The 288,358-nt window shown below is 34.8% G+C and overlaps 16 protein-coding genes and 5 long non-coding RNA genes across 30 annotated transcripts; 9 read left to right on the top strand and 12 right to left on the bottom strand.

The window, feature by feature from the left end:
- Window positions 1-26,234: 26,234 nt before the first annotated feature.
- Window positions 26,235-27,814, bottom strand: LOC145624766 (protein FAR-RED IMPAIRED RESPONSE 1-like). The gene is made up of 4 exons (XM_081677858.1): window positions 27,518-27,814; window positions 27,292-27,375; window positions 27,009-27,155; window positions 26,235-26,873 (listed from the first exon to the last, which is right to left on the bottom strand). Exons 1-4 carry the CDS (start codon window positions 27,812-27,814, stop codon window positions 26,235-26,237), a joined length of 1,167 nt encoding a protein of 388 aa, XP_081533984.1.
- Window positions 27,815-60,385: 32,571 nt separating this feature from the next.
- LOC145611027 (uncharacterized) lies at window positions 60,386-62,106 on the bottom strand. The gene is made up of 3 exons (XR_014106316.1): window positions 62,014-62,106; window positions 61,017-61,091; window positions 60,386-60,680 (listed from the first exon to the last, which is right to left on the bottom strand). It is a non-coding gene; the product is annotated as an uncharacterized LOC145611027 (long non-coding RNA).
- Window positions 62,107-67,568: 5,462 nt separating this feature from the next.
- Window positions 67,569-75,692, top strand: LOC145623771 (ras-related protein RABB1c-like). The gene is made up of 6 exons (XM_081676637.1): window positions 67,569-67,896; window positions 71,809-71,948; window positions 72,024-72,106; window positions 72,590-72,794; window positions 72,900-72,968; window positions 75,303-75,692. Exons 1-6 carry the CDS (start codon window positions 67,851-67,853, stop codon window positions 75,393-75,395), a joined length of 636 nt encoding a protein of 211 aa, XP_081532763.1. The 5' UTR covers window positions 67,569-67,850; the 3' UTR covers window positions 75,396-75,692.
- Window positions 75,693-82,693: 7,001 nt separating this feature from the next.
- LOC145611018 (iron-sulfur assembly protein IscA-like 2, mitochondrial) lies at window positions 82,694-88,281 on the bottom strand. Its single transcript, XM_081666259.1, has 4 exons — window positions 88,030-88,281; window positions 85,705-85,829; window positions 85,350-85,458; window positions 82,694-83,116 (listed from the first exon to the last, which is right to left on the bottom strand). The coding sequence occupies exons 1-4, from the start codon at window positions 88,207-88,209 to the stop codon at window positions 83,051-83,053; spliced, it is 480 nt and encodes a 159-aa protein (XP_081522385.1). The 5' UTR covers window positions 88,210-88,281; the 3' UTR covers window positions 82,694-83,050.
- A 3,637-nt stretch (window positions 88,282-91,918) lies between these two features.
- LOC145611014 (uncharacterized) lies at window positions 91,919-92,669 on the top strand. The gene is made up of 3 exons (XR_014106315.1): window positions 91,919-91,930; window positions 92,411-92,497; window positions 92,582-92,669. It is a non-coding gene; the product is annotated as an uncharacterized LOC145611014 (long non-coding RNA).
- A 24,083-nt stretch (window positions 92,670-116,752) lies between these two features.
- On the bottom strand, window positions 116,753-123,066 carry LOC145623768 (uncharacterized). The gene is made up of 8 exons (XR_014110230.1): window positions 122,920-123,066; window positions 122,737-122,822; window positions 121,319-121,446; window positions 121,169-121,237; window positions 120,948-121,049; window positions 120,651-120,838; window positions 119,676-119,752; window positions 116,753-117,172 (listed from the first exon to the last, which is right to left on the bottom strand). It is a non-coding gene; the product is annotated as an uncharacterized LOC145623768 (long non-coding RNA).
- Window positions 123,067-124,151: 1,085 nt separating this feature from the next.
- Window positions 124,152-129,374, top strand: LOC145623769 (uncharacterized). The gene is made up of 7 exons (XR_014110231.1): window positions 124,152-124,768; window positions 125,137-125,204; window positions 125,374-125,475; window positions 125,706-125,775; window positions 126,265-126,350; window positions 126,675-126,788; window positions 129,059-129,374. It is a non-coding gene; the product is annotated as an uncharacterized LOC145623769 (long non-coding RNA).
- Window positions 129,375-133,185: 3,811 nt separating this feature from the next.
- On the top strand, window positions 133,186-134,753 carry LOC145611007 (uncharacterized). Its single transcript, XR_014106314.1, has 3 exons — window positions 133,186-133,651; window positions 133,731-133,811; window positions 134,388-134,753. It is a non-coding gene; the product is annotated as an uncharacterized LOC145611007 (long non-coding RNA).
- Window positions 134,754-138,294: 3,541 nt separating this feature from the next.
- Window positions 138,295-150,027, top strand: LOC145623767 (uncharacterized). The gene is made up of 4 exons (XM_081676636.1): window positions 138,295-138,681; window positions 146,504-146,609; window positions 147,138-147,507; window positions 149,905-150,027. The coding sequence occupies exons 1-3, from the start codon at window positions 138,461-138,463 to the stop codon at window positions 147,261-147,263; spliced, it is 453 nt and encodes a 150-aa protein (XP_081532762.1). The 5' UTR covers window positions 138,295-138,460; the 3' UTR covers window positions 147,264-147,507; window positions 149,905-150,027.
- A 215-nt stretch (window positions 150,028-150,242) lies between these two features.
- Window positions 150,243-159,137, top strand: LOC145623766 (uncharacterized). 5 transcript variants are annotated; one of them, XR_014110228.1, is made up of 5 exons: window positions 150,243-150,788; window positions 152,060-155,034; window positions 156,851-156,956; window positions 157,485-157,854; window positions 157,985-159,137. XR_014110228.1 is itself a non-coding variant. In XM_081676635.1 (2 exons), the coding sequence occupies exon 2, from the start codon at window positions 152,161-152,163 to the stop codon at window positions 154,795-154,797; it is 2,637 nt and encodes an 878-aa protein (XP_081532761.1). In that variant the 5' UTR covers window positions 150,243-150,788; window positions 152,060-152,160; the 3' UTR covers window positions 154,798-156,836. The 5 variants fall into 5 exon arrangements, 1 of the variants encoding a protein (XP_081532761.1); XR_014110227.1 differs by having other exon boundaries at window positions 157,966-159,137; XR_014110226.1 differs by having other exon boundaries at window positions 157,485-159,137.
- Window positions 159,138-161,041: 1,904 nt separating this feature from the next.
- LOC145610997 (alpha carbonic anhydrase 1, chloroplastic-like) lies at window positions 161,042-163,744 on the bottom strand. Its single transcript, XM_081666247.1, has 6 exons — window positions 163,475-163,744; window positions 162,984-163,186; window positions 162,788-162,891; window positions 162,539-162,641; window positions 161,974-162,153; window positions 161,042-161,480 (listed from the first exon to the last, which is right to left on the bottom strand). The coding sequence occupies exons 1-6, from the start codon at window positions 163,542-163,544 to the stop codon at window positions 161,352-161,354; spliced, it is 789 nt and encodes a 262-aa protein (XP_081522373.1). The 5' UTR covers window positions 163,545-163,744; the 3' UTR covers window positions 161,042-161,351.
- A 1,204-nt stretch (window positions 163,745-164,948) lies between these two features.
- On the bottom strand, window positions 164,949-174,923 carry LOC145623765 (uncharacterized). Of its 2 annotated transcripts, XM_081676634.1 has the most exons (13): window positions 174,549-174,923; window positions 173,356-173,420; window positions 172,339-172,411; window positions 172,143-172,161; window positions 171,888-172,007; window positions 170,323-170,392; window positions 168,024-168,067; window positions 167,905-167,946; window positions 167,741-167,800; window positions 167,191-167,258; window positions 166,575-166,632; window positions 166,356-166,471; window positions 164,949-165,364 (listed from the first exon to the last, which is right to left on the bottom strand). In XM_081676634.1, exons 1-12 carry the CDS (start codon window positions 174,848-174,850, stop codon window positions 166,382-166,384), a joined length of 1,011 nt encoding a protein of 336 aa, XP_081532760.1. In that variant the 5' UTR covers window positions 174,851-174,923; the 3' UTR covers window positions 164,949-165,364; window positions 166,356-166,381. The 2 variants fall into 2 exon arrangements, with proteins under 2 accessions (XP_081532760.1, XP_081532759.1); XM_081676633.1 differs by lacking the exon at window positions 164,949-165,364 and having other exon boundaries at window positions 166,156-166,471; window positions 174,549-174,922.
- An 11,194-nt stretch (window positions 174,924-186,117) lies between these two features.
- Window positions 186,118-188,133, bottom strand: LOC145624765 (uncharacterized). Its single transcript, XM_081677857.1, has one exon. The coding sequence runs from the start codon at window positions 188,131-188,133 to the stop codon at window positions 186,118-186,120; it is 2,016 nt and encodes a 671-aa protein (XP_081533983.1).
- Window positions 188,134-194,177: 6,044 nt separating this feature from the next.
- Window positions 194,178-205,777, bottom strand: LOC145623764 (heme-binding-like protein At3g10130, chloroplastic). 5 transcript variants are annotated; one of them, XR_014110223.1, is made up of 11 exons: window positions 205,458-205,777; window positions 205,239-205,325; window positions 204,002-204,072; window positions 202,922-203,023; window positions 202,682-202,783; window positions 202,336-202,471; window positions 200,033-200,142; window positions 199,671-199,822; window positions 199,148-199,266; window positions 196,629-196,698; window positions 194,178-194,451 (listed from the first exon to the last, which is right to left on the bottom strand). XR_014110223.1 is itself a non-coding variant. In XM_081676631.1 (8 exons), exons 1-8 carry the CDS (start codon window positions 205,642-205,644, stop codon window positions 199,742-199,744), a joined length of 876 nt encoding a protein of 291 aa, XP_081532757.1. In that variant the 5' UTR covers window positions 205,645-205,777; the 3' UTR covers window positions 199,569-199,741. The 5 variants fall into 5 exon arrangements, 1 of the variants encoding a protein (XP_081532757.1); XR_014110224.1 differs by having other exon boundaries at window positions 194,179-194,451; window positions 199,191-199,266; XR_014110222.1 differs by having other exon boundaries at window positions 194,180-194,451; window positions 199,148-199,205.
- LOC145624764 (uncharacterized) lies at window positions 195,586-196,062 on the top strand. Its single transcript, XM_081677855.1, has one exon. The coding sequence runs from the start codon at window positions 195,586-195,588 to the stop codon at window positions 196,060-196,062; it is 477 nt and encodes a 158-aa protein (XP_081533981.1).
- A 2,133-nt stretch (window positions 205,778-207,910) lies between the features above and the next one.
- Window positions 207,911-219,024, top strand: LOC145610986 (uncharacterized protein At5g03900, chloroplastic-like). Its single transcript, XM_081666239.1, has 13 exons — window positions 207,911-208,469; window positions 209,356-209,463; window positions 209,565-209,665; window positions 209,769-209,858; window positions 210,153-210,225; window positions 210,336-210,401; window positions 211,729-211,812; window positions 213,723-213,788; window positions 214,422-214,561; window positions 214,652-214,738; window positions 214,828-214,891; window positions 215,044-215,187; window positions 218,402-219,024. The coding sequence occupies exons 1-13, from the start codon at window positions 208,053-208,055 to the stop codon at window positions 218,543-218,545; spliced, it is 1,584 nt and encodes a 527-aa protein (XP_081522365.1). The 5' UTR covers window positions 207,911-208,052; the 3' UTR covers window positions 218,546-219,024.
- Window positions 219,025-220,382: 1,358 nt separating this feature from the next.
- On the bottom strand, window positions 220,383-222,087 carry LOC145610978 (glucosamine 6-phosphate N-acetyltransferase-like). Its single transcript, XM_081666229.1, has 2 exons — window positions 221,931-222,087; window positions 220,383-221,062 (listed from the first exon to the last, which is right to left on the bottom strand). The coding sequence occupies exon 2, from the start codon at window positions 221,038-221,040 to the stop codon at window positions 220,570-220,572; it is 471 nt and encodes a 156-aa protein (XP_081522355.1). The 5' UTR covers window positions 221,041-221,062; window positions 221,931-222,087; the 3' UTR covers window positions 220,383-220,569.
- A 7,004-nt stretch (window positions 222,088-229,091) lies between these two features.
- On the bottom strand, window positions 229,092-230,060 carry LOC145624763 (uncharacterized). The gene has a single exon (XM_081677854.1). It carries the CDS (start codon window positions 230,058-230,060, stop codon window positions 229,092-229,094), a length of 969 nt encoding a protein of 322 aa, XP_081533980.1.
- A 2,739-nt stretch (window positions 230,061-232,799) lies between these two features.
- LOC145610968 (alpha carbonic anhydrase 1, chloroplastic-like) lies at window positions 232,800-241,530 on the top strand. The gene is made up of 6 exons (XM_081666225.1): window positions 232,800-232,881; window positions 233,581-233,726; window positions 234,834-234,937; window positions 237,305-237,407; window positions 240,086-240,259; window positions 241,243-241,530. The coding sequence occupies exons 1-6, from the start codon at window positions 232,800-232,802 to the stop codon at window positions 241,366-241,368; spliced, it is 735 nt and encodes a 244-aa protein (XP_081522351.1). The 3' UTR covers window positions 241,369-241,530.
- Window positions 241,531-248,750: 7,220 nt separating this feature from the next.
- LOC145624762 (uncharacterized) lies at window positions 248,751-249,698 on the bottom strand. The gene has a single exon (XM_081677853.1). It carries the CDS (start codon window positions 249,696-249,698, stop codon window positions 248,751-248,753), a length of 948 nt encoding a protein of 315 aa, XP_081533979.1.
- A 19,399-nt stretch (window positions 249,699-269,097) lies between these two features.
- On the bottom strand, window positions 269,098-271,227 carry LOC145624760 (uncharacterized). Its single transcript, XM_081677852.1, has 3 exons — window positions 270,867-271,227; window positions 269,831-270,795; window positions 269,098-269,442 (listed from the first exon to the last, which is right to left on the bottom strand). The coding sequence occupies exons 1-3, from the start codon at window positions 271,225-271,227 to the stop codon at window positions 269,098-269,100; spliced, it is 1,671 nt and encodes a 556-aa protein (XP_081533978.1).
- Between the last annotated feature and the right edge of the window lie 17,131 nt (window positions 271,228-288,358).

Raw genomic sequence — 288,358 nt, 5'->3', positions numbered from 1 at the left:
CTTGTTGTTGTGGACTTGTGAATGCCAAAATGCCTTGCAAATCTGGCTAAAGCACCCCTTGGTAAGCTGCCATTATGCATAAGTTTTAGCATTTCATCAACAATCTCTCTTTTCTTTGCGATTGTAAGTTGTGGCTTCTATTTTCGAACAATATCTCATGTTGGCCTTGTGCCATAAACTCTAATTCTGCTTCAGAATCTGAATTTTGATGCATTTCTTCATCTAATAGTTGATCCATGCTGAAAACCCCATCATCAATTTCCTCCTCCATTTTTGTATTTTTTTTTCATTTTGGTTTTTTTTTTTTTTTTTTTTTTTTTTGGGTGTAGAAGAAAGGGATTTTTTTGCTAATGTGCTGAATGCGAAGATTGTTGAAAGAATGCTGCTAAGCTACAATAGAGTATTGAAAACCTAGCAAATCCGCGCCAAACCCCCTAAATTCGAACAAATCCGAGCCAAAGCCCTTTGTTTTCGAGCAAAAAATCGACCCAAACCCCCCACAAAATTGAACTACAAAAACCGCAGAAAATCGAGCAAAAATACCCTTAATTCGAGCAAATAATTAACATTTGAAAATTCAAAAGATCTAAGCTAGGAGGTTGGATTTTCGTGATCATCGCCGCTGCGTATGGTGGAATGAAAGAGAGAAAAGGAGAGGAGAGAGGAGAAAGAGGAGATCGAGAGAGAGCGATCAGAAGGAAAGAGAAAGAAAGGAGGGGAAAGAGGGGGAAATAAGAGGACCAATTTTTTTACAGTAAATTCCCACCGGTTTAAACCGGTGCCATTTCACTAATTTAGCACCGGATTGGTTTGAACCGGTGTAATTTCTATTATACAAAATTCCGCCTAATTTTTTCCCACCGGTTTTTAAGAACCGGAGCCAATAACTCGGTGCGCATTTGAGTTTTTCTACTAGTGATAGGTTTCAGTTCGGCTTGGATTACTAGGGTCATGCTTTGTCTTTCCAGTGTATCTTTTTATTTTAAGGTGAATGGTGACATTTCTGGTAATGTGATGCCTTCACGTAGTCTTCGGTAGGGAGACCCTATGTAGGGAATATTTCAAGCATTACCAAAAACTTGAACCCCACTGTGATCATACACTTAAGCATTGTGGCATCCAAACGGAAGGAAGCTAGAGCAAAAGAGTCGCCAACAAGTTTTAGGACCTTGTAAACCCTTCACAGGGTGAAGGTTACACCCCTTAACGATCCAGGAGATCGTTAACTCCAATAGGTCTGGAACCAAGACTGGAAGTTCGGGGATGAAGGTACAAATTCAATCTAAAAGAGAAAGAACCTGCCCTAATAATAGGCCTCTACTTTATTCTTCTCGTATCCATGTGCGCTTTCTGGCTAACATGCAATCATTAGGTTTACCCTAAACCTGTTTAATCTATGTTGGTTGAATATTAATGCACAAATAAATCTATTATTGGCGATCACTTGAATTATAACCAAATTAACCATAAACAAGATTATTAATTATCTTATTAAGTGTGTTTACAAATATAAATTTCCTTTAAACATGCATAAAAGGTGTGATCAAGAAATAACAATAAAAATCATCAAGCAACATAATAATCATAATCATAATAAAAATAAAAAAATAATTATAATAATAATAATCATGTTCATGTTAAAAATAAAACATAATAATATTAGTAAGATCATAGGCATGATACTAACAAGATTAATAATAAACCCTAGCATATCACTAAATATTAAAGATCAAAGCTTTAAACCTAACATGATACTAACATGAATATTAGGAAAAAAATAGGAAGCATCATAACAATCATACTTGATATTAGAAATTTTAGTTATTACCCTAAACATCATACTAAGAAAAGCATCCTAACATGATATATACTAGGAATCAAAATAATAATCTAAACATGTTTTTATATCATAATATCAATTAAACAATTACACTTACTTGGATGCCTCGTGCCTCTTTCTAATAACAAAATTCACACGTTAGTAACTTCAAGGAAAATATAAAATCAAACAATTAAATTAAATAATTGAAATAGAGATTTGGGACCAACACCTCAGAAATATCAAACCTTTCACGTCTAGGGCGAAGACAACTTCGAACTTGGCTAGGTGTGTCTAGATCTACTATATGAGGAATTTTGTAAAAGGGAATGTTTAGAAAAAGAATAGAGAGAGAAGGAAAGCTTCTAGCTTTTAGAGAGAGAGATGATTGTTTTGAATTGTAGATGTAGATGATTAAAAACGGAGGTCTAAAGACGCTATTTATAATGAAAAAATCCGGATTTGATAAAAACGAATCAGAGTTCGAAAAGGAATAAAACATGCCGCTGTCGCCAACAACAGCTCCTGTCGCGCGACAGCGCAGGAGATTTTTCCACACGTTTTCTATTTTTTGATAAAATTAATTCGTAAAAGTCCGTACGAGGGGTAAAATTGTAATTTCACATAAAACAATGCCCGTGATTGCTCCAAAATATCTGGGGAAAATACTCTAAAAGCATAAATCCCTGCAAAAGTCAACCAAATCTACGAAAACACCAATTAGTAATAAAAGTGGCTCTAAAGAGCCAAAAACACTACTTATTATGACCAAGGGACGGGGGTAAAATACTATATAAAATAGACACATCAGCAGCTCAAGAGAAGAAAATTAGTGGAGCAAAATATGTCGGTCTGCACCAAGTGTATCACACTTATTTTTTGCTAATGATAGTATTTTATTTGCAAAAGCTACTTTACAGGAATGCTCTAAAATTGCTCATATTATTAGTATCTATGAGAGAGCTTTGAGTCAGAAAGTTAATTTGAGTAAGACGGAGGTTGCTTTCAGCAAATGTGTTTCGGTTGAGAGAAGGAGTGCTATCATTGAGACCCTTGGTGTAAGAGAGGTTGAGAGACATGAAAAATATTTGGGGTTACCAACAATAATTGGTAAGTCCATAAAAGCTATTTTTGCCTGCTTAGCTTGAAAGAAAGAATATGGAAGAAGTGAATGGGTGGAAGGAGAGATTGATGTCTAAATCGGGTAAGGAGGTTCTTATAAAAGTCGTAGCTCAAGCCATTCCCACGTATATGTTGAGTGTGTTCAACATTCCGGAGGGACTTATTGATGAAATTCATACCCTTCTTTGTAGATTTTGGTGGGGATCGAGGGAGGGTGAGAAGAGGTTGCATTGACAAGTTGGGAAAAGCTCTGTGCACCTAAGAAATTGGGTGGCATGAATTTTAGGGATCTTAAGTGCTTTAATCAAGCCCTTCTTTCTAAGAGATTGTTAAGACTGCACACAAATGAGTCAACACTGTTACACAAATTTCTCAAGGAAAAATACTTCAAGAACTCTTCGATTCTTGAGGCTATGGGTGGCTTTAACCCAAGTTTTACTTGGAGAAGCATGTGGGGTGCAAAAGGGCTGCTTTAAAATGGCTAAATGTGGCGTGTTGGAAATGGGACGAGTATTAATTTGTGGTCGGATTCATGGATCAGTGTTGATGGAAAACCGATCTTAGTTCCAAGGCCCAATGGTGGTGATTTAAATGCAATGGTCCGTGATCTGCTCAGTGATAGTGGGGGAGAATGGGATGTTGCACAGGTTACAAATTTGTTTGGGAATGAGTTTTGTGCTCATATTCTTGTTGTGCCTTTGCCTTTGAGAAGCTGCCCGGATTTACAATATTGGGGATACACTAAAGATGGAGTATATACGGTGCGTTCGGGTTATTGGTTGGCAAAGATGGGAAGCAACAATGTAGCAAATAGGGGGGTAGATGAGGGGGTATGGAAGTTAGTTTGGAGGATGAAGGGACCACTAAAGCTACAACACTTTATTTGGACACTACAAAAAAATGTCCATATAGAAACGGAATTCTAGCGACGGAATTTTATCCGTTTCTAAATTAGAGACGGAATCAAAAAATCTGTCTCTAAATTAATTTAGAGACGGAATTTAAAAATCCGTTTCTAAATTAGAGACGGAATCAAAAAATCTGTCTCTAAATTAATTTAGAAACGGAATTTAAAAATCCGTTTCTAAATTAGAGACGGAATTAAAAATTCCGTCGCTAAATTAGCAACGGAATTGAAAATCCGTCTCTAAATTAGAAACGGATTTTTTTTCCGTTACTAAATTAGCAACGGATTTTTTTTCGTTGCTGAATCTAGCAACGGATTTATTTTCCCTTGCTAAATTTAGAGACGGATTATTTTTCCGTTGCTAAGTTAGCAACGGATTTTTTTTTTCCGTTGCTAAGTTAGAGACGGATTTTTTTTTTTCCGTTGCTAATATGAGCGACGGATTTTTGATTCCGTCTGTAGATAAGTTTTAAAACTAATTATGTAAAATATTACATTAGAGACGAATTATGTAAGTTAAATTCATCTCTAAACTAGAAACGGATTTTCAATCCGTCTCTAAATTAGAAACAGATGTTTAAATCCGTCCCTAAATTAGAAACGGATTTTAAATTCCGTTACTAAACTAGAGACGGATTTTAAATTCCGTCTCTAATATTTCTTTCATTTATTATCAATTATGTGCGTAAAAGTAAACAAATAATATTTGGTATAGTTAGTAAGAGTTTCACTATTTGACATTGAGGTCACGGGTTCGACTCCTACTAACAGCAATCGGCGTCGCGTTGACCCGAGTGAGCTCGACCTAAATAGCAGCTCTTTATTTTTTGCGTTGCTAAGTCCAGCGACGGATTTTTTTTTCCCGTCTCTAAATTCATTTAGCGACAAGGTTTTTATCAACGGAGGGATTCCGTCGATATATGCGTAGCTAGCTATGTCCAGCGACGGATTTTTAGCAATTAGCAACGGATTTCACCTGTTGCTAAAAGGCCAAATTTTTGTAGTGGGAGTGTTGTTAAGGGTGAAGAATTTTTGGAAGATTTGAACATGGCCGAAAGTTCTTCTTCTTGGATGGAAAATTATACACAACAAGCTACCTACGAGAAGCAATCTCAAAAGCAGAGGTTTGACTATGGAAGGACACTGTGTTTTTTGTAACAAATAGTGTAGCACACCTTTTCAGGGAATGTGAGATCTCTGCTAGAGTATGGTGGGGATTTCTGGGGATAAGACCTATGAAAACTGTCATATCCCTTTCAACAAATGGTTGAAGGATATCCTTGCTTACTCCTTCAAAAGGGAAAATGGGAGTGATCTATCTCAATCATTGATGCTATTATTGCAAGCGATTTGGCTGCACAGAAATGAAATCATTTTCAGAGGCATGAATGTTAGTCCAATAAACATATTAGAGTTAGCATAGTTACATGCTCAGAAGTGGAGAAAAGCGAGCAAGTTGAAGTCAGAAGAACAGTTAGACAGGACGTCACAGGAAGGGAAAGCAATACAAACACCATGTATTTTCTTTGTAAGTACTCCTTCTGCAGGTACAAGGACATCAATCATTATTGTCGATGCAGCTTGGAAACGGAGGGAAATCAAAGACAAACCAAGTTGGAGTGCGGCTGTAGCGTGGCATGCAGAAAGAAGGGCGATGACAGCACTCACCAGGGGAGGCTAGGAAAATCCAAGCTCAAGACGCCCTCCAAGCTGAAGGATATGCGGTTTTTTGGGCCTTGAAAGATAATATGCCTCAATACAAAAACATTATTTTATTCTCAAGACAGACTGTGAGTTGGAGTTCAGAGCTCTCAATAGCCAACCCAAGCCCCGGTACAACTGAAGAACATTATACAGGAGATTAGACTAATGGCAGGGCAAATTGATTTTTTTGTCTGCTTAAAAGTCCAAAGGGAACTTGTTCACCCAACACATATAGCAGCAGGACAAATGAGAAGACTAGTTTATTTGTATGTTCCTTTTAGCCATTGTCTAAAAAAAAGGGTAATTAGTTGTGAAGGCTAGGCTTGCTCAGAGGCACATTGTAACTGATAGTAGTTGTCAAATATGTGGGATGGAGGAGGAGACTATTATACATTCCTTACTACAATGAGAGGCGGCTTTGGCTATATGGGATCATAGTAATTTGAAGCTTAATCTTATTGATGCCCCTATGGACTCGTTTGTGGTGCTGTGGGAATGGATGGTGCGCAAGTTTGATGCTGAAACCGTGTGCTCTATGGCTGCACTTATGTATGTGGGCAGCATGGAGATGCAAAACTTGTTGATTTTTGACAATAAATTTGTGATGCTTGCTGCTGGTTTTTGTAAGCCCGCGGAAGATTATATACAAATATTTAATAACACCTGATTTCGGGTTGGGCAACTTCAATTTTCTCTCTCTTACCTCAACTCTAAGCAATGGAGTCACCGCCGAAATTAGCCGTACCACCGCCGAAATCAGCCGCACCACCTCAAACACCCACACAACTCTTCAAAACCTGCAAATCAAACAAAGGCATAGCAGTTGCTACCAGACTACAGATATGGAAGTATAGTAAGAGTAATGAATTAACCTTCCCGTCATCAATGGCGGAGCTTAAGAATCAAAGCTTAAACATAATATGTTGCTTTTATGCATCAGATTCTTCAACTCAGAAATAAAACCTTCCCGTCATCAATTATATAATTATATTATTCGAGTAATATAGCCTACACAGGTGAGAATAAAAGTATTTCTTAGTTTGCAATATCTTGCATGTCTTGGCAAAATTAACATTATCAAGCATAGTAACATGCACATGCAATTCATTTTTATTGTTATGTGATGTCGATCTTTATTATTTTTATTTGTTTGAGTGATTACACTGTTTTTTATGACTATTGTTAATTTTGTGTTTATTTTTGTTGATTTTGATACTCTATTTTTGTGAAAAAAAAGTCACTTTTGTGAAAATATAGGTCATTTTTGTAAAAAAAAAAAAAAATCACTTTTGTAAGAAAAAAGGGTCACTTTTGTAATTAAAAAAAAAAAGTCACTTCTGTAAGGAAAAATGGTCACTTTTTGCAAAATATTCGATGTACAATAAAATTATTGTAAATCGGGTCATGCAAAAGTTTTATCGGAAAATTATAATGCTTAAATTGCTTATGCTCACAAGGTGATTAAGATTCCTGATGTTAATGGGGGTGCTAGTAGAATTTCGAATTGGCAGCCCCCGAGCTTTGGATGCCTGAAAATTAACACGGATGCACATGTTCCCTCAACTGGTATGGCTAGCTTGGGTGTGGTGGTACGCGATCATGAAGGCAGAATCCTACTAACTGCTACAAAGAAGGTGCTTGCTCGAGTCCTGAGATTGTGGAAGCTATGGCTGTGAGATTTGTTGTGTGCATTGCAGTCCGTATGGGGTATAAGAAGGTGTGGATTGAGTCGGACGCCGTGAATGTCATCAAGAAAGTAAACTCATTGGATAGAGGCCTCTCTTTGATCTTTGTTATTTTTGATGATATAAGTATCGATAGAGCATGATTTGATGTTTATAACTTTTCTCATGTTAAGCGTTCATGTAATACCGTTGCCCATTTAGTTGCTAGATAGGATACAAATGATCACATGAAATATGTACGATTGTATTCTTCCCTCAAAGTATCACTACTTTGGCGGAAATGGATATTACTTGATATTAATAAAATGCTCCATCGTTTCCTAAAAAAAATATATATATAACTTATTGTAATATTGAAAACAGTATTTTCTTTGACCTGTATTACTTAAAATCATTTATATTGGAGTAATTCATTATAAATACCTAATTTATCAAATATATCAAATTCAATAAGTCTTTTCCGTTTAATTATAGGAATTCAACCTCTTCAGCTACTTTTTAAAACATTGTGTTCAATGATACCCGAAATGTGCTTTGAATGAGAAGATTAACTATCTGACTTTAATATCTCTAGCTTCAATTATGTCCTTGTCATACAAATGATTGCCAAAACTACACGAAATAGCTTGCTCGTAACTAGGGATGGCAATCTAGTCCGGATCCGACCCTACTCCGCCCCGATCCGAGGTAAAATATCCGCTCCGAGTCCGAGAAAAAAATAATCCGAGTTCGACTCCGTTAAAATAATCCGACTCCGAGTCGGAGGAGGGTCGGAGTCGGATCCTACAAAAAATCCGAGAAAAAAATCCGACTCCGACAAATGTTCGACATTAACGGATTATCCGACTCCGACTCCAATAGATAGTGGATTTTTGTGTGGGTCATGGTGGCATTGGGTGTGGGTTGTAAAGGCCCAAATAGCCCAACATCTCAAAGTATATTGAATACAAAAAAAAACTCGGAGTCGGGTCGGATCGGAGTCGGAGTCGGAGGTCGGATATTGAAGTCGGAGTCGGAGTCGGATGTCGGATTAACCTCCGACTTCCTGTCGGGTCGGAGTCGGATTTAGCATAATCCGCTCCGAGTCCGACCCGTTGCCATCCCTACTCGTAACGTGACGAACTGACGATGTAATATTTTATGAAAATGGCGCCATAACTTTTTCATCTACTTTAATATTAAGTTTTTTTTTTTTTCACCGTTCCGCTCTTCTTAGGCGAGAACGACTCTGTTTGGTAATTATTGGTTAGCTGATTGGTAAGAGCTGGTTGCATTAGCTTATTTGACTAGCTGGTTGCATAAGCTTATTTGTTTAAGATATGGCGTGGGTTTCTTGCATGAAGGATTGACCAAACTAGATAAAGAATTGGTTATGATGTTATTTGGTTATGGATGGATTCAAGTGTGCGTGGTTCCCACCTCAATGTGCTTTGAGCCTTTGATGGCCCATGTGGTTATAATTGTAGAACCACAGGGGTATACACTTTGGATTACTGTAAAGCAACACAAATGATACAAATGATGGGATGTGCTGGTAGGCCTTTGAAAGACGATTGTGGGCATTGTGTAAAAATCTGCAGTAGACAAAGAAAGAACCACAATTTGCAGTTTGATAGAGTAATAACTCTACAGAGTTCTTTGCATAAATTTACTGATGTGTTTGATTATATGAATACTGATGTTGTTAGGGGGATCATTAGAAGAATAGAAGACTTGCCGTCGTATGTGAGGAGGACTTTTCTCTATACAAATCTCGATCCATCTGATCCTGAATCAAAGCCGTTATTGGATCAATTCCTAACCATTGTCCAGCAGTCTCTGTACAGGCTTGAAGAACTTGAATGCCTGTCTATCGACGATTCTTCTTCTATCTGTCCTTCGAGTCTTGGTATTATTGCATCACATTATAGGGTGAAGTGCAGTACTGTGGCACTCTACAACTCTTGCTTAAGTGCTACTGCTAATATGGATGATTTGCTACAGATTCTTACAAAGGCCTATGAGTTTTCTGACTTAATAGTATGGCATAAAGAGAAGAAGTTGATTAGGAGGTTAATAAAGGATATGCGTTTGCCATTGTGTAAGTTTAAGTACAATGATCCACATGTGAAGGCTTACGTCCTCCTTCAAGCAGATTTGTTAGGTCACTCAATTCACAAAGATATGGAAGTGGATCAGCGTCTAGTGCTTCTCATTGGTAGGAAACTGATTCAAGCTATGATTACTCTCATTATTGGGGTTAAAAACTGGCCAAATCTTGCTCTAATTGCTTCAGAATTAAGCAAGATGATATAGATAGGATTCTCAACCACTTACCACTTTGATTAACTTTTTGTTAGACTCTTTGTATTTTAGAAGTCATTAGAAGTTTGTTAGGACAAAGTTGTTTTGGTGCCAATGTAAATGTTCTACAATCATGAATAAAAATACACAAACTTTTCGTCTCTCTCTCATCCTCCCTTTTCTCTTCTGTGTTCTGTTTCTTCTTAATTGAAGGTTGGAAATGACATGAGATTTTGATTTCTAGTAATTTAGTCTTCAGGTCAAATGGCTTTTCGATAGAATATGATAAGTTTGCCCTTTGATAGTTATGATTTGGGTTTTTTCTTTGCCATGTTTGTAGCTGTATTCTCTGATGCAGCAGCTGCTGATGTTCCATACAGCTGCTGCCCCATGTTGCATGTTGTTGATGTGGTTGTTGTTGGGTTTTCGCTGTTTTTGGTGTTATTGTTGTTATGTTTTTGCTGCAACGCTGTTGTTTTGCTGTAGCTGTGCTGCAGTTGTCTTATTCTGTCTTTTTAATTCTGTTTCTTCAATAGTATTTTATTATGCTCTTTTAGTGTTACAGGTGAGGTGCCTCATGAGTATAGTGTAGCTCCTAGTTTTAGATTTCTTAGATTGTGCTTATGGTTTCCTTGATAAAACAGGATCAACAGGTTGATGATTCCTTCCTTCATATTCGGAACTTGATACATAGTTTGAGGTTTCAGACTTGTAAACGCATGTTGGAAATCAGTGTGATCTATGGTTATGCTGGTTTGTATGAATTTCTACACAACCTATAACCGTTAATATATTATTGGTCTGATATACCTTAGAATTACTTTAGAAGCTTGATTCTGTTGTATTTACTTAATGATATTGGTCACAGCCCCTTTGGATTATTGAAGCTTTGTTTTAGCTATAGTGTTGTCTGATTTCTGTGTTTCATGTTTTAGACTTTTAGCTATATCTCATAGGTGTGTGCAATAGTCGGATCTTCGTATTCTGCTTTCTGGTGCATTGTGATGACACTAAAGTCAATGGCAGAAATTAAAATGTAGCATTCAGTGATGGACAGGCTTACATTTGTTTTAGTAGTTCTACTTACGGGCAAATGGTCAATAATATAATGACTAAAATGGTTGTCATTGTTTGGGACTTGGTGGCTGGATTATTGATTATTGGTTGGTCGTTTGTGATTTAGTACTGCGATTTGGGTTGGAAATGACATGAGATTTTGATTTCTAGTAATTTAGTCTTCAGGTCAAATGGCTTTTCGACAGAATATGAGAAGTTTGCCCTTTGATAGTTATGATTTGGGTTTCTTTGCCATGTTTGTGGCTGTATTCTCTGATGCAGCAGCTGCTGATGTTCCATACAGCTGCTGCCCCATGTTGCAGCTGTTGTTGATGTGGCCGTTGTTGGGTTTTCGCTGTTTTTGGTGTTATTGTTGTTATGTTGTTGCTGCAACGCTGTTGTTTTGCTGTAGCTGTGCTGCAGTTGTCGCTGCTTGTTGCTGCCATTGCAGCTGTTGTTGTTGCTCTAGGATTTCGTGGCTATGCCTGACCCTTTGCTGCCGCTTGTTATATATAGTATATATGTTGCACAGTTAAAGTAGTTATTTTGTGACCTATTTAGTATCCTTAATTGACGCCTAAGAGCATTCCCACCAATGAGCAAAAATTGGTTTCCTCGTTCTCTCTCTACCCACTTTCTCTCTCTTTCAACCCATGAGCATTTTTGTGATTATATTTTTATCCCACCAATGATCAAAAAAAAAATTCTTCCCCATTCTCTCTCTAGTACATCTTCTCTCTTACTTTTACTAATACCCTTTTATATTTCTCTCTACTATATTATTTTTAATTCTTTTTTTACTTGTATTGTGGACCCCAAATGATTACTATTCATCTTAAAAAATGCTCATCCTATGAGCAATTTTCATTTTGCTCATGAGCATTTTTCAATATGCTCATTGATGGGGAACATCTTCTACCATTTTTGCTCATCATTTTTGCTCATGAGCAAAAAAATGCTCATTGATGGGGATAATGATTGGCTTGTATATTATTTAACACTGCTATCTGTATTTCAATTACCCACTTATGCTGTCATTTTTTTTACAAGAGGTATGCTGTCATTTACTGGTAGCTAGAAGATGGAATTGGATTTTGTTTTGTACATAGATTGGTGCTTGTTTTGGCTCAGTAAAATTATGGCTTTAATGTCCTGTAGTCCTGCTAGAGCATATTTCTTGGCTGAAAGACGGCTTCTGCTTTTTTTTTCCCTGCTACAATTGTAAGGTCGAAATTGGACCTGAACTAGGTGGACAAAACCGGTCTAATACCCTAACTAGATCGGTATAGAGTAAATATAGACTTTAAATTCTGAATTTTTTTACTCCATATAAAAACATGAAAAAAATTAGAAAAATATAATTAAAAGTGTAAAATACTCATTTTTCTATAAGCATATACTTTGTATAACATATATAATCTCATAATATACAATTATTCCCAACATATTAAATAATTAGAGGAGAAAATTAATCACTCTAAGAGCTTTAATACATATTTCAAACAATATATTGATCCAATACAAGACCGAGATTTATATATAAAAGGTTTTATATTGGATCAAACTAGAGTCAAGAAAATTATATTTCTTGATTGCTCTTCGTTCCAACTTCCAAGCCTTCTTGAATAGCTTTATATTATTTCCTTAATTTATTTTTTGAAAATAGCTAAAGAACTGAAATTTTGTCAACCCGGAAACTTAACCTCACAATTCAAATTACTTTCATCAATGCTCTTAATTTCTACTCCGTACTAGGCTTATCCAGCAGCCACCCTTGTCTTAGAATTTGGTCATCATCCTGTCAAAAAAAATAATTTGGTCATCATGGTTAGTTTGATGCGCATGTGACACTTGATAGGATATATTGGCCGGGCTCCTTAATAATAATGTCATCCATTACAAAAGAGCATGCTACAAATTTGAAAGAATGTGAACTGATTTCAAGATGGTAAGTAACATGTATTCATAGCACGTATTAAGCTAAGCGTGAAACTCCAAATGTTAAGTAGCCAAAAAAAAAAAAAAAAAAAAAAAAAAAAAAAGTATACTTTGTGCGTCATCCTTTTGGTGGCACTGTATTCAATCAATCAATCAATCAAAGCCTTAATCCCAAAAGTGGGGTCGGCTAACATGAACCAAATTTGATTATTCCGTGTAGTCATCAACATAAATCTTTCTCCTCCATCCCTTACGATCCAAAACTTCATCCTCACGTAAATCCATGCACTTCATATCCTTCCTCACTCCTTCCAACCAAGTCATCTTTGGTCTCCCTCTTCCTCGTTTAATCCCTCCATGGTCCCACTCTTCCACTCTTCGCACCGGTGCACCCTCGGGTCTCCGTCTTACATGTCCAAACCAACGCAGACGATTTTCCCTTAATTTATCTACAATGCCCGCCACACCTACTTTCTTGCGAATAACCTCATTTCTGATTCTATCTCTTAAAGTGTTTCCACACATCCACCTTAACATGCGCATTTCCGTAACCATAAGAGAATTTCATATTTTGCTTATCAATGAGCTACATATATGTGCATTATGATCATGTAATTGTAATAAACACTAGTTATTGGTCTGAGCAATGCCCCTATACACCGTAAATTTATTAGTTTGAACAAAATCAATTAAAAAAAAGTTAATGTTGAACAATATTAATAAGTAAATGAAAAATAGGATAATCTATATTATCTTTCATTAATATATATAAATATGTCAAATTTAAATCTAGAGGTTATGTTCTACTATTACCAACATGTTACTATGGGTCTGTTCACATTTACTTAATTTCAGTGGCTCTAATCAGTTCAGTTCAATTCAGTTTAGCTTCTAATTTTCTTCTCTTATAAAATATTCATTTCATCTCAGTAAATGTGAATAGAACTGCTATGTTTCTTTTGAGGACGGAACTGCATCTTTTATAAGCATTGCTTCTATTCGTCATGGCTTCACGTTAAACGCCCATACTATTTCTTCAATCTCTCGGTATGGAATATTTTCATCCCAGAAAGAAACTTTTTTTTTTTTTCCTTTCCGACTTCATTTTACAGAATCTAGACCTCTATGGCTCTATTTATGTATGACTAATATGTTGTCTGGTTCAAAAAAAAAAAAAAAAAATGTTGTCAGGTATTGTTTAAGGATTTTTTTTGTAAGTGTATAAAATACATTAATGATGTTTCTTAAGATTGTTGCAAGTTTTTTTTTTTTTTTTTTTTTTTTTTTTTTTTTTTTTTTTTGTGCTTTTTAAACTTCGTGTCAACTTAGAAAAAATTGTGTATTATTTGGGGAGTTTTGAAGTAACACGGACAGCAGTCATGTTCCCAGCAAATGCCCACTTATCTAACTTAGTACCATTTAGTTTGTGGAGTTTGAAAGGGACATACACATTGTTTAACATTCCCGAAAAGCCCCTGCTTACCAGGCTTACTGTGCTAAGTAATTGATCTATGATTTGCGGTACATTCTACTTGATGGGGGTAGGGGGTAGTCTACATTCTACATAGCCTAGGTAATTTATTCTTGGTAATTATAATGCAAGTTGCATATGATTGTATGTTCAAGTAATATCATTATTCCGTGTTTATAAATTTGTCATTAATTAGCAATTTATAATTGTGTAGGAATATTTTGGGCTTTCTACTGATACATTGATGTGAATACCACTATTGATAAGCAAGTAGTGGCGTACGAAAGGCATAACAAACAAACTTAATCTAGGATAGAAAATAGGAAAGAAAAAAAAAGAAAAAAAAAACACATAAGCTAACAACTATTTGACTTAGGGCCTGTTCTCATACATTTATTTTCAGTTCATCTCCGCTCCTAATTTCCTTCTCTTATAAAATATTCATTTCAGTTTAGCTCAATTCAGTTCAGTTCAGTTGATTTCAGTCTATTAGAACAGACCCTTAATGGAAGTCATATTGACTAATTTGCAAGGGAGTGGCCCATTAAGCATATATCCTGATGTGATATTAGACGAGGATGTAATTAACACAACTTTAATGCCTTTGCAAGCAATCTTGAAACGGCTCATATCACTTTCTCGTTGGTCCCTAATGCTCCGATAATGACCTGCAATTTTTAAAGTGAACTCCAGTTCGAAGTTTTGTTCCTTATTTGTAAAATTCTCAACTGCCATCCCAATTTGCATTTTTTTTTCTGGTTATGACTCTTTTCGTAAAAAGTATCAAGTGTAATCGAGGAGAGGACAGATTCATCATTGTTGTAAGCAAGTAATATCATGAACAATGACTCGAACAATATTGGTTGCTTGTTAATTAGGGAAAGGGTTACATTGAGATCTAAACCTACACTATCATTGTTAGTCGTTGATGATTTCACCTCAAGAGAATCAACCTCGAATCTAAATTCAGGACCGCCGAGTAAGAAGATAAGGGAAACAAATACCGTAAGTAGTAAAGATACAAAAAAATATTGATAACATGAGTAAAAGACAATTCGTCTTAGTAGGGGTTGTAAAATCCGTCTTAGTAGAGGTCATAAAATTTGATTCTTCGTCGATCATCGTGATGAAAGTGAGGTAAAAAATAAACAATGCGTATTTAATTATAAAATAAAAATAAAACAAAGAGTATGTACTACCTCCGATACACATTATATGTAACTTTGGAGCTCTCACGGAACCCAAGGCAAAATTTCATAAAAGTTAATTAGTGAATAAAAGAGTATAGTATGTCATTAAGGGCAAGAGATAATAGAGATAATTAACCACCACCCACCAGGCTACCACCATAGCCAAACTGCAGCCTCCGTCGCACCACCTCCACTCACCCCTGAACCACCGCAAAACTAACCCGAAACCACCACTACTCACCCAAAACCACTGAACCACCGCAAAACTAACCCGAAGCCACCACTACTCTGTAAGGAATTATAGGTACTACGCAGCGGAAATAAACATGAATCATATTCATACAGTACCTAATCCCAAGATCTAATGCATAACACATAAAGAACATATAATCGTACCTTTGAAGCGTGATTCCACGTGCGATTGAGCAAGAACAATGGGAGATAAAGAACCTCAAGTGTGATTCCTCTACTTGGTCCACGGGCACAGATTAAGACCTCCACTAATGCTAGTTAGTTGCAATTGAACCCTTCAATTGACCTTCTATGGAGAAGTGCGAGCAACGAACCACCATAAACCACCATGAACCACCACACGCGCCACCAAGGGTGGCCGGCCGTGAGTCCAAAGGGAAAGGAGAGGGAGCCGTGAATTAGAGAGGGAATAAGGGTTTTGGGATTGGTTGCCTTGATGTCAAAATTCACTGTGTGAATTATGACTACTTAATTGCAACCCTAGGCATGAATCTTATTTATAGATCTCATCTCTAAATAAGAGCCCATGTCAAAAGCCCAAAACTTATTTCCAATCTAACTATGTTAGCCCAATCCATTTCATGATTAGTTAATTGCTCATGAGGCCCATTAATGGGCCTCTAACTTGCTTAACCCAATACCCTTGTGTGTGACCTCATAGGATCCATTCTAGCGGGCTTTGGACCATTTGACTAGCCCAAAGATCATCTCTCATAGTCTAGCAACAGATGATGACGCCCCAAGAGAACGAACTTATTATCTCCATAATAGTGATCCTTGATATATCTAGTAATTGCACTTATCGAAGACACAACTCCTTCATACTCACCCAAAACCACCGCAAAACCACTCGACTCACTCTAAACCACCCCTGAACCACCCGAACCAACCAAAAACAACCCTGAACCCACCCGAAAACCCACCAAAAACCAACCTTAAACCCACCCGAAACCCGACACCATCCTGAACCCACCTTGAACCAACCTGATACCAGTCGAAACCACCTTGAACCCACACCACCACTAACAAGTCCCGTCGAACCCACCTCGAAAACCCCCAAAACCATTCGAAACACATCTACGTTCCATTACTAACCCCGATCTACTCGAACCTACCCTAAAAACCTAATAAACAACCCAATATAAGCCCAACCACCCCTACTTCATCATATGAAGATCTGATTAAGAGAGGAAGAGAGAGAAAAAGGGGATATGATTCTTGTGATAGAGTGAAAACGAAAGCGCCAGAGAGAGAGAGAATGAAAGCGCACACAAAGTTAATGGTGGTGGTGGCTGGTGAAGTTGAAGGTGGTGGTGGCCGGTGACGTTTAAGGTGTGGTCAAAGGAGTTGTACTGTGAAAGATGAATGGGTGATGGAAGGTGAATAAATGGAAGCTAATTGTTTATTGAATTTTGTTTTGGGTAAATTGAATTTATGGAGAAGAATTATGTTAATTAATTTAAATTATTATTATTTAGTTGCTTAGTTGTGTTTATGATATTTTGAGTAAGGGTATTTGAGGGATTTCATTAAAAAAATTACTAAAAAAGGAAAAAAAATGGAAAGTTGCATGTTAACTTTCCATTTTTGGCAGAAGTTGTATATAATGTGTACCGGAGGTTTCTTAAATAAACCTGGTCCACAATAACATTATTGTGGACCAAATATCTCACGTGACTATTTACTCACCCATTACTCACCCAACTAACTTCTTACAAATTAATTGCATCAGGTTATTTCTTTCCTTTATTTTCACAAACAAGCTGACATTTTCTCTCTCTTCCCTTCTTGCATTTTCTCTCTCTTCAGCTCGAATTCTTCAATGGCGAGAACCAGAGGAGGTGCAACATTTCAACGAAAACGTGGCCTTCGTTCTTCGGCTACAAAAGTCGACGAACCACCACCTTCTGGTAATCTTTGTTTATCTTTAGATTTCTGCAATTTTCAGCTGGTTAACTGTTGTTGTTCTTCTTTTGAAACTATTTGCATGAATTTTTGTTTGAATTTTGTTTCGTAGTGAAGATTAGGGTTTTGCGATGTTCGATTGTTATTTCGTTCAATTTTGATTGTTTTTTTGTTTTCTCATTCAATTTTATTGATAATGTGTTGTTCTCGATGATGATTTGTGCAATTTTGAGCTGATTAATTGTTGTTTTTCTTAAATTGAAACTATTTGTATGAATTTTTGTTTGAATTTTGTTTCGTAGTGAAGATCTAGGGTTTTGCGATGTTCGATTGTTATTTCGTTCAATTTTGATTGTTTTTTGTTTTCTCATTCAATTTTATTGATAATGTGTTGTTCTCGATGATGATATGTGCAATTTTGAGTTGACTAATTGTTGTTTTTCTTTAATTGAAACTATTTTTATGAATTTTTGTTTGATCTTTTTTCTTATTGAAGATTATTTGAAGATCTAAGGTTTTTTCGATGTTCGATTGTTGTCTATGTTTATTGTTCGATTGAACACATAAAACCTATAAATGTTTGATTGAATTTTGTTTTTATAGTTCAAATGATTGTTTAGCTGTTTGTTTTCTCGTTGAATTTTGATTGAAAATTAAATTGATGATGACTTGTGCTCGATGATGTTACTAGCCTTTAATATGTAATATGTTATGGTTCTGTTTTTTGTTTTGTGTGTTGATTCCTATGATTATGTGGAATTGTTAGTATATTGTAATCTGTTGAACTAACTATATATGAGGATGAAATTGTACTAATCGGTTGATTTTTGGTATTGGATTTTAGAGAGTTTGAGTTTTTAGGGGATTTTAGCAGAATGTGCTTGTTTTAAGGGATTTTAGTATAATCTATTTGTACACCTTCAGTCTTTTTTCACAATCATTATGCGTAACACTAACACGTAAAGTTTAAACTAAGGTTCCTAGTGTTGAATCATTGGTATCTTCTGGTAAAATCAATGATCTTCAGCGTTTACAAGTCTAGGAACCTAATTTCTACAAGTAATCTTACATTTGCCCTTTTAATCTTGTAATTGTTTCACTGCTTCACATAGTTATCGAATGTTTTCCATAGCTCGAGTCCTTCATTACGTGTTTAGTTTTTAGTCAGTTGAGTTCGTGCTTTCTACTTTCCCTAACTTCCTGTGCAATATTTCTAAGTATACTGAATACTAAGATCAAAGTGCTCTTGCAATTGTGTATAAAAGATTCTTAGCTCTTGTTTTTCTTTTTTACTTCTCGTGGAGCACATATTGTTATGTTCTTGTTATATGCACTCTCAGCATGTATTAGTTGACTTAAAGCTAATCTCTCTTTATCATGCATGTTAAATGTTCAGTTTTTTTTTTTTTTTAAAAGTAGCATTGCTGATTATTTTTGGTTCTGCTTTTAGTGCTCCATGTGTATCATATATGCTGCGTAAACGTGCACTTTACAATGACATGTCACGGTCTTAAATTTTCTGGTCACTATTGTTTCAGTAAGGTCACTATAATTTACATTTTGATTTCTTTTGTATACAAATGGTGCCAAAGGATTGAAGAAGAATACTAGAGCTAAAAAGAAAAAGAGTGTTGCTAAAGAAGATGTTTCTAGAGAGGTTCATGAACATCCAGTTTCTGCAATTGGTTCACGTTCACCTTCATCTCGGCAAAAGAGAACTCGTGAAGATGAACCCGAACCTAGAGTTGAAGCTACTACTCTTGTTCGTGTTAAGAAGCCAAGGATAAGAATGAAGAAATCAATAGTTGAAGCTGGTGAAGCTGGTGGTGATGTACCTACGTAAGTAACTTTATTTACGTTGGAGTGCTCTCAAAAAGTTAGATTCAACATGCATGTTTGTGTGACTATGCATTATTATTTCTATTTTGCAGATTGCGGCCATTTAAAACTAAATGTAGGCCTTTGCATTTGGTTGACATGATTTCTAAGTTTACTGATGATCAAAAAATTTCTGTAAATGAAATCGGTTTTGGAGGGTTTGTTACATTGAAGTTGAAAAGGAATCCTACTAGTATGTACAGGTGGCTAATTGATTGTTTTGACTGTGGTAGCTGCATGTTTTCAATTGATAATAGTAAGGAGTTTGTGGTTACTGAGTATGATGTGTATGATGTGTTTTGCCTTCCTTTGAACCCCAAAAATGTTGAGGAGATACCTCGATCTGCTAATAAAAATAATCCTGACTTTGTTTTCAAACATAATTGGAGGTTGAATTTTGGGTTGACAGATGAAAATGACCAAATTCCACTTAATTTTTTAGAGGAAAGGGTACCTACTTTAGGTCAAGGTGGACATGAGTTTAAGCAACTCTTTGTTATGCATGCAGTATCCACATTTTTAGCTCCTACTTCTATAAGAACCGCTGATCTTAGAGTCGCCAAATTGTAGGCGTCGTTCGAAGTGCGCCTACGTTAAAAGCATGTGGTGAATATGCTTGGCACTCTTAGGAAGTAGGAATTGACATATACGATTAGGGACAACGATTAGGGACAAGGAAAGTAGGGAGTCGCCAACAAGTTTTTAAGGAACTTGTAAACCGTTCACGGATCATTTAAGGCAACCACGAATAAGGGACAACCAAAGGCAACAACGATTGACTCGTGAAGGTTACAACCCATTCATAATCCATGAGATTACTAACTCCATATGGTTCGAAACCATGAAAGGAGGATCGGGGATGATGGTACGAAGTGAGTCATGGAGTCACATTCGCCCGTATTGGCCTCTACTCGATTCTTATAGTGAAAAGTGATTCCTACGATCTCAAAGGCAAGAAAATAAAATATTCAATTCGCTCCAAACTATTATTATGCTAAATTGGTTGAATATTAATACAACATATATAATTCTAAAATATTAGTGACCACTTGATTAAACAACAAGATTAAAAAGGAACCTAAACCGGTTGTCCAAGTTATCTTATTAGGCGTGATTTCCAATTACATATTCCCTTTAATATGCAATATGGTGATCAATAAATAATAGAATAAACATTATTATTGGAAGCAATTTAATAATATCGTCAGTCAAATCAAATATAAATTAACCTAATCATGATACTAGCAATATTAAAATAAAATAATAGTAATTAAATTAATTAATTACTCACATTCTGCATATTCCTTTAAATTGCTACATCATGAATAAATTGTTAGTAACTTCAATAAAAAAAAATATAAATCAAATGAAAATTAAATTAAATAAATGTTGATTTGATTTGGTCCAAACCCTCGGTTATTTGTACCTTTCACGCCTTGGTTTAAGGACGGAGCCTCGGGTTAAGTATAGACTCCTTGGAGTGCTTAAGGGAATAATAGTGTAATTAGGAATATAGGTTTAAGGCTTAGAATATGAGAGAGAGAGAGAAAAGAGAATGATTTTTGGTGTAAAATAGAGAAAGAGTGAAGGATTTTATGTCCCGTACATCATAAATGAGGGGGTATTTATAGGGAAAATGAGTAAAGGGAACACATGGAACCCTAAAAAGATAAAAACCCTAAAAAATAACACCCTGAAACGTCAATGCACGCCGCGACACGGTGCCAGGCACCGTCAGACGGGGAAAAATCCCGTGACACGGGGGAAAACTGAGTGACGCGGGAAATAATTAGGTTACAGGAGATAAAACGCGTAAAGGGTTTACGCGGAAAGGACACGGAAAAATTACATGACACGGTGTCGTACACAGTGTCACGGTAAAAAAAATGTGCGGAAATTACACGGAACAGCCCCGTGTCACGGAATGGGCACCGTGACATGGGAAATTGTATCGTGACACGGTGCAAAATCCCGTGGCGCGGCAATATTCCCGTGACACGGGAAATTGTATCATGACACGGTGCAAAATCCCGTGGCGCGGCAATATTCCCGTGACACGGTGGATTAAACGTGTGAAGAAAAGGCAGAAATACACAAAAAGACATCGTGTCACGGCAATATGCCCCGTGACACGTCAGCATTTGCCGCGTCACGACATTTTAGCTGCTGCGCGGTATTTCCAGTTTTTTCGCGTTTTTAAAATTATCATAACCTTTGATCCATAACTTGGAATAAAGTATAATATATCATTGGAAAGCTTATCAAGTCTAATTTTCAACCCAATTGGAATCAGGCCGTTTTAGTAGAAGGGTGTCGGTTTTGGGTTGAGTTTAGTGCTTTGTTCATATCTTCTTCGTTTTAAATCAAAATTGGGCTTATGATATATGGTTGGAAATCTTATTTCAAGGACTATCCAACCAAATAATAATTGGATCAAAATTAAAAGACCAAGAAATCAGTTTCTCTCGGTTTTGTGATGTGGACACGAAAAGAGGAAAACAAGTTATGGTTTAGGGAAATGAGCTAGGAAATAGGTTGGTTTATGAAATGTATTGGATAGAAAATGGATTTAAGGACTCCAAATATTAAATAATCAACCCGACCAATAATGGCGGTGAAAGGTTGTTCATCACCGGGTTTGGTTTTAGGGAGATTTTAGGTGTCTACACTAAGGCACTTGATGATGTTGGGCAAATTAAGAATTTGAATTGGTGTAAATATGTTCTTGAAAAACTGGGTGAAGGTGTTAAAAGTTACAAAAAAGGAGAAATTCAGAACTGTTGTGGTTGCATTTTTTTATGTTGGAGATTATTTACTTCCATAGGTTGAAATTTAGGAATGTTGAATTAAGTACTTCTTTACCCTTAATTCAACATTGGAATGATGAGTTGATAAGGGACATAATTAAGAAGGAAAAATTGTCCAAAAGTTTTGGGTGTGGGATTTTACTCTGTGATGTGTATCCTGTTAGTGGTAAGCTGAAGTTTCAGGTCATGTGGGTACTACAGGGGGAAGTATGGGGAATGTTGATAATGTCGGGGGGGTAATGATGTACCTGGTACAATACAGTTCATTCTCCCACCAGGTTTGATGTCAGATCAAGAGATCCATTCGGCTGCTATTGATGTAAGGAGTAGCTGACTTTTATTCTTTTTTTTTTTTAATTATTGGATATGATTTAAATATTTATACATGATTTTTTTTAATGTCTTTGCAGCCCGTTCATGAACAATTTTTTTTCATGAAAAGAGATATGAATGTGATTTCTTGTTTTTACAATGACAAGATAAAACAGATTCTTCTTTCACGCCGTAATGAGACCAACAACGATCCTGGTATTAATGTGTCCCAGGATGATCAGTTTTTTTTGGATCCTCAAGTTCAATCTGTGAATGATGAGATCTCTGAACTTGCTATTTGGGTGACGATTAAAAATGCTCGAGGTGTTGGATCAAGTTTCCACATTTGACCGCAACAAAACAAATTAAATGAAGGGAGAGAGGCAATTAGAGGCACTTTTCCTGTGATTGGCTTTGAAATATTCTTGCAAATGGAGGGTCCAAGTGTTTGATTTCTTTTGATTGGAAAACTGATGAAAAGCTTATAGTTATTTCACACTTTTTGAAGTCAAATAACAAGGAAATGAAGCTATTGGATCCATTAGTCCTAGAGATTGTTGACTATTGCATTATTAATGATTCTTGTTTGGCTCCTAAGTAAGTAATCTTTTATTTGATTAAATTGATTTTCTCTTATTTATTTATTTATGAAACACCTTTTTAATTCTTATTTTATACTCTTTGACTCAGTGAACTGTTGGTATTTTTTTCACAAAAAGCATTTGATTCAAAGGCAAAGACTTCTACACATTAGGAGAGCCTTCTGAAATCAGGAGCAGTAGTATTTTGGATTGCTGGGCATTGCTTCTCAATGAAAATAAAAAATGTCTTAAGGATGGACCTTGGAAATTTTACTTTGGTTCTTCAATTAGTGTGAGTTGTTTAATTATTTCAATGTTTATACATGTTTATACTTTTCACTTATTTTTTTATTTGTGTAAATATTATGAAGGTTACAATAGTAGAATCTGTCGGCAGTGATGACAATTCACAACTAGTGGACAATGTTTATCAAGAATTGGAGGAGTGGATGAATATAGCTTGCAATACTTTTGGTCTGTCAGAAGTGGAGCTGGTAATACTTTCTGTTTTTTTATGCTGTGAAAAATATAGTTCCCTTTTTTCATGTTATAAATACCTTTTTTTAAATGAGAGTGCCTATTATAAATTGCATAAGTATATATTTAAAAGAGGTCACTATAATATAAAAAATGGAATCTACATGTGTTTTTTTTTGTTTTCTGACTAATGGTGGTATCATTTTTGCAGATATTTTTACCTTGTCTTTGGGCAGTCACTATTTATTATTTGTGGTGAATTTGACTGAATTGATAATCTGAATTATGATGAGGATAATCGTATCTTCTTGAAAAAGTTTTCTAGTCTCTTGGTATTACTTTCTCACTCTTCCATATTCTCACTATTTTCTTGTCTAATAGGATTTAATTGTGAGTTTTAAGAATTAGGATTTGGACATATGTTAAACTAGTTTGAAATTTTTATGCTGCAGATTTCAATGCCATTGTTTGTGTTGGTATGGATATTATATATGCATATGTTCTATTACTATGATAGCTTCTTAAATAGGAAATTGTAATTCTGAAGTATGTAATTTGTACAGCATTAGTCAAGGTCTTATATTCTTGTCTATTATGGAGTTTTGCCTCTATTTTCAAGGTTATGAGTTATGACTGATTATGGGTTGTAATTGGTCATTAATTATTGATTGTTGGATGAAGCTGGGTGTTAATCATTTGTTGTGTTAGTATTTTGATATAAGCTAAGCGCTGGATGGACTAGAAATATGGGTTTGTAGTAGTCTACCAATGGTACTGTTTCATGGGGTTGTAATGCCTGGTAAAGTGGTAAGAAAAGGGCTCTGTTATACACCTCTTGAATTCACATTTTGGACTGTAGTTAGGTGCTTGAAGCTTAAATAGTTTCTATACTAATTTTAACTTTTATGTCAAGAAATCCCCATATAGAATGTGAATCAAATTTAGGTAGGCAAGAAAGCAAGTTTTTCTTTAGTATGAAGTATATATTACTTTATTCTAAGAATGATCTGGTTGTAACATCGGAACCTTAGAACACCCTAATTTGAGAAATTTTCTGTGCATTTTATTGGAAAGTTTGTTCTTGTGAGCTATCTACATTTGGGCCATACATTTTGGTATGGTTGTATTTCATTGTTTGCACTACCTTGATGGTCCCTGGTTTAGATTGTTAACATAGTTACTAAGATAATTTGTTGCAGGATGTTTATGATAATGACTGTTAGTAGATCATTTAATGCAACTGTGATTTGATTATATGTTTTTTTGCTAGTGTGATATGATCAATACCTTCTTTGATCAAAGGCTTACTCAATCTGGAGCTATGGTTGACTACGCTTTGGAGTTTCCTACTTTGAATTGGAGATCTAGCAAAGATAATTCAGATTTTGGTGTTTATACTATAATGAGCATGCTTTTATTCAATGGAGCTGATGAGTTTAAATGTGAAATTTTAAAAACAGTTATGATTCTATCCCTTTTACATTATTTGTTTTATTTCTTTTAATTGATATCACAATATCTTATATTGCTAATTTACTTTTTTAGGCTTCAAATAGGAAGATTCTCCGGATTCAAATTGCTGCATCTTTGGTGTTATCTGATATGAATGAAGCTAGATCAAATGTAATTGGTAAGGTGGCTGGATTCAAACCTTATAGGCAGCGTCTTTCAAAAGAGGTTGAAGAAATAAGGAAGAAAGAAATTGAACGAATAGAGGAAGAATAAGAAGAAGCCGACTATAGACAAGGAGAAGAAAGGAAAGGCTTAAGATGTCAAAACATTGTGTAACTGATTTTTTGACTTAGTTGTGATCATAATTTTCTGATGCTAAGCAAAGTACTTTGAATATTGTATAGCTAATTAGTATTCATTCAACTTTTGTGTAGGTTATTAAATGAAGATTGGAAAAATATTCATTTTGTGTAAACAAGCTTTTGCCAATATTTTATGAAAATGGTATATTGTTTGTTTAATTCAATTATTATAGTTCTCTGTTATCATAGGTCACTACATGTTAAAATAAAGTCACTATATTTTTATAAGGTCGTTGTTTGGTGAAAAAAGGTCACTTCGTTTTCAATATTTTATAGTGTCAAAATTAAGGACTATGTTTTAAATTAATGGTAATTATTGTAGGTCACTATATGTCAAAATAAAGTCACTATTTTATTAATAAGGTTACTATTCTACATATAAAGATAACTATGTCAAAATTATGGACTATGTTAATTAATGGTAATAAACTGACAATACAAGGGTATTAAATAAAGATTACTATTTTAAAATAAAGATCACTATATTGTAAAAAAGGTTACTATTCCACGAAGTATATATCTCAAAATTAAAGGTTACTATGTCAATCATAAAAGAGACTATATCATAATAATCAGTAGTTAGTTGTAAGATTTGAGCATTTCATTTTCTTGATTTCTTATCTGTTGATCACAGGAAACATTGAAACAAGATAGCTTTAACAACTAAAAGGAGCCTTCCGTGTAGTACAACAAACTACCAATTAACAACAAGTTTAGAGAAGGAGGCTTTGGGTACAAGGTATTACAGTACTCATGTGCTTTATTCCTTGTTTATTTGAAAAGGATTAAGATCAAATTAAAAAGACACTATATGATAACAAAAGACACTATGTCAATCATAAAAAGACCCTATATCATAACAAAAGACACTATGTTTTTGCACAAGCTGGGTCCACTACTTGAACCACACTAGATAAAGTTGCTTCTGAATTCTCTTCTACACCTGTAGTGTTCTCAGAATGGTTGTTAGTTGAATTCATAGCAGAAATAATCTAAACTATTGCACTTGAGTAGTCTTTTGCGAAGCTTTTTTCTAAGCTTTCCTTGCTTGTTCAAACTTGTGGCTCTTAAGGATTAGACTATAATACTTTCTCACCATGTGTAGCCGCCATGGTGTGAAGTTGTTTAATGTCCCCTTCATCCTTTGCTCTGCCTCCATACTTTTCCAAACTTCAACCTTAGCCATTTTAGTCCACCTGGAAGATATGTATTGCTCTGGGATTTTTTCAACAGAATGCATGTGCAAGATTCTAAGGCTATGGAAGCATAACCAACCCGACTCTTCAAAATTCTTGCATGGACATTGAATTGTTTGGTTTACTGGATCATAAGTTACTGCTTGAGTTGTGCCATCTCTGCCTTTAAGGTACACTTGGTAAACCATTTTTCCTCCATTAATCAATAGCAGTTTAGTTTGAGATCCAATGGCTAGGTTGAATTCGATCTTCTTCAAAGTCCCTGAATAATGTATGTGTATAAACCTCAGCAGCATGTTTAAGTAAGGCAGACATTGGATAACTAGAAGTAGAATTGATTTTGTGCTATTGAACTCATAAAAATCCTCATTCCTTCTCCAAGTCTTCACTATCTTTTGAAATATGTTGTAGAATTCTGTCAAACTTGTCTTCTTGTTTGCTTTGAATCCCACTGCGTGATTTGTGCTCTCACTTCTCTGAGACAACAATATTCCCGCGGAGAAAAAGTCCTTACTTAGAGCTGTTGACTACTTGTGTTTTAGTGAGAATAACCTTTTGAACCAACTATTGTTTTTCAGTTTGTACTTTGTCGTCATTGAATCCCAATATACTTCAAGCTGAGCTTCGGTAATACAACCATTCAAGCATTTCATGAAAGCAGCTTTGAATGTGTCATCACTCTTCAAAACTCCAAATCTTGTTACAGCATTTTGAATCAAGTGCCATAGACATAATCTAAGTCTAGTATTTGGAAATACCTGCACATTTTTATACAGTTACTATAGTTTCAAAAATGGTTACTACATTTAAAATAGAGGTAACTAAATATAATTTTAGTAAAAACATATTTAGATGTAGTGGTATTCAAAAAGTTCCTTCAAAATTAGAAATTACCTTTGATATTGCTGCTGCCATGGCTGCATCTTGGTATGTAAGCAGTGAGACAAGACATTTACCACCCATTACCTTTTTGAAGGTCTTAAATAGCCACACAAATGAATATGTGGTCTCATCACCAATATAAGAACAAGAAAACATAGTGTTCTTCAAGTGGTTGTTTATTCCTACGAAGGGTGCACAGATGAGGTTGATGATTCGTCCTATATGTGGTGTCAAGTACAGTGACATCCCCATATATTTTGTAATCTTCAAGCATCATGGAATCCCTCCAAAACAAGTTACAAACCCTTCCATCTGCATCCAACCTTACTCTGAAAAAGAAGTTAGGGACCTCATAATAAGCTTCCTGTAATTTGTCACAAACTACTTGAGAATCTCCTCCTTCAATGGCCTTTATTTTCAGTTTATAACAATAATTCATGTGGTATTTCACTGTATGACAAATAACATCTTCTCCTCTTGCTTCATTTGACATGTAATTAAAGGATTCCATAGGTCTTAGTCCAGATTCTTGCATGGCCTCAATCACTTGTCCTTTAATTTAGTCATTGCACGCTCTGAACGGTGGAAATAGTTCCATTGTGGTCTAGTGAGTGGATGATTGTGCACCAACACATGCTGAACTATCTCAAATTGCCCCTCCTCATTCAATTTTGCTATTATCAAAGCATTACAGTTTGTCCTTGTTATTGGAACTCTCCTACTTTGTCTTTTTTTTTTTAACTGAAGAACTTTCCTTTGTCAAGAGTTCTTCTAGAATTTTTTCCTTCTTTTTACAAGAATTTCTTAATCCGGCTGCAGAACATACAAAGAACTTTTTGGTGATGATATCTTTAGTTCCAAGTTTGCTTGTTTGTTTTGCTTTTCTAACACTAAAACCAACTGCAGCAGCATGTTGACAATATAATTCATGTATTTCTGCAAGTGTTGCTCGAGTTTCTCCTACTAACCAACCACTAATCTCATCATTATTACTTGCACCTGTTATTTTAAAAAATAGATCACTATACTATCAATAAAGGCAACTATGTTACTTAAAAGTGGCTTTTCATGTCAGAAAAGCTTTAACAAGCGTCATATAAGTACCATGTATTTATTTTAAAAAAATAGATCAATATACTATCACGAAAGGCAACTATGTTACTTAAAAGTGGCTTAATTATGCATAATCGCTTAATTCACAATTACATAATCACTTAATTCACAATTACGCATAATTCAATCAACATAAATTACGCATAATCGCTTAATTTTCAATCAACATAAATTACGCATAATCGCTTAATTCACAATTGCATAATCGCCTAATTCACATTATCAAATTAATACCTAAATACCTAATTTAATTTTCCAATCAAACAATTGCATAATCGCTTAATTCACATTATCAAATTTTAATATGAATTGTATATAAATATATCGTATAATAACTTGAGCTTGCATTAGAGGTTGATTTTCCTCATGAACTTCACTCCCATCCTCAGCTTCAATAGTAGTTTGTTTTTCATCTTCAACAGCTTCATTCAGATCGAAATTGATGACATTAATGTTGAAGTTTTCTATAGTGTCCTATATACTTCGATTTAGATCCATTTCAATTGATTGTATAGAAGAATTATCCATGAATTTTGAAGAAATTGATTGATTAGGCAGAAAATAAACCCTAGAATTGAGTAGAATTAGAAGGAGGTAGATGAAAATTCGAGCTCTAGGATAGTTGTTAATGGCGTCGAAAATAAGGCTTGGGAAGGAAGTTAGTAGGCTGTGGCAAAAGAGATGTTAGTAAGCTTGTGAAACAAGTCAGTGGGTTGGGCTGTGTTTTGAGGCAATTGGCACGTGAGACCATAAGGTCCACAATAAAGTTATTGTGGACCAGGTCCACCCAAGAATTTTTACCAGTTTTCGGTGTTTGACTTGATTTTCCGGTGTTGACTTTGCACATGTGGATCATGTGATCTTCTTTCTCTATTTTTTTCTCTTTTCCCTCACCAACACCACCTCATTGCCACCCCCACAAACACCACCTCACCGACACCACTAATTCACTACTACTTTCACCAACACCATCTCACCCAATAAACTTGCTCCCATGAAAATTCCACCGTACCCCTGTTCATTCAGCCCCATCCACCCAAAACCCCACCCCATCTCCTCACCCCCTTCCTCCATTGAAGTCCAATAGAGCAAGCACATACCAAAAAAAATAATAATAATAATTAAAGACCACATTGGTGTACATCGGCCTTTCAAAATTACTCTTAATTCCATCATTTGTAGGCAAAAATGAAGAATCCAAATTTTTAATTACAAACCCTAATTATGAAATTTCGAAAACCCAACATAATTTACAAGAAATTTAAGTAATTACAACAACTTATCTTACTCGAAATTAGGTTAATTGCAACAATTCACACTTAAAAATGGAGTTTCCTTCGTTAATAGTGAGTAATTGGGACTTTGTTGGAGAAGAAGGGAGGAGAGAGAAAGTTGAATTAGAGAAATGGAGGGTATATTGGGGAAAAAAAGTGGGAACTCACTGGAACACGTGCAAGTCAATGGCGGAAAACAAAGTCAAAGGACAGAAACCAAGGTAAGGTGTTAATTCGCAAAAAAAAAAAAAAAAAAAAAAAAGGTGTTTTTTTACAAAAAAAAAAAAGTTGTTACATAAGATTGTTTTTTGCAATTTTTCCTAACAAAAAACATGTTAGTAAAAATTTCATGCAATAAAATGAGTAAGATCCTATTCTTTAGAGCTTCTAGGCAGGGTATAGCAGAGAAGATTTCATTATTATTATTATTATTATTACTATTACTATTACTATTACTATTACTATTACTATTACTACTACTACTACTACTACTACTACTACTACTACTACTACTACTACTACTACTATTATTATTATTATATTTTTACTCTTTTTATAACATTAGGAAACGTGTTAACTAATGCTACCTCCATTTTTTTTTTGTTGCAACTTTGGAATATTTTATCTCTCAAATAATACCCCAAAGTAGCAACTAAAAAAATTGGAGGTAGTATTAAATATTGATTATTACCATTAAATATTAGTTATTATTTTCAATTAATATTATATATTTATTATTATTATTATTATTATTATTATTATTATTATTATTATTATTATTATTATTATTATTATTATTATTATTATTATTATTATTATTATATCTCAAAAACAAAATTCATACAACCTACAATAATTAGTGGGAAGCCGAGATACAATCCGAGCTCCCACTCATCTAGCTATTGCAAAGCCTACCCTAGTGAAGATATGAGCTGGCGCACGTGCCCCAATGTCTTGTGTCGTCGAGAACCTCTGAACCTGCGCTTCAGCAACACAACAACCTCCTTCTCTAATTCCCCAAGAGAAGAAAAGGAGAAGGGAATGAAACCATATCCAATCGCCCGACAACGAGCTTCGTACTTAATCCGCTTCCGATGAGCCACATCAGCCACAACCCGTCCAAGAACAAAGTCAGCTAGCCCTGTCTGTGTCTAAGGAGAAAGCCCCATGAAGTCGACACATACAACACGACCACGAACGAATGAATAAAGTAACACATCGGTAGGTCTGAGAGCCCCGTCATTCCCTTCAGACGATCCCATGAATAAAGTAAAACATATATTTATTATAATTATTATTATTATTATTTTATTATTATTATTATTATTATTATTATTATTATTATTATTATTATTATTATTATTATTATTATTATTATTATTATTATTATTATTATTATTATTATTATTATTATTATTATTATTATTATTATTATTATTATTATTATTATTATTATTATTATTATTATTATTATTATTATTATTATTATTATTATTATTATTATTATTATTATTAGTAGTAGTAGTAGTAGTAGTAGTAGTAGTAGTAGTAGTAGTAGTAGTAGTAGTAGTAGTAGTAGTAGTAGTAGTAGTTTTGAGCTAAACAGATGGCAGAGTAGAGCAAACTAATAAAAAATTAGCACAATGGTAGTCATTTTAAAGATGACTACCATAAAATCATCTTGTTGTAATTCTATTTCTTTGTTCTATTTTCCCTGATAGTGCACCAAAAAAAAATAGAGTTAGGCAGGTCGCTTATTATTAATTAAAATAATAAAAGTTTTCAAATTACATTATAAGTTTGTTGAATATAAAATAAGAAAATGCTAGCACTTTAGAATATTAAACATGTATCTATTTTGTTCACCTTTATGTTCACTTATTTCAGGTATAATAAGTTTTTATAAGTTAAAATAAGTTCATTTCAAGAAAAATAAATTCATTTCAAGATAAATAATAACTCAAGTTTAAATTACAACTAAAATAAGTTTTAATAAGTTCAAATAAGTTTATATAAATTCAGATAAGTTCAACTAAGTTTTGATAAATAAAAGTCAGGTAATTTAAACACATCATTCGTGCATGTAATGCTGTAAAATTAGTAAAAAATAACCTACTAATCTAGATTCACATGCATCCATGCATCTTGTGCCAAAACATTCTTACACCCAAACTTTTTTTTTTTTTTTAAATTTATGATAACACATATGGAGTATTAATATACTCTCTCAATCTAAAATCAATCTACTGTAGACACCCATTTGTGTCTCCCCAAAACCAAACCCGGTGATGAGTACCTTTCACGTCGAATCATAATCGAATGAAACGAAAGTGTGGAAAGGTCTAGTGTTGCGGAAAGTTTTTATTTCTTTTCTCTTCTTTCTGTTTTTGAAAACTTTATTTTAAGAAAACAGTCAATCCAGTTTGGTTGGTCCATGATATGGGTCCAATAATGGTGTAGTTGGATGGGGCTTGCAAAGACCTTTCCGATGATATATTATAAGCCCAATTCCGATAAATATTGAGGAAGATATGACCAATTTACCAAACTGGGCCCGGTTTGAGCTTTATATGCGGCCCAATGATCTAGGGGAGGGCTTATATGATTTATCATTCCTAATGCAATTAGGAATGGTTTTCGTCTTCTAGATTCTTCTAGAAGGTTCTTTTCATTCCTAATTCAATTAGCATTGATAAGTTGACTTTGTTGACATTTCAGAGTTTTAATTAAAATCAAATAGCATTTTCGAAGAAATTATATTATTTTATCCTCCAGTACGGTAAATTTATCAGATTTTCGAAAACGCGTCGAAATCAAGCTTGGCGTCCAACCCTAGGCCTTGGCGCCTGGAACCAGGCTTGGCGCCTGGCGCTAGCCATTGGCGCCTGACGCTAGTGCTGGTGCTTGGCGCCAGCTAGACAGGGTTGGCGCCAGCTCTGTTTCTTGAGCGTCAGACTCTGTTTTGTTAATTTATCTTTTTTGGCTGATTTTCTCTATAAATATCGTATTTAAAAACTCCATTTTGATAGAGCATCTACATCTTTCATTCACTAATTCTCCTCATTCGCAAGTTAAATCATTCATTCATTAGCATTCTTTAAATCTCTTAATCATTCATCTCTTTCATTCATCTTTCCCAAAACTTTGTGTTCTCATACAAAATTCCGCATTCACAAGATCTAGAAACACCTAGCCATATTCGAAGTTTCCTTCGCCCTAGACGTGAAAGGTTTTAATTTCTGAGGGTTTGGTCCCAAATCTCTCTTTCAATTATTTAATTTAATTGTTTTGATTATTATTTTCCTTGAAGTTACTAACGTGTGTATTTTGTTATTAGAAAGAGGTACGAAGCATCAAAGTAAGTACTTTAATTGATTAATTGATATTATGATGTAGAAATCATGTTTATATTGTTATTATGATATTTCTAGTATCATGTTTAGGGAAAAGGTTATAATATCAAATATATTAAATATGATTGTTACGATGCTTCCTATGTTCTTCCTAATATTTATGATTGTTAGTATCATGTTAGGGTTAAAGATTTGATTTTTATTGTTTAGTGACATGCTAGGGTTTGTTATTAATCTTGTTAGTATCATGCCTAGGATCTGGCTATTTTTATTATGCTTTAATATTAACATGAACATGATTATGATTATAATTGTTATAATTTTTTTTTTTTTTTTTTATTATTATTATTATTATTATTATTATTATTATTATTATTATTGATGATTATTTTATTTATGATTATTATTATTGTTATGATGTTGCTTGATATTTATTCTTTATTGCTTGATCACACCTTTATGCATGTTTAAAGGGAATTGGTACTTGTAATCACGCTTAATGAGATAATTAATAATCTTGTTTAAGGTTAACTTTGATTATAATTTCAAGTGATCGCCAATAATAGATTTATTTGTGCATTAAATTCAACCAACATAGATAAACAGGTTTAGGGTTAATCCTATTGATTGCATGTTAGTCAGAAAGCGCACATGAATACGAGCAGAATAAAGTAGAGGCCTATTATTAGGGCAGATTCAATCTCTTTTAGGTTGGATTTGTACCTTCATCCCCGAACCCTTATTTGGTTCATGACCTTATGGAGTTGACGATCTCTTGGATCGTTAAGGGGTGTAACCTTCACCTCGTGAACGGTTTACAAGTTCCTTAAAAACTTGTTGGCGACTCTTTTGCTCAATCTTCTTCCCTTTTGGACGCCACCGTACTTTAGTGTATGATCACAGTGGGGTTCAAGCTAGTGGGATTTAAAGGCTTGAAATTATTCCCCACAGTTTTTGGCGACTCCGCTGGGGAGGATTTCTATTTTAATTCCTGAATTTGTTTCGGCAATGATTTAGAATGAGTGGATGAGACTCGAAAAGTTCTAAGTATTTCATATGCGTAATTTTGATTAACATTATTGTCATATGCATAAAAAAGATCTCATTGGAAAGACCATCCGTAATGAGTTAAAAACATAGGATTTTACACGTAGGAAATTTGAGGAATGTCTTTCACAACTATGACTGAAATAACACCGCGCGAAACTGGAAAATTTTATCGAGCACAGAAAGCTGCTGAGGCATGTGGGAAGTAGCGTCGGGGGCCAGAGCTTGGCGCCAGACTTTTAGCCGTAGCGCCAGACGCCAGCATTGGCGCCAGGCGCTACAGTCAAAAACTGGCGCCAGTCTCTGTTTGCTGGCGCCAATTTCCCCCAATACCGAGCCAGAAATATGCGTTCTAATTTTAACCGGTTTTTCGTATTGTTTGCTCGATCCTACTTCTCGATTGAATTTTTTCTCACTTTTCTGAAACCCATATGTGTTCTACATATGGACATAACCCTCTGGGAATTCATGCTCCATCTACCCGATTGAACGCTCCGTGCAACAAAGGGTACATCCGAGATGTTGAATTCACCAAACCATGGAAGCGAGTTTTTTCTAAAACTCGCGGTGTCCCATCCACTCGCGCCAACCCTTCACGGTTAGGCTTCCGCGCGGTGCATCCGGACAGCTAACCATTGACCCTCTATTGACTAAACCATATCCCGAACTTTAGAGAACTAGAGCCATGGTTAGGTTGCAAACTCATTGCATCATATTGTGCCTACTTGACTAATTGTGCATTATTTGTTGTGCATACTCTATGTGATTTTTCCTAACCGTTTGTTTGACTTGTGTTAAGACTAAATAAATTGATTAATGACTAAAGGACTTTGTTTAATTAATTAATTAATTAATTTGAGCTAATAAATAAACATAAAATCGATGTCATAGTTCCTTTAAGTCAACCCGGATTTTTATTCCCGTATACTGCACAAACGTCAACTTGTTTTGGTCATAGCTGGAGTTCTAGAAAGAACTACGAGTCGTATAACCTATGGATCTGTAGCCCCGAGTTTTATCTTTAATTTGGAGTTGGTTTCGTCCCAATCAGAGTCACAGATCAAAAGTTATGACTAAAATACCACAGTCTGTCCAGTTTAATGCATATACGCGAGGTCTTAATTTAGTCTTTGCTTGAGTCTAGTCACGTAGTCTAGCCACATGGTCATGACGCAAGTCTTAACATGTCACCTACACTCACTAGTCTTAGAACACACTTTGAATACACATCACCATGACCATGTCTTAGGTTCATGCATGTGTCGGTTTTTTTTCCGTCATTTGAGTTGGGGGGTACATTCTATTCCTAATTCTTCATATCCCTCCATCTAAATCTTCTTTCACATTTTATTCCATTTTTTCTTCACTTCCTCCATCCATTTCATGTTGAATGAAATTTGAGTCATGTAATTAACAATCAATAAGTATCCCCAAATTCCTTTTCCAGAGTACTTGGTCGAGGAGAGAAGGGCGATTAATCAAGGACAACCTCTTTATTCAAGTCTCGCTTTTTGATAAACCGATTCGTCAAAAGAGGAAGGCTAAGAAGATAATGGCAACTCAAGAAGAAGTCAATGATCTTAAGAACCAATTGACTAACGTGACTGAGACACTGAAACTTCTCGCACTAAGGGTCGATGACCCCGTGAAGCAACAACAGATGAACCTCATGCAAGAGAGTCTAAGCAAGCTATCTAGTGACTATAAATTTCAGGGCATGAGTTCACAAGGGGTCTCGCTGGACAAGGAAATTCTTCCGCATAAGTTCAACGCCACTGACATCCCTAAATTCAAGGCAACAGATAACCGTTACTTCCATCTAAGAGCTTTTGAAACTATAATGAACATTAAGGGTATCGATAAGAAGGTTTTTCCCTCTCTGTTCTCACTATCTCTTGAAACCGTTTGCCAACAATGGTTCTTCTCCCTTGACAAGGAGAAAACCTCTACCTGGGAATCGATAGTGAACGCTTTTGTTGATAGGTACAAGTGCAATATCCAAGTTGAAACCGACCATAGACAACTTGAGATGCTAAGACAAAAAGAGAATGAAGGCTTTATTACTTCTTTCTTTAATAAATGGAGGGAAACTTCCGCCAAGATGATTGAGGTCCCCACCGAAAAGGAGTCTGTGAGGATGTTTATCAAGAATCTCCAAGAAAAGTATTCAAAGCACTTAAAATATCAACACAACTTGAATACTTTCAAGGCCGTTTATGACATCGGAATTGAAATCGAAGACGACCTCGCAAAGCAAAAAGCTACTAACAATAGTAACCACGGTGGCTGGAAAGGAAAGAAGAACGACAATCCTTCTTCTTCCGAAAACGCCCACTCTAGTAATAATGTTAGTACCTTTGACCATAATGGTGTCTTAGCCATAGATAATCAAGGATCTAAAAGGAAACCCAGGCGAGAGTTCACACCCATTGGAATGACCTACGATGCTGCTTTCGATCGTCTCTATGATCGAGGATTAATCAAACCTATTGGCCCTACCGAGGATCCAACACCAGAAAATCGATCTTCGAGATGGAATCCAAACTCCTATTGCAAGTACCATCGAGGGCGCGGTCATACTACTGATGAATGCTACAGGTTTCAAAACCTCATTCAAGATCTCATAGAGGCAAATAAGATCCCATTGCCTCTAGCTAGCGAGAAGACTGGATGATGATGAAGCGAATGACACAAGACAAGAGGCGAGCTTCAATGACAAGATTTCATTACCTCTTTTTTTATTAGTTCTTTTTCATTTTTTTTCTTTCTCCAATAAGTCTAGCATAGGCATCTTTCTTTTCCCTTAAAATACTTTTGTAGATTCTCTATTTATTTTCTTTTAATAAAATGAGCATTTATTTCCTTATATATGATCATTTCATTGCATTGCATTGCCAAAAAAAAAAAAAAAAAAAAAAAAAAAAAAAAAAAAAAAAAAATTCATGTCGAATTAAGCACAAGGTATACCGATGATTTAAGGCAACCCTTGTAGCCACATCATATCTCCTTTCACCTTTCAAATATGCAATCCTTTCTTCATAAACCACTTTGAGCCTCGTCTAACGATAGACCTTTCTTTTTTTCAACCTACATCTACCTAACTTGGGATGGGATGGTGTGTAACTTATGCAATTCTAAAAATCTTGAGTGATTTCAAAAGATCAAAATAAATAGCAAAAATAAGCATAAGCAAAAATTAAATAAAAGTGTACAAAAGGGTAAGTGTTCCAATGTCTTTGATGTGAAAATATCTTTGATAAGAACACGTCTCAGATTGCGTCTCTTATCGAGTGCTCGGTACCGTGCCTGAGAAACATGAATGCCAAGTGAGTGATAGACCGCATGATCGAGATTGCTCACACTTATAAAAATGAAATAAATGCTAAAGCAAAAAGAGCTAAAAAAGAATAGAAATTCAAGCATGAAAATACAAAGATTCAAAAGCGAAGTTGCACACCCTGGGGGCTTATCTAGGGTCTTGAGTCTTTATCCCCTTATTCTTCTATAACCTTTAGCCTAACCACGTTACAACCCTTAAAAGACCTTTTTGAGGTATACACACACTTGTGCGAGGTTTGGCTAGAGCTACGTTCGGCCTGATTCCTAACGGATACGTAGGCAACCTCACATCGAGGTGCGGCCATAATAAACATGCATTCATATTTACATTCGTAATTGATCATATCAAGGGATATCCTATGCTCATCCCTATTCATGTAGAGCTAGACTTGGGGGCTTGATCCCTACATCATTAGCTTACCTAGCCTAAGAGTCACCACCATTTGACTCTTTTAACAAATAATATCTTTCCACACACTTAGCTCTTGCGGCCTAGCTTTAGTGTCACTTTCACACACCACACAGATACATGATCAAATATACTTTCCCTTAGGAACCCTTCGTCATGAAATCGTAACGCTGAAGCATGCTTCGTCAAAATCGCTCATAATCATCATCGCATCACAAAGTATGAAGTGCTTAGCCTCCGTGCCTAAGTTACCTAAATACTTTCATCATTGAGTCAACCATTGAGATAGCCTAGGATGGATTAATCCTCGCACCTTGAGAGATAGTATCAAATGACATTTGACTAAGCTCATTCAACATGCATCTTCAAATTTTCGATTTTCTTTTTCACGTCTTTCTTTTTCGGGAGAAAGTCGGTACTGTAGGGAATAATTTCAAGCCTTTAAAATCCCACTAGCTTGAACCCCACTGTGATCATACACTAAAGTACGATGGCGTCCAAAAGGGAAGAAGATAGAGCAAAAGAGTCGCCAACAAGTTTTTAAGGAACTTGTAAACCGTTCACGAGGTGAAGGTTACACCCCTTAACGATCCAAGAGATCGTCAACTCCATAAGGTCATGAACCAAATAAGGGTTCGAGGATGATGGTACAAATCCAACCTAAAAGAGATTGAACCTGCCCTAATAATAGGCCTCTACTTTATTCTGCTCGTATTCATGTGCGCTTTCTGATTAACATACAATCAATAGATTAGCCCTAAACCTGTTTAATATATGTTGGTTGAGTATTAATGCACAAATAAACTATTATTGGCGATCACTTGAATTATAATCACAATTAACCCTAAACAAGATTATTAATTATCTTATTAAGCGTGGTTGCAAGTACCAATTCCCTTTAAACATGCAATAAAGGTGATCAAGCAATAACAATATGAAATATGATACATAACAAGCAACATAATAATAAATAATCAACATCATTAATAAAAATAATATCAATCATAATCATAATCATGTTAAAGCATATCAAGATCCTAGGCATGATACTAACAAGATTAATAACAAACCCTAGCATGTCACTAAACAATAAAAATCAAAGCTTTAACCCTAACATGATACTAACAAACATAAGTATTAGGAAGAATATAGGAAGCATCGTAGCAATCATACTTGATATTAAAATTACCCTAGACATGATACTAGGAATCATAATAACAATCTAAACATGATATCTACATCATAATATCAATTAATCAATTAAAGCACTTAAAGTACTTACTTGGATGCCTCGTACCTCTTTCTAATAACACAATACACGCGTTAGTAACTTCAAGGAAAATAATAATCAAAGCAATCAAATTAAATAATTGAAAGAGAGATTTGGGACCAAACCCTCAGAAATTAAACCTTTCACGTCTAAGGCGAAGGCAACTTCGAATATGGCTAGGTGTATCAAGATCTTGCGAATGCGGAATTTTGTATTCGAGAAAACAAAGATTTAGAAAAGAAAGAATGAATGATTTTAAGAAGAGAATTGAAGATTCTTGGTGAATGAATATTGATAATCCGTCCATGAAAACGGAGTTTTTGATACGATATTTATAGAGAAAATCATCCAAAAAAGATAATTTATCAAAACAGAGTCTGAAGACCACAAAACCACTTTGGCGCCAGACCTGGCTCATTGGCGCCAGGACCAGTGGCTATCGCCAGGCGCCAATGCTGGCGTCTGGCGCCAATGCTGGCGTCTGGCGCCAATCCTGGTTCCAGGCGCCAAGGCCTGGGGTTGGACGCCAAATCGGCTTTCAACGCGTTTTCGAAAATCTGATAAACTTACCGTACTGGAAGATAAAATAATATAATCCCATCGAAAATGCTATTTGATCTAATTAAAACTCCGAAGAGTCCTAATTGAATTAAGAATGATAAGAACCTTCTAGAATGTTCTAGAAGACTAAAAACCATTCCTAATTGCATTAGGAATGATAAATTATATTAGGCCCTCCCCTAGATCATTAGGCCGTACTTAAAACTCAAACCGGGCCCAGTTTAGTAAATTGGCCATAATTCCTCAATATCCATCGGAATTGGGATTATAATATATCGTTGGAAAGGTCTTTGCAAGCCCTATCCAACTACACCACTATTGGACCCATATCATGGACCAACCAAACTGGATTGGCTGTTTTCTTAAAATAAAGTTTTCAAAAACAGAGAGAATAGAAAAAGAAATAAAACTTTCCGCAACACTAGACCTTTCCACACTTTCGTTTCATTCGATTATGATTTGACGTGAAAGGCACTCATCACTGGGTTTGGTTTTGGGGAGACACAAATGGGTGTCTACAGGTACCCTCCACAAAAATGACGGAAAATTTTTTATTTCATTTTCGAGTCGCATAATCAACACTATGCACACACGGGTCATGAGTCTTACAAATGTGTCATTCCACTTTGAGTCGAGTCAACCTCAAGTCTGTCAATCAGCGAGTCAAGTTTATACCTTGAGTCGTGTCAAGTCGATGAGTCAAGCAACATTAAACCTTAGGTCAAACCTAAGATAATTTTAAGCCTTATGTCAACCCTAAGATGGCTAAAGAGATTGGTAAAGTTCTATAGTCAAAAATAAATACAGGTGCAGCAGAACAGGGAAGACCTTACTCCAATTCCTATTGCCAGAGATATCTCAGCAACGACAGAGCTCGAAGCCTCCCAGAAAGGTGATTTCGACCTCATGCAGCAATTTCGGGTTCCTTGGTACGCCAGTTAGCCCCTATAAGCGATTTGACATGATTAAGTAGTCGGTTTGATTACAGTCTAAGTGATCGACCTGACGAAAGATCGTCTCACTTAGCTTAAGCGCCTAAAACACTGGCTCATTACAATCGGTTCAAAAGAAAGCACTTAAACGACAATGTTTCCAAATATGGATTGTCGCGCATTCTTATTAAACGACAAAGTTTTCCAAAAATTGGATTGTCATCCCCAACTGACAATATTTCCAAAAATGGATTGGCGTGCATCTTCTTCAACGACAATTTTTCCAAGATTGGATTGTCATCTCTGGCAAAGTTTCCAAGCGTGGATTGTCGTGCTCCTTTTTTGTTTGGCAATTTTTTCCAAGTTCGGATTGTCATCGCTGGCAAGTTTTCCGAAATTGGATTGTCATACACCCAGTTCCCTATAGCAAAATTTCCCAAAGGATTGTTGTAGGTTTCTATTCATCATAAATATCGGCAAAAGTTCCTCAACGTGGATTGTCATTCATTTCAATAAGTGGCAAATTTTCCCGAAGTGGATTGTCGGTCGACTCTTTTTCGCAAATGTTCCAAGGCGCGGATTGTCAATTGTGGCAATATTTTCCTAAAAGGATTGTCGCATAGCGTTGGCAAATTTCCAAGGTGGATTGCTTTCAAGAGTTATATTCCAAGATGTGGATTGTCGATCGTAGCAAAATTCTTATGAAAGATTGTTACGAAGCATTGGCAACTTTTCCAAAAATTGGATTTTGGCACATTTTCCGAGGTACGGATTGTCGCTTCATTGTGGCAATATTTCCAAGGATGGATTGTTACGTGGCATTGATAACTTTCCCTAAATCGGATTGTCATACATCGTACAAGAGTTGTGTTGGCAACTATTCCCAAAGAAAAGAGGATTGTCATCACAGCAAAAGCACCGACATACTGGTTCACAAGCAGCAAAGCGCCAACGTACTGGCATGGCAGCATTAAGGATTAACAAGCAGTGATCTTTTCGAAGACTATCACAGCGGAAATTGAACATATCAAAAAGAAGCTCTTTGTTCAGAGACGAATGAACATCGAAACAGCAAGGTGGCGTTCCCTAGATAGTGGAGAGTTGTCACAAACAACTGAGGATTGTTTCAAGAGAAATAATCTTCGATAGTATTCCCTTGGATGTGGAATATTATCAAAGCGAAGGAGGATCGTTTCGAAGCAATCTTCTAATTTGGAAGCAGTTACAGGCGTAGCGGTTTTCAAGCGGGATGACATTCTCTAGCTTGCAGGAGGTCATCAAAACAATCGGTTACTTTCGGAGACGTGTGCTCGACGGTGCAAGATACGCGTTTCTGAACTATTTTATCTGTTTAACTAACGCTAGTTTTGCAAGTATCGGCGTTACAAGATTGATTTAGGATCGCAGAACGTTCTGAATCATTCTCCGTCCCTATCAATACTTTGACTTTTGTTTTCGAAACTTGCGTTTCTCCAAACTCAGTCAAAGTGGGGGCTTCTGTAAACACCCATTTGTGTCTCCCCAAAACCAAACCCGATGATGAGTACCTTTCACGTCGAATCATAATCGAATGAAACGAAAGTGTGGAAAGGTCTAGTGTTGCGGAAAGTTTTTATTTCTTTTCTCTTCTTTCTGTTTTTGAAAACTTTATTTTAAGAAAAAACAGCCAATCCAGTTTGGTTGTTCCATTATATGGGTCCAATAATGGTGTAGTTGGATGGGGCTTGCAAAGACCTTTCCGATGATATATTATAAGCCCAATTCCGATGAATATTGAGGAAGTTATGGCCAATTTACCAAACTGGGCCCGGTTTGAGCTTTATATGCGGCCCAATGATCTAGGGGAGGGCCTAATATGATTTATCATTCCTAATGCAATTAGGAATGGTTTTAGTCTTCTAGATTCTTCTAGAAGGTTCTTTTCGTTCCTAATTCAATTAGCATTAATAAGTTGACTTTGTTTACTTTTCAGAGTTTTAATTAAAATCAAATAGCATTTTCGAAGAAATTATATTATTTTATCCTCCAGTACGGTAAATTTATCAGATTTTCGAAAACGCGTCGAAATCAAGCTTGGCGTCCAACCCCAGGCCTTGGCGCCTGGCGCTAGCCATTGGCGCCTGGCGCTAGTGCTGGTGCCTGGCGCCAGCTAGCCAGGGTTGGCGCCAACTCTGTTTCCTGAGCGTCAGACTCTGTTTTGTTAATTTATCTTTTTTGGCTGATTTTCTCTATAAATATCGTATTTAAAAACTTCGTTTTGATAGAGCATCTACATCTTTCATTCACTAATTCTCCTCATTCGCAAGTTAAATCATTCATTCATTAGCATTCTTTAAATCTCTTAATCATTCATCTCTTTCATTCATCTTTCCCAAAACTTTGTGTTCTCATACAAAATTCCGCATTCACAAGATCTAGAAACATCTAGCCATATTCGAAGTTGCCTTCGCCCTAGACGTGAAAGGTTTTAATTTCTGAGGGTTTGGTCCCAAATCTCTCTTTCAATTATTTAATTTAATTGTTTTGATTATTATTTTCCTTGAAGTTACTAACGTGTGTATTTTGTTATTAGAAAGAGGTACGAAGCATCAAAGTAAGTACTTTAATTGATTAATTGATATTATGATGTAGAAATCATGTTTATATTGTTATTATGATATTCCTAGTATCATGTTTAGGGAAAAAGTTATAATATCAAATATATTAAATATGATTGTTACGATGCTTCCTATGTTCTTCCTAATATTTATGATTGTTAGTATCATGTTAGGGTTAAAGATTTGATTTTTATTGTTTAGTGACATGCTAAGGTTTGTTATTAATCTTGTTAGTATCATGCCTAGGATATGGCTATTTTTATTATGCTTTAATATTAACATGAACATGATTATGATTAATTGTTATAATTTATGATGATTATGAATATTATTATTATTATTATTATTATTATTATTATTATTATTATTATTATTATTATTATTATTATTATTATTATTATTGATGATTATTTTATTTATGATTATTATTATTGTTATGATGTTGCTTGATATTTATTCTTTATTGTTTGATCACACCTTTATGCATGTTTAAAGGGAATTGGTACTTGTAATCACGCTTAATGAGATAATTAATAATCTTGTTTAAGGTTAACTTTGATTATAATTTCAAGTGATCGCCAATAATAGATTTATTTGTGCATTAAATTCAACCAACATAGATAAACAGGTTTAGGGTTAATCCTATTGATTGCATGTTAGTCAGAAAGCGCACATGAATACGAACAGAATAAAGTAGAGGCTTATTATTAGGGCAGATTCAATCTCTTTTAGGTTAGATTTGTACCTTCATCCCCGAACCCTTATTTGGTTCATGACCTTATGGAGTTGACGATCTCTTGGATCGTTAAGGGGTGTAACCTTCACCTCGTGAACGGTTTACAAGTTCCTAAAACTTGTTGGCGACTCTTTTGCTCAATCTTCTTCCCTTTTGGACGCCATCGTACTTTAGTGTATGATCACAGTGGGGTTCAAGCTAGTGGGATTTAAAGGCTTGAAATTATTCCTTACATCTACAAATAATGTTTCTGTGATTTTTTTAACATACATATTATGAAATTTATTAGGGTACAATACATTGTAGTAAGATTGTGGGAGATAGAAAGTAAGAAAGATAGTGATGAGGATCCATATAAAATAATTAAGTTAAGCATAAAATGTAAAATTTATAAAAACATTACAAATTTCTTATTCTGTATGAACATTCTAAAAAGAAACACAGAAAAATTAATCATTTGCAAATTATTTGTGAACAGAGGAAATATCGCAAAAATGGCATACGGCTAGCGATGCGCCTATGCCTAATCATGTGGTTGGGTGGTATGAAGTTATAAACCATGGAATAGCTCCCTTCCACTTGATCGCTACATCGGCTGCTATGATATTAAACAAATACTAAACACCCATTTGCATGGCTGATGAATTACACATGTGACAGCAACATATACCACCCGTTACAAAGTACACCAACAAACAACGACCATTTTATTACATTAATTTGGTCATCAAATACTATGACTATAATTCATGTATGGTATATATCCAAGTTCTCTGCATCATCATTCAATCTTTAGGAAAATCTCTATTTTATTTGTTTGGACTTGGAGTTTTGAGCGTGGGGCTTCATCAGCCAGTTAAGGAATAGTTTTGAAATTTCTATGTTCACGAAAACAACTTGAATCAGGATCAAAGAACGAACTTGAACAAAAATTACAACTGGCGTAAAGTTGGAGAATGAATCCATGTATACATCTTTCGTCCAAATATCTTATAATCTTGTGTTTATCTTATAATCTCGTGTTTTATTTTATAGAGAATATTACTCGAATATTCCACTTATGCGTATATATAATTTTATTATACGGATTGGGGTATGTAAAGATTATTGCCGTGCGTGCATGTTATTGCAACCCTAAATATATTGTTTAATTTAATGATATACATTCCGATAATTATGGAGTTTATTTTACACATAAGTGTATCTAAAAGTATGTACACTACTCAAAGCTATTTTTAATTCATTTGATGTATCATATACATATTGAGTTACAAATTTAATTGTATGGATCTCATCTATTATTATATATAAATTATACCGAGAATTGATCTTGTTGCGATGACACCACAAACAATGTAATCCTAACAGATCTCTAGTGTACTTGGATAAGTTGATTATTCGTATTTAGGTCGGTATTACAGCAACGTTACATCATATGTATTAAAGTGAGAAAATTAATAGGCCGGTTTAGGTCGAGATCTACTTGAATACATCCTCCATTCAACCAAAGCCATCCAAATCATATTTATTCTACGATGGAGTTAATGAAAACTTCATCCACAAAACTTAAATTCATTTTATACACAAGAATATCCAAAAGCATGTAAACTACTCAAAACAATTTTCTTAGTAATTTAATAAACCAAGTTACAAATTTGAATGTATGAAACTAATATGTTATTATTATTTATAAGCTATACTGAGTATTGATCTTGTTGTAATGACACCAGAAACAATGTAACCCCCAACACATTCCTATAGTACATGAAGGAGCAAATTATAAGCATTTTTAGGTTGATTTAACAGCAACATTACATCATATGTATTAAAGTTTGAAAAGCTAGAGGCTGGTTTAGATCAAGATCAACTTGTTGAATTGAATCTATCCTCCATCCAAGCAAAGCCATCCAAATCACATTAATTCTACAATGGGATTAATGAAACTTCATTCACACAACTTAAATTCATTTACATACAAGTGTATCTAAAAGTATGTACACTGCTCCAAGCAACTTTCTTTACTCAAATATTTGATATATTAAGTTACAAATTTGAATGTACAAATCTCATCTACTATGTATTACGGTATAATTTACTCATATAAACTATATTGAGTATAGATCTTGTTGCAATGACATCACAAACAATGTATCCCTCACAAAGAGTTGATTAATTACGGAGTATTTCATTATTTGCATACAAAGTCGAGTTTACAGCAATGTTACATCATTTACATTAATGTGAGAAAAATTGTAGGCTGGTTGGTGCTTGATATTTCCTCCATTCAACCAAAGTCATCTAAATCACATTAATTCTACGATGGAATTAAATTCCAAATGTGCCCTTCACAAAATCAAATCCTAAAACCCTATTGGAACAATAGCCTCTAAAAATCAATCCCCACTTGACTTAGCTTAACCAACAACCGTACCCCCCTCAATACTAAAATCAACATCAACCTCACAATCCCTCCAAAAATCCCATGCAAAGCAACCCCATTTGCTTAACACCTCTCTTTTATTTTTCTTTTTCTTATTTATATTTATATTTATATTTATTAATTTCAATTATTTTTCAAATTTCCCTTTATTTTGGGCCCTTTTAGTTTTGTAAAACTTGAACTAAACCACACAAATTAGAATCCCACAAATCTAAAAGAAGACACGTAAAAATGTCACTTGCCATACAAAAAAGAAACAATGTTTTGGAATGACGTGTAAACTAACACCCCCACTTATATTTACTCCTTTCTCTCCTCTCAATTCCTTTTATTCTCCCTCACACTTTCATTCTTCTCCTCTATTCCATACAAAATAAATAAAATCTGATCAAAAACAGAGGATTTGTTATTATAAAAACAGAGCACCCCAAATTTATGAAATCAATGGAAGAATTAAAACCCACAATGCAAATTCAAGAATCTCATCAAATACCCACTTCCTCATTAGTTCAAGAAAAACCCGGGCTCACCTCGCCCGAGCTTGATGATCAACTACCACAACAACAACTACAACAACAACAGCAAAAGCGGCCGAATGAAGGCAATAGTGAAGAAGAAGAAGAAGAGGGGAAATCGACGAATACCCGTGAAAGCGAAAGTGGCGGGAAACATGAGGAAGAACAAAAGGAGAAGACAAGTGGTGATCATAGTAATAATGGGGGAGTTTTAGGGCCAAGAGAGAGATTGAAGAGGCATAGAAGAGAAGTAGCAGGGCAAGTATGGATACCAGATATGTGGGGTCAAGAAGATTTCATGAAAGATTGGATTGATTGTTCAGCATTTGATACATCATTGGTTCCTCAAGGTATTATGTTAGCTCGAGCTTCTTTAATGGAGGAAGGAAGAAGATCTAATTCTAATACTCTCAGAGTAGAAAATAGCTGTTAGAAAACTTTTATTTTACTGCCTTTTTTATAATTTAATTTTATTTTTCCCTTTTTATTTTGGGGGTTTATGTGAGATGTTCATATTAAAATTGTTTACAATGAGGCCAAAGAAGAAAAAATATATAAATAATTAAAAAAAAATAACCAGTATTTATGTGTATTAGATGTTGATAATTAGAAGAACAAGAAGCAAAGGCCTAGTTTACAACAACATTTTCTTATTTTAGTGGTTCAATAATAATAATTAATCTCTTTGTGGAGGCAATTACTTCTATTTCTTTGTAAATTATTATTATTGTTATTATTATTATTGTTGTTTGTAAATAATTAAATCGGCTATATTATTAAAGAATAATCTATAAAGATCTAATTCTAGATTTATATCTAATAAGGTTTAGATGTGATGTAGGTTAAATTATGTTAACTAGGTCAAACAACTTGATCTTTCTTCTTTTCTTGTCTTTTCGATTTCTATTATTACCTCCGCCCACGCCCCACGGTTATCTGCACCAACCCTACTTTTTGCGGACTCCTAGGCAAAACTTTTTAAACTAGATTATTGAAAATTAGGAGGAGAGAGAAAGGATAATTAATCCAAATTAAAAAAAAAAAACACAATTAAGCAGAGGAGAACTACCACCACTCATGGCGGTGATGAACCACCACCCCCACGAACCACCAACACTCACACAACCCCCACTCACCGAACTCAGACCACCGAACTCATACCACCAAAACAACCACGCAACCCCCACTCACTGACACAAAACCATCGTAACCACCACGCAACCCCCACTCACACAACAGCTCCACCGAATTCAGACCACCGAAACAACCACACAACCCCCACTTACGCAACCGCCCCACGAACTCAGATCACCGACACCCACCACAAAACCCACGACCCTAGATCTGGAATCGAAACCCACCACGAAATCTTGCCACAAAACCGGCCCACAAACTCAGACCACACAACCGCTCTCACGAACTCAGACCACGAAACCACCACGCAACCGCCCCACAAGACTCAAACCACCGAGATTCGCGAATTTAGATTAGTGGTTGTGGTGGATTATTGGCGACGGAAAGGGTAGGGGGTTTGGTCGCGACGCTTTGGGGAATGGGGCCGCGATCTGGAGTATGGGGCCGCGATCTGGGGATTGGTCGCGGTGGTGCTGGTGATATTGGCTCGTTTGGGCTGGTGGTAGAGGCGGCGAAGTGGCTGGGCTAAGGTGGTAAGTAAGTGTAATTATTAGATGTTAAACGAAGTTTAAATAATAAAGTAAGGGTAAGGTGGTCAATTTACTCTTTAAAATTTACTAAAAAAGGAAAGAAAAAATTTTGTTGCAGATAATACAAGCATATTTTTATGGACCATTTATAGAAAATTTTGTTGCATCCATTTATAGAAAATGTTGCAGATAATTGTAGGCGGTGGTAGTACATATTTTTATGGACCATGACTCTTAAGGAATAATGTGGGCAACTGGGCATGATCCAACTTCATCATCTTCGATAGGCATCTTTGTGTAGTACATAATTGACTTTGTACTAAATTCTAGCTATTTCAATTTTCTCTAGTGAGATAATTGGTACTTTTCATGGAAAAGTTTGATTGGTCAAGTAAAGTTTTGTTTAAAGGATTAAATGCTATAATCTCGCAGTGTGGGTACGATTTAGACCGCAGTTAGAACAGCCTGGTGACCACCACGCAACCCCCTTATTGGCGACCCACCACCTAATCGCGGATGGGGAGGTGTTTTTTTTTTTTGTTTGGGTTGCCTAGTCAATTAACCACCCGTGGCCAAAATAGGTTGTATTGGTGGCCAAAATCGGTCCAGTTGGGCGCTAAACTGGTTTTCGGTACTGTAGGGAATATTTTCAAGCTTTAATCCCACTAGCTTGAACCCCACTGTGATCATACACTAAAGTACGGTGGCGTCCAAAAGGGAAGAAGATAGAGCAAAAGAGTCGCCAACAAGTTTTAGGAACTTGTAAACCGTTCACGAGGTGAAGGTTACACCCCTTAACGATCCAAAAGATCGTCAACTCCATAAGGTCTTGAACCAAATAAGGGTTCGGGGATGAAGGTACAAATCCAACCTAAAAGAGATTGAACCTGCCCTAATAATAGACCTCTACTTTATTCTGATCGTATTCATGTGCGCTTTCTAATTAACATGCAATCAATAGAATTACCCTAAACCTGTTTATCTATGTTGGTTGAATTTAATGCACAAATAAATCTATTATTGGCGATCACTTGAAATTATAATCATAATTAACCCTAACAAGATTATTAATTATCTTATTAAGCGTGATTACAAGTACAAATTCCCTTTAAACATGCATAAAAGGTGTGATCAAGCAATAAATAATAAAAATCAAGCAACATAATAAATTAATTAAAAAATAATAATTATAATCATCACAAATATAATTAAGAATAATCATCATGATAACACCCATATTAATCATAATAATAATTATTATAGCGATAACAAAATTATAATCATAATAAAATAATCATCATCGAAATAATAATAATCATAAATTATAACAATTATAATCATAATCATAATCATGTTAATATTAAAGCATAATAATAGCAAGATCCTAGGCATGATACTAACAAGATTAATAACAAACCCTAGCACGTCGCTAAGCAATAAAGATCAAATCTTTAACCCTAACATGATACTAACAATCATAAATATTAGGAAGAACATAGGAAGCATCGTAACAATCATATTTAATATTAAAATTACCCTAGACATGATACTAGGAATATCATAATAACAATATAAACATGATTTCTACATCAATAAATCAATTAAATAAAACAATTAAAGTACTTACTTTGATGCCTCGTATCTCTTTCTAATAACAAAATACACACGTTAGTAACTTCAAGGAAAATAATAATCAAAACAATTAAATTAAATAATTGAAATAGAGATTTGGGACCAAACCCTCAGAAATTAAACCTTTCACGCCTAGGGCGAAGGCAACTTCGAATATGGCTAGGTGTTTCTAGATCTTGTGAATGCGGAATTTTGTATTTGAAAACAAGTTTAGAAAAAGAGAAAGAGAGAGAATAATCAAGAAAATCTTGGTGAGAGTTGGTGAATGATTAAGAGAGAATTAGAGAATTAATGATTGCGAATGAAAACTGATTGTAGGTGAATGATGGATGTAGATGATGAATGAAAACGGAGTTTTTAATACGATATTTATAGAGAAAATCAGCCAAAAAGATAAATTAAACAAAACAGAGTCTAACGCACAAAAAACAGAGCTGGCGCCAACCCTGGCTAATTGGCATCAGGCACCAACACTAGCGCCAGGCGCCAGGCCTGGTTCCAGGCGCCAAGGCCTGATTTTAACGCATTTTCGAAAATCAGATGAATTTGTCGTACTGGAGGATAAAATCATATAATTTCCTCGAAAATGCTATTTGATTTTGATTAAAACTCTGAAAAGTCAAAAGTCAATTTATCAATGCTAATTGAATTAGGAATGAAAAGAACCTTCTAGAAGATTCCAGAAGACCAAAACCATTTCTAATTGCATTAGGAATGATAAATCATATTAGGCCCTCCCATAGATCATTGGGCCGTATATAAAGCTCAAACCGGGCCCAATTTAGAAAATTGGCCATAACTTCCTCAATATTCATCGGAATTGGGCTTATAATATATCGTTGGAAAGGTCTTTGCAAGCCCCATCCAACTACACTACTATTGGACCCATATCATAGACCAACCAAACTGGATTGGCTGTTTTCTTAAAATAAGTTTTCAAAAACAGAGAGAAGAGAAAAGAATTAAAACTATCCGCAACACTAGACTTTCCACACTTTCACTTTATTCGATTATGATTCGACATGAAAGGTACTCATCACTGGGTTTGGTTTTGGGGAGACACAAATGGGTGTCTACAGGTACCAATTCAACCATCGATTAGTTTTCATTACAACCTGTTTTGGTCGCCCGTTGCCTTAGCCGCCCGAAAAAAAAAAAAAAAAAGAAAAAAAAAGAAAAACCGACCACCTCCTCGTCAATGATTGGAGGTGGTGGGTGTTGCAGTGAGGGGTAGCGTGGTGGGTTGTCAATGTGGGAGATGTGATGGGTTGGTGGTGAGAAGGATTATTGGTGGGTCGTCGGTGAGGGGAAAGTGTTGGCAAGGTGGTGGTGAAGTAGTAAGGGCATGATAACCGTCCATATACACCAAATGCTAGCGTTAATGATAAAAAAAATATGTTAGCGGTGTTTAACAATTCCCTTTCTTGATTGTATAGCTCAGACTCTTATCACGAGATCCCCAAATGATTTGGAGTCGGCTAACATGAATCGTCATAAGAAACCGTACGATATAAAGAGAGAGGCATATCAAGATATCATTTGAAATAGTTTGATAAAAGATGAGTAGAGTGAGCAACTGAAATAGTTTGTAGAATATCCCATCCTATATCCTAGTGAAAAGGGATTTTGGGTGATAAATTTCACTTTTTCAAAATACCCGTCTCAATTTTGTTTTTTATATTTAAAGAAAAAAGCTACAATTCTTTTTCTTAAAAAAAAAAAAAAAAAAAAAAAAAAAAAAAAAAAAAAAAAAAACTACCACCTAAAAAAAAACTACCATTTAAAAAGAAAAAAAGAAAATCGAGCCTGATATATTCATACACGAATTCGCTTAGCTTGTAAAAGAATAAAGGGAATAGTACAATGTCTGCAAATATATAATTGTTGTTGATCAACTCAAATGAATTTTCATTCTGAAAATATGTTCGTGCATGTAACATTATTTAATATTGTTCGTGCTGATGACCTGTTCTTCTCTGTTCTTTCTTCACAAAAGCAACAAACTGATCAAATGTATCATCCTTGCTTACAAAAAAGAAAACCCAGGTATATTTGGAAAAATCATCTACAATAACCATCACATACCTTTTGCCACTTCTACTTTGTATCCTCACGGGACCACACAAATCTATATGGATAAGTTCCAATGGTTTTGTGGTGCTTACAATATTCTTAGATTTGAAAGATATTCGTGTCTGCTTACCTTTAACACACGCACTACAGACTTTATCTTTTAGGAACTTGATGGATGGAAGTCCTTCCACAAGTTCCTTTGACCTAAGTTTATCAAGCAAGGAAAAATTAGCATGGCCAAATCGTTTGTGCCATAATAGGGGATCATTCTCAATGACACTAAGACAAGTCAAACTACTACTTGGAACTTCATTGAGATCCACAATATATGTGTTCCCTTTTCTGGTTCCTTCAAGAATAATATTATTAGTGTCATTGTTAATGATTCTACAAAGATTAGAAGTAAGGCTAACTGAGTTACCTTTATCACAGAATTGAGAAATACTTAGCAAATTGTGTTTAAGACCCTCGACTAAAAAGACATTTTCTATAGCATGGTAACTTGACCTTTCTACTTTGCCAATAGCAATAATTTCACCTTTCTTATTATCACCAAAGGTCACAGTTCCTCCATAGTAGGCATCCAATGAGAGAAATTTAGATTTATCTCCAGTCATGTGCTTAGAACAACCACTGTCGAGGTACCAAGTGTTGTTCCCCCTCACTGGAACCTGCATGAAAACTAAGCGTTAGTTTCTGGAACCCAGGTTTCCTTGGGTTCCAATGTTTTGGAAGAAGAATCAGATTTCTTCATCCAGACCTGTTCAGCATGCTCAGTATTCTTAAGAGTATCTTTACTTCTTTTGGGACATGCAGCTCGAAGATGTCTTGTACTACCACAATAGTAACACAATTTTTGACTAGGTAGATCCACATACTTCTTATTTTTTCTAGACTTTTTCTTATATCCTAATCCTTCTTTATCTTCGTTTTGAGAGTTAGCTATCCAAGATGGAATTCCATTATTAATCACTTCTTTTCCTTTCCTGGCTCTAGCAAGTTCCTCCTCCAAGGTTTGATTTTTTATTTTAACTTCTTCCAAATCTGATTTCAATTTTTCAAAATTTGGAAGTTGGCTGGTAATAGGAACTTCATAGTCAGGAAAGTCTATTCCAAGTTTCAGTTGGGCTAGCTCTACATTTAACAAAGTATTATCATGTTTCAGTTTTTCAACTTGTTCTTTTAGAAGGATATTTTTATCATATAAGTCAAAGAATCTAGTTTGTATGTCAGTTTTCATATTATCTACCCATTCACTATGTTCTTTGTGGATTTTTAAAGCTTGATCAGTTTGGAACTTCGACCTGTTTAGTTCTTTACAGTCATCCTGAAGTTCCCAAATGATGTCCATCAGATTTTCTTTGTTTAAATGTTTGAGTTGTCGAAAGTCATACCATACCTCAGATTCAAGTTCCTTCAGCCGTGCTTCATCATCAGTTTTAGCCATTAAGCATAAGTTGGCTGTTTCTTCCAAGGATTCTCCTTCTCCTTCATCTTCTGAGTCAGAGTTTCCCCATGCAGCCATCATGGCTTTCCTGACGTCCTCTTTGGAGAATGATGATTTGTAATAATTGTTTGGCTCCTTCCCTTTATACTTTGGTTTCTCATCCTCTTTAAGTTGAGGGCAATCTCTGATGAGATGGTCCTTGGAACCACATCCGAAGCACTTGATCTCCTTGGAACTTAGCTGTCCTCTTTTGTTCTTTTCTCCTCTCTTCCCAAGCATCCTCCTGAATCTTCGTACCAACATGGCTGTCTCCATGTCATCATCCTCAGAGTCACTTGATTCATAAGCCTTTAGATCAAGGCTCTTGTTCTTGGAACTTTCAGTGTTAGCTCCAAGATGAAGTTCATGAGTGAGCAGGGATCCATTGAGCTATTCGAGGTTGAACTTGGTGAAATCCTTGGATTCCTGTAAGGCGGTAACCTTGGATCTCCACCTCTCATCTTGAGGAAGACTTCTAAGAACTTTTCTTACCTGTTCATCAATGGGTATGGACCTGCCTAAAGATTCTAGCTCATTGACAATGTTAGTAAATCTAGTGAACATATCCTGAATGGATTCTTTGTGTAGCATTTCGAATCTTTCATATTTTTACATTAGCAAATCAATTTTGGAACGTTTAACTTCATTTGTTCCTTCATGTGTTACTTGTAACAAATCCCAGATTTGCTTTGCAGACTTACAACCCATGATTCTATTGTGCTCATGAGGTCCTAGTCCACAATGCAAGATTTTCACTGCTTGAGCATTTAACTCGTATTTTTCATTATCTTCTTTATCAAATTCAACTATTGGTTTAGGGATTACCTCTTTGTTTGCATTGGTTTTTGTTACCTCGAAGTCACCGCTTTCAATGACTCTCCATACTTGATAATTTTCAGCTTTGATGAATATCTCCATTCTATTCTTCCAGTATGAATAAAACTTGCCATTGAACATCGGTGGTCTTTGGGTAGAGTACCCTTCTTCAAGCTTCTCGTGTGCATTCATCTCTTCAGGAACTTTGCTCTACAAAGTTGCTTGTAAATTCGTGAGAACCTGCTCTGATACCAATTGTTAGTTTAGATGAACTACTACGAGAGGGGGGGTGAATAGTAGTAGGTTCGAATCACGGAACTTAAGTTAAAACGTAAAGGAACTTAAAGCACACAGCAAGTTTTACGAGGAAACCATCCAGTGCCTAACTGGAAGTAAAACCTCAGCCCTATTGGGACTTATAAACAAATTCCACTATAATAGGCAACTCTCCTAGTACAACCTATTACACAGACTTTTGCTTTGCAAGTTCCACCACGGACACTTGACTATATGATAGGACACCTCCTACCAGACCTAAGACACCTCCTAGGACCCTTCTCTCCCATTACCCAGGACACTTCCTAGGTGACCCAAGACACCTCTCAGGTTCCTTTCACTCACTGTGCACTCACAGCTACCACTTGAATTTTAGAGAATTCAAACTCATACACAAGCGTGAATTTAAGAGAATTCACAATCTCACCCCAAAACCAATTACAACACAAAGACACACTCTAACACATAAATGGAAAGCTACACATGAAACCCGAAATCAAAAAGATAAAGCTTTAACCTTTGGCAAACTTACTCTTAAGCACTAAGTGGTTTTCACGCTCAAGAACTCTCATTTTGCTAAGCTGAAGTACTTCTATATTTATAGGAGTTTCTCAGCTACACAAACTAGGATTTTCGCAAATAAGATAAATCAAACAGAAATCTGATCTTATCTTCTTTAAAATCGAAATCAAAACAGATTTAATTTCGCTTTATCTGAAAACCAATTTTATCAAATTCGTTTTAACTAAAAGATAGAATTTTATGAAAAAGATAAAACCAAGTTAAATCAGATTTTATAAGATAAAATCAATTAAGTACTTTTTCATAAAACTAAAGTTATCTTTTACGAATTAATCAGCTTGCCAAGCTTTATCTGATTTCTAATAAATTCCATGCACAACAACCATTAATATGCTTACATCAACCTACATAAACAAACTTATCTTTTATACAACTATTAAGTTATGAAGTCCATCTTTTTCGGTTGATATCTCGATCTTTGCACTGATCCTTGGTTATTGAGGCTTGCCCCAACATTACATCGGAACCAGGTCGTTACAACCCGTTTTGAAGTTCCTGTTGAGAAACTTCGGGAAGTTCCATTGCTGGAACTCTTCTTCTGTCTTTACTTATCCTCTTGGATCTTCTAAAGTTCCTTTGTCTTAGTTCCTACTTCAGCCACTGCTTACTGAACCTGCAAACATCACAACACTAGAAAATCCTTATTAAAAGGAAGTTTGCTCAATTCTTAACATCATCATCAAAACCTCATAAGGGTCAACAAATTTGTACTTCTTCTATTTTTTTTTTTTTACTTGACATGTTTCTTTTATCACGCTTGTCAATGCAAAATTTTAGCGACCAATAACTTTAATTCTTCATAAGTAAAAATTATAAAAGTTGTATATTACGATAGTTCTTATTGAGACGAATTAAAAAAGATATCATATGAATATATTTTTCCTTACATATCACTCACAAAAGACGGTCAAATGAGAGGTGGTGAACAGTGTAAAAGTCAAAGCGGGTCAAGTAAAAAAGAACGGAGGAAAAGATTTTTTTACTATAAACTAGTTTTTGGGTCCGCGCGATGCCCGCATTATTACATGAAATTGAACATTAATATACGTTGTAATGTATGATTTAATTTTCTTGTAATAAAATTTGTTGTTCATATTGTTATTTTCTACATATTAATATTTTTTATTCAAAAGAGTGCATAAAAAATCACATATATATAGTTTGGTGGTAAGATACTAAATTCTAGAATTAGAGGTTGTGGTTTCAATTCTTGTGGAGAACTTTTTTTTATTATGATGAATGCATGACATGGAATGAAAAACAAATGGAAGGAGAGCCAGTGGCGTAATGAATAGTTGAGTAGGTGACGTGGCGTAGTAAGGAGATTTTACGTGACACGTGGACATACGTAGGAACGCCTTTTAATAGATTAGTATAGATAGATATAGAATCTCAGCAAAACATCAAAATGTTACGACTTAGATGTTGAAATTTCATCTAAATATATAATTTCAATAACCTATCTCTAACAAACTCCAATTCATTTACCAAATTAAAGAAAGAATATGGGGAATCAACGAAGATGAAGGTTAAATCTATTGAAGCTTGATTCATTTTAAAGGCAATATTGTTTGTGAAAGGTTAGTGAACGACTAATTTATCAATCTATTCATCATATCATAGCATATCATGTCATATCATATCATATAACTAATATATAAAGCTAAACGTTTAGTTAGGCCACGAGACAGCGACATTTGACATTCCAAATTTTTCGCCAAGTGTCGTGTGACAAAGGCGGAAATTAATTATTAATATGACATGACACATAGGATTTATTTGAATATTTTTTTTTTTTTGCAGAATAGGATAAAAAAAAAAGTTAAATTATATAGATTTAGTATGATAAAAAAGTTATTTCAGAGTTTTATTTTCAATAAATTTTGGATAGATTTAGAAGGATAAAAAATTATTTTAGAGTTTTGTTTTCAATAAAACTTTTGGTTTTGAATTTTATTTTCAATAAAATACTAATATTTCTATGTAAATGACGGATGCAAAGACGTACAAAAGGAAAAAAAAAATCAAAGAGACCTATGATTATATATAAAAAATAATATAATCGTTGGCTTAAAAAGTTGATATTTGAAAATCATATAACTAATATATAAAGCTAAACTTACAGGGAAGTATGAAGGATTAAGCCATATGTACTTGTTCATTGATAGAGTCTGTAGTTCTATTTCTTCTTTTAATTTCTTTCACATTAGTCATGTTAAGAGGGGGTGGAACACAATGGCGCATTATGTAGCTAGATCGTGCCCCCGCAATGTGGTGGAGCTTGTATCTTTTGAGCCCTACTCGCAAGGCATCCGCACCCTTGCTGAGATGGATGTTACTTGATCTTTTTAATATAAGTTCCTTCTTTCTTTCAAAAAAAAAAAGCTAAACTTTTAGCCGGATTGTGAGACAACGACACTTGGCGTTTCAACTTTTCGCAAAGTGTCGTGCCACGTAGGCAAAAATTAAAGGTTAGTATGCCACGTAAGATTTTTGTAAATATATTTATTATTTATTATGATAAAAAATTGGATATAAATAATAGTTTTATACTAGTTTTGCTGCAGTACCATAGTTCACATCAACTATTTCCAGACGAAATTGAGAAGCTATGAAAAAGCATGCTTTCTTTGCAACTCTTTGCTCAGCTATAGCTACTTCAGCACAAGGGTCACTAAAAATGCACTCCATGGCAATATTACTATGAGGACAGGTTACCATAAGCCATGAAATATAACCATGTCCCTGTACCATAGTAGTCTTTATAGCAGTTGCAGTGACACCAGTTTTCCTCACCAAGATAGCAAAAAATTGTGCAAAGTCAACTGAAACATGGATATCATGAAATGATGCATTCTCCCCTGAAATGCATTCTGATCGTATGCGACTCAGGTCTTCTCTCTCCTGGACTAATTCAGCGCATCTATTATTATATAACTTCACACATAGGTTTAGGGAATAAATTTCAAGCGTTAACCCCTAGCTTGAACCCCACTGTGATCATACACTAAAGTACGGTGGCGTCCAAAAGGGAAGAAGATAGAGCAAAAGAGTCGCCAACAAGTTTTAGTAACTTGTAAACCGTTCAGGAGGTGAAGGTTACACCCCTTAACGATCCAAGAGATCGTCAACTCCATAAGGTCTAGAACCAAATAAGGGTTCGGGGATGAAGGTACAAATCCAACCTAAAATAGATTGAACCTGCCCTAATAATAGGCCTCCACTTTATTCTGATCGTATTCATGTGCGCTTTCTATCTAACATGCAATCAATAGGTTTAGCCCTAAACCTGTTTAATCTATGTTGGTTGAATATTAAATGCACAAATAAATCTATTATTGGCGATCACTTGAAATTATAATCAAATTAACCCTAACAAGATTATTAATTATCTTATTAAGCATGATTACAAGTACCAAATTCCCTTTAAACATGCATAAAAGGCGTGATCAAGCAATAAATAAATAAATATCAAGCAACATAATAATAAATATCACAATAATAATCATGAATAATAATTATAATAATCATCATCAAAATAATAATAATAATCATGTTCATAATCATCATAAATTACGACAATTATAATCATAATCGTGTTCATGTTAACATTAAAGCATAATAAAAATAGCAAGATTCTAGGCATGATACTAACAAGATTAATAACAAACCCTAGCATGTCACTAAGCAATAAAAATCAAATCTTTAACCCTAACATAATACTAGCAATCATAAATATTAGGAAGAACATAGAAGGCATCGTAACAATCATATTTAATATTAAAATTACCCTAGACATGATACTAGGAATATCATAATAACAATCTAAACATGATTTCTACATCATAATATCAATAAAAACCATTAAAGTACTTACTTTGATGCCTCGTACCTCTTTCTAATAACAAAATACACACGTTAGTAACTTCAAGGAAAATAATAATAAAAACAATTAAACTAAATAATTGAAAGAGAGATTTGGGACCAAACCCTCAGAAATTAAACCTTTCACGTCTAGGGCGAAGGCAACTTCGAATATGGCTAGGTGTTTCTAGATCTTGCGAATGCGGAATTTTGTATGTAAAAAAGCAATTTTATAAAAGAGAGAGATGGTGAATGATTAGAGAAGAGAATGAGAGAATTAATTGAATGAAAACTGATTGTAGGTGAATGTTAATTAAAACTGACTGTTGATGATAACTGGTGAATGAAAACGGAGTTTTACGACGTTATTTATAGAGAAAATCAGCCAAAAAGATAAAATAAACAAAACAGAGTCTGGCGCACGAAAAACAGAGCTGGCGCCAACCCTGGCTAACTAGCGCCAGGCACCAACACTAGCACCAGGCGCCAATGGCTGGCGCCAGGCACCAGGCCTGGTTCTAGGCGCCAATGCCTGGAGTCAGGCGCCAAGCCTGTTTTTAACGCGTTTTCGAAAATCAGATAAGTTTGCCGTACTGGAGGATAAAATCATATATTTTCCTCAAAAATGCTCTTTGATTTTAATTAAAACTCTGAAAAGTCAACAAAAGTCAATTTATCAATGCTAATTGAATTAGGAATGAAAAGAACCTTCCAGAAGAATCTAGAAGACTAAAACCATTCCTAATTGCATTAGGAATGACAAATCATATTAGGCCCTCCTCTAGATCATTGGGCCGCATATAAGGTTCAAACCGGGCCCAGTTTAGTAAATTGGCCATAACTTCCTCAATATTCATCGGAATTGGGCTTATAATATATTGTTGGAAAGCTCTTGTCAAGCCCCATCCAACTACACTACTATTGGACCTATATCATGGACCAACAAAACTGGATTGGCTGTTTTTTTAAAATAAGTTTTCAAAAACAGAGAGAAGAGAAAAGAAATTAAAACTATCCGCAACACTAAACTTTCCACACTTTCGCTTCATTCGATTATTGTTCGACGCGAAAGGTACTCATCACTGGGTTTGGTTTTGGGGAGACACATTTGGGTGTCTACAATAGGCGATACATCTTAAGGCGTTCATGTGTGAAATCATCTACTCGGACATTAAACCGACCAATCAATCTTTTCACAGCCTTGTGAGCTGCTCTCTCGCGAGACTCCTTTGCCAAACTGGCATCTCCACCATAAAAAAGGAACTTTGCACGTGTATTTGGACGGCCAACCCGAACAAAAGCATTGTTCTTAGCAGCATCTATGAATCCATAGACTGGAGGTGGAAACTGGAGCCAAGCAACAATCTTTTCCAGAAGAGGCTGAAAAGGAACGCAGACTTTGTTTGATCGTCTAGCCATAACCTGTAAGGGCAAATCCAGGACACAATTCAGACCATGGAAACCGTGTTTCTTCCAAAAAACACCTTCATAGCGTATCTACAGAACTAACAAATTTCGGAACCAAACTCTAATTAAAGGACAACCTAATCAAACAAAGGAAATATCTCTAAAACCTAAGGACTTTGCTATGAGCAAGCTCGAGCACAACAAAAACAAAAACCTTGCAAATAACAGGACAACATAAAGCAAACAATGGAACAAGGCTATTAAAAAAAAAGACTATCTAATAACAGAAGCAAAGAATTCTTAAAGACATCATAAAGAAACAGTAGTATAAAACAGGGTCTAAGGAATTACCTCAGAAAATCTTGCGCACTAAACAAAACACACTGACTTTTAAATGCGCCAAACCACAAAACACATTCACCAAACCTGTAATCCAAAAAATGACACAACTTACAACATGTAAAATAAACTATTAATAACAATTTCAAATGCACCACACCCTTAAAAATCATCTCTGAACCAGAATATTTCATTTAATAAAAATGTTGTTGGAGTTGATTTTCAGTGTTTTCGCAATTATTTAAATAATTATATCCAAGGATTAGAAACTAAATCAATGACACAAGCAAAATAGCACATAACAACGGGGTTGAAATCTATAATGTTAAGATTCGATTAGTCAAGAAATGTCCAATTTGTCAAAAAGAATTGCGCCAGTATTCAAATTGATAGGGAATAAATAATAATGTTGCTCACAATAAACAATCTAATACCCTTTGCAACCAAGTAACAACGCTTAAGAGAATACCTTTACAAACCAATCTCAAAGCACCAGTATCCAGCAATGAATATATGAAAAAACCCAGCAACCTCTTCCTCTATTTATAGACTACTTAACCGACTATACCCATAAGGGTAACCCTAAAATCAGTACTGCAAGGACAACAAATTAGAATCCAGGTCTTTTTTTTCCTCTTCCTAGAAGAACAATTGAGTAGTCCCCAAGGTTGTGGTCTGCCTTAAGTTTCTTCAAAAGGCACTGCACAAAGTACTAATGGTACAGAACATCTCAGATATTTCTCAAAGCAATATGTAATTAATCCATCTACACCACAAAAATTTGGGATCTATTTCCTAAGCATGCACTTAACAAACCTAAGTATATTCCTAACCTACAAATCAAAACCCAACCAAAAAACCAAACATGCAAGGCAATAAAGCAACCCAAACGAACAAATCCAAAATCAAACCAACTAATAATACGAACATACAATCTCCTAATCCAACAAAAAGCAATCCAAGTCTACAAATCGAAGGCAATAATGCAAAAAAGAAAATGAAACCATACCAGCCAATCTCAGCCATAGCAGCAATCAAACAGATTTTCCTTCCAAACCTCATCAGCCACGGAAATACAGAACCCAAACCAAACCAAAGTCAAACCTTAATGACAACTCCTGTAATGCAATAAACGCAAAAAAGTCCTTACCTGGCAGCCAAAACATGCTACACAAAGCACTTATAGCTGTACCCTCCTTTACAGGTGGCAAAGAAAATGCAATATAAGGCCCCAAAGGGTAATCTCGGTAATCCATTAATTTCGGGGGTGTTAGTGTAATAACTTCAAAAGTTACTGTTACTAACTTCCCATTTTTATTAAGGGTTATAGATATTTATTATTTATTATGATAAAAAATTGGATAGATTTTATAGGATAAAAAAAAATAATTTACTCTCTCTAATAAAATTTGGATAGATTTATAGGATAAAATTGTTGGTTTAGAGTTTCCGATAAAATACTAATATTTAGGGCTAAACAGATTGGAGCTGAATTGAACTGTACTAAACTGATTAGAGCTGAACTGAATTGAACTGAGCTGAAATGAATATTTTATGAGAGAAGGAATTAGAAGCTAAACTGAACTGAACTGATTAGAGCTGAACTGAACTGAACTGATTGGAGCTTAATTGAACTGATTTTAAGCTGAAGTAAACAGGCCCTTATTGGGTACAAAATAAATTATAAGTTTATCCAAAACACGAGACAATGACACTTGATGTTTTAACCACGAACATCGCACGAGGTCGGTCACGAGACAACGACACTTGGCGTTTCAACTTTTCGCCAAGTGTCCCGCCATGTAGGCAACAATTAAATGTTAGTATGACACATAAGATTTTCGCAAAAATATTTTTTTTATTTATTAGGATAAAAAATTAGATAGATTTTGTAGGATAAAAAATTAGATAGATTGTGTAGGATAAAAAAAAAATTAGTTTAGAGTTTTTATTTTCAATAAAATTTAGATAGATCTATAGGATAAATTTGTTGATTTAGAGTTTTATTTCCGATAAAATACTAATATTTATCGGGTACAAAATAAATTATAAGTTTAGCCAAAATACGAGACAACAACACTTGACGTTTTGACCTGGGCATCGCACGGGGCACCAAACTAGTTTTATAATAAAGGGAATCTAACAGGATCTCTTATACTAATTTACTAGATGAAAGCCCGTGCAATGCACGGGTTGTTCATATATAAATCTCAAGAAAAGATATTTTTGTATAGATTTCAAGTTTTTTTTTTAATAATTATTTAGTTTATATTTACTATTTTATAATTTCAGACAAAAAAAAAACATAATAATTTAATTAAATTGTTATTGCCTATTACAAAAGTATATATTTTTTTCTAATGTAATTTATAATGTGACTTTATTTATTTATTGTTGTTTTGTATTTTATTTGTAATTGTTCATTATATGACAATTAGATTTAAAAATATGAATAAATTGAAATATGATATCTTTCAAAAAAACATTGTAAATATGATATTTTATTGGTTATATATTAGGATTAAATATTTAATGTGAAAAGATAATTTTCTTATTTTCTAAATAATTTAAATCCTAAATCATTATTTGTTGTTTTTTTTAAAAGAAATAAAAATATTATAATCATGTATACCATTTGTTATTTATTTTGATAGAATCACCAACTTTGTTCACACCCATATCTCTTCCATCTAATCAAAATGGATAAATAAAACATGTTAGCAAAAATAAATTTTATATAAAATTAATCTTTATATTGTCTTATAAAATAAATCAATATATTTACCATGAAGTGAAAAATTGTTGTGAAATTGATCTAAAAATTGTAACTGTACAAAATCAAATCTATGCATTGGAATTTTTTTCATCGTCCCCAATTGCCTGAACAATAGTATTTTGAAAATTAAATCATTATTTTGTTGTCACTGACAATGCATGCGATATTGTTTTTTATTTGTAACGATTGAAAAGTATCTAATGGAGTAAACTTTTCTTTCAATTAATTTTGGACGAAATTGTATAAAGTTGGCTTTAACTGAGGCATGAACGTAATCACCCTGTAATTAATTAATTTGATGACTTGATTAAGCTATCTAATTAAATCACAAAAAATTTGTTTTAATCATAAAATTAATTAATAAAAACTAAAAAAAGGTTTATAAAAAACTTAATAATTGTAAACAATTAATAAAGATATAATACCTCTTCCTACTTGGATTTTCCAATCATTTTTGCTCGAATTTAATTATCTGATTAAATTAGATCTACATGTAAAAACAAAATTCAGTAAATTCCAAATAAACACAATGTAAGCAATAATCACAAATATACATTTAAACATGGATTTTCAAAATTAAAATAAGAATTACGCAGCCATTGATGACCTAAAACTGACAAAAAATTCGCTTGATTTGGTTTTGTATTGATACGAAATTTTATTGGTGTTATAGGATGCGTCAATTTATAGTGGTAGGCATCACAAATTTTTATTTCATTATAATAAAGGAATAATTTTTATTACTTATTATAAACACTATCAAGATTAAATCTTGTATCTAAAGATGATTTTTTCTTAAAGATAATTTTTAGTTTTTAATTAGATTAAATCATGATAAATTACTATTCGTTGTTTTTATTTACGTGGCAAAATTCTTAAATCTCATTCGTCACTTTTGTTTAGGTGGCAAGTGAATTTTTTAATTCTAAAATAAAATAGAAATCTAATTTTTAATTGGTTGAAGATATACCTTTGCTTATGTGGCGCGCCAAATACTCTCGAAAAATGCCTACTTTATTTATATATATTCGATTTCTATTGTATAAATCATAATATATGGTCAAATATTTTTTTTTTAAATTTTGACCAGATGAATAGTAAGTGATTCAAACTTTTAGGAACAAAGGTAGTATATATTTTAGATAAAAAATTTTAATTTAAAATTCGATAGACAACCCGGGCATCGCACGGGGCACAAAACTAGTTGAGTTTATAAAACTCAACCTAATATGAATCCAAATTAAACCTGATATATATAACCTAGCTAGACCGTACATTATCAACAAGAACTTGATATGTCCAACCTTCATTACAACCCTACCAGCAATAAGACATATAATATGAACATTTAGTAAAAAAAAATATGAACACATAAAAAACAATGAACATTCAGTAATAAAAAACTGAACAAGTAAAATAAATATGAACATTTAGTATTAAAAAGTGAATATGTTACAAAAAAAAAAAAGATTATTTAGTATATTAAAAGCGAACATGATTATCATATAATCATAAAATTGATGAGACATGACCTTAAAAATGAACATTTAGTTAAAAAAATAATAATAAAAAAAAATTGAACAAGTAATAATAAAATGATCATTTAGTAATAAAAGAATGAACACATGAAAAATGAATATTTATTAATAAAAAATAAACATATAAAAAAATATGAACATTTAGTATAGTAAAAATAAATATTTATCATACAATCATAGAAGAATAGGTAAATCATACCTAATAAAATGATCATTTCATAAAAATATATGCATACATTATGTAAAATGAACATTTAATACAAAAAAATAAACTCGTAAACAAATGAACACGTTTAAAAAAATTATGAATATTAGTATATTATAAATGAACATGATTTTATATGTTCATAATATGGGTTTAAAATCATTGTATATAATAATTAACAAAAAATAAAGATAAAATATATTGTTAAATTTGCTCATTTTTTATATTACAATGTTCATTTTTAGTGTACTAAATGTTCATTTTGTACAAAATTTTCAATTTTAAAATACTGTATGTCCATATTTTTTATTTACCAAACACAAATTTGATTGTGTAACTCTAATATTTTGAATATCCACCTTAATTCTAATCATAGTTCATCATAAAGACAATAATTATCGATCTATAACATACTTTCTCCTTTTTTTTTAGTTGACACCGTTTGACTTTTACACTATTCACACAACATACTTTGACTCGCTTTTGTGGTTTATAGATACGATAAAACGTATTCATGTGAGATCTTGTTTGAATCGTTTCAATGTATATTTTATTAATATCCATTTTTTATGATTTTACAATGTTGATAATTAGATATATTAATCGTTAAAAACATGCGTTGGAAAGGGTGATAATAGAAAGGTGTCAACTAATAAAAAAAAAACAGAGGAAATAATAGATTGGGAATCACAAATGCAAAATTGACAAAAATCAACAATTTTTCAACATTCACATACTTATAATTAAAAATTTTACAACATTCACAAAAATCAACCTCAAAATTATCTCAAATTTCACGATCGTGACAAAGATGATGATGATGACGATGGAGAATGCTACAATGGTGATGAATTGGAGAATATCAAATTAGAAGGACAAATAAGTATAAAGATTGAAAGAAAGTGTGGTACAAAATTAACTTTTTTTTTTAAAAAAAAAGGGAAAAAAAGAGGAGAGAGAAAATTTCAGATTGAGTAGAAAACATAGGAGAGAGAAAATTAATAGAGGTAAAAAAGAAGAAGAGAGAGACAGTTAAGATATAAAGAGGGAAAAAAAAACTTATGTTCATTTTTGGATTACTATATGTTCATATATAAGTGCAGTGGTGCAGCTAGCTTAGCTACACAAGTGTGTGTAGCTAAGAATTTGTGCCCTATCTGATTATTACAATTAATCGATATGAAAACCAAACTCAATTTAACCCACCTAGACTTATTTTATTTTTACCTACATATATATTTAATAGGATTAGATATGTCTCCCTCTAATTACAACATGAGTTGATATGAATCCCAAACTTGCATTAACCCATTTCCAACCTGGCTTATCTCAACTCATACAGTCCTAATATTGAGATATATCTTTTTCTTATTTTCTAGTTTCCTAATCCTATCACAATAGGGTTACTTGTATTTATATATTGGGGGTGTTTGGAAATTGACTTTTGGATTTTGGTTTGGTCAAATAGCCAAACAATATGTTTGATAGTTAGCTTTTTTTGTTGGCTTTGGCTTTAAAGCTAGCTTTTCCGCCAAAAGCCAAAAACTAATAAGAGTAGCTTTTTCTATTGGCTTGTTGGCCCACTTTGTCACTAATAAACAGCTAACAACCATTAATAATTTACCAAACACTTTTGTAAAAAGTCGGCTTAAACGATAGCTTAAAAAACTAACCTATATAGCTAATACTTCCAGCTAGTCAAACAAGCCAAGCAAACAAGCCAACGGCCAATAGCCAACAGCCAACGGCCAATAGCCAAACAACCCCATTGTGTGGAAGTCACCAATGAGAATTAAGCTTTGACCCACCTTAATTATTACCGACTCAATTTAAACCGATACAAAAAATAGTTTGACCTGCCACCATATCCAACTTTTTTCAAACTGACCCGTTTTCTACCCAAACCCAAACTATTAATTCGGATAAACATTGCTTTCCGTGCCAACGTGTACACGCCGGATGTCGGCATAATCACCCTTTAGGCCTTTAGTACACGATGAAGTAGTTGTGTGAATTGCCCGTAACAGTATAGAAATTAAAATATCGAATTAAAAATTCAAACGATACGAAATCAATTGATTAACTCCGTATAAAACTCCTGAAACTGCCAGCATTTACAAGGTGTCCTCTTTTCTTAACAAAGAGGAGAAACGAAGAAAACTCTCATCTTTTTTTGACTTCTTATTATTATCTCTCCTCCTTATTTCCCCCTAAAATCCTCACTATCTTTCAATTCAACCTATATTTTTCGATTTTTCTCCCAATTCTTCAATCAATCGATTGATTACGCATCGTTTTTACGATTAGGGCTTGTATAATCGGCGAAAATGTCCTACGCTTACCTTTTCAAATACATCATCATCGGAGATACTGGTAATTGATTCTTCATCTGTTTGATGATTTTGCAAATTTTGTTTTCATGATTATTAATTCGCATTTAATTGATTTTATCTGTGTGATTAAGTCCTAGCATGTTGATTGTTGGAGGAGTTTCTCTAAATTTTTGTTGATGATTTAATTTTATAATTGAAAAGTTTTTAGGGTTATTGTTGTGTAATTTGCATGGAATTAAGATTAATTGAAATTAGGCGCAGGTTTAGGTTGTTAGTAGTTTATCACTGCATGATTTGGTTATTTGATGATAATTTTTTGGGTTTAAACATTAATTCTGGTAGATCTTGGGTTATTTTGATGACCGTTTATTCAGTGAGAGGTTGGTTAAGAGGTTTATGCTGAGAATTCGCACGGTCGAACGGTCCTAGTTGGAATTTTGAGAAAATGTAACTAAAACTGCTGCGTTAATGGTTTTCTGGGTTAATCAAATGATGCATTGATTTGGCTTTAGGTGAGAACTGTCCTAAAGATATTCATACTAGGAGAAATTTACGCTTTATATGGGCATTCGTACTAGACTGACACTCTGACAGTAACCAGTCGAGGTTCTTTTTTGATCATCTTAGTGATTGTGAGAATGAGGTGTGGAAGTGTATGGAATCTGATGTTATTTGTGTTAAAGGGAAAGGATCAAATGTAGTTACTTTCATAGGTTTAGTAATTATTTTACAGTTTGTTTGGGAAGGAGGGTGGTGGAGTTTGGTGCATTGGAACAGGATGGATACTGAGTAGTTTGGTCTGGAATACGAAATTAGCCTATGGACAGAATATTATTAGTGGATACTCTTTCCCCTCGATCTTTTGTTTGAATGGATGCAACGCTGCTTCATGATGACATTATGATTAGATGGCTTCAATCATTAATTTGTCAATTCTTCCATAGAGGTATGTGTGATTAGATCCTTTTTACTAAGGAACCCATGGAACAAAAACATTCCGTTTGGTCCTTGTCTATGCTCTTCTTGATTAAAGAATGAAGAAGAAATCATAATTTATAATCCCAGTAGATAATTTTTTGAAAGCATACCGTTTCGATCCCTTATAAATGTTCCTCATTTGGTAAACACCCTAGTCAAGCAGAACATAAATGATTTGTAATAGATTTTTATTAGAGCACAAATATCTTATTTATTCAATTCGTTTAAGATGACATTTAATTTTATGATGAGATACTAAAACTAAAGATATAAAAGTTGTTCATTGAATGATGTTTAGGAACATTTGAATGTTAGTTTGGATATTTGTAAATAGTGATTTTATTCCAAGTTTGGTGGAAGTGATTATTGGTTTTCTCTTCTAACTATTTCAAGAGCTTAGGTTAACTTTTATTATCTAGCCCCGAAGAATGATGAATCACTTATGGTTGGGGATTTTAGGCCTATGAGTTTCCCACAACCGTTGTTTATAAGATTTGTCTATAGTCATATTTTCTTACCATATTACATTTGTAGAGGCTTTAGAGGGCATTTAAATTCTACGTGCTCAATTTTTAGTAAGGTTATTATTGATTTTTAAAGGAGTGGGTGCTTTGGTATATATAAACTAGTTTTTGAAAATACTTTTGTATAGGTTCATTTGAAATTTTTGAAAAAAGTGATGGATGAGATTAATTTTAGGTTTTTCGGTTTTGGTTAGAGCTGAACAAGTGCTTATTGCTGTTCCCGGTGCTTGACTAAGAGGTGGTTGAGGCTTCTTGTGGTCCTTTCTTCTTCTTTCTTGTTCAAGTCATGTTTTGAGTTTGGGTATGCTCTTATAAGTATTGCGAAGTTAATATGTCCTTTATGTTTCTCAGTCCTTTAAGTTGCTCTCATATCTTAAGGATCTATTTGTCCAAGTTTTATTTCACCGGTAGTAAGCAGCCCATGTCAAAGATAAATTTGCTCCCTTATGGAGGTTGCTATGGTATCTCTTGAAAAATCTCAATTACTTTAGTCCTCTTTTAGGGATAATCCCTTAGTAGTAGTCCTGGGAATCGGTCATTAAGAAGGTTTATAGGAGTTAGTTGGACGAAGAACTTGTGACTTTTTGAGGGGACATATGACCCTTTTTAATTTATTATTTAATAGTAGTATTCCATGTTCTATGTTATCCCTTTTAAGTTTCTTATGGGGGTAGTTAATATGCTATAGAGGGTTATTTTTTATGTAGCATAAAAACTGCCCGGTTCGGGAAATTGTCTGGAAAACCTCAAGTCCCAACCAATTATGTTCTTCGTGAGCACAAGATCTATAAGGGTTTGAAAACAAGGGTATCTCAGGTCCCAAAAGTTTATGTTCTTCCTAGTTTATTTGGTTATGAAATACTTTTTTTAAAGTTGAGACTTGGGTGGGTGTTTATAAGCCTGAAGAAGCTTGGTTTTGGTGTTTTCTACAAAAATATGGGGCTAGCCGGCTAGGGCATCGGATGATGATTCTACAAGAGGAATGAATGGGATGAAATAAAGGACTTGTGTTAATTTCACTAGCCCATAGAAGTTTCTTTCATATCTTAAATATTGTTCCAAGTTTTTAGGAAATTTTGGGCAAGGGATTTTAGGAAGTTTTTAGGAAATTTTAGGAAGGTTCTAGTATTCTTTTCCACCCTTATATAGATTGTCCACCATTCATTAGGCTTTTAATTTTCTTTCTTGGTAGGATTTAGTGCTACTTCATCATTGGAATATTTATCGCAGATGATCTGTATGATCAGGAGTAGGGGAGCTGACTAACTTGCTAAACATCCTTTCAGTCCACACCTCAGGTGTCATTCTTTTATAACCATATAAATTATAGATAGATACTTTTTATTTATATGAGAGGCGTTTTGCTATGAAGGTTGTCATGATATTTTTAATTGACAAATTTATTGGGGCTTGTAACTTTCTAGCCTAACTATCCTAGTTACATAGTTAAAAGAGAAGTGTGTGTGTGGTAATAAAAGAGATAGTGGCTTCCTTAGTTCCTTTTTTATTAGTCTAGTTTTGTTATTGGCTACCAATTTGTAATTCCTCAAAACACGAGAAGATCCAAATTTTTAATAAGATATGAATTTTTCTCCAAAGCTTTTCGCCTAAATTTGATAATGCTTGTGTCTCCATCTCATGCCTTGTTCGGTTGTACCTTGGATTTTGAGGACACCTTGTTGCCTTTTTTGGTTGTACCTTGGATTTGAGGACAGCTTGTTGCCTTTTTTGGTTGTACCTTGGATTTTGAGGACACCTTGCTCCCTTGTTGGTTTTTTTTGTTCCTTTGAACACCCATTTAGAAATATAAGGGTGAAAAAGGTGGGAGATTGGCAAAGTTGCTTTTATGATAAGTGATGTAGACATTAGTGCACGCCTTTGAACATCAATTACCTGTTCTACCCATTAATAAATTTTTAGGAAGAAATTAGCTTTTGAATGTTTTAATGCCCCTTTCTTCTTATGTGTTTTGTTTTGTTTGCTACACGACATGAGGTTACGGCGTAGCTTTAAGGATCCTACTAACCAAACAAATTTAGCTGAAATCCTTATTCTTCATCATGTCATAATGTATTTGGGTTATCTATAGCCTAAAAATAACTTGAGTTCTGAGTATGAGAATAGCCACATTCCGTTGTCTAATGAATCTCAGTTGAGAGACTTTTGGTTGTAATTTATTTTGGATTTTGGCTAGATGGCTTCTGAAAAGAAGGGAGATTAGAGTCATTAGACTAGTGAATGGAACGTTTTTATTAATGAATGAAGCCTTTGAGGATATTGTGCTGTTCTTACCTGTGCTCTTAAAGATGTCATGAATTTTTGTGTTTACTAGACATGGATTCATGTATGCCATTGTACAATGACTACAGACTATTCTTGTATGTTTTACTTTTTATTTACTTGTGATAGAGGCTAAGTCGAAATTAATACTATCATCTTTTGTTCTACAGGAGTGGGGAAGTCATGTCTTCTTTTGCAATTTACAGACAAGAGGTTTCAGCCTGTGCATGACTTGACCATTGGTGTTGAATTCGGGGCCAGAATGATTACAATTGATAACAAGCCAATTAAGTTACAAATATGGGATACGGTTTGTATCAATCTCTTCAAATAGTTGGATAATTCTATTTGCATAAGTTCTGACATTGGCTGTATTCTGCTTTAGGCTGGTCAAGAATCATTTAGGTCTATTACAAGATCCTATTATCGAGGAGCTGCAGGCGCACTTCTGGTGTATGACATCACCAGGTAACGGCGTATCCAAGATTCTCCTAATGCAGTGTTCTGGTTTTCACAGCATGTCTTTCTACCATTAGCAATTATGGTTGACTTCATTACAGTCTACAAATCATCCTATTATGGACCCAACCCCTTGCCCCCATTAAAATGTCATTTAAGCTCTCGATTAGAATCTCTAGTTTTTGAATAACAATTTTAGAAAAGTTTAAAAGGAACTCATAGTATGAACATGTACTCTGAATACTGACACAAAAAAGTTATAGTATGAACATGTAGAAAAGTTTAAAAGGAACTCATAGTATGAACATGTACTCTGAATACTGACACAAAAAAGTTATATTCAGTGCTGGAGAGTGAATGCTATATGCTTTTGGGTAGTTGCTTGGGTTTTCTGTAGAGTTGAGAGATATCAGCTCCATGCATGAAATTTTTGTTGGTGGTACAGGGTTTGTTTCTAGTGGGTTGTTATACCATCTGCCATTGTTTGTGCAGGAGGGAGACTTTTAATCACCTTGCAAGTTGGCTGGAGGATGCAAGGCAACATGCTAATGCAAATATGACGATCATGCTAATTGGTAACAAATGTGATCTTGCTCATAGGAGGGCAGTAAGTACCGAGGAAGGTGAACAGTTTGCCAAGGAACATGGATTGATATTCATGGAGTGCTCAGCAAAAACTGCTCAAAATGTTGAGGAGGTACTGGCCTTTCTAGAATGTTGTAATGATTATGATAAGTTCACTTAAAAAATGCCCAATTCTTTATAACTTATTTTTTTTTTTTGTAAACCTGGTTATGTGTAGGCATTCATAAAAACTGCTGCTACAATCTATAAGAAGATTCAGGATGGAGTGTTTGATGTATCTAATGAGGTAGGTTATCCTTGTATGGATCATCTTTGATTTTATGCTTAGACACTGGAAGATTCTTATGACCACTTTAGCTGATGCCTCTCCTCCCCCATCATATGGTCTTTTAGATTTTCCATTTTGAATGCGTTAAATCTAAGTGATCTTATACATCTATTTTAGCATATAGTGTTTTGTCACCTTTCAAATACATGTCACTGTCATAAATGCTCATAACATTGGCTAACAAAAAAAAATTAAGAAAAATGAGCAAAATAGGAGTTACTAATCCTCCAATTTAAGATCAATCTCTTGTAAACTGTACTTCAAGCAAGATTTTTGATAGTAACACCAGGATACCTTATACAGAAATTAATGGTAAAATTGTGATGTAACCTAGAATAGTTTGCTATCACAATAATTTCAAACTTCCAAAAATTTATAATACACTAAGCATATACCGCATACTTTTCTTTGCTCTTCTGCCTCTGCACACCGTCTATGCCTCAAAACTTCAATGGATGATGGATCATAGTTGGGCCTAGTGTGGTCCCTATGATTGCAACTATATCAGGATCAGTAGGGAGGTTCAAGCTAGCAATATAAAGATCTTGAAATGAAGATCAAATACATATACATTACAAGTAACAAACATGTGAACAAATTACTGACGATATCTGATTAATTTATCATGTCAAAAAGGCAGGTGGGGTATAAAAAAAGGAAAGTTATGTTACCAAGCTAAGATATTTTCACCAGGAAGTCATATAGGAAAAACACAGGCTCACAAAAGATGATGTGAAGTGGGGCAAGCACACTTATAAGCCTCATGAGGGGGAGGGAGGTGGGGTTTTGGGGGAGGGTGGAAATTTGCTTTGGGCCATATGCATGAATCCTAGAATTTGGGCTTTGGTGAATATGTCATGTCACTTCTTGTTTTTTTTGGGTCCTTCACATTTTTTCTTTTTTTATCTTTGGCTTCTTATCAATAATAATTAATAATGGTCATGAGGTCATCCATAAAGTGGTGTGATATTTATCTGGTGTTAATGCATTGTAAAAGTGTGGAGTATATGATTGGAACAGAATGGCTTAATTTTTGATGGAGCTGCTGTCTTGTGTGATTTTCTCTGGGACAAAGTAAATTTGTTAGTGTTATCGTAGACAAAGGCTGCTGGGGCTTTTAAGAATTAATGGAGTGATATAAAGGAATTGGATAAAATAATTTTTCTTTCGTTATTCTTTCCTCGTGATATGTACCTTTCTTGGTTGATTGATATGGTGTACTTTTTCTTATCCAAAATATAATATAATACTTGTAAATATGGTGCAATATGTTTTTTGTCACTTCCTCATTGCATCTATTGCTTTGACGTATTGAATTTAGTCATCTAAAATGCCTTGTTTCAGGCATATTTAGGAACTTAAATTGACATTCCAAAATCCTAATACAATGGTCTTTGTTTAACCCTACCTACTTGAAACCCTTTGGACTCTTGGGATTTTCAAATAAGGTGTAGCTTTCAAAGTATCGGTATTGCTTACATTGCAAATTTATTTGGCATGTAACTAAATTGATTTCCCGAGATATATGCATCTTTCTTTATTCTTGTCTAAATCCAATTTTGAAAGTTAAGACTTAACGTCCCTGCTGTAGCGACTTTGCATCGTGGCAGAATTGATATGTTTTTATAAAGTTGGATTCTTGACATGTTTTTAGATAAAAGTTGCTTACTATGCCTCTCACCCTAATTGTTAGTTGTGTTTCTAGTTTCTATTAGTTTTTATTGTAAATGCCTTATATCTGATTTCTCTTCTAAATATCCTCATTACTTTTGTCCCTCAAGTTGAATGTTTGGTAGTCCAATTGTTGGGCAAGTGATTTTATCGAACAGTATCTGGTACACATACTTAGCATCTTATGTTAGTTTCCTTGTACATTGTCACCAAAACTCCAACATACACATGACACCCTTGCTCTTCAGGAAGAGGGGTAAGGTTTTTGGGAGGGTTTCCAAGTGCATTTGGACTCTGCTGTATGCTGAATGTCACTTGGAAACTTTTTTACTTGTACACTGTTATATATTACTCGTATTGTTTATATCTTTATTTTGGGGTCTCTGTATATTATACGTACTTGCATCATGCCAAGATCCAATGTGGAAGCTGAATAAAATAATCATTGGTGTAATTTAATGTGATTTTGGATTCGTATCAAGTATAATATCTTTTAGGATCCTGTGTAGAGTATTACTTCGTATTTGTTTAAATCCTTGGCTTTTGGTTTGTATGCTCTTACCAAGTTACCATTAATTGTACGAGAGTTTGCCACTAAGTTTTTTTTTTTTGTCTGTGCAGTCTTATGGCATCAAAGTTGGATATGGAGGTATACAAGGAAATGCTGCTGGTAGAGATGCATCAACTTCTCAAAGCGGGGCCTGCTGTGGTTAAAGTTCCATCTAATGTTGGCGCTGGAATTCTGCTCTTCTTCAGTGGTTTGATAGTGGGGTTTGTTTGTTACTTTAGTTCGACATTTGTGATTACTTATGCACATATTCCTGTTTCACCATCTCTATGTAAAATCTCGCTTCCTTGAAATTTAGCAGTGGGAGACATAATATACGTAGTATTATAATTTGTTATTTCTTTCAATGATTTATGTTCATTTGCCCGTGCAAGGCATGGATTGCTAAGCTTTGTGATTCTGTATTTGTTTGATATTATATAATACTCCCACTATTCGTTGTATCCACTTTACAAATTTTTAGTGACAATTGTATTTTGATGAACATGAGGGGCAAGCCCCAAAGACGAAGAAACTACAAGCCACAAACTAGAAAGAAAACCGACAGATTAGTTACTTGTATTATTCTACGGCACCATCCTGAGTCTCAATAGAGCGGCTTGAAGATCCTTTAAGACAGCTTCAAAGTGGACTAATTTCTTAGCTGACGAGAATGCGAGATGCCATAGTTACATTTGTTGCTACCAATTGATTTTGCGGTGTTTGAATAGGAGAGGTTTGGGGTAAAAGATGTAACTAATTCAAATCTCTAACGTGCCTGCTTGGTTTGACAGAGGGCTTAAGAGACTTTTGAATACAATAGGCTAATATTGAAAAAGCTTAATGATCTTATACAATAAACAAACTTAATGCATCTTAAGTACTCTACAAACCCTTAAAAAAAAGTACTCTACAAACACAACTCACAATGTTTTGTAGGTATATGATTTTAGGCAGCTATATATATATACTCAAATAGAGGGCATTCTAAGCTCCACTCTAACTATACTTTGACACATGTCGAGCTATTGTTAAAATTTTTTCCCGTTTCATTCCTAAATATAGCAACTAAATCAAAGATTATATGTCATAAAATAATATAAATATTTTATACTCATTTACCTATTACCATAATATACCTACTTCCTTCTTATGATAATATGTAAAATCACAATATAATCTCTAATTATACTTCCTTATAATATTATACATCTAAATATTTTTATATTTGATGTTAAGATTCATGATCTTAAGCCGTGAAAATTCTTAATTACACTACGAGCATGTATTTTTTAACAATGGGTCGTGGGTTTTGCACTTCATCATTATTGATGATGTATTAAATATTATCTTGATCTTAATATTTGATCTTAAGATTTGGGTTTTTTTTTTTTTTTTTTTTTTTTGAATAGCAATATTTGGTGTTAAGTTTCATGATCTTAAGCCGTGAAAATTCTTAATTGCACTACGAGCATGTATTTTTTAACAATGGGTCGTGGGTTTGCAATTCATCATTATTGATGATGTATTTTTAAAATATACTTCCTCTGTTTTTTAATAGATGCAACACACTTTTTCACGGTATGTAAGAAAGGTGGGGTTTACATGATATAATACACTTTAAAATAGGATGAGTAGGTGTTAGGAGTGTAATTTAGTGGGCCGTGTGCTTTAAATAAGGGAAATAGTATACTACCTCCGCTTCGGGTTACTCGCAATAAAGGACAAATTTGGAGGCCGAGACAAAAGATCTTAAGTGTAGTTATTGAAAATAAGGGCATTTACTTAACTATTAATCCAACCCCCAAAAAAAAAGAAAAAACAAATTTAACAATAATTAAAATAATTAACCCACCACCACCAACAACGCTGCCACCACCCCCACCACCACCAACTCACCAACAGCACCGAAACCACTCACGACCACCACCACCACCGACACCACTAACACCACCACCACCAACCCAGCAAACCCACGATCACGACCACTACCACCGAAACCACTAACACCAGCCACCACCACCGAAACCACTAACACCACCACCACCAACCCAGCGAACCCATGAAAACCACAACCACCACCACCAACCCACGAAAACCACGACCACCAACATCACCACCAATCCCACGAAAACCCACAAATCTGGAAATTAAAACCCACAAACCACAAAAACCCTTGAACCCACCACCACCAACACCAACCCAGAGAAACCACTCACGACCACCACCAACCCACAAAACAACGAACCCTTGAACCCACAAAACCTCGAACCCTTGAACCCACCAACCCATTGAAACCACTCACGACCACCACAAGCAGCCAACGAAACCACCGATCTCGCGAAACCACCAAGCCATCGCACCCACACACTAACCCAACGAACCCACGAAACCCTCTAAAACCTTGAAAATTGAGTTGGAGGAGGAGAGAGAAAAATAATGGGGAGGAAGAAGATGAAGGAAGAGAGTGAAAAATAATGGGGATGAGGAAGAAGATGAAGGATGATGAAGGTGGTTGAAGGAAGAAAGTGGCTGAGAATTGGGATGATAGATGAATTTAGATGAAAGAGGATTGATTTTAGTGGAAATAGTTAAGTTAATTAATGTTAGATTATAAGTTAATAAGATAAAATCAGTTTTTTTAATTAGGGTGTTTAAAACAAAAGTTAGGGTAATTTTGTAAAATTATACAAAAAATCTTATTAAAAAAGGAAAGAAAAGTTGTTGCGAGTAATGTGAAGCGGCCGTTTTAGGAAACTGTTGCGAGTAACCCGGAGCGGATGTAGTATTTTTTTCCTAAAATAACTTTTCATTTATAGTGTGTTTATGTGTTATGGTTTAATTTGTCATTGCATCGTATCTTTTAAGAAAAAAATTGAAAAAGTGGGCTGAAGATAAATTGGAACTCCCTCGCCAATTACGAACAATTTTTTTAGAGATGGAGGAGGTAGTAAGAATGGGCTGATTTTTAAAGCGGGCCTAAATATTGGACCTGAAACACATAAACAAATTCATATTCTACTCATCCACTCAAACAACTTTCTCTTTCTAAAATTCCATTTCCCCAATTAACTCCTCAGAAATTCCAATTTTGCTGGTTTTTCTTCAACCCTAGATAGTCAAAGGAGAGAGAAAGAGAGAACAAAATCGCCATGGAAGCAGCTGCAAGGAAATCTGGTGGAGGTCTATGGGAGGGCCTTTACCGTGTCGTCATGCGCAGAAACTCCGTCTATGTCACCTTCGTCATCGCCGGCGCTTTCGTTGGTGAACGGGTACGCTTTTTTATCGATTCTTTGATTTCAATTTTCTTTCCTGATTTTTTGATCTGATTTGATTTGTTGTTTTTTTCATGTTTGTGCTTTTCAATTGTTGCGATTTTTTGCTTTTTTGTTTGTAATTTGCAATTCAATTTGATGATTTATGAGTTTTTGGATCTAATTGAACTGATTGTATAACGATGTGAGGATCGATTTTTGAATTTGGGTCATTAAGAGTTATAACTGTTGATGCTGATTTATGAACTATTGATGATTGCGATTTGCTAATGTGAAAGTCAAAATATTGTTGAAAGGAAGTTAAGCGAGAAATACCAGAAAACGGGGATATTTTTTTTATTTTATTTGGGGAAAATAATGTGCAAAATTATGGATTGATCTAGTCAAGTGATGAATATATCCAAAAGAATAGGTTTAAGCTTTCCCGGTTGCTAATTATTCTATTATTAACAAACATCTAATATGATTTTTAGCTGTAAATTCCCTGCGTTTAATATATGTGTGTGTGTACGCGCGCAAGCGAGCCCTTTTTATGAGAGAAAGAGGAGGGGGAGGGGGTATCGTCGATTTTCTCAACATTTAAGACTTGATATTTACTCTTATGTTTATTCGCGTGAGCACCATGTGAACAAAATCACTTCGCTCCACCTCTTAGGAATGCAATTCTTGTAATTTGACGTATCTTGGTTGTTTAATGATGTTGTGCATTTGTTGACATTTTGGAACCCTTCCCACTTCCCATGTGTCATTGTTGATGATGAAATGTGTTGTATCGAAAATATTTGTGATTTAGCTTTATGCTATTGCAGGCTGTGGACTACGGAGTTCATAAACTATGGGAGTACAACAACCAGGGGGTATGTTGTCTATCTCATGCTTGTTTGTCAAGTTCTATGTTCTTTTTTTGCGGATTTATCTAGATTATGCTTGTATGTTTACTGCAAACATTGATGTACCACATTAATTGGAAATACATGTAATATCACTGCGAAAAATTGATGAATCATCAGTTGTGAAATACATTTGATGAATATGTGAGTTGTGTTCTCTATGGTTATTCCTTTTACTGCTCTGATCTTCCCCCTTGGGGTATCTATAATTTAACGAGGGAGAAAAACAATTCGGTTTTTTATTTGGGTGATTAAGAAGGTATTACTGTACTAACTACTAAGTTTTGCCTCTGAGCCCCATCACCTTAATGCTTTTACTTTTTATGTGTCCTTTCCTTTGTTGTTTTTGATCCCAATACATACTCTGCAAAAGGATATCTGTTCCCCTTCTTTCTAGTGTTATTTAATATTTGAGGCTCAGCATTTGCCTCTTGTTGACCTGTGATCAACTAACAGTCAAGAAGAATAACCCAGATAGGTGATATTAGTGCTTTTTATCTGAAATTATCTTACATTTTGGTCTGAGTAGTTTTGGCATAAAGTGTGATGGGGAAAGAGTGAAAAGAATTGGGAACACATGCTATTGCTAGTAAATTGCAGATAGTGTCTTCTGTAGCTTTAAGACCCATATAGGTTTTTGTCGTACTTGTGAGTTTGAGAGAAAAGGATGTTAGATTGACTAAAAAGGATTTGACCTGTTAGGGTGGGGCAGGTTAACTTTTGTATGTTTTTGTTGTTTGTGGTGAGATTGGTGACCTCTGGTGCTATTAAGTCATGTCACTTCGACTTTCCATTTTGTTTTCCATACTCATGATGAACACTTGACACTTTGACTAGGGTGTGGACTTCTAATTGATACATTAATGCTCACCTAGACACTTCAATTATCTTGAATCACATAATTTTAGAAGAAAATGTGAAAATAGAATGTAGGAAAAGAATATTGCGTAAGAAATGTGCTTACAAATGCGTTTGAGATAAGCTTTCAACAAGAATTAACAATCAAGTTCGTGTGAGATGACATTGGAACTCTTGCTAAAAGTCATCTAAAAACAGGAATTTGTTCCATTTATGCCATGTCCTCGTTCTCATGTTCAATTTAAGGACAGTGTCCCTGCATTATCAGCCTTGATACGTCTAAGTTAAACTATATGTCCTAACTTGACAGTGGTGACACGAATATCCCATGTTTGAGTAACATAGCTGTTGATTTAATTCTCATATCCCATGTCTGGATCGTAGTCTAGATTAAACGGGTCAAAGTAAATGTAACATGGTGTTGAGAGGTGGGAGTTTGATTGGTTTGAAAATTGTTAGGGATTGTAATAATCTAATAATCATGGTTTCATTTTATTTTGGAAAATGTTATAAATAGCCCTTGGGGCTACATATAAGCAATAAATTTACACTTGAAAATCGTAAAAAGTTCAAAAATTAAAAATAATTAAACACTAATTACACTGATTTACGCGTGTTTATGTCATGAATTCATAATTTTATACAATTTCCAAGAGAATATTTAATGCTTATATATAGCCCTTACGGCTACATATAACATTACCCTTTTATTTTCTATATTATTTTGTATTTAGAAAATTCATGGGTATGATTTGACTGAATCATTCAATACTAGTTTTGTACTGGGACTATATTAGTACTGTTGCTTGTCTATTAATAAATGTTAATTGTATGATACTTGGTTTCAGGTTTAGAGTTGTATTTTTAAATAGATCTCTTGAGTAGATCACTTTATGTCAATGCCCTAGTTTGCTCTTCATTCTATTGGAGGTTAGAGGTTGGCATGAGGGATGTCAACAGGAAGGCATAGAATTTTGATAATCTGTAAGTGAAGCATTCTTTGTTAGAGAGGAAGAGGAATGAAAACTATGCAATTCAGACACATGAAAACTGGATTTTCTGATGACACCTCTTTCTTTCGTATCTGTATGTGAAGCATTATAAATTCCAAATGCCTCCCTCAGTCAACCAGACAGTATTATACACTTTGTTACTTCTAGTGGTTTTAAGACGGGGATTGTGAACTTGTGATGGGTTTTTACTTGAAATTAGTTTATTGTTTCTTGAATGAGGGATAATGTTGTTGCTGGCTTTAGCAAAATGAGTAGGGGCTAGTGTGGATTTATGACATTTATCTGTTGATAAAGCAGAATCATCTTGGTGCATCAAGAATGTCTGGCATTACCTAGGTGCAGTAGCTATACTTTGATATAACTTTATCCTCAATTGTGAGTGAAGGGTGGTTGTATTTGAGATCCATGAGGATGCTGAAGTATACTCGGGGAAGTTTGAAACCTATTATTAGCATAGTTATTGTCTTGAACCGAATATTTTTCTTTATCAATAAAGGCTCGTAGGCCAGTTTGTAGTATATATATACATATTTTTGTGAAACTTGTATGCCTAGAGTCTCTATGTGCCATAGCATTAGTGCCTTGGGGAAGAAGTTAATTTGCTCAAAATCCCCCTCCCCCCTAATAATTGCTGTAGATTTTTGTTTTCTTGGACCTAATTTTTAATTCCTTTTGCTAATTATGCAGAAACGATATGAGGACATCTCTGTGCTTGGTCAAAGACAATCAGAATAACTGATCTTTCATTTCTCTGGTGTCACCTTTTGAAAGTTTGTTGCATTTTGGAATTTAGATGGGATATTGAATAGCCAGTTGGCTTATTGATTTTGTAATAATGAACGAGGTTTCAATTTTGATTTTGACCAACCAAAGCTAGTCGATGGTTCGGATTGCAACTTAATATAATGGGAAATTTGAATATTTTCATGTACTGGCATATACTTTCACTGATGTGAACCTCTGTTCCAAATTCACTGATTACTCTCTTTTCTTTGGCTGATGGTTTTATAAAATACAGTACAATTTTTCTTGAGATAATCTCAAATACTTTTTACTTGTATATGTCCAATGTGACACTTATTTTTTTCTTAAGACTTGTCAGTTGTCACCAACTTAAAATCAGTTATTTGATGTTGTAAGGGAATATAGATGATGTTGAACAAATTAGAATTTCTGGGAGTGTAGTGTGGACAGATTGGTATGGTACTGTCATATTCATGAAAAATTGACAATCATAGTAGAAATGATCTGCTTAAACACCAAAGAGACAATTTTGTTATTAATGGCATGAAGTTTGCTATTCATTCTCGGTTTTGTGGCCACCTTTGCTGTTAAGTATCAACAAGCCTAGCCTTGTAAGTTTGCCATGCAAACAACAAAAATACTTCAACTAAAAGTATTCGGAGCGTGATTCAGCTTATTACAGAAATAACGTGTGACCACTTTGTAAAATTTACTTATTTCAGAGATATTATTACATACAATACAAATCGCTCACCAAAAAAAAAAAATTTAAAAATACAAATCAGAGGTTTATATTCATCAAAGCTTTGCTATCACATGAATATATAATACAAAAGGTAGCAATAGTCGATAGCAGTGGGAATAATCCTCGACATCAACTATTCAACTTGCATTACAGTCTAAGTTACATCGTGATAGTGGGCATTAATATCAACCCAATGGTAAGCTTATCAGTATTAAGGATTCACAAATGTTTGTAGCTGAGCCAAAAAGAATCGGAATTTTCCATGACCATATGTAAGTATACTATATGAAGTTTGAACTACTGCTTCACCATGAATGAACTTTTACAACTGCATCCACCTACAGCGCTTGGATTTTCAACGACCTGCATGTTAAACACACTCAGGCATTTAGCTAATTAATACATCAAAAACAGAGCCAAGGAGCAGAAAAGATATCCACAAACAGGCATGACAGGCACACAAATAACAGCAAAATAAATTTTCGCCAACCTCATAGATAGGGGGAAAAAAAGTGAGGAACTTAGCCTACCAGCACAAGAAATTTTACCATAGATGATTTCATTCAGGGAAAGGTTATCTACTTATCTTAGAGCTCTAGAAGACATTTACAAATTACTGAGGATCTTACTTCAAAATCAGAATTTTCATAATTCCTGAAAACCCTACAATCTCATTCTATGCATCCCATGATTAAGCTAGCAGCCTGCAAACAAATTTCAAGATGGGATAGTACAGAGCAGTAATGCAGTACTTTTCCACCAACTGGAATTGCAAGAAATGAGCATCTTTTTAGAAAATAGACCTGGACTGTACAAACTTCTATAGCACATAAATCTAAGCTTGTGTGCCTTGACTGCCTTCCAAATTTTACAGCATTATTAAAACCTACTGCGCCTACATACCATACTTCATTTCTCACCTCTAAGCAGGCATAAATAGATTAAGAAAAGAAAAAGGAAAAAAAAAAGCGAAAGTGGAAAATATAATTAAAGGCAAGATTAGGGACACAGTGAGATTTAGTTTCTTCTTTAATCTTAATTATTAATAAATTCAGAGAGCAATAGAGATCAATATTCAGACAAAAATCAAGTGAAACTGATATTGCTAATCAATCCTAAAACTCCTATCATTCAACAGATTTGGCCTTGTTATATATGGTATTACAGTATTACTTCATCATCAGATGGCAGAATTGACAGGAGGTGAATCATACAGCTTCAAACAAGCAGAACCTCACTTGGTTTGCATACAATAATAACAATCCTCCAACTCAATTAAATGTCTCAATAGATAGCAGTATAATTACAAGAAGCACCAATAGTAAAAGAAGCATGGAAAAGTAAAGAGCGAAAATTTTCAAAAGAATAAGGACAACAATTATGGCTTGAGACATCCAAATTGAGATGTGAATTTAGATTGTTCTGCAACCTTTACATTGAATATGAGTATCTTAACAAATTGTACAGTATGCAATGTAGTCTTAGGATTGGAATCTTGGATTAATAATAAACAGTAGTCATTAATCATTTACAACTTCGTAGTAAATATGATTTGAGATGTTGAATGTAATATATTCTCAGTCCTTCCACCTCACAAAAGATGCGCAATTTTATGGGATGTGCTCTAATGATAGTATTCACTGATTACAATTAGTTTATAACAAATAATAACATCTTTTCTGACTTAACTTTCCCTCACACCATTCAGTCTAAACATACAATGTAAAGAAAATGGACTACAATTAGCATAAGACAACAAAGTAAATTGTAAACATATTAGCAATACACATCAAGTTTTGCAGCCACAAAACAGGAAAAGGAGGGGATATGTATCGTCCAACATAATCATAGGCTAACACACCCAAACTCACTGTGGACCCAACCATTAGCAATATATACAGAGCTATATATGGCTACAACCTTATGTCAAACAACACTTTGTAATCATAGGTTATGTTTTAGGCCTCAAAAACAATATAAGCCAGAATAACAGTCACATTAAAAGCATCTGTTTTTCTTTTTTTTTTTTTTTTGAATTAAAAAACCAATATCAATTAAGCCCTCAAGTTTGAAATTAATATGAATTTAAGCAACAATAATCTGTCATTTTCTTTTCGTAAAGCTTTAGCCATTGTATTCATTTATTTCTTACAGTGAAAAGGGTTATCCCATGAATTAATAGTAGGCAATTTTAACCATGGAACCATTCCTAGTGCTAATCCTTGTTTCACTTTCTCCTTGACTCTGAGTAAACAAGGCCCATTCTTCACCCCCTACTCCCCTAGTAAAGTAAACAAGTCCCATTCTTTCACCCTCTAGTAAAAATTGCAAGTTCAGAACTTCTCTTCTTCGGAGGTTTAAAGGATATCAACAATGAACCACACTATTGCAGCAACAACATTTACCAATTTTAAGTTACGTTAAAGTGATTGCTAGTCAAATTGAATTACTTTTTACATAGAGAGGATAAAAAAAAAAAAAAAGACATTACAGGGAGTTTAAGCCAAAGATAGCATCTATAGTTCTTGAATCCACTATACATCAATACCATATATGATATACTCCATACCAAACTTCTCAAGAAAAGAAGACTGACCTGGAAAGCTGAACGAATAAGCTCCTCGACATAATCAATACTCGAACCTTTAACAAAGTCATAAGAAATTTTATCGATCACCAACTTGACACCATCCTTCTCGAAAATTCTACAAAAATCAAATTTCCACATAAACATTGTAATTGTCAGCCAGTTACACAACAAAACAATAAACAATTTTCTCCTAGATAGACCAAACAAATCCACAGAAAAATCATAGGCATGAAAGATATAAAACAAAGCTAATCACATGGAAAACCACCTAACAAATGAGTTTTAAATGAGAACGACAAACAAAAGAAGCATATTATCATTCTCATGAATCAAAAAAACAAATAAAGAAATATCCCACTACCTGTCATCATTGGTTTTGTTATCATCAAGTGCAAAAGCATATTGGAAACCAGAACATCCACCAGCTTCTACACTAAGACGAAGCATCTTTTTTCCATTCTCACTAGCTTGCAATTCTTTCATCCTCTGAAATGCATCATCCTTAAAGTCAATCAAAGTATCCATAAAAGAACATAGTACCCTGCAGTTCACTATGACAACTATGCACGACCACAGATTAACCTAGCAATCCAATGATACAGTCTTAAATAACACTTCACAACAAGATATAGCTCCTCTCCCCTGAACAAAATTGAACGATGAATAGGAATTTGACATTCCTGTTCCTACTGACCTACTGTCTGGAAAGGCTGTTTCTGCAGGTTCTATAGATCCAATATTTGAGTATAAATTTTGAGCATTGCTGGTAATATGGAGTTGATGATCTTGATTAATTGAGAAGCAGGGGCACTCACTCCACTTCAAGTCATGATGAGCAACTAACAAATTTTAGGGAGTTAACTATGTCTTCTTATTGTTATTCAATCCTTGTACAAAAATAATGCGATTCAATTTAATTTAAAGATGAAATTGTTTCCCTCACTCATCTAACAACTGGTTTAGCACTTAACAAATCAGTGATTATATAAGTAATCAATGTCATATGTTTTCTCAAAAGCCCAAAATGGGGTGAAGGTGATGACATGTGTCTGAATGAAACACACATTAGGTGGGGAGGGAGGTGCACAGATAAAAGGTTCACATATAATTTCTATACATACTGATTACCAAGACTGTATCATTAATTCATTAGTCAGCCAATAAAAAAAAAAAAAAGCCTCTAATCATTCCTACAATGAAGGATCCAAACATTAGGCAAACTCAGAATAAAAAGATAAATAAAAGGTATATCTAGCCCCAAATAAAAAAAAAATTAAATAAATAAATAAAAGAAAACCCACTTCAGGTCACTTAGAAGCTCACAAGCTGTCCATCAGAGTAGCGCACACTGCCCCACAATTGCTGAAATTAGCTAATCCAACACAACAGCTCTATCTGTATTCCACTTCTCCATTAACATATCCTCAATATCTGCAACTCCAACCATACTCTAAGTGTCCTCATTTTGAAAACTACCATCAGGTGAACCCAAACATTCATCTAAATTTTCAAAATAAGGATCTGTGTTATGCTTACATCCATCTCAATTCTCAACATACACATCTATTTTATCTATACTTAAAGTCTGACATTTCTACCATAAATATTTTTCCAATTAGCCTCACAAATATACTATGATTGAAGTTGCTGCTCTCCATTTGTGTCTCCTCGACTATGAATTGCATCTTGGCGAATACATTAATTTATTTGTAAAATGGACCCAAGGCACTTAAACGCACTTAGGGATAAAATTTTACTATCGAAAAATATTGTCCTCCCTTAGCTCCCCCCAATACTTTGCACTCCATATACTTCAATTGCTACAGCTTAGCATTTACCTTAATCCTAATGAGAATTTAATCTCATCCACCAATTTGATATCATCCGCAAGTGACAGACACCATGAAATGCCATGTTAATTCATCTAGAACTTCTGAAGAGAAAAAGACATCATGCATGGCCTTGGAGAAGTCCAATAGAAATAGGGAAATTCTCTTTTACTCTTCCACAAGTCCATATCTTTTAAAATATATATGGTGCAATTAAAAGTTGATAAATGATAATATATCATTGAAAACTTGTATTAACACAAGATCAATCCTTTATGAGCGCCACTCCATACCTCCATCCTCACCTTTCACCAAGTAACAATCTTATTTTTCCCACACAAACTATGTGGTTAGCTTGATTATCTACTTCAATACCCTTAAAAAGAGTTTTTGATATCATCCTAATTTTACCTCCAAAATCCAATCCCAACATTAAATTTTAACACCATCCAAAATTCAAAATTTCCCAACAAAATCCACACATAAAATTCCATATAAATAACTACAAAATCATACAGTTTCAAACATTTCAAAACCCTAAATCAATGCCAGCTTCTTTGACAATCAACACATCCTTAACACAGGTCTCCAGTAACCAAATGGAAATTTCACCAATCGATAAAAATTAAAACTTACAGCGTATATAAAAGAAATACTCGCAACTCAAAGCAGAAATTTAAAATTCCAATTTCACATGAGTAATACAATTAATTGAAGAATTGAATAACTCTATAGTTATTCGATTACTACGAAATAAAAGAAAATTAAATACTATAATCGAGCTAAAAATTGAAAAATGAAAAATTAAGATAGAAATTGCAACAACCACAAAAAAATTGAGGAGAGAGAAAGATTACTCGAACACAATTATCAGTAATATGAATGTCATCTTGAGGCGAAGAAGAAGAATCCGAAACAGCAGCAGCAGAAGTAGATGAAGAAAAGGAATTGGAATTCGATGTGAGAATCCTGTGATTACGGCGGATTCGAAGAGAGAAATTTGAAGAAAATCGAGCTAATATTGATCTTGTCGCCATGCCTCTTGAGTTCGTTCCTCTCCTGTCTTCTTCCCTCTCGATTTATTTCGCTTATTAAATCTAAACACCAAACGCCTACTTCCCGTGTAGAGCTGTTAATTCGGATGTTCGAGTCCGGACCGGGTTAGTGTGGGTCAAGTCCGCTCGGATCAGGTCGAGTGAAATTAATAGAGTTGTCTATGCAGGTTAGGTTCAAATTGTTTTATGTTCGAGTCGGGTCATATTAGGTTAAAACGGATTTGGATCATTCTCGGATTCAAATCAAGTGCATTTTAAGTCAATAGTTTGTGAGTTATATTCAGGTCAGGTCATCTCCAAGTCGAGTCATGTTCAGATTCGAGTCTCGGATCCTAGATTAACTCGGGTCTTCAAGTCGGGTTATATCAAATTCAGGTCGCTATTCGGCTCATAGCAAGTTCGCATCACCATTTTTTCGGATTTAAACAGGTTGAATTGGGTTATGAATGTTTTTATTCGAATTCAAGTCTTGAGATTTTTTTATTTTATTTTTATTAACGTATTTCACCAAATACCCTAGTGTTTTTTCAAATTCCACCAAATACCCTTCACCTTTTCGAAAATACCTCAAAGTACCCTTAAAAACTAATGGTCTCAGTTAGTCCATCAGGGTTAATAATTACACATTTCATTTATGATTTGTTTTTTTGGAAAAATTGAAAAGAATAATCCCACCTTTCGCACTTCTGCTCAAAATAATCCCACCTTTGCGTATTCCAGAAATAATCCCACCTTAAACCTCCATCTTCCCAAAATGATCCTTTTTACGGGTAACCTGGAGAAAAGGTTTTTTTTTTTTTTTTCTTTTTTCCCTGTTTTCCCCTCCTACACCGATCTTCAACTAACCAAACGCCAAACACCATCCAACCTCCATTAATCCTTCATCTTCCACCTCAACCACCATGACCATCATCCATCACCACCAAACTGACCATATTCCCACCTTCCTCCTCTTCCCAACTTCAAAGTGTGGCTGCCCCAATCACACTCCCTTGCCCCCTAGCTTTTTATTATCCACCAATTTCCTCTTAAACCTGCCTAAATCACAACCCACTCGCCACTCTCACTGCACAACTCGTAACACCAAACAACCACCATCACCACCAGCTTAAACGTCAGCCACAACACCCATTTTAATAGCTTGCACCGTCAGTTTTTCCTAGCAACCTGTGATTATCGAAGCATCGTAGCTCCCGCAATTACCAATTTACCACTTGTAATCAACAATCAAACCGCCACGAAAACACCTCGTAGCAACTCTGTAACAACCTACGGACTGCCAGCTTCCCACAACCCAACAAGGTAGCAACATTAATTCAACCTTCACTAATCACCAATTGCTCCAATCCACCATTAATTATAGTAGTTCGCCTCCTAATTTCAACAATTTTGAGCTTGTGGTGGGTATTTTTTTTTTATCAATTCCAATCCATCGTCAATTACAGACTTTTTCAAGGGGCTATCCGGGTTGGCTTGGGTCAGGTGAGAAAGTCACAGTGGTGGTGGTTCTTGCTGTTCTAGAGGAATGGGGGTGGCAGTGGTGATAATGGTGGTACGATTAGCTAGAATTGGGGAAAGGGATGGAATCAGGGAAGGAGAGGGAATCGGGGAACATGGTGATTGGGTCCGGATGTTCCGGCGAGTAGTTGGGTCCGAATTTTCCGGCGAGTGGTTGAGTCCGACTGGTTGGCAGGCGATGCTCCGGTGAGGGATTAACTCCGGTAGGGGAAGGAGGAAGAAGCAAGAAGGGTTATTAATTTCTTTTTTTTAATTCCTTTATTTTAAAAAAATTATAAATAAAAAATCAATAAGAAGGTGACACGTGTCATATTACCTTCTAAAACAGGTTACCAATTTCACAAACCGGTAAAAAGCTCATTTTGGGAAGATTGGGGTACAAGGTGAGATTATTTCTGAAATACGCAAAGGTGGGATTATTTTGAGCAGAAGTGCGAAAGGTGGGATTATTCTTTTCAATTTTTCCTTGTTTTTTTTTTCACTATTTTACCTTATTTTAATTTAGTATAAGTAAAATACAATTTTCCCTTAATTTGAGTTTAAAAACAATGTTTTGTTATTATTTTGGGGTCCTTTTGGTTTATGATTCCAAATTAAACTCGAAATTGACAAAAAAAATATGTAAATGCCTCGTTTTGCTTATTGAGAAATGTCTCGATTGACATGTCATTATTATTTTAGCTGCAAAAGTTGCTCGAGTAAGGTTTTTGCCTTTTAGGGGTCATTTTAATCTTTATTAAATTCAAATATAGCTTGAAATTTCGAAAAAAATAACGTTAATGCATCATTTTTCTTGTCAAGATAAGTCTCGATTTGTGTGATGTTACTTTTTAGCCTAAAAAATTACTCAAATAAGGTTTATGGGTCCTAATTAAGTTGGGATTGACAATAAAATAACATAACTGTCTCGTTTTGCACGTCGAGAAATAACACAATTGATGCATAAAATGAGACAATTAAATTATTATTTGTTGATATCGAGCTCTATTCACTACAAAAATAAAAGCTTTTTAGCAACTAAAATTTTCAATAGATTTTTAAACTACATTTTATGCCTTGTTGATTACTAGATGACATCATATTTTTGTCTTGTTGCCATATAGCAACAAATTATGGGAACTGATATTTAATTTGTATGGATTAGAAACAAACAATTTTTTTTTTTACAAGACAAATTATACTCCCTCCGCCCCTTTATTACATGCCTATTTTTCATTTTGCACGGGAATTAAGAAAGTTAAAGATTCCTTTAAAACTAATAATTAGGTGTATTAAATATGCATGTGGGGTTGGAGAGAATAAAAAAGTGGTTGGGAATTAGGATAGAAAAAACATTGGAAATTGATACGGAGTATTAAAATACAAAATAAAAAAGGAAAAAGGGTGACAAATCATAAAAAAGATAATAATATATATTGTAAGAAAATACATCCTATATCTCTACCCTTATAAAAACCAGAAGTTGTGTCACTATTTGAAATCTACAGTGTGCTTCCGTTTATATCCTCAAGCTATTTTTTTACTTTGGAAATTGCCCTTCATGCTTGATTTCAGCACTTTGTCTCCTTAGTCTTGTTTCAGTCCTGCTTTTTCCCCTTTTCATTTCATGCTCCACCATTCAATTCTTCGATTTGCTTTCTCTCTCCTTTGAACCAGTCTTTCTCACTATCACTCCATTAGATGGAGTACATCTTTCCTTTCTCACTTCATTTTCTCTCTCTTCACTTCACTGCACTCATGAAAGAATGTTGAATTTTGCTTCAACATGAAAGATCTCATCACCAAGAATAGAGATTTCAATATCACTCTACCACCACCATCATCACAACTACCGTCATATTTTATCTCCACTCTTCGCCGCCGACCTCGCTTCAATGGTGCGGTGGAGTTTGATCAAGCATTAATGGAGCAAGCTTTTGAATGGTTAATGTCAAATAACTCAGTTGCAGTTACGGCGTCAAATAAAATGTCGTTATTCTTTGGGATCCCTAATTATCTGTTATAATGAATTAGGATTCAGGGCAATGCCCAATTTCATCTAATGGATCCTTAAATCATATACTCTTAGATTAATTTCTTAGCAATGCCCAATTTCTTCTTTTATGTAGTTAGGATCGGTTCATCCTATTTTATTTCCATTTTTCACAAACTCTTCGACTCTCCATTGTAGCGGCTTCTGATCAAGGTATGGTTCTTTCTACATAAAATCATTTGAATTTTTTTTCTTCAATCAGAGTATACTGTTTTACATGTTACTCTGATTCAATTTTAGGATTAAGATAATTAAGTACTCTGTGTGAGTAATTTATTGTTTGTATGATTTTATTTTTATTTATTTTTTAAACATTTCTGGATTGTATAGGTAGAAACACAAATGATGGCATACATGCTTTGATTACCACTGATATATAATTTAATCTGATTAGATTTTATCCTGTAATGAAAGCTATCATTTTCTCTTGTTCTGTTTGTAGGTATGCTGAGTTTTATCACAATAATTAGAGATGAGTTCTTTTATCTTGCTTAGGTTCATAAATTTTCCTACACTGTTGATTGCTTTTCTACTCATGGTTTAGACTTTTTTTTAATATGCTTGGTTGCTGCTTTTGAAAGTCACCAATAAATTAGAGGACAAAATAATTGATGATATAGTCTCATAATGCAGAGAGTTAGGGCAGTGGGTCTCCGAAATTCTGAATCCATATGCTTGCTGATGGAGATGATCAGATGATCCTTATGCATTCAATTAAAGGTAGAAAATTATATCCTTGTATCTTTCTACATAAAATAATGCTATTTGTTTTTACTCGATGTTGGTTATTCATACCTTTGTTAGGTTAGATTAACTGTGTTGAAATCAGAGGGGTGGATTGGAAAAGCTTATGGAGAATCGTAGCCTTCTGTTCACTCAATTAAGGTACAATTTTTTGCTTTTTTCCCCCCTATAATTTGGGATATAATGTGAGATTCATTGGGTTATATGTGTGGGATGAACTAGGTTATTTTTCATTGCTAAAAAAAGAGATTCTTGGGATCGAAAAAAATACTACTCCTATTGAAATCAATTATTCTGATATGTTGTTCATAATTTTCCTAAATTAGTCTATGGTTAATCTAGCTATTGTGATTATTGTTAAATTCAATTTTATATTAGGGTACCTTAAAATATTAGAACTTACGTTATTTTCAGCTTCCGTCCCTACTTTTACATGGTTTGATTGAGCTTTAAAGGGTCATCTTTATACAAACTTTAATTTTTTTAGGTTGTTGATTATGATTTATGACCTTAAATTTTTTTTTTAGGTATTCAATTTTCAGCTCATTTTTTTTGTTGGGTGGTCGATTTTCAGTTCAATAATTTTGGTCTGTGTAACAGGGTCATCGCATTTTTTGCTTAGATTTTTCTAGGTTGCTAATTTTTACTTGCATTTTGCCTTGGTGGTCTCTGAGTCTTAATATAGCTTAGTTTTATCAAGGTTGTCGATTTTGGGCTTGAATTTTTCCGGATTATCGATTTTAAGCTGGAAATTTTTTAGGTTTTCATAAAAGAGGAGATGTTTGGGGGAAAGGTTTTTGAAACAGGAATATCTGACGAGAGAGAAAAAGAACGGGGGTGGGGGAGTGAATTCATCAATTGCTGCTAAATTTTCATTTTTTTTTCCTGTCAGCTCTAATGTATACACGGTGATCTCTGATGAAATTCTGGTGGCGAGAAATTATTGTCAATTCCTGGCATTGATGTTTTAAAGCTCCAAATTCAAAGGGGGAACGAGCTGTAGCTATGTATGTAAACGCTAAAGCCTCATCTACTTTGCTTTATCATCATGGCATTGTCGGCGATTTAGGTCTGATGTTTGAGCTTTTTGTGGAGCTTAGCAGTCGTCTTCGTGTTAATCTTATGGGTAAATTTCTAAATTTTTCTAATCTATGATATGCTTTAGCTTTCAAGGGTTATTAAATTTTTTTTATTTATATTTGTTTGCCCCATAACGTATGAAATTTTATACCTCATGATAGACAATTTTCAAGTCCTTATGAGTAGATGGTAAACAAGTCCTTTAGGGTTTTGGTTAATTTGGTATACATTAGGGGCATAGATAGCAAGATTTAGGAAAGTCATGAACTGTACGAATCTAGGGTTTTGGATTTGGAGTGTATCTTGAATTTGGAACTTGTATAACAAGTTTGACTGTAATTAAGAAGCACAAGTTATAAACAGAAGTTAAAAATATAATTTTAAATTTTGATCCTCTTCTCATGAATAATGTTGTGGTAGAAGTTAGGCCTGTTGGTTTGATTTTACTTTGATTTTTACTGAACATCTTATTGCTTTTACAGAGGAAGGTCAAGTAATTTTCCGTCAGATCCAAGATCTATAGGTCAGGGGATTGTAAAGGTTGAATATGAGAGAAGCTCACTGGAAATGAAGAACTTTGAGATGATCTCGAGAAGATACAAATTCAATTTTTTAGGTAAATTTATTTAATATTTATACTGGGGTAAATTTATTTAAAATATTAGTACTGAAGATACCAAACCAACGGTAGGCCATGCTCACCATCATCATCAATCCCGAATCTCAATAAAATCAACGGTGGAAGGAGAAATTGTTGAAAACGGTATCAAATTGATGATTGTGGGTGACAGATTGGCGGTAATTGGTGGCGTTGGCTGTGATTTGGTGCGCAATTGAAGAATTGGTGATGTGGGGTTGTTCTGTTTGGTGCAAGGAGATGGAGCAGCATCAGGGCACCAGGGTTGCTGGTGGCTGCTGTTTGTGAGGGAGAAGGGAGTTGTGGTTAGGTGAGGTGGGGGATTCTGGCTCGTTGGTGGGGTGTGTGGGTGTGGGAGTTTTTGGTGGTGAGGATTGGTTACGGTGGTCGAAAATTGGTGGAATCGGGGTTGTAGAAGGGTAGGGGTGGAATAGAGACTGGTTGGTGGGTTGTGTGGGAGGTTTGACCTGTTGGGTGAGGGGGGAGGTTTGGTTGGTGGGTTGTGTGGGAGGTTTGGCCTGTTGGGTGAGGGGGAGGTTGGCAGCAATAGTCAAGAAGGGGAGGGGCGGTTCTGGTGGTGGGATGGGACTGGAGTGGTATAGTGGTGGTGGGGATTGAGAGAGGGGTGGACCAGTGGTGGTGTTTGGGGGAGGAGAGACAAAAGAACAAAAATTGTTTAAGGACGGAGTAGTAGGATCGTGGAGAAGAGTAGGGTCGAGGATTTGGGGGTTAGCGAGTAGGTAGGCTCGGGGTGGGGGAGATGAGCTGATCACCAGCAACTAATTGGCACTTCTTTTCATCAATGGCACTTCTCAGCACTATATTGGTGGATTTTCTGCGTAAGATTTTAATTTTATGTTTTGTTAAATTTGAATTTGAAGGGTATATTTAATTTGGATTTTTTTCGGAAATTTTTAAGATGTGGTTTTGGATTAGGGAGGAGATACTGACTTGGGCAAGGAAGAAGACGGGTGAGCCTGTTGTTAGATTGAATTCAGTTGCTGAAGCTGAGGCATTTGCTAAGAAATACAGTATGTATGTTTTTGGGTTGTTTCAGAATTTTGAGGTATTTTCTGTTCTGTAAAATTTTCCAATTATGTAGTTTTAGTCTTTGGTTCGTAGAATTTCGATGTATTATCATCAGCATTGGCAAATCTGTGTTATCTGTAATATATTTTTCTGAGTTTGTATGCGTTGGTGTTGTTTATCTTTTGCTTACTGCAGTTGATTGACAAGGAAGTCGATAACTTTTGCTTCAATGGTGTAATGTGGTGCGAGACTGCAACTTAGTAGTGTGATCTGCTGAATTATACTCCATAGTAGATATGATTGGATGTTTGATATGTTCTGATAAATAAGGAGTATTATAAAGTGAATAGGATTGATATAATTAGGCAAGTGTGCACCTGCTTAAGCATTTGCCTTGTGATGCCATATAATCTCAATGACATATCATCGGTGCTATGAAATTACTCTCTTATAGCTCAAGTGCGCTGTGATGTTTGATTATCTTGATATTTATGTTGATGTTTGATTATCTAGATATTTATGTTAGCATTACAGGGTACTCGTAACTAATAAGACCAACATCAATGCTTGCAATCTGGTATCATCTTTTGAAGAGCATAATGACTCGTGAATCGGCAATCTGGCTTGCACCTTTCTAGCTGCAGTTTTTGTTACATTGTTGTCTTCACCTCTTTTATACAAATGTGTAGTTTTAAATTTATGCGTTATTAAGGTTAAATTTATTCAGTATAAAAAGCTTATTCGCGCTTCTATTTTTTTAGCTTTGTGATTTCAAATTTGCACGTGCCATCTCAAAAAAGACTATTTTTCTTCACTCTGTCTAAGGTCGGGCTTATCTGCTGCTATTTGCCTCTTATACGCTGCAAACACCATAGCAAAAAGTTTTACCAGAATGTTGTCTCCTGTTGTATTCATTTGCGGCGCTATGAAAAGTGGCAAAACAACTTTCTGGTATGAATGTTTTGGGTTTTGTCAATTTCTCATTACTATATTCGTGGTTTAATTCATCGTCTTCTCTTTAAATTGGTTGATTTTTGTGTTTTCTTTTTGCTTGAAATGCTTTTTTTTTTCTTAAAATATGGTGGATAATGCATGTACTGAGCACCCATTATTTGGTTGGGCAATATCAATGACCTTTCCTGATAGATTCTTGATGTTACATGCCAAATTTCCCAATTTCTTGCTTTTTATTTAAGTTATATTTGTGGAAAATTAACAATATTTTGAATTTTTGTTTTATGTGCAAATTTGAATTATATTTATAGGATTTGAGCAGTGTACGGGAAGTCCCTAATCATCACGTTGAATTTTTTTTTTTTTAAGAGAATTATTTCTAATGATGGGTTTTGTGGGTATGGAAGGGTCAATGTGGTTTTTATTTTTGTGTGTATAGGAAGCGTTTGCTAACCCTAATCGAGATGAAAGTCTCATTATAGAATTGTTAGAGTTGAAGCAAGAGGTTGCTGATGAAGGTAGTGTTGTTTGGTTCCTACAAGAACTTGCTAGGGAACATGATGCTGAAGGCGGTATGGTGAGTTTGTCAAGTTTTGTTTCGTTTAATTTCTTTTATGTTGGGTAACGTTCAATTATGTTGTTGCTATTTGATTAATTGTGACAGGGTGTTAAATTTGATAATTGACCTATAATGGACTTTATTGTTGATAAATGTGAATTAAGATTAAGGGGTGAGAGAAAATTCCTCTGATAAAATATATCTATTCATGACAGATTTAGTGACTTTCAAAGCAATAAATGTATGATGAAGACCTAATGATGCTAGATATGTCACTTGAACTTATGAAGTAGGCAAGGAAGATCATTTGAAGTTTTGAACGTGGCAGCTTAGTTGTCCAGAATTCAAAGTTGTATATTGCAACGGATTTAAAATATGACCTGTCTTTAACATTGAAGCCACTTTTAGAATGACAAAGTTGATCATCAACATCTTTTGTTTGGGTGAAACAGGTATTTAAACTACATATCATCATATCACCATCAGTTGTGGTTCATATTCTTTACTGTTTTTTTTAGCTAAATCAAGTGACTTGATGTCTTTTTACAGGTTTGTGCTAATGCGTTGAGTTTTTGAAAGAGTTGATGATGATGGACTACAGTGATATCTTCTGCAGTTAGTCCTGGCCCTTCATTTTGAGCACTCAGGTAGATCACACCTATTTCATTTCCTTGATTAAACATTGACAAGAGATTCAGCCTATGTAAAATTAAATAAAATGAATAATTGAAATCTGTGCGTAATTTATGTTTGTATGATTTTTTTTTAAGAAGATTGTTATAATTTTTTCTGTTTTTTTTTTTCATCATCTTTTTCGGAATCAATATTTTAGTCTACTCTCGAAATTGAAAGGCTTGTTTCCAATTTTTCTTTTCTTTTTGAATATGGGTTTTTGATTTGAAATTATGAGTTTTTACCCTCTTTGATTCTATCTCTGTCCCTATAATTTGTAAATTAATTTGGGGGCTATGTCATTTATTTACTCCTTTTATTATTGGGCTTAGAAAGTTAGTTTAGTTGTACTGCGCTGATTATCTATTTTCGCTATTGCTCTCTTGGAGTTTGAAACTAGCATGCTTCATGTCCAGTTTTTTCCGTTAATCCAAGTAAGTATCAGGTTAATTTGCTTAATTTGCAATGTTCCTGTTAAATTATTAAATAAAGTGGCACTCTGATAAGCTCTATTCTCTGATTTTAGTTGACAATTGCTTCTGTTTGGTTTTCTTCAAATTAATGGTCTTAACTTGCTCCAAAATCTGACTATGGTCTATATACTAAAAGGGAGGTGTAAGAAGTTACATGCTTCTAATTAGTGATTGTTTGGGCTGAAATTTTGCAGGATGGACTTTGTTTAGCTAATCTATCATGTGACCAAGTAAGCACTTGATCCCCTTGCTATGGTGGCTCTTCATAGGTGTGATATGCGATTTCAACATCGTCCTATTGAGTTTCTCAAAGAGGTATGCTACATTTTGTTTGTAAATATTTCTTAATCAATTGAACTCATGCAACTACTCTAATATGTTTGAAAATCTCATAGTTAATTACAATAATATTGCCTACTTCTATTTCTTAGGGACTTGCTGTAATGTGTCTATGCTGCCTATTAAGTCTTTTTTATGTAAATGTATTAACTACTATAACAAAAGAAAGTGAATACCAGGTGTAATTTAAAGAACTAATACTTAATTACTACTACTATTTTTTTTTTTTAATGTGAATGCCTCCATTTTAGTCGTCCAAACCTTGGAAGTGGTACTCATGAATCAAATTTATTTTGTCCTTTGTTCATCTTGTGCTTTAAGTTGAAGTTATGAGTCTTTTAGTTCATAACATTTTGACTAAAAAGAGATTATGGATTGATTTGCTTTATTCTTTAACCTTTACAATTAACATGCTTTAAGATGCCAGATGTGTGTAGTTTAATTTGAGGCAATTTGGGTATTTAAGATTGTATCATAGCAATTTGTGTGTATATGAAGGCTAGCTTAATTGGTGAAGCATTATGCTATCGTGCATAAGATGTGGGTTCAACACCTTATGCACGATTTATTTAGTATGTAAACTGTTTAGAGGATCATCTTTAGTATGTAAACTTGGAGTTGGTAAACAATACTTTTGAAAAAGATTTTAAATAAGTTTGTAAAACCATATAAGTCAAGTATTAAAATATAAAGGATGATGGATAAATGTGACACCAAATTATCTATATATTGGGGAGTCAAGAGAGGGCATGCCAGGAGAGAAAAGGGCATACCGGAAAAGGAAAGGGGCCGAGAGAGAGGGAGGCAGGAGACAAAATGAGAGAAAAAGAAGGTATGGGAATGAGTTGGGAGAAGAGGGAGAGAGATGGGGGGAAGGGAGAAGGTGTGCAAAAGAGAGAAAAAAAAAGGGACATGGGAAAGAGCGAGAGAGGAGCATGGATAGAGGGATGCATCGAGAAAGAAGAACCCAAGTTAGAGAAGGGTTGGGATAGAGAGAGGGGGTTGAGAGAGAGAAAATAAATCAGGAGTAGTATTACCAGATTCATGTTTCAATTCGGTACGTGGTACGAGTTCATGGTTTGTGGCTTGATCGATTTATTTATATAACGAATAGTTTTATATATATATAAAAAAAATGCAGTCTGTATTTATTTATAGTTTTTTTATATGAAAAAAATATTCTTTATATAAAAACTATAAAGACCGCATTATTTATTTATATAAAGATTCATGGTTGCAAACGATAATTTCAAATTTGATAGGGATCATTCATCGGTTTTGTATATGAATTAAGATCTTTCCAATTTGAAATAGAAAATTAGGTGGTGTTTACTTAAGGTTTTATAAAATTGATTAGTAATTTCTCCTACCAAAAAAAAAAAAACTAAATGTGTTTAACTGTGATTTCTGATCATTATAGTACAACTTTAGAAATTCTTCAATTCAATATATAGTGTTTTGCTATAGTGACTGTCCAGCATCCCGTGCAATTTGGCATAGCATAGGTGCATCTGCCAATTACCCTTCCTTTTGGAATGGTAATTTAAAGGAATGGGTTAGCAAGAATCTCAAAGCGATGGTTTGATATATTCAGAAAAATGGCCAACTTGCTTCTCTCTTGCCTTGTGTTGGAATTGGAAGTGGAGAAATTGTGTTTGTTTTGGAAGGAATGCTGAAATCTCTATCAACCCTGGTAACTTTATCAGAAACTGTGTTGATGTAACATAGCCCGCAATGTATGACAGTGGTTCTTCTGGAAGGAGCTTTCTTGATCAAAAGGACAGGAAGGAAGCATTCATTGGATGGTCAGCACCTCCTATGGACTTCTTTGCTCTCAATATAGATGGGGCTTCAAATGGCACACTAGGACTGGCAGGAGCAGGGGCTGTAATCAGAGATAATCGTGGGATCTTCATCAAGGGCTTTACTGCTCCTCTTGGTTTATGCTCTGCATTCGAGGCAGAATTAGCTGCTGTTGAGACTGGCCTTGAGATGGCAAAGGCAATGGGCATACAGAAGCTACACTTACAGTTGGATAATCAAGCTTGCGTGGAGGCTCTAAGAATCCAGTTACCCAAAGAGGGGAGTGCTGTCATATGTTAAATAATTGTCATAGGTTATTAAATTGGGAGGGTTGGTCTGTTTTTTTTTTCATTGTAATCGGGAAGGGAATAAAGTGGCCGATAGTTTGGCTAACTTAGGTGAAGTGGTCGATAGTTTGGCTAACTTAGGTGTCATCCAATCGGATTGTGTGATTTAGTTCGATGATCCGCCATCGAAAATAAAGCACCTACTCCATGAGGATATCGTAGGAGTGGCCTTGCCACGAATGGTTGTATCTTAGTTGTTATTGTGTACGGGTTCTCCCATATTTGCATAAAAAAAAATTACATTTAAAAAATCTAGAAATAGAAAGTATCTTTTCCTATTATGCATGGTATATATATACACGTGTGTTGAAACGATTTTTGATTTCTGCTAATCGTTTTTTAGCTTAAACGTCATTTTAAAACAAGTTATCTGTAAATCATTTTAAATGAACATAGGTTAATTATTTTTCATACGATTGTGTTCCGTTTTTATTGAAAATTAGACAACGTGATAGTATCCTTTAATACATTATGTTTAATTTTATATACAAAAACTTATTATCACTCATTTTTAATTTTTAAAAAATAAAGAAGCTCAAATATTGAGCTCATATCCATATTCAATAGAAAATCAAATTATAAAACAAAATTAATAGTTACATTAAACGAATACACCAAATGTACTTAAAATTCAAAATACTTGCATTCGATAACAACACAACTCTTAGATACTAACATTCGCAACCAATTTTTTTGTATACTTTATAGGAATAAGCATTTATCTACATCCAGTTTTTGTGAATTGGGCTATCGCGGCATTACTTTTACACATTTGTTTATAAACCATAGCAATAATTTTTTCTGCTTTATTACAATAGCAATAATTTTTAACAATAACTATAGCAATTACTATTAACCGTTTGCTTATACTACAAATTATCAACACTCGGTTCTACTTTACTGGGCTATCGCGCGCATAAAGAGTTTAATATCAATTCTCAAAACTAAACCCAAAACCCAACCTACAAATGAATCGAATTAGTAACACATTTATTATAAACTAAAATTAATAACACTCTAGTCATGTTTATTGGGCTATCGCGCGCGATGGCTCAACTAGTATGTTAAAACAACAAAAACCTTATTACCCTTATTACACCCCTTCTTATTAGCATATATTAAAAAAAACGATAATAATAATAATAATAATAATAATAATAATAATAATAATAATAATAATAATAATAATAATAATAATAATAATAATAATAATAATAATAATAATAATAATAATAATAATAATAATAACAAAAAAAATTATAACAATAATAATAACATTAAATATTAATAATATATTATTATTTTTTTCATTAATATTTTAATATGCATTTTTGTATATACACTTATATATATAATAATAAATAATCAAATATCATTATTCCTTAGTTAAACATCACTAATCAATAGTTAAATAGTTCAGCTTAGCTCTTATAAGTTCAGTTCAGTTCAGTTCAATTCAACTCAGCTCAGTTCAGTAAATCAGAACATGACTTAAGTCTAGTTAAGTAAATACTTCCTCATTTTACAAAATTGGAGGAGGCTCAATTTTTAAGATGAGTAGAGATAAAGAGAAATAAAATAGAGATTCATGTGTCTAAAAAAAAAAAAAACCAAAAAATAAATACAATATAAAAAAAAAAGAAAAAAGAAAAAGAGAGAGAGAGAGATTCATGTGATGAAGAGAGACATTAAGAGAAAATGTTACAATATTTGTGCAAATTTCTATAATGGTAATTGTTGCAATATTATTAAAATGGAAGCATAAGTTTTAATTAGTAACAATAAATGAATTTGATTATTTAAATATTTGCATTGACAAAGAAAAAGGAATACTAATACCTTCTCCATCCCATAATAATTTTTTGAGGGAATCTCCATCCCATAATAATTAATACACTTTGATTTCTATTTTTTCATCATTCACTTAATAATTTTTCATCGCGTTTTCAGTGTGGTTGGGGTTACTTATTCAGGGGTTAATCGGTTAGTGTTAGGGGCTACTCAGTCTACAAAGTACCCTCCCTAGAGTTCCCACTATACAACATCTCTTACTCTCTTGGTAGGTGTTAACAAGACACTTATTGGTGTAGACATCTACTTTTGGCTTTCTGTCTCGACAGGAAGTGCTATGACGATAAATAAAACCATCATTGTGTTGGATCAACGTGAAGAATGCTTATGGACAATGATTAAGTCAAAAAAAGGCAAAATGACTAGCCTAACCCAAAACAAAATGAATTAAGGTCCAAATTAACTAAGCCCGATCATAATTAGGCTTAAGCCCGAGGTTAAAACCTAATTATGACAAATTTAGAGGCGCCTAGGTTGAAAATAAATGTCGCCGCAGAAAAATCCGCACGCATCTTAATGAGTTGCGCTGGTCCTGCGCGCGCAACTTCTAGTGATGCACTTGCGGAAGATTCATAATTTCATAAAAATATAAAATCGAATCTTACCATAATACCGCGCACAAGACATTCAGTTGCGCTGCCCATAGTATTTTAGTAACTCTTTTTCCTAAGCTAATTTTTCTTATTTTCATAAGTAATCAATCAAGTGGTTTCCCTCTTTTTGTTAAGTGATCTTTCTAAAGTGGTCTATCTCCAATAATTTTCCTTAAATGGTCTCTCTCTCTCTCTCTCTTGAGTTCGTTCCTCTTCTGTCTTCTTCCTTCCATCTCGATTTCTTTCGCTGTATTAAATCTAAACCCCCAACGCCTACTTCCCGTGTAGAGCTGTTAATTCGGGTGTTCGAGTCAGGAATCTCCATCCCATAATAATTAATACACTTTGATTTTCTATTTTTTTCATTTTTCACTTAATAATTTTTCATCGCGTTTTCAGTGTGGTTGGGGTTACTTATTCAGGGGTTAATCGGTCAGTGTTAGGGGTTACTTAGTCTACAAAGTACCCTCCCTAGAGTTCCCACTATACAACATCTCTTATTCTCTTGGTAGGTGTTAATGATGCGTGCCATTTTTGGCACTCTTAGGATAGGTTTTCTACGTATTTTTTATGCTTGTTTTTAGTCTTTTATGTCATATTTTTAGGGAATAGTGCTTGATTTGCGTGTTTGTGTGTTAGTTAAGAGAAATGCGTGCTTTTAATGGTTTTCTTATTATTTTATTCATTTCTTGGCTCTCTCTCTCTCTCTCTCTTTCTCTCTCTCTCAGGTATTATTTCGTAATTGATCTCTCTCTTTCTCTCTCTCATGTGATCTTTCTTTAGAATTTCACTTAAGAAAATGCAATTAGCTTAATTGTTCCAATGAGCCTTTTCCTAAGCTAATTACTCTAATTATCTTAAGTGATCTTTCTCTCTGAAAATGATAATAATAATAATAATAATAATCACATAATTCCATGCCACATATGGATATTTAACTCAAAGCTCTACAACATTAACTTCCAAATAAAACAATTAATAAAGAAGACAAAAAATTACCACAAGATTACAAATATATAAGCTTGTAGGTATTCAATTCCTTTTTTCAAATGTAATTTTACATGATAACTTTAGTACCGTCACAGTGTCACTTCTAAAAAAAAACTATACTTCAAAAAATACTTTGTATCACTATACATGGACAATGGAGTGAAGCTTGTCAAAGAGCATGACACAATGTTGATCGACGCATGAAACAATGCTGATTGACGAGCATTGTCAAAAATCCCCTTAACATTATTTGACACAATGCAAAGAGCTGATTGTCGAGCCTTCTCGAGCTCCACATTGAAAGTCAGCTTTGCTTACCTCAAGATAATATTCAACTTCTTCCAACACTGCCCTTGAGGGGTGAGACAATGTCCTGATAAGGCAATCTTTCATATAGAAAAGTGATACCAAAGTTTATCAACCTTATGAAACAACATACGAGCTAAAATAATGATTGACCCATTTTGAAGAGGACCATTTCCCAACAAAAATAGACTTAAAAGGATAAAGAGTCCAACCGATTTCTAATTTAAAACTTCAAAGGAGAGGAGTATTTACTTCATAAGCTTCTTCAATTAGATATGCAAAAGTTGTTCCAGAGTCAATAATTGTTACTCGGTTGTTCGATGTTGCAAACACTGATTGATCAATTGGCATTCATTGCGATGCTCTGCAGGTTCAAATTATAATGAGGCCTCAAAGTTTTGTATCAAGAGTTGTCAAATTCTAGGTAAGAAGCAAAATATTAAATTACAAGAATTCTGACATTATAATTTAGTTAAATGGTTTTAGTTGGTTAGATTGGCAGTGTCAGGTGATCCAAGGCCAAGAAACGTGAACACCATTTGATAATTTAATTTCAACAAACTACAGATCAATTTTCCATTTTCCCTTTCTTCTCTTCTAAATTTCAAATTGCAGTTCTAGTTCTTAAATTTCAAGTTACACAAATATACTCTTTACATCAAACTTAAAATCAATGAACATGAATCTAATTCCAAACACATATCTTAGTCTCTCAATATGGCACCAAAGTGCTTCCTATTGGATATAGTGAACCCAGGCTGTCAAATTATAATCCTGTATAACTTTTCAGGATTTGTAAATGCAGTTGTAAATAAAAATCCCATATAGTTTTATACTGAACCCTATTTAACAAATCTACTCTGTTCAAAGCTTTGGTTTTCTTTAGTTACTCATGATATCAGCATCACAACTACATACCTACGGCATGACCTTGACATTTAATTTGATTTAAAGGACTTCTTTCCTCACTAAAAGAAAATGGCCAAGTGCTCTCATGTCCAGAGATAAAAATTTATGTATCTAATATGTCTTCTAATGTCTCTCTTTGTCCCTTACCACTTACACATGCATAGCAAGATAGGTTAACCATTAGTGCTCAAAGCACAATATGTAAATAATAAATGACAACTTAAATCATTCTCAATAAAAAGCCACAATAGCATAGATGAACCAAGGTGTAAAATTTTTGTAAACCTAACAAATCCAATGCGGAAAGCATTATATCAATAACTAAATACTAAAAGACACACCAAAATGACATGTGTCATTCTTTGGTGTGTCCTTTAGTTTTTTTTTATAAATCAAATATGTCACATAAATAAAAGAATAAAAAAATATTCAATGTATCATATCACAATATATATTGATATCATAAACTTAAGTAAAAAAATAAAATCAAATTAACATAAATTGTTACATACATATTATTATTATGTACAACTCTATCATTTTTACAACAAGGATTTTTTTTTTTGAAAATTGATTTTTGTATATAATTATGTGTGAAAAGCTTGCTAGGAAAGATATGAAAAAATATTTTTACCTGCTGATTATCGAAAAAATATACTGTATAAGAGAATGAATAATAGTGGGTAAAATAGAGATCTATTTATGGGTTAAATTACATATTGTTAACATATTGATTTGGTTAACAAGAAGAAAATGATATAAATGTATTGGTGAAATATACCATATATTAATATAAATAAATGCGTATTTTAAAGTATTTATTCGACTAATAATAGACTCTTTTATAATAAATTTATTTTTAAAAGCAATAATTGAAAATAGCTATTGAATACTACCGTGCAGGACACAGGACCTAACCTAGTAATACAATAGACCTCGTTATTTAGAGTTGCTCTGCTCTGCTCTGCTCAAATCAAATCTGCTCCGCTCTGCTCAAAAGAAATCTGCTCTGCTCGGCTCTACTCTGCTCGGCTCTATTTTCAAATAATAATTAATAATAACAACAATAATAATTAATATTCAATAATAATAATTAATATGTATTGATGATAATAACTTATTATTTTGAATAATTATAATAATTATTAATATTAAAAATAATTTTAATAATTATTAATATTAATAATAATTAATATTTATTAATCATAATAATTAATAATAATTATCAATAATAACATTTAATAATTCAAAATATTAAGAATTAATATTTAATAATATTATTAATTAATAATTTTTAATAATTATACAATTCTTTCAAAAAAATAAATAGTAATAATAATAATAACAATTAATAACAATTTCTTTTATAAACATTTGATATTAGAATCACAATATTTAGAAACATTTTATGTGGGTATTGATTGTTAGTTCATAGAGTTAAATTTAATTTTCAAATCTTTCCACACAATTTAAGAATTAAAAAAAGAGAGGTTGTTTTCAAGTAGTACTTTGTATATTATTATTATTATTTTAGGGTTAAAAATATATGATTAAGACAAATTTATAAGTAAAATCATTATTACTCATTAAATCATTATGTTTTAAAATTTTATGAAATAAATAGAAGTAAACCGTTGTCTTTTATCTTTCTACTATTAACATATATTAAATATGGTACACATATATTTATGTTTTCACTCACCTAAATCTATATACACTTAATAATAATAATAATAATAATAATAATAATAATAATAATAATAATAATAATAATAATAATAATAATAATAATAATAATAATAATAATAATAATTATAATAATAATAATAATAATAATAATAACAACAACAACAACAACAACAACAACAACAACAACAACAACAACAACAACAACAACAACAACAACAACAACAACAACAACAACAACAACAACAACAATAACAACGACATTAATAATAATAACATTAATAATAATATGAATAATAATGTTGAAATCTGCTCTGCTCTACTATTCTGAAATCTGCTCTGCTCTGCTCTGCCCAGAAGCTCAAAAGAACAGGGCCTAAGCCCCTTATATTCTTGAGCTTTAAGAGAAAGATAATTACTTATACACAACAATTTTATATTCAATATTTCAATGTCAAGAGTGTATCTTGAATAAACAAAGTCAGTGATGACGATTTACATTGCAAGTATAGGAAGCATACATTATTATTAATGTCAAATTTCTCCAATTTACAAAGAACAAACATGCATTACTACATATCAAACCACTAGTTTGGTGGTCCGCGCACCATTTTGCTAATCAAAATTAAGACGCTAACAAGGAAGCACTAAATAAATATATTTGGATTACCTATTATTATTTTGTGTTTGAATTTACAAGATATATATGTAAGACAAGTCGTTTAAAAGCGAAATATGTTTGACATTGCTTCCCTTGCATGTGTGGTTTGTAATCACATAGTATTATGTGTTCAAGTAAGTCAACCATTTAGATCACCATTATTTCATAGTTTTCAATACGTATTGTTGACTTACATGTATCTTAAAAGTCTGTGTTATTGTAACAACTTCTAATTAAGTATTGCATGTTTTATATGTCTATATGTATTGATTTGATTTACTTATTATTATGAATCTTATTGAATATAGAGTAACAATTTGTAAGTAGCTATCTATTGTGTTGTTTAAAGAAGGATGCTATACATATACCTTAATGTATTACTTTAGTATTTGTATAAATGTCATTGATGACCATGAATGGATAAAGCTCATTAGTTTAGTAATGGTAGAGATTGACTAATATATAGTTTAGATAGTTGGTTCAGTTTTGAGAAAGATGGCTCGATCTAAATCAACTAGCAATTATCAGTGGGCATTACACATGTAGCTTTGCATAGCATATTGGAGATAAATAAGCTGCATGTGTAAGTTATTTGTAGTGTATCAAGAGGAATATAAGTTAATGATGTATTCATATAGATCATTATAACTTTGATGTATCCTTGAAGAATGTATTAAAGGAAATTACATAGTGAGTTTGGAACTGTGATGTTTGCAAGAAAGTGTTTCGTTCAATCATTAAGGAGAATGCTAACCTCATGATAGTTTCTATCAAGTTAACAAAAAGTAAAAGTGAAAAGGAATCCATGTAGTTCATTATAGTAGCTGACTTTCTTAAGATCTTTGTATACATGCCTTTTGGATTTTTGAATTCTACTTGAATATTCAAATCAGGGTTGTCTTGTAACACTAACACTGCTTATAGGATCTAGACTTCCTCAACAGGCTGCTATCACAGCCTCTTTCCACTACAACAATGTGGAGATAGTTAAATCAAAATTAGGATGCTAACCGGGAATCACTAAGTAAATTAATATATTTGGATTAACCATTATTGTTTTGTGTTAAATATCTTGTTGTGGATATGTAGACCTTGATGATCATATTTTTTGGAGTACGTAAGAGCACAAGAATAAGATTGATCCTAATTTGAAATGTTAAGATAGGAAAGTCCAAAAGAATATGGACCAACATTATAATTGGTTAACTAATGAGTTTTATGGATAGATAAATAAAAGGGATTTGATAACACATCGAGTAACCCCTGATCGAGCTAGTAACCCCAAAATTAGTAACCCCTCAAGTAACCCCAAAATTAGTAACCCCTCAAGTAACTCCTGACTTAATCCTTAAGTAACCACTCACTAAGTAACTCTTGACTGAACTCCTTTAGTAACCCTGACTAAATTACTCGAGTAACCCCTAACACAACTCCTTAAATATCCCCTTATCGAGTAACTCGAGTAACTCTTGACCGAGTAGCTGGAGTAACACATGACCGAGTGAACCTTGATAACCCCTAATCAAGTAACTCGAGTAATCCCTAATCGAGTAACCCATGATTGATCCCCTCGAATAACCCCTCCCCCTCAAGTAACCCCTAATTGATTAAACCCTTAAGTAACCCCTGATTGAACCCTCAAGTAACCTCTGACTGAACTCTTTAAATAACCCCTGATTGAGTAACTCGATTAACCACTGACCGAATAGCTCGAGTAACCCATGATCAAGTAACTTCTCGAGTAACCCTTAACTGATTATCTCGAGTAACCCCACAAGTAACCCTTGACCAAACGAACCCCTCGAGTAACCCCTGTTTGAACTCCTCAAGTAACCCTTGACCGAGTGAACCCCTCGAGTAACCATTGTCCTAACCCCTTAATTAACCCATAATCGAATGACTCGAGTAACCCCTTTCTGAATAAATCGGGTAACCCCTAACAAAATAATCCGTCATAGTTCGTTTCATAATAATTGCAACACTACTTTTTTATTTTTTTTTTATAAGAGTCCACAATTATTTAGTATTTCCCTCTGACCAACCCCATTTACACTTTTTTTTTGTTTTGTTATTTCTCTCTCCTACGAACAAATAAATATATCCCAGTACATATACTTTATATTATAAAATCACATATTTTTGTATGCAGCCTGTTGTATCGTACAAAAAGGGTTACTCGAGTTTCTTGGTATGGAATTACTTGAGTTGCCGATGTCACTCGAGTTTTTCGGTCATAGGTTACTCGAGTTGCTGGGTCAAGGGTTACTTGATTGGGTTACTCCTTATCGAGTAACCCCTTAAGTAACCCCTCACCATGTAACCATTCGAGTAATCCATGACTAAACCCCTCGAGTAACCACTAACCAAGTAACCCCCCCCCCCCAAGTAACCCCTGATTGAGTATCCCCTCAAGTAACCTTTGACTGAACCCTCAAGTAACCCTTGACTGAAACCTCAAGTAACCCCTGACCTAACTCCTTAAATAACCCCTGATTGAGTAACTCGAGTATCCACTGACCGAGTAGCTCGAGTAACCCTTGACTAAGTAACTCGAGTAACCCCAAACCGAGTAACCCCATAAGTAACCCTTGAACAAGTGAATCCATCGAGTAACCCATGTCTGAACCCCTCAAGGAACCCTTGATTGAGTGAACCCCCCTCCCTCAAGTATTCCTAACCGAATAACCCCTCCCTAATTAACCCCTGGCCAAGTAACCTTAACCCCTGATTGAGTAACCCCTCAAGTAACCCCTAACTGAACCCTGAAGTAACCCCTGGCCGAACTCCTTGAATAATCGCTAACCGAGTAACTCAAGTAACCACTGACCGAGTAGTTCGAGTAACCCATGACCGAGTAATCCCTCGAGTAACCCTTGACTGAGTAACTTGAGTAACCCTTGAACGAGTAACCCCTCAAGTAACCCTTGACCGAGTAACCGCCCCTGAGTAAGCCTTGACCGAGTGAACCCCTCCCTCAAGTAATCCCTCGAGTAACCCTTGACTGCGTAACTTGAGTAACCCCTCAAGTAACCCTTGATCGAGTAACCCTTGAGTAAGCCTTGACTGAGTGAACCCCTCCCTCAAGTAATCCCTAACCGAGTAACCACTCGAGTAATCCATGTCTGAAACCCTTGAGTAACCCCTAACTGAGTAACTCCTCCCCCTCAAGTAACCCATGATTGAGTAACCCCTCAAGTAACCTCTAACTTAACCCTCAAGTAACCCCTAGTCGAACTCCTTAAATACTCCCTGAGCAAGTAACTCGAGTAAACACTGACTGAGTAGCTCGAGTAACCTATGACCGAGTAACCCTTGACTGAGTAACTCGAATAACCCCTGGCCGAGTAACCCTTCAAGTAACCCTTAACCAAGTGAACCCCTCGAACAACCCCTATCCGAACCCCTCAAGAAACCCCTGACCGAGTAACGCCTCAAATAACCCTTCACCGAGTGAACCTCTCAAGTAAACCTTGACCAAGTGAACCCCTCGAATAATCCTTGTCCCAACCCCTCAAGTAACCCCAGACTGAGTAACTCGAGTAACCCCTGACTAAATAACTCGGGTAACCCCTAACAAGATAACTCAAGTAAACTCTGCATAATTGCAACACTACTTTCTTTTGGTACGAGTCCACAACTATTTTATTTTTTCTCTTTAACCTACTCCATTTACACTTTTTTTTTCTCTCACTTCTACAAACAAATAAATATATCTCATTAACTATACTTTATATTATAAAATCACAAATTTTTGCATGCAGTCTGTTGTACCATGCAACAAGGGTTACTCGAGTTTCTCGATATGGGATTACTTGAGTTGCTGGGGTTACTCGAGTTGCTGGGGTTACTTAGGGCCTGTTCTCTTCCGTTGAAATTCAGTTCAGTTCAGTTCAGTTCAGCTCAGATCAGTTCAGTTCAGTCCAGTCCAGTTCATTTCAGTTCAGTTCAGCTCTTAATTTACGTCTAATGATATTGATAATGATATAAAGCCAAATTTCATTCTTTTTAGCTCTTATTACAACGACGACGACGACGACGACGACAACAACAACAACAATAATAGTAATAATAATAATAATAATAATAATAATAATAATAATAATAATAATAATAATAATAATAATAATAATAACAATAATAATAATATTAACAATAATAATAATAATATTAACAATAATAATAATAATAATAATAATAATAATAATAATAATAATCAATAAATAATAATAATAATAATAATAATAACAATAATAATTGAAATAATAATAATCAATAAATAATAATAATCAATAAATAATAATAATCATCAATAACTAATAATAATAATAATAATAATAATAATAATAATAATAATAATAATAATAATAACAACAATAATAATTGAAATAATAATACTAATAATAATAATCAATAAATAATAATAATCATCAATAAATAATAATAATCATAATAACAACAACAACAACAACAACAACAACCATCAACAACAACAACAACAACAACAACAACAACAACAACAACAACAACAACAACAATAACAATAATAATAATAATAATAATAATAATAATAATAATAATAATAATAATAATAATACAGTAATAATAATCAATAAATAATAATAATAATAATCAATAATTAATAATAATAATAATAATAATAATAATATTATTATTATTATTATTATTATTATTATTATTATTATTATTATTATTATTATTATTATTATTATTATTATTATTATTATTATTATTATTATTATTATTATTATTATTATCTCAAAAACAAAATCATACAACCTACAATAAATTAGTGGGAAGCCGAGATACAATCAAGGCCCCCACTCCTCTAGCTATAGCAAATCCTACCCTAGTGAAGATATGAGCTGCAGCACGAGCCCTAATGTCTTGCGTCGACGAGAACCTCTGAATCCGCTTCAGTAACGCAACAGCCTCCTTCTCTAATTCCCCAAGCGAAGAAAAGGAGAAGGGAATGAAACCATATCCAATCACCTGACATCGAGCTTCATATTTAACCCGCTTCCGATGAGCAGCATCAGCCACAACGCGCCCAGGAATAAAGTCAGATAGCCCCGACTGTGTCAAAGGAGAAGACCCTGTCAAATCAACACAGACATCGCGACCACGATCCCATGAATAAAGTAACACATCCGCAGGTCTGAGGGCCTCGTCGTTCCCTCCAGCCAACCCAATGTCAACCTCCTTTCTCGCCGAAATCCCAGAACGATAGCAAACATCAACAAGGGTATCCCGAACGACATTATGCCGATGTTTAATACCCACAATACCAGCACAAGACACCGCGTGATCACCGAAAATATCTCCAGCAAAAACCCTCGAACAAGCAGAGCACGACGTCGAGACAGAGAATAAAGGAACACCCAACCGATAGGACAACACACATCGATAAGTCTTAGCGTTCATCGTCTGACCCAACCCCGAAATAGGAACCGCCCGAAGCCAAGCAGAGGTATGATCACCCTGCTGTGATTTCCATAATGCTGATTGTCGAGGAGTTAAAGAATAAGCAGATTCTGCAGAAGCGGTAATCTTTGTGAAATACATATCTGCCAATTTCTTCATGTGTTTAGGGGCAGCGACCTCACTAGGATTACTCAAAATGTCAGACTCCACTGTTCCATTAAACAAACACAACGCATCCTTAAAGGCTCGTCCAAGACCAACAATGCCAGCATGCCGAAGAAGTTGTGTCTGCAACCCAGTAGACTGCAACCGAGAAGAAAGAAAAGCATAGTGACGAACATCACCTGCAGAATAAACACCAAGCCCTCCAAACGCAAATGGTAAGGTGGCAAGCCGCCACTGCCAATCACCAAACCCAGGCCCCGAAGCGGTAACAATACGCTCCAAGGAAGATCGAAGAGCTCCATCAAAAGTGCGCTGAGCTACCTCAAAAGTACTAGGAGGACAAGTACGTAATGCAAAGTAGAGTTTTGAAACTCCAGTTGATGTGTTCATTCTATATAGTATTTTACCCCCGTCCCTTGGTCATAATTAGTAGTGTTTTTGGCTCTTTAAAGCCACTTTTATTACTAATTGGTGTTTTCTAGTGTTTTCGTAGATTTGGTTGACTTTTGCAGGGATTTATGCTTTTGGAGTATTTTCCCGAGATATTTTGGAGAAATCACGAGCACTGGAGAAGCACGACCAGATTTTATAGCCCAGGGCCGGTTGGAGCCATCGAACCGGTGATTAAGGGCTCGGTAGAGGTGATACCGGGGCGTTTGGACCGAGTATTCAAGACCCAAAGAGGAAACCCAGATTGGCCCGAATAATTGGAGCCCAATCGAAGTCCAAATATTGGCCCAAATGATCCGCCCGGCCAAAAAGGCTGGCGCCCGGAGGCGCGCCCGGCCGGGCGGGAGAAGCGCCCGGTGACGCGCCCGGCCGGGCGCGAGATTGTTATTAGAGGTGAAAAAGGCGCGCCCGATCGGGCGGTGCTTCGCCCGATCGGGCGCGTGTTTATTTAGGAAACAATTAGAGTCGTTTTAATTTGTTTTAGTTTAGGATTTTTGTACGGAGTATAAATACTCCTCCGTAATACGTTTTTAGATCGTCTCTTCTTTTGGGGAGATCTTCTTCTCTCTTCTTCACCACTTCTTCTTCTCTTAATCCTTTATCTTAGACTTTCTCTCTCTACTTAGTTTTCTCTCTCTTAATCTCTCTCTAAACCTTTGTCCTTATTTCTTTGATTGATTCCAGATTTATTTTGGTGACGATTTCTCTTCCCTTAATCTTAGTTATTTATTCTATTCCTTTGATCATGATTTATTTTATTGCTTTGCTTAGTTTATATTTAATTATGTGTGAGTAGTTTAATTTCTAGGGTTTGTGGGGATCCATAAATAATATGAAGGGGTAATTTATTGTTGTTAATTATCAATGCTAGATTAATTTCCTATTGATTGATTTAATGCTCTGTGACTAGATTAGGCCTATCTTTTATGCATGAGTTTGACAATATTGATTCAAGAATCGAGAGATGAGAATTAATGTTTAGGTCTAGTTTCAATAGGCAAGTTAATTTATAAATGGTTAAGTCAAGAGATTTAATACCGATAAATTAATTGTGTGATTGTAATAAGTAGCGAGAGCCCTTTACAATCTGATTAATTGATGCATTGATGATTGACTATTATTGATTGTTGGTATTGCATGATGATTTCTTATTGGATTGTTTTAATGTTTTAGAATTGCGGCTTGTAAAAGTATAGCAATATTAAATTGATGAATCGAGCAGATGTTAATTTGATATTAAAGGCTATTTTCAATAAGAACTTAGATCTAGTAAATTGCGAGAGCCTGTTAGATCTATGTTGGTTAATAAATTGCGAGAGCCTGTTAATCATGTTATTTATGCAATGTCAATGATTGATTACCCTATTTTACCCCGGAGTATTATTTATTGGTGAACCTATGCCCTAGATCCTTTTATATATTATTTTCTCCCTTTTCCTACTCTTTTTAGTTTAGTTTCATATTCAACTTTTAATATTGGTTACTTAAATAATTTAGATTATAATATTTAATTAGGAGTAAAAAGACTTGTTTCCCTGTGGAGATCGACCCTACTTCCCTATCTACTTTAGTTAGTGAATTAGGTAATTATTTTTGATTAGGGGATACGACTTTACCCTGTCACCAGTACATGCCCTAAGTAACAACAGTTCACACTGAGGATCATCAAGCATAGCGACCTTATCCATAAGGGCAATTGTCTTGGTCACCCTCTGCATCACAAGCTCACCACCAAAACCAGAATCGGAACTAGCGGGACCTCCAAGCAACCTAACACCACGCAAAGGTCGAGCAATATTAGGCGGAAAGACACCCACCAGCCTGCTTTGAGGGTCTTCCGTAGGCCAGAAAACTTCAGTTTTTTCCACGTTAAGACATAACCCAGAACGAGGTCCTTCCTCCATAATCAACTGCAGAACTTGCCCCACCACCAAAGTGTCACCAATAATCGTGCCGTCATCTAAATACCAAGCCTGAAGACATACATCAAAAGTCTCCCTAATTTTACATACCAGGGGTTGTAAAACCAAAGAAAAAAGCAAAGGACCAAGGGGATCACCCTGCGGGATCACCCTGCTGCACCCCTTGAGATGACCATAAGGTTTGGTCCCCATAGTACAACCTGGCTGGATTAGAATAGCAGAATTCAACCCATCGCGAAATGCCCGGACAACGGCGACGTACCTCACTTAACATGACCGAACGATCAACCAGATTGAAGGCATTTTGAAAATCCACCAACAACATAGATAGACCCACATCAGAACCACGGTCCTCAATCAACCGATTCACCGCATGAAGAATTGCCTCACCACCTGTAGAAACCCCAACACCAAATTGAAGGCCATCAAAGTAACTCCCTAAAGACTGACCAACCATAACAGCACCCACCTTCGAAACGAGACGCCGCCAAACCGTACCCACAACAATAGGACGGATACCACCACCGGGCTTGACAAGTGGCGTAAGAGGAGCACTAGCAATGTACTCTCCTAATTCCATAGGACGGATTATTATTATTATTATTATTATTATTATTATTATTATTATTATTATTATTATTATTATTATTATTATTATTATTATTATGTACAATTGTATATACACATATGTATAGTAATAAATAATCAATAAATAATCAAAGATCACTAATCTGTAGTTAAAAATCACTAATTAATAAGTTCAGTTCAGCTGAGTTCGGTCATTCGGAACAGGTCCTTAGGTTGATTGGTCAAGGGTTACAACTTGAGGTACTCCCTACCAAGTAACCTCTTAAGTGACCCCTGACCGAGTAACCCCTTGAGTAATCAATGATTTAACCACTCGAGTAACCCCTCCCCGTCAAGTAACCCCTAACTGAACCCTCAAGTAACTCCTTATCGAACTTCTTAAGTAACCCCTAACCGAACCTCAACTTTAAATAAATTATCACTCCTAAATAGTCTGTACAATTCCCCTAAAGAATTTACTCACTTTTAAAAGTATATACAAATTACATCTCCCATTTGTTCATCACTTTTTTTTACCAATAATACACAAGACTCATAATTGAATTAACAAAGCTAATAAATTGATGGTTAATAGGTAGCTTTTGGTTAATAGGCTACTCCCGTTTCATCAAAAAGCCATAATCATTTCCCAAGGAAAAGTATTTTCACAATGGGTTACACACTACACTTACACTTCAAATATAATTAAACTTTGCAAAATTAAAATAAGATTACATTTTAAAGCATCCAATAATAATTGTTTAAAACTTAAAAAACTAAACTAATTGCAAACACCTTATAAATTGTGCTAAAACCTCAACATTGCAATAACGAAAATTACAAAGTTATTCCATACATGTATCAAAATAGGTGGAACCCCAGTAAAAGTCTGTTGACATAGATTTGAGAGCCAATAAAACAAAGGAGAAATTAATATACGTAGCAATCCGCACTGCTTCTAATGAACAAACTTCAGTTGAACTGCTACTCAATCATAATAGTTTAAGGCTTTAAACCATTAAAACCGAGCCTGCTCCTTATCCCCTAAAAAAAAAGTGAAATTTTGCAAAAGATTACAGATTATGATACATAAAATAAAATAAATACAGTCAGTCCAATCCGTTAAATGACAGGGTATGTCTTCATAGAATTCTTCCTCGGCTTCCACCTTGCAGGATCAGACTTCATCCGAGCATCTCTCTTACCTCCTTAAGCACTGAAAACACAATAAAATATTAGATTGGGAAGCAAACACATAGATTAAAAGGATAACATTTGGAGTTCCCTTGAACTCCAATGATCACAATTCAAACCCATATAATAACAAGAGGTCGTGGAGATCTTATAACACCATTCAAAAAAAAAAAAAAAGATAAAAGAGTCAAAAACATAAGTGAATGATGATCCATAAGCAAAGACACACATCAGCGTATGATGATCCATAACTGGAGATTAATTTTAAAAGAAAACACACACAAACATGAGGGTATCATGTTAATCACACTGATGATAAGTAGTAGAAGGTTTTCAGCAATTCAAACTCCTTCCAAAATCAAACCCAAATATCAACAGCTCCCAGAACTCCCAAAGGCTCTCCGCCCTTAAAACCCACTGCCTCACCACTTTCATGTTAGTTTGTAAGTTTAGGCTCATACAAGGACAACTTTGATCTGAATCAAATCGCAAGGGATTGCATAGCATATAATTGTACACTCAAGGAGAGAATTAAACTTGGAGAGCCACCTGTTTAAAGGTTTCCTCAATCCAAAAGTTCATATTCTTTCGCCGAGGTTATACCAGTCATGCAACTCAGATGCCATTTTCAGAAAAATAAAAAAAATATCGCCTCTGCAACATATTCAAGATTCAGCAAAAAATCCCCAAAAGTCAGGGTTAGGGTTGTGGGTTTAGGGTTTAGAATTTGGGGGAGGGCCGTTTAATGTTGATGATCATAATCAAAGGAGAGAGAAAGAGAGTGGAAAACTGGGCAACGATCCCCAAAACACCCCAGCAATTTCACACTCATAAAATTCTTCCTCAATTCTCCACATCGAAAAAAAATCAAAGAAATGAGCTCAAAAACTGTCACATGGGAGTATGAACAAAATTAAAATCTAGGTTATCATCAGATTCAGAAATTAGGGTGAGTAAGATGAGCAAAATGCACGATTTCGACTGCAAAATGCAGCGATACTTGAGCAAAATGAGCTCAAGTATCGCTGCAGATTAGACAGCAGCAGTTGCACCTACATGACCATTGGCCGAGGCTCTTGACTTACGGTGATGGTGAATTCGACCAGCCCCACACGGCCACACAGACAATCCACACAAAGTTAATAATTTATAAGAAATTAAACACCAAATGAAATCAAGGGGAATATATAATATGTCAACAATGAGCTCATTATAAGCAGAATGATTGTAAACCAATAGGACAGCTAAACATGCAAAAGGCAGTAGCTAGACTTGCAGAATAACCACTGATAATCAGAATATTTCTAATAGACAGGTAAGTAGTCCATATTAATACAGGAGAATTCTCAAAGGCTTAGAATGTTGCGCAGGGGAAAATCATTGGAGAAAATTGAACTTCACTACTTAACTAAGACAAAGTACACATAATCACTAATAACCAAAGAGAGTTGATTCTTCAATCTGTTTATTAGACTATTAAGAATACTGACATAATGCAATGGAAGAAAAACATTTGATTTCTTTCTAACAGTTAATAAATACATTCATCCATGCCTAAAAAAAAAATATTATTCAAACATTGCCTCAAGTAAAGCAACTACTCCTTCACAGCTTCATCCACAGACAACTCAAAATCACTACAGTTTATTTTACTTATTTAAGAAAGTTGACCATGATCAGCTTTATTAACCCCAACTTTTTGCTTTTGCAACATAATTGCAGCAGTCTGATTCTACGCGTTAGTATTATTCAATACTTCCTCCGTTTCTATTTAGTTGACGCGTTTGATTTAGGCACATATATTAAGAAGAGGAGTGATAGAGAATGAAAAAACAAGTGGGGTAACTTGTAAATGCAAGGTAAAAAATTTACCCAAAAAGGAAACGTGTCAACTAAAAAGAAACTTCCTAAAAAGGAATACGTGTCAACTAAAAAGAAACGGAGGTAGTAGTATTCAGCTAAATTCATTCAAGAAAGATAACTTGATCAACCTAGATGATTTTTTACAAAAAAATTGACATGCATAGGGAAAAAATCTATATAATCACTCTAAATACAAAGAATTAACATGGAAACATATTCTAAAAACTCCCCTTAATGTCTCGACTTAGTATTTTCCCTTTTTTCTATGAAACCATTGAATAATGAAGGAGCCAGTAAATAAAACCCAGATAAGTGAAAGAAGCATGTGATATTACGACTTTAAAAAATGTGGAAAATAAGAAAGAAACGGGGTTGAAAGAGAACAAAACTCCTTCTGCAGTAGACTTTCGCTGAGGGAGAAGTATAAGCTGTTTTAACCCTATAAGCAATTGAGAATGTCAAGGGAAATCATGTGGGTAGTTAAGAAAGAGTTAACTGAAAAGACTAAATATAAAACAAGTGAAAGGAAATATAGAGTAGAAGACATCAACAACCAATATATTAAATATTTACATAAGAACATAAAGACGACCATCAGACTACTGAAGAATTAAAATAAAATTATACTACAGATGAATCTCACTTCTGGCATTCACCATTACCTCATTAATCATTCCCCATTTCAAACTCACTCCAGGGTGTTGGATGCTTGCACTTCATCTATTTCTTCATAGGCATACTGAGAACAAAACCCACAATGGACAAGCAACATCATCACTTAGAATAACAAATAGCTTAATAACACCAATAAAAAGATTCATGACATCAATTTTGAGAGATTCAACGCTCGCAATTTATAGCTCTTACTCATTATTACGTATTGTGAATTTTAGAAATACACTTCCTACTTGTGTATCCATCAATTTATCTATTAGCTCACTCCCTCATTTTCAAAGCCCTCATTTTCTCACTCCCTTTCTATTTTACCTCACTCATACAGTCATAATGAGCAAAATATATGCGCGCGCTCCGTTTAGAAAATTCACACACTTCCAGAGTTGATAGCCCATCACATAATATTTTACAAAATCTGAGAAATAATGTGTGAATGCCACATACTTTTTCAACAGGGAAAGGAACTCAAAACCTTCTACACCAGGCACAAATTGTCTGGAAATGAAATTTTATCCCCCCCCCCCTCTCTCTCTCTCTCTCTCTCTCTCTCTCTCTCTCTTCCTCTCTCTCACAACCCGATAATATGTATGGATGCCACATAAATTTTCAACATGGAAAGAAACTCTAAACCTTCTACAACAGGGGTATTAATTGTCTGGAAATGTGGTTTTATTCCCCAAACAAATTAAAACCAGCCATTATAATTCATAATTGGTTGGTGCTACCCCTAACTTAGGACCAGCCTCAGTCAATCTGTAAAACCGTACCCCAAATCATGTTCATTGTCCCAAGACTTTACTGATAAATTTAATTAGAAACTCAGTACCATTATTGTCATTAATTAGCACCTATGGATAAGTCCCTATAGAAAATAGCTCATTCACATTCAAATGGATTGTAGCAAATAAAAACTTTCCTTTCAGAAATTAGTATGATCCAAATAGGGGATTAAAAAGGCATACATGGAATTCAACATTGGCCACCACTGAAGTGATTGCACATGCCTTGTCAATCCAGGAGCTGCCACAAAAGTGCTGCCGTTACCGCCACCTCCGTATCCACCACCGCCATACCCACAACCTCCTCCTTGTGGAGGACCTGGTGTCCTCTCATTTGCAATACTCACACGGATGTTACGCCCATTCAGAACCTGTACGTACATCAGTGCACAAATATTTTTTGTAATGATGATCTGCATGTGTATTTTGAATTTCTGAAAAAAGAAAAACTTTGGAAGTAGATAGGTTGTCTGTTCTCACCTGGCCATTCATGGCAGACTATGCACTGTTTGCAGCTTCAGCATCTGCAAAGTTGACAAACCCAAATCCCCTAGACCTTTCGGTGTTTCTCTCACACCCTTGCTGTAAATTACAAAAAAATGAATGAATTAAAAAGACTGCAGACTTAAAGACCAATATGTAAAACTTGCAATACAGTTGTCTATGAAAAACAGCTTCAATGAGAAATGGCTAATACTCACCATCTACTAATTCACCAAAATTGGCAAATGCGTCCTTCAATGAGCCGCCATCAGTTGCAAATGAAAGACCTGACGTGGACATAATAGTTTAGTTAAAAAGTTCCATACTAAAATTGCATAAATTATTTATTGTATTAATCAATCAAATACCTCCAACAAAAAGCTTTGCAGAAGACATGCATCGAATAGCAGTCATCATAGATGAGTTGAAAGTTTGTGAGATGCTTTGACAAAGAATGCTGTCAATTTTGTTTAGGAACACAATTTTCGACAATAATCTGCACAGAACATAGAAAATCAGGCAGGTACTACAATTTAAAATCTCAAAGGAAAAAGTCCACATTTCACAATATCTTAAATTCAAATTTCAATCTATCCTCAAAAAAATAAAAATAAAAAAAAATTAAATTTCAATAGGAGAACCGGCAAGTTTGTAAAATTTTTAATTGCCATACACTATAATCATATGCTTCACACTAAATCATCATAGGGAGAAAGGTTTCCCACAATCTATACGCTAAAATGTATAATCTCATAGGAAGAGCACTCAATGGGCTTTACAATTCACATGCTCAATAAAAATAAAAAATAAAAAAATAGAACAATCTTGCTGTTATAGTAGTTGCTTCAATAAAATGGTTTAATACTCTAGACTTATATATATGACAACATACAAATTGCAGTATTTATACTTCATACAGGTCACTTGAATGTTATATATTTGATTGATTGTTTTTTTCATATTCAGTATGACAACAAACAAATTGCAGTTTAACAAAAATATATCATAAATTAGGAAAGAATACTGTACTAAGTTTATGGACATGAGATACGAGTAGGATAGCATCATCTTTGCCGAGGTTGAAAACAATGGCATCACCTCCAATTTAAGCAAACCTCATGAGATACGAGTAGGATAGCATCATCTTTTGCTGAATTTTCCCTTTCAATTTGCTTAATTCTTCAAATCCATTTGTGAATTTCAAAAGCTTTATAAATCAGTAATTTACTATTTTCTTTTTCAATTGGTTTTACAACTGTAGAAATTAATTTAATAGTTCACCTGTTAGTAGAACGTAGCTCAACTGTTTAAGATAGATATAACACCAAAGTCTTTGTCATCGGTTAAAGTTGGTAGTAGTACTTATGAACTCCTAATATACTCAACTAAATCAACATTCAACAAAACCGGACCTTTTCTAGATAGATTATTAGCCAAAACACTGCGAATTCGCTGATTCTTTTGGAATAATGGATTAATATTCAAAACCCATATATAAAACCTAATTGAAATTAATGGGTTTTCATGAGCCTTCAATTCATGGTTTAGCGACAAATGCCAATCCTTTCTCGATAAAATCTGAGTTAGGCCAGGTGAAGTTTTTTCAGTCGTGTGTAGTTAATGAAAACTAAAGAGGACATTTTCGATAATCAAAATCGAAGAAGGGGTTTTACAGACTACTTGCATACCAAATCAATTGAACTAAAAACAAAATTAAAACAAAAAAATTAAAGAAAGAGGAGTTACAGATTCATCAACAAAATTAAAAATAAAGAAAATCGAGTACCAGATTCATCCAAACGATCCGAGAAAACCCCCTCGAGACGAAGATTTCCATCGGTCGATGAAGTTAGATTCTGCTGAGTTACTCCCCTAAAAAACAAGAAGATCGAAAATAGAGAACGAAATTAGGGATTGAAATGGGTAAAAATTACAAACATAATGAAATAATTACTCGTTAAATTTCCACCTTGTATGAAAGAGAGAGAGATGAGCAATTCCAGAAGTTCCAGAAGCACCAAAGAACATTACCGTGTACATAAAATCCTATATCAATTACGGAGTACTAAACCTGGTAAAACAATGTTTATGTCCCTATCAAACTCCGCAAACTTAAACAGTGTTTTTTTTTTTTTTTGGACGAAAAGATAAGGTCGAAGGAGTACATTTGGTAAGTCCTAACTCGTTAGGAGTAGGATTGTATCACAAGGTTATGCCTATAAATATATGATGTACATACTCTTTATTGATGAAGAATCAAATACTAACATGGATTTAACAGTCCAAAATAAGACACATTTTCTTATAGGCATATTAGCAGCACTTTTTGTAGGTTTTTTACTTACGGGATTTGTTTCCCTTATCTTCTTCCTATCAGGCCCTGAATTTAGATTTGAGGTTGATTCTCTTGAGGTGAAATCATCAACTGTGATGATTTCGAATAATAATGATAGTGTAGGTTTGGATCTCAATGTAACCCTTTCCCTAATTAACGAGCAACCAATATTGTTCGACTCATTCATGGTATTACTTGCTTACAACAATGATGAATCTGTCCTCTCCTCGATTACACTTGATACTTTTTACGAAAAGAGTCATAACCAGAAGAAAAAAATGCAAATTGGGATGGCGATTGAGAATTTTACAAATAAGGAACAAAACTTCCCGTTGGAGTTCACTTTAAAAATCGCAGGTCGTTATCAGAGCATTAGGGGCCAACAAGAAACTGCTATAGACCGTTTCAAGATTGCTTGCAAAGGCATTAAAGTTATGCTAATTACATCCTCGTCTAATATCACATCAGGAACAATGATCGGTGAGCCACTCCTTTGCAAATGAGTCGTCAAGTATTAGGGTACCAAAATTGTTTATTCTTAGATTATTCAATAAAAAATTGTTGGATTGTATTAGAAATTTGATCAATCTATGTCATGTTTTTTTTACTATGTCATATTTTTTTTTTTTTTTGGACACACATATTTATCTAATTCAACAATACTTTTTTTTTTTTTTTTGAACGGTAATTCAACAATACTTTGTTGAAGATATTTTAGCTGCTTTTGCTTTTCGTACTTATCTAATCAATATGTCTTCCATCAAGTCAAATGGTTTTTTTTTCCTATTTTCTAGCCTAGATTAAGTTTGTTTGTTATGCCTTCTGTACACCACTACTTCCATATAACCCTTATAAAAGCCAAATTGGGTTGAGGAAGTTTTACTTTTAGCAAATTTCTTATGAACAGTGGTCGGACGATTTTGCCCCTGCCATAATATTTTTTTTGTTCTTGCTGAATGCTTCCCTTCCGTTTTTGCCCTGTTCAACTTGTTTTTGGTTTTATCTTTTGTTTTGTCGTCTTTTCCAGCCTTTCTCAGCTTCACTGTAATTTGCTCCTTTTTTTCCTCTCTCCTCATCTCCTCTCAACCTCTCTCCTCAATCTATCAAGGTAATCCTCTTCTCGAATTCTAGGCCAGGGTTATTCATTTTGAACGCTAATCCTATCCCCATAATTCTTTGGTTGTTTAATTTGGTGAGATTGATGGATTTAGGGTTTATTTCTTAGAAAGGAGAACCCATCTTTCTCTCTCCTTTTTTAAAACCCACTAACTCCATTTTCATCCAACACTGAGTCGTGCACCGATTCACCAAACCCAATCAACAAAAGCCTATGATCGCCGGAAAATGGCCACAGCATCACCAACATCTCCACCGTCTCAACATCCACGAATTTCAAGTATATCGCTTTGTTCGTCAATCCCGAGGAACGCCTTCATCTTGAGCATGCCCAGAAACATGCTCATTGATCTTCCTCCTTTTTCAGGTAATTTTGGTTTTGATTGTTTCAAATTGAAATTGATTCTAAATTTTTGTTGAATGAATATTTTTACTTAAAAAGCTTTTGATGCTAAACTACTTCATTAGTCACAATATTTGATGCTTAAGGTTGTAGAGTTTGATTCTTTATGAATTTTGTGTCTCTTGATGTAATGCTTAATGTGTAAGAAACAATTTGCTCGCTTGCATTCTAGGTATGTCAAATTCTGATTTTATATACTCCTTAAAGAGGGTTCAACGATTATAATTTGAGTGTTCCATTGTTTCTGGGTTTGTGTAGAGTTTCAAGCTCAGATCTTTAGGGTTCTTCTAAGCTTGATTGTTTCTGATTTTATTTTTTGGCGGATTTTGTAGGAAACCCAGATGTTCAAGATTGAATTAAAGAAGATATTCTTGATTGAGTTGTCAGTGTTTGTGCCAAGGTGAGTTCATTCGAATCTAATTTAATGTTATATTATTTGCTTTTGTCTTGTAAATATTTGATCTTAAAGTGTTCGATGAATTGCTTGAATGAAATAGATTGTGGGTATTTTCTAATTTAATCTAGGGGTTTATGTTTTCATATCCATAACCCTTAATTATGAATTGCAGGTGATAGATGATCTAAATCTTGCCAATTTACTTGGTGTTTGAGCTCTCCATTAAGTTCTACTTTGACTTGGGGTTGAGTTTTCCATCATGAATCTCATCTGGGTATGTCAAATTCTGATTTTATATACTCCTTAAAGCGGGTTCAAGGATTATAATTTGAGTGTTTCCTTGTTTCTGGGTTTGTGTGGAGCTTCAAGCTCAGATCTTTAGGTAGTGTCAGTTTCATGATTTTGTTTGGGTATTTCATCTTTGCTTGATTAATTGATCTGATGTTTCAAAGATTTTATCTGTTATTTTTTGGTAAAAGACTTTTTAATGATTTGTGGTTGCAGATCCGAAGAAAATATAAGGGACCATGCCTCACTAATCACTATCGACCTCACCCAAATCGACTTGGACTCTGTAAGATTTTAGCTTTTATTTTTATTTGTTAAGTTTGTGTAAAAGTTTTACCTTCAATTTCATTAATTGTAATTGATAATTGAATTGAAGTAGTGATGATGAAGTACTAAATTTTGAATGGATTTTGATCTGGAGTTAATTGGTGGAAAATAGAAGTACTTTTGTTTAGAGATTGGGGCGTGGGTCGATGTTTGGTGAATCAGCCTACCAATGACCTGAAGATAAATGCATTGTATTTAATTGGTTGTTAGGTTTAGTTGACAATTTTGCAAACTTAGGGACATCAGTTTGCTGCGACTGCTGTTTTTGTTATAATTTAAGCTTGTGAAAGGTATACAAACACAGTAGGGATAGTTTTAAGTGATTGGTAATCTGGAGGTGAGTTTTAATATTATTTTTAAAATTTGTTTCAGTTGTACTGTTCCTCGTTATCTTATAATGTCAGAAGTATGAGTCTAATTCAACCTTTTCTCACAATGGTGATTTCAGGGCAAGCAATAGTAAGGTGTTTAGAAGGGTGCTATAATGGAATTTCAAGAAGGTTATAGGTATAACCCTTGATTGGGATGTTGTAGGTTAGTAATTTTTATGAATTGTGTTCTTTATGAATTAAAAAGTAATTTTTATTGTTCTCGATGTTGGATGAAAATAGTGAATTGAATTGTACTATAATGATCACCATAGAGGGGTTGGGAGCTCACGCAATTTTTTTACTTTGTTGAATATGATGGTTTGAAAGTGAGAATACGAGGAGCAAATCGTTCATGGGATTATTTTTGAGTAATTATATTTTTTTGGGTCAAATTATGTCTTGTAGTAGTTTTGGGTAAAATTGATAGCCTTTTGAATTGAAATTTAATTAGACTAAGTAGATGGATTTGTGTGTGTCTGATCAACAGGTAATTATAACAGAAGCTTCAAAGGTTATTCGAGATGCTGGAAAGAAGATGAACCTTATGTCTTCTTTGAATCAGAGAATTGCTTCTTCAAGACCACCATCCAAGAAGTGGAAGGTATGTCAATAATGGGAAGATACTTAACACAAGTGACTTTGCCCAAAATCTTGAGAACTGACATGCCTAACACCATAGAATTTTTCCTTCAGCGTCAATGAACATGATGTCTTGCAGTCTCTGATTGCCTAATCTATGTCAAAAGATTTATAGTAATAAATGGCACTAATGTTAGTAATGTTTCTTGATTGTCAAGTCCTTGTACACTCTTAAACCAGTTTCTAAGGGTTTGTTTGGCATTGTTGTGGTTTTCTGTTTTTCGGTTTTTTGTTGTATAAAAGTATATGATATATGTCACATAATAAATAAAAAATTATTTAAAATTATTAAAATCATAATAATTTTGAAAACTGACAACAAAAAAGTGGAAACACCTTTTTCTTGTTTCTTGTTTTTGGTTTTTAGTTTTCAAAAAAACAGAACTGAAAACCAAAAATGATACCAAACAACCCCTAAAGATCTGGTTTTCAGTTTTTCACTCATGTCACTGATAAATATGATTGTGTGAGACTTGGGTGTCCACTATGTTTAGTCAGAGGGAACTCTAGAAGCTGGGAATATTTATTGGAGAGAAAAGTTGTCCCTTTAAAAGAAATCAGATTTGTTACTTTATCTGCAATGTCTAATCTCATCTTATGTCCTCTTGTGGAAAAACAACTCTTTTAAGGTTTGGGTTATGTGAATAAGCTAGCATGTGAGAGAGAAGTTCATAACAACTGTATCTTTTTGTTTCGAGGTGAAGATAATGGTTGTTTTAGTTTAGCGATCTCCTGATGGGTGATGTTGCTGCCTTCTCATCAGTCCAGACTCCCGAGCACCTCCCAACATGACATGTGACTCTTTCCTTATTGAGGTGAAGATAATGGTTATTTTAGTTTAGCGATCTCCTGATGGGTGATGTTGCTGCCTTCTCATCAGTCCCGACTCCCGAGCACCTCCTCCCAACATGACATGTGACTCTTTCCTTATTGCGGTTATACCTTCCTTCAATCACAGCCCAAACTAATCCCCTACCCTACTGACCCCAAACCTTTCTCACCCCACCCAAACCCACAAAAAAAAAAAAAAAAAAAAAAAAAAAAAAAAAAAAAAGCGAAAGAATTTAATAGTCTTCACTTCCTGCTGTCATGTAACTGGAAGAAACTGTTCAGAAAGAGGAGAATAAATGGAAATTAATTATGCTAGGGGAGATTGAAGAATGTTGATGCACATCGTATATGGTAACATAATAGGAAAATTGTCTCATAAGCTAAAAGTTTAGTGAATTTTGTATATATTGTCATTTGGTGAGTCAACTTTCTTTTTGGAAATCATCTATGTCAGAGTTGTAGTATGTTTAAATGCAATCTATGAATTACTTAATTGAGGGAGGGTAAGAGGGTGGGATTTAGATGGATGTGTGAGGTTGTTTATACTTTATAGCTAGGACATGGGTTTTTCAGAACAAGTCTCAGTATTGGCTTCCAAATTACTATGTACGAAGTACTACAGTAGAATCTTTAATCGTAGAGAAAGTGGGATCAATAATGAGCTTTGTTAACTTGTATTACTTGTTGCTAGGAGAATAGGATATGGTTAATGTAAATATATAATGGTATATAATATAATCCATTTACCATGTGCTTCTTGCCGTAGAGATGGGTGGACCATTGGATTTAGACTATCTTGCATTAAGCGAATTGAGATGTGACGATTTGATTTGATGTTGTGTAGTATGATCAAAGCCACAAAATAATGTTGGTGAAAGAATAATGTCACTATTTCCTTTTCCTTGCTAGCATGCTGTATAATTGCTTTTGGGTGTTGTTGATGATTTTATTTGATGAAATGCATATCTTGAACCCTTTCTTTGTTGTGCTTGTGTGGTCAGGCTATTCTTTGTCTTAGTTTTTTGTGTGACTGACCCACTAAAACATGACCTTAAATATGTTGGTGAAAGTCAATTTTAGAAGTTTTTTGTGGGAAGGTAAATAACCTTGCGTTGGTGGTTAAATTTAAACTCAAAACTGGCATTTCTAATACAAAGGTCAGGTTGGCATAGTGTTGCATATTATATTTCAGAATGTATATGAGATTATGAGTGATGTGCTAAATGCAACATAATATGATACTACTATTTGGGAGTTGTATTTTCCTGTATATGATGATTTCAGCATTTCACCTTGCGAATTTTTTAATTAGAGTAATCAGATGTCATTGATTATGATAATATATCAAATGACTCGCATTGTTATTAGTATTGATATCCTACATAATTTATTTCCTTTCAGGTTGCTTTGGATTTCTAACATAGACGAATTCTGGACAAAGGAGGAGGTGCTGGGCCTGCTTCTAATGGCGTCAATGCGGCTGTTAGACTTGTTTTCTTTACTGTTATCTATTCACTAAACTTGTTATATACAGCTATTAACTATAGTAAGCAGGCAATGCTTTGCAATGAGTTTCATTTTCTAGCATAAGTGATAAGACAGTCGCAATTAGTTTAGTTTTTAAAGTATTAACAATCGTTGCCATTAGATGCTTTAAAGTGTAATCAACTTACAATTTTGCAAAGTACAAGTGTAATAATTTTTTTTCCTAAGAAAATACTTTTTCTTTAAATATCATCGTGGTTTTTTTTAATGAAAGGATAGACATAGACTATTATTCAAAAGTCATTATGGAGTTTTTTTTTTTTTTTTCCCCATTTCATAAGAACATAACCTATTATCCAAATGTTATGAGTTTTGAATAAGGAATAACCTATTAACCAACAATGCAAATTTATTTAGAGGTGACACAATTGTGTATGATATTTATGGATGAGACAACTATTGCTCCCTTTGTTTTGAATTAATCATAATATTGGGTGTTAGCACAAAAGAAAAAAATAGGATGGGATCAAAAAGTGAATTTTATGACATCATCTATTTGGTGTAGCAGGTCGCACCATGTGGGGGGGGGGGTGTTTACATCAGTTATTTTGTTAGGGTTATCTGAGTTATTCAGTCATGGGTAACTCGAGTTACTCGTTCAAGGGTTATTTGAGGGGTTGGGACACGAGTTACTTAAGGGGTTTACTCAAGCAAGGGTTACTCGAGTCACTCGGTCAAGGGTTACTAGAGGGGTTACTTGGTCAAAGGTTACTTGAGGGGTTACTCGAGCTACTCGGTTAGGGGTTATTTAATGAGTTCGGTACGGGGCTATTCGAGTAATTTGGTTAGGGGTTACTTAAGAAGTTTGGTAAGGGGTTACTTGAGGGTTCAACCAAGGGTTACTTGAGGGTTCAACCAAGGGTTACTTGAGGGGTTACTCAATAGGGTTTACTTGAGGGGGAGGGGTTACTCAAGGGTTGAGTCATGAATTACTCGAGGGGTTACTTGGCAGGGGTTATTTGAGTAATCCCAACAACTCGAGTAACAACTCGAGTAACCCTGACAACTCGAGTAATCCTATACCGAGAAAGACAAGTAAACCTTGATGCACGATATAACAAGCTGCATACAAAAATTTGTGATTTTTTAATGTAAATTATAATTAGTTAGATATATTTATTTGTTCGTAGGAGAGAGAAATAATAATAAAAAAAAAGTGTAAATTGGGTTGGTTAGAGAGATAATAAAATAGTCGCGGACTCTTACCAAAGAAAATAGTGTTGCAATTATTATGAAACGGATTGTGGCATGGTTACTTGAGTTAAGGTTATTCAAATTATTCAGTCAGGTGTTACTCGAGTTACTCGGTCAGGGATTACTTCAAGGGTTGAAAAAAGGGATTATGCAGTAAATTGATGATATCCTTTTCATCACAAATGCTCTACATTAAATATGATAAAAAAAATTTCTTAGAGACCTATCATTTATGTATGATATCAATAGTAATAACACTAATATTTCAATACAACTTAATTATACTTTACACAATAATGCAATAATTTATAACGTATACAAGCATATATCATGTACAAATTTACAAAAACTAAGTTAATTAGCTTACTTATATGTCTTGCTAATAATTTTCTTAATAAGGTTTACAAACCGGTGCGCGCGCATCGCGCGCGGCGCTCTCGGACTAGTGCTTATAAATATTGGTATTCTAATTCTAAATAAAATCATTTAGAATTTCTTTCCTTACAAATACGCAGTACTCCGTTGTTCGTTTTTATATATTTATATACTACATATTTTATTACTTTCATTTTAAATATTCAATATTATCGAACACTTTGTTGACCGAATAATCATATTACTCTTAATATAAACCAAAAGTTACTTCTACTGAATTAGTTAGTCTTACGAAGTTTTGTGGAAACTTAAATATAAGGATTTTTGACTTTTGCTACCTCTAAAACAGGTGTGTTTCACTTTTGCTACCTGGGAATTTTTTTTTTTTTATTTTACTACCTATCAAATCCTTTTTTATAAATTTCGCTACCAGTTAACGTTTTCGTTAGTGAGATCCAATCACCCTAATTACCACCTTTCGACCACCACTACCTCCTTAGCCACACCCTAAATGCCTCCCTGTCAGCCACCAAAATTTTTAAAAAAAATAAAAATAAAAAAAATTTAAAAATCAACCACCAAGCCTAGCCCTCCCGTTAGCCCCCTCCCCCCTAACGGCGGCCGGCGAACCCAACCCCCATCCTTTCCCCCACCACCGCAGCCCCCTCCCTCCCCCCACCATCGCAGCCCCCTCCTTTCCCCCACCACTGCAGCCTCCTCCTTTCCCCCACACCATCGCAGCCCCCTCCCTTCCCCACCATCGCAGCCCCCTCCCTTCCCTTCCCCCACCATCGCCATCGCAGCCCCCTCCTTGTCCCCACCATCGCAGCACCAAAATTGACCCTAAAATCGACCCAAAAATCGATTTCCCCCAAAATCGACCCAAAAATTGAAGATAATCACCAGCCCGAGACCGTTTTCTTCGCCGACGAAGCTGCACCCTTGTTTTCCGGCGAAGTTGAAGTCCTTTTTCCCGTAGAAGCCGCAATCTGTGTTGGTTGGGGTCGAGGCAGCAAGAACCAGGGGGAAAAGGGAATGGCTGGGCTGCGTTCGAGGGGGAAAGGGAGAGGGAAAGGATCGCCGGCAGAAAGGAGGGGGTTTGGATGCCTGCCGCCGGCAGAGGGGAGGGGGGAGGGAGGTGGTTAACAGGAGGGTTTGGTTTTTTAAAATTTTTTTTAATTTTTTAATTTTAAATTTATTATTTTTTAAAAAAAAAAAAAAAAAAAACTCAACGGATTCCGTTAACTGGTAGCGAAATTTTAAAAAAAGGATTTGATAGGTAGTAAAATAAAATAAAATTTTTCCCAGGTAGCAAAAGTGAAACACACCTGCTTTAGAGGTAGCAAGAGTAAAAAAATCGTAAATATAATTTGGTTAATTTAGTCAGATCAATGTATCAATAGAAAGCCCAAAATATTCCTACAATTTTTGCTTTTCTGCTGTGGTGGAGTTTTCCTCATCGCTTCTTGCTGCTTTCTTGAACCCTGCGTTTGCATAACATAAGATGGTAGGAACAAGTAGTCACCATTGTCACACCTGGACAATAATAATATACAAGATGCCAATTATAGTATGCAAATATAATCAATGGTATTAATGGGGAACAGCAGCAGCAGAAGTAGATGAAGAAAAGGAATTGGAATTTGAGGTGAGAATCCCGTGATTATGGCGGATTCGAAGAGCGAAATTTGAAGAAAATCGAGCTAATATTGATCTTGTCGCCATGTCTCTTGAGTTCGTTCCTCTTCTGCCTTCTTCCCTCTCGATATCTTTCACCATATTAAATCTAAACCCCCAACGCCTACTTCACGTGTGGAGCTATTAATCACCGGTGTTTGGGTCGGGTTAGTGTAGGTCAAATCAACTCAGGTCGGGTCAAGTGAAGTTAATAGAGTTGTTTGATACTGCTAATCAATCCTAAAACTCCCATCATTTAACAGATTTGGCCTTGTTAAAAATGGTTTTACAGCATCATCACATGGCAGAATTGACAGGAGGTGAAGCATACAGCTTCAAACAAACAGAACCTCACTTGGTTTGCATACACTAATAACAATCTTCCAACTCAATCAAATGTCTCAATAGATAGCAGTATAATTACAAGAAGCACCAATGGGAAAAGAAGCATGGAAAAGTAAAGAGCAAAGTGTCATTTTCAAAAGAATAAGGCAACAATTATGGCTTGAGACATCCAAATTGAGATGTAAATTTAGATTGTTATGCAACCTTTACATTGAATATGAGTACCTTAACAATTTAGATTTTTTTTTTTTTTTTATTTGTCAAAAAAAAAAACAAAGTGTACAGCATGCAATGTACTCTTAGGATTGGAATCTTGGATTAATTCTATAATCTATAATCTATATAAAAGCCCCAAGCACCCTATATAAAAGTCCCAAGCACCCTTACTATTCCCAATCTACTGTATGAACAGGAAATTGACGCTATTGCCCTCCCCTGCCCTTAGCACCCTTCCCTGATTGACCAGATTGCCAGGGGTAGTTTGGTCTATTCGGGTTGCCCATTTCTCTCTCCTGCTTTTGCTCCTCTCATTCTCAGTTCCTCACTCTTCTCCTAAGCATCCTCAAATTTCTCTCTCTCTCCTCCATTGAAGCGCACTCTGAGTTCTCCATTAAAGCGCACTCATGATTATTGTTGTTATATTGTCATTAATTTCTTTAATCAAGTTGTCAAGGGTCAACTCAGGAATTAATCTCTCTAAATTGATTAGTTATAATTTAGTCATTGGTCTTAGTGATTGGGAAATATTTGTATTAGCTTCATATCCCTGCTTATTGTTTCTTGGGGCTTGCATTATTTTTTAGCAATTGGAGATGAGAAGATAGAGCAGTTGGAGATGGAGCTGAACAAAGTAGGAAGGTAAAGTTTTGTTTTCTGTTTTTCCTTACTGGAATGACATGACATATTATTTACCTATTTGTATGTTTTACTCTTTCAGGAAGTTCAAAAGTACCATGACATGTATGTTTTTAAGCAAGAAGAGAAATTGGGTTTAGATGCTGAGCTCCAAGATTGCAAGGTATCTTATAACTGTCCTGAAAAGTTTCGACACCAGAAGTATGTTTTAACTGGTTCATTGATATCTCATTTTCAATTAAAGTTTTTGGTGTTGTTTTATCAGTGTAGGGCATACTTAGATGCTCCTGGTATAATCTTTCGAACTCATATGTATAATAAAAATTGTAGGAAGTGATAATTTTGTGGCGGGTATTGAATTTGATTTGTTGAATTGTAAACTTTAAGGTGCTAATATTTTCTTTGTTGAATATATAGGTGTATTTGCAAGTTAATTTGATGATTTTTAGATTGGAAAATTGTGAGAATATTGTTTCAGCTACTTAAAATCGAATGTGATTAGTAGGAATGCTATTTTCTTTTATGGGAATTAAATAGGATTGCCAGGATTGCAATATTCTTTAGTGGGAATTGGATGGGATTGGTTGGACTGTAATACTTTGATGCAAATATTTGTTCATTCAGAAGCCATTGTCGCGTATTTTTAAGCCATCAAAGTTGCACCCTCAGTTAATAAGGCAAAAGGTAAGTGGCTTTAGGACCCCTGATATTTGAAAGCTCTCTTTTTCATTATAAGCAGGATGATAGACAAACTTCGTGGCGGATGCGGGCAGTATGTGGCTTTAGGACCCAAGAGATTTGAAAGCCGAAAGCACTTGTCTCATCCTTGTGATTTATTTACAAGCATCTTGAACTGAAGCTATCAAGATGGTTTTGGGCTACACCAGACTGCATAATTCTTTGGTTTTCTGATTATTTCTTTAATTAAGCTGAAAGCACTTGCCTCATTCTTGTAATTTGTTTACAAGCATCTTGAACTGAAGCTATCAAGAAGTCATGATACTATGGGTGAAGAGTATCGTGTTTACAACTAATTATAATGGCTTCATCTATTAACGAATTGTATATATTATGTTAATGTATGGAAGATTTAGTGTATGCAATTGCTATTTTCATGTTAGTAATCAGATTGCATTATGTCAATGTATGGCAAATTAAATGCAACTAGCCTTCTGACCCGTTCGATGCACGGGTTGTTACTCAGGTTATTTTTCTTGAAAAGTGTCGGTATTGTTGTGGACGGAATTAGGTTAGATATATATATATATATAGATATTGTAGGGCATGAAATGACATACTGGTTTAAGTTATATTTAAGTTTAGGAGATGAAAAGACTATTTTATTGTTAATGTAATGTAATGAACACTAATTAGTTTAACTTTAATTAATTATGTTGAATATGAAACACTTAATTTTCTTACTTAAAATTGTAAGTTTTAGAATACATAAAGATTAAAGACTCAAACATTTTTTATATATTTTGTTTTTATATTAAAATGGGAATTTAAAAAGAAAAGATTAAGAGAGGTGACATGTGGCATATGGGTGATTATGGTGACATGTGGCTAAGTATAGATTGTGGTTTGTGTTTTTAAATACTAAGTATAGATATAGATATAGATTGCTACTTTCATAGTTTTCATGTTAGTAATCAGATTACTGCAGAAACATGTACCCCTTAGTGAAACATTGCCCAAAAGAAATATTGAAGTTATATGATTATGGACAGAAGAGGATTAAAGAATTACTTCAGGCATTGACCCCTTCATGAAACACTGTGCAAAGATTTTTTTACTGCTGTCTTTTCTTTTGAAGCCTGTTTACATGTGTATTTAATTTATAGGCTTCATCTATTAACGGATTGTATTATGTTAATGTATGGCAGATTTAGTGAAAAGGATATTTGCATAAGAAAAAAAATAAGAAAAAGTAACGTATAGGTAGTACAAGAAGAACAAAATACACTGAGTGATTAATTAAATAAGTCATCTCTATTTAATACTATGATAATATTTTATTTTTATCATGAAGAATTTATTATTTAAGTAAATGGTAGGTTATTATATGAATATACAAAATAGGAGGTTGTATATTTGATATTTTTAGCCAATTAGTTTTTAAATTCTTTTTTAAGAAAGGAATGTTATGTGTGTTGTTGATGTGTGAGCATTGTGTTTAATTGAACTAGATTAAAAGGAAATTGTTGGGCACCAATTTGTGAATGTAATGCAAAGGATTTGAGCAAAATTATATGAAATTGGATTGGTTATATTCGATTAATAAAGAATTGTTTGTGAAAAATTAAAGGTACTTCGTAACAAGTAAAAATATGAGAATATGTCCATAGTTTGCTTATTAGTCCTAGTCCAAAAAGACAACTAAAATAACTACATGAGTATAAAATATCAACACCCAAGTTAACAATGACCCAAAAAAAAAAAAAAGAAAAAAAAAACCCAGAAACTCTTAATTTAAGTCTTGTTGGTAATATTTAACAACTTTCAAGAAATAATCATAATTCACATTTATTAAAACTATAATTGGCATGGGATTGATCTTCATTATATACATACAATAAGAATTGGTAGCTTAGATTGTTGAGGACATTTGAATCTTATGCTTAACAACAAAGAATGTTATTTTCACATTGAGTTAGTAAATGTTGTAGAACAAGAACAAGTGAACAACTATATAGAAATAAAAGAACAATCATATTCAAATGATTTTTGCTAATGAAAATCTGTATTACACTTGAGAATATGCTACAAATTACAATTTTCGTTAATGATGCTCATCAAACAATGCAACAATTTTTCCTTAAAGCTCAAATCTCAACCACCCCTGCAAAGATACATAATTTTGTAGAAAAAAAAGTAAATAATAAAAATAAACGTTAATTACAATAATAAAGGGCCATTTGGAATACTATAACACTTCATAAAACTAATTAGCAAAATCATTAGACTTTTATTCATTCAGATCTACAAAAGAGAAAATAAGCAAAGAAATACTATACTACTCTCACTCTGTAGGGACTAAGAAAGACAAAAATATACATATATAATAAATATCAGTTTTAATTAATGGAAACTAATAAGTATATATAAAGGGTTGCAACTTCTGATTGAAAAGAATGAGTATAAAGTACTTATATTTGCCTGTTCTCAAAAAAAAAAAAAAAAAAAAAAAAAAAAAAAAAAAAAAAAATTCTTATATTTGCCAATTATAATGTCATAAAGGGCCAAAAATGTGATCATAGTAGCCCAAACAATTTTTTAAGCCACATTAACATTTTGGGCCTTTGAACCAATTTTAAAATGATTGCTCTTTACAACCCAATCTTTTACCAAATAGTCCATAACTTCAACTTTTATCCAATGTCCCCATAGAGTCCACGTCTAAGGGCCTATTCGCTTTAACTTAATTTCAGTTCAGTTCAATTCAGCTCCAATCAGTTCAGTTTAGCTTTTAATTTTCTTATCTCATTAAATATTCATTTTAGCTCTATTCAGTTCAGTTTAGTTCAGCTACAATCAGTTCAGTTCAGTTCAGCTCTGTAAATGTAAACATGCCTTAAATTAGATTATCTACCTATACATAGTTCAAAATAAATACTCAAGTAAACCAACTTAGTTAATACCCTTATACATATATTATACTTTTAACTCTATTTAAAAACATGTACAATCACTTATTTTGGTTTAATTCTATTTATCAACATATAGATTCACTCATAAATCTACATTTATTCATAATTACACCAAAGAAGCCTACACATTAGCCTTACAAAAACTTAACTTCCGGCCGTGCTCACTAACAACACTACATTGCCCGGCGCGCAACAATAATATTGCAACAATTACCATTATAGAAATTTGCACAAATTTTGTAACATTTTCTCTTAATGTCTCTCTTCATCACATGAATCTCTTTTTTTTTTTTTGAAGACACATGAATCCCTATTTTATTTCTCTTTATCTCTACTCATCTTAAAAATTGAGCCTCCTCCATTGTTTTAAAACGAGAAAGTATTTACTTAACTAGACTTAGGTCATGTTCTGATTTACTGAACTAAGCTGAGTTGAACTGAACTGAACTGAACTTATAAGAGCTAAGTTGAACTATTTAACTATTGATTAGTGATGTTTAACTAAGGAATAATGATCTTTGATTATTTATTATTATATATATAAGTGTATATACAAAAATATATTAAAATATTAATGAAAAAAATAATAATATATTATTATTATTGTTATAATTTTTTTTGTTATTATTATTATTATTATTATTATTATTACTCCCTCCGTGTTTTTTTAAGTGATACATTTTCCATTTCCAGCCGTGTTTTTTTAAGTGATACATTTCCTTTTTTGGCAAAACAATACATTAAAATATTATATATCTCTCTTCTCATGGCCCCCACCCAAACCCACTACTACTTTTTTTATTATATCTTTCCTCTCACATTCATTACTTTTCAATAAACTATTAACCACACTATCTTTCTTTAACAATTTTTTAATACTCCACTACCCCACTTACCTCTTATTTTATTTAAGTCAATTAAATTGACTAAAATTATGTGCCGGTCAATATGTATCACTTAAAAAAACACGGAGGGAGTATTATCGTTTTTTTAATATATGCTAATAAGAAGGGGTGTAATAAGGGTAATAAGGTTTTTGTTGTTTTAACATAAATATTATTACTACAGTAATTTGTTTTAAATTAGAATAGAGTTGTCTTGTCACCAAAGTTCCAGTTGTCATCAAATACAGTACCAGCAAAAGCTTGAGCTTTCCATAAAAATGGCGGAAAACGGAAATTCTGGAATTGGTGACTACCAAGAGCTGCTGGAGGCCATTCTACATGAGATTCGGCAGTACCGGAGTTTTGTAGAGACCCGAATGGAGCCCATTTTGGTCTCCATTAGGGATACTCTTACGAGTCGCCTTCCCACTCCCCCACCTGTTCCAGCTCCAACTCCAGCTGCGGTTGCTTCCGTCGCTCGTCCTGCCGCCGGGATTGAGTAAGTTTGTACTTTTGAATTTCCTCTCTTATTGTTGTTGTATCATTGATGTTTGATTAAAGGGGTTTGTAATTAAGGGTTTTTGACTTTGCTGCTGGAGATTTGAATTGGGGTTTTAGTAAATTAGGATTTGAATTTGTTTGTAATTAGCCAACTATGCCTCTAATTTTAGCTGGAATTATGGGTTTTTCTGGCAAATTTCGAGGGCGAAATCGGGGGAGGTGGTTCTGAGCTAGGGGGATAGTTATTGTAGGGAGCCGAGGGAAGGGGAAGAATGGGAAGCTACCCGGTTATTGAATTTTCGGCTTGAGGATGAATCTCACCAGAAGATTAGGAAAAGGGTACTTCAAAAGTTGAACACATTGTTTGGAGGTTCTGATGATGATAACTTGGCTTGTAGGTTGGGTAGGGTTACTGATATGGAGATGTTCTTTTTGGTGTCCATGTACTTTTCGTTTCCTCGAGGTGAAGGAGGACCGGGGAGTTGTGTGGGAGTTGGATTTGTTGAAGCAAAATCTGATTATTCTGTTTTACTTTTTTCTTAAGAATCTAGAAGTAGATTTTTTGTTGATAATGGGTTATTAGATGTTGGGCGTACCTTGCTGATTACAACGTTCAGAAGGAGTCCGCCCCTTCACCTTGTCCTCCGTCGCCGTGGTGGTTTCTAAGCTCTTGGTATCGTTCTCTGCTAGGAATTCAGCTAAAACAGAGTATGAAAGTAAGAAAATGCAGGAAATGTGACCCAAAACTGATACTTGTATTGAAGATCAGTATAATCTAGCAATACAATCTCTCTTCTTTCGAGAGGAAGAGATTCTCTCCAAGTTTGTTCATCCACTCATCATTTGCATAACCCCTCCTACAAGCCAAATTACTTATTAAATACAATTAGCCATAACAAACTTACTGCCTTAGAGAATAACAAACTAGGATAGGAATTACTAAGCTGCCCTTAAGGCTAACAAACTTTGTAACAGAAATTCCAGCTCATTCTGCCAGCTCATTCTTCCAGCACCTTCAGCGGTTGGATGCAGCTGATTTAGTCTTCCTTCGAGCATATGTAAACTGTAGAGCAGGCCTGGGCTTATTATTGGGCTGATGCCTTGCAATACCCCCTTCCCAAACATTCACCTTGTCCTCAAGGTGGAAATGAGGAAACCGGCAGTCAAGTTCAGTGAAGTCCTCCCAAGTGGCTTCCCAATCTGGCAGCCCCTTCCATTGAACCAGGACCTCTGTAGCAGCCTGAGTAGTCCTCACCCCAAGAACTGCTTCTGGCTCTGTGTCAAGTACAAGTACCAAGTCAGAAGTGAGCTGAACAGGTAAGGGAGAAGCCTGCTGCCCTGCTCCAATGGCTTGTTTGAGCTGAGAAATGTGGAAAACGGGATGAATTCGAGCTGTAGCAGGAAGATCAAGCTTGTATGCCACCTCTCCAATTCTCTGGAGCAGAGGATAAGGGCCATAGTAGCGCGGAGAAAGTTTCTCATTCTTTCTTTTAGCCAAGGACTGCTGTCTGTATGGTCTGAGCTTCACATAGACCAAATCCCCAACCTGAAAGGAACCATCCCTTCTGCCCTTATTCTCATACTGCCTCATATAAATCTGAGCCTTGGCTAGATGGAACTTAAGGTCATCTAAGATAGCATCCCTCTCCATTAATTGATCTTCCAAAGAAGAGTCATGAGTACTACCAGGTGTGAAACGCAACAATTTAGGAGGATCCCTTCCATACACAGCCTTGAACGGAGAGCATCTGGTGGCACTGTGAAAAGCGGTGTTATAGCAATATTCTGCCCATGGCAGCCAAGTAGCCCAAGTCTTAGGTTTCCTATTAATAAAGCAACGCAAGTAGGACTCTACGCCCTTGTTCACAACCTCAGTTTGGCCATCGGACTCAGGATGATAAGAGGTGCTTCTTTTCAACTGAGTGCCTTGAAGCCTAAATAGTTCTGACCAGAAAATACTTAAAAAAACCTTGTCCCGATCAGAGACAATAGAAGACGGGATGCCATGAAGACGGATTATCTCCTTAGAGAAATTGTGAGCCACGGTTTGTGCAGTAAATGGATGTTTTAAGGGAATGAAATGCCCATACTTAGACAACCTGTCAACCACCACGAGGATTGAATCCCAACCCAAGGATTTTGGCAATCCCTCAATGAAGTCCATGGAGACGTCCTCCCAAATCTTGTCCGGAATTGGCAAAGGCTGAAGCAACCCGAGAGGAGAGAGAGTCGAGGTTTTATTTTGTTGACAAACATGGCAGCGCCTGACATATTCAGAGACATCCTTTCTCATGCCTTCCCAATACCATTCCCCGGCCATTCTCTGATAAGTCTTAAGGTCACCAGCATGACCACCAACAGGAGAGTCATGAAATTCCTTGAGAAACAGAGAGATGAGCTCAGAATTCTTTGGAAGCACCACCCTTCCCTTATACTTCAGAATACCATTCTCTACTGCAAACCATTTAGGAACAGCCTCCCCATTTTGTAACTGAGAGATCAATTTTTGCAAGACTTGATCCTTGGTAATGAACCCCTGAATGACCTCCCAGCTCAAGCCACATGTAGTGATTACAGCAGAAAGTTCTGGTGAGAATTGGCGCGATAATGCATCAGCTACCTTGTTGCAAGGACCGGGTTTGTAGTGGATTTCAAAAGAGTAACCCAGCAGCTTACTCACCCATTTTTGATATGCTTGCCCCACTTCCCTTTGCTCCAACAAAAACTTCAAACTTTTCTGGTCGGTTCTCACCACAAATTGTCTCCCTAGAAGATAATGTCTCCATTTCTCGATGGCAATCACGATCGCCATAAGTTCTCTTTCATAGATGGGTTTCATTCTAGCACGCATGCCCAAAATTTTTGCTAAAGTACGCAATTGGGTGAACACCTTGAAGCAACACAGCACCTAAACCATGTCCTGTCAGGCATAGCCAAGATCGGGGCCTGGGTCATGGCAGCCTTTAATGCCTCAAAAGCCTTAGTGGCCTCCCCTGTCCAACCCCAACAATCCTTACGAAGCTGGTCAGTTAAAGGACTAGCAATCAAAGCATAGTTCTGAATGAACTTCCTATAATACCCCGTGAGCCCTAAAAAACCCCGGAGCTCCTTGAGACTTTGAGGAACGGGCCTCTCTAACATAGCATGAACCTTCGATGCATCAACCTCTACCCCATCTGCCGAAATGACATGACCTAGATAGGCCACCTTAGCCTTCCCAAATTCACACTTTTTAAGGTTAGCATAGAGGTGGTGTGTAGTCAAGGTGGACAAAACTTGCTGCAAATGCCCTTGGTGCTCTGCCATAGACTTGCTGTAAACAAGTATATCGTCAAAGAAAACTAAGACGAACTTCCGGAGAAATGGTCTGAACACGTCATTCATTAATGACTGGAAGGTGGCAGGAGCGTTGGTGAGGCCGAAAGGCATCACCAAAAATTCATAGTGACCCTCATGGGTTCGGAAAGCGGTCTTATGAACATCCGATTCCATAACCCGAATCTGATGATACCCAGATTTTAGGTCCAATTTAGTGAACACAGTAGCACCAAACAATTCATCCAACAGTTCATCTATTACGGGAATGGGAAATTTATCGGGGATAGTCTCCTTATTCAAAGCACGATAGTCCACACAGAAACGCCATGATCCGTCCCTTTTTTTGACTAAAAGAACAGGACTAGAAAATGCACTAGTAGAGGGCTGAATTATACCTGCAACAAGCATATCTTTCACCAATTTTTCGATTTCATCCTTCTGGTATTGCGGGTATCTATAAGGGCGAACAGAGATTGAGTTAGCTCCACTCTTCAGGATGATAGAATGATCCACCGAACGTTGAGGTGGTAGCCCAATGGGCATATGAAACACCCCTTGAAACTAAGTCAGCAGGGGCTTGAGAGCTTTTGGAAAATGTGATTCCTCCTCCCCCGAGCTCTCCAAGTAATTAAACTCCAACAACACACCATGACCAGCCTTCTGTATAGTTTTCACCATCGCTTTCAAAGTGATGCAGGAGCGCCCTAGCTGAGGATCTCCCCTTAAGGTGACTGACTCCCCACCCGCCTGAAAACGCAACGTCTGAGTTTTCCAATTGGAGGAAATAGTCCCCAATTTTTCAAGCCATTGAACCCCTAAAATTACATCAGAATTTCCCAAAGGAAGAACAAGAAAATCCTCCTTGATTATGAGTCCTTGTAGTTCCAGCAACACCCCAACGCAAACCCCTTCTCCTTGTACAGCTGCCCCTGTCCCCAACGTGACACCAAAACTCCTAGATTCAGTAATTGGTAACTGCAAATGGTTTGCCGCCGCCGTTGAAATGAAATTATGAGTCGCACCAGGGTCAACCATCACAACAACCTTGCCGCCATTGATTTCACCTTCGAGGCGCATAGTTTTTGGGCTAGTAATACCCATGACTGAGCAAAGAGAAACGCCCGGATTAACCGCAAGTGGTGGTGAGAGTGGCGAAGGTGCGGGTGTATCAATTTCAGCGGCAGCGAGTTCACCCTAATCGCCCTCCTCCTCGTCGCTGTCATCCACCATGAGCAGCACGCTCAGTTCGCGGCGGCGACATCGATGATTTAGATTCCATTTCTCATCACAACGGAAGCATAATCCCTGCCCTCTTCTGTTGGACTTCCTTTTCCGTCAAACCGCCTTATATCGCCGGTTGTTTTGGACAATGGGGTGGTGGTGCGATTCTGGGTAAGGTGGGTGTTAGTGTTTAGGTTTGGGCTTGTGTTTTGGTTTGGGTTATTTGGGTAGGTAGTTTGTGGGTTGGATCTGTAGGTCGGGTTTGGGGTTCTCCAACTGGGTAGGCTGGAATTGGGCCTTGGTTTTGGGCTGAGCTTTAATTTTTCATCAATCCTCATCGAAAGCTCCATTGTCTGATCCAGAGTAACCGGATCTAAGATCCGAACCTCAACCCGTATTTCCTCTCTCAAACCATTGATATACTGTCCCTTCGCAATCTCCTCGGGCACTCCTTCAATCGGAGCCAATAGCTCGATGAATCGGCGTCTGTAGTCGGCCACCGAGCCGGTCTGTTGGTGGGCAAGCCACTGTTCGTGGAGCGTGCCCGTGGCGGTGGTGCGAAACCGACGGAGTAGAAGCTTCTTCAAATCTTCCCAAGTGAAGGGCGTCGCCGTCGAGCGCCACCACCGCGGCCTCCAGCTGATCCTCCGCCGATAGACGGTAAAAATGGAAGAAGCGCTCAGCTCGGAGAATCCACCCATCTGGGTTCGTGCCATCAAACAGGGGCAAATCGAGTTTCCTCAACTTCCAATTCGAATGCCCACCATCACCACTCTCCAAACGCGGTTGCGAACCGGCGAAAGGGTTGTCCCACTGATGTGGTGGTCCATTTCCCAAGAGAGAACGATTGTCCGACCGATTCTGCTCTGCTCCAGCAGCAAACTTGGCAGTAAGGTCGGCTTTGAGCGTCGCCAGAACATCAGTGATCTCCTGGGCCACGCGGCCAGGAACTCTGGCGATCTCCTGCTCCAGTAAATCCAAACGCTGCGCATGAGTCAAACGAGCCATCTTCTTCTCCGGCGAGAATCGAAACGGCTCTGATACCAAATTTGCTAGGAATTCAGCTAAAACAGAGTATGAAAGTAAGAAAATGCAGGAAATGTGACCCAAAACTGATATTTGTATTGAAGATCAGTATAATCTAGCAATACAATCTCTCTTCTTTCGAGAGGAAGAGATTCTCTCCAAGTTTGTTCATCCACTCATCATTTGCATAACCCCTCCTACAAGCCAAATTACTTATTAAATACAATTAGCCATAACAAACTAACTGCCTTAGAGAATAACAAACTAGGATAGGAATTACTAAGCTGCCCTTAAGGCTAACAAACTTTGTAACAGAAATTCCAGCTCATTCTGCCAGCTCATTCTTCCAGCACCTTCAGCGGTTGGATGCAGCTGATTTAGTCTTCCTTCGAGCATATGTAAACTGTATAGCAGGCCTGGGCTTATTATTGGGCTGATGCCTTGCATTCTCTAGTTGTTGGCGTTAAGTTTGTGGCATCGAATTGGTTTCTATTTTATGATTTGTGAATGCATTGAAGTACTTGTTGGAACAATTTCTATTTTAGTTGTTATGAATCATCAAGTTCTCTCATATTATGTTTCTGGTTAGTGCTATGAACTCAATGAAGTTCTTATTGAGTTATGAATAAACTATTTTCTGTTTGTGTCTACATTCTCTTGTTCCTATTTTTAATTGTTATGCTCTGGTTTCTTCTGACATCCCTTGAAACGTGTTTACAGTTCTTGTGATTGATGTGGCCATGATTTCTAACGATTCTATTGCTCAAATATATATTATATTAATGGACCCTAACAATGTGCTCTGAGGTTATGCTTGCAGTTCCTATTCTTTATGACATTATGTCTTGAGTTTAGATTAGATTTGGTCTTTGGACATGGAAATTGATATTTTGATAAGCAATTTTATTAGCGTAGTTTCTCATACAAATCTGGCGAGTTGTGATTCTTCTTGGTTTTTGCAGTTTTAATGATAATATGCTAGTGATGTTCTGAAGTTGAATTGAATTGTTGCCTGCTGTGTGTGGTACTGCCAGATGAATATTTACATCATCACCCAAGTAAAATGTGTTTTGACTGATGAGTTAGTTTAGGCTTTTGCAAAATTGTCTGGACTTGGAACACCCTGAAATTTTCAATTCTGAATCAATAAATTAAAGATAACATTGCGCAGTTTCTGTTGTTTTGTTCTTATGCAATTTGGCATATACACTGCTAATGGTTGCTGGGTTATGAAATTTAATTAAACTGGAAAGGGATTAAATCTGTGCCCTAGTGTCACTGGTCCTTAGTTCAATACTTTAGCTCATCCTTTATCTGCAAAGGTTGCTTGCATGAACCCTCTTGAGTTTTTTGCATTTTAGTATGGGATATCCTGCGGGCTTGTTTGACTGTTGCTAGAAATTAGAATGTTTCGGGATGTGTGTGATTTTTCTGAGTGTTATTACTTGTGAATGTGGTATTGCTGAAATTGTGTAGTTAGTTATTACCTGCCTTTGGGGATCTTATCAATGGGCAACTATTCACATGGTAGGTGTGTTTTGGGCTTATTTTTAGTTGGATTATCATTTTCTGGATGAATTGATTTTTTGAACTTCATTAAGTTATATCAATGTGATATTGTGATGTGATTAGTTTTAGAGTAGGGAATAAAAAAATCTTTCATTCGATATCTATAGTTGATTTCTTTGTTTATGATTTTTATACTATATCTTGTTAGCTGTGTGTGTGTCATTGCAAAATGCTAGTTCTCCATGCAGCGAAGATGAGTTTTTCTAGTTTTACTGATGCTAGTAGGCTGTGTTGGTGTGAGCATGACTGTCGATTTTGCAAGTATGTCAATGACTTACCTGAGATTTTAATTTTATTATTTTGTGGGCTTGCTTGGTAAAATAAAGGGTGAACTCTTGGCAGGGACTGTGGTTTAATCTTCATTGGCAATGTTGTTGAAATTGAGATGATATTATCTTGCATTACCAGACTTAAGAAGCATTGGCTCCTAAACTTTTGGCAGGGACTGGTTCATTTTTTTTTCTCTCATATGCTAGATTTGAATTTGAACGGGTTATTAAATGTTTTGAGGTTGGGCTCCTCAATGCTAGATAAGAATTCTGTTTCACTTTTTTCTTAAGAATATAGGTAAATTCTGGTAAATTTTTTGCTACTGTGTGTATCTTTGTGTTTTTTTGGATGTTATTACAAATTTGACAATTAAATTGTTTCATTTTATAATCATTTTTTTTGTTGTTGTTTTACAGGGACAGGTGCGCTGACTTGACCATCTTCCTGATGGTCATGTCAGCCATCCAGATGTACGCGTCGTACCTTCTCAACTTGCACATGCAGATTGCCGTGCGAGCGAGAGTAAGTATTTTGTTTTTAATGTTTTTCTAAAATCTTGTTTGTCCTGTTTAATTAAATGCGCTATTGTATTTAGATTGTGGCCATCCACGTACCTTATAAAGTCCGTAGCTAAGCTTATAGGATCGTATGTAGTCTCATGTATATCTTTGTTCCTGATCGTCCATGAAGCCCACAATAAAGTTGCAAAAATCAGTAATTCGCTCCTGGTCATTAGAGGACACCTCCGAGGAATAAAGGGGCTTGAGTGAATTCTGGAGGAGATTTAGGGGTGAAGGGACATTTTCTTATTGTTACGTTTTGAATTGTTGAATGAAAATCTCGTTTGCTGCATTTTTGTAACAGAAATGCAAAGATCTAAAAGGTTTGTCACATCGAAAATATTAGAGGATACTAATTGTAGAAGGTTTCCTATTTAAAATCACGGGTGTGGGTCAGATAATTTAACAAGTCTTTATGCTCCTATTTGAACAACTCCTATTTGTTTTTTTGTTCTAACATAACTGTTTACTTTAACCACATATTTTACAGGTTGCGTACACACTCTTGGCCGTCCTTGGCATTCCAGGGCTCGTGGTGCTCGCGCTTTTCGTCTCGTATTTGCTTCAGCTCATGGGCTTCATGAGACTTTTTCTTCCGAGAGGCAGAGGAGCTTGACTCTGTGGTTTTTAGTATTCTAGGAGTTTTGAGATGTTGATAGTTGCATATTTGTCCATATTTTTACTCCCTTCTTCTATAGTCGTCTTTTATTCATTATATGGAGTTATTATTACTATTGGAGCTTAATTACTATGTTTTGATCATGTCAGCTAGCTATTCAGATGTACACAACACATCATACCTTGCTATTTAGATGTACACAACACATCATACCTTTTCAACTTGCACTGTAAGAGCGAGGGTAAGTATTTTGTTTTAATGTTTAATTACTATGTTTTGATGTTCTTAAGTGACATGGCTAGGGTTACAATAGGAGCAAATAGCTACCACGCACCCACCGTTGTCTAGAAAAACTGCACTATTTCTTTCTCTTATAATTTTTGCTTACATTTATTTATGTTTTCATTTTTTTTTTTTTTTTTGGTTATCATTAGACATGGAAGGAAATCAAATTTATGTCTCTAACAAAATGTGAAATTCCATAAAATCAATTATTCACATCAATGATCCAAAAAGTCAGCACAAATTATGCTTATTGGAGATACAAAATTGATAATATGGAAAGTAAGGAAATTGGAAAATATGGCAATCGGTCAATTTCATTTATCACTCAGTAAAATTACCATTTGGTTACTGGAGACCTGTGTTAAGGATGTGTTGATTGTCAAAGAAATTGGCATTGATTTAGGGTTTTGAAATGTTTGAAACTGTAGAATCTTCAACCGCATTCGGGACCTCTGATTTTGTTATTTTTTTTTTGGAATTTTATGATTTTGTTTGGAAATTTTGAATATGGGATGGTGTTGAACTTTATAGGTTGGGATTGGATTTTGGAGGTAAGCTAAGGATGATAATCAACAATTTTCTAAAGGGTTACTGTATAATCAAGCTAACTGCATAGTTTGTTTGGGATAAATATAATTTTTACTTGGTGAAAGGTGAGCATGGAGGTATGGATTGGTGCTCATAAATTATTTATCTTGTGTTAATACAAGTGTTCAATGGTAGTATATAATTAAAATTTGATCGTACCATATATATTTTGACCTTGCTAAAGATATAAACAAATTTTAAGATTTGTGGAAGAGTAAAAGAAAATTTCTTTATTTCTATTGGACTTCACCAAGGCCATATGTTATGTGTTTTCATCTTCAAAAGTTTTAGATGAAATAACATGGTCTATCTAGGACGGCATTTCGTGTTGCATGTCACTTGCAGATGATATTAAATTGGTGGTTGAGATTATATTCTCATTAGGATTAAGGTAAATGCTAAGCTATAGAAATTGAAGCTTAGGTTAGAGTAAAACCAAGTACATGGAGTGCAAAGTATTTGAGGGAGCTAAGGGAGGACACAATATTTTTAGATGGTAAAGTTTCACCCCTAAGCAAATTTAAGTGCCTTGGGTCCATTTTACAAATTAATTAATGTATTGACCAAGATGCAATTCATAATTGAGGAGGCTCAAATGGAGAGCTGCATCTGCAAGTCTGTAACCATAGTTTACTTGTGAGGCTAATTTGGAAAATTCTATAGGACAAATTTTAACCAGCATTATATGGTAGAAATGTTAAACTAAGAAAAGATAAAACAGATGTGTATGTTGAGAATAAAAGATGGATGTGAGCATAACACAGATGCGTATTTTGAAAATTGAGATGGACATGTAGGAACACCTGATATTAGTTTTCAAAATGAGGATATTTAGAGTATGGTTGGAGTTGTTGATATTGAGGATATGCTAAGGAAAAACCAATAGAGCTTTTGTATTGAATGGCTAATTTCAGCAATTTTAGGGCATTGCGCGGTACTCTGATGGATAGTTTGTGCTTCTGAAACTAAGTGACCTGAACTCCTGAAGTGGGGTTTTCTTTAGCTAGATATACTTGCATCTTTTTATTTTATTTCTATATGTTTATCTTTTTGTTCTGGGTTTGCTTCTTCTAAAATGAGGAATGGTAAGAGGCTATTTTTTAGTGGATCAGTCTCTGTATGTATAGAGTTTAATTGTGAACCTTTTATCTGTGCTTCCATTTTCCCCACCTCCCCCATCCCCCTCAAAAAATAACGTGTGTTTGCAATACATATGAATTGATTAAGAATATTTGATTACATATAATCACTGATTTGTTATTTGCTAAACCGGTTATTAGATGAGTGATGAAAAACAATTTCAAAATTAAACAATCTCATTACCTTTGTACAAGGGTTGAATAACAAAATGAGCCAAAGTTAACTCCCTATTGCTCATCATGACTTGAAGCGGAGTGAAAGGAACAATATTTTTTCACATTGAGTGCCCCTACTTTTCAAATAATCATATGCTTATTGGCTACAATTTCCCAATAGTGCATAACATATATACTCAAAATTTGGAACTCTTGAACCTTCATAAACAGCCTTTCCAGATAGTAGGTAAGTAGGAACAGAAATGTCTGATTCCTATTGCATGGATCAATTTTGTTCAGGGGAGAGGAGCTTTATCTTGTTGTGAAGTACCATTTGAGAGTTGAGACTCTGTATCATTGGATTGCTAGGTTAAACTGTGGGTCGTGCATATTTGTCACAGTATGTTTAATTGCAGGGTTCTATGTTCTTTTATGGATATTTTGATTGACTTAAGGGTGATACATTTTAGAGGATGAAAGAATTGCAAGCTAGTGAAAATGGGAAAAAGATGCTTCGGCTTAGTGTAGAAGCTGGTGGATGTTCTGGTTTTCAATATGCGTTTGCGCTGGATGATAACTAAAACAATGATGGCAGGTACTGTGGTATTTCTTCATTTGGTTTTTTGGTTGCATGAGAATGATAGTTGCTTCTTTTGTTTGTCGTTCTCTGATAAGCTCATAAAAGTACATCATTTTATTTATTAGACTCTTGTTTTTATATTGACTTTTACTAATTTAAATGTTTATTAAGTAATTTTTCTTCCCGAGACACGAGTTACTACTATTTGATTTATTTGTTTGTAGGAAGGAAGGTTACGTTATCAAAGTAATATTTTATTGCCGCTCGGAATAAACGACGCAAAGGTCACAAGCTCGACCAACTCACTTATGTGTTAACCCAATAATGTTATATTGCAAATAGCCAAGTGGGCCTTGGAGTATATCAGTTGCTTACTAGCTAGAACAAAAGAGGAAGGGTAGCTCATGAACATCTCTCTTTCTTGCGGGTTCACAAAGTAAAACCTCCACCGATTTTCGCGGGTATCAAATTATCAAGCAAGAGAAGAAAAGGATGAAATCAGATAATTATTGGAGCGAAATATTCAGAGCAGCTAAGATCAATCAAACGCCTCTTATCTTTCTGTTAGAGGAGCTCTTTAGGGAATTCAGTTCATATTTTTTGGGGGGATGATTTGGAGGCTAGGTTGACTATAAATTGGAAGTATATATCAGAATTGGGGCAGAGTGGTATCGGGGAAAAAAACTGAAGCTAGCAGAGGAAGGAAGGAAGAAGCAATTTATGAATCTGCTCATTGCTCATGGTTGATTCCCCAAAGTTCAACTCTAATAATTGGTACTCTTTATTTAATTAGTAGCTTATAGCTTTGCATGTATAGCTTCAGTTAATGATAATTCGTTGGATAAAGTAGTAGAATTTGCTAAGTTACTTTTGTTTTTATTGTTTCAATTCTTTGTTAGATTAGGTGATTTATAATAATTGCAATTTGATTATTTGTTGGATGATCTACGAAGTTGTTCAATCTCAATTATTGTTTTCTTTCTTTTTAGTCATATGAGTGATATAATTGTCATTGTTATGATTCTAATTCTTAATATGTCAGGCTAGATTATTAGTGGGTAGGGAAATATATTATGCATTGGATTATTAGAATAGATTTGTTGTAATTATTGGGTATTATGCTTATGTCTTAATTGGTTTGATAATCCGTTTGATTATTATGAACTAGTAGGATTATATTTTAGACCGGCCATCTTTAGTGTAATTTGCTAGTTTAATCGCTAGAGTATTAACTTTTGATCCGTAATTGTCCTAGTTAATACCATTAGTAGTGATTAGGTGTTTGATTGGTGACTAAAACTTGTCGTAATACCTAAGATTATCAACCATTTGAGTTGCACAAGTCCGAGCTTGTGAGATTTGTGGCCTAAGTTAACTACTTCCTTGTTATTAATGCGGCTAATTAATCGAGTCTAGAGAGCTTGTTCTAGATTATTAGTTAGTTAGATGATATTCCGAGAGCTCGTTTGGTGTATTTGCAAATAAGGGAAGTGTTGAATGCTTGTTTGTGTTCATTGGTTAACATTAAGATATAAACATAATTCGTATAATTTGATGAGCAATATTTGATACTCCAATGTTATAATACATCTCCCGATTCCCTATTTCATTATTCTTGATTTTATCGTATTTCACTTTTTATTAGTTTATTTCCCCGTATTTTATTTGTTATCTAGCTAGTAGCTTATTTATTAGATCATATCATTATTTGTTCAAAACAGGGGTTTCTAACTTACACAAGTAATAATTTGATAATCCAATTCTCTGTGGGATCGACCCTAGCTTACCCTACTACATTTTAGGAGGTTTTAGTTAGGTTTATTCTTGGTAGACACGCGACAGTCGTACCAAATTTTGGCGCCGTTGCCGGGGACTTGGCATTTTATTACATTAATACTTGTGTTTTTGCCAACTTTCCTTATTAACTTGTCATCTAGTTCCTTGTGTGTTTATGTGTGACAGAAATTTGAAGAATCAAAGATTAAGGGAATTTGCAGCAAGGAACCAGGGACTTATAATTAACCCTTTTTCTACGTATTTTGTAGCTAAAAGGACTCGTGCTCAAATACTGGATCAAGCTCGTCAGATTCCGTTGCCTCTAAGTGAGAGTTCATCTTCGGAGGAGGAAACTGAAGAAAATTTTGAGATGGCTGACCGTACCTTAAAGCAGCTTGCTGTTCCTACATTTGATCCTAATTTGCTGTGCATATTAGATGGCGGGGCAGAATGTGAGATCAAGCCTGGACTGATCAGAGCATTACCCACATTTTCAGGTTTCCGCAATACTAGTTCCTTGGGTTCAGTTTACATGAATGAGGCGAACAGGTTTTTGAAGGAATTTCACATAGCATGTTCGGGGATGAAACCTGCTGGTGTAACCCTTGATCAGCTCAAGTTAAAGGCATTTCCTTTTGCCTTGACTGATGCTGCCAAGGAGTGGCTGTTCGGACTGCCTGCAGGAACCATCACAACCTGGGCTCAGATGCAAGAAAAATTCATAGAAAAATATTTTCCGGCATCTTTGGCAGCAAACATTAGAAAAGAAATGTGTGGGATTCGACAAGAAGATGCAGAGACACTTCATGAGTATTGGGAGCGGTTCAAAAAGCTATGTGACAGCTGTCCAAACCATCAGATCAGTGAGCAGTTGTTAGTGCAATACTTTTATGAAGGGCTCACGGAATCGGATCGGAACCTAATTGATGCTGCAAGTGGCGGAGCATTGGTTGATAAGACACCCGCAGAGGCAAAGACACTGATAGCAAATATGGCAGCAAACTCTCAGTACCGTGGAGGTCGAAATATTAAGTCCAGTTCTATACGTCAAGTTAATGAAGTAGTGAGTTCTAACTTCCAGCAACAATTAGCTAAACTCACTTCTTTAGTGGAGCGAGTGATGATTGAAAAAGGGCAAGAAAAAGTTTGTGGCATATGTTCGATAGCAGGACACCCAACTGATATGTGCCCTACTATGCAAGAGGAACAAGTGAATTCTATTGGTGGTGGTCAGGGGCAGCAAAGGCGTTGTGATCCGTTCTCTCAGACTTATAATCCGGGGTGGAGAGATCATCCAAACCTGAGATATGGCAATGTTCAGCAGCAGGCAGGCAACTCCAACCTCAGACAACCAGCTTTCCAGCAACAAGCACCTAATCCTCCACCTGGTTTTCATCAACAACCGCAATATCAGCCGCGACCTCAAAATCAGCAAGTTTCCCAGCCTCAATCTGGTAGCATGTCTCTAGAAGAAATCGTGAAGGCAATGGCTGACAACACTTTGAATTTTCAGCAAGAAACAAGAAGTGGACTAAAGAACTTGGAGAACCAAGTTTCTCAGTTAGCTAACACAGTGGGAAAACTCCAAGCTCAGAATTCTAACAAGTTGCCTAGCCAACCAGAGAGAAATCCGAAGGAGAATGCAAGCGCCATATCACTTAGAAGTGGCAAGCAGCTAGAGGTTCCAGAAAAAAGCAAGAGTGAAGTGCTAGCAGAACACGAAGAGGAACAGGAGACTGTTGTTCCAGAAAAAAATGAGCAACCCTCTAAGGTAAGTGATGTTGTTTCATCCAAAACTAACCATTTTTCTTCTTCTGTTCCTTTCCCTAGCAGGTTAACTTCTAAGGATAAGAAGAAAGAGATGGAAAAGGAGGTGCTAGATGTATTTCGCAAGGTAGAGGTGAACATACCTTTACTGGAAGCCATTAGACAAGTGCCGCGTTATGTAAAGTTTCTGAAGGATTTATGCACTAACAAGCGGAAATTGAATGGAGATGAAAAGGTCAGTGTAAGTGAGAACGTATCTGCTGTCTTACAGAGGAAAATTCCTCCCAAGTGCAAGGATCCAGGTATTTTTACTATACCTTGTAGAATAGGCAACACGAGATATGAGAGGTGCATGTTAGACTTAGGAGCTTCTATTAATGTGATGCCTTTATCTATTTATAAAGCTCTGAACTTAGGACCTTTAAAAGATACTCGTGTGATTATTCAACTTGCTGACCGTTCTAATACTTATCCTTTAGGAGTGATTGAGGATGTCTTAGTACAAGTAAATGAACTTGTGTTTCCTGCTGATTTTTATGTGTTAGATATGCCAAATGATGAATCTTCTAATGCAACACCAATCTTATTAGGGAGACCTTTTCTAAAAACATCTAGAACCAAGATTGATGTTCATAGTGGGATTTTGACTATGGAATTTGATGGGGAGGTTATCCGGTTTAATTTATTTGATGCCATGAGATACCCCTCTGATTGTGAATCTGTTTCTAGTATAGATGTCATTGAAGCATTAACTGAGCAAGTATTTTTTCTCTCTGGTCATGATGCATTAGATGTTGTTTTGACTGAACCTATGGAAAAAGAGCAATACACTAACCTGCAGGAACATTTTGAGCTCGAAAATGATGTCAAGGAAGCTTTCTCCTCCTTGGAAGTACTTCCAAATAAGCAAGGAAGGTATGCAGATAAATTTATGAAATTGCCTGTCACATCTAACAGACTTTTACCTTCTGTTGTACAGCCACCTGAAGTGGAGTTAAAACCTTTGCCTGAACACTTGAAGTATGCATTTTTGGGAGAGAATGACACGCTTCCAGTCATAATTGCGAGTAATCTAACTCCAACTCAAGAGCAAAAGCTGGTGCAAGTTCTCAAGGAGCACAAAACAGCCTTAGGGTGGACAGTTGCAGATATTAAAGGGATTAGCCCCTCTATGTGCCAACATAGAATCTTATTAGAAGAGGGAGCTAAACCCGTGAGACAAAGTGCAACGACGACTTAATCCACCCATGATGGAAGTGGTGAAGAAAGAAGTACTAAAGCTTCTCGAAGTGGGGGTGATATACCCTATATCAGATAGCCCTTGGGTCAGTCCCTTGCAAGTAGTCCCAAAAAAGTCAGGAGTCACAGTGGTGGAGAATGATAAGGGAGAAATGGTTCCCACCCGAGTGCAAAATGGGTGGAGAGTTTGTGTTGATTACAGGAAACCTCCGTCGCTGTGGTGGTTTCTAAGCTCTTGGTATCGTTCTCTAGTTGTCGGCGTTAAGTTTGTGGCATCGAATTGGTTTCTATTTTATGATTTGTGAATGCATTGAAGTACTTGTTGGAACAATTTCTATTTTAGTTGTTATGAATCATCAAGTTCTCTCATATTATGTTTCTGGTTAGTGCTATGAACTCAATGAAGTTCTTATTGAGTTATGAATAAACTATTTTCTGTTTGTGTCTACATTCTCTTGTTCCTATTTTTAATTGTTATGCTCTGGTTTCTTCTGACATCCCTTGAAACGTGTTTACAGTTCTTGTGATTGATGTGGCCATGATTTCTAACGATTCTATTGCTCAAATATATATTATATTAATGGACCCTAACAATGTGCTCTGAGGTTATGCTTGCAGTTCCTATTCTTTATGACATTATGTCTTGAGTTTAGATTAGATTTGGTCTTTGGACATGGAAATTGATATTTTGATAAGCAATTTTATTAGCGTAGTTTCTCATACAAATCTGGCGAGTTGTGATTCTTCTTGGTTTTTGCAGTTTTAATGATAATATGCTAGTGATGTTCTGAAGTTGAATTGAATTGTTGCCTGCTGTGTGTGGTACTGCCAGATGAATATTTACATCATCACCCAAGTAAAATGTGTTTTGACTGATGAGTTAGTTTAGGCTTTTGCAAAATTGTCTGGACTTGGAACACCCTGAAATTTTCAATTCTGAATCAATAAATTAAAGATAACATTGCGCAGTTTCTGTTGTTTTGTTCTTATGCAATTTGGCATATACACTGCTAATGGTTGCTGGGTTATGAAATTTAATTAAACTGGAAAGGGATTAAATCTGTGCCTTAGTGTCACTGGTCCTTAGTTCAATACTTTGGCTCATCTTTTATCTGCAAAGGTTGCTTGCATGAACCCTCTTGAGTTTTTTGCATTTTAGTATGGGATATCCTGCGGGCTTGTTTGACTGTTGCTAGAAATTAGAATGTTTTGGGATGTGTGTGATTTTTCTGAGTGTTATTACTTGTGAATGTGGTATTGCTGAAATTGTGTAGTTAGTTATTACCTGCCTTTGGGGATCTTATCAATGGGAAACTATTCACATGGTAGGTGTGTTTTGGGCTTATTTTTAGTTGGATTATCATTTTCTGGATGAATTGATTTTTTGAACTTCATTAAGTTATATCAATGTGATATTGTGATGTGATTAGTTTTAGAGTAGGGAATAAAAAAAAATCTTTCATTCGATATCTATAGTTGATTTCTTTGTTTATGATTTTTATACTATATCTTGTTAGCTGTGTGTGTGTCATTGCAAAATGCTAGTTCTCCATGCAGCGAAGATGAGTTTTTCTAGTTTTACTGATGCTAGTAGGCTGTGTTGGTGTGAGCATGACTGTCGATTTTGCAAGTATGTCAATGACTTACCTGAGATTTTAATTTTATTATTTTGTGGGCTTGCTTGGTAAAATAAAGGGTGAACTCTTGGCAGGGACTGTGGTTTAATCTTCATTGGCAATGTTGTTGAAATTGAGATGATATTATCTTGCATTACCAGACTTAAGAAGCATTGGCTCCTAAACTTTTGGCAGGGACTGGTTTATTTTTTTTCTCTCATATGCTAGATTTGAATTTGAACGGGTTATTAAATGTTTTGAGGTTGGGCTCCTCAATGCTAGATAAGAATTCTGTTTCACTTTTTTCTTAAGAATATAGGTAAATTCTGGTAAATTTTTTGCTATTGTGTGTATCTTTGTGTTTTTTTGGATGTTATTACAAATTTGACAATTAAATTGTTTCATTTTATAATCATTTTTTTGGTTGTTGTTTTACAGGGACAAGCGCGCTGACTTGACCATCTTCCTGATGGTCATGTCAGCCATCCAGATGTACGCGTCGTACTTTCTCAACTTGCACATGCAGATTGCCGTGCGAGCGAGAGTAAGTATTTTGTTTTTAATGTTTTTCTAAAATCTTGTTTGTCCTGTTTAATTAAATGCGCTATTGTATTTAGATTGTGGCCATCCACGTACCTTATAAAGTCCGTAGCTAAGCTTATAGGATCGTATGTAGTCTCATGTATATCTTTGTTCCTGATCGTCCATGAAGCCCACAATAAAGTTGCAAAAATCAGTAATTCGCTCCTGGTCATTAGAGGACACCTCCGAGGAATAAAGGGGCTTGAGTGAATTCTAGAGGAGATTTAGGGGTGAAGGGACATTTTCTTATTGTAACGTTTTGAATTGCTGAATGAAAATCTCGTTTGCTGCATTTTTGTAACAGAAATGCAAAGATCTAAAAGGTTTGTCACATCAAAAATATTAGAGGATACTAATTGTAGAAGGTTTCCTATTTAAAGTCACGGGTGTGGGTCAGATAATTTAACAAGTCTTTATGCTCTTATTTGAACAACTCCTATTTGTTTTTTTGTTCTAACATAACTGTTTACTTTAACCACATATTTTACAGGTTGCGTACACACTCTTGGCCGTCCTTGGCATTCCAGGGCTCGTGGTGCTCGCGCTTTTCGTCTCGTATTTGCTTCAGCTCATGGGCTTCGTGAGACTTTTTCTTCCGAGAGGCAGAGGAGCTTGACTCTGTGGTTTTTAGGATTCTAGGAGTTTTGAGATGTTGATAGTTGCATATTTGTCCATATTTTTACTCCCTTCTTCTATAGTCGTCTTTTATTCATTATATGGAGTTATTATTACTATTGGAGCTTAATTACTATGTTTTGATCATGTCAGCTAGCTATTCAGATGTACACAACACATCATACCTTGCTATTCAGATGTACACAACACATCATACCTTTTCAACTTGCACTGTAAGAGCGAGGGTAAGTATTTTGTTTTAATGTTTTATAAAAATCTTGTTTGCTCTGTTTAATTAATAGAAACATAAAACTTAACTTTTCAATCTTGCTTCTGGTCTTCTAAACCACACCAAGTGGATCGCACTCCAACCAGACCTTTGCATATCCAAAACATCTCACAATCTCCACACCAAAACACGCTATTACGGCTTCAGCAATACCCGGATCCCAACCACCAGCAATCGACGAGCAGCATTGACTAACAGCTCACCATTAGAGTCACGAACAGCAGCTCCCAACCTCACCATAGGTCCATTCATAATTGCATCATCGACGTTGGTTTTTATAACCCCATCAGGAGGACAATGTCATGAGGTTGCAGACCTTGTATCCCTGTATACTACTCTACCAAACACTCTGCTTGCATTTAGATTGTGGTCATCCACGTACCTTATAAAGCCCGTAGCTAAGCTTATAGGATCGTATGTAGTCTCATGTATAGCTTTGTTCCTGATCGTCCATGAAGCCCACAATAAAGTTGCAAAAATCAGTAATTCGCTCCTGGTCATCAGAGAATACCTCCGAGGAATGAAGGGGCTTGACTGTTTGAGATGTGTGGTTTTAGATTATTCTAGGAGTTTGGGATGTTGATAATTGCATATTTGTCCTTATTTTTATTCCGAACGATTTCTCTTAATATTGTTAAAATAGAAATTAATTCCCATTATGCTTCGTTTTAAAAACAAATTCCCAAAGTAGTGTCCACGTAGGATTGGTTTTCGGTTCAACTTAAAACCGCTAACGGTATTAGCGGTTTTGCAATTTTTGTAAAATAAAGTCAAAGAGACCTGTTTTTATTGAAAGGCGGTCTCTTTGAAGTTATAAGTGTAATTGTCAACGCTCTCTTTTCTTGTTGTGGGCTAAGAATTAACAAGGACACAAAGAGACCTGTCGTATTGAAAGGCGGTCTCTTTGAAATAATTTTCCTATAGACTATGTCTTGTGATTTATGTTGATGACTACACGGAATAATCAAATTTGGTTCATGTTAGCCGACCCCACTTTTGGGATTAAGGCTTTGATTGATTGATTGATTGATTGATTGACTATGTCTTGTGAATTAACCAAGGACGCAAAGAGACCTGTTATTGTTAGAGGCGGTCTCTTTTTTAAAACCGCTATTACCATTAGCGGTTTTAAGTTGAACCAAAAGCAAAAAAAACGATCCTACGTGGACACTATGTAGGGAATTTATTTTTAAATCAATGTATTATGGGAATTGATTTTTATTTCAACAATATTATGGGAAATCGTTATTTTTATTCCCTTTTCTATTTTCGTCTTTTATTCATTAAATAGAGTTATTATTACTAATTGAATTTAATTACTATGTTTTGATGTTCTTAAGTGACATGGGCTAGAGTTACAAATTTACAATAGGAGCAAATAACTACCACTCACCCACCGTTTTCTAGAAAAACTGCAGTATTTCTTTCTCTTATTATTTTTGCTTACATTTATTTATGTTTTTTTTTTTTTTTTTTTTTTTTTTTTTTTTTTTTTTTTTTGGTTATCATCAGACATGGAAGGAAATCAAATTTATGTCTCTAACAAAATGTGAAATTCCATAAAATTAATTATTCACATCAGTGATCCAAAAAGTCAACACAAATTATGCTTATTGGAGATACAAATTGATAATATGGAAAGTAAGGAAATTGGCAAATATGACAATTGGTCAATTTAATTTATCACTCAGCAAATTTCATTTATGAATAATAAAGGTCACTACTTTAAAATTAAGGTCACTATGTTCAACATATTGTTATGTTTCAGATTTGCAATAATATTAAAAATCATACAAGTTTTAATAAAGGTTACTATATTTAATAATAGGGCACTATGTTCAATATAAGATCAGTTGCACTGTTGCACACGTATAGACTTAGGTTGCACAAATACAGGTTCTGACATGGATACGGGTACGAATTGAAACGAATACGGAAAATCGTCTATCTCAAAAAAAGGGACACGGGTACAGAATGTTAAAAATCCTATGATAAAATAAATAAAAAAAAAAAGAAAAAATAGAAAAAGAAAAAAAGAATTTGACCATATATTTGTCATTCGGTCCGCTCATTAGATCATATTGTATCATATTAACAATGAGATTCATATTAAGGCACTCCTATTATTTAATAATTACCTTCTTTATCATAGTTTACTTAAAATTTCTCATCAAAAAAATGGTAGAAAGAGAGATGTTGTAGTATATTTGTATGTTTTACAATTAAGTTGGCATTTGCATAAAATGCTTAAAAACTATTGGAATCCAAGTTAATGAAAAACTAGCCTTTTGGCCCGTGCAATGCACGGCTTGTTCATAGAAAATTGAATTGAGAGATGAGTGAGAAAATACCAATAAATAATTATGAGTGTAATATGTAAATAAAAACATAATTAAAGAAATAAAAATTTTGGGACTTTAATTTAAAATGAGACTTAATAGAAAGATGGAGAGACTAAAATCAAAGAGAGTAATTAAAAAGGTTGAATTAAAAAGGGGAGATGAAGATGAAGTGTTTAATGAAAGAGTTAAGAAAAATAGTATAATCAAAAATAAAAAATATAAAATGACATGTGGCACGTTGAGTTGAAGAAGAAGATAGGGAAGTGTAATAAAATGATGACACATGTTTTTTTTGGTTTGCTTTTTTAAATACTAAGTATAGATTATAACTCATTAATGTTAATTAAGTATTAAAACGACATTCATTGTGGAATAAAATAATAAATACAATAGCGTAATATAAATTTTTACTCATGGTGAATCAATGTGAAATAGTTGTTCACTTGATAAACAATAATGGTAATAAAAGTTGGAAATTTCAAAGGGGTGTAATCCTGTAAGGGTTTCAACATGGCTCAAGTATTTATATGTGTCGTCATGTCATTATGTATGTGACGCCATATCATAAATTTCATTATGACTTAAGGGATCACACATAACATGTTATCCTATTGAGATTTAATAATATTATAGATATAAAGCTTTGGAAGATTCAAACAATTTTTTTTTTTTTTTTTTATTATGCTCGCGAGCATTCAATTGTATAAGTGAAGTGGAGACTCTCAAAGGTTGAATCAATCAAAACATGATATTGAAATATTGAAAAATATAAATGAGAGCAAAGCTATACATTACAAATGATTAATACCAAAAACAATCAATCAAAACATGATATTGAAATACATAAATGATAGCAAAGCCATATATTACAAATTGAAGCTCATAGATGAACAAAAATAGTTTATGAGCTCGGATTGATTATTATTATACAAGGTGTTCAAAAGCCGAGCTTTAACACAATATCTCCTAAACAAACTAAACTTGAGCAAAATTTTGAGCTCAGATGAAAGTTCAGGCTTGATCTCGTGCTCGACTAAGTTAAATGAACATGAATTAGTGAAAATCTGACTTATTTACCAGAAAAGGTTACAACTTAGATTTATACTCTTTGCTAATTGCCATCATAAAGTTGGACCTTCCTTCCATTAAGTGGTTGTGCTGGTCTAGCATTCTTGATCTTATTGGCCTCACAAAGAGGGGCCTTCAAAGCTTCAACTTGATCCTTTGCAATCGATTTCACCTAAAATTTAAATCAACAACCAAATTAAAAGGAGGAATGTATAAGCCATTTATCACATATGTATTCAATAGCATGTACGTAGCCATTCTTATTGTGTGCATTGAGTTTGTCATCAACTATTCTCATTCGTTACTGGTTATGTCAAGCTTTAGTTATCACATTGTCTTGACTTCTCATAATTATAAATTTGACATGTTTCACAAAAACAATATGTACGTAGTTAAGTATTGTCTATCATCCTTGTCAAAAAAAAAAAAAAAAAAGTGTTGTCTATCATCTCCTCATCATTGTACTCAGTTTAACAATGTGTAAACTTAATTTTTTGATTAGTTTAATCAAATTGTTGTCTTGGAAAATATAACAAAATATATTGCATTATGTTTTCTATAAAAGCATACGTGAGTTACAAAGGAAAACACGTAAAGTAGAATACGTAAAAAAAACAAAAAGGAATGAAGGAAGTAATTATTGTTGTACAATATACAGTACATACCTTGGTAAGAACATTCCAAGTGACATTCTCATCACAAGGAGGGGTAGTGAGAGAGCCAGGATATCTGTAATATTTGCGAGGCCTCCTTCTCAAGAATCTTGAATCAAACCTTGGAATTGCGACTATTCTTTCATGATCTTGACATGGTTCTTTAGCTAATTCATCCAACTGGGGTTTTAGCTGAAATCCATCGAGATCAAACAAACACGTACACACAATAAATGGATTTTGTTCGCCGCATATAATCAAGTTCCAGACTCATACCACCATGTAAAATTTCCCCTGATTTAAAATCCGTGTACACTAGGTAACAAACCAAATCCTCCCCTAAAAGTAGCATATTAAGCTTGATTATATTGCGACTTAAATAAATTATAGCCCATTGCTTATCATACATGTTGAAATTTCCATTTCACTATGCTCTTTTTAAATGATCTGTATTCATATTCATTATATTATTGTATGATTTGTATCTGCGAAAATGCATCTATGTTTTCCTAGCTCGTGACACCCTTCAAATGAAGTTTAATAAGTACAGTACATAAATATAACCCTACAAACATACCATGGTAAGAACAGGATCAGGTTTGCCATACTCGTAAAGGATCCCTACAACAGACCGGCTGCCATCAGCAGCTACATATACCTGGTGTAGCTCTGCCGCGTATCTTTGTAATGCACATACAAATATTCAAACAGAACAATTTCATTAATGAAAATAATTATATCTAAAATTACTAATCACAATAACAATGTCCCAATCCCTCGTAATCAAGTCTTGAAATCTAAAGGACTGAAGAAGAATTTAGCTTACTGGACACCATTAAGGCGATGCTCTGAAGGAGTATGCCAATGCATCTGCTTCAACTTGTATGTTTCTCCATCAAACATCAAATCTCCTCGACCAGTAAATACAACCTGAATTATTACATACCGTTCATAGGAATTCCTTATTCAGAATTAATGCGCAAACATTTTATATGTAACAAGGGCTTTAGTAGGAAAATAACCTCAACTTCAATGCCATCAGTAGACAATGAAGCATTGTAAATGTGGTAGTCTCTAGTCAAAGGTTTCATGTTTTTGTTGATGACAACGTCGTTGGTGTTGATATCGATAGGGGATTGCCTCTTGCCGGTAGAGCAAGCTGTATAGTTCGGGTGCTTGCTTCCCCATTTATCTACTTCTGAATAATTATACAGAGGAAGATCCTCTGATTCATGTAACAAAAGAAAAATATTATAAGGGACTGTAATCATCTATGCTTTGATCATTTTTAACTTTGTAAGATAAGGTCAATTTCAATAGCTTAAACAGCATAAACCAAACATTATAATCTCAAAACGATCAAGTGAAAGAGTTTAATTTTCTACAACGGAAACAACAAAGACATAATATTAATCATGGTAAAGAATGTCCTGATGTACGCAACATTATCCTTAGCCGGTTATGCCTTAACTAGTTAAAACGTACACTAAGAGACATTAGAGAAATAGAGTACCTGAGGCAAAGACACCAATGAACATGAAGGAAGCACAAAACAAGAGAAGGGCAGGAAAAGACGAAATCATTGTATTTTCTTGCCCTTTGCTAGTTTATTTCTGAATCACAAACAGAAAAAACTCTCTAGAATTGTATATTGTTCTACCTGCAGAGTTTACCACACTTAGATTTGTGATACCAAGGAATAAATGGCTAAGCTTTTCTGATTTTCTCTTCCTCTTGTTTTATTTAGCTCATTGCATTTACACTCAATGATGGGGAAATTCTGGTGGTTATATATAGCAATTCTTCACCTTAAATTCCTCAAAAAAAAAAAAAAAACACTATTATATGATGTAAAAATATATGTTTTGCTTAATTAGATGTAACTTGGTGGGCCAAAAGGTCCATTAACAATAGGAAGTTCCTGTAAATTTAATTAGAGATGAGATATGCCATTAACAGGATTATTATTGTTCCACAGTTAAAGTATCTTAATTTTTGTTGCTATAATAGTCATTAATAATGGTAATTGAAGTAAAGCGTCTACTTAAGAGCAACGCAACCAAAATTTGATGCCAATATAGTAAAATTTAAGAGTCTACTAAAGAGCAACGTATCTTATTATGTCTGTCCTTGTCTTGAAGTCGATGCGATTAAACACTAGTTAGGCTTATTAAACACTAGTTGTTTTTATTAATGGTGACACTATATATATGTTCGATTCTAATTACACATATGTCAAAACTATTGATACGCCCAAAAACAAAAAATGTAACAGTTAATTTGAAACAGAGGGAGTAAGTTGAAATGAGCCACACATCTACTATTGAGACGTAAGCTCAAATTGTGGGTTGACTGTTTTACTCATTTCTTTAACCAAGAAAGGGATCACAATCACTAGAATTTAGAAGCATGACATGTAAAGATTATACGACCCAAAATCAACATATTATTTGGTCCAAAATTAAAGAAAAAAAATGTCATAATATAATATAAGCCACCATGTAAGGATGAAATAAAAAGTCCTAGGTAGCAATTTATAAGTCAAACAAATAAATAAAACCTCCCACATACATATTGGAAGGCATGCAAGCATTTCCTAACACACTTTGAGTGCACAGTGCACTGTTAGTGGTCACAATAAAACAGTTGCACTCTGAACATTGAGCAAGATAATGGTGGTGCCATGCTGTGAAAGGAACAACTACTCTGGAATTTTCTGTTTGTTTCTTCACAAGTAGAAGAAAAGGCAGCTTAATAATTCTATCACCACATCTAAATGATATCTTCTTCACCTCGAAGCATCGCGATTGTTTCGGTTTCTAGAGCCATGCGACATGGAATCTGATCCTTTTGGTCCAAGCTATCGCTGCATGCTACAAGCCAATTACATGATTTCTCATGTGAAGAACTAACTAAACATGATCTTGGTTCATTCCAGTTCAATATTTTGTGACCTTGGATTTGCACAAATTGGGAGAGATAAAGAATGAAAAATGAAAAGTAGGAAGAATTATAAAAGGCAGGGAGAAACAGACTGAAATAGCCTTAGGTTCTAGGTTAACATCATAATATCGGATGTTTAGAGCAGATAATAATTGTCTACCAAAGATGAACATACATTCCCTTCATCGAACCATAAAATCGAAATATTCTTTAAGTGTGGATCAAGATTAAGAATCATGTTGCCCTAGTACAAAGACTGTTGCTGCTTAACTTTCTATAAGATTGAAATTCTTCTCTGTTACAGTCCCCTGTCACCTTTTCATTCTTTTTGTTGATTTTGTTTGAGATTTGGGGAAGGATTTGAAACATTGTATAACATTGCCTTAGCCTTCTTAGAGTCCTCAATGGCTGAACTCCTCATCAGATAAAATAACCTGTGCTCCAGTAGAACCTGCGACACCTACAAGATTGTTGTTTCACACAAGTTATGCCACTGACCCAGTACACTGAGTGTCGTGCTTGCCTAGAAACACAAGCATCACCTGGGTAATAGTTTCTTTGAGAGGATAAAGCATATGCGTGCTTTTTAGAGAGCATTAACTATACGGAACAATTACACATTATTTTAGAGGTTTCTAGGTAACCCTCGTTCACTTAGACAGCTGATGACATGGTGAAAGTCTATGAACAATCTTTGTAATCACTCGATTTGGATGGGATCTCATGCAGCAGGCAATCCAGTTGGGTTAAAGAGACAGGAAACTCCAAACAAGTCGATCTACTGTTTGACTGCGTTCATTATCCCAGTAACCTAAAACAGAATAACAGCGGCACTGCCGCGCTGGAGCCTATGACCAACCACTTTTCTTCTATACATACAGGCTAAATAAATGAAGAGACGTCACAAAACAGTGTAGAAGTGTTTTCTTGAGACCCACACTAATCCTAGAACAAGCACAACTTGGCTTAGTGAAAAGCTTTGTATCTTAACCATGTGGTTATAAATTCAAACCCCACCAGAACACTTTTTGGGGGTAAGAGTTTCCTTACCCTCCCCCTCTCCCAAGGCACCTAGCAAGCTAACCCAGCTAGGATTCTAGCCGGTAGAACCTTCTCCTTAACCACCCAAAAATAAATAAGTACTGTCCTAGAAGAAAACCAAATTTACCAAACACAAGAAGAGGTACAAAATTATTACCATTATTAGTGATCAAAAGATATATTGGGGTAATTAAATGAAAAAAGTTACCATTTGAAAGACATAATGCCACAACTGAGATTTAATGAACATGAATAGAATCTTTCAGTCAATTTATGGACTGACAATGAGGACAATGTTGAGAATATATTTCTGACTAGATTTAAATGTACACATCACGAATGGCCTTCATGTAGAAAGAAGAAACAATTGTATATCAAGCACATTTAGTTATCTACAAGATGAAGAAAACCTTCTTTCGCCTGAGAATATCTGCTACTAAAGAGCATATGTTGCTTTTAAGTAATCTACTATTTCAGCACTCTCGAACATTTGCACTCCGGTATTTGGATCTTCTAAATAAGGCACCTAACAAGACGTTATTGAAACATTGACGATAATGTTAGAGCTTACTGCATCATCGAATGCTACATAAGGGACAAGTTGCTTATTAATTCAAAAAGGAATTTACCTGAAAATGACCAACTCTTGCATACAGATCCTGTCTTTTGGGGCTGCCACGAGCGCAGCTGAAAAAAAAGTATTAAATCATATTTAGAAATATTGATGAAGGTTTACATGTCCTAATATTCAACTATGATAAGAAAACATAAATGTTGATATCGTATGAATTAGGATTTTCTCAAAAACAAAAATTCCATGACTTTCAATATCAATATTTATTTTCATAAATTATGCTCGACGCTTGCTTTCTTCGACATGGAATATAAAAATTCAGACCTTCAATGTCGGAAAAGAATTATTGCTTCACTACATTGTTACTCTGTACATTCAATATCAGGTTCTAAAAAAAATTAACTTCAACTTACTTACCATCTTACTTTCATCCAATCACGTTCTAAAATTTTGAAGGTATTAAATACTTTAGGGCGTACAGTAATAAAAACTAAACAACAATGTCAGGACATCCTGAGAAGAAAATTTAGCAACATAGCATGGAAGGATTATGATAAATTAGACAAATACTTATTCAACATTAGTGTTGTGCAAAGAGAAAAAACATTGCAACTTCGTTCAGTACAATATGAACAAACAAATTAGCTATATAGAAACTTTCCACACAGTACCTGCGTTGAATGTGTGGCAACTCCAACTCCACAAGCACCTCACGAGCAACTTTACAGAAGGGAGAACCCTGAAGTAATAGACATGGTATTAAACTCCATAAAATTGATGTTTAAATATAGGCAATACAAGAAGTATAATTTGTCTTCCTATACCCTTTCCCTCCCCTCGACTCTTAAAAAAAAAAAAAAGATGGGTACAACGAGCCTTTTTTTTATTACTATTTTGATTTTCTTTCTTTTTCTTTTTCTTTTCTTTTCTTTTCTTTTATTTTATTTTATTTTATTTTTTTTTTTTACTATTGCAAGTTTACAACAGGTCCCTTAGGGACACATTTCAAGGAAAAGATTAGAGAAGGTAGAAGGACAAATTAGCTAAATTAACTTCAAAACCGATAAGAGGGACATGTTAAATTATTGGTGATTAAGTATTATAGCTAACTTGTTTATTAAATTCTCTAGTCGCTCCCTTAACATGTGTGCCAAGGGGACATGCTGCAATTATTAAAAATAATAACAAAACAGAGATAGTGTTAAAGTTGAAAAGTAATACCTCATATGCCCACAAGACAAGTGGCTTGGGTGGCATTTTTGCTGGAGTATAAGATGATCCCTGGAAAAAGGAAATTGGAAAGGCAGAAGAACAAATGTCAGTTACTGGTATCAGCTACCAAATGATATTTTGCAATCAGAAAATGTTAGCCAAGTGCAACTTACTCTACCCATGCGCCCAATCATCGCAAATCCTTCAGTTAAGGTCTAAATAAGCCAAAAAAGTTGAATTAGTTGTTTATTAGTGTTTCAATAACTACATTTAAAGCAATTGAAATACTAACCGTAAGTAGGCCTAGCGACAACAAAAGAGGGACTTGACCATTACCTGCATAAAGGACCTCAAAGTCATAAAAGTGTACAGGACCTCCAGAGAAGTATAGATAAGTTACAATATATTTTAGATTGCACATTCACAGAGGAGATATTTTATCTAGGAAATTCAGGATGTTAGACCTTATCTAAAGTGCAATCGACTTAATTTTACTAATATGTGGCTGCAACTCTGCAAGCCTGAAACTTGTTTGTATCACATAAAATGCTTTTTTCCCCCCTATTAACCAGACAATAGAAACTTCAATAGACTAGAAATTTTTGGGATAAATATAATAACTAAAAGGGAAATAAAAAAAAAATAATAATAATAAGTAAGAGGTACAGGGGGGAAAAGTAGGTTTAGATTAACATTTACCAAATAATAATTGCAAGCTAGGAGTTTTCATTGGAGGCAAATTAGTAATTTATAAAGGTTAGGGGTTAATTGCTTCTCTAATAACCAAATTAAATATTAAAGTTTAAGCAGATAGAACTTTTGTTTGAGGGGTAACTAAAAAAAGGAGACCAAGGGTTGGTAGTCTATATCCATAATTCACTCCAATGTTCGAGCGCTTTCTTTACTTCGTTAAACTTTTTAGTATAAAACACTAGTCTCTACATTGAAAAGGGTTTGGAAACTCTGGAACCAACATAAGAAAAAACTTGGCGTCATTAAGATAGTAGTATGTTAGTCCAGCACATAAGCATCCTATACATAACTTTTTAAAAAAAAAAAAAATGGAAAGGTAAACAAGAAGTTAGGATAGGAATCCTATATTTAACTGTTGTTCAATAGAAGACAGTATAACCTCAACATTATCAAAACAGTCGGCAGGATAGAGGTCATGTATATGTAATCTTATTTGCTATGACAAATAGATTGCTTCTTATTTCCTAGTAATCAGAAGTCAATAGCCAAATGCTACTTCACAAAAGTGCAGCTTAATGAGCTATTAAGATGGGTAAATTATTCATTAGATATCTACTATTTCTTTCTTGTGTTTCAAATCAAAGGCTAAGTTGGAAATAAAAGGTTCTTCGTTTTTTCAGGAAAAGGCTGCATATATCAAAGGCTTTTAGGAATGAAAAGACTGTATAGCATGATGCATGTGACTTCTCAATAAACATTATGAACTGATTGAATTACTGTAAATATAGAAAATCTAAGAACAAGACTAAAGTTTTGTTCTCTTCACCTTAGTCTTATTACTTTATATTTAATCATGTCAAAATTCTAGGCAAGATTAGGGGAAAAAAAAGATCAAATGCACAATATATAAGACCACACTTTACAAAATTCAGATCAAAACACCTTAAATAAAGCTTCATAGCATCAATGGTCATCTACATATAGTTTTACACCTATCACCACATAGGGGCTCTTTTATATATTGAAGATAAATAATTAAATCTTAAGAGATTAAAGTAAAAATACAAATCAGAATTGACTTTCAGCAAATTTTAAGCTAACTCTGCTATTTATTACCTAATTATCATGCCATAAATCCTTTGATTCACTGTTGTTCAGGTTGTTTATTAAATCATTTCAAAATGTTTGATAGGATGGTTTTCAAAAAGATTCTAAAGGTACTTCAATATTGTAACTTGTAACACTCTTGGTTTCCTAGCACAAAAATTACACTAAGATATAACACAAAACACCAAAACAATTGAAAAATTAAACAAGAAAGCATTATGGCTTAAGAGTGTAACTTGAACTAAGGTTACCTAATACCTTATTCAATTCTTTAGCTATCACCTAGCATGAATATCTACATAATTTTACAAATACTATCAATAAATAAATAAATAAATAGATAAATAAGGATGACAAAATCGTCATTGGCCAAACAAGCAGAGATTTGAGCCAAATTATTTTCTTATGTTAATCTCAGTTATATCAATTTTCCATTAACAGATTAACTACAAACCTGTTCTTCTATGAGTAAATGTGTAGGTTTATATCATTTAAGGAAGATAAAGCATTTTGGTTAAAATACAAGCGCATCCCCAGCTTACCACTTCTCAAACATGAAGAACCCCTGATAACCAACATGTACAGCTCAATTGGAAAGCAAAGCAAGAAAGGGCAGGAAGAGTCGATGTAAAAGAAGTTAAATTACCAAACTTTATGGGTCACAAACAAAGAAAACAATGTAGAGCCATATGTAAGAGAAGAAATGGCAGAATTAAGCAATGGGCTTGGCATGCAAGCAAGGCAAATGAAATCAAGAAATTTGGACAAATAATGAGGAGAAGGTGACGAACCATATTTGTTGACCAAATACTTAATAATATCATCTGATTCATACATAGACACTCCAGTGTTAGGATCCACCTGCAATCACATAATCAATGACTGGTTTTAATTTCTTTTATTCAAACATGTATAAAAAAAAAAATCTTAACATAATGTCAAGGAGAGGAGAGGTAAACCAGTCCCAAAACCAGACACTAAGAGACTGGATCAATAGGACAGATTCTAAGAAATGAGAAGTTGTACTGATAATACTAAACCAAACACTTGGGCCAACCTATAAAGTTGGTGGTTCTGGAAAGACTTGTCATCAAAACAAATGCACATAATTGTAATGAACTGACCAAAGGAGGGGCATTACAAGTAGTCTAATTTTATTCTGTTAATAGTCATCAGATTTAGTATAAATGGAGAGAGAGAGCTGCCGTCTTTGAATATGAGAAAAAAGCTCATTCTAGAATCATCCTAGGGGTTGAAGCCGTTTACATATATAGAGAAAGATGAGAAAGGATTAGGAAGGCATTTTGTGAGTACAATCATGTTGGAGAGCTGTGACCTAAAGTCACTACCTTGGAGTGGTATTTGGAGAGTGGTAGCCTCAAGCTGTCGATCACTAACTTGGGAGAGGGGAAGACCATATGCTCATATAGATTTAAAGAAAGGAAAATCCTACACCGCATCCTTATGCCTTAGCAAATTATAGCAGTAGGCCAATAACATATTAAATACTACCGAATGACCTCATAGACATGATGTATGTTCTAGAGAAAGTCAGAAAACAATAGTCTGAAAATGGATAAAGCCTGTTTAGTGGTGAAGTGGCCCCTTCCCATCACCCAACAGCCACCACTGCAACAAAAGCCTCCACCATCACCTCCACAACCAGCCACCAACAACAGAAATAGGCCCCTATCCAACAGCCACCACTGCCACTAACATCCCCAAATATATGTCTTTGACGGTCAATTTTGGCATAAATTTCTAATATATAACTATTGTGGTCAGATTAGACCACCATATACTCTCCATCGTTCAGCTCTTATGGTGATTTGTTTTCTTTCCCTTTCTTCGTCGGATTATGGTGATTTGTTTTCTTTCCCTTTCTTAATTGGATCAAAAGGTTTTCTGGTGGCTAGTTCTCATGGAGGGGCTTGTGGAACTATTTAGTGGCCGACTCTCAGTTCAGTAGTAATGGTGAAGCCATGGTGATAAAGGTGTTCTTATGGTAAGGTTTTTTATTGGAAATCTTAAAATTTTATCTGATACATAACTATAAGGTTACTTCACCATATAGAAAATGCAAAAACAAAGGGTTTCAAGGCTTAATTTCTCAGATACAGCAGAGGACTGTTGTCCCTATCTTTTTGGAGGAATTCGATTTCTAAGGGTGCAAAAATTATTACATCTCTTCCATTTACATGACCTAAAATTAACCTGATTACGAACAAAACAATTGAATTTGCCAGAGTTGCCACATTAATGGTGAAATCACATAAGTGGGAAAGGATTTCTAAAGCAAAAAATGGTTTTCAGTTAGAATAACATGGCATCAGATTTGATGGGTATATTGTCATACCATGTAAGGAAACATCTTCTTTCCACCCAACTGAACTGCTTTCGGACGGAAGTTTGGCCCATTTCTAGGGCAAGGATAGTATAAAACATCAAGATCCAACACTGCTACAATTTCCCTGACCTGTTTACACATTAGAAGATCAGCTACATGGACAATACCAGGAAAGGTATGCAAATTACATGCTGGAGAAAATTATCATCAGTCAAGCTCCACATATATTGTGATAATGTGAATGAAATAATGAATCATCAGTACCTTTCGACAGAAGGGACAACTGATGTACTCAGTGTGTTGCAGGCCACGTATGGTGATGCCAAAGAAGCAAAGTAATTAGTTAAATTGCCAATAAGCTGTAAAAGGCTATGCTAAAGATGAAGATGCCACAAGCTGCCCATTGCTCTTCAAACACCAATACTCAGAGATGGGATGAAATGCAGTTCAGTTTCAATACCTTTCAAACTCATATATCTCAATAGGGTTTTCAGGACGTGGTCCTAATTTTGAGCTCTCCTTCAACTTGAAACCTTAATCAAATAAAATTGAAGAAGAATAAGCAGTATATATGTTAATCACACACTAAATTTCAAAATATAAAGTATAAACAGTCATTTCATCCAGAAAGGAACTATTACAAAGAGTGGGGAGCAGAATTATCACATAAAATTTATATAAAAAAACAGTTTTACATCTTCAGCTGACAAAGTTAACACAAATACATTTATACACACATCACTTTCTTAACCAATCTACATTGTAAGAATCTAAAGCACCTTTGTTGAAAGACAAATGTACACAAAAACAAGAGCATCAGATATAGTTCATATTCTTTCCAAAATTACCAAGAGGAGGTTAAGAAATGTAAAACTAATTTATTCACAAGAAGAGTTCCGAATTCTAACCAATTCAAGCAAATGAGAAGCTAACTTATTAAGTGACCTGATTAAGTTTACATTTTGAACACAACAAGAATTTTAGCGGAGAAACTTTCTAACAGGTTGATCTATGCAAGGCTGATAGTAAAGATATTGATCCAGGAAAAAGAACAAAAAGTCCAAGCTAGCTCAAAAAGTCCAAGCTAGCAAGCAACTGGTGTGCTGCTTGAAAATAGTTGTTCTAAACTTCTAATCCTTAGCTTTCAAGAATCTCAACCAAATCATTATCTTGCACTAAAATCCGGGATTTTAAATTTGTTTTTACAAAAAATTATCTCATTGAACTGTGGAACAGGTTAAGGTAATTGAAAAAATCTGCAAACATCCTTGCATTTTCCTTAATAGAGCTTCTTTGATTCAAAATATCAAAACTTTTTTATAAATATATTATAGTGGGAAACTTATAGAACATTCAAGAACCCCCAACCTCCAAAGAGAGGAACACACATCCAAGGACATTGAGAAAAGAGAACGGCCTCGTAAAGTCTTATGGAAAGCAAACCTTACACAATGAGGGAGTTGAACAAACATATTACCAGCAATTTCCAGAGCATATTGGTCGGATGGGATTTCATCCTTTGAAACAAGGGAAACAGAATACCTGTTAAGGAGTAATAAAAGTAAATCATATATTGGAACCACTGTACAAGCCAAGGTCAGCCATTCTGATCAAGAAATAAGTCAAAATGAAATTTATTGCAGCAGACATTTGAAAAATAGACAGCTGTAGGCACATAGTAAAGGAGCTTAATTATATAAAACATCAAACTGCATTCCCTTGCAACAAGCAGAAAATATTTTCAAGAGGTATATGAGAGGGAACCTAATTTAGATAGATGCAGGTAAGGAACCGGATAATTACATTGGATAAATAGTTCATCAGGTTCCCACTTCAGGTTTTCTGTACTTAACCACCGATATAAAGGAAGCCTAGGTTACTTATTAATGTCAAGACACATAATGCAACAAGCAATTTCACGCTAGCATTGAGTCACTGACAAACTAGTTTTACAGGGAAACATACTTCCTCCAAGAAGGAATGTCCCTTGTTTTCCTTTCCTTTTTGAGATGTTTTAGAAGGAATGTCCCAAGTCCAACCTCCAAAACAAATTTCTCACTATGCATTAATTGTGCTACTTCAAAACGTAATTTTAGTGGCTTATGATTCACAGACAAGAAAAAAATAGAAAAAGATGCTTTGTTAGTGTATTAGCTCCAAGCTATGTAACTAACTCCAAATTGGCATCACAAGAAGTCAAAGCAAGTTTAGTTGAACATTGTTACATTTCTTAGGAAATCGCAACTTTGAAAAGTTTTCAATTGTTACTAAGTATGGAGTATTAAACATTGTTTGTTGGACATCGTTAGATTTTCAAGTTCTACTTACCTACCATCGACTATATATACAATGATACAAAATCTTCGATTTAAATAATCAATTCAAAATACAAAAATTGCCAAAATACTTCTGCATGCATAATCAAATCAAATAATCCATTCATAACACAAAAATATACTTCAGGAATTATTATTGCATATATTATCATTTAATCATTTATCAAATAATCCATTCAAAATACAAAATTGCAAATTTCTTAAAATAAACTTCTATGCATTCAACAATAATTAACAAAACCACTCTAATATCATCATCTAATTGATACTATAATCATCCAATTACCTCAGAAATTACCAATAAACAGTAATTAAGAAGAAAATTAGAGTTTACCCATCAGCAAAAACGCCGGTACCCAATCGAAAGATGAGAGAGAGAGAAGCGCCAAGAATATCGAGAGTCTTATCCGGTCTAATACCGAACCGCTTCGGCTCCGGCGGCTTAAAATTCGGCGGCGCCGAAAAATTAGGGTTTGATGTCGAAGCTCCGGCATTTAAACCACCTTGAGAGCTCGAATCTACTGTCGATTCTGAGATTTCCGTCGAAGCCCTAATTCGAAATGAGTTTATCGGCATTTTCCGGCCGGAATTCGGCCGGAAAATAGGAATTGGAGTGAAATTCAAAGCTCCGGCCATGATTTTCCGGTGAAATTCCCGGAGATATTATTATTAATATTAAATAAAAATGAAAGAAGTGATGATTTTTTTTTATTTAGTTCACAAAATCACAAGTGTGGTAGTAGATATTTTTTGGTGGCAAATACGAATACACGTACACTGGTACAAGTGTTTAAAATTGGCGGGTCAGCTTACTCTACTCTCGGAACTTGGACTTATGTTATGGACTTCTCTTGTTTCATAACAATTGCAACCATTGGATTTTATCATTTTCTTCACTTATATCAAAATGGCTATGGGACTTGAATATGAGACCAAGAGTATAACTATTGGATTTGAACATATGACCAAAGAGTCAAAGACTAAGGTCCCGACCGTCCTGTTAGGTAATTAGTTGGTTGTAAGTAGCGGATACACATGTAATTGAGTAAATGTCTCTTAATCCTACTTGAGCATGAAAAAAGAAAAAAAAAATCTACTGTATGAAATTAAACTTTTACTTATAAAAATTACTTGTATTTTTATTAAAGGAAATTTTTGAAAATAACACCTTATCTTTTCAAAAAAAATGGACTATAACACCACCTTTTTTCGTTTTTTTATTATAACACCATCTAATAAAATTAAATTAAGAAATCACCACCAGAAAACGGATTCTGTGACGGAAACTGTGTGTGGGTCCCACGGGTTAACTTACCCTCCAAATTTTTGAGTTCTTGAATTCGATTTTCTCTCTCCCTGTTTCATTACTCACTCTCCCTCATTTATTACTCAACTACTCCCTCATTAATTTCTCAGTGATAAAGATTCAACCACCAAAATTGCGAATCAGAATCAAACCCTAGGATAATTTGTGTAGTTGGGAGAGTGAATTGCAAGGAGAGGTGTCAGTGTTTGAGCGAAACAACTCAGCCATATTCGTCAGCCATTTTCGACCTACATAAAGCTTGTACTTTTCTGGGTTTCTGACAGCGACAGGAAGAAGAATCTGAAAGAGGTACCACATGAAACTTGTATTTTACTTTGAATTTACTTTTGGTGTCAATTTTGCAATATTGATGTTCAGATTAGGGCTAATTTGGGGAAAAATGTCGTTGACTATAAAATAGTCAAACTTTTGTTTGAATTACTATGAATTATGGGTAATTAGGGTTTAATTGGGTAATTTTGTTTATGTAGTGCTTCATTGAACTTAATTGTGTGATTTTTGTGTAATTGAAATCATTAGTTTGTTGCAAAGTTATCTGTACTTTACTTTAATTGAAAATTGATGTAAATCTGAATTGTTAATTATGTTGGAATTAGTGCTTGCTTTGTGGTTGTGCAACTAGGATATAATATGTTAACTTATATTCCCTTTTGGTAGTTGTGTTGACTGTTTTTGCATTTCTTTATTGTCTAGATAATGGCCACAACAGATGGTGTGGTTGATATTGTTTTTAGAGTGGGGGGTGCTTTTGTTCCCAAGAGAGTGCACAAAAAAAAGAGTTTAATTGTCTACTGTGGTGGGTTATGTTATTGGAGGAGGGGTGTGAAAGTTAATAAGCTTGATGTGTCTTACATTAGGGAAGTTGCAATTCATGGTTTTGTCAACTTTAGTGTCAATGTGCCTACTCTTTACAGCTGTTGGTATAAGGAAAATGGAAAAACCTTCAATACTGGGAAAAGGGAAATAGTCAATGAAGATGAAATTAGGGGACTTTTACAAACAGTTAATGGGCAAGGGTATGTTGAAGTGTTTGTGTCTTCAGATGAATCAGTGAGGCCCAATATTGTTGAGGCCCAACACACTCCAAAGAAGGTTGTAGTACCAAAGGGGAAGAGTGCATGTAAGAGTTTGCAGCTTAGGAGAAGCCCTAGAGTACATAAGACTGATGTACAGGAAAGTCAAAGGGAACAGAGCTCACCCAAACCTAGATCTATATTGCCTCCCACAAAGAACAAAGGAAAAGGGAAAGTAGATACTTGCAAAGGGCTGTCTGGAGCTTCTGGTAGTGGGAAGGATAAGGATAAGGGGAAAGGGAAGCTAGTTGGGAAAGAATTGTTGTTTGAGAGTGATAGTGATGATGACAGATCTGGGAGTGAGGAGTTTTCAAGTGATGATTGTAGTGATGTTGACATAAATTGGGAACCAACTGAAGAGGAGTATGATGATGGTGATGAGCAGTGGGGGTGATTCTTGAGGAGGTTGACAAGAAACTAAGAAAGGGTTTACAGAAAGAAGGTGGGGGCCTTAAAGAGAACTTGGATGTTGCTGAGGTTCAGATTGAAGTAGAAGATGAAGGAGATTCTGATGAGTTAAGAAGTTTAGGTGGTTCATCTGATGAAGAGGACCACAGTCCTGTATTTAATGATAAGGTTGACTTCACCAAGTCTGTAAAACTGGTTCCAAACTTGAAGTTCAAGGATGCTACTGTGTTGAGGAAAGCTTTAAGATTGCATGCCATTGAAAACAGGTATGAATTCTACTTCTTACATAATGACAGCACTAGGATCACTATTCAATGTAGGAATAGATGTGGCTGTCAGTTTAGTGCAAAGACAAGTAGGATGCCCCTTTGTACATGTGTAGGTGGAGTTAGGTGCAATTTCAAGGTGTATGCTAGGAATATGCTTAGGCAAGAAACTTGGCAAATTAGAAGTCTGAGATTAGAGCATAACTGTATGAGGAGAAAGGACAACTGTAAGGTGACTTCAGAGTGGATTGCAGACAGGTATCTTGAGGACTTTAGGAGTAATCCTGGATGGAAGGTTAAGCAGATAAGGGATAGGGTTCTCAATGATTTTGGAATTCAGGTCAGTTATTATAGAGCTTGGATGGCAAGGTGTAGAGCTAAGCTCATAATATATGGTTCAGCAAGTGAACAATATGCTAGGGTGTGGGATTATGCTAGGGCTGTGATAAAGCATAATCCTGGGTCAGGTTGTAATGTGGTGGTTGATTCTCTTGGTAATCCACAACCCCCTTTGTTTATGAGGATGTTTGTTTTCATCAGGCCATTAAAGGATGGATTTTTAAGAGGCTGTAGGCCTATAATTGGGGTGGATGGGTGCCACCTCAAGGGTGCATACCCAGGGCAAATTCTGGTGGTTGTTTCTAAGGATGGGAACAATGCCATTTATCCTTTAGCTTGGGCTACTGTGGAAATAGAGAACAGAGAAACATGGCAATGGTTCTTAGAGTCATTGATTGAGCTACTAGGAAGTGATGATGGAGCTGGATTCACCTTCATGTCAGATAGACAGAAGGTATGTGTGTCTTTGGTTGAATGTTTATGTATTACATTTACATGTCAGATTTAAGTTGGAGTTGATAACTATATAATTTTTTTTTCATTTGTTCCTTTAATAGGGATTGGTTGAAGCTTTGAATGCAGTTGTCCCTGCAGCTGAGACAAGATTCTGTGTCAGACACATCTGGGCTAATTTCAAGCTCAGATTCACTGGTTCTGTATACAAAGACTTATTCTGGAGTGCTGCTAGATCAACCACCCATGTAAGTAACTCTGCCCTGTCCTTGTGAACATTTTTTAACTTATTTGGTTCTATATTATTGTATGGTAATTAGTATAGTTTTGTGTTGTGATTAGTTTGGGTATGAGGTTGCTATGGAGTCCATAAAGGCACTGAATGAAGAAGCCTATGAATACTTGGACAGTATTCCCACACAGCATTGGTGTAGGCATGCCTTCACACCCCTCTGCAGGTCAAACATGTTGCTTAACAACATGTGTGAGACCTTTAATGCAGTCATTAAAGATGCTAGAGACAAACCAATCCTCACCCAAATGGAATGGATGAGGAGGTACATGATGAATAGGAATAATGAGAAATGGGAAGATGCTAAGATCATTACTAGCAACTTGACCCCATATGTGAGAAAAATATTTCAAAGAATGGAGTTTGTTTCTAGGAACTGTATTGTTCAAGCATCCAGGGGTGACACTTATGAAGTGAAGCTGAATGATGATCAAGTTGTGGTGGATTTGGGTGAGGGAACTTGCACTTGTTACCACTGGCAGCTTACTGGTTATCCTTGTGTTCATGCTTATGCATGTGTGATGGACCAGAGATCTGATATTGAGCAGTTTGTGCACCCATACTACAGCATGAACACCTACAGGAAGGCTTATGAACCCCCTATTCAGCCAATGCCAAGTCCTAAGCATTGGGACAGGGTGAATGTCAGAGAACCACTTCCACCAGCTGTTAAGATACAACCAGGAAGACCTAAACTGAAAAAAAGGAAGTTGGAGCAGGATGAAGGATCATCAAAAGGGGCCCAGCAACAGAAGCCCAAGCATAGGAAGAACCAATGCAGAAAATGTGGTGGGTTTGGGCATTATGCAAAGACTTGCAAAGCTGAAGCTGTTCATGAGCCATCTGAACAAAAAGCAGCAGGCAGGCCTCCCTTAAACTCACCTTGGGTAGTGGATCAAAGGAAGAAGAAGGAGGAAAGAGCTGCAAGGAAGGTAATACATTTTAGCTAGCACATGTTGTCTGATTTATGTAAATGTGCACATGTCTGCAGGCCAGTTATGACCTCTTTTTTTAAAAAAAAACCTATGACAGAATGCCATTGGAGCTGGGCCAAACAGCATTGGCAACAGGACATTTCCACAAGAGAGGCCTGGATGGGAACCTTGGAGCTAAAGGAAGGCTCCAGTATCACAACAACAATCCCAGGATGCAGCCCAAACAAGGCCTTCTTCTAGTCAGCCAACTGCAAGCAAAACAGCCACCACCAGCCAAGTTGGAGTACAAACCAGGAGGGGAAAGCTTCAAAATGCTAACAAGCTTAATCTTACTCAGTGATTAATATGTAATCAACTTCATTTTGTATGACTACAGACAATAATTTAGGTACTTTATTGTTAGTTTGTTTAAGTCAGTAGGTTGTGGTGTTAGTTTTGAACAAATAACTTGATTTAAGTCTTTTGAATGCCTCTTTTGTTGCCAAACTTTGTGCATATTCTGGCTTAATGGTCAATATAACTACTTTTGTGCAAATTGTTGTTTTGGGTGATTTATTAAAGTTGTTTATGTTATTTGAAACATTGCTCATTCATTCCAAACATACATTGCAAACACTTTACCATTCATTAAAAGCAAATGTGGATTCAACCCACTTCATTTACAATACATAACAACCAGTGATCCCATGTCCATTGCATATTACTGAATACATTAGTAACCTACTCATACTACACCTACTTAAACATAAAAGACACTACAGCTGCAACAACAATACAAATAATAACAACAAGCCATAGTTTTAACTATTGATCCATGCATCCCCTGCCCTCACCATCTTTGCTCATTCTCTTTCTGACAGAGTTGAGGGCCTTACATTTTAGCTTCAAATTGTCAACCTCATTGAGTAAGCACCTCATTTGGCCACTTAGATCTTCCACTTCCCTTTTGTAGTCACTAACTTCACCCTTTAACAGCTTCTTATCAAGCAACAAATTGTTGATAACCTCTGTTTGCCAGGTTGTCCTATCAGGTTGATCAGCCCATTCAAAGGCTTTACACCCCTACTCTCAGTCACTGGATCATAAAACTTGCAAGTTCTGAATTTTCTTCCAGGATTCTCCCTTGTCCAGCTTGTCAGCTTTGATAAGGGAACACTACATTGACACTTCTTCTCTTTCAAAGGAGATGAGCTCATGAAAGACATCACCTGCAACAAATTACCTTCCATTAAAATCCAATTGATCTGAACTAAATATGGAATTACATATAATAGGACTCAGTCCCCGAAATAAAAAACCCCCAATTTAGATATAGGACGAACCCTAACTTTAAAATTGGGATGATATGGGTCCAATTCAAACAAGTTTAACTCCAATTATAAATCCATTGCATGCTCAATCGAGTATATCAACGATTAAATTGCAAATAGCATTTCAGATTTCCATTAATCAAAATCAAAGTTCTACTCTTATTCAAAATCGGTGTGCATACCTTATTTCAGCACTCCCGGCCAAGATATCTTCAAGGAATGTTAATTCGTAGTGCTAAGATCAGTTTTGGTTAATTAATTTCTGCAATTGAAAAGATTCAAGGGTTTAATTTTTTTCCCAATTGAAAAATATGAACGTTAATGAAGAAAATCGAAGATATGTATAAAGGTTTCCAAAAAGTATCCGTTATAGTGGGCCCCATTAACAGTTTCAATAACGGAGTACTGTTTCTGATGGTGATTTCTTAATTTAATTTTATTAGATGGTGTTATAATAAAAAAAACGAAAAAAGGTGGTGTTATAGTCCATTTTTTTTGAAAAGATAAGGTGTTATTTTCAAAAATTTCCTTTATTAAATGACCCCATTAAAATTTATCAAATGTATTTTAACCCCGTTAAATATTTTTTCTGGATCCGCTACTTTTGGTTGTACAAGTTGTTTGTACTAGTTAGTTGTAAATAGCTAATTGTGTTAAAATATTTGGTAAATATTTTTTTTTTCTTTTGAAAGGTGGTAAATAGCTAATTGTGTTAAAATATTTGGTAAATTGAAGAAAAATGGGGATAGAGTAATCCCAAGTGCTCTAAAAGAGGTTTTTGAGCCCAAAAAAACTCTTTTGTTATGTTATTTACCAAACACCCAAATTAGCTTTTTAAAAAAGTAAAACCTCTAATAGGGCACAGTAAACTAAAATATTTGTTAGTTGTTTTAGTGTATTTAATTTAATAGCCAAAAAGGTAATTGTTCAATAAGCTCATTTTAAAAAGTTCTTATAATAAGCTCATTTTACCCACAATGGGAGTATCCTCCCAAATTGAAGAAAAATGGGGATAGAGTACTCCCATTGCAAGTGCTCTTAAAGAGATTTTTGAGCCCAAAAAAGCTCTTTTGATAAATTATTTACCAAACACCCAAATTAGCTTATTTAAAAAATAAAACCTCTAATAGGGCACAGTAAACTAAAATCTGAACAAGCTAAGGGCCCTTTTCCCTTAGACTCACAAGCATGAGATTTGCAAATATATTGTGAATGAAATAATGGTTGCAAACTTGCAATGCTTAACTTACCATTTCACTGAACTTTTTGCAACAAACAATGTATACACGGAAGCATGATAAGGAGTCTTGAATAAACATAAAACTAACAAACTTCATTCTTGCATTAGAAAAATGAGTATATTCATTCTTTATGAGATATATTAATACTTGCATCAGTTGCATGCTGCATGTAAAGAAATCTCTTTAACATTTTATTAACCAAATCACGAAACTATATGTTAAGGGCTTGTTTGGTATCATTTTTGGTTTTTAGTTTCCTATTTTTTTGAAAACTAAAAACTAAAAACAGGAAACAAGAAAAAGGTGTTTCCACTTTTTTGTTGTCAGTTTTCAAAATTATTATGATTTTAATAAGTTTAAATAATTTTTTTATTCATTATGTGACATATATCATATATTTTTATACAACAAAAAACCAAAAAACAGAAAACCACAGCAATGCCAAACGAACCCTAAGCTGATGGTTGAGGTCCGGGAATATATTTCACCCCCTTACACGAGAGCCCATTTGGGCTAGAAGTGTGGATGTAGCATGGGCCCTCCTCATACCCAGCACTTAATATTCCACTTGAAAGTGGGGGTGGATGAGATTCGAACCCGTGACCTTTATGTCACGCTGGCTCCGATACCATGTTAGAGGACTAACTCAACCAAAAGCTTAAGCCGATGGTTGAGGCCCATGAATATATTTTATACTCTATCACTATATGAATTTAATTTTTCTCTTTTAATCTATATAATGATACAAGATATTTTTTTAAAAGGTTCATATACTGATAATTGATATTTTAACAAATATCTTAGAAGTAATAATTAATTATGCTATTTTTTTTTTTTAAGGGGAAACTAATATATCCCTACCTTTATTTTTATTTTTTAATTTTTTTTTTTTTATATAAAAAGTAGAAAATTACTCTAAGGAATAGTGTGTTACTAAATAGTAAATATACCCTCAAAAATATAAGTAGTATACACAAATGTGTACAAAAATGTGTATTTATTTTTTTACCCTCATTAATATTTGTACTCTCATTAATATATCAATGTTTTTTTAATCATTAAACATATCATCAATTAATTCATAGTTTTTTTACTCCTTTGTAATTGCTCTTCTTATTTACTCCGTACAATCTTATCGTCCTTTAATTACAATTATTGTTAAACCTTATTAGTTTTTGAAATTTACATTGTTTGATGGTGCACATAATTCATATTAAATAATGATATTTGACCAAATGTTATAGAAAAGTATAAAGAACTTAAACTCCTACAATCAAGGGAAGTCAATGAAAAAAAAAAAAAAAAAAAAAAAAAAAAAACTGGTATTAATTATGGAGAGAATTTAAGAGAAAAAATATAACTAATTGATTATTGCTTTAGTATTAAATATAGATATAGATGTTTGATGGTGGTAGAACATTAAAGTACTTACATTATTAAGTTTTTAGCTACAACGAACATTTCACATATTATTGCTCCATTTGACCAAAACTCACAAAGAATTCATTTGAAGAAAAACACACTAGATATTATTGAAACATGCAAATTAATTAAGAGTTTTGAACTAACAATTGTTTAAGATATGAAGGAATGCAAATCAATTAAATATTATTTAATAATAATTTTGAAATAACACTGTTAAATGTTGATGGTTTTAAAAAAAAAAAAATTGATAAGGATTATGGTGGCTTTCTTTTACTTCTACAAAGCCGCCACATAGGCACATAGCCCATATAATACATATTAAAGCTACCAGTTTTACCACCTTAACCAAAGGTGTAAATACACGCCAATATAGTTTCTCTATCTGCAAGAGCTAGCCCCTTTGCGCGCATCCGCGTAGACCACCCTAGTCACTATAAAACTCACTTTGTACAAGAATACGTTAGAAAAATTAATAAATAAAATAAAATAACATTAGTACATTACTCATTAAACTCTTTTTTTAGGGGAAAAGGAAATTTAATTAAAAATAAAATAAAGCAGTACAAAAGAGGTCCATAGTTTAGCCTTCCAGCTAGATAACAGAAACAACATACTACATCCCATAACAACTTAGGCACATTGCCTAAGGGGGGAAAAAACAACCAAAGAAGAGCACTAATCATAATAATAAAGGAAATGCACCCTCGAACACTACAGGTCAGGCTTGAAACACTAATCATTCAACACTTCGAAGCATGTCCCCTTCATATACATCTCTGATGGTACCAGGGGGATTGTCAAACAGCTTTCCCAGACCATCAATAGCCTCCTTTTCCACAGCAGTTTTAGCAAGAAGATGAGCTACTCCATTTGCGCCCCTTGGTACATAATTGAACTCAAAGTGGCAGCCCTTGGATAGCATAGCTTCCATGTCCCTGAGAATCGCAACCAACTCACTTGTACCATACTTCCCAGCGTCTTCAATGGTGTTTTTAAGGGAACTAGCATCAGTTTCGATGACCACCTTGTCGAAGGAAGCCTCAATGGCCATTTGCATTCCTCCTTTAATGGCTAGTAACTCCGCCTCTGTTGGGTTTCGAGCCTTAGTTTTCCAATCTTTCCCCATCATCCATGAACCATCTGCATCTCGAATGATGCTACCCGCACCTGCTGAGCCTTCTCCACGCCAAGCTCCATCTGTGTTGATCTTGACATACCCCGGTGGGGGTCTTTTCCAGGTGGACGCAGCAGCCACTAAGGTTGGGTTCTTTTGCTTTCCCTGAAAGGTGTTAATGATTGCAACCAAATCAACCATATATTTGTTAAACATGGAAATAGGGTGAGGCATAGCTAACTGAAACACTGTAGTATTTCTAGCCCTCCAAATGTGCCAAATTGCGACCGAGAATATGGACTTCCAATTAGTGTTAATTAGAGACAAATTGTAGTTTATCCAACTTACCCAACTTGCATTAAAGAAAGTATGATAATTAAAACTTTTATCCAATCTATTACCTCCAAAAATTCTTGACCACAGAACTCTAGAATTGATGCAATCCCTAAACAAATGCAAATGATTTTCATTATCTAAGTTACACCTAGTGCATATAGGGTTGAAGTTATTAACATTTTTAGCTAGAACTGTGGTAACCGGTAGGATTTCATGAGCAATATTCCACATTAAAATCTTATACTTATACGGAACAGGTAAATGCCAAATAGTTTTCCAATTAATGGAAGGGAATGAAGGATGATTAGTAAAATTGCAAGCAAGACGGTAGGCACTACGGACTGAGAATTGGCCGTTAGTTTCCTTTCCCCAACAAATAGAGTCCTCCAAATCAACAATAGTTGGGAGGGGAATGTTTTCTATTAGAGCACATAAGTAATCGGGAATGACATTTCTAATTCTATTAACGTTTCACTGTCCATTATAGATAATGTGACTAACACTCCAATGGGCCATGGCTTCCGGAATGGGGGAGTCAGTGAGGCAATAAAGAGGTTTGTCCCCTACCCAATGGTGATACCAAAGGCTAACATCTCTCCCATTACCAATCCTATAGGCAATCCCTCTTAACAACAGCTCCTTACCCTTCATAATATCCTTCCAAAGGGGAGAGTCACTAGGATTAGTAATAGTGAAGCAATTTAAGAAAGAAGACTTTTTGAAATATCTTGCCTTTAGAATTCTCACCCAAAGCTTGGTCGGATTGTGTATGATTTTCCAAGAAAGTTTGGCCATAAAAGCCAAATTCCAAAGCCTAAGGTTTCTCATACCCAAACCCCCCAATCCCACCGGAAGACACACTTTTTCCCAAATAGTTCTAGGAAGATAATGAGACCTATCCACCTTGTTCCACAAAAACCTTCTACAACTTTTCTCTAGATCATTAACAATAGATATAGGAAGAAGGGTGGTTTGCATGACATATAAAGGGTACGAATTAAGAACCGACTTGATTAGCGTACACCTCCCAGCCATATTAAGGAGATTGGCTTGCCATCCTTTTATCCTATTTTTTGTTTTAATTAAGAGATCATTGTAATCAGCCTTCCTAAGCCTATTAGGACTAATTTCGACTCCCAATTATTTCCCAAAGGAAGGAGCCCCCTTAATATTAGACGCATCAAGGATGGCTAATTTAAGAGAAAGACTCATTTTTGGAGGAAAAATGACCTTAGACTTCGATTGACTAATGTAGAGGCCAGATTTAGAACCAAAATCGAGAAGGGTATTCTTGATAACCTCTACATTGTCAATGGAAGCCTTTGCAAACAGGAAAACATCATCAGCATAGAATAAATGAGAGATACTGACATCCTCACCTATTTTAATGGGCTTCCAACTCCCCCTCCCCACTTGTTTCCTCAATCATAAGAGAAAGCCTTTCAAGACATAAAACAAATATGTATGAGGAGAGAGGATCACCCTGTCTAATACCCCTGGAGGGAGTAAAACTTTCCGTGATTTGACCATTCCAAAGAATGGAGATGGACGGGGTAGTGATACAGCTAAGAATGAGATTAACCAGATTATCGGGAAAATCTAGACCTAATAAGGTCTCTCTAATAAAACCCCATTCCAAACTGTCGTAGGCCTTAGAAATGTCAATCTTAAAAGCCATGATATGTTTCTTGCTAGACTTTTTAATAAACATATGAGTGATTTCCTTAATGACCAAGATGTTCTCATCAATCGTCCTCCCTTCAATAAAACTTGATTGAACGGGATTGATGAGATCACCCAGGATCGGTTTAATCCTATTAGCCACAACTTTAGTAATAATTTTATAAATGGAGTTACAAAGGCCTATAGGTCGAAAATCATTCATAGTCGAAGGGTGATCAGTTTTAGGGATTAAGGAAATGTAAGAATTATTTATTTCACTAGGGACTCTTCCTTCTCTAAAACAGTCAGACACCAAATTAGTAATGGAAACATCCACCACATCCCAAAATTTTTGGAAAAAAATGGGTTGAATTCCATCTGGACCGGGGCATTTCATAGAGGCCATTGTAAAAAGGGCATTTTTAACCTCCGATGCATCGATGTCACTTGCTAGAAAAATTTTGTCTTCATTTTTAACCACAGCATTTGGGCAGAAATTAACATTTCTAGGTTGGGCCAACTGTTTTGAGGTAAAGATATTTTTAAAGTAATTAACACATAAATCCTTTAATGCAAGTTGGTTATCAATCCAAATACCCTGCTCATTTTTTAAACTCACAATTTTTCCCCTACTATTCTTAACCTTTACCAAAATATGAAAATATTTCGTATTCCAGTCACCATACTTTCTCCCGTCAACCCCGGCTTTTTGAGCCCAATTAATCCTTTCTAATTTTAACACATTGTTCAACTCATGCAACAAGGATTTTTCCAGATTAGAGAGAAAGGGAGAGTATTGGTTGCATAGGTATTTTTGTATGCCATGGATACGGGCAATCAGTCTTTTCTTGTTATTAGAGTTAGCGTGGAAAACATCCCTATTCCAAACTTTAACATCCCTAACGAAATGTGTTTTAGCATTAACAAAATTATTATTCCCCTTATCCCACGACTCCTTAAAAAAATTATTAAAACTAGGACTATGAATCCATTGTTCTCTACATCTAAAAGGATGATTACCAATAGCAATTAAGGAACCCGTGTCAACTAGAATCGGGCAATGATCAGAATAAGTTTTGGCAAGATGATATACCTGAGTATTAGGGTGATCCTTTAGCCATTCAACATTAGCAAGAGCTCTGTCAAGTCTCTCTCGAATCAAGTTCACACCATCTCGACAGTTATCCCAAGTGAACCTAGGGCCACTGTACTTTAAGTCAATAAGCCTGGCAGAATCCATCCATTTCCGAAAATTTTTTCCCAGAACATTAGTCACCGGGCGACCTCCCATTTTTTCATTTTGAGAAACTACCTCATTCATATCTCCGAGAACTAACCAAGGTGTCGAAGCAGGGGGAGCATTATCCTCCAAATCCTTCCATAAGGCCGCCTTATCTTTTACTGATGAGGGAGCATGGATACCAGTCAGGAGAAATTCTGGAATGTCCGGGCTGATCTTAAATAAGGAATGAAAGACATTAGGGGAATCTATGGCAAACTCCAAAAGATTAATTGGTTTCTTCCAGAGCAGCCACATTCCTCCCCTAATTCCGTTGGCCTCAATTGTTCTACAATCATCGAATCCCAACACCCTATAAACATGTTGAGCAACTCTATCCTTAGCCATGGTCTCCAACACAATAAAGACCTCCGGGTTATGTATTTTAATCACTTCCCGAGCATGAGACACAAACTCTCTACTGGCGGCCCCTCTAACATTCCACATAATGACTTTCATGGTTGGAAAATTAACATGAATATCCGAAAAAACACCAAGATAACAGTTAGTACTGGACGTTGCTGCCTGGTGCAACCTCTTCCAATCCTCCCATAACTTCATCTTGTCCAATGCCTATATGTCCTCCATTGACAGTGGGTTGGCCATCAATCTTACCTCCGGAACTAAGTTCCCTGTTGCCAGGAAGTTGAGGCTTAGTTCGAAACCTACCACTCCCTTCTTGGTTTCCAGGGCTACTAGAAGGTTTTGATGATGCATTAGGTTTAAATTTACACTTGCTAGCTGTAACGGGAAGGTCGGGGGGCTTTTTAAAGGTGATGCCATTGGTAGAAAAATTGTTCCGTAGTCTGGTTGAGATGGAGGAATTAGATGATTCATTAAGAGTTTCATTCCTAGATTTACATTGTTTAGCTTTTCTACGAGAATTGGGGTTTCGGCTAGGACGGGCCAGATTGTTGGTGTAGGAAAGGTTGGGAATAGGTGTTGAACTCGAGATAGAGGTGAGACCCGGGATAGCAAAGAAGGCACACACCGCCTGGTTATCAGCATTGGTGGCAGAATAGTTGGAGCTATTGTTTGGGGTGGGTGGGTAGGTGAATTCGGTGGTGTTGGTGGGATTGTGTGATCGACTTGGTTCGACAACTGGTTCATGATCAGAGATGGGGGAATGGAGATCGATAGAGCTGGACGGCTTTGAGAAAGGGATTTTTTGAGAACTGACTTCCGAACTGATGTCTGATTTGCATTGTTGTTGTTCTGGGATGGTGACTTCATGATTAGGGATATGAGAGATAGAGGGTTGTGGTGAGAAGGATGAGTGATTAGGGTTAGAGGCTGGTATAAGAAGGGCTTTTGAAGATGAAGCACCATTATTGGATGCCGGGAAACTAAACCTTGGGAATGTGCTTCCTTCCACCGTGCTTTTTTCCGAGGAGATATTCTTTGCTGGAGACTTTGCTCTGTAGGCCGTCTTTTTGTATTTCGCCTTTTCCCCAAAATTATTTCCTTGCTTATTTAAATTTGATTCCCCTTTCTCACCAAACACTCCATTTATTATTGTTTACTAGGAGATTACGGCTGTTGGTATCCCTAGGTTGTTTCCCCTTTTTTGAGAGTCCAATAAGAATTTCCTTATCCTGTAACTTCTCTTTTTTGTTGTTTTCCTGTTTTTTATTATTAAACCTCCCCGGAGCTGCTAGAATCCAAGGGTCGAAATCCTCCTCGGTCTCTTCTCCCTTCTCATTATCAGTGTTAGCTATAACATTTTTTTCGACATTCCTATTAGTCCCTGTCTCAGTAGCCTGCTTATCTACTGCTCCTCTGCTCTGAGGCGTGTTGTCTGCATCTCTCCCCTGTTTCTTTTCTCCATATCCTTCTGTCTGAGGATGGCCGTTTGTTTGCTGTTCAATATGCTTCTTCCAAATGCAGCTTTCTCTAGTATGGCCAATTCGTCCGCATCTAAAGCATAATGTATGAATTCTTTCATACTCAATTTTCTGCCAGGCTCTTCCGACCCACACCTTCGATATTAATGGATTATTTAGGTTGATTTCGACGCAAACCCTCGCATATCTACATCTGCTGATTTTATTCGTTGAGTAATCGACTTTAATCGGATTACCCACCACAGAAGCAATACTGTAAAGGGCTTCCTTATCGTAGTACTCAACTGGTAGCTCAGGAAAACGAATCCAAACTGACAAGCTCTGAAAATTTTCAGATGAGGGTCTGAAATTGGGCTTCCATCTTGCTAACATGAGATAATGCTCTAGGATAAACCACGGCCCTCCAAGCAGCGCCTTCTCCAGATCGTCTTGTAATGTGAATCTGGAAAGAAACGAACCTCCCTCCATTTCGATTATCTCTAGCCCCCCCTTTACATTCCACATTCTCTGTACTCTCTGAGTAAGGAATTCCACCCTGATTTTTATTCCTAAGCATTTCCTTATAAGGGTTAGCGCCCATGGGTGCCTGAGGGCTTTTAATTTATCTGCTGAGAATTTAACAGCATGGGCATGCTGTAAATCCTCCCCATCTTCCTCATCCCACTGTTGTGAATTCATTACAATCTGCCTGGCTTCCTTGAACCACTGGGAGGACTTTACCACTGCCTCTCTGAATGAACCTTTAGTACTCTCCCTTGGTTTGTCACTAACCTTTTCCTGAATGCTACTCATTCGAACCACCTTCTGCTCATCAGATGAGCTAGGCTGAATGTTATCTGCCTTTGCCTTCTCAGAATGTTCTGTTTTTGAAAGTACTTCAGATGTGATCTGCAACTGCTCTACCGAGACTTCCATATCCACTGGAGACTCCATAGGACACTAGGACACCAACTTGACTGATGTGAACTTGATTAAGAAAAACCTGCAAAAGAAAAAACTCAAACTAAGGCTAAGAAATAGCCTAAAATGAACACCCCGACTTACACTCTGCAAGAAGAAAGTTCCCAGGGCCCTAAACACCAAGGTGTTAGGGATAGTCCCTGATGACTACACTTCTAGAGAGAGAAGTCATTTTTTAATTTTGCAGATGGTTCATTCATTCCCATGAGATTGGATGTTTTGAATCGTAAAGCAAATAGGATTCATTACTCATTAAACTCACTTCCTAAAATTTTGTGTAAAATGAACGTTGAATTATAAACAAGAGTGCTAAACTAATTTATAATTTTATAGAATAACTCTATTTTGAGCCCAATATAGCTTGCTCATTTGATGATCTTCATCCTCATTTCCCAATAAATCTATTTGCATGCCTAAGAGGATAAAGTGATTAACTAACGAGCAGTATCCATTTAAATTTTTTTGAGCTAGATCATTAGACAAACATATTTATTTTCAATTAAAAAAGCAAATCTATTTTTTAAAAAATGGAAAACACCATCTTCAATGTAGAAATTCAAAGCAGCTTCAGTGGAGGATATAGATCTCAATGCTTTAATGGAGACAACCCCAACAATCATTTTCGGGGTTAAAGTAAACGAAAACCCTAAGAACAGATGGATGAATAAAGGACATTGAAGCTATAAACCTAGTTCAAAGTTTTTTGGCTTCAATGTCCTTACTTTTTGCTGGAAAAAACTATGTTTCTAGTTTGCTACCCCTAGGATAAACACACCAAAAGTTTATCCTAGTAATTTAACTTGTATTTTTTCTCTTAACTAATAGTTCTACGGTGTATTGGCCAATATCTATTAGTTGACTGACTGGCTGTCAATCAGAATGTGTATTCTTAGTTTGTATTGAGAGTTAGTAAGCTATATATACAACCTAAGCCAAGGGCCTAAACGTAGCCCGTTAACCAACTAAATACAAAACATATATACGGGCTTAACACCCCCCTCAAGTTGGAGCATGCAAATTTTCAATGCCCAACTTGCCAAGTAAAAACAAAAATTGTTGCTTGCCTAATACCATGTCAAGAATGTGTATTCTTAGTTTGTATTGAGTGTTAGTAAGGTATATATACAACCTAAGCCAAGGGCCTTAACGTAGCCCGTTAACCAACTAAATACAAAACATATATACGGGCTTAACAGTGGCTAATTTTTCCTCCTCAAAGTAAAGCATGAATCATGAGATTAACTGCTAGTGGATACATCATTACTTCATTAGTGGATATTTTCATTATGTATCTTTTACATAAGCACATTCATCACGCTGACATGTATTATAACCTAAATTATTTACGACCTCATTTCTTACCCGAAAAAAAAAAAAAAAAAAAAAAAAAAAAAACCCTTAAAGAGTTTTACTAAGTAATTGTGTATTACAGTTTTCAAAAAAAAAAAAAGTAATTGTGTATTACATGGAAAATAACCCTCAATTGTAGTACATAATATACAAAATATTAAAATATAAAAGTATATATTATACACTAAGGGTCTGTTCTCGTTGACTGAACTCAGCTGAACTGAACTGAACTGAATTGAATATTTTATAAGAGAAGGAAATCAGTTGAACTGAACTGAATTGAACTAAGCTAAACTGAATTGAAAATAAACGTATGGGAACAGACTCTAAGTATTAAAGTATGAAAGTATATATGAAATTTATTTACTCATAGTTTGAACTTATGTCCATCAATAAATAACTTAAAAGGGGAATTAAGGCTGGCTTAGCTGGTTAAGGACCTTGTCTCTCTTGAAATAACTAACTTATAAGTCTTACTATCTTAGCTATATTTATGCTTTCTTATTTTTACTCAAAATATATCTCCTACGCAACTTTGATTATATGTGTTTATTTTGCGTTTTATTATTTTCCATCGATTTCATCCAGAACATTGCTCGAATCGCACACTAGTCACTTATTCATTAAAGCTTTATTTTCAGCCATAGTTTTCCTAATAAATACACATTATCAACATAAGTTTGGCCACCCAATGAATAATTTTCAACTCCACCAGCATGCACTATAACATGTTAAGCAATGGCCAATGAATGGGGTAGACTTTGAGAAAACAACAGAGTTCACATACACAAAAATGCTGAGACTTTTACACCATCAGTCCATCACCAAGCACTAATTGAGACAACAGCCAAGACTCGAGCTCCTAATCCAAACCCAATTATGCCATTATTTAGTGGCGTCCAAGAAAGTAATAAGGAGACATAATTAAGGTAAATACAGAATTAATTCAGCAATCAAGCAATACGAATTCCATTACCCAAGTTTCAAATAGTAAAGCAACCAAAAGCAACTTCCACTAACAGAATTTGAAAGCCACAATTGGACGGTAAAAAAGTGCAGCTAGTAATTTTTATCTATCCTATATTTTTCTTTCCTATAGTAGTTCCAATAAATTACACATTATCTACTTTATCCCGAGTATGATTACAATAAGATTGCGTTGTTCTTCATACGGAGTATAATTTTACCTGTAAACTGAATTTAGATAACTCTTATTTTATTTTATTTTTTTATAAAAAAAATTCCTTATTTAACTTTAAATAAGTGAAAATAAGGCAATTAAAAATCTAAAAGAGGGCCAAATCTTTACCAATTACATTTCAAATAGTTTTACAATCTAGAATACTCATGTACATTATATATATCCCGTACTAGATGGAATATGAAATACAGCGTAACAATCTTCCCTCATCTTTCTATATTTTCTCTTCCATATTTAATACGTTATCAGCACCATTGCTAGTCAACTGAGTAGGATTACCAAACATTTATCTAGAATCTCATATTATTATTATCATGTAAGTATAATCGCATCCCATAACAATTATAATTTAACATTTATATGTTACTTTTGCATGCTTATTTATTGGAATATCAATGTATATAACGAATACAGAAGCATGATATATAATTTGAGGTTCCATTCTTATTTTTCTCCGTGCTAACATCTCATATTCTATTTCGTTCTTATTTATGCATGATTTGTATCAGGTTTATTTATGCATGATTATAACGTTTAGTACATATATTTGGATACTATTTATATATACTTATTTTTTAATATTATTTTGTATAGTGAAAGATGTCGAACCTTGCCAAACTTGAATTTGTGGCCCTTGATATTACCGGAAAGAATTATTTATCATGGGTGTTACATGTTGAAATACACCTAGATGCTAAAGGGGTTGGTGAAACAATAAAAGAGGCTAAAGCCATGATTTTTCTTCACCATCACCTCCATGAAGGGCTCAAAAATGAATATTTAACTGTGAAAGACCCACAAATCCTTTGGAGTAATCTAAAGGAAAGGTATGACCACCAAAAAACAATGATACTCTCGAGAGCTCGTTATGAATGGTTGAATTTGAGATTGCAAGATTTTAAATTTGTTAGTGAATATAACTCGGCTATGTTTAAAATAACTTCAAATGCTTGAAAAGACATACTCATGCTGATAACGTGTTAAATATGGAAGAGAAAATATAGAGAGATGAGGGAAGATTGTTACGTTGTATTTCATATTCCATCTAGTACGGGATATATAAATAATGTATATTACCTAGGGTTCCATCAACGAATAAGACCAAATACCCAACTCTAGAGTATTGTAGATTGTACATGGGATAATAGTCATCCATACTTCAGTATCTTTATTGTTTTTGTGTTTTTGGAGTTTGTAAATTATTAAAATATGAAAGAACATTTAAGTTATCGAAAAAAGAAAGATATAACTTAAAACAAAAGATATAAATTGCTCTGGCTTTTAAAGCTTGATTAACAGCCCTATGTTTATACGAAAGATCAGCTATGCTTTTCAAGCTTTTACCGACCAAGATCAAAGCAAAGACTTAATTCTTTATCTATATCTTCAAGCATGCGTTCTTAATCCAATGAACTTCATTTCCTACAATAAAAAGATAGTCAATTTTTACAATACAATAGTCAAGCAAATCAGGCTGTATACAACCGCCCACTATCTAATTAACCTTAGTGGTTCTAGAAAAAACAAAATATAAAAAATAAAGTAGCTAATCATAACAAATGAATATGGCATACAGTGAATCCAAAAACTATCTCCAACTTGCTCCGCGATGATAAAATCACTACTTGAGAATTACCAACTTGTGCACATATTAACCATCATGAGATTCACGATAATCTAATATACCACCGCGATCATTTAAGATATTATTGTAAGACATATATTAAAATCATTAAAGTATTTACTGTAAGATATACATTAAAATCATTCAAAGTGTATCTACGAATATGTACTCCCTCTACCCCAATTTGATTGCCACGTTTGATTTTTTCAATGGCTCAACACACAATTTTAATCATTATATTTAATAATTTTCTAGTATGAATTATAAATGAACATACACATCAAAATGATTCCAATATCACAAATATACCTATGCATTCATATATTAGTGAACTGTTGAAATTTTAAATGAACATACACATCAAAATGACTCCAATATCACAAATACACCTATGCATTTATATATTAGTGAACTGTTGAAATTATTATATAAATAGTACAGAAGTCAGTGTAGCGATTAAATTGGGATGGAGGGAGTACGCCACCATAACCAATTAGCCGTGTACTACCACTATGGCAATTTTCTACCAAAGATGGGATTGTCTTGCCTTACTCCTACCTTGCTAACCAGCCAAAAGAAGTAAAAACAGAGTTTTATTATGTTGTTTAAGTCACTTTCAAGATAACGACAAAAGAGCACATTGTTGCACAACTTATAAATTTAGTGCTTTTTGATGGGATAATCCTGTCTCAACTCTCAATCAAGTCACAATCACTTCACAAAAAGTGAACAATAAACAAAGTTTTTAGTCCAACTCAAAATCAACCAAATCAAGAAGTGGGGTCAGAAGAAATCAGACTTGTATATAAAGCTCTTAGCCACTGGCCTTTAAATTTGTAAATTCCATAACATAATCCTTTGATAGTTCACTAAAAATAGTTCTCATTCTCCTATCAATCTCTAAAATATCCATACTTAAAAGCAATTCAGTCATGGGGAATTGCTTAAGATCACAAGGAAAACTAGTACAGGTTGCGAAACCCGATGGTAAGATACTCGAATACAAAGCATCCATGAGAGTAATCGACGTGTTGTCAGAATTCCAGGGACATGGACTGTCAGATAATCTTCCAGTCCTGCAATATATGAAGCCAAATATCGAATTGGTGGCGGGTCACCTATACTATCTTACACCTCTTCCAGTTCAATCTCCAAAGGTTAAAAAGAAGGTAAGGTTTGCTGAACCAGAAAAAGTGAAAGAAAGTAAAAGCGAAGACAAAAGTTTAACCATAAAGTTGGTCATCAGCAAGCAAGAGCTGAAGGAGATGCTAGAAAAAGGTGCTGTCTCACTGGATGAACTAGTTTCAAAGCCACTGAATGATAGGTGTCGGACTGAGAAGTTCGATGAGCAGAGTTATGGAAGCAAGACATGGATGCCTGCTTTAAAAAACATACATGAAGTAGACTAATACAAACTGTTTCCATATATTTTGTTTCAACACCATACAATCTAACATATTAATACAAAACATTCTGTTAGCTAGTATTCTTACTCTCAAGTGTTGCTTTTGTGTCTTTTTTGTTGGTTGTCCAAACATCTATTAGCTAAATGCCTACAGCATCCAGAACAGTCATCTACGTTGCATGAAAACAGATACAAGAGATTGGTGAAGATTAATGATTTCCATACAACACAAACACAAAAACTAAACAATAAATTAATCTTTTGTTTGTACATCTAAATTTTTTTAAAAAAAATTGTAACTAAACAAAATAATGAAAAGGGTAATTATAAACTAGTTTAGTTTACTCTTAAGATATTATTAGAAAAAAAGAAAAAGGTAATTTTGTGATCCATTGTTGAGGGGAAAAAACTTGCAGGAAATAGAAAAATTAAGATTCTTATCTTCAAAAACAGAAAATGTGACCTTCATACAAGTTTCTTAGTGAGTCAAGGCAGGTCATGTAACTAGTAACACTAACACAGATTTAACAAAGTTGAGTACAAATAAAACTGCAGTTCAGAGCTTCAGACCTGTTGTGGAGGCAAAAGTGTACTGAAGAAGAAGTTGTCTGCGTTGACCATAGATCTTCATTAAATAAGTCTAGTTCAGGCACAGAAAATCAAAGTTAAAAGTGAAAAGAGAATGTCATAACTCGGGTAGGGTAGTAAAAATACTCCTAATTGGTCCACCTATGTTGATGTTAGAGAGCATGCCTTTCAACTGGCATGGCTGTCAACATCTCCAGGACAGACTAACCTAATTTTATCTTCTTTTTATATTCCTTAATCTCTAATTCTCTTATCCATGATAACCTCTTTCTTTGATTATTACTTCAGCACCTACCTGTTCCTCTCAAACTTAACTTTACCAACTAGATTTTAGGACACGTTTGAAAAGTCGAGTTTAACCTAAGGAATAACAAGCTTATCAGGAGGACAATCTACAATCAATAGCACAAATAAATCTAGTCTAGCCTTAACCAGCTTACACTTTCTAAAGATCCGAAACAAAATCAATCTGACTCTTTGAGGAAAGATCATGTACATCTACAATACCCACAAATCATGCGAATAATGAAATCTGCTATAGATGGTGGTAATTGTTGATGCATAGATCCCCAAAGGTAGAGTATATAAGCCATATGATCCCAATTTGATGCAATGCATTTTTACAAGATCATCCAGAGTTATTATATTAAGGAACAATGTCAGTTATAAATTATAAGAAATACTATAATTTATATGTCCAATTCTAGGTAAGAACTCTGCAGTTTATGCAGAAAATCCAAGGAAGAATCACCTACTGATCTCTATTCAAAGGCTTTAATCTCTTTGACAACAGAAATAAATGAATAACACCATAACATAACACACATCAAGTACTTCTCATCATATGCAATACACATGCTTGCAAAGAGACAAATTTTTGTATTTCACCATACCGTTGGCCTGGAAAAGTATAAACTAGCACGATACTTCAAAAGAAGCAAGTACAGTTTAGCCAAAGGTTTGATCAAGTCCATTACAATCAAAGACAACAAAAAACAAAAGGTTTCTTTAGCAATGGCATGTTCAACTCCTGCGAAAATGGATGGTTAATATGTGTAAGTTACAACAAATACTACTTTCATAGTCAAGAAATAGACATCACTACCAGCACCATGATATATTGGTGGTTGACCAGGCAAATTTACTAGGTAGAACTATAATCCCCACCACACTTCTCATAATAGCAACCTCAGAAAAAATTGGTTAAAGTAGTTGTTGCTTCTTACATATTGCATGATAATCATTTTAACCTGGGGCCTTGAAGTAATACAGGGGTTTGACATGTTCAAAAACTGATCATCACATACACAGAACTAGTTTCTTTTTTTTTATTTCTCCTAAATTTACTTTTCTATCTTACAAATCATTCACCTTTTGATTCTACATCATCTCGAGTTTTATATTCATACTCCATAATTAAACCCACTACTAGAATCAATTAATTATTACCATGACATTTAACATGATAATAATTTTCTGCATTGAATAGTAAATATAGAATGAATGGTTCTTAAATTAAACTGAAACAACAAAAATGTGATAAGATGGAAAGATGATTAAAAAATGAAAAATATAAAATAAACATAAGTGGAACATCTATCAACCCCATTGGCACCACAAAGGTTATGCTTATCTACCAGCAGAGAAAGAAAAGAAGACTGGTAAAGAAATGAGAAAGCAAACCAAACAATGGTGAACTGAGCCTAAAGTAATCTGCAACTATAAGCAAATATAGTGTTTGTTTGGTTTACGTAATATAAACAAGGAAACAAAACTAATTAAGGAAACAAAAATAATTGAAGGCACCATAATATAACTTCCTAGGAAGTTATAGTTCCCCCTAGAATGAAGTTAAACTTCTTGCAGGGTGTTTTACTTCCCATGATTAACCAAACAACTTTTATCATTATAATGAAATCATATGGTAAAAAAATCAACTTTCTATTCGTGCTATGTTCAATCAAAAGATCATGAACATAGGAGCCTTTGGAAGTAATACTTCCTAAGAAGTGTTTTTTCCTAAGAAGTTGACTTTCCTAAGTAGTTCCAGTTCCTAGGAAGAGTAAAAAGTTGTTTGATCAATCATGAGTAATATTACTTCCCACATAAAAAGTTCAACTTGGCTAGAGGTAAGCAATTCCTCACATTTAATGAAAAGTAATACTAACTCATAATATTTTCGTCAACTAAGCTACTCCATAATTTCCACTTTCCAAGTTTTTTTATTTTTATTTTTTAATTTTTATTATTCTGTCAACCAAGAAAATACTTGCATTCATCAGGAAGCCTCAATCCTATCAAAGTGCTTAAGAGTAGGGAACTGATGTTTTGAATTCAAAAAAGAGGAGAAATTTTTTTAAAGAAATCATTCTATTTCCTGGAGCAACTATCTGAATCATAATCTGTGGTTCTCAAACATCTGTTACTGCATGGATTTCACCTAGAAAGGGAATCGAATTCAAACCGTAATTGATATGAAAGTGATATGAAATTGAAAGGACCGGATTAAGAAGCTGAACAAACATATCTGAAACAGGTGCTAACCTTCAGAGCACTTTTCTGAAATGACAGAAGAAACTGACGGTAAACTTTGGGAGCAAACAATAATGGAAATTGCCTTCTGCATGGTAAACATATTAGGAATCACAAATCTAATTGTTCTCTTAGAATTTCAAGCAAACTCGGCATATTGAAACTCAAATATATTCATACAACTTTAGTAAAAACACACATACACAAAACACAATCACTCCACAATGTAACTATGAGTTTGAAAGAGTACGACAGATAACTAGCACCAGATAATGCCCAAAATTTATTGCAAAGCCCTGAAATTATTTTAAATGATATTCACATCGTTGGAAAGAGTTTAACACTCACAAGATGGTACACTTTTTTTTTTCCAAGGTGATAGGGTAATAGTTGTAAATTGACTACAGGCAGGAAAAAGATAAATACATAAATAAATTATATTACAAGATAATTGTATATATAAACATTCAAAGGATCTAAGCACACTCTTACATCATTTTGTTCTTCATCAAGTCATTGACTATAATCTGGTGCTTCTCCATTCAAGGATCCCGTATGAGCTGTTAAGAACTAGTGTTCCTCCTTTCAACTTCTAGAGAAATTTCATTACGGCGAGTAAATGGAAGTGTGAATGGTGGGTTATACTGCAAAAATAAAACCTTGTTAAATTCGAAGCAACACTTGGAAAAACTCTGCTTATGAAAAAATGAATATTTTTGCCCCAACATTCTACCTCTAATTTATTCACTTGATTAGAAATAGAATGTATTACCTATCTGGGAAAAAAGTAGGTGTCAAAATTTTAATAATTCCACCAAATCATTCTCAGAAACCCTATGGTATTAGTGTATTACCTGTGCAACTTCTACTTCAGCTCCCACTTTAACTTCAAACTCCAAGTCATTCTTCAGAGCATCTCTCAATTTTGACTCTCGTTGTTTGACCTCTTCATCAGTGACATTACCTAGTTTCCAATTATAAGATTACAACAAATTATTTAGAGCAAGTTTACCATGAGTAGAAGAATATCAAACATTAGACTATATGATGCAAATAAGCAAGCATTGCACAGAGAATCAAACAATAAGAAATATAATCTTAGATATCAGAGAAACAACCAAGCTGATATAATCTTATCAAGAAAATATTGTCATACCAACATCCGGTGAGCAACTTTTAAGCACACTCAAAAGTATAAAAACTCTTCAACTCACCCTAGAGTAAAGGTCCTGAGCTTTTTCAAAATTTAACATCCCATACTCAGAGGAGTTTTCTTGGAATATTCTTCTAATACCAATCAATGCTATTCTTCATGTGCAAGATGTGATCTTTCTAACCTGTACTACCTTGATAGGTTTGGCTTTGCTGCTTTTAGCAAAGAGTTCATTGGGTAAAGTTCCTCTAACAAGATAGTCACTTAAATGCACATTGCCAATAGGATATGGCTATATTCTTTTATCCTCAAGGCCACCATCCCTTTAATAATGATTTATGTGAAATGCAGAGGGGGACTGAAACTGGTGTAATAGTTGTCCATACAGAAAACTTAAAAAACTGTCTTTAATTTTTGTTTTCCAATCTATCTTATCTCTCAGACTACTACAGTAAATAAATGGAGCTCAAAATTGACAGAAATGCGATTAATTTGTTACTTGTTTCATAAATAGCCATCAGGAATCTAATTTAAGCATTCATGGATGGCATAACTCTGTGCTGTGAAGATTTTATTCACATCACAACAACAGAAATAATAATAATATAATAAAGGTTTTTTTTTTAGATTTTAACACCTGCTAAAAACACGAAAATGGTTTTTAACACCTCCAAAAAAAAAAAAATGGGTATTAACACCATACAAATTTCCAAAAAATTGGTATTACCACCACTTAACGGTTTCCGTTAAAAAATTCCGTTAAATGTGGTCCACAGTGACACGTGTCACTATTTTATTTGTTTTAAAAAAAAATAAATAAAAATTAAAAAATTAAAAACCTAAAACTACCCCGGCCACCCCAGACCCACCCACCGCGCCACCACTGTCGTCCCCAAACCCAACCCTTCCGGCATCCGGCGTCCAGCGTCCCAGAGAATCGCCCGGCGCCGGCGACCCCACCCCCACCACCCTTTCCTCCACCTACGCACCCCACCCCTTCCCTTTCCCCATTTTCGTTTCCCTACCCACAACCCCGAAACCACCCTAAACGGGTTTTAGGGTTTCGTTTGGGGTGGTAGGGAATCGATTAAGGGAGGGGGAAAGGAGAGGGAGGGCGTTTCCGGGGGAGGAGAAAGGGGAGGAGGGGCGTTTTCCGGGGGAGGGGGCGTTTAGGGTGGTTTCGGGGTGGTGAGTCGGGAAACGAAAATGGGGAAAGGGAAGGGGTGGAGTACGTAGGTGGATGAAAGGGTGGTGGGGGTGGGGTCGCCGGCGCCGAGCGATTCTCTGGGACGCCGGACGCCGGCAGGGGGTGGGTTTGGGGACGGTGGTGGTGGCGCGATGGGTGGGGCTGGGGTGGCTGAGGTAGTTTTAGGTTTTTTTTAATTTTTTTTTAAATTTTTATTTTTTTTTAATTTTTTGGCCAATAACAAAGCGACACGTGTCTATATGGCCCTACTTGACGGATTTGTAAACGAAATCAGTTACGTGGTGGTAATACCCAATTTTTTGAAATTTAGGTGGTGTTAAAATCAATTTTTATTTTTTGGAGGTGTTAAAAACCATTTTCGGGTTTTTAGCAGGTGTTAAAATCTAAAATAACCTATAATAAATAAACAAAACTCGGATACAAGAGTTACAAGAAAATGTATATGGATGTATACTTCAGAAATATGATGCAGCTGGATTCCACAATAGCGTTGTCTGGTATGTTATCTTTCGGGCTGCATGTGTAGTATACGATACTTGAAATCAATCACAACTGTATACTAAGCACAATCCTGTTTATTATAGCAACACTAGTTATTTGTAGATAGATATTTCCATGTGTTTAGATATCCTTATTAAGCCATGTTATTTTCAATATGTTTAGTTAAGCTGCCAATGGCCAATTATCAAACATATTATCCTCCAGAATTTTTTTTGGGTTTAAGTTCAGAGTCAAAATCAGTAATGATATCTTTTTTTTCCCTCCATTTCTCCTCATAGAATAATAAGAGGACTAACCTGAGAAGGCAGCAACTGCAACTATTTTCTTTGGCACCTCAGTGACCTTCACAGCTGAATCTTTAGGTATGGGCAAATTGGAACCATATTTTGAAGGCAAGACAAAAGACATCTTCCATTTTTCTTGACCCCTTCCCTAAGAAGTTTGACATATTCCATAAGCCCAAATGCATGAAGAATCATATACACTTGCAGAAAAAAATAATAAATAAATAATGTTCTAGGGCAGCTAAATGTGACAACACAAAAAAGGCCAGTGTAGTTCAAAGTAACCTGTTATAAAAAGAAAAAAAAATAGTGCAGAAACTGTGAGCAGAAAATAGGAACTAGAATGATAAACTCTTACCCTCCTTGTAATCACAGGGGTCGTCATTTCCATTTTCTCTCCATCAGATGTCCTACGGGTGATAACAGGTGTTGTCATCTCCATTTTCTCATTTGTTATATTCTACGAAGTGATAGTCCACGTTAGAGCCACAATCTCAGCACAATATAGTACACAAGTTACGAGAGTGGACCACCCTTTCTTGCACTACAAAAATAAGAGATAACCACTCAAAAGACTGGAAGAGATATTGATGAATACCTTACCAAACAAATACTCAGCTAACATATTGAAGGACTGAGAAGATCCAAAGAAATCAAAGCCTTCTTTCCCAGGCATGGTTGTCTCTGCTATAAAGTAAGGCTAGTGCAAATTCAAAAATCTTTAATTAGTTAAAAGCACTAGCTCATAAGGAATGGACAAAGAGATTGCAAAGGTATGGAGAGTGATGCTACCACATTCAAAGTAATCAACTAGCAAAATCTGATGCTACCACATACAAAGTATTAAACTTGCATAATCAATGCTACTATAAAAACAATATATGAGTAGAACTTTGCAGATAGTTTTTCGCAATATTAAAATTGTGTAGTGGAGAACTGGAGAATATTGTTTGTCCCATCCAGTGAGATAGTTTTCCACCATGAAAGAACTCACAGTGCTGGAATCCAACACAAAAGGTGAAAATAAGAAATGTTTTCAGCAAAACACTACCCTCAAAGGCTCAATGCCAACCAACACATGAAAATTGAACAAAGATACAGAAAAGATACTAACTAAAGTCTAAGGCTCTAAGCAACATAACAGAAGGAAACAGACTAATAAACAATAAAACTTCTATGCTTCCCTCCTCTCATCTGAGCTAAAAAAAGCTATAAGAAATCCAAACATATGTTTGCACTTTACAAAATCACACATTATTTCTCCTCATACAAATCATTGCACAAAGCCACAAACACATTTGAACTAAGAGTAAGTATTTAGGGTGCATTCTCTTCACCTTTTGAAAATAAGTTTCTGGCTAATCAAGGTTATCAGGTCCAATCAGGTGTAAACATAAGGTAAAATTAGGGCATGTTAGATTCAATCAAGTCTAATTAGTTCAAGTGAAACGAATGCACACATATGTTGGGGAGTAGAGATAGTTCTTTAACAAGTATACACAATTGCAAATTCTCCCTCTATTATACTCATTGAACTCAAACGAAGAACAACATATTCAAAAAAACAATATTTTTTGTAACAATGAAGAAAAGATACTAGGCAACTTAAGTTACAAGTTGACACTCTTAAGTATTCCTTATCAACAAAATAAAGAATGTGGTTTGGAAGTGTTGATACCTCAACTTCTCGGATCTCATACTTGTCCTTCCTACTCAACACCTTAAAATTCACAGTCTCAAGGTCCGGAACTAGAAACAAGACCCAAAAAAACATTAATAGCTTTAGTGGAATGATATATCACAGCAAATAGAAGTTATTCTTAAAAGTAGTACAATTGATATGGCCAAATTCTTCAAAATTTACTGGATTAGAATTAGCCACAAAATTTATCTGCGACCGTTAGGCACTAACGCATGATGTTCTTGCTGATGGAAATCCTCTCACACAAGACAAATGCATCAGAATGGTATCACTTCTTGTGAATACTTTTGTCTACTTTGCCATAATTTCCTTCATTAAGTTTTTCCAACTTTTACCAATATAATCCACAATATCATCTTGTCTCATGCTCAAGGAGGAGGATCTTTATGGATGAACACATGAGATAGACTCTTGGTTCATGCATTTGGGAATAAGGCTATGGTGTTGTTGTTTTTATTTGTTGTTATGAATACTCCACAATCTTACTTGTAATTCTAGCCAATTGTCTTTACTATCAAAGTCAAAATCCCCACAACAAAAGACACCCTCTTCCTTCTTTACTTCTCAAAAAAAAGGACCAACTAGTGACAAATTTAGGACTTGGAATGAGAGTATGCTGATAGAAAATGAAGGCTATAAAATAAGAAAATTATAGCTTTTTTTTACCCTAAAACAAATTCAATTTTTATTGAAACAATAGGGGTACAACCATCCTCTTATGTTCCTTTAAACCATTCCTTTTCATTCTCTTGTAAGCATAGCAAGCAATAGATAAATGTTATGTGGTGGCTAGATTGTGAAGCTGCTAGACGAGCTGATTTCACCTCAATAAATAAGCGAAGATACACTCGGAAACTCTACTCCCTATCCACCACTTCTCAACAAACACTAGAACACTACAATTAACACTTGTATAATCTTCTTATCAGACTCGTATTTTAATGTCAGAATTTTAGCCTAAGCGAATCTACTCAACTATGTTACTAAACTTTCATCATTAACAGTTGAATCACTTCTCCTAATGAAATAATTTGCACAAACCAGCAACCTTTTGTTATTCATGTAAATTAAATTTCCCAATGCTAATGTAAATTAAATTTCTCAATGCCAATATACAATTACAATATCAAATTTCTCAATACTAATCAAACTTGCTACAATTAGTAAAATAATTAACAAAAGAGGCTAAGCTAAGAGGAAGATGAAGGAGTACCAGTCATCAAAGCTTCTTCGAGATTCCGACTCTCGAATCGCTTCGGAACAACATACTTGCTAGTCTCAGATACTAAATCAGCCACAACTGCATATTATAATCAAAGCACATAAACATACATAAAATCAATCAAACTAGAAAACCTAGAAAATTCGAGACAATAAACTGAAAAATCAATTGAAACTCATTGAATTACAAACAAATAATTTCATAATTAACCTCGCTGAGATACAGAAGCAGATTGCGAAGCGAGCGCGAAGAGGAGAGAGACGCGAGCTTCGAAAGCCGACATGGTTGGGCGTTGCTGCGGTTTGGAAGGAGGAGAACGAAGCATGGTGCGATCATTCGCCATTGATTTAACTGTAGTATTATTGAGTATAGATATTGGCAGTTTTGGTGCTGCCATTGTTGTAATGCTGAGAAAGAAACAGAGAGTGCAGTCAGCCCAGAATACGTGAAGATGGAGAAATGCAGTTTCAGTTACCGTTTTGTGGTCATTGGTAAACTTAACTGTTTTCCGGACCAAAACTTATGTGGCCCTATTTTTAGTGTTCGCCTTTTAATTGCACTGAAATAAAATTATATTTACAATTTAAGATTTACTAAGGCCCTGTTCTTTTGAGCTTCTGAGCAGAGCAGAGCAGAGCAAAGTAGATTTCAGCAGAGCAGAGCAGATTGAAGCAGAGCAGGGTAGAGCAGAGCAGAGCAGGGCAGAGCAAAGCAGAGCAGGGCAGAGCAGATTGAAGCAGCTATTTTTAAGTACTATTTTTAAGCAGAGCAGAGCTGAGCAGATTTCAGCAGAGCAGAGCAAAGCAGATCAGAGCAGAGCAAAGCAGCTCTAAAGAACGGGGCCTAAGTTTTGCTAAATTGAAATTATTTTTGCTAAATAAAAATTTGGTGGAATCGGCTACCATGAACCAAATTTGATTATTTCGTTGATGACTACGTAGAATAATCAAATTTGGTTCATGTTAGCCGACCCTACTTATGGGATTAAGACTTTAATTAATTGATTGAATAATATACGAATTAAACCTATATTTTAAGGTGAAGTGAATATGATCTTAGATCTTTCACCATTAACATTTACAATTACATATAAGAAGATTAAATAGTTTATACAATGAAACACAAATCTCCTGCCAAAAAATAAAACTAAAAATGAAAGACTAATTACCTGACAACATTGGTAAATATATCAAGTTGAGTCTTGTTTGACTTGATCAAACTTTGACTTTATGTTTATGTGTATGATAATTTATAAAGAAAAAATCTATCAAGTTGTGTTTGGTTAGATTCGTAATGATGTACGAATCATATTTTATTAATATCTAGTATTTATAATATTTCATTACAAAATTAAAGGTATTTAGCAATAAAATCTGCACATAAAACGATAATATACTCCATATGTTAGAATTTATTATCTCTTAACTGATCTGAACTTATTTTTTCTGATCTGCTCTAAAATATGTTGAAGTAAACATGACCTTAATCGGGTTTTTTTTTTTTTTTTTTTTTTAAAAAAGGCTTAATAAATTTATAAAGTAAAGAGTATTTTATTCATTCTTAAATGTTTTACTCAATGTAAACTATTGTAAATTTTTTTTTTTTTTAAACAAAAGGATCAACTAGAGGTTTTTTTTTTTTTTTGTTTTTTTGCACATCTACTAGAGATTGTTGATACAAAGTTATAAGTAATTGAGTTTAACCATAGAGCCGAACCAAAGGCTTGTTACTTGTAATATCAACGCATAATTGAAGTTAGGGCTGGGCACAATAGGTTAACCATACCGTTTAGTCTTAACGGTACGGTTACTGTTATGTCAGTTACTAAAAAATCCAAACCATAACCGTACCATTAAGGAACGGTTACAGGTAAACCACTACCAAAATAAAAATTCATGTTCCAATTCATCTTTACCAAAATAAAATTCATGTTCCCATTAAGAAAACAAACTGATAAACCAAATACATTACAAAGTTTAATTACTAAGTTTTTTTTAAAAGTCTAACAAAGACATACAATCTAATGATATTAGACATATTAAATTTTCATCTTCAAATTGAGACCATGACATATTGGCAAACCAGCAACCTAGAAGATTAACTTGCATCGTTATATATTTCTCCTACAAAAATTAAATAAAACAATATATATTTATTTTCATTAAATATTTTTCCCACAAAAATTATGAAATATATATATATATATATATTTTAACAATTAATCATCGGTTAACTGTTTGCTTAAAATTTTAAATGTACCTATATATAACGGTTCGGTTAGCCATAACGGTTTAAATTAACGATTCGGTAAATTAACCGTGTAAACGAGCCAATAATATAAAGGCTTGTTTGGCATCAGTTTTGGTTTTTAGATTCCTGTTTTTTTGAAAACCAAAAACCAAAAATAGGAAACAAGAAAAAGGTGTTTCCACTTTTCTGTTGTCAGTTTTCAAAATTATCATGTTTTTAATAAGTTTAAATTATTTTTTATTTATTATGGGGCTTATATCATATACTTTTAAAAAACAAAAAATCAAAAAACAGAAAACCAAAGTAATGCCAAACGAACCCTAAGTTAACGGTTACGATTTTTTGCCCACCCCTAATTGAAGTAGGATGAAAAGATTCAAAGTGGCTACTCTTCTCTTTGTGAACCACTCAACTCCAAATCATGAAATTATCACACTTGAACAAAAAATCCAACAATCCAAAACAAGTACACAACTCAACCTTTGTAATAAACCTTCAAAAGAACCTGTAATGTAAACCAAACCAAACCCTTTTCTCCTTCATTCAACCTTTCAAATGACATCCATGATTTCAATCTGTCTTTCTTCAACTCCCAAATCCCGCCATTTTTCTCTCTCCAGAAACTTCTCAATTTCTTCTTCTTCCGCCATTAATGTCGTCTTCAAGCACCACCATCCTTCCTTTCAAAAATTCAACTTACCATTGCCAATTCTGAGAAAGAATTCTAGGGTTAGAATTAGGACTATTAGAGCTAGCAGCAGTAGCATCGATGTTGCGACGTCGTTTAAGCCGGGGAAATTGGTGGAGAGCGATAAGCTTCCGTCAGATGTTCGAAAGCGAGCTATGGACGCCATTGATTCTAGTGGAGGAAGAGTCACCATTGGTGATGTTGCTAGCAAAGCTGGGCTTAAATTGAATGAAGCTCAGAAAGCTTTGCAAGCACTTGCTACTGATACTGAGGGTTTCTTAGAGGTATAATCATGAATATGAATTTGATTTTGAAGTTAATTTAATTTTCTAGTTGTTTTATTGTAATTATTTATCTGTTAAATTGTTATTTTAATTGTTTGATTGAATTATATATTTTAATTTTGGCATATATTTTTTGAAGCTAGTTGTTTGTAATTGTAAGATTATTCATTATATGATGTTAAATTAGCAAATTGAATTTAATGGGTGATTGATTGTAAAACTATAATTTGCGAGAACTTTTGTGCGTTTGCTTACGCCATTGGTGATTTATCAGTTTATCACTAGTCGAGCATAATGATGGTAGGAGACTACGAACTAGTAAACATCGAAGGAGGTTTTTCAGTCATACTTCGGGTTACAATCGACTAGATCAGTTCAGTCAAGTGATTAAAGCAATTAGTAAAAAGTATATTACTCAAGGCGATGTCTGTGCATTACTCCCTTAGCTTAAAGGGGCTGGTGGTATCAAAATGGTGTTATTGATTTCTTTTTTTCCTTTGGACAACTAGGTATTTACTGTTTTATCAAAATTTGCCACTTCATGTATGAAGAACAGACACATTTGATGCAAATTTCACTGCCTAATTAAATCCTCAATTACCTGTTTTTGTTGATGTAATTATGAATTACCTGTTCGGTTGGTGGTGATTATACGCTTTGCAGTTTGCACTGCTACTTGTCCTCAAAAATCCCAGCATCTGGATTAGAGAGTTCAATTGAAAGTACTTTTTGTTGATTCATTTGTACCTCTTCATCTTTCCGTGATATATTCCTAGCTATTCCACGATTTAATTTTTCTAATATTAATGTGAATGCCATCTTATTTGCATGTCTTTGGCGTTTATAGGTCTTGATATTCCGTGTTTTCATTGCAACTGTTTAATAGGTATCAGATGAAGGTGATGTTCTCTATGTTTTCCCAAAAGATTATCGTTCAAGGCTTGTGGGTAAATCCTTCAGAATGAAAATTGAACCCTGGGCTGATAAGGCGAAGGTATTATCATCTTTTAATTATCATGGAAATAAATGATTTTTTAGGTCTATTCTTTAGATCTTTTTTCTTTTTGTCAACACCTTTGCTAACTTTTTTGGCAGTCTGGAGCTGAATATCTTATAAGGGTTTCATTTGGGACAACATTAATTGCTTCAATTATTCTTGTGTTTACAGCAATTCTTATAGCTGCTTCAAGTGGAAGGTATGTTTTCAATGCTATGTCCACAAGTCATTGTCATATTATCGTCATTCCCAAATCTAGTACCATGGTCTGACAAACTTCCTATACATACTGATTTTGACAGTGAAGACGACAGTCGTAAGAGGCGAGGAGGTAGATCATTTGGTTCGGGTCCAAATATCAGCTTCTTTGTTAACCCAGCAGATTTATTTTGGTAAAGATTTGTTCTTTAAATAATTATGCTTTATTGCTATGGAGTACTTTATTGTTCTCCTATCTGCTGAACAAGAATAACGTTGGATCATGGCTCAATGTTTTCTTTTAATTGATTGCCATCCGTTTTTGGTTATTTAAGATTCTCAGACTTTTCTTGAAGAAGTATATTGCTTGAGAAGTTTCCCTGAGAATGTCCCTTTATATTTGCTATCTGTTTTATCTTTAGAAATCTCAGACTTGTCTGTTTCTGGTGAAACTTCTTTGAGATTTTTGTTTCCATGTTACCTTTTAGGTACACTGATATAAATTACTATAGGAGAACTCAAAGACGAGGGAATAATGAAGGCATGAACTTCATTGAGTCTGTGAGTCAGAATAATGCTTCAATTTTCTGATAGTGGAAAATATTTCATCTTTATGTTTTGAGGGAGAGGGGTTTGAGCATTAAATTATTTGACATGATGCTATGCTGTAGGTTTTCTCATTTGTATTTGGTGATGGTGATCCAAACCAAGGAATTGAAGAAGAAAGGTGGAAGCTGGTAATATTTTAGCATTGCATCTAGTAATTAGTTTCTTTCTAAGCTTTATGCCGTGTTATCCATGTTCTGAGCTGGTACTCCTTCCTGTCAGACTAGTAAATGCTCCTCTTCAATCTTTCAGTTCTAGTTGAGAAGAGAGGGGGGGGGGGGGGGGGTTGAGAGATCTTATAAATTTGTTAGGTTTTAAAGTCAAGGGTGATGTTTGTTTCATTGTTGAGAAATTCATGTTTTAACTGCCATAGTGTGTTTTTTTCCTTCTCTCTCTCTCTCTCTCTCTCTCTCTTTCTCTCTTTCTATTTTTTAATTTTGTCTTCTTTAATTTTTAAAATAATGACCTGAAGCTCAGTCAATGTATACAGGCATGGGATGGCAGATGTCATTGTGTTAGGTTGCTCCTGAATCGACCTAATGAAATATGACATTAGTACTGAATGTCTGAATTTGCATAGACACCAACCACACCAAACATTACGTCTACAAGATATATTGTGAATGATTGATGCTAGTAGCAGAATGTACTAAAAAAGTTATAAGAAAATCTGTTATCTTAGAGTACATTCTGTCAAACTTCTTGTCTCAGTGGAGGATACATCTAGCACTTTAGCAGCATGACTTATAAAGTAAGATCTTTGATGTAAGATCAAATAACTAGGACTTGATTTGAGAAGAGGTCAAGCTACTAAGGTCATAGGGTTTACCTTCTCAGCTTAGTTAGTTCTCAACCCCAAATCATCTCTGATTTAAGGTTAATAAGATCTGAATCATCTGATAAATAGGTAATGAACAGTATCTTCTCATAGTAATTATCATGAACAAAAATCTTGGTTGCTGTTGCAATCGTGGTAACAGTCACGGAACAACTTTCACAGACAACACAGCTGGTTTGAGGCTGTTGCTGGCTAATGTCCTGGTTACAGTAAGCTCAAAAACCTGTAAAATGTGGTTAAGACATGTTTTGTGGCCAAGATTGATCACGATGATGATATGAATTATGAATCGTAGTATATAGTGTTGTTTAACTAATGCCAGATTGCCAGCAAGTCAGCAAACTAATGGATGAACTTTTAGTGAGTAGATCTTCAGTGCTTTGTTTTGTTATCAATTTTCATTTCCTCTTTCTCTGCCCTTGCAAAACCTAACCCTTTTGCCTGTGATTCAACCTTCAATTTTTCTACTATCCTGAGCTTCCTTTTTGCATTGATGGTGTACTGATCTTTTTTTAAAAAGTCAAAATATATGCTAGTCCAATTGTTTCATTTAATGTAAATATGTTTTCATGTGGTCATCTTATTACTGCTTTAATATTTCAATTTAATGATTTTGGCAGATAGGACAGTACATAGGGTCAAATGGTGGAGTGATTACAGCTGAAGAACTTGCACCATATCTGGATGTGCTGACAGAAGAAGAGGTTGGTTCCTGGGTGCTCTTAAACGAGTATAAAGTTGTTTATTTTTATTATTTTATATACTACCTCCGTTACAGGTTATGTGCAATGATTTGACATAAAGCAGAGAAGGAAAATGTCTAATCGTTGCACATAACCTGCAACGGAGGTAGTATATTTGTTTTTGTTGTTGTTGCTGGTGCTGCTGCCAGCAGGATAAAATCTCGACATGCATCATGTTCCAATTTTCTAATTTAAGATGAATCTATGAAAGAAGCTTTTAGAAGTATAAAGAAAATTAAATTAGTGGAAATAATGATATCTCGGGCAAACAAAGACATTGAATGCTAAATGCTTACATTTTGTGTATTATAGCACTTATAATGAAACCTCCAGTATCGTTTATTTGAGTACTGGATTTTTGTAAATTTTTGCTATGGTGACACTTACAGTGTGTTTGGATAACATTAGAGGAAGGAAAAGAAGGGGAGGGAGGAGAAGAGGAGGGGAGGGAAAGGGAGGGGAGAGAAGAATGGTGAGTTTTCCTTCCAAATCTCTCCATTGTTGGAGAGATCATTTTCCTACAATTTAATCCCTCCATTTCCCTCCCCTCCAATTTCCTCCCTTCCTTATTTGTTATCCAAATGAAAGATATCACATCTCTCCATTTCCTTCCCCTTCTTTTCCTTCCATTTTCTTCTATCCAAACACATCGTTAATTCCGAAAATAGTTTCTTCCTGAATAATTAAGGCTCATGTAATCAAAATGGCCATGCGTGATCATGTTCCTGTCAGTGGAAAGTTGTTATTCTATCTGTATTCATCTAACTTAAAATCAGGACCTTCAAATTAGAAACCTTAAATTCTGTTTTTTAAAACTTTGAAAATCATATGTTCCTAAACATTTCTCTTTTTTTGCTTCATGGAAACTCTATTATCAATACAGTTCATGCCCTTCCTTCATTGCCCTACCTCCCTCATCGAAATGATTCACTGTTGCATATTTATCATTTGCTAACAAAAATTATTCGGGCATATAGCCATACATCTTCCTTCATTTCCCTACTCCCCCATCAAAATGATTCACTGTTGCATATATATCATTTGGTTACAAAAGTTATTCGGGCAAACAGTCATTAGTACCTTAAAATAGTTGTACACTTCTAGTAAGAGTCTTTAATATTAGGAATGGAAAGAGGAATAGAAAACATGGAAACTCTGAAACGAGATCAAAGTCGGAGGCTGGAATTGATTGGGTGGATATTTTTGCCGTGCTGTGTACGCTGTGCCTTCTGAATGCCATGTATGGAATTTAAACTAAAAAAAATCTTGACTAAGAAAGGTAATTGTGGGAAAGATAAGAAGGGGAAATTTGTAGGGGAAGAGACTGTTTAAGATGTGGTGGGACTTCGGCATGTGAAATTTATCTCTGAACTCAAAAGTCAGAACACCTTTTTACAGTAAAGAAGATATCTCTAGTGAAAAGGCTTGAGATCCATACTCAGCTGTTCGAACAGCCAAACCAACCAAAAAACAAAAAAAGGTTTCTTATAATTATATTCCAGTTTTTTTTCTTGAAGCTGGACTTTTTTCACTACTATCTTTGTAAGCCCTATTCTCCGAGTTTAAAATTCTAAATACTTGTTTAGGTGGCAGAGTTACAATGTTGAAAACTTCTCTCAGTGGTTTTGTCTGCTTATCATCTGAAAAAGGGAATAGGTTCCAGGTTTTGTTTTTTAATTTTTTTTTTTTTAAATAGTTGCCTAAGTTGTGTATATGCTTATATTGTTTATTCAGTAAAATAGTGAGCCTTTGAGCACATGAAGACATGCAGTGAATTTTTTAACTTGCCGAGGCATTTGTTTGTCTATCTAGATAAACTTTTACTACTTACCATATTGTTGATGATTAAGCTTCCATCGTTGTCTTTTCAGAGTGATGGCTCGTATATATTGCCCGTGCTTCTACGATTTGATGGTCAGCCAGAAGTAGATGAAGAGGTTTGAAACTTTGAATTGTGAACTCATATTGCTGTCTTCTCCCTTTATTATTACTCTATATTTGTCATTTTAGCTGTGCTATTTTTATAAAATTGCTACCATGATAGAGTTAAAAAAAAGGCAATTGGCATTAATGAAGGTAAATAAGTAAATAAATATTTTATAGGGTATAATTGTCCAAACACTATTCATAAAAGTTATCAGACTTTTTAAAAGGTGTGGATGGATTAATTTACTTGGACTTTTCTGGGGCTCTTTCTCTCTTGCAACCGTGGACTTATCTCTCTTTTGTAGACGGTGCATTGGGACTTAAGCATGTGTGTATTTCACAACTTCAATGGTCACAAAGAGAGAAATGACAGCATTTAGGAAGTTGGATTACTTGGATAGATAAATTAGATTGAAAGAAGTCAGTTGCTTGTTGAATGCAATCCTGATTCTAAAAAAAGTTATAAGACATTAAATAAAAGAGTTAAAAGAACCTTAAATAAAAGAGTTAAAGTAGGAAGGAACATACCTTTTATTAATACATTTGATGTCTTGCATAACCCAAGCTAGGTGTAGGTTTCATTAGTGTCATTGGACTTATGGTATTTTATTAATTGTCTTGCAACTTTTCTGTTCATTTTGCAGGGAAACATATTATACAGATTTCCATCACTTCAGCGAACTGCTTCCTCGGCAAGGACTGGAAGGAGAGAGTATGTTGGGAAACGATCATCAATTATGGATGGTATACAAAAGTTCTTCAAAGAAAATAAGTGGCAATTCAGGTATGTTTCATTAGCGTTGAGGACCTGAATACTTGATGCCTTACCCTGCCTGTTTAGCAGTAATTTAAGTTTTTCATTGTATATTTGCAGCAAAACCAGTGCTGCCGAGAGAGCAATGGTCATTGGATTGGGTGGACTGAATTTGTTTGGAGTGGTTGTTCTTAGTACCATGCTTAAGTACGGCTCTATCAAAATATTTTTTTTCTCTTCTTTGAATTAATTTTCATTTTCTAACTTCTAGTCTTCCAATATATTTTTAAATTAAGGGACATGGCTGTAAAACCTAGTGGATTCCTCTCATTAGCTTCGACATTGTTGCCTGCGCTTCAGGTTTGTCTTGATCTTCTTCTATAGTACTTCTTGAGTGAAATTTGTTGATCCAATTACACCTGACATTAGTAAATCTGCTTGAGTGAAATTTGTTGATCTGAGAAATTATCTATTGTAATAGTATATGTTTATTTTCAATGTAAACTTTGTAGGTTTATGCTGGCTCTTTCTTTGCAATACCCTTGGTTCGCTGGTTTTTGACTCTCAAGAAAAATTCTGAAATAGAAAAACGGAATCAAGTGAGAAAACTACGAGCTCGGGCACTTGAATCACCCGATCTTTCTCTAAGACGCAAGGTAAGTTTTCCAGTGCACATGTTCAATCATAATATTTATTAAATTTTATGTCATTGCTAGATGGTTTTGCTGAAATTATCATTTAACGTGGAAGATCTAGTTATTTCATGAAGTTTTTCTAAATCTTCTATGCTGGATCCTTCTTGACACCTCTAGGAATGTTTCTGTGGGAGTGTTTCTGCATCTTCTTGACAATTTTTTTATCTAGAAGCTCTTATACTTTACACAAACTTTTAAAAAAATCGGGTGTACAATAATAATTGTACATCCATTTTAAATCTCTCTTAAAGTGATCAAAAGTTACCCCTAAAATGAATAAAAGTTACCCTAATATGTATAAAAGTAACCCAGTACAAATAAAAATAATCTACGTTTTATTGGTAAAGAATTACATTTTAAATGACTAAAATTCAATTATTAGTGTTTGAAAGTAATTTTATCACCCTTATAAAACTTTTCTTTGTTCGATTTATAAAAAAAATCATATTATGTTCAAAGTTACCCAAAAAAAAGGCAAAAAGTTACCCTAAATTGGGTTAAAGTTACCCCTATACTGCTTGATGTACACTAATATTAGTGTAAACCGGATGTATACAAAAGTTTTTGTATACTTTATCTAGGAACTCTTGGTATCTTGCTTTTTGTTAAAGGTGGAAATTAGGTGAAATTTGGCTAAATTTGCTGATTATTAAAGGTTTTATGAGATGAGGTGCTTTGCTAATTGCTATAGGAACCTTTTCTGCCAGCATAGGGCCACACACTAGCCCCATTTATTCTATAGAAACACCGCAATAGCCCTTGTGGATCAATTTAGGATATTCTGCCATGTGGACCATGATGATGTCAGAAGCTTTTGTTTTAGTATAGTTATAGATAATTTTCAAAGTATTGACCGGAAGCATTGCTTGGGCCTAATACTAGTTACCAGATTAATAACAAACAGCCCATTTTGCCTCGTTTATTCAATATTGACTTTCACAGAAGTCATGGACAACATTAAAAAACCTCGTTGTAGATTTCCTCCCTGTAACAGTGTGTTTGGATAACATTAGAGGAAGGAAAAGAAGGGGAGGGAGGAGAAGAGAAGGGGAGGGAAAGGGAGAGGAGAGAAGAATGGTGAGTTTTCCTTCCAAATCTCTCCATTGTTGGAGGGATCATTTTCCTATAATTTAATCCCTTCATTTCTCTCCCCTCCAATTCCCTTACTTCCTCATTTGTTATCCAAATGAAAGATATCACATCTCTCCATTTACCTCCCTTTCTTTTCCTTCCATTTCCTTCTATCCAAACACACCGTAACACTTTGTTTGGATAGGAAGAAATGGAAGGAAAAAAAGAGAAGAGAAATGGAGGGGGACAAAATCTCTTGTTTGGGTAAAAGATTGGGGGAAGGAAGGGTAAGGAGAGGGAGGGATCCATTTTCCCTTTCTCTATAATAACCATAATCTCTCCAAAATTGGAGGGAAAATGGAGATCACCTCCCCCTCCCTTTCTTTTCCCTTCCCTTCCTCCATTTTCCCTCCCCTTCTTTTCCTTCCTTCTTTGCTATCCAAACAAAGCGTAAGTCTTTACTAATGATAGCTCTCTTTCCTCATGTTCATGAGAGACTAATAGCCTTAGAGTTGTTGATTTTATTAGTATGCTTGTGCTTTCTAAATTCTAATGGTTACATATGCAGATATGCCCCTTGATATGAATTTGAGTAGCTCTACTAAAGAGTCAAAGTCATCATCTTTTTTGAGTAACCTATATGTTGTTGTGTTGGGTTGGTTATATTAGTTATATGTCTATAATGATGTGAGGGTAATTAGGTGGTAAAAAGACGCTTGACGTTCTAGGAAAATACTAGCCCAGTGGTCTAGTTAGGATAAGTCATATCCTTTTAATGTTTTCTTAGTTCTCCTTGGTTCTACTTGTTCTTTTATAACGTGTAAAAAAAGATGTATTTTATTATTGTTAGGTATCCTAAGTTCAATTAGATGTTTGTTTATACTCCCTCTGTATTTTATTACTTGCTCCATTTCTCCATGTGCGGAGTTTTAGGAGTATTAGTCGAAAGTAATAAAATATTATGGAAATGGGGTTGGTTGAAAATTAAATAAATCTGAAAAAGCAAAAGTGAGTATAGGTGGGAGGAGAGTGAATATGAAAATTATCAAAATATAATATAAGGGGATCACTAGTGAGGAGGAAATGGAGCAAGTAACAAAATATGGCTGCAAAAGAAAAGTGGAGCAAGTAAAATACGAATAAAATATGGATGGAGTATGTGATTTAGGATCCTTTGGTGAATTGTTCTAGAATTTGTATTGCCACAAATAATCGGCCTATATTCCATTTACTCCGTATTATTTAAGGATATTTTTAAATAATCTTGTTGTTACTAAAATTGAAAAAATTTCACTCAACCCATGTGAAGTGGAGCCTTCTACTACTCTCTTTTCCTTGCACTCTAACCGCACTTTACAAATGGAAAATTTGCCAATTACTACCGCAAATTAAAAAAGTTGTGAATTACTACCGCAAAATTTTTTAAGATGTTGCGATTACTACTAAACCCCCATTAAACTCAACTATTACGTCATTATATCACTTTAACACATGGTTAAAGCTCTTAACCATGGTCAAACATGGGTTAAAGCCCTTAACCATGACGTCATTATATCCCTAACCCATTTTCTTTTTTTTGGGGGGGGCTGGTTAAAACATGGGTTAAAGGGATATAATGACGTCATAGTTGGGTTTAATAGAGGTTTGGTAGTAATCGCAACATCTTAAAATTTTTTGCAGTAGTAATTCACAACTTTTTAATTTGCGGTAGTAATTTACAAAGTGATATTAACTTGGGGTAGTAATTGGCAAATTATCCTTACAAAATACGTGTTTCCAAATCTAACAAGAATATTATTTGAGGACGGAATGAGTATGTAAAGGCCTTTCAAGTGTTACTATTTTTTTAGATTTTATGAAGTCTTTTGATCTAGCACATATCACCCCGTGTTTCTTACTTAAGTTGCAATCAAAACATTACTTTTGCAACTTTATTTGCTTCTGCAGAGCTATATCTGGCCATTTTATGTTTCAGTTTTCACCTGTTCTAAGCTCCTGTGTTAATTTGGATGTTTAGCTTTGCCTCCTAGTTGTGAATCTTGTGATTATTACTATTAACTTGTTTAATTTTTATTTTTCATAAGCTAACATGATTATCATTCAGCTTTTGAGTGCTAGGGACATGGCACAGAGAACATTCATTGGTAAGGAGAGGATTGTATACAGCACAGAAAAGGGTCTAGATGAGCAAGACTATGAAGAACGGGAATGGACCAGAAGATTTGAAGAACTTGAGAGATCTGACTGACAAACACGTACTAACCTGTAAATTTATTATTTTTGCTAGCCCAAGGTGTAGAGTGATGCAGATAGTATATTTGTATTTAAGCAAGGGAAAAGAAAAGCTTATTGGTTTGGTTCACTATTTGTCGACATTGGTTAAAACTGAGTCCCAAAAATTTAGTTGCTTTCATACTTATTCTTTTGGTTTGGACATGGTCAGTCTGTAAAGTATGGTTTATACGTCTGAAGGCAATTACTGTGGAACGGTGGTGGGCTGTGGAACGTCTCGATGAATTCACTAACATCGATGCAATCTCTCTGGTTTGCAGAATAAGTTGCTCTATTAGCAGTAGGGTTGTACATTTTCAGTGTATATGTAAAAGTGATGCACTTTTGGATATTCAATATATGTATTCACTAGTTAAGCTGATTCTTTGGGTGATCAATTGGGATATTCTAGTACTCTTTCTGTCCCAAAATAAAAGTTCCATTTTTTTTCTAGAACTTTTCCTCTATATAAAAGTCTCATTTTACCTTTATGGATTACTTCATTCCCTTTTATACAATCAAGTCCCACTTTTATTTAGTTTTTATTTTTTATACACTTTTAAGCTGCCAAATCACACTATCCAAATTCTTGGGAACTTTGATCCACAATCCCAAATCTTCATAATCGGAGTTGAGTTTTGCTTAACTATGAGCTACCATATCCAGTTTACATGCAAAACTAGGAGCAAGAATTAAAGTTAGCATCATGCTTAACAATGTCTTACACATACTATCTAGAATTGATGCCTACTTAAAATGGCCATACATCTTGCATTTTATTACAAGTATGGCATAGCGGAGTCCAGCTTCAAAGGAATAATAAGGCGAAAGAAATAATAAAGCCATGACAGGCTGCTAGCACCCTTGCAACATCTACATGACCATCTCCAACACAATCTTTCTTTACAGCACCAACCGCGCAAGCACCTTCATTGAAAGTGGTAGCATCTGAATTGATCTTATCTGTTTGCTGGGGGTATGTGCTTTTCAAAATCCCTACTATTTAAATCACCCAAAATATACACCACCGGTTCTAATCCTTGTTTGTACTTATCACAGAATTACACCAATTCCATAGAGAAAGCTATTTCATTTGTCCAGTATCAACACAAAGGGGAATAATATTATAATATACCCCAAATTTTTTGCTTCAGAACATCAAGCAGCAGGTGGCTCACTGTCTCCTCCTGCCTCCTCAAGATTTGGGCATTGACTGTCAATCCGTGTATCCCTATAACTCTACGAGCCAAACTATCCTTGACTGGAATAACAAATTTCTTTGTTCACCACCCGAAATTACAGACTGTTGGGGGACTTCTGCTGCACAAAATTTTCTCCGAAGCTTCATTGTGCTTCCATCTGATGCAGAGGCCTGATTTGAATCGTATGATTTTCTATTAAGATGACAGACACCTATCGTGACTTAATACACCAAACAGTTTTATTCTTCCTAGGAAGTGAAATTCTCGAGAATTTGCAAATGATCAGTATGTGTAAACACACAACCACTTTGTTTATATCTGCATCTGCATCACATATTTGCTTACGTCCATATGATATTTCATCTTCTAATACCTTTTTGACATGGACATGGCAGGGATATGTGGTGATCTAGGACTGCGAGCAAGTTCAGGAGTTTAATCCCTTGCCTTTCAATTTGGCTCCATAATGTTTTAGGGAATCATGAATGTACACCGCTTGTTGGAGTTAACCCATATCCTCAATCCATTTCCTCATAATTGAGGATATGACATGGTAAAACATAATGAAGAATATTTTAACTGGCTAATAAGTACTATTATAAAACAAGTAAATTGAGTACTCGTATTTGGTCATTTTATTCAATTCCTCAAAGTACAAAAATTGTGACCATTCCCTCAAATGGTGAAGTCATGGAGTGTTGTACAATGATTACAATCTGTCAAAATCAGCCTGCCCTCCTATTATTGCAGTAAAGCATACACATATGCAAGAAGTATGAAAACACAAGAAAAACTCTTACTAAGGGAAATACTTTACCATCTGAATTTCCTTTTCCTTAAATCCACATTTCTCATAAAACGCTTTGTTCTCAGTAGAACAGTCAAGGATAACCTTGTAGCATCCCATTGATTGTGCATGTTCAGTGAGGAACTCAATCATTTTCTTGCCCAATTGCTTCCCTCGTGCATTAGCATCAACTACCAGATCTTCGACGTGACCAACCTTACCACAATTTCTAATAAATTTCTTCTCAATGAATACACTTCCTGTTGCTATAATCTTTCCAGTGTCATTATCTTCTACTACACATATAATATGGTCATCCCCCTCAGAGGCAAGCTCCTTAAATCTATCCTCAAATTCCTTGTCCGAGACTGAGTCACAAACTGTGAGCTGACGCAACAGCTCTATAAAACCTTTGTTTTTGTCAGCGAGTTCTAGCCTTCTAATTTTGCACTTTTGGTCATCATTGGAATTGTTAGCTAGCATATCTGCTCCTGGAGCGCGTTTCCTATACAAGAAACATGATCATAATCAGCTTGATACATTGCAGAGCTACAAAGAGAAGGTACAAATAACAATATATCCATTTGGCTGAACACTGAACCAAATAAGCACCCTAGTAATCATGATTCATGGACTCAGCCAGTCTGAACCTGAAGGGTCTAGCATGACTAGAAAGGTTTCTTTCATGGTTAATATATACATTATAAAAAATCAAAATCAAAATACAACAAATAAAAAAATTTAGGAAGGAAAAGACTAGTTCTCTTATACAACAAAATAATACATGTATTAAACTTAGGAATCAATACTCACAAATATATAAACAATACAATCGGAAACCTAACTTGCCTAAAACTCCTAACAAAATAAACTTAACATAAGTACAATATTAACAAATATAACCAAACCGACTGTAATACAAAACCCTACAGGTTTATGTTGAGACACTTTAATAAACAGAATAGTACCAACAAACTAAAGATATTGAGTGAAGAAATGGCTACTATCTATCGTAATAAGCAAACCTATAATTTTCCAAAGATTCTACTAATATTCGAGCTAAACAAACTATATCTATATTAGCAAGGATAATATCAGAAAAAATTTCTTTTTAAAATCACCGAATTTGCCAACTTATATCAATTACCGGTTACCTGATTGTAGCATCAAACAAATTTTATTTTGCTCTCACAAAACGAAAATCCAATGAGGCAGGGCAGGAGGGAAAAGAGCTCAGATTTCATAGTTAAATCCGAACATTAAAGTGTTGTGCAATACAATTTGAGTCATAATTATAGGGATATTTGATTCAAATATCGATCTCATAATTTCAGAGATATTTGATATAATGATAACAATTACAAACAACTTACCTCAGAAGTTGCTTCAATGGGGGATACAAGAACTAGATTCACGCCAACTGCGCTTCAATGGAGAACGTTGAGTGCGCTTCAAAGATATCTCACTAATCTTAGAGAAACCAATTCTATGGATCCCTTATGACCCGTCACTTTTATTAAGGGGATAGATCCGTCTAATAATAATAATAAATAAATGGGATAGCGCATACTCCCTCCGTTCCTAAATTACATTCCTCTTTTTAGCATTTATTCCTCACATAATAGAGAGAAAGAGGAATTTAATGTAATTTAAGGACAGAGGGAGTCGTTTTAAGGGTTTTGAGTAACCTGTTTTAAAATCTACAATTATGAAGTATTTTAAATTTACACTTTCTGTCCTAAAAAAAAAAGAAAAAAATTTACACTTCCTTTTCCCAAATATTATCATCACACACCAAAGCTTGTACTCCCCCCGCCCCTTTATTACATGTCTGTATTTTTTTTTGGGTCATTAAAATTAAGTGTCTTTTTATTTATATATAAGTTGTATTTTCTTACAATACTATTCTCTTTTTTATGATTTATCACCCTTTTTCCTTTTCTATTTTGTACTCCCTCCGTCCCTAAATTACATTCCTCCTTTCTATTTTTGGTATTCCAAAATTACATTCCTCCTTCTATTTTTGGTAAGTTTTTTTAGTAAATCAACTCTCTTTTTCTGCTTTATATTTAATGTTTTCTCACTCATCCTTACCTAATCTCACTCATAATCCTTGTGTCAAATTACAATGAATATGATTGGTTAAAAATTTTCAATTAGGAACATGTGATTGGTCCTTTTTTTTTTTTGCAAAGGATTGATGACATGTCATGAGTAATAACTAGTCTATCTTTGTACTTCCCTAACTCCCTAAGGAATGTAATTATCTAATTATTGTTATTTGTCTTATTCTTTCCTCCTTAATTCCCGTGTAAATTTCCAAAGAGGAATGTAATTTAGGGACGGAGGGAGTATTTAATACTCCGTATCAATTTCCAATGTTTTTTCTATCCTAATTCTCAACCACTTTTTTATTCTGTCCAACCCCCACAGGCATATTTAATACACCTAATTATTAGTTTTAAGGAATCTTTAACTTTCTTAATTCCCGTGGAAAATGAGAAATAGGCATGTAATAAAGGGACGGAGGGAGTATAATTTGTATTGTAAAAAAAAAAAAAAAAAAAAAATTGTTTCTAATCCATACAAATTAAATACCAGTTCCCATAATTTGTTGCTATATGGCAACAAGACAAAAATATGATGTCATCTAGTAACAACTAGTAAGACAATTTGTTTTAAACATCAACAAATAAAAAACACGTAGCCATTATTTATTAAAAAACTTAGGCGTAAAATGTAGTTAAAAAATTTATTGAAAATTTTAGTTGCTAAAAAGCTTTTATTTCTGTAGTGAATAGAGCTCGATATCAACAAATAATAATTTAATTGTCTCATTTTATGCGCCAATTATGTTATTTCTCGACGTGCAAAACGAGACAATTATGTTATTTTATTGTCAATCCCAACTTAATTAGGACCCATAAACCTTATTTGAGTAATTTTTTAGGCTAAAAAGTAACATCACACAAATCGAGACTTATCTTGACAAGAACAATGATGCATTAACGTTATTTTTTTTCGAAATTTCTAGCTATATTTGAATTTAATAAAGATTAAAATGACCCATAAAAGGCAAAAACCTTACTCAAGCAACTTTTGCAGCTAAAATAATAATGACATGTCAATCGAGACATTTCTCAATAAGCAAAACGAGGCATTTACATATTATTTTTTTGTCAATTTCGAGTTTAATTTAGAATCATAAACCAAAAGGACCCCAAAATAATAACAAAGCATTTTTTTAAAACTCAAATTAAGGGAAAATTTTATTTTACTTATAATCAATTAAAATAAGGTAAAATAGTGAAAAAAAAAAAACAAGGAAAAATTAAAAAGAATAATCCCACCTTTCGCACTTTTGCTCAAAATAATCCCACCTTTGCGTATTTTAGAAATAATCCCACCTTGTACCCCAATATATCTTCCCAAAATGAGCCTTTTACCGGTTTATGAAATTGGTAACCTGTTTTAGAAGGTAATATGACACGTGTCACCTTCTTATTGATTTTTTATTTATAATTTTTTAAAAATAAAGGAATTAAAAAAAAGAAATTAATAACCCTTCTTGCTTCTTCCTCCTTCCCCTGCCGAAGTTAATCCCTCACCGGAGCATCGCCTGCCAACCAGTCGGAATCAACCACTCGCCGGAAAATTCGGACCCAACTACTCGCCGAAACATCCGGACCCAATCACCATGTTCCCCGATTCCCTCTCCTTCCATGATTCCATCCCTTTCCCCAATTCTAATCGTACCACCATTATCACCACCGCCACCACCATTCCTCCATAATAGCAAGAACCACCACCACTGTGACTTTCTCACCTGACCCAAGCCAGCTCGGATAGCCCCTTGAAAAAGTCTGTAATTGACGATGGATTGGAATTGATCGAAAAAACACCCACCACAAGCTCAAAATTGTTGAAATTAGGAGGCGAACTACTATAATTAATGGTGGATTGGAGCAATTGGTGATTAGTGAAGGTTGAATTAATGTTGCTGCCTTGCTGGGTTGTGGGAAGCTGGCAGTCCGTAGGTTGTTACAGAGCTGCTACGAGGTGTTTTCGTGGCGGTTTGATTGTTGATTACAAGTGGCAAATTGGTAATTGCGGGAGCTACGATGCTTCGATAATCACATATTGCTAGGCAAAACTGACGATGCAAGCTATTAAAATGGGTGTTGTGGCTGACGTTTAAGCTGGTGGTGATGGTGGTTGTTTGGTGTTACAGGTTGTGCGGTGAGATTGGCGAGTGGGTTGTGATTTAAGCAGGTTTAAGAGGAAACTGGTGGATAATAAAAAGCTAGGGGGCAAGGGAGTGTGATTGGGGCAGCCACACTTTAAAGCTGGGAAAAGGAGGAAGGTGGGAATATGGTCAGTTTGGTGGTGATGGATGATGGTCATGGTGGTTGAGGTGGAAGATGAAGGATTAATGGAGGTTGGATGGTGTTTGGCGTTTGGTTAGTTGAAGATCGGTGTAGGAGGGAAAAACAGGGAAAAAAGAAGAAGAAAAAAAAAAAAGATAACCTTTTCTCCAGGTTACCCGTAAAAAGGATCATTTTGGGAAGATGGAGGTTCAAGGTGGGATTATTTCTGGAATACGCAAAGGTGGGATTATTTTGAGCAGAAGTGCGAAAGGTGGGATTATTCTTTTCAATTTTTCCAAAAAACAAATCATAAATGAAATGTGTAATTATTAACCCTGATGACTAACTGAGACCATTAGTTTTTAAGGGTACTTTGAGGTATTTTCGAAAAGGTGAAGGGTATTTGGTGGAATTTGAAAAAACACTAGGGTATTTGGTAAAATACGTTAATAAAAATAAAATAAAAAAAAAACAGCTTAAGACTTGAATTCGAATAAAAACATTCATGACCCAATTCAACCTGTTTGAATCCGAAAAAATGGTGATGCGAACTTGCTATGAGCCGATCTGTTTAAACCCGAAAAAATGGTGACCCGAATCTGATATAACCCGACTTGAAGACCCGAGTTAATCTAGGATCCGAGACTTGAATCTGAACATGACTCGACTTGGAGATGACCCGACCTGAATATAACTCACAAACTATTGACTTAAAATGCACTTTATTTGAACCCGAGAATGATCAAATCCGTTTTAACCTAATATGACCCGACTCGAACATAAACCAATTTGAACCTAACATGCATAGACAACTCTATTAATTTCACTCCACCTGATCCGAGCGGACTTGACCCACACTAACCCGGTCCCGACTCGAACATTCGAATTAACAGCTCTACACGGGAAGTAGGCGTTTTTTTTTTTTTGGTTAAAAGGAGCAACTACATTAGATTAATAAGTAGCAAAATATAGTACAGGCCAGGATCAGAGTTAAGTAAGTAGTTCCCATGTAATACATCACCTATTTGCAGTTTGCCACGCAGGGCCAAAAAGAAGACTAATATTTGAATTACTGTTAGTCCTAGTAGTATAATGTCTAAGCAACATATTAAAATCCTGTAGCCAAAGTTCATTAGGAAGTAGAACGCTCCTGCTCCTAGTAGATCCCTTCTGGCTGCCTTGGCCTGAGCATCTGCTAGCTGCAATCTCTGCCTCGGAACATGAACCAACCTGCAATTGACAAGCTGTTGAAGTAGGTCCCTGCATATTTGGTATAAATAGGAGGCTTCATCAGTTGGGGTATCAACAGAATTAATCCCAGTGACTGCTCTAAGGCAGTTAGACAAAATGGTAACATCAATCCAGTTCCTGTCTTTAATCAAGTATAGACCAGCCAATATAGCTAAGGGTTCAGCATGAAGAGAGCTTATAGTAGGGCAGTGGGCAGCAACTCCTTCTACCCAGGCACCCTGATTATCTATACACACACATGCTAAGCCAGCAGATAAAGAATCCTCACTGAAAGAGGCATCAACACAAAGTCTTTTAGCAATGAAAGGGATAGGGTTCACATGGATTGTTTGGTGAGTTTTTAGTGAAGGGGGAGTGAAGAAAGCCACTTCATTGGCTAGGCAACAGATGTGGTTGAAACATGCTGAAGGGGTGATAGATTTTTGTTGGAAAATCCAGGAATTTCTCCTATGCCAAATTTTCCAGATGCAGATAGAGAAAGCAGTAGCCTAGGAGGTGTTCATGGGTGGATAGAAGGTGGTATTTTCTAAGTTATCATGAAGCCATTGGAGGATATCAGAGGTGGTATGACAGAAGAGAGTGGCAGGGAACAAACTCCAAATTTCTTTGGCTCTTGGGCAATCTCTAAAAATCTGAAGCAAGGTCTCAATTTCAGAGTGGCAGAAGCAGCAGTTTGGTGAGATAGGGACATGTCTGGAGTTAAGAATTTGGGCAGTGGGGAGCCTATTCCAAGCTACCTGCCACAAAAATATCATATTTGAGGGGGTTGAGTCTAGGTTCCAAATTTGCTTCCATAGTTCCTGGTGGGGTTTGGGGGAATGGTCCTTCAGCCAGAGGTAGTCATAAGCTTGAGGGGTATTAAAGAATTTTCCTTTTCCAAGGGAGCAAAAAGGAATATCAGGTTTATCATAGAACAGCGGGATGGCAAGGATGAGTTGATGTAAGTTTGGAGGGAGGATAATAGAAAGATTCTGGAGATTCCAGCCCCTTTCATCAATGATTGCACTTACTTTCATATCAATTTCATTCCTAGGAATAGGGCCTACAATTTGATCCCTCAGAGGACCATTCCCAGTCCAGTTGTCAAACCAGAAAGGCAAGAGTCCCTATTTCCTATGAGCCAATGGGTGAATTTTGAAAAGAGATCCCACCCTTTGCCCACAGAGTTCCATATATGGGAGCCAGAATTGAAAGCAGTGGGCAACTCTTTCTTGCAATATTTATCTCTAATAACCTTGGCAGCAAGATTATCAGAGTTGTTCAATTTCCAGCAAAGTTTTGACAGAAGGATTGTGTTTTGAAGACTAGAGAGTCTAAAACCCAAGCCTCCCTTGGTTTTTGGACAACATATAGACCCCCAAGCAATGAGAGATGACTTCTTTTTTATCAAGATCAGATCCCAAAAGAATCTACTACATACTTGGTCAATTTCCTGATGGGTTTTAGCAGGAATTTTGAGTACATTCATAGCATACTGAGGGATAGATTGCAGGGTATATTTGATTAGAACTGCCCTACCAGCTTTTAATTTGAAAGGCATTTAGCCTTCCAAGAAGAGAGTTTGGCTTTCATTTTCCTCACAATAAAGCTCACTTGGGAAGGAGAGAGTCTTTTATCCGTGAGGGGGTAACCTAGATATGTACCTAGGTCTTTAGTAACAGGAACACTCAGAGAAGAGGAGAAGAAGTCAATGATGTAAGGTTGAGCATTTTTGGAGAAATAGAGTTGGCTTTTGGATGGGTTCATCTTTTGGCCAGAAAGGGAGAATAAGAGGTCAAGAGTTTGGGTGAGAGAGTTTAGAGTTTGGCAAGATGCTTCTCCAAAGAGGATGAGATCATTTGCAAACATCAAGTGAGAAATAGAGAGAGAATTTTTCCTGAAACTGAAGGGAGTCCAAGCAACTGAGGAGCAGGCTTCAGAGATCATGGCAGAAAGATACTCCATACAAATAATAAAGACATAAGGGGATATGGGGTCCCCCTGTCTAATGCCCCTGGAAGCATTGAAGGTTGGAGTTGGATGGCCATTAACCATCACTTGGAAAGAAGAAGAGGATATGGCACTCATGATCAAATCAACTGAAGGTTTGTTGAAACCACTTCTAGCAAGACATGTCCTTATAAAGGGCCACTCTAGCCTATCATAGGCCTTTTCAAGGTCAATCTTTAGAGCAAACCAAGCTCTTTTTCCAGATTTTTTCTTCATTGAGTGGAGGATTTCTGTTGTAGCTATATAATTGGTTTCACATCCCCATGGGAAAAAACTGCTTTGATTTGGAGAAATAAGGGACTGAAGAAAGGGTCTTATTCTATTCACAAGAATTTTTGAAACAATTTTGTAGGTAGTGCTACATAATCTAATTGGCCTATATTGCCTTATGGTTTCTGGATTTTCCACTTTAGGTATGAGAGTGATGGATGTGGTATTTGCCTCTGGTGGAATGCAAAGGTTGGAGAATCAAGACTCCACAAAATCCTGGAGGTCTTTCCAAATTAGACCCCAATGTTGTTGGAAAAAGAGAGGGTGAAACCCATCAATGCCAGAGGCTTTAAGCTTTCCCAAACTGAAGACAGCATGGTGAGTCTCATGAAGAAAGGAGAGGTCAGAGATGTTGATATCCTCTCCATACAAGATGGAGTGTTGAGAGAATGATGCAGCATCAGATTCAGAGGAGAAAAGCTAAGAGAAGTAAGCATTGATGTGATTATGGAGGTTGTGGGGAAGGATCTGCTCACCAGCATCATTTCTCATATTAACAATTTTGTTCCTTCTTCTTCTAATAATCACTGAGGTATGGAAGAAGCTAGTATTTCTATCCCCAGAGGTGGTCTAGTTGACTCTAGATCTGATGGCCCAAAAGGCCTCCTCTTGGGCATAATGATCAGAAATTTCAGATGAGAGCTTTTCTTCTAGGTTCTAGAGGAAGTGGTTATTTGGGTCATTCTCAAGAGCTTTCTGAGCACCAACAATTCTTTTGGTGAGCATTTTGATTTTTTTCAAAGGGTTTGGAAAATGTGTTTTTTCCCAAGCTTGGATTGAGTGGGAAAGGAGTTGCAGCTTTGAGGTAAAGGAGGAGTTATCTGAAGGCCAGCTAAAGTGCAGTAGAGATATAAAGGAAGGGTCCAAGTACCACATAGGCTCAAGTTTGAAGCTTTTTGAGGTTTGTGAAGGGGAGAGAGAGTGGTGATCAGTATAAAGTTTAATTGCTGCATGATCAGAGGTAGTCCTAGGAAGGTGAGTGAGCTTTGAATCAGGGAAAGATTGGAGCCAAAGGTCATTTAATAAAGCTCTGTCAAGCCTTTGTAAGATTGGTCTGCGTTTTTGCTTGTTGGTCCAAGTAAATTTATTTCCAACAAAACCAAGGTCAGTCAAACCACAAGAAGAGATACAGTGAAGGAATTTATCAGCACGTCTATAATTCAAAGACCTACCCCCGAGTTTTTCAGACTGATTCAGGATATCATTGAAATCCCCTATAGCTAACCAATGCAAGTTTATAATTTTTGCAAGATTTTCCATATCTAGCCAGGTTTCTTGTCTTTGTTTAAACTTTGGACTTGCATAAACAGCAGACAGAAAGAAAGAAAGGTTTGTAGTTGTTACCTTAACCACTCCATGAATGGTGTGGAGGTCCCTACTGATGGAATGGAAGTCCAGAACAGCTGAATTCCAAAGAAGCAGGTCCCCTCCAGTTAAACCCCTGGGCTCTGCCAGCTCAAAACTATCAAAAGGCAGACCCTTAATTATATGTTCGGTGTGAGCTCTGCTCGTCTTGGTTTCACAAAGGAAAAGGAGATCGGGATGGTGTTCGGCAATAAGGTGTTTCAGGTTGGTGAGGAAGCCTTTCCGAGCAATTCCCCTTGCATTCCAAGCAACGACAATCATTGGTTCAGGTGGTAGATTCTGAAAGAATATCTCTTTCCTTATCTCCTGACTTGTTTTGGGTCCCATCTCCACAAAACGCCTCTCCTTCGAGCTGTAAAGCTCCTTGTTTCTCGGGGTTAAGGTGAGTTCCGTTACCCATTCCTCCAGTTGCACGTCGAAAAGATAGCAGGCCTGGATCTCCACTTTCCTCCACTCTATCTGGGTTTGAGCTATAAGTAGAGCATTGGAGGCTATGCCAGCTTGGATTGTCAACGAAGGGGCTCTCAAGGTGTAGATTTTCCTCGATTGAGGCAACATCGAAGCTGGGTCTATCAGAAAAGCCAGCTGTGGCGGAACCACCCATGGGTAGGCTTCCACAAGAGCCTTGCTCAGCCACCATCTTGTGAATGTCTCTAGTACAGGGCACAGAGCTTTCAGGTCCGCCAGATCCGGAAGTTGGACTGGAAACATGGTTCCTCCTTCTTTTTTGGCCATCATGAGTTCTTGATACGGAGGATCTACCAAATAAGGACGGAGAAGAAACTGACGGATTTAGGTTACCGGAACTTTTACCCACCTGGAAGGGGTTTTCAAAAAGAAGTCCATCTTGTTCACCTCGATCTCCGGGTAAGTTGGGATTTGAGGGTCTAGGAGAACCAATTTTTCCGGAGTTGGGACTCGAGTTTCGCACAGGAGCGGGTATGGAGGCTTGAGAGGGAGGGGTTGAAAAGGCAAATAGAATCTGGGATTCAGATTGTTGTGCATGATTTCCATTTTTGCAACCGTCGGACAGAATTTGCTGGTCTCCTCTTCCGAGTCGCTGTGGTGTTTGAATGGGCATAAGCCCTCCGAGAATTGTTCCGTCCCGTTGGACGAGACCATTGTTGATGGTTAGAGGATCAGAGGCAGAGGGTTGGTCAACTCACCAAACAATCCATGTGAACCCTATCCCTTTCACTGCTAAAAGACTTTGTGTTGATGCCTCTTTCAATGAGGATTCTTTATATGCTGGCTTAGCATGTGTGTGTATAGATAATCAGGGTCCCTGGGTAGAAGGAGTTGCTGCCCACTGCCCTACTATAAGCTCTCTTCATGTTGAAGCCTTAGCTATATTGGCTGGTCTATACTTGATTAAAGACATGTGAACTGGATTGATGTTACCATTTTGTCTGACTGTCTCAGAGCAGTCACTGGGATTAATTCTGTTGATACCCCAACTGATGAAGCCTCCTATTTATACCAAATATGTAGGGACCTACTTCAACAGCTTGTCAATTGCAAGTTGGTTCATGTTCCGAGGCAGAGATTGTAGCTAGCAGATGCTCAGGCCAAGGCAGCCAGAAGGGATCTAACTAGGAGCAGGAGCGTTCTACTTCCTAATGTACTTTGGCTACAGGATTTTAATATGTTGCTTAGACATTCTACTACTAGGACTAACAGTGATTCAAATATTAGTCTTCTTTTTGGCCCTGCGTGGCAAACTACAAATAGGTGATGTATCACATGGGAACTACTTACTTAACTCTGATCCTGGCCTGTACTATATTTTGCTACTTATTAATCTAATGTAGTTGCTCCTTTTAACCAATAAAAAAAAAAAAAGAATAGGTAGGACACTTTTAAGACCTAAAAGCTAAGGGTCACCAAATGTCACACAAGTTTCCTCAATATAGTTCTTGCCTTCTTGGTGCGTATTAAACCAAAGTTTCTAAACATAAAATATAATGTACACATATAGTGAAAGCGGAGGCTTTATAATGGTTTCCTTGTGCAATAAAAGGAACCAATGAGATTTGGTCAATCAAGCCATAAAAAGAATCATTTATATTCCTTTTGTTTTTCTCCATTAAAGTGAAGAAAATCTCTAGAAAACCCCACAGTCCCACTTGTGAACTATGGAGTAAGGCCGTGACCAATTTTACAAAAGCTGTTGTGTTCTTTGTTTATTGTCTTTATTGTTTCTTTAACCTTTATTAATCGGTAATTTGAGTACGTAAATCAAACACATCTTTTATTTTATGAGAGAAGTCCTATCAATCCCATTCACACATTAACTAATTCATCATTTCTATATACTATGCACAATTTTTCCTAAAATTGCGTGTAAACTTTTGTCATTTAAATCAAGTATAGGTCAAGGTAAAAAATTCGTATTATGTTTAGGTAAGTATCTACTCCATATTATGTTTAGGCAATAGAATATCTATTCACACAGTTACAACCTACAATGACAACTAATTAATCTGATGAGCAAACTTTATTTACTTGAATAGTTGAATAGAAAATAAGTAAAATTATGAATGACCAGAGTGCATTATATCCTTTCGAATCATCATATCACCTTTTTTTTTTTTTTTTTGCTCTCTTTTTGTTACCTTTTCAAAAATTCTTTATCAAGATGATTAATTACTATTGTTTAATGTTTATAGAACATCATTTCTATAAATAGCATATTTAATCAGTTAAAAATAAGTTTTAACAAAAATTCCATCAAATTTTGATCATTTAACTATTTAAGCACAATATTATTAGTAAGCAATATTATTAAAAATTGAATGAGTGATTGGCTTTTAGATATTCTAGGGATCAACTAGCCAAGTTTAGCTATATCTCCTATCATCTAGTAAAAATAGTTTAATATACGAAAGGTGGAGAAAATCAAGAAACCAAATCCACAAAGTTATGAGAACAAAACTTGTCAAAATTAAGTTGGTAATTAAATAGTTTTGCTTATCATTTTTGAACAAAAGTCACATTACAATGGCATTAAATTCTATCTTGATCTTCTTCTTTGGTGTTTCCTTCTTGTTCATAGGTGCCTTTGCCTCAGGGCCGCCCGCAGGTAGAGTTATTTTTGTTAGCACTCATGCATGCATGTTTTACAAACTAATTGGAACATTTCCTCTCCTAACTTCCTAAGGGCCCTAACATAAGTCTCCATTTTCACTTATCTTTACATGTATTATGAATTATGATTATATAACTCGTATAGTCGTATATTACAATATATTTATAGGGAAAAGACAAAGTTTAAAAAAGGATAACAATCATAACGTACTTACTTAGGGTAGCTAGGTCAAAATATACATATCTAAAATATTGAGATTGCATATGTCGTCTGATCTAAACTATGAATTGGTTAAGTTCAGATGCAGTATATCAATTATGTTTGAATCTCACACAAAGCAAGATAATAGAAATGGGCTCTATAAGAATGTTTACCCTTGACTAACATGTGGAGACTCATCAAGATTTCCTTAGTTCGTGAATAATCTATTATAATATAATATTCGGAATTTTTTTTCACATTTTCTATATCCTTAATTTATACTTCGTATAATATAACATGTTAGGATAAAAATAAAAATAAAATAAAATAAAATAAAAAAACCACGAAGAGAATGATGCCAAATAAGTTTCATTATTATTCTTATTCCTTGCACAAATTATACCTAGTTTTTTGTTAATGTTCAATTGGTCGGAAATATATGTAGCAAAATAATTGTTGTATTAACATAAATTTTAATGGTAAATTTTGCAGTGTGCTCATCGGGTAAGAGGCAATCCCCAGTAGATATCAACACATATTTTGCAATACTCAACAAAACCTTAGAACCGCTTGAAAGAGAATACCATTTTCATGATGCTCACAACACTACATTTGTTACTGATGGCAAACATTTAGAGGTTAATCAATTTTCTACGGAGTATATCATTTCTTCTAATTCTTTCACTTGATTTATAAATTGCTCCCACAAACTTCTTCCCGCTTGTTATAAATAATGTAACGTGTGAATACTTTTCGGAGAAAAATATAAATCCATAATACGAAAATTAGCATTACAATTCACGGGATTAAATTGAAATAATATAATTAATATTTGAAAAAAATTAGAATAAGGCAAAAGCAAAATAAAATACCTATTTTATGAAATGACCAATTTAATTGAATGATGGAATGAATTTTATGGAATAGAGAATATGCATTAGCAAGAAGAATAACTCTTTAAGATGTGAAAATTAAGATCTCATTGAGTTAAGAATTACTCTCCAATTGCCTAATTTTGCTTTTTTTTTTTTTTTTTTTTTTACTCCATGAGTTAAGAATTAAGATCTCATTGCACTGTTTGTAATCACATATACCCTAAACACATCATCCTCACTCCCTAAACTACTAATTTGATATGCAGTATCGACATTTTGGGCAGAGTAAACACGTTTCAACATTTTTGTAATAAGAGAGCCAACAAAATCTTATAAGATGTGAAAATAGAAATTTTAATTAACAAAAATTTGAGTTTGGGATAAGAATAGCAAAATTAATAAAAATGATGATTAAATAATTTGGAAATGAAAAAAAAAAAAATATATATATATATATATATATATATATATATATATATATATATATATATATATATATATATATATAGAGAGAGAGAGAGAGAGAGAGAGAGAGAGTGTGTTTCATTTTTGAATTTTTTTTAAATAATAAAAGTATATATATTATTTACGTCTAATATATATGAAATTATGTAATTGTTGCTCGTATTTGAAATTTTGACTAGAAAACTGGTTATCATAAATTTTACTATATTTAATATTGTGTTATTTTTTATCTCTCTATTTGTAAGTGAATATTACTCATTATATATTTTTTATCACATATTAAGGTTGAACTTTTACGATTGTAACATATAAAACTTTGCTATTATATTAGGGTTGCAGTTTTGTTTATATGTACGTAAATTATAAGAAATTATTTTGAAATCAAAATGTTTATGCATTATGCAGATATCATTAGGCGGGGGTGGAGGATTAAAAATTTATGGAAAGACATATAATTTGACACAACTTCAATTCCATACTCCATCCGAGCATCGGTTTAACAGTGTCCCGTAAGTCTTTTTTCTCATTACTATTTACTTTGTCTAGAATTTAAACCATTTCTTTTTAATTAGTCATTGAATATAAGATTAGACATTGAATAAGATAAATAGGAGATTAATTTATCACATATAATAAAAAGATTGTATGTAGAGGAATGGGTAGAAGGATGAAACCTCGGATTGGAGGTTATGATGGATCACTTCCAAATGATGTCTAATGTCTCATATATATATATATATATAGTTCATTTATGGTGGTGGATAAAGTGTGTAGAAAAATCTACCCACATAGTTCTGAATTAACTACATAACTTTAGAAGTTCCGTGCATACACCATTTCTTTTATTCTTTACAATTTATCGCCAATAAATCAACATGATAGAATTTTTTAAAAAGAAAAATTGCGGAAAATAATACAACCTTTGGCCGGTTTTTTTTTTTTTTTTTTTTTTTTTTTTTTTTTTTTTATTATAATAATACAATCTTTGGATTAATTTTTAATAATACAACCTTTGAGGGGTGTTAATTTTAAATAAGACATAACCTGTTAGTAACTTGTTTTTGTAGGTCACCATAACACGTGTCATTGTTTTATTGATTTTGTCAATTTAATTAATTAATTATTATTTTATTATTAATTAATTATTATTATTATTATTAACAAAATTATATTAAAAAAAAAACCCACCCACCCCCTCCCCGTCTTCGCAGCCACCTCCTCCACAGTCCCACTCGCAGTCCTCCCAGCGCCGGTAGGCCGGCGGCGGCTCCCAACTTCCCCACCGCCGCCGACCGACCTACCTTCTCCCTTTAACCCCATCACGCCACCCCTGCCAGCGAAACCCCCGTCACCCCATCGCGCAACCAACTCCGCCACGACCAGCACCACACCTTCAGCAGCACACGCAACAACACCACCAATTCGTACCTTTGCATCCCGCAATCACCGATTCTCAACCAACAACCAAAAGTTCGACCACCAGCAGCAATTGTAAACACCATTACCCTGTCTACTTCATCTACTGCAGCCATCGCACCAACACACTCCCTTGCTCTTCAAACACTCCTCGAATTCGAACATCCATACACATCAAACGCTCCAATTCAAACAACCAAACACATCAAACGCTCCAAATCGAACCGCAGCGGCCGCGAGACGCTCCAATTCGATTGATTCAATTAATCCAAGAGTCGTGATTTCTTGATGCTTGTTGATGTTGGTGTTTATTGATGGCGATGAACGTCGATGATGCGGTGGGGGGCGAGTTGGGCACCGGCCGTACTGTCACCGGGGAGGGTTGCGTGTGGGAAAAGGGGAGAGGAGGTGGCTGCGTGGTGGGGGAAGTGGTGGCTGGGTGGTTTTTTTTTTTTTATTTGTTAAAAATTTTAATCTAATGACATAAAAAAAATAAAAAAAAAAAAAAAAAATAAACAATTTTTATCACAAATTAAAATTCTAAAATTAATTACAAAATAATTTTTTTAAAAATATAATATTTAGACCAATTACATTATGACACGTGTCTTGGGGGTTTTAAAGGTTACAAGTTTTTTTGTCTTGTTTAAAATTGACACCCCTTAGATGTTGTATTATTAAAAATTAATCCAAAGGTTGTATTATTATAAAAATAAAAAATAAATAAAAAAAATAATAAAAAAAAAATCGGTCAAAAATTGTACTCCCTCCGTTTCAATTTGTTAGTCTCATATACTATTTTGGGCGTTTTAAAAAGATCTACCCATATTGAATGTATTCTACTTTTAACTTAATTTTTATTTCCTAATTTATACATAATAAATTCTGAATGCTTAGATTAATTGATTGAGAATTAGTTAAATGACTCTAAGTAAAGAAAATACTCCCCTGATTTATGCAATTATGGCTAATGCTTTCCTAAAAAAAAATCAAAAAAATAAAATAAGGCAAAACTATTTGTGAATTGTATTTTACTTTAATGCTAGATTCCAAATATTTTCCTTTTCTTATTTTATGTGATTGATTCCATATATGACTATCATATTGAAACGGAAGGAGTATTATTTTCCGCAATTTTTCCTTCTTAAAAACCATGAGACATACAAGTAATTGGACTTTAAAAAATTGGCCCACATTGGCCATAATAGCCCAACACGTACATTGTAATACTTTTTTTTTTTACACCTTATAACATTTACAAGCTACAATAAATAGTGTGAGACTTGAGATTGTCTCACCCAATACTTACTACCAAGTATAATATTGCACACAACATAGTTTTGTTTTGTTTTGTTTTTTTTTTTTTTTTTTTAACATAGGTGGTTTAATTTTTAATTTTAAATTTTTTAATTTTATATATAATGCTAATAAAAGTTGGATGTGTGCATGAACCATGTAAGATATGCTGCAGAGCTACAACAGATACACGAAGCCGCTGACGGCAGCCGAGCAGTGGTGGCAATTCTATTCAAATTTGGACCACCTAGTCCTTTCATTGACATGGTAATCATACGCTTTAATTTTTTTCGTCTCTTATTACCATTTATGTGGTTAAAATAAAATATGTTGATAAGAATAAAACAAAACAAATTAAAACATCATACCAGAATTTGCTAGTTCCTTCCACGATGAAAATTGTTTCAAATGTAAAATTTTAAATCTTAAATTTGTAACTTTTCTAGTAAAATCTTTAAATTTGGTAGTTGGTACTAAATAAAAACAAGTTACTCCAACAATTAATTAAGGGAAAAGCTTATTATTTCATACCAAGTACTCCAGAGGTATAAAAGAAAGGTAAATGAGATAATACCAACTTCTCTTTCAAATAATAAGCAATGTAAAGTAGTAAAAGAAATTTTTGTACACCTTACCAAACACAGCTTAATTAGGGCCTTTATTTTTTCTGGTGTCCATCTGGTTTACCCTTTGGGCTAATTCGGATTCGGAGATTAATTTTTGGTGGTTAGATTCTAATCTTCTACCAACTGTTGTTGCGGGGGGTCGAACACATGGTCCTTTTTACCAAGTGTAGCCCCAATAACCACTACACAATACAACAACCAATTGATTAATTAGGGCCTCTATGCATGGTTCATGGTATTTTAATTAGGGTCTCTATGGTTCATGGTAATTTAATTAAACCTTTTTTTTTTTTACTTCATATCAATGTTACAAAGTAAGCCGACAATTTCAAATAGAATAAGTTTATTTGGAACGTAATAAATTCAAACAAAATAAGTTTAAATATTATATACTACGTATTAAATAAGTTCTATTCCAATAAAAACAATTTTAGACAAAATATTAAGCAAAACAAAGTCTTAATTATTAATCAATAAGGGGTCTAAACATATTAGTCTTAATCACATGGGGCTTTCACTGATTATTAGAACAAACTAAGAGTCTAAGAGCATGACATGCGCAATAAATTGAAAAACCTTTGTCAAAATATGGAAAATTTTTCAGGAACTACACGCTTAATAAGGGTATTTGGAAATAACTACCCACTAAAATTTTTTATAAAAAAACTACCCCTAAATTTAAAAAGTTAGAGTAGCACTACCCATTTGCATTTTCCGACGAGAATGTCCGACACATGGCCCCACTTTTTCAATTTTTCTCTGAAAAGACACGATGCAATGACAAATTGGACCTTAATTCGTAACCCTAAGATAACCAATTTGGATTAAAAGCAATAAATTCAACCAATTTCAAATTATCCTCAATTTCTAAGAACCCTAATTTCTCTAATCGTTACACCCTAACATCAAAATTCATAATTAATGGATTAAAAGAGAAGAATTACCTATGAATTGCATACTCTACTTGTTTTCACTTCTTCAATTAGGAATTTTTAGAAGAAAAATTGAAAAAGTAGGCCCCACACGGCGGACTTTCTCGTCGGAAAATGCAAATGGGTAGTGCTACTATAACATTTTAAATTTAGAGAGTAGTTTTTTTGATAAATTTTTTTAGTGGGTAGTTGTTTCCAAATACCTCTATTTAGCATGTAGTTCCTAACAATTTTTCCTTAAAATATTAATGAAGAAATAATTTTTGTATAAATGTTTCCAAATAACAAAAAAGAAAACACGACCACGCTTTTTATGTCTCTTTGCATTATTATCATAAGAGGCCAGCACTTTCCTAATAACTTCATAGGACTATTTATATATATGGTTCTTGTCAAGCCAAAATTCACTTGCGTCGGTTAGGAAGAATAAGCAATCATGCATCATGCATGTCTAATGTTATTATGTCATTTTTGGAGTTGATCTTAGAGATAAACAATTTAATTTATCTCCTTTCACAGCTTTATGTGTTGAAATTTGTGCCACTTTATTATTTTACTTTTATTATTTAAAAAATAAAAAAAAATGATTAAATCGTGAGATGAGATTTATTCACAGCATTTATCTCAAAGAAAAACTTGAATTTACCCTTTTTTTTAATCCGCAATTTTTTTAAATTTCTTGATTTTTAAATCCGTTTCTAAGGTAAGTCTTGTATGTGGCTAGCCACATGGGGTGGCCACATTAGGTTATAAGAGTAATCTTCATTTATATGTATAGGTAACCTCAATTTTTCATAAGAGTAACTTCATGTTATTCATAAAAGTAACCCAAATTCATTATATGAGTGAATTCAAGTAATTTAGAAATAAGTAACTTCATTTGTTCTTTCGAGTAACCCCTATTCTTTTATTTTTAAAAAAAATGAAATAATAATTCCACTTATTTAAGAAGGTAACCGTTATTTCTCATTTAAGTAACTTACATACGCGTTAAGATAACCTCATTTGCTCACCACCGTAACCCTTTATTACTTAATTAACTGTCTTGTATGTGATTATGTGAAGTGGTCACACCATGTGACCAGCCACAGAAGTATAACACTTTGTGAATACGGAGTATATCACTTTCTAAAATAAAGAATTAATCGTAATAGTATAGACTGCATAGATGTTAAACTTTCAAAAGACATTTTTAGTATTAAATTTTAAATTCTTAGAATGGAAAGAATAATACGTAATATACATACTTCTTATTAATCAATCAAAACAGAGTAAATAATACTTCGTACATATTTATTGAAGAATATGTAGCTTAACAATTTGTAAGTTTATTTTAACCTTGTACTATTGTCGGATTTGATTTTTTTTTTTTTCCCCTTTGTTTTAGTTGAAGCCCCAGTTGCAAGAACTAGCTAAAAAACCTTGCACACAACAAAGGATTGACATCCCAAAGTTTGATTTGAGCTTCTTGAGGAAATGGCCACGCGATTATTATCGATATCTTGGCTCTCACACTTCTCCTCCTTGTGATGAAAATGTCATTTGGAATGTGCTTTGCGAGGTATCTATCTATACTTCAATACTATATACTAAAGTAATCACCAAGAATATTCAAGAAGTACACGTGTTACGCCTACATTAAAAAAATTTCCGCCAAAAACTTTTTTTTTTTTTGATTAAGAAATAATTAAATAACGGATGAAAAAAAAGAGAATATAGAGCCTACAAAATAAAAACAATAACTTTAAATAAATAAAATATTAAATATATACATGATTTATAAACAAGTACAAACTTATAATAATATATAAATATAATTTTTTTTCCTGTGAATATCCGAGCGTTGCTCAGGCAAAGAATTAGTACTATATAGTATATACTAAAGTAATCACTAGAGTTATCCGTTAGGTACACATGTCACATTCACAACAAAAATTTTCCCGCCCAAATATTTTTTAGCTTTTTTTTTTTTTTTAATTTCTTTTTTTCCCTTAAAAAATAACATGATAAAAAAATTTAATGAATAAAAACTTACAATAATTTATAAAATATTTTAAATAATGTATCTAACATGAGAATTTTAAAGATAGACATGATATGAATTCAAATTCAAAAAAAAAAAAAAAAAAAAATGTTACACATAAGCCATTTCATTAAACTAATTCCATTTTAATTATTATCGTCAACTTAGGAAAAAAAAAAAAAGAATTATCGAATTTATCATTTATTCCTTTGTTATGTACTTTTCAATCGGAATTATAGTCATGTTAACAAATTCTATTTGGATTAGTATCATGACAACTTAATTCTTAAAAAGAGTAAATAAGGGCATGTTCACTATTTCACTTCAGCTTAATTTCAGTTCAATTCAGCTCCTAATTTTCTTCTCTCATAAAATATTCAGTTCATTTTAGCTCAGTTCAGTAAACATGAACATGCCCTAAGTTCTCAGATTTAATTTTTATATGTAAGTTGTAGTTAAAAATTTATCACTATACATGCATATTATAACATAATAACATAATTAAACTGTTTTTGTTATAGGCTAAAACAATTTCAGTGGAACAAGTGGGTGAATTAAGTGCTCCTCTTTGTGAAGAAAACAAGAACAATGCACGGCCCCTGCAACCATTGAATGGAAGAAAGGTCGAGATGTATGATGAGGTTTAATTTAGTTGATTTAACCAATTTGTTTAAATGGGGCTTGCAATTGTCTAGCTAGCAAGACAAATTTTTAAAGAGCTAGTACGACTCTTTTTTTTTCTTCCACTTTTTAATTTTTATCATTTATTTTTTTAAAAATGTATTGAAAAATTATGAGTAATTAAACAACATTTTATTAGTGTTTTGTGGGAAACCACTTTTAATACATTTTTTTTACATAATAATACCAAATGCATGCCGGAATTTGTTAAATCCATAAAATTCTGAACAAATTCTGGCGTTGATCAATCACGTGTTCGCTATTTCTCGTATTAAAATAATTTTATACTTTTTCCATTTCACACACCTGTTTGCTATTTCTCGCATTAAAATAATATTATACTTTTTTCCATTTCACACATTGTAATATTTTTCTATTTGCACATGTTTTCTCTTTTTTACTCTCCTTATTAATAACATAATAAGTCCATATCTTTATTCCTCTCTATCTCCTTCCTCTTCTTAAAATCGGTGTCCCGTCACCATGTTGCAATATTTGGGGAACGAATGAAATCTATCTATCTATATATTATACTAAAAAACAAGCGTCTCAATGTGAGGATGACAAATGTCACTCTCTCATTGGCTTATCTTAAGTATTAAATATATCTATATAATTATTGATTACATATTCAAGCATAGTTATTTTTGTTAAACTTCAAACAATAAAAGCAAGTTTCTATACATGCATAAGATTTTCATGATTTCCTAACATAAATATTGATTTAATTTTTTTATAATAAATATATGCTTTCCAATACTACAAATAATCCATAAAGTCTTTCCAATCTTTATTTATAGTCAAGTTAAAGAATAATAACTAATTTGAAGCAATATGATTAAAGTGGCATAATTAAGGAAACAAATATTTCGTATTTTAAAAGGCTAATATTGTTTTTATTTTTTTTTTATGAAAATTAAATAAAATCGATAGAATTTAGTTTGACGTCAATTATGAAATCAATACAAACATTTAAAAAAAATCAGATGTACAATAAAATATTGTGCACCTATTATAAAAGCTACCCTCTAATGAATGAAAGTTATTTATGCTTTATTGATAAAAGTTACCCAAAATAGTCTACAAGTTATCCTAAATTCAATTCAAGTAATCGGATGAATACAAAAGTTTTTGATAAAGATACAAAATAGTGTAAAAATTACTTTTATCGTTTGTTGTACTCCTTGACAAATATTGAATGCTGAGCCGAAATGTTGTCTTGGAAAAAAATACATAATCTTGAACATAAATTTAATTTTAATCGGCCTTTCATTTTCTATACAATGTCTTTTACAATAACCTTTTGTTTTTCTTGCATATAAAAAAAAAGAAAAAGAAAAAGAAAAAGATAAAAAAAAAAAAAAAACTGAACCAATAACCAATCAAAACAAGAAGAATACAAGTTAAATTGAATTAGACATTTGACGGAAAAGGGATAGATATACAACAATCATGTGCAATAATTTATTGTGTTTTATACATAATAATACTTTTAACTATAATAGTATGTGTATATAATATAATATTTTTTATAATATAAAAAAGTATATGTATATAATATAATATTTTATAACACGACGTGTCCTCCATACCAAGTGTTTGGTTGTTGGTGTAGTGGTTATTGAAACTACACTTGGTAGGGAGGACCTGTGTTCGCTCCCCTGTTACAACAATCGGAAGGGGAGTGGAACCTAATAGCCTACAACAGATCCTCAAATCTGGATTAGCCCAAAGGGTGAACCGGATAGAACTCCCAAAACTCAATGCATATATGACGGGAATTAACTTATCCTTTATCTTCTTATACAAAACTCCAAAGTCTAAATTTTTTTTCAAAATATAATAATAACATTTATAAATTTTTGTTAATATGAAAGCTCTAAACCTATCAATATGTATATATAGTTAAATTGTTTAATAACTTATATCGAATGCGTAGTTTTATTAAAATTATTTGCATGTAATCATTAAATGTGTTGGATGTTGTGTAGCTATGCAATGTCCAAAACTTTAGTTAAGCGATTTGATTTAGTGATTGTACGGTAAAAAGATATTGACTTCGATCTTGAAACCTAACAGTCTAATAAATTCTAAATAGAAAAATTAAAACAAAAGGAAATGAAAATAGTAAATGGCTTTAAATATTGAAATAAACATAACCTTTTAAATCAATTTAGCGAATTCAAGAGACAATTTTAATGCTTTTAAAATTAAATGGGGGAAAATATATGTAAAAAGAACATTTTTAGATATATAAATGTCCATGCACTGTTATAAGAGTTTTGTTAACCATTTTATAATTAAGGTAGGGATAAATCTTAGTAATATATACTCCGTATATTTTATTTATATAAAATTATCAGTATCCATACCTATATACAAAGTATTTGTGTTGTATACTATATTTAATCAGTTGTTGGTTATATATATGACTATTATATAATAGGAAAAATTGTAAATAATAATCCCAACTTTGCTCCATTTTCTTTTAATAATCCCAACTTTAGATTATTCTAGATTAATCCGAACTTTAGGGGCTGTTTTCTTTCTTCAATCCCATTGACCGGTTACCTGTTAAACAAGTTAATTTCTTTTTATTTTTTAAATACAAGCCACATGTCAAGAGTTAATTAGCCATAAAAAATTTTAAAATTAAAAAAAAAAAAAAAAATCAGAAACCCCCTTCCCTTCCCTGCCACCCCAGCCACACCGTCCACCAAAACCTCAGCCTCACCACCCACCGGAAAAACTCCAGCCTTCTTCCCGTCGGCCAGCCGCCCCTTTCCACACACGCTACAACCACAAATAACAACAACAAACACCAGCAACTCAGCCCAAACTACCGCACAACTCGCAAATAGCCAAACAACCACCATCACCACCGGCCTAAATCGTCAACCACAACACCCATCTCTACCTCATCATCGATTCGCCACCTGCAATCAGAAATTCAACAACCAATTTCATCAATTTCGGCATTCAATAGCAGTAACAACTTCGAGTTATTCTCATGGAGTGCGCTCACGGGGTTGGTGGTTCGACGGGGAAGGGGGAGTGCGCTCACGAGGGTGGTGGTTCAAGGAGAAAAGGCGATGATGTGAATTATTGATCCGAAAATCAACAAAACACAAGGGGTATGTTAAGTCTAATTCTATACAGGAAATCCACCAAGAATTAAACAAAACTAAGATTAATCAATTAAGAATCCACCTAATTAATCAATCCAAACGAATGTTTTAACTAAAACAAGCAAAACAGCAATTGATCACAATCAACAAAACTTAGGTGTTTAAAACTTAAAACAATAATAATAATTTGTGTGTGTTTACAGCCCTATTTATAAGATTTAGTTTACCTAGAAAGATTAGGACAAGTTCCTAATTCAATCCTAATTAAACTAGAATTCTAACTTGCTTGAAGAGCAAGCACCTTAGCGCACAAGCACACGCCAATCTTCCTTGGAGAGCAAACACACGCCTAAATAACCTGATTTATTTTGCTAAATAACTGATTTTGAAAGCAACTAAATAAATAAATAAATAAATAAATAAAGATTAAAGAACTAATTAAAGATTAAAGATCCTAATGCTTGAACCAAGAAAAACCCTTTCAAGTGAAAGGTAAAAACTTGTAAGCAAAATCTAAGTAAAGAAAATTCAAGAAAGTTCAAGAAAGTGAACTAGACTCTAAGAAAAGCCACTAAGCAAACCGTGGCTTTGCTTTGATATCCAAGAAAGTGTCCATGCAATGCTTGGCTTGAATCAATGTTTAGGGACAAACTATCTTAATGCATGATAAGCAAATCTTCGAAGTTCTCCATGCTTAGACTTGCATCAGGCGACGGGCGACGGGACGGGAGTAGAGGTGGGTGACCAACGGGAAGATTGGGGCGGCAAAGGCAATTGAGTTATTGCGGAGAACCCGAAGTGGGTTTCGATCGAGGTGGCGAAGGTTAGATGTTGGATCAGCGGAGTCGGAAAAAGTTGATGCTACTGCGAAGGACTCCGACGCAGGGGGAGGTTTCAGGGGAGTTCTGGTGTTTTCGGGGTGTGTGCGTGGGTTTTGTGGTGGCGGAGGGCAAGGCGGTGGATGTGGTTGGGGGTTGCAGTGGGAAGCTAGGTGGTTTCTGGTTTTTTTTTTTTTTTAAAAAATTTTTTTTGCACCAATGACAAGATGACACGTGTAATGTAACCTACTATTAGAGGTCATTGAATTTTGTTAAACGGTTTGGGATTGAAGAAAGAAAACAACCCCAAAAGTTCGGATTATTGTAGAATAATCCAAAGTTGGGATTATTAAAAGAAAATGGAGCAAAGTTGGGATTATTATTTCTAAATTTTCCTATATAATATATAGTTTTTGGCACAATGCTTAACTTAAGAAAATATATGTTTAGGTAGGTCAAATATAAGGTTATTATTGTGTCTATAGATTTAATGAGTGCTACGGATAAATAAAACATGTATATATTAGATTGATTGTAGCTACTGATGCGGATGGTATGATAAGAAAATTTTAGTTTTTTCTCAACGAGAGATATAAATAAATTAGTCCACTTCTTATATAGCTATGTGGAGTATTATTCAATTATTTTTCAATAAATAAAATAACATTATAAAAAATTAAAAGAAATTCAAATAACATAAAATACTATTTAAATAACGTTCCTTTAATTTTTATTTATTGACCATTAGTAACCAAGTCCTTTAATAGTAAATGAATTATTTGTTTTTATTTTTATTTTTCCTACGGGTTTAATAGTTTGATTTATAAACCGTGCATCGCACGGGCACTATGCTAGTATGATACTAAATTTTCTACAATCTAAAGAAAGCACAATCAACTACCAAACCGTCCAACATATAAATGTAATATACAAGTAGTATAAAGAATTTCGGATCCTTGTAACATCTACTCCATTACACGATAGAATTGATCTTAGGAATATTACACCTAAAACAGACCAAAACTGCTAATCATGTAATGACTTCCAAATAGGGAAATTAAATATTTAATTACAACAATAAAGATTGAATGATTGGAAAAGCTTAAATAATTGATATCAGGTGTATAGTAGCCACTAGCTAGTTAGGATTTCATAGTCATAAACATCTATCATGGAGATACTATATTGTATAAAACAACTGTATTTACTACATACTAATCATTGAATTGATGTAGGATTAGTTTCAAATGCATGGCAGTTAGCTTCTAATAAACCACTTTGGTCTGTAGTTAGTGGATTTGGTTGCAAGCCAAGATATTTCATTTGTGCATCTCAATAATAGAAGATGTCACCTTTAACTAGCTTAGGGCCTGTTCTCATTGATTGAACTCAGCTGAACTGAACTGAACTGAGCTGAGCTGAACTGAACTGAGCTGAGCTGAACTGAACTGAAATGAATATTTTATAAGAGAAGGAAATTAGGAGCTGAGCTGAACTGAACTGAACTGAGCTGAACTGAACTGAATTTCAACGTAAGAGAACATACCCTAATTCGCAAATATTACACATACATAAAAATCTAGGATTAAATTCTATTTATCTGCCTTTGAGAGTTGAATCTTATTCAAGTCCTATGAAATTTTTCAAACTTAATTGTATTCGGATATGGTTATTAATACTACATCCGATTTTTATTAGTTGCAACTTTGGGTATTATTTAGATGAATACGCATAATTCTATCTTTGTGCACCTAGATACATGTAAAAACATCTCTGAATCACGTGATTATAATGAACTAATGAAATATGTACTAGTATAATACTTACCTCCGTTTTTTATTAGTTGACACGTATTTCTTTTTAGAAGTTTTTTTTAGTTGACACGTTTCCTTTTTGGGTAAGTTTTATACCTTGCTTTTTAAGTGTACCTCACTTGCTTTATCATTCTCTCTCACTCTCTCTTCTCTCCTTAATATGTGTGCTTAAATAGAACGTGTCAACTAAATAGAAACGGAGCAAATAATTTGCAAAAGCAAGAACATTATGGGGATATTGCAAGTTCGGAAGCGTGTGAGAACAATTATTAAAATGGAGTAGTAATTGTTCACATACCCTGCACAAAGGTGGTTTTTTTTTTTTTTTTTTTTTGAACAAAGGTGGTTGACATAGTGACATGTATAGACAAATGACAAACTTGTCTTCAGCATAAACCTTTAGCTCGAGCCTCCTTTGCCACTGAAAGATTAGCGATGTTCACATCAATCATAGTACAATAGTGTTTCATTTTTCATGTTTTTTAAGCCTTCAATTCAAAAGTTTAATTTAGAAATTAAAGTTAGTAGTTTCGGCTTCTACTTTATATTGTTGTCAATCTTGTCAATTTTAAGAATCAAGATGACTAATTTTAAACTCTTAGTACTACTTCCGTTACAGGTTATATGCAACGATTTGACATAAAACAATCGTTGCACATAACCTGTAAATGAGGTAGTAAAAAGGAAATTTATAGTCTGAACAAAAAATTAAAATTTTGTGGAGATATCAAATTTGCCTTAAATATTCTATGTCTATTCATTCATGAGGAACATGAACGAAATAATGAATGCTTAAAAACTCACCAAATCGTGTCAATGTAATATAGATTATGTACCAAATAAACTATTACATGAAAATTAGTTCATATGTATATACTCATGTTTACTATTTAATTGTAACATTTCTCTGATCAAAATGTTATAACTAAATGTAAACGGAGGAAGTAGCTGATTCACTAAACTTATTTGACTAAATAATACGGAGTAATTGATAGCACATCTATTTTATCAATTGGTAGTGCATGAGAGTTGTTAGTAGTTACAAGTTAGTACACCAAATGGTCAACGTTTGAGCAAAACAAACATTTAATTTTTGAAAAAGTCATAACCAATGCCCCAAATTTTTATCGGAGCATTATACACATATACTACATAAATTTCAAATTCACACGCTTAAAACTCCAAAGTCCTAACATTCAATGTTATCGAGTGCTCGAGTTAGAATAATTTCAATCATCCATCTTAAATTATCGTGATAGTTATTTTTGATCAAAAAGTAAATTCAAAAGATCATGAACTCTATATAGAAGAAGAAATCACAAATTGTATTTACAAACTATATAACAAAATTCTTCAACCATGTGACTAAAAATATGAAAAATCCTATAACCTAAAGTATGAACATATATAAAAACTCAGACGTGAAGTTGAAACAACAACACACACCATTACACCATTGTCAAAAATTGACCCAAAAAAATATAAAAAAAATAACACTCGAATTTTTCAAGCTCATAAATTTTGACGTGTATATATATAAATCCTGACGTCACCTTATCAAAATGGGACCCACTTACCTTCTCCCACGTCATACAGACATGGGTCCCACCGCCCGCCAATCACGATCCACATCTACCTCTACAGGTGGGCCCACCTCTCTCCGCCGCCAGATCGGACCACCACCCAACGGCTCAGATTTTGCCCCGTCAGCCTCCACGTCACCGGCCCAACTATCCGATTTCCGGCCCGAAGCAAACCGCTTCATTCCCCCTAAACCGGGCGGTTCAACCGACCCTACTTCACTCAAACCGCCACAATTATTATTCGAGTTAAACCCGCGTTTTTTCTTCGAGTTATTCCTCTTAACCACTCCAACAAATTCCTCATCGTCTAGATGTTGAGGTTGTGAACTCAAGTTATTATTACCCCGTTTTGACTGGAAGATAGAACGGAAATTCTTCCAAAACCCGGGTTTTCTTTCTTTTACACTCTTATTCCTAACCAAACCCGACTCAATTCCCTTCTTCCGGTTCTTCCCTCTTCTACTCCCTTTCCTCGACTTCACCCTTCCCATACAAGAAACCTTCGGCGAACCCGGTTCGACCACCGGTTTACCTGCCGGTTCAGACCGTTTCGGGAAAAGCCGCACGCTCGACGGCCGGCAATGTCGCCGGTTTTTAACTTCAGCGTAATTCTGTTTCTGCGGTTTAGGAAGCGCGATTAACGACGCTTTTGACTTCAAATTCGCCGAATAACGCTGAGAACCGGCGGAAATATGAACCGGATTTAGGTTACTGGAATTAGTATTGGAGCCACCTTTGCCGGAATCTTTCCGGTCGAGAAAAGCGTTGCGATCGAGCCAATCGAGTTCGGCGTCTTTGGAGAGCCAGAATGATTCCGGCGCGTAATCCGGTGGTGGGATCGGTTCCTCCGCCGTGGAATCGTCGTCGTCGGCGGTGATGGCGGTGGTTTCGCAGGTGACTTTGCGGTCGTGTGCGACGCCGGCGCAAACTGAGGCGAGATCAACTTGGGGCATTCTTTGATGAGAGAGAGAAAGAGAGAGAGAGTTTGAAATTATTTGTGGGTTTTTTTTGTTTTTTTGGGAGGAAAGGAAAGAATAATGTAATAAAGGGGAAATTAGAAGGTGTGATGTAATTGTAAATTGGATGTTTTGTGGGGTCCGAGTGAGGTGGATGTGTTTGGGTTTGGTGATGATTTTTGGAGGGAATTTCAACTATGTTGACTTTTTGTGTTTTGTAAATTTTATGGGTTTTTTTTTTTTTTTTTTTTTAATTACAATTACTCCATACTTGCTTTAAAAAAAAAAAAAAAACTCCATGTTTTGGGTTGTTTTAATTTTTTTTTTTTTTTTGAATAGCGGGTTGTTTTAATTTATTGAACTGAAATTAACTAAATTGTTTATAAAAGAAGAAAATTAGAAATTGAATGGAACTAAAATTAAGTTAAAGAGAAGAAGTCCTTTATATATGATCTTCATTCATTATGAGAAAACTACGAAGTATGTATCACTCCTTTCCTTTTCATTTCCAAATTGGTGAGGGATTTGAATAATTTTAGACAATCAAGCTATTTAAATTATAATGTAGAGGTCACTTTTTTATTTAATGCAACTTGATTGTCCAGGGGTTTATTTGTGTATGTACATCCCAAGAGAGCGAAAGGCTATTAAATATTTATGATGATAATAATCGACTAATCGAGGAAAAAGAAATGATGATGATAATATAAATTTTACTTTCTAAAGTGTTAAATTTAGTAAATTATTTTCATTCTTTAATTACCAATTTTGACAAAAAAAAAAAATTAAAATAAAACCTTCAATAAGACTACTTTAGGCAACGAAAAAAAACGTCCTTTATTTGTCAAAATTGGTAATAAAAAATGAAAATAAATTTACCAAATTTAACACTTTAGAAAGTGAAATTTACATTATTATTGAAGTTGATATCTCAACTTTGTCATAATTAATCCTCCGTAATTTATAAAATTTGTACTCCATATTCTTATTTTTTTTGTGCGATAATTTTTTTAAATACAAGTTGTAGAAGGGAGAATTCATTCATGGATATTACATACAAACTAGTGTGTGTCCCGGGCGATGCCCCGCCCAAATTGCTAGTTTTGTACTTCTTTAACTTGATAATTATGTTCAAGTGTTGTATAGCTAGTGTGTGATTTGGGCGTTGTCCCGGACGTTACGGTTTTTTTTTACTACATATGTATTTATTTTCTAATCTTGTGAAAAATAATTAAATTAAATAAACTCTCATTTAAAAGGAATATATAATGTTAAATATGCGAAATTTAAAACACAAATAAAAGTTGGTGGAGATGGTAAGTGTGTAGCACTTATTTGTGTGAGGTTGAGGGTTCAATTCTTAATAAAACCAAATTTTATTAATTTTGTTAAATGAAGTCGCAAGCTTACGTGTTGCTGACGTGCCATTATGACATGTTGTCATATACGTTGAAGAGTGTCACGTGGCACCGTTTCTTTAAAAGGGACGCCTTTTAATATATAGTATAGATATAGATATATGAAGTTATTGTGTTGATAATAAGTAGGTTAGAACCCGTGCGATGCACATTTTATATAAAGACTATTTTTAATTTGTACATTTAAAAAATAAATCGCTATTATACATGAATATAATAAGAATTATGTATATTTTGTAATTTTAATCAAAATTATGATATAGTATCTACTCAACGTTGTCCAATTCATAGTTCAATGTAGGAGGTCATTTATTAGTGTGCTATTTAAAATTGTTTTAATTTTCTACGATAAATAGATAGATTTTAGTTGTAATGCAGAAGCTTCCGTTTAAGTTTCAAAAATGTTAAATATGGTAGCTTTCCAAAAAAAAAGGAAAAAAAAAATCAGCATTGCATTTAGGCGGGAAATTTTTTATTGACAAAGCAACACTTGAGCAATGGTAATGTCAACGACTTCTGTTTTAATAATATTTAATAGATAGATACACTTTTGTAACCATCCTCCAACCAAACCTATCCACCTAAATCACTACTAAATCGAAGATTAGCTAAGAAGTGGGTAATTGTAGTACTTTCGTTTTTCAATATTAGACCAAACAAGATGAATTCATTAATGTAATTGCATCCTCTAAGATAGTACTAATTATAGATTATTAGAGTAACAAAGAACCTTTTTTAAAAATTAAGACAACAATACAATCACAGGAATCACTCTTGATATGCTAAATTCAAGAGTAGAAAACTAGACTAAATACAAATTATACCATTTACGGTATATCTGATACTTGTATGGTGTATTATAGTTTTATTCACTTGATTTTTACTTATTTGATCTTATTTGAACTTATCTGATAATATCTTATTTGAACTTATTAGCTCTTATTAGAACTTATTTTAATTATAAATTGAACTTGGCTATCTCTGATTATCTCTTATCATAATTTATCTAAACTTATTTTTCTTGAACTTATCTTATTTATCTGAACTTATTAACCTTTATCTAAACTTTTTTTATGAAATAAGTGAAAATAAGGTGAAGAGAACAGGGCCATACCTGAACTTATCTAAACTTATTAGACCTTATTTTAGTTGTAATTGTAATTAGGTAATCCTTATTGTAGGCGTCGTTCGAAATGGCAATTGACATAATACGATTAGGGACAAGGAAAGTATGGAGCCGCCAACAAGTTTTTTAGGAACTTGTAAACCGTTCACGGATCATAAAAGGCAAACACGAATAAAGGGATAATGATAGGTAACAAAGATTGACCCGTGAAGGTTACACCTCATTCCTAATCCATGAGATTACTAACTCCATATGGTTCGGAACCACAAAAGGAGGTTCGGGGATGATGGTACAAAGTGAGTCATGGAGTCACATTCGCCCGTATTGGCCTCTACTCGATTCTTATAGTGCAAAGTATTCCTGCAATCTCAAAGGCATACAAACAAAGATTCAATTCGCTTCAAACTATTAATATGCTAAATTGGTTGAATATTAATGCAACACACAATTCTAAAATATTTGTGATCACTTGATTAAACAACAAGATTAAAAAGGAACCTAAACCGGTTGTCCAAATTATCTTATTATGTGTGATTTTCAATTACATATTCCCTTTAAACATGCAATATGGTGATCAATAAATATATAAGAATAAACATTAATATTGGAAATAATTTAACAATAAATTTTTAGTCAAATCAAATATAAATTAACCTAATCATGATACTAGCAATATAAAAATAAAATAAGTAATTAAAATAATTAATTACTCACATTACGCGCGTTCCTTAAAATTTCTACATCATGAATAAATTGTTAGTAACTTCAACAAAAATATAAATCAAATTGAAATTAAATTAAATAAATGTAGAGTTGATTTGGTCCAAACCCTCAGTTAATTATACCTTTCACTCCTTGTTTTAAGGACGGAACCTCGGGTGTTGTATGGACTCATTGGAGTGCTTAAAGGAAGGAATAGGGAAGAATAGGGAGGCTAGTGTTTAGGCTAAAGAGGGAGAAGAGAACGATTTTGTGTAGAGGGAGAGAGAATGATTTTTGATGCCCCTAAACTGTAGAAATCAAGTCTGTATTTATAGAAAAGACGAATAGGGGGATGCACGAAACCCTAGAAGAGATAGGGCCGCATAAAAACCCTAATTTGGGCACCGTGACACGGTGTTGGGCTCCGTGACACGGTCAAGTCCACGTGGCAGGCACGATACATACTGTCGTGTCGCGGTGTGCAATCTGCCCAAATCACGTCCAGATTCATAAGCGCGCGAAAAAACACGAAAAAATCACCGTGACACATTGAAAATTACCTTGTCACGACACTAGGCACCGTGCCACGTCAGATTTTGCCGCGACGCGGCGTTTTTACACTGTGCGTCTGTGCGCGGTAATTCCAATTTTTACGCGTTTTTAAAACTATGATAACTTTTTATCCGTAACTCGGAATAAGGCAAATAATTTATCGTTGGAAAGCTTATCAAGTTTAATTTCAAACCCAATTGAATCAGGTCAAAATCATTTGTAAATTTTAAGATATGGTTGTTTTATTGAAAGGGTGTCGGTTTTGGGCCGAGTTTAGTACTTTGCTCATATCTTCTTCGTTTTAAATCGGAATGGGCTTATGATATATTATTAGAAAGCTTATTTCAAGGCATATCCAACCAAATAATAATTGGATCAAAATTATAGGGCTACAAAATCAGTTTCTCTCGATTTTGTGATGTGGACACGAAAAGTGGAAAGTAAGTTTTGTTTTAGGGAAATAAGCTAGGATTTGGATTGGTTTATAAAATGTATTGAATGGAAACATGGATTTAAGAACTCCAAAGATTAAGTACTCAACCCGGACAATAATGGTGGTGAAAGGTTGTTGATCATCGGGTTTGGTTTTGGGGAGATATTTTTAGGTGTCTACACTTATCGAAACTTATTTTCGTAAACTGAATTTATATGAACTTAACTGAACTTATTACACCTAAAATAACTGAAAATAAGGTAAACAGAACATATAGATTTTTTTTTTTTTTTCATGTCATGTTCTGTGCGGACTATGCCCAGACCAAGAACCCAAAAAAAAATAAAAATACAACTGTAGTATAGGGAATATTTCAAGCATTATCCCAAACTTGAACCCCACTGTGATCATACACTAAAGTACGGTGGCATCCAAAGGGAAGGAAGCTAGAGCAAAAGAGTCGCCAACAAGTTTTAGAAACTTATAAACCGTTCACATGGTGAAGGTTATACCCCTTAACGATCCAAAAGATCGTTAACTCCAATAGGTCTGGAACCAAGACTGAAAGTTCGGAGATGAAGGTACAAATCCAATCTAAAAGAGAAAGAACTTGTCCTAATAATAGGCCTCTACTTTATTCTTCTCGTATTCATGTGCGCTTTCTGACTAACATGCAATCAATAGGTTTACTCTATGTTGGTTGAATATTAATGCACAAACAAAACTAGTATTGGCGATCGCTTGAATTATAATCATATTAACCTTAAACAAGATTATTAATTATCTTATTAAGCGTGATTACAAGTATCAATTCCCTTTAAACATGCTTAAAAGGCGTTATCAAACAATAACAATAAATAAGTATAATCAAGCAACATAATAATAATCATAATTATAACAATTATAAAAAATAATCATAATAATAATAATAATTATAATCAATAACCATCATAATCATGTTAAAGCATAATATCAAGATCCTAGGCATGATACTAACAAGATTAATAACAAACCCTAGCATGTCACTAAACAATAAAGATCAAAGGTTTAGCCCTAACATGATACTAACATGAATATTAGGAAAGAAAATAGGAAGCATCACAGAAATCATAATTGATATAAGCAAATCACCCTAAACATGATACTATGAAGCACTAAAACATCCTAACATGATATTAGGAATCAAAATAACAATCTAAGCATGATTTCTATATTAAAATATCAATAAAGCAATTAAAGCACTTACTTGAATGTCTCGTATCTCTTTCTAATAACAAAATACACGCGTTAGTAACTTCAAGGAAAATAAAAAATCAAACAATTAAATTAAATAAAGATTAAGAAAGTTTAGACTAGATTTGGGACCAAACCCTCATAAATACCAAACCTTTCATTTCTAGGGCGAAGGCAACTTCGAATTATACTAGGTGTGTCTAGATCTTGTGAGTGCGAAATTTTGTTTATAAAAAGTCGGTTTAGAATAAGAGAGAAAGAGTATCAAGAATTTCTTGAAGAGAGTTGGTAAGTAAAAACAGAGATTTAAGGAGGCTATTAAAGAACCTTCTGGAAGATTCTAGAAGACCATAATCAATCCTAATTGCATTAGGAATGATAATTCATAATAGGCCCTCCTCTAGATCATTGGGCCGCATATAAAAATCAAACCGGGCCCAATTTAGTATTTTGGCCATAACTTTCTTATTATTCATCGGAACTGGGCTTATAATATATCGTTGGAAAGCTCTTTTCGAGCCCAATCCAACTACACTATTATTGGAACCTTGCCATGGACCAAACTAAACTGGATTGACTATTTTCATAAAATAGGTTTTCAAAAACAGAGAGAAAGAAGAGAAATAAAAACTAACCGCAATACTAGACTTTCCACACTTTTACTTCATTCGATTATGATTCGACGTGAAAGGTACTCATCACTGAGTTTGGTTTTGGGGAGACACAAATGGGTGTCTACATGTAGCAATGCATACTAGAACTTTGGGGGCTCATGGAAGTGAAAAGAAGATATTGAATTTGGACTCCAAAGCAATGTTGTATTCGGCTTTTTTTTTCTCTTCTTTATTTGAATAGTTGTATTCGACTCATTTAATGTAAAGTAAAACTTAGGTCCTGTTCTTTTGGGATTTTGGGCAGAGGAGAGCATGAGTCAGCAGAGCAGAGTATAGCATAGTAAACCGGATTTTAGCAAAGTAGAGCACATTGAAGCAGAGCAGAGCAGAGCAGAGCGAAGTCGAGTCGAGCCGAGCAGAGTAGAATTCTATTACTATTACTAAATATTATTTATTTATTATTATTATTAAATATTTATTATTATTATTATTATTCAATATTTATTATTATTATAATTAATAAATATTATTTATTTATTTATTATTAAATATTAAATATTAAATATTAATTATTATTATTATTATTAATTATTTATTATTATTATTAAATATTAATTTTTAATATTATTACTATTATTAAATATTAATTATTATTAGCTAGGGCAGAGTAGAGCATAGCAGATTTCAGCAGAGTAGAGCAGCTCTAAAGAACAGGGCCTTATTTTTCTGGAAAATTAATGGGAAAAAACACTTATTTTGTTTGAAATTGCATGAATGTATTATGTGAAAGAAATCAAAAGTCAAGCACAATAAGGGAAATTTCCTGTTTCTCATAATGAGAAACGAAATTTGTTTCTTATAAGGGCATTTTTGTGAATAAATCAATAAATTTTTCATTATTGTGGAGTCCACAATTAAATAAAGTTGAATAAAGTTGTTGGTTTATTTACGAAAATGTTATGTGAGAAACAAATTTTATTAGAAATTGGGGCATCCCCCACAACAAGGATAAAGTCTATTTTTAAATTTTTTTTTTTAAGAAAAGACTGAAGTCTAATTGTTTTTTTTAACACAGATTTTTTATAGTTACAACACTTCTCTTTTCACCCTTACCGATGCATTGCATGTTTTGAATCGTTAATATCTTTGATTACCAATATGTAATAATTATAAATTTTAGATATTAAAATTGTGCAAATTGAGACGAATCTAACAAGATCCTACATGACTATAATTTTTTTAAATGTATGAATCGTCAAATCTAGTCAAAGTGAAACACATAAATAGTGTAAAAGTCAAACTGTTATAACTATAAAAAAAAATAAAAAAAATTAAGGAAGTATTATTTTAAACAGGACTATCTTTGATGTAAGAAGGATTTATTATCGGGCTTTCACACTGGTGGTTTAATAGTATGAATAACACTACCTTAACATCATCTCATTGTTTAGCTCTATGCCTCTATCTTTTTTTTTTTTTTTTTTTTTTTTTTTTTTTTTTGGAAAAAACTCTATTTAATATTCTAATTCACTCACATTTTAAGAGAAGCTAATCTAGTTTCTCATTCAAATTTAAAGAGAGATGTTAATCTAAAACTTGGTCACACTATTTTTTAGGATCGTCGCACCACACAAGATATTGACATTAAGGCCCCTGTTCTCTTCACCTTAATTTTGCTGAACTGAAATTATATTTACTGAACTGAAATTATTTTTGCTGAACTTAAATTATTTTTACTGAATTGAAATTAATTTTACTGAACTGAAATTATTTTTGCTGAACTGAAATTATTTTTACTGATTTTCTATTATAATTCTTCTTTAAGAAACTGAATTTTACTGAACTGAACTTATTTTTACTGAATATTATTTTTTAAAGGTGAATAGAACAGGGCCTAATTCTAATAGGATAAAACTCTATGACTCTTTGTCATGTTACATTAATTATGCAGGTTAAATAGCTTTCTAAATTAAGAGAATGATATATATCCTAAAATATTCTTAAAACTTTTGAAAAAAATCTAGGTCTTTAAAAATCATGATTATCCATGAGCAATCATTGAATTCGCACCATAGATTCTAGAAACCACTGCTTTTATTTAGAAGTTCTAGAACTTAATGCTATGAATAAATCAGTGTGCTCAACTAGGTAATTTCATGTGGGTACTCGTATGACAAATCTAAAAATCATTGAGTAGAACATTATCTTAAGGATTCTAGAAACTACAATTCAAACAAGTCAATATACATATAGCTTCTCATTTTCTTTTACTCCAAAATTTGAAGTCGATGTGCGTGTTAGTACGTAATGATACTCTCACTAATTCGCAACATTTGTCCTTCCTCCATTTCAAAATAAATTTTCCATTTGATAATGCAGAGCTTTAACCAATAATTATCAAAAAATATAAATTATAAAAGAATTTAGCTGATATTTTAAAACTATACATAAAAAATAAGTACTCGGCCACAACATAACTATAAATAATTTTAAATACTCCTTATAAAGCACAAGTAGAGATGAAAGTGATGTATATGTACATATTCATATTGCAAAAGTCAAAATGGGACAAGTATTTTGGAACGAGGGACTATCAAATTGACTTTTTATACTTCCTTTGTCTGCTAATATAATTTTGAGAAACTCAATTGCAAATGAAATATAACAACATACAGACTATTTTTCGTTAAAATAAATAAATAACTTCACTTCTTCAAAACATTGTCACGTGAAATCTTGTCGGATGGTATATTACTTGTACTATGCAGCACTAGACATCATTATTTATAATTTTTGTTGGTTTAAACTCAATAAATATAATTATAATATAATTATAATCATAAATATAGCTATTTTAGGTTTAAAAATATGTTTAATAAATGTACCCAATCAAAATAATGCCATTGTAAGCTTGTAAAACGAGGGAAGCATATAATAAAAGTACCGTCGGCTATTCTAGAAAAGTCACTTTCTAGAATTGAATAATACGAAGTGGTAACTACTACAATAGTGGAGAGTCTAATGATTTGTAAAATCAAAACACACATTTCTTTTTCAACATTACTATAAATAAAACAACATTACTTTAGAGGATTGTGACAAAATTTTGTCTTAGGCCGTCATCCACGACTAACAAGTCTCTAGCTAACCTTATGCATAATTGGATTCTTGATGATGACTCCACGAAAGCTAAATATATAGAAGCAAATTGCAAATTCTACATCTCTACAAATTATTAGCTTGGGCAATGCTTCAGGGTCATGTAGTTGATTTTTAAATATAATTTAATACGGAGTACCAACATATTGTGCATGCACATCTAGCTAGATGATATTACCAAATTTTATATGATGAATTATAAGAAAACGGGAAATTTCACTCACAAATTAAACATTTACTTGCTATAATCATCTTGAAGTACAATTTTGAAATTGTTGAGTTTATATATTACTAGGTTAGAACCCGGTTTATATAAAACCAATTCTTAATTTGTACATTTTAATTATAAATCGCTATTATACATGAATATAAATAAGAATTACGTACATTTTGTAATTTAAAATATTTTATTTTCATCAAAACTATGATATAGTATCTATTCGACGTCGTCTAATTCATAGTTCAATATAGGAGATTGTTTATTAGTGTGTTATTAAAAATTGTTTCAATTTCTTTCAATAAATTGATAGGTTTTAGTTGTAAGATATAGAAGCTTTTAATATTTAAATTTCAAAAATGTTAAATAGGATAACTCTATTTAAAAAAAAATGACATCATCATTGCATTTAGGCGGGAAAATTTTTATTAAGAGAATGACACGTAGGCAGTGATGATATCATCATTTTCTGTATTAGTAACAGTTAATAGATTAAATTAGCTCTTTTCTAGTTGCAGATCTTTACACTATTCACACACTTTTTTGACTATCTTTTGTAATTTTATTCTTGTTTGTTAAAAAAAAAATACAATTATGTGTTTTTTTGGTGTTTAGAGAGCTACAAGGGCAGGTAATAAAAATCGATTCCAGAATCACATAGACACATGAATCCTCTAACCACTTGAGCTATCCCTCACTCACACATGTGTAATAGTGTTAAATTCGTCTCTGTATATACATTGGAAATATTAAGTTTATTTATGAGTAATTTTTACTAAAATTTATGCATTGACAAGTGTGAAACACCACCACGTGTTGACAACATTAGTAGAAGATGTAATACTTACCTTATTTTTTGCTTAAAAAATGAATAATGCTATATATAGCCATAAGGGCTATATAATACAGTAGCATTTAACACACTCTTGAAAATTGTATATAATTAGGTATTCATGGCAAAAACACGTGTAAATCAGTGTTTATATTTTTATGATTTCTTAATTTTTTTTTACGATTTTCAAGTGTAAATTTAATGCTTATATGTAGCCTTAAGGGCTATGTAAATTATTTTCCTAAAAAAATTACCTTAACTTTCTATAATTTAACTGGCCTTGTTCCCTAATATTAATTGAATTATTATATTATTTTTGAGCTTATATTATTATTACTGCACTAAATTTTTTGTAAATTTGTTTATACCGACTATCTTATTATTTATACTAATTCGCTATTGTAAAATTTAGTAAGAATAATTTAAATTTGGGGTAAATACAAGTTAAAATCTGAGATACACAAAATTTGTTTATCATATAGCAATATTGTAAATAAATCAACAACTTTTTCAATAAAAAGTGGGTCCCACGATGATTATGTCTGGATAAAGTTGTTGATTTATTTACTAAAATGCCATGTAATAAACAAATTTTGTTTATCCCATAGATCGATTGGTGCTCCCTCTTTTTTGTTTTTTTTTGAAAGAACATATAGATCAGTTGGGGCTCCCTCTTAAATTTAACAAATTACATTTTTTTTTCAAAACCAATTTAGCAATTTACTAATATTCAAATATCAAAACAAATTCTTTCTCAAAAAAAAAAAAAAAAAAAAAAAGCAACAAATTGTTAAGCTCAAGAAATATTTGGAGAAAACGGCTTGCCCTCTGTATTCTATTAATCACCAATATATACCAAAATACAATAGAATTGTTGTAAAATAAAGAGAAATATAAGAGAGATTGATAGAGAATATATCTGTTCATATTATTCCATATGATAGGGGTATATATATACATAGAATATTATAAGTAGGGTTTGCTTAGATAAGAATAAACCCTAGATCTAGAATATTCTGGAAACATACAAAGAGGATAATGGATATCCACACAATATTTTCATAACACTCCCCCTTGGATGTCCATTCTCGAAGATTGTGCCTCGTTAAAGCCTTATTAGGAAAAACCCTGTAGGATAAAAACCTAATGAAGGAAAAAGAGTACAACATTCTTTGTAATACGCTCGAAATGCTGTCTCGTTAAAAACCTTACCAGGAAAACCCAATATGGGACAAAAAACACGGTTAAGGGAAAAAGAGTGCAGCGCGTAATTTTTCCCCTTGATGAATGTATAGCTTGAGGTCTTCTAATGCAATGAATCCAATATAGTTGAGTGTCTTCACACATGATGCAGAATAATATCATTCCTTGATTTTAATTTCGAGTCTTCCAAATCTTCAAATTTTTACTCAAACAAGTGAGTCTTCATATCACCAAACCTATAACAATAATACATGTGTTTGTCCACATTTCATTCAAAATCTCTGTTCAAAGTTGCCTTAACTATTATACTTATGCTTTCTTCTGGAGGTCATGAATAATCGAAATTGATGATCATTATAATTTGATTAAACATTCCTTAATAATAATATGGCAACCCATGATATTATTAATGTTGATTTTTCAATCTTGTATGAAATAATAATATAGCACATGTAATTATATACATTGATCATGGTTCTTCTAGACCATGATAAAACAGTCTCACGCATAAGTATCTTGTTGATTCTTTAGAATATTTATAATTAACACGATAGTTATCTTTCATATACAAATAGTAATTCTCATTACTAACACTTATATGCTCAAACTTTAGGTTGAGATGTCAATGATTTAGTCATATAGACTTTTCAAGAATTTGATAGTAATTGCATTATTCAAGAGATAAACTTTGTAGGGATGGATATTTAAATACGTCGTATATAAGTTCTTCAGGAACTCTTTTTACATGATTTATAACGTGCAATTAAATAAGTGTCATCAATAATTTCATTACAATTATAAGCCCATTGGAATATAAATATCTCTTTCTAATTTTTCATCAAAGTTGTAAATATGTCTTACTATACTTTGAATGAACATTCACATACACCACAACCATTGTAAGAAATTAATCCATGCAATATGAGATATATAAAACATGATAACATATTAAACAAATTATACAATGAGTAATGCATCTAACTTCCTATATATGCAATAAACCATTAACCTATGACTCACATGCACATGAATATAAGACTCAAAATGATGCAAGACACTATACAGTGTGGATTTAAAAATCCATATTTCTTGGACTTCGGGTCCATGATAAACTTATGATCAATATCATTATGTCGACATCAAAATGTACATATATTTCAGATCCCTTACTTATTAGTCCATTCCATTATGCATATGCATATTATTCATCGGTTTCATTATGTACCGGTATCATAAAAGTCCTTTAACTTACATTTCGCATGCTATTTTACTATGATATCTGAATACATTTCTCATTAGTACCATCATAATTTTTCTTACATCATAGGCCATCTATTATAATAATTCAGATATCTATACCACTTTTAGGGTATTTCATACACTATGGTATTTATATACTATTACACTATTAGTGTCAACTGCACTATCTTACCAAATATCATATCTATTAAACATATCTTTATTTTGGAACCGATCATATACAACCTACACTTCAGGTGTAGTGATTCAAGTACAATTGGCAAGATTTTATCTCAATGTATACACATAATTAATATGACCAAAATAATGTATCTTCAACGCTATGCAACATGGGTCATAACTGAATACAAATCAAATCATAAATGTGCAACATATCTTGATAATATATATACAAAAGTTGGCATATATATAACTTTTCAAACTACCATTATAGGGATAATATATATTCTTTATTTATTTATTTATTTATTTCGATTTTCCTAACTTTTGCTATTTCTTCTCCCCCTAAGTTGGTAATATATCTCTTTTATAGGGGCGTCTAATTCTATACCAACTTAGTATATAAATTTGCATTAAAATTCATTTCATTGGGAGGATCACAATCAAAATTTATCTCTTCTAGAGAACAATTTTGATGAAGAATCATTTATTCATTAACTTTATATTTCATGTGTATTTATTATTAAATTTTCAATAATATTTTCTCTTCTGGAGATCAATGTCAATGGGGAGACATATGTTGTGCAGTTGTACGTTTTTCTTTCTTCTCCAATTTAATATGTGCTGACATATAATAGCCCCAATCAAAAGAATTGTTATACAAGCATAAATCACTTGCTCATAATTCTAGTAGGTGATGGTCTTCTGGATCGTTAAAGACTTAAATAGTGTATTTGGTGAGCTTCTGATCACTTGATAGTTGACAATAATATATAAGTTATTTTGGTGAACTTCTGGTCAGCCATTACTCCTTTATTAGCCATTACTCTTTTTTATATATATATATATATATATAAAAAAAAAACAAAACATATTAAATCTTGAAATTTTCATCAATACAAATTATTATAACTCACAATCCAAATATAACTCAATCTCAATATTACGTCTTGCCATTCAATTCATTTTATATATTTAACATTGAGAAAGCGTCAGCACATTATCAAATGAAACTCCAGGTTTCCATAACGGGTAATTATTAAACCAGGATGACCTAATTTAATTATCACATCCAATCACTTCTCTAAATTTGAAATCTGGTCAGGTATCAACACTAGTGATCACTTTATTAAACTTACTATATGCATGGCCATGAATGTGATGTGATTTTAGAACACCAACATGTGTTTCTTTATACAATTGGCAAGACAATCAATTAATATTTTATCCAATAATTACTCATACTCTACTGGAGTTTAAACTATAAACTTGATACATGTTAATATTGTTGGATATTTCATACTCTTCTGGAGTCTTTTATATAATCATGAAACATATGAACTTTACTAAAAGTGATTTCTTCTAGAAATGTAATGATATTTACCACTTCCTCAAATTTGTCATTGTCAATAGTGACTCCTTTCCTTTCAAAGATACTTAATTATCTTTAGAACCTATTGATTTATCACGCTTCAGGCATGCTATTGGTTCATCAACAATTGATGTTGTACTCTTAGGACATCAATTTTAAATTAGAGCATTTACAACTAGTATATGATAAATGTCATTTGTTTATATCCATCTTCAGGATGATATCATTTCAAAATATTTAATGAACATGTGGTCACTTCTATTAAATAAATCGTTGATATTTAAGTTATTGTATGTATCAAACTGACTATCAATATATTTTATTGTTTATATGCAAGGGTTACATACAATCTCCCCCTAATCCTTGCATATAGGGGTATGGAATGAATCAATCCAACAACCTTTAAAATCCTTGCAACTTTTAAGCCATAAATTCTTTTGCCAATTCTTTTGGCAATGTCATGTATCAAGTAACGTCTTCCTTTTAGAAAAAACATGCTTATATAAAATTATACTTATAGAACACTTATCATGTTCCTCATGCCCAATTACATTCATCTTAAAAAAATAAAACCTCTTATATTTATAGGCATAATAAAACGTTGATTATGTATAGTTTCTCACAATGTCATGTTTAATTACTTGAACTCATAACACACTTTTTGCTATATATTTAATTAATTAATGAACTTCAAGTCCATATGTACGAGAATATATACCAATCCATCTACATTTTTCAGAAAGAGAAGGTAAAAATAAGACATGACATAATCAGTTTGAGCTTTAATCAAAACATACCTTATTTGATCCACTCAACTATACTAGCCAAATTAAAATTAATCTTTGGAAACATAAGTAAACATGACATTGTGTTTATAGAATCACGTTAGTATGTAGTGGATATCTAAGCAATATGCTTTAGCTTTGTAGATCATGCACATTTCTTTGTATTATCCTTAAGGGTTTTGAGCCATTTATATGTTCAAGCTAGTGTGAATACTCTTTATAAATATTAGGAACTTCAGGTCCACACATCGTATTCAATTTACATTTATTCCAATAATCAAACTTCAAGTAGGTACATAATACTATAATTGAATGAGAAGGTAAAAATATGAAAACCTACTACTTCACGCTTTAATAAAAACATACCTGAATCGATTGAATCAACTATACTGTCGGGCCAATTATATCAATATATTGCCTGATAAAGCTTAATTAGAAAATAGAAACAAGCACATAATCAACCAAAATTAACACGTTCACGTTAGTGGAAAATCACATGTTTCATATCATACTTGAAATGTAAAAACATAATTCAATACATAAATTATAAATAGTTTCACATGTACCTTAGGCTTACTTCGTACAATTTACAAACATTCAAGGCATTAGACATAGGATTTCACAAACAAATTATATGGGTAAATAATTGCTAAATCAAACCATTCATATTTGCTATCAAGCATAGAGAAATAACCAAACTCATTTACGGATAGGAAAAGTAATACCAAAATCTAGCAAATATATGTAATACAATTTCATGAAAACCATACGTTCGTAAAATTAACCCCAATAATAATTCTAAATACCCTTTTAGATTCAAACTAAACAAAACTCATAGCTAGTAAAAACAAAACTACTAATTAGTTATTCTGCGTCAAATTCAACTATTCCCAAATTGCTCATTGAACTACAGGAATAAAAAAAATACGAAAATTTGGGAAACAATATAAACATATTATGTAAAGGTTTAAAATTAACAATAACAGGATAGTTGAGAAAGAAATTTCCTAATATCAAAACCTTTCCCACTATAAAAACCAGCCTTATCGTCAATTTCATGTTATCAAGCCTGTAACTCATGAAAACGTCAATGAAAAGAAAATAAAGTATAGCCCTTGATTAAGACTAATCTATTATATTATGGATAGATGAGAAAGATGATTCAAGATAAACAAACCAATGCAATCGAAAAATAATACGAGTAGTTCTTTGTAACCAAATTATTAATAACGTGAGACTCCTTGTACTAGTCCCAAATTAAATAATGAGGATTGTGAATGATATGACATTCTTAAAACGTGTGATTTCATTATTATAAGATCAAAACCCATGATCAAGATTAATCTCCTTCTAATTTCTTCCCAAGATGCGACACAACAAGATAATAATGAGTATAATTTAGCACATTTAGTATACAACGAATTAATCATTAACCTAAGAAATCAACAATAAAATTTACATATTTATTAGAGCTTTGGTGCTGATAACGTGTTGTAAAATAAAGAGAAATATAAGAGAGATTGATAGAGAATATATATGTTCATATTATTTCATATGATAGGGGTATATATATACATAGAATATTATAAGTAGGGTTTGCTTAGATAAGAATAAACCCTAGATCTAGAATATTCTGGAAACATACAAAGAGGATAATGGATATCCACACAATATTTTCATAACAAGAATACCTAACTTTCCTAAAACCCCTAAACAAGATAAACTTTCCAAATATACAATATTAACAAATATAACAAACCAAACTCTAATACTCCCCCTCAAGTTGCAGCATGTAAATTACGAATGCCCAACTTGCGTAAAAGAAAACCAAACTGTTGTCGTCCAAGAGCCTTAGTGAGAATGTCTGCCAACTGATTACCTGTCGAAACATATGAGGTAGAAATATTACCGTTTATCAACTCATCACGAACAAAATGACAGTCTACCTCCATATGTTTCGTACGTTCATGAAACACCGGATTCTTAGCGATATGCAAAGCCGACTGATTATCACAAAACAACTGCATAGGCTTTGAATGCTTAACACCAAGAACAAACAACAACATTTTCAACCATTTCAACTCACGAGAAGTGAGATCCATCTGTATTCGGCTTCAGAGGAGGATGTAGCTACAGTAGGCTGTTTCTTAGTCTTCCAAGAAATAGGAGAACGACCTAAGAAAACAAAATAACCTGACAAGGAACGCCGACTCAAGGGGCATGCCGCCCAATCACTATCCCAAAACGCCGTCAATTGTAAATCCGTCGTAGGTCGCAACAAAATACCTTGTCCCAGAGCGCAAGACACGAATGGCCGCATCCCAATGAGAAACCTGTGGAACACTAAAAATTTGTGCCAAAACATGTACAGAATAACTCAACTCCGGTCGAGTGACCGACAAGTAAACCAAACGACCAACCAAACGACGATACTGTTCCGGATGAGCGAATGGCTCACCGGAATCATGTGCAAGACGGTGCATCTGCTACATCGGAGTATCAATGGGTTTACAACCCAACATACCCGCCTTAGTCAAAATATCAAGAGCATACTTTCGTTGAGAAAGAAAGATGCCCTCTAGACTTCGAGCAACCTTAATGCCTAAGAAATACTTAAGCAAACCTAAATCCTTCATATAGAAGCATTTGCTCAAATAGGCTTTAAATCGAACAATGGCATCATGAGAGGAGCCTGCAATTATCAAGTCATCGACATATACAAGAACATGCAAAGAGACATTGCCCTGTACATAGCTAAATAGAGAGTAATCAACATGTGAGTTTTTAAATCCAAAACCTCGCAAAGCACTTGACAGTTTTGAAAACCAATGTCTTGGGGCTTGTTTCAAGCCATATAAAGATTTCTCCAACCTGCAAACTTTGCCAGGTGTCGGAGTACCGTACCCTGGAGGAAACTGCATGTATACTTCTTCATCCAAATCACCATTAAGAAATGCATTATGAACATCCATCTAATGTAACTCCCAATTCAAAGATATAGCAACAGCTAACAAGATACGTACCGTAGTCATCTTTGCATCTGGAGCGAACGTCTCATTATAATCAACACCTTCGACCTGACGGTTTCCATAAACAACCAAACGAGCCTTTAGACGTTCCACTTTTGATTTATCGGTGTACTTGATTTTATACACCCAACCACTACTGATAGCCATCTTGCCTGGAGGAAGATCTACAATAGACCACGTGTCATTGCATTCTAGAGCATCAATCTCATCTTGCATAGACTTACGCCAACGGACGTCTTTATACGCCTCTTTGAATGAAGACGGTTCCTTTCCCTTAGTGATCGTCGTCAGAAAACACCTGTGTCTATTAGAAAAACGATTATATTCAACATGACAAGCTATAGGGAAAGGTTTACCTGAGGAATGTGATTGAGGAGGGTCGATAGTTGATGTAGAGGGGTCTATATTTTCAGTGATGATAGTATGAGTATGATTCCGATGCCACGAAGGAGGCCGTTTTTCACGATGACCACGACCCAAATTATCCGACGAACTCCCCCTCAAATATTCCGAATTTATAAAAATATTATCCCCGTCCAATTCCCACTCAACAATACTAGATGGCCGCTCTTCACTATTAAAAACATCACCAGACATCTCACCACCATCGGAAACCACCACCGGCTGTCGGACCACCGTGGACTGAGGTTGGGTCTGACCGGCGCCGGTGGCCGGCGGGGACTGCCCAACCAGGCCAGGCTAGGGCTGGGACTGCCCAGCACTGGCTGGCTGGGTGCGGCAGGCCTGCTGCGAGGCTGCAGGCCAGCGCCCGCTGGAATTCCAGCGTGCTGACCAGTGGCTGGCTGCTGGCTGCTGGCTGCCACTACCCTGGCCAGCTGCCGCTGGATTTCCAGGGGGCGTTGCAGTGGCTGAAGCTGGAAAATCCAGCGGCTAACCAGCATACGCTGGCTGCCTGTGGGGGGGCTGGGCAGACCGTGCCACGGCCTGGCTGTGGCTGGGCTGGTCGGTTGTGGTGCGGGCTGCTTCGGAGTTCACACCCCCACTTGCTCATCATACGTACCAAAATCACCCAACACATCGTCCTCCCACACCGGAGAAGTCACAAAATACTTTTCCCATAATAAACGTTGATCATCCGGAAGAGACTCTAAATACGGGAATTTATCTTCAAAAAATTGCATATCCCGGCTAACAAAAAAATCATTCGTCTCTAAATCATTCGTGTGGATAACCGACAAAAATACACTTACGACTCCAAGAATCAAACTTGTTTTTAACCCAAGGACGATTCGCAGCATAAGCAAGGAAACCAAAAACGCGCAAACTATCATATGAAGGTGACTAACCAAACAAAAGCTCATGAGGGATTTTACCTTTCAAAACCAGAGTAGGTGTACGATTAATAAGATGCACCGCAGCCATAACACACTCACCCCAAAAGTACTTTGGCAACTTTGCCTGGAACCGAAGAGCACGTGCCACATTTAAAATGTGACGATGTTTACGCTCAACTCTACCATTCTGCTGAGCCGTGTCAACACACGACGTTTGATGCAAAATGCCCTTCTTTGCAAAGAACGACCCCAAACTCAGAAACTCTTGGCCATTGTCATTTCGAACCACCTTCATTTTCTTGCCAAATTGAGTCTTGGCCATAACACAATACTCACGAACCAACTGAGAAGGCTGATATTTACCAACCATCAAAAACACCCAAGTAGCACGAGAAAAATCATCAACAATGATATGGTTAGGAAATAACGAGCATCACAACTAGAAACAATCTTGTTCGGACCCCAAATATCACAATGAATTAAATCAAAAATTCCAGATGCTTTATTCATACTTAACGGAAAAGAGTTTCGGGGTTGCTTCCCCATAAAACAAATGTCACAATCAAAAGAACAAACAGAGTTACTACTATGAGTACTATGACTACTAGAAACTCCCAAAAGAGAGCTCATAACTTACATTGACGGATGCCCGAGACGCCTATGCCACAACAAACTTGCATCTGAAATAACCACTTTGTTCGCCTGCAGATTCCAAGCACGAACCGGACGAAAATATAAACCTTATCACATTGGACCCCCGCTCCAATCACGTTCCTCAAACTGTGGTCCTGAATAATGCGTAGCTTGTCAGTGAACATAATAAAATAGCATTGTTTTTCTAACAATTGAGACAAAGATAACAAGTTGCATATAAGAGCAGGAACATATAAAACATTATCAAGAGTTAAATTATTAGACAAAATAACTCTTCCTTCCTTCGTTGCCGTCGTGTTCTTCCCATTGGGTAAACCAATAGGCGAAGAGATGTCATGTAAATCAGTGAAAAGATCAATATTACCAAACATATGATTTTTAGCTTCAGTGTAAATGAGAAAATTAATGGAATTATACGTACCAAGTTTGTTTCCATCTGACGAAGAACTAGACTTGGCACCCTTTACCGCAGACATGAGTTCCTTCCATTGAGCATCAGTAATCGTAGGGACACTCCCACGATCAAAATCAGAAACCGGCTCATTATTACCACGAGAATTTCCAGCAGCACCAACAAACTCACCCTTGCCCTTACCAGACGACCGACCACCACTGCCTACACGACCAACACGACCTCCACGCCCCCCACCCGGGAAGCCATGAAGCTGATAACAGTGGTCCTTATCATGACCAGACCTTTTACAATAAGTACACTCAATTCGTTCGAAAGTTCGACCGAAAGCCGTACCTGTTGCATTTAAACCAATAGTCGTAGAAGAAGAAGAGGTCTCATGTGCCTCAGACACAGATTGCTTACGCTCATCAGCAACAACTTTAGCATAAGCAACATTCATAGAAGGCAAAGGATCACTCATCAACAAAGTAGACACAACATAACCAAACTTTTTAGAATCCAAACCAAGACAAAACTGATGCAACAACTCATTCTCATGCAACTTAGCATATTCTTTCGCAGCGGAACAAGTACAAGAAGGCAATTTCACATAACCAAACAATAAATTTTGCAATTTATTCAATTCACCATAATAAACTGCAACAGAACGACCTCTTTGCTTACAATCAACAATATCATGTTTCAATTAAAAAATACAGGACCGTTACCAAGAGAATAACGATCACGCAAATCATCCCACAAAGTCTTAGCATCATCAGGAATAATAATAGTAGAACGAATACTAACATTAAGAGTATTATAAATCCAAGAAACAACAGTAGAATTAACAATACCCCACTGTCGAAAATCCGGATGCTTGGGATCGGGTTGAACAATAAAACCATCAACAAAACCGAGCTTGCTCTTGGACCGAAGATTGTTGCGAATTGACCGCGACCACTCTTCATAGTTGTAGACGGTAAGCAAAACAGGACATATCACCAATTGAGATCCCTCGCTTGGATGAAGGTAAAAATCAGTGAATGACTCGTACTTTGGAGGAGGAGGAGGTTTCTCATCGCCAGCCATCACACCAAATTAATTCACGAGCACACAAAATAACACCACAACGTAGCAAGCACAACGCACCTCACTTCCTTGCTACCTTGCTGTCGCAACACACACACCACACTGCCACAACGCACAACACTATACCACAACACACTGCAACAACACACTCCACAAGCACGCCACACACACCAGCACAACGCACACACCAAACACCACACACGTACAGCACACGTACGCACTCCACGCACCAAAGAGGGAACAACACGCCAATTAGTGCACCCCACTTCCACGTAGCACACACACAGATGCGCACCACACACAAATCAAGCACCACAAACCGTAGCACTCAAAAATAGGAACGAAAATAAACTAGGGTTAATTGAAACCCTAAAATCATTCTAAAAAAAACGTAATTGAAATTGAAGGAACAATTTCAATATGAAAACAAAATCAGAAGCCTAATCTCAAAGAAAAAATTAATTTGCGGAATTTAGAAACAAACCAAGGATCGAAAAAATATCTAGAAATTAGAGAGGCTGTGATACCATGTTAAGCTCAAGAAATATTTGGAGAAAACAACTCGCCCTCTGTATTCTATTAATTACCAATATATACCAAAATACAATAGAATACCTAACTTGCCTAAAACTCCTAAACAATATAAACTTTCCAAATATACAATATTAACAAATATAACAAACCAAACTCTAATACAAATTATATCAACATTTTCGTAAAGTAATTTATAGCACAAAATGAAATACTAGTTGTAGACACCCATTTGTGTCTCCCCAAAACCAAATCCAGTGATGAGTACCTTTCACGTCGAATCATAATCGAATGAAACGAAAGTGTGGAAAGGTCTAGTGTTGCGGAAAGTTTTAATTTCTTTTCTCTTCTCTCTGTTTTTGAAAACTTATTTTAAGAAAACAGCCAATACAGTTTGGTTGGTCCATGATATGGGTCCAATAGTAGTGTAGTTGGATGGGGCTTGCAAAGACCTTTCCAACGATATATTATAAGCCCAATTCCGATGAATATTGAGGAAGTTATGGCCAATTTACCAAACTGGGCCCGGTTTGAGCTTTATGTACGACCCAATGATCTAGGGGAGGGCCTAATATGATTTATCATTCCTAATGCAATTAGGAATGGTTTTAGTCTTCTAGATTCTTCTAGAAGGTTCTTTTCATTCCTAATTCGATTAGCATTGATAAATTGACTTTTGTTGACTTTTCAGAGTTTTAATCAAAATCAAATAGCATTTTCGAGGAAATTATATTATTTTATCCTCCAGTACGGTAAACTTATCGGATTTTCGAAAACGCGTTGGAATCAGGCTTGGCGCCTATCCCTAGGCCTTGGCGCCTGGAACCAGGCCTGGCGCCTGGCACTAGTATTGGTGCCTGGCGCCAGCTAGCCAGGGTTGGCGCCAGCTCTGTTTTCTGAGCGTCAGACTCTGTTTTGTTTAATTTATCTTTTTGGCTTATTTTATCTATAAATATCGTATTAAAAACTCCGTTTTCATTCACGAATTCACCTATTCTTCACCAACAACCAATTCTCCTCATTAGCAAGTTATTATCAACAATCATTAATTCATTAGCATTCTCTAAATCATTCATCTCTGTTCAACATTCAATTCTTACTTTACTTTTCATACAAAATTCCGCATTCACAAGATCTAGAAACACCTAGCCATATTCGAAGTTGCCTTCGTCCTAGACGTGAAGGGTTTTAATTTCTGAGGGTTTGGTCCCAAATCTCTCTTTCAATTATTTAATTTAATTGTTTTGATTATTATTTTCCTTGAAGTTACTAACGTGTGTATTTTGTTATTAGAAAGAGGTACGAGGCATCAAAGTAAGTACTTTAATGGTTTTAATTGATTTATGATGTAGAAATCATGTTTACATTGTTCTTATGATATTCCTAGTATCATGTCTAGGGTAATTTTAATATTAAATATGATTGTTGTGATGCTTCCTATGCTCTTCCTAATATTTATGATTGTTAGTATCATGTTAGGGTTAAAGATTTGATTTTTTATTGCTTAGTGACATGCTAGGATTTGCTATTAATCTTGTTAGTATCATGCCTAGGATCTTGCTGTTATTATGCTTTAATATTAACATGAATATGATTATAATTGTTATAATTTATGATGATTATGAATATTATTGTTAATATGATGATTATAATTTTATTGTCATGATATTTATGTTGCTTGATGTTTTATTCTTTATTGCTTGACCACACCTTTTATTGCATGTTTAAAGGGAATTGGTACTTGTAATCACGCTTAATAAGATAATTGATAATCTTGTTAGGGTTAATATGATTATAATTCAAGTGATCGCCAATAATAGATTTATTTGTGCATTAATATTCAACCAACATAGATAAACAGGTTTAGGGTTAATCCTAATGATTGCATGTTAATCATAAAGCGCACATGAATACGATCAGAATAAAGTAGAGGCCTATTATTAGGGCAGGTTCAATCTCTTTTAGGTTGGATTTGTACCTTCATCCCCGAACCCTTATTTGGTTCATGACCTTATGGAGTTGACGATCTCTTGGATCGTTAAGGGGTGTAACCTTCACCTCGTGAACGGTTTACAAGTTCCTAAAAAACTTGTTGGCGACTCTTTTGCTCTATCTTCTTCCCTTTTGGACGCCACCGTACTTTAGTGTATGATCACAGTGGGGTTCAAGCTAGTGGGATTCTAAGGCATGAAATTATTCCCTACAGTTTTTGGCGACTCCACTGGGGAGGATTTCTATTTTAATTCCTGAATTTGTTTCGGCAATGATTTAGAATGAGTGGATGAGTGGATGAGACTCAAAACGTTCTAAGTATTTCATGTGCGTAATTTTGATTAACATTATTGTCATATGCATAAAAAAGATCTCATTGGAAAGACCATCCGTAATGAGTTAAAAACATAGGATTTTACACGTAGGAAATTTGAGAAATATCTTTCACAACTAGGACTGAAATAACACCGCGCGAAACTGGAAAATTTTATCGAGCACAGAAAGCTGCTGAGGCATGTGGGAAGTAGCATCAGGGGCCAGCGCTTGGCGCAAATATTTTAGTTGTAGCGCCAAACGCCAATATTGGCGCCAGGCGCTACAGTTAAAAGCTGGCGCTAGTCTCTGTTTGCTGGCGCCAATTTCCCCCAATACCGAGCCAGAAATATGCGTTCTAATTTCGACCGGTTTTTCGTATTGTTTGCTCGATCCTACTTCCTGATTGAATTTTTTCTCACTTTTCTGAAACCCATATGTGTTCTACATATGGACATAACCTTCTGAGAATTCATGCTCCATCTACCTGATTGAACGCTCCGTGCAACAAAGGGTACATCCGAGATGTTGAATTCACCAAACCATGGAAGCGAGTTTTTTCTAAAACTCGCGCTGTCCCATCCACTCGCGCCAACACTTCACGGTTAGGCTTCCGCGCGGTGCATCCGGACAATTAACCATGGACCCTCTATTTACTAAACCATATCCTGAACTTTAGAGAACTAGAGCCATGGTTAGGTTGCAAACTCATTGCATCATATTGTGCCTACTTGACTAATTGTGCATTATTTGTTGTGCATATATATTCTATGTTTCTCTTAACCGTTTGTTGACTTGTGTTGAGACTAAATAAATTAATGACTTAAAAAAACTTTGCCTAATCAATTAATTAATTAATTAATTTGAGTCAATAAAGTCTAATATTTTAATCGGAATTGACCTAGTACGACTTTAGGCATACCCCAGTTGACTAATAACACCGAAAACAGTCCCAGACCGAAGCTCCAATATTGGCGCCAAGGCCTGAGTTGTAGCGCCACACTATGGAGTGTAGCGCCTGACGGCAATTCTGTCACCTGGCGCCAAGCTCCACAGTGTGACGCCAGTCCAGTCGCTTAGCCGACAGTTCGGATTATTGGTCGAGTCATCACCTAAGGTCTAATTAATCAGTTTTCTGTTTAATTCGTTAATTTTGCTGTCAATAATGTTTAATTGAATCAATGATCGAGTTTAGGCACTAAGTCCCATGGTCTTACACAAGAGTCCAAGCATGTCACTTACACTCAACGCACACACCAATACACATACTTTGACCATGATTAAGAGAGTCTTGTGTGCGCGTTTTTCCGTCATTTTTTTTAAGGGAGTAAGTCGGATATTAATCCTTCAATATAAAAATAATAATACTTAGTTCCCTAAAAATATGTACATTATTTTATGTACATTATTTTTTGCCAAAAATATGCACCCTTTTCCCTTAAAATAAACCATAAAGTCAAGTTGATTCGATTCAAGTAATTAAAATGCAAAATGGTTTAATTTACAGCGCGTGGTCAAGAAAGGAAGGACGATTAATCAAAGATAACCTCTTCGTACAAGTCCAACTTTTCGACAAACCTGTAGCTCGCAAGAGGAAAGCTAGGGTTATAATGGCAACTCAAGAAAAAGTCAATGATCTTAAGAACCAACTAGCTACCGTAACTGAGACACTGAAGCTTCTCGCACTTAGAATCGATGATCCCGTGAAGCAACAACAGATATACCTCATGCAAGAGAGTTTAAGCAAGTTGTCTAGCGACTACAAGTTTAAAGAGCTTACATCACAAGGGGTCTCGGTGGACAAGGATTTTCTTCCGCAGAAGTTCAACGCCAACGACATCCCAAAATTCAGAGCAATTGACAACCCTTACTTTCATTTAAGAGCATTTGAAACCATAATGAGTATCAAGGGTATCGATAAGAAGGTCTTCCCTTCTCTTTTCTCACTATCTCTTGAAACCGTTTGCCAACAATGGTTCTTTTCTATCGAGAAAGAAAAAACCTTTACCTGGGAGTCTATAACAAACGCTTTCGTAGATAGGTACAACTGCAACATTCAAGTCGAGACTGACCATAGAGAACTTGAAATCCTCAAACAAAAAGAGAATAAATGCTTCACCTCTTTCTTTAACAAGTGGAGAGAAACCTCAGCTAAAATGATTGAGGTGCCAAGTGAAAAAGAGTTTGTGAGACTGTTTATCAAAAATCTCCAAGAAAAATATTCCAAGCATCTTAAATATCAAAATAATCTCCATACCTTCAAGGCCGTTTATGACATTGGGATCAATATTGAAGATGACTTGGCTAAGTCAAAAGCTGCCAACAATAACTCCAACAGTGGCTGGAAAGGAAAGAAGAACAACAATCCTTCTTCTTCCAAAACCGCCCACTCAAATAATATTAGCACCTTTAATTTAGGAGAAGTTCTTGCCATGAACAACCAAGGACAGAAGAAACCATTTAGGAGGAACTTCACTCCTATTGGCATGAGTTATGACACCGCATTTGATCGATTAAATGCAAAAGGTCTTATAACTCCCATTGGACCATTTGGGGACCCACCAGTTGAGAAGAGGTCGGTTAAATGGAACCCCAATGCACACTGCAAGTATTACCAAGGTAGGGGCCATTCTACTGAAATCTGTTGGAAGCTTAAGGAAGCTATCCAAGACCTAATCGATAACAACAAACTGCTGTTGCCCCCTGCCAATAAGAAGCCAAGCATCGACATTGCACCTCTAGCTCATACTCTAGCTATCTCCGATGAGAAAAACGAGGTTGACCCCTCCTCTCTCATTAAACCTGTCAAAGAAATCTGTGCCATAGAAAAAGAAGAGGAGATCTTTTTCAATATCAAGGATAGTCTTCCAGAACCGGCAAATAAGGAAGATATAGAATTGCTCACACTGTCTATGAAGGAGGCATCGCAATTACTACGTGAAGCTCTCAAGGTTATGAACGAACTCCATAAGAAATATGATGAGCTTCCACTTCCAAAAGAAGAACCTAAAAGAGAATTCACACCAGTGAGAACGACTTATGAGGCAAAGTGCTTTCCCTTACAAGTCACTAAAAAACCCAAGAAGAGCAATAGAATTTACACTCCAATTGGGATCCCATATGCGCAAATGTTCGAAATGCTCTCCGAGAGTGGCGAGGTCAAACCTCTCGAACCGAGACCATTCGAGTCATTAAAAAGGACAGATAGATATTACTGTCAGTATCATCAATCAGGGGGTCACACTATAGAAAACTGTTTCAAATTCAAGGATTTAGTACAGAAAATGATTGATGAAAAGAAACTAGTCCAAGTTCAACAAGAAGAGGATATAACCATTAATGGAGTTTGGGACAGTGATGAAGAAGATGTCTATCTAAAGGACATAGTAGGACCTTCACCTTCTGTGTCATACACCACAAATGACATTTGGGCTGACGAAGATTCATCAATAGATGTCCTCACAAGATCTGGGAGAATGCAACCTCCCGTTTCAACACAACCTATGCCAACCGTACATCAAGTTCCCATACCTATCATCAAAGACAACGACATTGTTAAACAGTTTAAGAAGACAAAAGTTGAGATGAATGTGTGGAAACTTCTGGCAACATCTCGAGAACATAGGTTGGCTGTAATGAATGCCTTGGATAAAATCGGGATAGATTATGACACTACTCCTGAGGGACTAGCCAACTTCCTCACAAGTGACCTTCCTAGTCCGATTAATTTGATCACCTTTTCCGACAAAGATTTACCTCCAGAAGGTGACAAACATTACAAGGCATTAAACCTCACGGTAGTCTGCAAAAGAATGAATGTTCCTATGACTCTTGTAGACAATGGATCGGCTATCAATGTCTGTCCACTTAGAACTGCGAGGATGCTCGGCATAAAGGACGAAGACTTAACTCCGTCCACACAAGAAATAAGAGCTTACGATAATACTCGTCGTCAAGCTCTTGGCAAGATTACCCTAAATGTAACGGCAGGAGCAATAGAACATGCTACTACTTTCCAAGTAGTGGACATCAAAGACTCATTCAACTTATTGTTGGGACGCCCTTGGCTTCATGATCTAAAGGCCGTCCCTTCATCCCTCCACCAACAAGTGAAAGCTATAGTTGGAGGAATTCCGATCACCATCGATGCTTCGCCTATGAGAATCAAATCCATAGAAAATCTAATTATTAATGTTGAACACGACAAAGAAGATGAAGACCTATGGGGCTTTAACGAAGAAGTCTCCTTAATCCAAGAGGATGAAAGGACATCTCTTTGCCATGACCCCCATTCCAACATGACCGTCAACGCCATGCTGAAGAAACAAGGACACTTTCCTGGGATGACTTTAGGAAAGAAGAAAGGAATAGCAAAACCGCTGGAGTCACCTGGCCTCCCTAAGTTAGATACTTTCGGACTTGGTTTTGAACCGACTCGGAAAGATCTCAAGCGAGCCCAGGAAAAGTTGAAAGCACGTAGGGACGCTCGCATTCAAAAGAAAGCAATTCCAATGGATCAGTACCCTCTTACGCTTAATGGTCAGTTCATAAAAGAAGGAGAGGACTATCCATGCCATGAATTTCCCGAGCCATTTGTTGTAAACGGCATAAGGCAACCGGGATTCGAGATTTTCTTGGATTGCTACTTCACTGATGAAATCCCAACTCCCGTCCATAAGGAGAAAGCACCCCCATGCTTCGACTTTAACGTTATGGGATTACTGTTTGGGCGAGAAAATAATGAGCCTACTTATGAAGAAGATAACTCCTCGCTCATTCAAACGGTCCTACAAAGTGAAAGCTTCAACCCCTCGAAGCTAATTACTCCAGCTGAAGGATCACTACAAGGGTGGCGCAAGACTATCAAAGTGACCACTCCAAGCGGAAGGAAGACATCAATCACGACAGGGCAAGGACCGATGGGGCACTTACTGCTACACGGTAATGCCATTCGGGTTGAAAAACGCGGGTGCTACTTACCAACGTGCAGCAACTACCTTACTCCATGACATGATGCACAAAGAAGTCGAAGTATATGTCGACGACATGATTGTAAAATCAAAAGACCGCCCAGGCCATCAAGTAGCCTTAAGGAAATTTTTCGAAAGGCTAAGAAAGTATAACATGAGGTTGAATCCATCAAAATGTGCTTTTGGAGTCACCTCAGGCAAGCTCTTGGGATATGTCATAAGCTCTAGAGGAATAGAGGTAGATCCAACCAAGATTAAAGCAATCATGTTAATGCCACCGCCCAAGACTGAGAAACAGATTCGAGGATTTATTGGCTGGTTGCAATACATAAGTAGGTTCATATCAAAACTGACGACGATATGTGAACCAATCTTCAAGAAGCTCAAGAAGAATGTACCAGTAATATGGGATGACGAGTGTCAAAAAGCCTTTGAAAAGATCAAAGCCTATCTCGCAAATCCTCCTGTATTAGCACCAGCACTTCCCGGAATACCTCTTAGGTTATATTTGACGGTTACCAAAGAGACAATGGGAACCATGCTAGCACAAGAGGTAGAAGGCAAAGAGAACGCAATCTATTACCTAAGTAAAAAGATGCTCGAATACGAAACACGCTATACACCGCTCGAGAAATTGTGCCTCGCCTTGGTGTGGGCCACAACTAAGTTAAGACATTACATGTTGGTGTATACCGTTTTCGTAGTCTCCCGATTAGATCCACTCAAGTATCTATTCGAGAAATCTACACTCAATGGACGCATTTCAATATGGATAGTCAATCTAGCTCAGTTTGATGTAAGGTTTATGCCACAAAAAGCTATCAAAGAATCCGTGGTGTCAGACTTTCTAGCAGACTTTCCAATAGAAGACTCGACGCCAATACAAGACAATGAATTTCCAGATGAAGACCTAATGGTCACTGAAGATGATACTTGGACCTTGTATTTTGACGGAGCCTCAAACCAAAAGGGATGTGGCGTCGGAGTACTGCTAGTATCACCTAAGGAGGAGCACGTTCCAATCTCCATAAAGCTTGATTTCGACGTTACCAACAACGCTTCTGAATATGAAGCATGCGTGGTAGGCCTTGAAACAACTTTGGCATTGGGAGTAAAGAAGTTAAGGATATTCGAAGACTCTTCTTTGATCATCAACCAGATATCTAAAAGGTGGAAAGTAAGGAGCAAAAGCTTAGCCCCTTACCAAACCTATCTGGAAACTCTTACCGATCAGCTAGAGAAGGTAGAATACACATATCTACCTAGAGAAGAAAACCAATTTGCCGATGCCTTGGCAAGATTAGCCTCAATGGTTAGGATTCCTATGGAAATCGAGCAAATGCCTTTAACTATCGAAAAAAAAGGCACAAACCAGCATATATCCAGGCTATAGAAGATGACAATTTATTCCAAGAAGAAGAAGAAAAAGAACCGTGGTACACGGACATACTCAACTATGTCACCAATGGAGAATACCCTCCTCATGCTGACAAAAGAGCAAAGCGAGCGTTAAGACTTTTGGCTTCTCAATATGTACTCATAGACAACGAGCTACATAAAAGGGTACCTAAAGGTCGAGCTCTCTTATGTGTAGGAAAGATGGATGCACAAAGAGTAATGAGAATAGTTCACGAAGGAATCTGTGGCACTCATGTAAATGGAAAAATGTTAGTCCAGAAAATAATGTGAGAAGGATATTATTGGACTACAATGAATAGGGATTGCCATCAATACGTAAAAAGATGCCCTAAGTGCCAAATTTATGCCAATTTACAACATGTCCCTCTATCTTTGCTCTACACCTATACATCGCCATGGCCATTCTCTACATGGGGAATTGAAATAATTGGCAAAATCACTCCCCCAGGAACAGGAGGCCACGAATTTCTTTTAGTAGCAATTGATTACTTTACAAAGTGGGTCGAAGCGCAATCGTACGCTAAACTCACTGCAAAACATGTAGCACTCTTTATCGAAAGAAATATCATTTGTCGATATGGAGTCCCACATGAAATGATATGTGACAATGGAACTCACTTTCAAGCCGAATGTGAAGAATTGCTACAAAAATACGGCATTCAACATCATCATTCTTCCCCTTATAGACCTCAAGCAAACGGAGCAGTTGAGACAGCTAATAAAAATTTAAAGACTATCACCGAGAAAATGACAGAAAATTATAAAGATTGGCCTGACAAAATTCACTTCGTATTGTGGGGTTATCGCACGTTAATCCGTACATCAAAAGGGAATACGTCATTTTCCTTGGTATATGGAATGGATGCCGTACAACCTGTCGAATTAGAAATACCATATCTACGCATCGCGCTAGAGAGTGAACTCGATGAAGTTGAATGGACTAGGGCAAGATATGAAGAATTGATTCTACTCGACGAAAAACGACTAGAAGCTCTACATCACACTCAGTGTTACCAAACTCGTATGGCTAGACATTTTAATAAGAAGGTCAAGACAAGAAATATCAAAGTAGGAGATTTAGTATTAAAAGCACTAAGGAAAAATGTTTTAGACCCAAGGGGAAAATTTAGACCTAATTGGTCTGGACCCTACATTGTCAAGACAATCCTATCAGGAGGTGCAACAAAACTAACTGATATGGATGGCAATGAATTCTCAAACATGACAAATCTTGACCAACTTAAGAAATACTACCCATAAATTACTTGAGTAGGATACTCAAGAGAGCTACGTTCGGCCTGATTCCTTAAGAAAGGATACGTAGGCAACCCTTTACGGGTGCGGCCACTTTATTTTTCGACATCTCCGCATTCCAGAATTAATTAAAAATTCAACAGAAAATCGGAGAATTATTGGCGTCGCAGAACGGAACCTGGCGCCAGCCAGAAGTCATCAGCACCAGCGATGGAATTGGCGCCTGGCGCCAGACTTCAATGGCAAGCGCCAAATGCCAATGACTGACGCCAATCTAGAAATAAGATCTGGGCGAATTTCGGTGTTTTTCGGAAAATTTTCGACTTCCGTACTCGAAGAATTTCTGGAAAATTAATTTTTTTTCGATTTTCATTGCTTTAATAAAATAAATTTAAAGTAAATAATTTAATTGAAAGCTGAAATTTCATTAATAAAATAAAATTACATTATTGATGGAATTTAAATAAAGCTGAAATAAATTAACTTTAAATAAAAATAACAATCTAAGTCTAATAAATCTAAAGCTAAGCAATACTCTTAATCTTTCTTTTCCTTTCTAGCTCTTTTCCAATTCTTGTCTGCTTCCTCCTCTTCATCCATGACCTTAGCTAGTAGGCATCCTTTAGAGGACCTACATTCAATTTTGGAGTAGATAGTCTCCCCTTCAGTTAACACACCATGCTTCTTTTCCACCCAAGTTTTTTTATCTGTGGTGTTAGCTTTCCGTTTCCCTTTGTCTTTGGTAGTAACTTTCTTCCTAGGTATTGCAGGTGTTTTGAATTCAGTTCTTGCACCTAAGCGTTCCTTGGAAGGAGTCACCCTATCGCCTAGACGATTCTTCACATCGATTCTACCCTGATCAATCAAAGATTTCTTCAGCAACCACTTCTTTACATCATTGGGCAAAGAAGGAGGGACCTTTTGGGTAATCACTTCCCATAAAGGTTTAGCGCCCCAGTAAGCATCAAATCTGTCTACTTCTTGAGAAATAGGGTACTCAAAGGGAGGACGAAGATCTCCGGAAGGAATATTCTGAAGCAAGCCGTATTGTCTTTTTACCCTGCAGGGGTAATAATAAGTTACACGAGACAAGCTTGGAAGACGACAGAAAGGTTGCTTGTTAACACCAACCATCCTTTCTATTTTCCACCATGGGACGACCCACTTGATAGTGAAATCACATGATTCAAAGACTTTTCTCCACCCGTGGCGCCCAATTTTAGGAATGCGTTTCTTCCTCCTCACGAAGCAATTGGGAGTATATTTTTCAATATTGTCCGGAGGGCTAATTAATCCTAGCCTCTCCATTAACCACATCTGTAAAAAAATTTGCAATGCAAATAAATTATTATTACAATACAAAAATATATTTTTTGATTTCTGTAATTAAAATATTATTTTTCTACCTGTAATAAAATTGGAGAGCCGCGAAGAGGCGCTTTTGGGTCCCTTTTCAGTTCATCTAGACTAATCATAGTCTCTCCAACTATTAATGGCATTGGATTTCTCCCTGATTCAATTTGTTCTAAAACAGTGGTTATAATTGATTGACCCTCATTATTTTTACCACTACTAAGAAAAAATTGATTAAGCATGCAAAATAGGAACGCCCTTCTTCTATATATATGAAAAGATTCAGAAAGAGGTTTATCAAAATAATGGCGTGCAAATTCTCTCAAATTAACTATATTACCATCCATTATTTAGCTAAATCATCTTCAATATTAATCCCAATATCATAAACAGCCTTAAAGGTATGAAGGTTATTTTGATATTTAAGATGTTTTGAATATTTTTCTTGGAGATTTTTAATGAACAATCTCACGGACTCTTTTTCACTTGGTACCTCAATCATTTTAGCTGAGGTTTCTCTCCACTTGTTAAAGAAAGATGTGAAGCCTTCATTCTCCTTCTGCTTGAGAATTTCAAGTTCTCTATGGTCAGTTTCGACTTGAACGTTGCACTTGTACCTATCAACGAAAGCGTTTGCTATGGATTCCCAGGTAGAGGTCTTTTCTTTTTCAAGAGAAAAGAACCATTGTTGGCAAACGGTCTCGAGAGATAGCGAGAACAGAGAAGGGAAAATTTTCTTATCGATACCCTTGATGCCCATTATTGTTTCAAATGCCCTTAGATGGAAGTAGGGATTGTCGATTGCCCTAAATTTTGGGATGTCGTTGGCACTGAACTTCTGCGGAAGAAGATCCTTATCCAGCGAGACCCCTTGGGATGTGAGTTCTTGAAACTTGTAGTCACTGGACAACTTGCTTAGGCTTTCTTGCATGAGGTCCATCTGTTGTTGCTTCGCGGGATCCTCGATCTTAAGTGCGAGAAGCTTTAGTGTCTCAGTTACAGTAGTCAATTGGTTCTTGAGATCGTTAACTTCTTCCTGAGTTGCCATTATAACTCTTGCTTTCCTCTTGCGGGCTGTAGGTTTGTCGAAAAGTTGGACTTGTACGAAGAGGTTATCTTTGATTAATCGTCCTTCCTTTCTTGACCACGCGCTGTGGATTAAGCCAATTTGCGTTTTAATTACTTGACTCGAATCAGTTTGACTTTATGGCTTTTATTTAAAAAAAAGGTATGTATATTTTTAGGGAGCAATAATGTACATGTGTTTAGGGAACTTAAGTACTATTATTTATTGGAGGATAAATATCCGACTTACCCCCCCCCAAAAAAAATGACGAAAAATAACGCGTGCACACAAGACTCCCTTAATCATGGTCAAGACATGTGTAATAGTGTGTGTATTGAGTGTAAGTGACATGTTTGGACTCTTGTGTAAAACCATGGGACGTAGTGCCTAAACTCGAATATTGACTCAATTAAGCAGAATTAACCGAATTAAACAGGAAACTGAATAATTAGACATTAGGTGATGACTCGACAAATAATCCGAACTGTCGGCCAAGCGACAGGACTGGCGTCACAATATGGTGGTTGGCGCCAGACTTTTTAGTAAATGTCTGGCGCTACGCACCATACAGTGGCGCTACAGCCCAAATTTTGGCACCAACATTGGAGCCTCGGTCTGGGACTGTTTTCGATATTATCAGTCAACTTGGGTATGCCTAAAGTCGTACTAGGTCGATTCCGATTAAAAGAAGAAAAAACTTTATTGACTCAAATCAATTAATTAATTAATTAGGCAAAGTTCTTTAAGTCATGAATTATAATCTCAACACAAATCGACAAACGGTTAGGAGGAGCATAGAAAATATATGCACAATTAATAATGCACAATTAGTCAAGTAGGCACAATATGATGCAATGAGTTCGCAACCTAACCATGGCTCTAGTTCTCTAAAGTTCGGGATATGGTTTAGTCAAACAGGGTCCATGGTTAATTGTTCAGATGCACCGCGTAGAAGCCTAACCGTGAAGGGTTAACGCGTGTGGATAGAACACCGCAAGTTTTTAGAAAAAACTCGCTCCCATGGTTTGGTGAATTCAACCTCTCAGATGTACCCTTTGTTGCCAGGAGCGTTCAATCGGGTAGATAGAGCATGAATTCCCAGAGGGTTATGTCCATATGTAGAACACATATGGGTTTCAGAAAAATGAGAAAAAATTCAATCAGGAAGTAGGATCGAGCAAACAATACGAAAAACCGGTCGAAATTAGAACGCATATTTCTGGCTCGGTATTGGGGGAAATTGGCGCCAACAAACAGAGACTAGCGCCAAACTTTTAACTGTAGCACCTGGCGCCAATACTGGCGTCTGGCGCTACGGCAAAAAGTATGGCGCCAAGCTCTAGCCCCTGACGCTACTTCCCACATGCCTCAGCAGCTTTCTGTGCTCAATAAAATCATCCAGTTTCGCGCAGTGTTATTTCAGTCCTAGTTGTGAAAGACCTTTCTCAAATTTCCTATGTGTAAAATCCTTATGTTTTTTACTCATTACGGATGGTCTTTCCAATAAGAACCTTTTTATGCATATGACACAATGTTAATCAAAATTACGCACATGAAATACTTAGAACTTTTCGAGTCTCATCCACTCATTCTAAATCATTGCCGAAACAAATTCAGGAATTAAAATAGAAATCCTCCCCAGTGGAGTCGCCAAAAACTGTAGGGAATAGTTTCAAGCCTTTAAAATCCCACTAGCTTGAACCCCACTGTGATCATACACTAAAGTACGGTGGCGTCCAAAAGGGAAGAAGATAGAGCAAAAGAGTCGCCAACAAGTTTTTAAGGAACTTGTAAACCATCACGAGGTGAAGGTTACACCCCTTAACGATCCAAGAGATCGTCAACTCCATAAGGTCATGAACCAAATAAGGGTTCGGGGATGAAGGTACAAATCCAACCTAAAAGAGATTGAACCTGCCCTAATAATAGGCCTCTACTTTATTCTGCTCGTATTCATGTGCGCTTTCTGACTAACATGCAATCAATAGGAATTAACCCTAAACCTGCTTAATCTATGTTGGTTGAATTTTAATGCACAAACAAACTATTATTGGCGATCACTTGAATTTATAATCATATTTAACCCTAAACAAGATTATTAATATCTTATTAAACGTTATTGCAAGTACAAATTCCCTTTAACATTCAATAAAGATGATCAAACAATAACAATAAAAAATAATAATAATATGCATATCAAGCAACATAAATAAATATTATTAACAATAATAATAATTCATCAATCATAATTATAATAATCATAGCAAGATCCTAGGCATGATACTAACAAGATTAATGACAAATCCTAGCATGTCACTAAGCAATAAAAATCAAACCTTTAACCCTAACATGATACTAACAATCATAAATATTAGGAAGAATATAGGAAGCATCATACTTTTAATCATACTTAATATTAAGAATACCCTAGACATGATACTAGGAATCAAAATAAAAATCTAAGCATGATTTCTATATCATAATATCAATAAAACCAATTAAAGTACTTACGTGGATGCCTCGTACCTCTTTCTAATAACAAAATACACACGTTAGTAACTTCAAGGAAAATAATAATCAAAGCAATTAAATTAAATAATTGAAAGAGAGATTTGGGACCAAACCCTCAGAAATTAAAACCTTTCACGTCTAGGGCGAAGGCAACTTTGAATATGGCTAGGTGTTTCTAGATCTTGTGAATGCGGAATTTTGTATGAAAAAACAAGAAAGAAAGAATGCTAAAAGATTAATATTATTGAGAATTGATGAAAGAAAGATGAATAAAGAGAATTGGAGAATGTTGATGCAAAGAGATTATTGATCCTAGATGAATCAAAACGGAGTTTTTGATACGATATTTATAAAGAAAATCGGCCAAAAAAGATAATTTATCAAAACAGAGTCTGAAGATCACAGAAACAACTTGGCGCCAGCCCTGGCTCATTGGCGCCAGGACCAGTGGCTAGCGCCAGGCGCCAATGGCTGGCGTCTGGCGCCAATCCCGGTTCCAGGCGCCAAGGCCTGGGGTTGGACGCCAAACCGGCTTTTAACACGTTTTCGAAACTATGATAATTTTACCGTACTGGAAGATAAAATAATATAATTTCAGTCGAAAATGCTATTTGATCTAATTAAAACTCTAAAGAATCCTTATTGAATTAAGAATGACAAAACCTTCTAGAATGTTCTAGAAGACCAAAACCATTCCTAATTACATTAGGAATGATAAATCATATTAGGCCCTCCTCTAGATCATTGGGCCGTACTTAAAACTCAAACCGGGCCCAGTTTAGTAAATTGGCCATAACTTCCTCAATATTCATCGGAATTGGGCTTATAATATATCGTTGGAAAGGTCTTTGCAAGCCCTATCCAACTACACCACTATTGGACCCTTATCATGGACCAACCAAATTGGATTGGCTGTTTTCTTAAAATAAAGTTTTCAAAAACAGAGAGAAGAGGAAAGAAAAGAAATAAAACTTTCCACAACACTAGACCTTTCCACACTTTCGTTTCATTTGATTATGATTTGACGTAAAAGGCACTCATCACTGGGTTTGGTTTTGGGGAAACACAAATGGGTGTCTACAGCATGATTATTATTTTTCTAAAGAAGAGAATTATTTATTCGCTGGAATTATGAGAAGAATCGACTAGGAAGGGGGATTTTTATACAGAAACTGCGAGGAATTTTAATCAGATTAAAATACAGCCTCAGCGTCAATTGGCGCAAGCCACCAGCGATTGGCGCCACACGCTAAGTGTAGCGCCTGGCGCCACGCGCCATAGTGTGGCGCCAGCTGGCGCCAAGTTGCCAGACCAGCCGCGGGTGCTCAACTTGCGTTTTTAACATTAGACTCGAGTCGGTTAATGACTTTATGGCTCCGTTTAATTTTCCTAAACATCTTTTCTATCCTTTTTCTTCATTAATTAAATATAGCTATTATTTTTAATTTATATTATTCCTTTTGGACTTTATTTTAAATTCCAAACACCCGACTTTTTTCTATTATTTTCCTTTTTATTTTTTCTTTTTGGGGGAGAGAGTCGGATACCCTCCATCTATAATAAAAATGACGGAATTTTTGCGCAAAACTGTTGTCACACTTTTCTTGCACACACAACAATAAATAAATTCATAATGACATAAATATACAAAATGTGTCTATAAATAATGAGTTTAAATCAAAGTTCTATAAAAAGTCAAAATAAAACGTACACAGGAACAAAC

Source organism: Chenopodium album, chromosome 3 (genome assembly GCF_948465745.1).
Source record: "Chenopodium album chromosome 3, dcCheAlbu1.1, whole genome shotgun sequence".
NCBI classification, from domain to species: domain Eukaryota; kingdom Viridiplantae; phylum Streptophyta; class Magnoliopsida; order Caryophyllales; family Amaranthaceae; genus Chenopodium; species Chenopodium album.
Note: the sequence above shows the minus strand (reverse complement) of the source record. Positions and strands in the feature narration are given on the sequence as shown.

Coding starts and splice junctions, on each gene's coding strand:
- LOC145624766 (XM_081677858.1), bottom strand. CDS start 27,814: ATGCAAGAATCTGGACTAAGACCTATGGAATCCTTTAATTACATGTCA. Junction 27,156..27,291: donor TGGCAGCAGCAATATCAAAG/GTAATTTCTAAT, acceptor AAAAATGTGCAG/GTATTTCCAAATACTAGACT. Junction 26,874..27,008: donor TTACCGAAGCTCAGCTTGAA/GTATATTGGGAT, acceptor TTGTTGTCTCAG/AGAAGTGAGAGCACAAATCA.
- LOC145623771 (XM_081676637.1), top strand. CDS start 67,851: ATGTCCTACGCTTACCTTTTCAAATACATCATCATCGGAGATACTG. Junction 72,107..72,589: donor CTGGTGTATGACATCACCAG/GTAACGGCGTAT, acceptor TTGTTTGTGCAG/GAGGGAGACTTTTAATCACC. Junction 72,969..75,302: donor TGTTTGATGTATCTAATGAG/GTAGGTTATCCT, acceptor TTGTCTGTGCAG/TCTTATGGCATCAAAGTTGG.
- LOC145611018 (XM_081666259.1), bottom strand. CDS start 88,209: ATGGCGACAAGATCAATATTAGCTCGATTTTCTTCAAATTTCTCTCTT. Junction 85,830..88,029: donor TTACTGATAATTGTGTTCGA/GTAATCTTTCTC, acceptor GATGCATTTCAG/AGGATGAAAGAATTGCAAGC. Junction 83,117..85,349: donor TTATTCGTTCAGCTTTCCAG/GTCAGTCTTCTT, acceptor TTTAACATGCAG/GTCGTTGAAAATCCAAGCGC.
- LOC145623767 (XM_081676636.1), top strand. CDS start 138,461: ATGGCGGAAAACGGAAATTCTGGAATTGGTGACTACCAAGAGCTGCTG. Junction 138,682..146,503: donor CGTCCTGCCGCCGGGATTGA/GTAAGTTTGTAC, acceptor GTTGTTTTACAG/GGACAGGTGCGCTGACTTGA. Junction 146,610..147,137: donor AGATTGCCGTGCGAGCGAGA/GTAAGTATTTTG, acceptor CATATTTTACAG/GTTGCGTACACACTCTTGGC.
- LOC145623766 (XM_081676635.1), top strand. CDS start 152,161: ATGGCTGACCGTACCTTAAAGCAGCTTGCTGTTCCTACATTTGATCCT.
- LOC145610997 (XM_081666247.1), bottom strand. CDS start 163,544: ATGATTTCGTCTTTTCCTGCCCTTCTCTTGTTTTGTGCTTCCTTCATG. Junction 163,187..163,474: donor CATTGGTGTCTTTGCCTCAG/GTACTCTATTTC, acceptor TACATGAATCAG/AGGATCTTCCTCTGTATAAT. Junction 162,642..162,787: donor CATCGCCTTAATGGTGTCCA/GTAAGCTAAATT, acceptor TGCATTACAAAG/ATACGCGGCAGAGCTACACC.
- LOC145623765 (XM_081676634.1), bottom strand. CDS start 174,850: ATGGCCGGAGCTTTGAATTTCACTCCAATTCCTATTTTCCGGCCGAAT. Junction 172,412..173,355: donor ATATGCTCTGGAAATTGCTG/GTAATATGTTTG, acceptor TATTTGATTAAG/GTTTCAAGTTGAAGGAGAGC. Junction 166,472..166,574: donor CAAGAGTTGGTCATTTTCAG/GTAAATTCCTTT, acceptor ACGTCTTGTTAG/GTGCCTTATTTAGAAGATCC.
- LOC145624765 (XM_081677857.1), bottom strand. CDS start 188,133: ATGAAAGTCATTATGTGGAATGTTAGAGGGGCCGCCAGTAGAGAGTTT.
- LOC145624764 (XM_081677855.1), top strand. CDS start 195,586: ATGGGGAATTGCTTAAGATCACAAGGAAAACTAGTACAGGTTGCGAAA.
- LOC145623764 (XM_081676631.1), bottom strand. CDS start 205,644: ATGGCAGCACCAAAACTGCCAATATCTATACTCAATAATACTACAGTT. Junction 204,073..205,238: donor CGAAGAAGCTTTGATGACTG/GTACTCCTTCAT, acceptor TCTTGTTTCTAG/TTCCGGACCTTGAGACTGTG. Junction 202,784..202,921: donor CTGAGTATTTGTTTGGTAAG/GTATTCATCAAT, acceptor ATCACTTCGTAG/AATATAACAAATGAGAAAAT.
- LOC145610986 (XM_081666239.1), top strand. CDS start 208,053: ATGACATCCATGATTTCAATCTGTCTTTCTTCAACTCCCAAATCCCGC. Junction 210,226..210,335: donor GCATGAACTTCATTGAGTCT/GTGAGTCAGAAT, acceptor GCTATGCTGTAG/GTTTTCTCATTTGTATTTGG. Junction 213,789..214,421: donor AGCCAGAAGTAGATGAAGAG/GTTTGAAACTTT, acceptor TTCATTTTGCAG/GGAAACATATTATACAGATT.
- LOC145610978 (XM_081666229.1), bottom strand. CDS start 221,040: ATGCTAGCTAACAATTCCAATGATGACCAAAAGTGCAAAATTAGAAGG.
- LOC145624763 (XM_081677854.1), bottom strand. CDS start 230,060: ATGATTGTCGTTGCTTGGAATGCAAGGGGAATTGCTCGGAAAGGCTTC.
- LOC145610968 (XM_081666225.1), top strand. CDS start 232,800: ATGGCATTAAATTCTATCTTGATCTTCTTCTTTGGTGTTTCCTTCTTG. Junction 232,882..233,580: donor TGCCTCAGGGCCGCCCGCAG/GTAGAGTTATTT, acceptor TAAATTTTGCAG/TGTGCTCATCGGGTAAGAGG. Junction 240,260..241,242: donor TTTGGAATGTGCTTTGCGAG/GTATCTATCTAT, acceptor TTTTTGTTATAG/GCTAAAACAATTTCAGTGGA.
- LOC145624762 (XM_081677853.1), bottom strand. CDS start 249,698: ATGCCCCAAGTTGATCTCGCCTCAGTTTGCGCCGGCGTCGCACACGAC.
- LOC145624760 (XM_081677852.1), bottom strand. CDS start 271,227: ATGGCTGGCGATGAGAAACCTCCTCCTCCTCCAAAGTACGAGTCATTC. Junction 270,796..270,866: donor GCGTGATCGTTATTCTCTTG/GTAACGGTCCTG, acceptor GTTCTGTTGCAG/TTTATTATGGTGAATTGAAT. Junction 269,443..269,830: donor CGGGGGTCCAATGTGATAAG/GTTTATATTTTC, acceptor GGTAAATATCAG/CCTTCTCAGTTGGTTCGTGA.